This window comes from Eschrichtius robustus, chromosome X (assembly GCF_028021215.1).
Source record: "Eschrichtius robustus isolate mEscRob2 chromosome X, mEscRob2.pri, whole genome shotgun sequence".
NCBI lineage: Eukaryota > Metazoa > Chordata > Mammalia > Artiodactyla > Eschrichtiidae > Eschrichtius > Eschrichtius robustus.
Genome location: NC_090845.1, coordinates 48,448,113 through 48,732,362, shown reverse-complemented (window position 1 = coordinate 48,732,362; position 284,250 = coordinate 48,448,113). Strand labels below are relative to the sequence as shown.

Genomic DNA, 284,250 nt, shown 5'->3' with positions numbered 1-284,250 from the left:
AAGAGGATGATCAGCTCCAGGCTTCCTGGAGGTCACATTTGAGCTGGACCTTGACAAGTTGGTAGGATTTGGTTGGGTGCTAGGAGCAGAGCCTGGGCTCTGGGGACAATTCTAGTCCCATTTTTTTTATCACTTACTAGTTTGACACTGGGCAAGTAATTTGACCTCTCTGTGCCTGTTTCCTCAACTGTAAAATGGGGCTAACAGTATTTACCTACCTCATAGGATTTAATGATGTCAAACTCCTCACTGGAGGCCTTATCCCTGCTTGGAGCCCACTAGGTGCCAACCCCTCAGAATACAAGCCTTCTCATGCCTAACCCCTGAGGGCTTCTGATCCCAATTGTTAGGGACAAAAGGAGCCTCCAAATCTGGGAGATGCTGAATGCCCTGGTTATTGGGGAAGTTCCAGGGCATTGATGGGGTTTACGTGGTAAGTGGTGGACCTAAGGAACCCTATCGCTTCAATCATGTATGATAACTGGGTGCCTAGGCCCCAACCTGGGTTGTGAGGAAGTGGGGGAGAGGTAGCCTGGGCCGCATCCTGGCTGAATGAGTGTAATGTTCCTTCTGGGAACTAACCGCATTAGTTGCAGGCACTGTGCAGAGGCAGTGCAGTCTGCTGCCATGAGGTCGGTCTTTGCTTGTTCATGTATACTGTCAGACCATCACCTTGTCCGATCTGTATACTACATTTTTCTTTTTAAAAGTTAAATCAGTTCTAATTACCCAAGTAATGCATGAATCCATTTTCTTTTTAAGAAATTAGATTGTTGCAAATAAAGCTAGCTTCATTCGACTACCATTCCCCCTCCCCCTTTCAATTGCTATAATGTCTGTTGTACATCCATCTTGACTTTGTTTTAAGACTTTTACATATGAGTTCATTGAAAATACTGTGTTTAATGCAGATGGTGTATTGAATCATTCTGCAGTTTTCTTTCTTTGCTTAGCAATGTTTTTGAGATCTGTGCATGTTGCTAAATGTAGATGCAGTTCATCCTTAGTAATTGTTATGTAGATTGCCATGATGTGACTCTGCCACATTTTATTTACCCATTTCTCGTGTGATAGACAGTAAGACTCTTTTGTTTTGGCTTTTATAAGGATACTACGCAGAAGCATCGTGTGTGCGTGTGTGAAAATTTACCTAGGGTTGATTCCTACAAGTTGAATTACAGAATCGTAGGTTATTTATATTTTTGTTTTTAATAGATACTTCCAAATTGCCTTTCTGTACTGTTTACTCAGTATTTTTCTTGAGGTTGTCTTAGGTCTAATATCGTTATCTACTTCATTTCATCCTGAGTAGTGATAACCGTGAAACCATGGGTTTGATGTGCTAATAAGTATGTATTTTCTAATACATATCAAAAGGGATAGCTATCAAAACAAAATAAATTTGTCTGTTCAACCAAAGAAGTCACATACCACTAGTGGTATGTGTGCTGTAATTTGGGAAATGCTGGCATATGTGGAAGAGCACAATTGGGGAGTCACCCTGGTTCAAATCCTAGCTGTAGAAACTTGAACCTGTTAGTTCACCTCCTTGAGCCTCAGTTTCCTAATGTAGGAAAGGAGATAATATACACCTACCTTGCAGCGGTGTAAGGAAGATGAAATGATATATATCTGAAGCAATTTGGCTGGCATGTAGATTATAACAGGACTTTAAAGGTAGCGATTGCTATTCTTCCCACTTTACAGATGAGGAGACTGAGGCCCAGCAAGGTTAAATCACCCAGCTACCAGAGAACAGTGAGGGTTTGAACCCACACCCTCCAATTCAGTCTTGTGCTTTCTCCACTCTAAGGGTAGTTATCAACCTTAACCTGCGAAGCTTTTTCCTTTTTCTTTTTTTTTGGTTGCACCATGCAACTAGCAGGATCTCAGTTCCCCGAACAGAGACTGAACCCGGGCCATGGTAGTGAAAGCCAGGAATCCTAACCACTAGGCCACCAGGGAACTCCCTCTTTTTCCTTTTTAAAAATCAAAGCAATATATACACCAGTTAGAAAATAAAATAGTACAGAAGGGCTTATAATGAAAAGCAGCAGTTCCCTGCTGCACCCCCATGTCCCAAGGATGTGGAGCTCCTTGCTCTGGTCCCACCCCTGGAAATCTAATTCAGTAGGTGTGGATGATAATCTGGGTAACTAATCCCTACCTCACGAGGTAGAAAGCATTACATGAGATGCCTCAGGATAAGACCCTGGCACATAGGAACACAAGTGCTACAAAAGGTTTAAATCCTGAGGATCAGAGAGGTGAGATGACTTGTCTGAGATCCCGGTGGTTCACTGGCAGAGCCTAGACTTCCACTGGGATCTCCTCTGTGCTTGCCCAGTGCTTTCCCTTGTGCCATACCACCTCCTATCATCACAAGGCAACACGTGCTCAGTGCAGGCTGTGCCCAGAGAAGAGCAGACACCACCATGGTGTGTTTCCAAGAGCCAGCTGGATCTGAGTAGAATCCCTAGGGCTAGTTGGAGGACACTAGGTTGACTCCCTTATGTTCTGGACCCGGTAGCCTTAGTCTCGGGACACAAACATGAGTCAAAACTTTCTCCTGTCTTTGAGGAACTCACTGTCTAGTTGGGGAGGCAATTCATAAAGCAGTGTGATCAGTGCTCTGACAGGAGCATGGATAAAGGAGGGGCATCTAGCTTAGGTAGAGGTTCAGGGAAGATGTCCTCTAGTCTAGGAAGTGACACCTGAGCTGACTCTTGGGGGACTGGCAGGAATTAGCCAGTTGAGGAGGAAGTGGAAGGCGTTTCCAGTGAGAACAGTATGCACGAAGACCTGAAGGCAAGAAACATCCTAGCAATTCAGAAATACTGAAGCATAAGGTTTCCTGGGCTGGGGAAAAGCAGCAGGAAATGAAGCTAGAGAGGTAGTCAGGAACCAGATTTGAAGAGGGTCGTAAGAGCCTGGCTACAGAGCAGATTTGCCTCATAGGACAGTGTGGTTCCCAAACTGGCTGTGCACCAGAAACACTTGGGGCATCCTGGGCCCCAACCTCTAAAAATTCAATTTCCATAACTGCAGTGGGGGCCTTAGGATCTAGAGTGCTTATAAAGGTCTGCGCACAACTCCAGGGTGCAGCCAGGTTTGGGAATTGTGGGTTGGAGACAGCAGGAGAGCCGTGGAATAGTTTTAAGCAGAGGAGACTCCAGATAAGATGTGATTTTAACAAACCCCTTTCTGGCCAGCCAGTGTGGAAATAGGTTAGATGCTCAAGCTGTATGCTCCCATGCCTGTAGTTTCCTTGTTGTTCAATTCTCACACTGTTTTATATTTGCTTGTTTTGTCTCTCTGAATAAGCTGTAAGCACCACAAGGGTCAGCCTGGAGTTATCCTGCTACTGGTATATCCCCAGCAAAAAGCACAGTGCGTGACCCCAAACAGGCACCTAATAAATAGTTTTGAATGAATGTATGCATGAATGAATGCATTTGTGAGGGAGGGAGGGGAGACAGATTAGTTAGGGAACAGTTGAAAATACTAGGCCCACTCAAGGGCAAGGGCAGTAGGAATGGATTGGAGATGAGCCGTTAAAGGAAGATGATGAAGCAGACTTGGTGACTGATTATTGGATGTGGAGGGTGACTGAGAGGATAGAATGAATACTCGTTAATAGCCAAGATTCCTACCCTATCCCAGTCATTCTCCTTCCTTATCCATCTGACTCAGAATCTCCTTCCAGCCTCCTCAGCAACTGGAATTCCTCAAGTTAGGTAAACATTCTCTGTGTGCTGTGTGGTCCCCCCCTCTCCCCGGCCACTGATTCATTCATCAAGTTCAATAAATCTTGGCTAAGCACCTCCTGTGCTTTTCCAAGCCAGGACTCTGACTCCCTCTTTCCTACCTCAGATGTTTTTGTGGGCTTCCCCAGATAAGACTTATATCCCTTATACAGTAACCTAAAGGGAGATACCCAGATGTCAGACCTGTAAGGGAACTTACGGATTTTTATTTTTTTATTTTTTTTATTTTTGGGTGTGTTGGGTCTTCGTTTCTGTGCGAGGGCTTTCTCTAGTTGCGGCAAGCGGGGGCCACTCTTCATCGCGGTGCGCGGGCCTCTCACTGTCGCGGCCTCTCTTGTTGCGGAGCACAGGCTCCAGGCGTGCAGGCTCAGTAGTTGTGGCTCACGGGCCCAGTTGCTCCGTGGCACGTGGGATCTTCCCAGACCAGGGCTCGAACCCGTGTCCCCTGCATTGGCAGGCAGATTCTCAACCACTGCGCCACCAGGGAAGCCGAACTTACGGATTTTGTCTAACCCCTTCCTGAGGCTCTCAGAGGGGAGGGAACTTGCCCAAGGCCCCTCTACTAGGAAGTGTTGGAGCCAGAACTGGAACCTAAGTTCCCTTTCCACATTGCCCCTAGAGCCTTGATTTCTCCCATTGCAGATCAGGACAGGGAGAGGAGGCCATGGAGAAGGTGGGACTTAGGTTGGCCTTGAAGGTCGATATACTGGACAGCCCAAGAAGCAGCTTGCCAATTACACTGCCCCCTTCTGGAAGCCCTCAGCAGACCTGCCATGCCCACAGTCCCTTCTAAGGGGTTTCTTAAGCATGAGTTGCCATGTTCTGTACCATGTGACCTCACAGTCCTGGCCACAGATGGTTAAGTTGGGGTAGTATCTTACTCAAGGACAGCTAGTCTCTAAGCTGGCCAGTGGCCTACTAGGTGGACTGATGTAAGAACTCTGCCTCCTAGTGATGGGCTGTATCGGATGGCAAATATATGAAACAATCAGATGCTTTTTCAGGGAGGTTGAATGTGAGGCATTCAGAAGAAGTGAACAGTTAATTAGAATTTATCAAGGCAGGAGTGGTGGTGGATGAAGGGTGTCAGAAACTGAACAGTGAAAGCAAGGAGAAAGCTGCAGAAATAATGAGACATATCTTTAGAATGTGGGGCCACAGGTAGCAGAAGCCATGAAGCAGCAAGACAATGGGTCAAAAGGACACAAGCCATGAAGCAACAGGAGCCACGATGTAGCAGTAGCCATGAGGAACAGAAATCATGAGACCCTGAATCTGAGATTCACGGAGCAGCATAAGGCTTGAACAGACAAGATCCATGAGGCAGCAGAAGCGATGAGACTGCAAGAGCCACAAGGTAGCTGCAACCGCGTGGCAGCAAGGCAACAGGAATCAAAGAGGCAGCGGGATAGACAAGGCAAGCAGAAATTACAGCACACAGAAGCCCTGGATTAATTGGAACTGAAGCCCCAGAAGCCAGGAAGCTGCAGGAGCCAGGAGGCCCAGAAACTCTGAGGCCCTGAAGGCCATGGGCTAGGGAGGAGGGGAGCAGAGAAAAGGTAGTCAGTAGCAGTAGGAGGAGTATAAATTCTGCCAGAAAGAAGTTGAGTCACCATTTTGGGAAGCACTAGAGAAGGGAGCAACAGATGCCTGCAGCTGAGGGGGTGACAAGATAAGCCAGGCTCTAGAGCTGCTTTGGATCATGAACCATTTTCAAGTTTCTCTTCTGTGAGGCTGCCTGTGTAGCTGTTTTTGTCTTCCTTATTTCCCTGTGAATGCTTCAATAAATCTCCATCACTAAGCTGAGTGTGTCTGTTCCTTGTAATCTAAAAGAGGTTAACACTGTGGCGTGCACTTTAAGATGGGTGAAGAGCAGGGCAGAAGGTCTTCCAGGTGGGTTTGAACCGAGACACAGAGGTGGGAATTCATTCATTCTTCTCTCATACCCTCACAGTGGGTACAGGCACTTTTCATTCATTTACTCATTGGCTTCTTTTTCTCATTCATTCGTCTGGTCATCATTCATTTATTCACTTATTCATGTATAACTCATTCATTTACTTATTAACTTATTCATTCATGCATTAATATAAGCATTTGCTCATTTGTTCTTTCCAGTATTCACTCGGTCATAACTTTTCCATCCATTTGTTCAGCAAGCATACATTGAGTTCCTGCTGCATGTCAGGCCCTGTGCTTGGTTCTGGAGATGAGATATACTCCCTGAACTCCAGGAAGTCACAGTTTACCTGGAGACTCAGATAAGTAAGCAGATAAGTGCACCAACTGTGACAAATGATCTAACAGAAGTCTAGATGAGGCAGAGTAGAGAATATAAGGCCATCGGATTGTTCTTCCTGGGGTGGGGTGGGATGGAGGGAGTAATCAGGAAAGCCTTTATAGAGAAGGGGGTACTTGAACTGAATCTTGAAGGAAAAGCTGCTGTTTACCATGTAGAAATGGGGGAAAGAATATTCCAAGCAGAAGAGCTGCCTAAGCAAAATTACATAAAGAGTGTGAAAGCACATGGATTTTGGGGGGAGCAGTGGAAGAAATCGTGGAAGCCAGGGAGTCAAGCTTAGCTTTGATTCTATGGGCAATGGGAAGCCATAGAAGGGTTTGAAGCAGGGAAGTGACAGAGTCAGATTGGTATTTTAGGAAGATCACTCTGATAGCTGCTTTGAAGGATGGTGGGGGCATGAAACATTGACCTGAATAACATACTTGAAGAAAGAACATGTAAGTGCCATAACTAGAGGCATGAATGAAGACTCGGGAGTCACCGAGGAGGAAGGAAGTTCTGCCAGGGGACTAAGGAAGACTTTTTGGAGGAGGTGGAATTTGAGCTGAGCCTTGAAGAATAAGGAAGATTCCAACTAGTGGAGATAAGGAGTAATTTTTTTTTTTCCAAGCAAGGAGATGAGCATAAGTATGGCAAGCTTGGGCTAACGAATATTCCAGTTTGACTGCAGTAGAGCTGCATTTAAGGGAGAGGCAGGGAGGGAGACTGCAAGGTTTCTCAAAGATTTGTATATTCTGCTGCCATTAGGTCTGCAGGGACAAGGGAATTTGCGGGGAGGGAGTTAAGTGGTGGGGAGGGGTGTCCTTTTTCTGTTTTTAAAAATTAATTTTAAATACACGTTCATTTTAAAATAGAAGTAATGCATGCACGTTGTTCAGAAAACAAATCAATAAACTCAAATTAGTACAAAAGGAAGAGTCTACTGACCCACACATCCCCACCACCGTTCTACCGCCTTTAGTTATTAGCAACCACTTTTAGTTATTTCTTCTGATTGTTATCTCCATATCTAAATACTATGCCATGTGATTTGTCTTTTATCAATTTCAGACATTACCCATTGGTGTCCTGCTATGACAGATGAGGATTTAGATAATTTACACCAAGCTCAACTCTTGTCCTTCCTGCTTCTAATATAATTTAGTTTCTCTATTAGATACTTTTCTGAATTTAAGCAACATTGTGATTCCTTGTTCCATGAGACAATTTTTCTTGACCAGAATTTTGTTAGCTGAGAATATCTTTTTGCTTTCTTCCCCACAGTTCAACCTCTCAACCTCTGTCATCTGGTCTTTTATGTGTCAAAGTTGGTAACATTGAATTCTGTTCTGTAAACATGATTAAGGCTTTTTCTGTGTGTTTTGTCTACAGTTTAATAGTTTGATTCTAAAAGTTTAAAAGTTATTATATTAATATGACTAATTGTTCATTGCAGAGCCAATTATGTACTTTTTAAAAATAAATTTATATTTTTCATTTTTGGTTGCATTGGGTCTTCGTTGCTGCGCGCGGGCTTTCTCTAGTTGTGGCGAGCGGGGGCTACTCTTTGTTGTGGTGCGCGGGCTTCTCATTGCGGTGGCTTCTCTTGTTGAGGAGCACGAGCTTTAGGTGCACAGGCTTCAGTAGCTGCGGATTGCAGGTTCTAGAGGGCAGGCTCAGTAGTTGTGGTGCGTGGGCTTAGTTGCTCCACGGCATGTGGGATCTTCCCGGACCAGGGCTCGAACCTGTGTCCCCTGCATTGGCAGGTGGATTCTTAACCACTGCACCACCAGGGAAGTCCCAATTATGTACTTTTATAATTTTTTCCTTGTAGCAGTTTTTCATTTTTCCTGAAGTTTCTCTTTCACTATTTTACTTTTTCATATATTCCATTTTTTTCTTTCCCAAAATCTCTATCACATTAAGTACATCAAGTCCACCCCCCCACCAATAAAGAAAAAGACCTTCTTCTTGGAGCCCTCCATCTCCTTGCTCAAATCTGTACTAGTTGCTCTCTAGGCCTGATGCATGGCTGTCATTTTGAGACTTTCCTTCACAGCTTTCCTTGGTTATATCTACTATTTACTGGTTCCCAGGGTTTTTGTTTTGTTTATTTTTTCCATTGTTTTGATAGTATACATCCTCAAGTAACTTTCTCAAAAAGGTTGTGTAGGGGGTAGACTTCCTGGTCTTTGCATATCTGAAAATATCCATATTCCATTCTTATACTTGGCAGAAGTTTGATTTGTTTTGGGTTTTTTTGTTTGTTTGTTTTTTGGGGTTTTTTGGCCATGCAACATGCAGGATCATAGTTTCCTGACCAGGGATCGAACCCATGCCCCCTGCAGTGGAAGCGCAGAGTCTTAACCACTGGACCACCATGGATGTCCCCTAAAGTTTGAGGTTCAACATCATTTTCCCATAGAACTTTGAAGGCATTGCTCCACTTTCCTCTAACATCCAATTTTGAGGATAAGAAGCCTAATATTCGTCTGAGTCTGATTGCTTTTACATAAATCTACCCATCTCTATTTCTTCTCTCCTGGGATCTCAGTGACATGAACGTTATATTTTTTCTTATAGTGTCGCAGGTCCCTGAGTCTCTGTTCACTTTTTCCGCAGTCTATTTTCTCGATTGGGTAATTTCTTTTTTTTTTTTAATTTATTTTATTTACTTATTTTTGTCTGTGTTAGGTCTTCGTTGTGGTACACGGGCTTCTCATTGCGGTGGCTTCTCTTGTTGCGGAGCACGGGCTCTAGGCGCATAGGCTTCAGTAGTTGTGGCACGCAGGCTCAGTAGTTGTGGCTCGTGGGCTCTAGAGCACAGGCTCAGTAGTTGTGGCACACGGACTTAGTTGCTCCGTGGCATGTGGGATCTTCCCGGACTAGGACTCGAACCCGTGTCCCCTGCATTGGCAGGCGGATTCTTAACCCCTGGGCCACCAGGGAAGTCCCTGGGTAATTTCTATTGTTCTGTGTTCAAGTTAACTGATTCTTTCCTCTGTCCCCTACATTTTGCTGTTAGCCCATCCATTGAGGTTTTTGTTTGGGTTATTGTATTTTTCAGTTCTAAAATTTCCATTTGATTCTTCTTTATATCTTCTATTTTTTTGTTGACAGTTTCTGTTTTTCCACTTGTTTTAAGCATATTCCTAATTGTACACTGAGGCATTTTTATGATGGCTCCTTAAAAACCCTTGTCAGATGATTTTTAACATCTCTGTCATCTTGGTGTTGGAGTCTATTGAGTGTCTTTTCTCATTCAAGTTGAGATTTTCTTGGTTCTTGGTAACATAAGTGATTTTCTATTGAAACCTGGGCACTTTGGGTATGGTGTTAAATACGAGGATTTTTAAAAAAAATAAATTTATTTATTTATTTATTTATTTTTGGCTGCATTGGGTCTTCGTTGCTGCACTCGGACTTTCTCTAGTTGTGGCGATCGGGGGCTACGCTTCGTTGTGGTGCATGGGCTTCTCATTGCGGTGGCTTCTCTCGTTGCGGAGCATGGGCTCTAGGCACACGGGCTTCAGTAGTTGTGGTGTGCGGGCTCAGTAGTTGTGGCTTGCGGGCTCTAGAGCACAGGCTTAGTAGTTTGTGGCGCATGGGCTTAGTTGCTCCATGGCATGTGGAATCTTCCTGGACCAGGGATCGAACCCATGTCCCCTGCATTGGCAGGCAGATTCTTAACCATTGTGCCACCAGGGAAGTCCAATACGAGGATTATTTAATTGTTTTAGCTTGTCTCCTTAGACACTGTTCCAGCAGTGAAAGAGGGGACGCTGCCTTGTTACTACCAGATGGGCATGGAAGTCCAGGATCCTCACTCAATCTCTGTTCACACCCCAGAAGGAGGGTTTCCTCATGATTCTTGGGTGAGAGTGGTAGTTCTGGCTCCCCACACAGCCTCCTCTGACACCACCCCAGTGAGAAGGGGGAAGAGTTACTCTTTATAGCCAGCAAAGGTAGAAGTCTAGGCTCCCCACTTGGCCTTTGCTGGTGGGGCCACAGTTTTTTCTGTGGTGTTTGGCTGGAGTAGAGTGGTTATTATCTAATTGCCATCTTCTCCAGCACCAAGTCTGGGATACGTGAGGCAAAAAGCAAACCAAGGGAGCTCACTACCATGTTGCTCCTCTGCTACTGAGGTCCCCAGGAGGTTTGCCTTCTTCTCTCCACCTCTCAGTCTTCTTATGTTTATATGTAATATCCCAGGATTTTAGCTGTACTTGGGGAGAAGAATAGGGAAAAGTACTTTTACTCCATCCACCCCCCCCACCTTTAAATAGTTATTTTTTTTAAACTGTATTCTTGGTGTTCTAAAATTTCCTAATTATGTGTTTAAGTTTGGGGATTTGTCATTCATTGTGATGGTCATTGGTTAGGTCCCTTCATTTTGGAGTTCTTTAAGTCTGGGAATTCTCATATTATTTCTTTGATACATTCCTCTTTCCTGTTTTTGTTTTTGTTATTGTTGTTGTTCTCTCCTGGAACTCCTTAAAGTTGGATGTTAGACCTTCTGAATTGATCTTTTGTATTTTTATCTGTTCTCTCAACTGCTGCCACACTTCCCCCCTCCCTCCCTCTCCCTTCCATTCCTAGTTCTCTCTCTCTCCCTTTTGTTTACTTTCTAGAAGAAGATTTAGCTTTATTTTCCAACTCTTCTATTAACATTCCTTTTCACTTTGCCAATCACACTTTAAAATTTCCAAATATCCATTCATGTTATCTTTTCCTTTCTTATAGCATCCTGTTCTTGTTTAATGGATGCACTATTATCTTGAATCTTTCTGAGAATAATAGAGGTATTTTTATATTTCATTGTGTTCTTTGAAATATTTATTTCCTTTGGGATTTGTTTTCCCCCATTTGTGTATTTTGATCTCTTTCAATTTGTAGTCTTTTGTCAAATACCCGGTGATCTATAGTTGTTTACTCATATTTAAGAATGTAGCAATAAAATTTGATTGGAAGCTCTGTATATGGGGTACAGAGCTAGGTGACTGGTGGCTTACCTTTAGGATGATTGGAGAATAGCTGACTACTCTGCTGCGCCAAAATGCAAAGATCTTTTCTCCAAGGTTGTTCAGTTTCCTTAGATAAGAAACCTCTGGTTTTGCCTAATGGGTAGACACCTGGCTGCTGTGAATTGTACACAGGGTGGTGGGTTAACAGTTTGATATACAGCCTTCCAATTAATCTCCCTGTTTTCAGCCCCACATCTCACTCCCACTCTATACCATACCTGGCATTGTTAAGACCCAAGACACTGCAGGCTTCTGCAGAGAAAGATCAGCTCCTTCCTCGGTGGCATCACCTCCATGCATACTCCAGGCTGTGGCTTCCTCCACCATGCTTCATCAGTCACCATTTCTCCATTTACTTCCTATCTTCCAGACATTTGTTGGAATCTCTCTTTTGCTGATGGACCTGCTCCTGATGGACATTCTCTTCATCACTGTGTTTTTATACTTTTTTAAAATTCCTTTACTATCATTTTAGCAAGGTTTCAGGTGGGAGTGGAGATAAACATGTGGTAAGTCTACTATCTTGTCCTGGAAATCTACTAGTCTACTTATAACTGTTTATTTTTTACTTTTCTGATAATAATCTTCATATCTCTAAATAATATACAATTTTTTCTATTTATCAACTTATCACTTTCAGACATTATCTGTTGACTTCCTGCTATTAATACCACCCAACTGCCCTCCTCCAATGCCCCAATATAAACATATCACTAGTTATATATCCTCTATTTCTTACCTTTGTACCTTTAAGTAATAGACTTATATTCCCTCTTTCAATCTCTCAACTTCTGTCATTTATACTTTTACTTTTATACTAACAAGATTAATAATATTTACATTCTGTTCTATAACCAAAATTAAGTCATCCATACTTTGCTGACAGGTCATTCTAAAAGCTTAAAGTCAATAAAGTGTTTATGTTATTATGATTATGTAAATGTTGCTCCTAATGCTCCAATCAGTGTACTAGGATTACATTTCTTTTCTTATACAATTTTTTTTTTCCTGGAGTTTCTAATTGCCTTTCTCTTTTCCTTGCATTGTCTGACTTTATCTCCTTCTTAAGTTGTTCCAAATTCTTAAGGAAAGTATAAAATCGCTTGAATCCCCTTTTTTCCCAGATACCTCCCTCCTGGAGCCCTCCGTCTTCCTGCTCCAATTTGGACTGATTGCTCTATAGGCCTGCAGCACAACTGTCATCCTGGGACGTCCCTTCATTACTCTTCTGGGTTGGACCCAATCTTTCCTGGACCCCATATCTTCCTCTTTCTTAGTTTACTCCTTTGTAGTGGACTTTGTAGTCGTTCTCCAACATCCATTCCTCTCCTCCCCCATTGTACAACAACTATGCAATTTGGGTGGGACTGACCCCATTGCCAGCTCTAGGTATAGAACTTTATGGATAATCTCTCTCTCCCCTTTGCCGCAGTGATGATTGGTTCAGAGATGATCCAATCACACTGAAGCTTTTGTTCAGTTTTTGAGGGAAGAGGTAGCCTGTCTTCCCTTGGACATGAACAAAGAAGCATGTAGCCTGGTCGCTGCTGTTAACCATCTTGTGAACATGTGGAAGGCCTACCTGAGGATGGAGCTGACAAATGGAGAAGGCACAGCCAAGAGAATTACAGGGAAATGGAACCATATTCCTGATCATACCAGGCCTGAAGTCTTCCCTGCCTATGGACTTGTTGGTTAAGCGAGCCAATAAATTGCTTGTGTTATTTAAGCCAGTTTGAGTTGGGTTTTATATCGCCTGCACCAGAAAGCATTATAACTTATACTTGTTGGTCTCACCCTTCAGAGAAGGAATGAGTGCATTTTTTGGTTATATGAGGCACTACATTGTGAAAGCATTTTTTTAGAGTAAGTCTGGGAAGAAGGGTATATGTGGATGTTGGACAACCAAAGGAGTGAACTCTGTTGGCTGCCTAGTATCTAAATCTCCATCCTGTTTGGGGGGATTCCCCATCGTGTGAGTCTCGGTGGAAGGCAGGCCCCCACTTCCTCTATGGAAACTGAAGGTGGTCAGATTTCCTTTCCCTGCCCACCAGGCAGCAAGGGCTGGATACTCTGTTCATGGCTTTGAATCCAGAGTAAGCAACACAAAGGAGACAGAAATATACAAGATTAACAGGCGGATGATAGATTAGGAGAATATATTTGCAATGAGCAAAACTGACAAAAGATTAATAACTAGAAAAAGAAGATAGTAAACTCAATAGGAAAATAGGCAAAGGATATGAAGAGTAATTAACAGAAGGAGAAACTTGAATTTACACAAGAGGAAACTTGAATATATTAAAAGATTTTCAACTCTGTTTATAATTAAAGAAATGAAAATTAAAATAACATTGAGAAATCAATAAAAGGATGGCAACATGTAGAAAGTCAGATATTATCAAGTGCTGATGAGGATGTGAGGAAAAGGAAAAGTGTGGGTGGGAGTGTAAACTGGTACAGGTATTCCAGAGACTAAGTTGGCAGTACCTCCTGAAATTCAGTAGGTGTATACCCTACGACCCAGCAATTGCACTCCTGGGTATATATTCCAGAGAATTCTTACATAGGTCATTAAGGAAATATAGTTGAGGTGGTTTGTTGCAGCATTGTTTGTGATAGTGAAGAATTGGAAGCAACCCAGGTGACCATCACGTGGGACTGGATAAGCAAACTGATATATTCATAAGGTGGGATATGTAAAACAATAAAAGGAAAATAGCTAAATTTACATATAGTCACATAGGTAGGTCTCCAAAACCCAGTGTTGAATGGAAAAGGTGAAAAAGAGAATGAGATTTATGGCATAATGCCATCTGTGTAAATGTAAAACAACACTGTATAATATGATGGCTGTGCATATATCTAAGGAGATCTGTGGAAGATGGATTGGAAGTGTATATACATGACATACACTGGAGTTGTTCACTGAGGTGGGCAGGAGAGTGGGAGTTGGGGTGAGGTGGGGACTGACGGGAAAATAATACTACAATGAAATCAAGCAAAAGAGGGGCCTTGAATGGACTGATGAAAATAATGTGCCATGGACTGAAGAGCATGATTAACACAGTGCTGAAGGTGACCACAAATAAATGAGAACAGACAGAAAGATGGTTAGAGTTCATCTTCAGTGGCATGTGATGCTAGGGGTCATGTCCAGGGGTCACAGCAGTGGGGCTAGCAGTGCCAGTAGCAGCATTCAAACCCAGCGTGGCCTGTCCCCCCAGCGTGGCCTTAGTTGTGGCTTCTCCTGCCCGATTCTCCAGACTTCTGTGAACTACAGTAATGACCTTGCAATAAATCCCTTTTCTGCTCTAGTTAACTAGAGTCAGCTTCTTTTACTTGCATCCAACGATCCTGACTGATGATACGTCACATATTTTGTTGGAGAACATCCTCCAGTAACTTCCTAATAAGGTAAATTTTGGGGTCTTTGCATGTCTGAAAATGTAGCATTATTTTACCTTTATATTTGAATGATAGTTTGTCTTTAGAATTCTACGTTAAAAATATTTTTCCTCTGAATGTTGCACATATTGCTTTTAGCATGTAGTGTTGCTGATTAGAAGTCGGGTTCTAATTTTTTGTTGGCGACCTGTTTTCCCTACCTCTGGAAGCTTACATTTTTTTCCCTTCATACTTAAGTGTTTTGAAATATCATAATGATGAGCCCAAAAGTGTGTTTTTTCCCCATCTGTTTTACTGGGCACCTGGTGGTTGGGCCTTTTCAATCTGAAGACTCAGGTCCGCCTCCTGTAAGAAATCACTGTTTTATTTCTTTGCAAATTTTCTCTCCTCTATTTCCTCTGTTCCCTTTCTAGACCTCTTGTTAGTTGGATTTTGACCTCCTGGGTGATTGTCTTCGTCTTTTCATTTTCTCTCATATTTTCCATATCTTTGCTTTTTTGTTCTGCATTCTGGGACATTTTCTTGACTTTATCTTCTACTGAAGATTTTTATTTTTGGCAGGCAGTCATTTAAAATTTCTAAGCACTCTTTCTTATTCTCCAAAGATGCCTTTTTCATAGCATCGTTTTATTTTGTTTTTTAAGGGATGCAATGTCTTCTCTGTATGTGTGCTTAATAGAACTTTACAGGAGTCTTGGGGATAACAGATGATAATTACCAGGCCAGAAAGGAAAACTGTAAATGGATACCTCTCCACAAGATATTACCTCTCCACAAGAATGTCACCCACGCTCCTCTGAAAGGGACCGCTTATTGGCTGTCCCTCTCTTTAGCCCCCTAGCCTGATACCATGTGTGGGAAAGATTATTATCCACCAACTGGATGGTTTTGGCCATATGCTCCCTACCTGGAGGCCAGATCTCCAGCTCTCACCTTGACATCAGAAAGAGGAGGTCACCGTTCTGTCCCCCACTCCCAGGCCAGCTGTACTTGCTGTGCCAGCACGACACTGCCCATATCCATTTTCTTTCTGGGATATTCTCACCACACCTACTTCCCACAGTGGTGACCTGGTCCCTGTGTCCTACACAAGGCAATCACAGTAGTCAGCAGCACATTTCACAGGGTGGATTGTCTTTAATGTTAAATAGCAATAAATGTTGTGGAAACAATAATCCAGACTAGTTCCTTTTTACAGTCCGTCCTCCAGTAGGAGCCAACAGCAATCCAAGCCTGCACATTTTTTGATGGTCCAAACTGCGTATCTTCTGTGAGCAAAAGCCTGGGCAAAAATATGCACACACATCTCTCAGGAACAAAAAATAATTTTCAGGGACGGTTCAGTCCAAGCCCATGAATAGGACAGAAAAAAAAAAAAAAAAACCGAACTCAGTAGAAGCATAATACTGCTGTAGTACACCCAAATTATGTCACTGCTCAGAACGTTTAACATTTGTACCACAGTTGGTAACATTTGCTGAGTGCTTACTCTGAACCAGGCACTTGGATTACCTTCATTTCCTAAAGAAGGAAAGTGAGGCTCGCAGGTGTCAATTGCCCAGGGTCACAAAGCCAATGAACGGCAGACAGGAAATTGCACCAGGACTGTCTAACCACAGTCAACCCATGTAACTGCTACACAGTGCTGTACTGGTTTCCAGCAGCCACATTCAGGTTAATAGTGATGGCACAATTTTCTGTAAGATCAGTGGGTGGATACCCGAGATTCCTTAGTCCAATAAAGACCCAATTCTGGTTAGTTTGCTTCTAAGGTGAATGGATGTCCTTTTCTCTGGAAACAGAAAACTGCCACCAGTTTTTATTTTTAAAATGTTTTTCTTTCATAGAAACCATAGCACTTTATTTCTAAGTTTTTACTTTTCATCAAAGTAAGACTTGCACATAGTTGAAAAATAAAAAAAGTTCTAAAGAGCTCATAATAAACCCCAGCAATATCCTGTCCCACTCCTTCCCACTGCAAGTCCGGCTCCCTAGAGGCAAGAACTTTATTTTACCAGTCTTTGGCTTTTTCTTCTGTCACTTACTACTCCAAAACCCCCTTCTCCCTTGCCATCTCCCACTCAGAGGCTGAAGAGCCAGATACTTTCTTAGCCACCCTTGCAGCTAGAGATGGCTATGTGTTCCAGTTATGGCCCTGAGGTGTTTGCTGGGGCCTTCTGAAAGGCTTTTGTTTTCCTGAGACACACATATCTGACAACGTCCCCTTCCTTCTTCTTTCTGCCTTGAGTATAGCTGTGCTGCCTGGAGCTGTGACAGAAATCTTGTGATCGTGAGGGGATGAACATGAGGATGTAGACTCCACACATTAAGGAAGAAAAAGTTAGAAAGAGCCTGGATCCTTGATGGCATCATTGAGCAGCTGAACACATGCCACACTTTTGTAAATAACAAGTTAACTTCCCGAAAAATAAATAACTAAACAAATGAATAAATAATGCTATATGTGTTGAAGCCACTGTCGGTTGGGTTTTTTGTTACTTGTAGCTGAAAGGATTTTTCACTGAAGGACCACCATGTTTCTATATTATGTGCTTATGCTACTATTTCTTAACTTAGCAATTTGAGACATTATCTCTTGACAGCTCGTTATGGTAGAAGAAGATTTTATCCCCCTCCACACACACATTCCTATTTTCCCTCCCTTCACTCTTCCAATATGTTTATATCCCAATTCCTAGCAAATCAGTAGTTGCAACCGAGCCAAGAAATGTACTATAATTACCTGGATTTTGGGGGGGGGGGGTTGGCCTTTTTGAGGTGTGTTCCTGAATTTAATAATTGCTTGGGTTGTTGGTTTTTTTTTCTTTTCCACTTGAAACGTGCCCAGCCTTAGCTTTTACCGTTTGCTTCATCAGTTCGTTCATAAACCTATCAGCATATTTCCCCACAAATGTTCAAACCTCTCAGCCCATTGATTTAAGACGAAATCAATAAAAGGTTGATTGGTTGGGAGCCTGTGGAAGGAGTAGGGGTTTGGCAAGTCTGCTATTAAATTTCCCCTTAAGGTGACTGGGTGGGGACCATCTGCTGGAGGATCTCTATGTCCAGAAAGTGGAGGCTTTGCTCTGGGACTGTTTGATTTCTTTGGGGGAACTCTCTGTATTCTGCTTGAGTATAGATGTTTGGCTCTTGTGGTTTCTACCCACGAGCACAGGGAAGGTTAGGGGGAGGGTGGGGGAGTCAACTGTTCCAACACGTACTTTCAATTCTCCCCCTGCTGGGGGCTCTACACTTCACTCCCACTGTCAGGATACCTTTTCTGCACCAGAGCCGCCTCGCCAGAATTTTGCAGGCTAGACCAGTGCTCTTCTCATGGATCCCCTCCCATGTGTGGACTGTGCCTCACCTTTCCCTGCTGGGCTTTCTCAGTACCACCCCTCCAGCCCCTTTCTGCTTGCCAGAAGCTTGTTAAAATCTCTCCCTGATTGATGGAAACTTCTCCAGTTTTCTTTGGAGATGTGGGTTTATGCACGTGATTCCTTTACTCTTATTTTATGACGTCGCAGGAGTTAGAGGAGACAGACGTGTTCCACCTTCTTGAATGGAAGTTAGAATCTGAATTTTTAACTGCCCCAGATTGTCTGAATATGCCCCAAGTGGGTAGACCAACATTTGTGAACCACAATGAAAAAAGCCCGGGTTTGGAAATCTGGTGGATTTGAGTTTGAATTCTGACTCGCTGACCTCCTTCCTCAAGTCACATCTGTGAGCCTCAATTTTCTCCTCTACAGAATGGGAATAATAATGTTTATCTGATAGAATTCTGGGAAGATCTTCTTAGCTACGGTGTGTAAAGCATCCAACACAGGGCTTGGCAGACAGTAGGTGCTCAAAAATGGGAGTGACTACTTTTTAATGGGAGCAAGTGGGAAATGTAATTGGAAGGATTTGAATCAGGTTCCAGGAGGGCCTCAGGCACCAGAACTTAATCTTGTGACACCGAGGAGCCCTGGCAGGCTTGTGAGCAGGTGAGTGATGTGATCCCAAAGAATTTGTCAGATTGTTCCCTCCGTCTGATGTGGGGAGGGAGGAAGAAGCCATTGGCCCAGCAGCTCTTGGGTTAAAATCTTTGTCTGCATCTGAGTTATTTGTAACCCGTTGTCATAGCAACAAGTTTGGCAAGCGAGCTGGTGCTGCAAGCTCCTGACAGTAGGGAGGGGAGGGCAGTGGGAGAAGGCGGAAGATTTGGAAGGAGGGGGTCGTCTGTGACCAGCGCCTCGCTTTCCTCTGATTTGTCTGAAGCTTTCAGCTGGAGAAGAGGGTGAGCGTCCTCCAGGGAGAATCACTGGATGTTGGAGACTCTCTTGCCCAATCTCCTGATATTCCAGATGTGAAAATAGGCCCAGAGAGGTCCAGCAGCTGGCTCAAGGCCACACAGTAAGTCAGGGACGGAGACAGGACTAGGCTTTTTAAAAAAGGACTCAGGGTCATAGAACTGAAGCATAACAAACCTGGAGAGGACCTCTGAAAACATTTCATCCACCTCTCCACCAACACACATATGCTTTTATCGTCGTTGTTGTTCATATGGAAAACCTGGGACCCAAAGTGGGTTAGAACTGACCCAGGGTGACGACTTGAGATCAGAACCCAGAGGCTTTGGTCTAGGTATTTCCTGAGGAAGTAGCAGTCTGGGGCTCACCGTTCAGAGAAGTCCCTCGCTCCTGACTGTCAAGATACGGCCTCCCAGGGTAAGAGTGATTTGACTGCCTTGGCCTTTGACGCTCTCAAATCCAACACACATGTGTTCAGGTCACATATCCCCTCCCCACACACCTCCTTCTTCTGTAAGTAGGTGCTTCCCACTGCCAATGGCAATGCTGTCGCACAAGTGGCAGCCCAGACCCACCTCACCGTGGATCAAACACACCTGCCCCACATCTCCCCCTCCAAATCACCCACAGGCCTCGGCACCTCCTGGACATTCTTTTATGTGATTCACTCCTCACAATGATCATTCTCTGTCTCTCAATTTAGCAGGTGGGAACCTAAAGGACCAGAGGAAGATAAAGCGACTGGCTCAAGGACACACGGTGAGTCTTAGCCTGAATCCCTCCTCCTCCAGAAAGGTGTTTCTGCCCCTGCTATCCCACGCTGAATTCTCAGCCCTCAGAGTTCCTCCCAACATGATCTCAATCACTCCCTGGCACATGTGCTATATGTTTCCTCTGTATTCTCTGCTTTACGTGCAGCCCAAACTCCCCTTCTCTCCTCAAAGCCAGTCCCTCACCAAGTCCTTCTGATTCTCCTTTCTGTCTCCCAAATACTCCACCTTCTTTCCTCATCCTCTGCCACTGCCCTGGCTCCAGCCTCAGCACCTCTCACATGACTGACCCCAAGTCTACTCCCCGGCTCCCTGCTTCCAGACTGGCCACCTTTAACCTACTATTCTGGGCACCAGCAGTGAGACCACATTGGTTTAGAAGTCAACACGTCACTTCCTTCTGTGACGCCCCATCCCCCCACAAGGATAAAATTCTAGCTCCTTGTTGGGCAATTAAGGCCACCCACAGTCCTGGCCCCTGCCAAGCCTCTCGAGCCTCATCTCTTGCCACCCTGGCCTCACACACTGTTCTCTGGCCACTGAACTGACTACACGTGGGTCCTTCAATGCACCAGGCTCTCCCTTCGGTGTCTGTGCAATGTCTCCTGCATGGAAGGCCCTTCACAATGACTCCCCAAACCTAATGAACTCACCTCAAGTGTCACTTCATCCAAGCAGCCTTCCTTGATTCCCAAGCAGGATTGGATCCTGTTCTCTGGGCTCCCACAGCCCCCAGAGCTCCACTCTGCCCTGCCCTTTGTGGAATTGATGTCTGGGGTTCTCTCTCCTGCATGTGGGAAGCTCCGAGAGGGCAGCTGACTCCGTCTCCAGCAAAGCCCAGCACCTGTCTGGTCCTAGAGGAAAGGTCAGCGAATATTCATCGCATGCATTCAGGTGCGTGAATGGTTGAATGACGAACGAAATTTGGGTTCAGCTCCGTGGTTGTGCACTCCTGCCCAAAAGTTTTGGGCTTGCATGAAGTCCCTCTTTTCTGGCAGGTTCCTCTCAGCTCCGGGGCGTGGTTGCTCCGGGAGGAGGCGTGGCTTGGTTCACCAGCTGACGCAGGGTGAGGCAAACCAGCCAAGTGAGCAGGGAGGTGAGGTGTGGTGGGAGAGACGGGGTGCGGCGCGGATAGAAGGTGAGGGCGCCCACCGAGGTAGGTGCTATTATTTCCCCTCCCCCTTATAGGTAAATAAAGTGAGGCACAGGGAGACTTAGATGACTTGCCAAAGCCACACAGCTAAGTACAGCAATGGTGAGACTCCAACTCTGATCAACTCCAAGTCACTTCCACATTGTCCCCAACATCCCCTTTAGACAACCGATTTGCGGTAGTTAATGGTGGAGTCATGCCTCGAACCGGCGTCTTAGAGAAACAATGGTCAAGGCAGGAGAGAGAGAAGAAATCATATCCTGAACACCTATTTGTGACCTTGTGCTGTAGTGACACCAAGACATATCGAGGCGGAGCGGGGGTGGTTGGAGCGTGAACGTTTATTGAGCTTCTATTACTTGCTGGGTCTCTCTATACATAACCTCTTAACAGTCACAGCAGCCCCTTTATGTGGAAACTTAATATCCCGGTTCATCTCTGAAGAACTTGAGGCTCCTAGACAGGAAGTGACTTACAGAAGTTTAGACACCTAATCAGCAGCAAGGGCAGGACTTGCATAGGAGTGTCAGGCTTCACAATGAAAGGGGATGAGGAAAGGTCAGAAGCGAAGTGGATCATGGCTTCAGCAAGGGGCTGGGACAAGAGTGGTTGGGTTGAGAGAGGCCTGGCCGATAGGAGGGACCGGTGGGGGCTTTGCTTTGAAAGAAAGGGTGGAGTGTGGCCTTGGAGGGTCCGGAGCTAGAATGCCGGACCCAGACTGGGCACTCTCCATTAAAAAATATATTTTTTATATGTTTCTATTTTTTTTTTAAAAAAAATATATATATGTATACATTCTCTCTCTTTCTCTCTCACCCTCTGCTCAGAAGTCCCCAAACAACAAAATAAATGCCCCTCCCTCCAACAGTAATACATGTTCATTGATGAAAATTTGGGGAAAAAAAACACATCCTACTGCCCAAAGAAAACCAGTGTTAGCACCTTAGTGCATTTAGGCTGTATTCTAGGCCTAAAAAACTTATTTGAGATCAGGCTGTATAGTCAATTATATATTGCCATTTTTACATAAACATTTCCCCATTAAAAGTCTTTATAAACATCATTCAAATGGCCGCACAATATTCCATTGAGTGGGTATACTTATGGAACTCCTTTCTGCATGGGTTTTGGCATTCCTTTTATTACTTTTCTTTCCTCCTTTAGAACTGTTTGGCCAGGTTTTAGGTTTGATTTTCTCTGTGTCTTATTTTGAGAGATAGCATAAGAGAGATCATTGTCTTGTTTTGTTTTGTTAACATCTTTATTGGAGTATAATTGCTTTACCATGGTGTGTTAGTTTCTGCTTTATAACAAAGTGAGTCAGCTATACATATACATATATCCCCATATCTCCTCCCTCTTGCGTCTCCCTCCCACCCTCCCTAGCCCACCCCTCTAGGTGGTCACAAAGCACCGAGCTGAGAGAGATCGTTGTTTGAGTGCAGTTAGGAAAAGCAAGGTAGGCTTGTTGGAAACAGTATTTGAGGGGAATTTAGGATTATGTTAAACACGCGCAGGATAAAACCCTCAAATGACACATGAAGGTACACGGTGAAAAATAAGTCTCTTTCTCACCCCACCCTCAGTTCCCCAGTTCTCTACTGGGTCTCTCCACTGTTAGCACGTCCCTGTGTGTCCTTTGTGTGCAAAGCTGTGTTTCTATTTTTTAACAGCTTTATTGAGATATCATTTACACACTAGACAATTCATCCATTTAGAGTGTATAATTCAATGACTTTTAGTATATCCAGAGTTGTGTAACCATCACCACAATCAATTTTAGAATATTTTCCTTACTCCGCCCAAAAAACCTGTACCCATTTGCTGTCACCCCCAAAGCCCCCATCTCCCCTTCCCTAGGAAACCAGTCTGTCTCTGTAGATTTTCCTATTCTGAACGTTTCCTATAGATGGGATCATACAGTATGTGACCTTCTGCAACTAACGTCTTTCACTTAGCATAATGTTTTCAAGGTTCATCCGTGCTGTAGTATGTATCAATAATTCATTCCTTTTTTTATATACAGACTTTATTTTTTTGAACAGTTTTAGGTTTACACAAAAACTGGATGGAAAATGCAGAGAGTTTCCATATACCCCCCTCACCCAACCCAGTCTCCCCTATTATTAACATCTTGCATTAGTGTGGTACATTTGTTACGATTGATGAACCAGTAATGATACATTGTTATTTTTTCTTTTTTTCCAGCTTTACTGAGATATAATTGACTGATACATTATTATTAACTAAGGTCCATAGTTTACATTAAGGCTCACCCTTTGTGTTGTACATTCTATGGGTTTTGACAAATATATAATGACATGTATCCACCACTACAGTATCATACAGAGTAGTTTCCCTAAAAATCCCCTGTTCCACCCATTCACCCCTTCCTTCCTCTCCCTGAAGCCCTGGAAACCTCTTTACTGTCTCCATCCTTTTGCCTTTTCCAGAGTGCCATATAGTTGGAACCGTACAATGTGTAATCTTTTCACATTGGCTTTTTTCCCTTAGTAATATGTGTTTAAGGTTCCTCTGTGTCTATTCATGGCTTGATAGCCTACTTCTTTTGGTCGCAGAATAATATTTCATTGTCAGGATGTACCACAATTTATTTATTCACTCACATACTAAAGGACATTTTGCTTGCTTCCATGTTTTGGCAAATATGAATGAAGTTGCTATAAACATTCGTGTGCAGGTTTTTGTGTGGACATGTTTTCAACTCATTTGGGTAAATACCAAGAAGCATGATTGCTGGCTTGTACGGCAAGAGTATGTTTAGTTTTGTAAGAAACTGCCCAACTGTCTTCCAAAGCGGCTGTACTATATTGCATTCCCACCTGCAACGAATGAGAGTTCCTGTCGCTCCACCTCCTCACCAGCATTTGGTGGTGTTAGTATTTTGGATTCTGGCCATTCTCATAGGTCTGTGGTGGTATCTTATTGTTGTTTTAATTGGCATTTCCCTAATGACATAGATGTTGAACATCTTCTCATGTGCTTATTTGCCATCTGTATATCTTCTTTGGTGAGGTGTCGGTTGAGATCTTGTGCCCATTTTTTTTTTTTTAAATGAGAACCTCATTCTTTTTTTCTTTTTTTTTAAGTTAATTAATTAATTAATTTTTTAAATTTTTTGGCTGTGTTGGGTCTTCGTTTCTATGCGAGGGCTTTCTCTAGTTGCGGGAGCAGGGGCCACTCTTCATCGCGGTGCGCGGGCCTCTCACCATCGCGGCCTCTCTTGTTGCGGAGCACAAGCTCCAGACGCGCAGGCTCAGTAGTTGTGGCTCACGGGCCTAGTTGCTCCGCGGCATGTGGGATCTTCCCAGACCAGGGCTCGAGCCCGTGTACCCTGCATTGGCAGGCAGATTCTCAACCACTGCGCCACCAGGGAAGCCCCTTGTGCCCATTTTTAAATTGGATTTTTTTTGGGGGGGGGGTGGTTTAAGAGTTCTTTGTATATTCTGATTACCAGCCTTTCATCAGATATGTGTTTTGCAAATATTTTCACCTATTCTCTGGCTTTTCTCTTCATTCTTTTTAAGTGTCTTCCACTGATAATGAAGCCCAGTTTATCGATTTTTTCTTCCATGGGTTGTGCTTTTGGTGTTGTTTTTAGTCATTGCCAAACTCAAGGTTACATAGATTTTCCCTCTATGTTCTCTTCTAGGAATGTATAGTTTTGCGTCTTACACATAGGCCTATGATCCATTTTGAGTTAATTTTTGTGAAGGGTGTAAGGTCTTTGTCTAGATTAATGTTTTTGCATGTGGATGTCCAGTTGTTTCAGCACCATTTGTTGAAAAGACTATCCTTTCTCCATTGAATTGCCTTTGCTCCTTGTCAAAGACTGGTTGACTATATTTGTGTGGATCTATTTCTGAGGTCTCTATTCTGTTCCATTTATCTATTTGTCTATTATTTCAGCAATACCACATTTGTCTCGATTACTGGAGCTTTATAGTAAGTCTCAAAGTCAGGTAGTGTCAGTCCTCAGACTTTCTTTTTCTCCTTCAATATTGTGTTGGTTATTCTGGGTCTTTTGCATTTACAGATAAACTTTAGAATTAGTTTGTCGATATCCCCAAAATAAGTTGGTGGGATTTTGCTTGGTATTGCATTGAATCTATAGATCCAGTCAGGAAGAACTGACATCTTGGCAATATTGTCCTCCTATCCATGTACATGGAATATGTCTCCATTTATCTTCTTTGATTTCTTTTATCAGAGTTTTATAGTTTTCCTTATATAGATCTTGTACATATTTTGTTAAATTTATACCTAAGTATTTAGTTTCTTGGTGCTAATATAAGTGGTATTGTGTTTTTTATTTAAAATTCCAATTGTTCATTGCTGGTATATAGGAAAGCAATTGACTTTTGTATATTAACCTTGTATCCTGCAACCTTGCTGTACTTGTTTATTAGTTCCAGCCATCTTTTTGTTGATTCTTTGTGATTTTCTACATAGACAATTATGTCATCTGTGAACAAAGACAGTTTTATTTCTTCCTTCCCAATCTGTATACCTCTTAATTCCTTTTCTTGCCTATTGCATTAGCAAGGACTTCCAGTGTGAGGTTGAAAAGGAGTAATGAGAGCAGACATCCTTGCCTTGTTCCTGATCTTAGTGGGAAAAAGTCTAGTTTCTCACCACTAAGTATGATACTAGCTCTAGGTTTTTTGTAAATGTTTTTTAACTATGTTTTTTAAATTAGGATTTTTTTCTCTTAAATTTTTATTTAGATAATTTCAGACTTACAGAAGAGTTCCAAGAATAGTACAAAGAACTGCTGTATACTCTTAATCCAGATTCCTCAAATGGGGACTTCCTTGGTGGCTCAGTGGTTAAGAATCTGCTTGCCAATGCACGGGACAGGGGTTCGAACCCTGGTCCGGGAAGATCCCAGATGCCACAGAGCACCTAAGCCCGTGCACAACTACTGAGCCTGCGCTCTAGAGCCCGCGAGCCACAACTACTGAGCCCACGTGCCACAGCTACTGAAGCCCTCGTGCCTAGAGCCCGTGCTCTGCAACAAGAGAAGCCACTGCAATGAGAAGCCCACGCACCTCAATGAAGAGCAGCCCCCGTCTGCCACAACTAGAAAAAGCCCGCGCACAGCAACAAGGACCCAACGCAGCCAAAAATAAATAAATAAATTTATTTTAAAAAACCCCAGATTCCTCAAATGTTAACATTTTACTACACTTGTCTTACTCTATTTCTCCCTCTGTCTCATATATATATATTTTTTCCTGTGAACTAATTCATAGTCAGTTGCAGACGTGATACCCCTTTACTCCTAAATACTTCAATATGTTTTTCCTAAAACAAGAAATTATCTTACATAAACACAGAGCAATCATCAAAATCAGGAAATTCACATTGATACAATACTATTATAATTATAATCTACAGAACTTATTTGGAGCTCACCAGTTTCCTCAACAGTGTCCTTTATAGCAAAAGAAAACTGGACCATGTGCATTCAGTTGTCATATCTCTTTAGTTCCCTTCGGTAGGGAAGAGTTCTTCAGTCTTTGTGTCTTCTGACACTGACATTTTTGAAGAGTGCAGGCTAGTTATTTTTAGACTACCCCTCAATTTGGTTTTTTCTGATGTTCCCTCACGATTAGATTTTACTTTGGTAGGAATATCACAGAAGGGATGCTGTGTCCTTTTCAGTGCATCGTATCAGGAGGCACATGATGACTATTTGTGTTTTTCCACTGTAAAGCTACTATTTTCCCCTTTGTCATTGGTGAATATTTTCTGGAGAGATACATTGAGTCTATATATATATATATATATATATATATATATATAAATATATATATATATATATATATATATATATCCTCATTTCCTCAAACTTTCGCCCACCAGTTTTAGCATTCACTGATGATTCTTGAGGTTGCCAAATGGTGACTGTCCAATGCCATCATTCTTTGGACTTGTATTAGTTGGCTCTCCAGTGTAAGGGAGAGCTTTCCCTTCTCCTACATTTATGTATTTATATCCTCATGGACCTATGGTGGTCTATCATATTCAGTGGGTTATAATGCATTAAGATCATTCTTTATTTCGATGTTCAAAATGTCCCATATTTAGCCAGCAGGAAGATGAATCCTTGTCCTTTTGGCAGGTCTCCATCCTTCCTTGAGCACTTCCTTGTTTTCTGGCACCACAAGGTGCTCCAGGCTCATCTTGCTCTTTCCCTGCCCCAGCCCCAGAATCAACCATTTTTCCCTAGGAGACCTGGTCCTTTTCAGTTGAGAATGGCATTTAGGGACAAAGATTTGGGCATTAGGTGTTATACCTATATTTTAAGAGTTTGGTTTTTTATTTAGGGGGAAAGAAAGCTGAAGCCACACCACTGACAACCAAATACTCCTTGTTGGAAGTGTTGGTAGATGGGCAATGACTGCCTGTAAAAGTTGTTGAGTATTAGTCAAAGAGCATGCACTTGTGCATTCTGTCTCTGTCTCTGTGTCTCTCTCTCTCACACACACACACACCCTTATGGAAATATTAGATCAGAAAAAATATTTTTTAAAAAGTTGTTGGGTATTGATGTCTTTTGAAAGCAAGTTTTACCTTGGGATGTGGTGCTACAGAGATTCATGGGAAGGAGCAGAACTGAAGGTGAGTGGCAATGAGGCTGGCCTGGAAGAGTTGAAAAAATAATAGCAGATAATAGCTTCCATTTAGTGAGAACTTACTGTGTGCCAGGCAGTGGGCTGGGAACTTTACAACATTACCTCTGATCCCCACAGTAATTCTGGAAGGTGCAGCAAGCTTGACTGACTGGCTAATAATAACTGAGCCACAATAAGAACCCAGAGAGGGAGGACGATGATAGGAGAAGCCTTTGAAGAGGAAAAACAGCATACTTTTGTGTTTTTGGAGAAGACACTCTGGTGTAACAGGCTAGGAATTTGAAGACTGGGGCGCTAGTCTCAGCTCCGCCACCCGTTGATTGTGAGATCTGAGGTGGCCATGTGGCCTCTTTGAACCTGGCTACCTCATAGGGTTGTTATGAGAATCAAATTAAATAATGGCTCCAAAAGCAGACGTGTAAACCATGAAGTGCTACAGAAATGGAAATGGTTATTATCGAGCTGGCCTAATGCACGTGGAGTCTCCTCTTCCACCAGAGATCGCAATTCTCTTGGAAATGCGATTGATCTAGGTTATAGGAGAACCATGAAGACCCGTGTCCCTCTTTATCCCCATGTACCAGGCGGCTTCTAGGACATTCCTTTCACAAGTTTTGAGTTAGCTAATGCTACCAAACCTACCATACCTTACACTTCTTAGTAACTGTGGCAGGTAGCCTCTGAGATGACCTCCCAATGATCCTTGACTCTTTGTATTCACACCCTGTGTAAAAATCTGCTCCCCTTAGGTCAGTGTGAGCTGACCTAAGGACTTACTTCTGAGCAATCAAATGTAGCAATGGAGATAGGATGTCACTTAGGGATTGCTTACATAGGAATGTGACTTCCATCTTGCTAGCAGGCCCTCTCCCTTGCTGGCTTTGATGAAGCAAGTTGCCATACTGGGGAGGCTCATCTGCCTAGGAAGTGAAGGCCAACGTCCAGCCAGGAACTGAGTCTCTCAGTACGACAGTCCTTGAGGAACTGAAAATCTGCCAACAAACAGGTGATCTTGGAGGTGGATCCTTTCTCCATCAAGCCTTCAGATGAGAGAGACCCCAGCCCTGGCCAACTTGATTGCAGTCTTGTGAGAGACCCTGAAACAGAGGATCCAGCAGAGGGCCTGGACCCAGCTAAGCCCACAGAAACTATGAGATGAATAAAGGCTGCTGTGATTCCTTGTTACTCAACAATAGATAGCTAATACAGTAACCATCTTTTATAGATGCTCCTTTAATCATATATTCTCTCCTGTATACAACTCTGTGCTTTCCCTCCCTTGAACCAAACTTGAACTGCCTCTCTTCCTCCAAAACCTTTCTACCGTACCCTCTGGGAATCTCATCATATGGCTAACAAGCTCCGCTGGAGGATATAAAATATTTGAACAGAGGGACATACTTAGTACCTGGATGGACAGACAATGTGAATTCTCCCCAAATTAATTTATAAATTTAACACAATCCAAACAATTTTAATTGACATTAAAGTTCTGAAGTGTATCTCTTTAGACAAATAAACGTTTAGAAATAACTAGGGAAATTCTGAAAAAAAATTGAGTACCAACCAGTCTTATGAATTATTGAAACACATTATCAGGGCACAGGAATTAAAATACAGTGGTATTGGTTCAAAACTGACAGCTAGATTAATGGAATACAATAAGAAGTTAAGAAAAAAATAGTCTATGGAGAATTTAGTATGTTGGAAGATGATATTTTAAATCATCCGTGAAAAGCTGGATTATGCAATAAATGGTGTTGGGATAATTGGCTTGTGATTTGGCAAAAACAGAGTTGGACCTCTATCTCATTCCTTATACTAAAATAAATTCCAGATGTATCAAAAATATAAATGTTCAAAAACTACCCATACTTTATTCATAATCACAAAAAAAACCTGGACCAAAGCCCATCTACAGGTGAATAGATAAACAAAACGTGGTACAGCCCGAGAATGGAGTATTACTCAGTAGTAAAAAGGAATGAACTGGGCTTCCCTGGTGGCGCAGTGGTTGAGAATCTGCCTGCCAATGCAGGGGACACGGGTTCGAGCCCTGGTCTGGGAAGATCCCACATGCCACGGAGCAACTAGGCCCGTGAGCCACAATTACTGAGCCTGCGCGTCTGGAGCCTGTGCTCCGCAACAAGAGAGGCCGCGACAGTGAGAGGCCCGCGCATCGCGATGAAGAGTGGCCCCCGCTTGCCGCAGCTGGAGGGAGCCCTCGCACAGAAACGAAGACCCAACACAGCCATAAATAAATAAATAAATAAATTAAAAAAAAAAAAAAAAAGGAATGAACTAAAAAGGTCCTCGACATGGAGAGATGATCCTGCATTATTTAGATGGGATCAGTGTAATCACAAGGGAAGAAGGAGAGTCAGAGTCAGAGAAGGACATGCGACAACAGATGCAGAGATGAGAGAGAGAAGGAGGGAGATTTGAAGATGTTATAATACGGGGTTTGAAGATGAAGGGGCCATGAGCCAAGGAATGCAGGTGGCCTTAAAAACTAGAAAAGTCAAGGAAATGATTTTCCCCTAGTCTCCAGAAGGATTGCAGTCTTTGATTTTAGCCTTGAAAGACTCATTTCAGACTTCTGACATTCAGAACTGTAAGATAATAAATTTGTGTTATTTCAAGCCACTCAGTTTGTAGTAATTTGTTACATCAGCAATAGGAAGTCTAATGCATATAGTTAAAAAAAATAAAAACTGTATAAATAAGTGTACACTGGTATGCATTGCTTGCACCCTGTCCCCATTCACCTTTTCCCCCTTGAACCCTACAGGTAACCATTTTTGTTAACTTCTTGTTCATTCATTCAATCAATGTTTCTTTATGCCAGTATGCGCAAATATGAATATTTATTCCTATTCCCTCCTCTCTGACACAAATGGTAATATACTATATGTACTTTTCTGCCTCTCACTTTTTTCCCAGATAACAATGTAAGGATAGATAAATTTAACCATAGAAAAATGTAAACTTTAGTGAATGACATTATAAGTAAAGTTGAAGGATAAACTTGGAAAAATATTTGCATGTAACCCACAGTAAAAAGGAAAAGCTGATTGTCCACTGAAAGGGAATTGCAGAATTATGTTGCACTCATATAATGGAATACTATGCAGTCATTCAAACACTTGTAAAGGCAGGGAAGAAATTAGAATTGGGTGGTGGTCAAAAAGAACTTTAGCTTCACCTTAAAGCTTTAAAAAATTTAAAAGGATAACCTACTCCTATATTATCAATACTTGTATAATTTAAAATTTTTTTAAATTAAAACGGGGGGAAGAACAAGAAAAGTTTAGATCTGTATGCCTTGGAACAAGGTCAGATATATAGAGTTAAGTGAAGAAGGCCCTTGCAAATAGTAACTATAGTATGATCCTAGTTTTGATATAACATTACTCTTAGCACAGAAAAATATATAGAGAAAGACTATATAACAAACTATTAATAACAGTCATCTTGGGGGTGTGAGATTATGAGGGACTTCTTACTTTTTACATTAAATGTTTATGTAATGTTCAAATTTTAAAAACATGTATGTATCACCTTTATAATCAGGAAAAATGAAGATATATATTTTTAAATGCTCTAACCACCTATATCCTTTACTAGGCACAGGTATTGATTGCAAACAGTATTAGTAATGACTTTGGTTAACTGTAGCAGAATATGAAACTACTGGAAGATGTGGCAGAGTCATTTACTGTTTGCTGAATATCCACAAGCTCCCCCATATTTCCAGTCCTTTTAGAGTTGGATGGGGCCATGTGACTAGTTCTGGCCAATGGGCTGTGCATTTAAGAACTGGTGCTCAGTTCTCCTGCTCCCTCTTCTTCTGCTATGGCAACCAGGGGGCCTCAGGTGCTAGATGAGACAGCCACAAGATGTCAGCCTGTATCCCTGAGTTACCTCTTGGAAAGGAGCTGTCTTGAAAAGCCACTAGACTTGCAATAGATTTTGCATGAGCAAGAAATAAACTCATATGTATTAAGTCATTGAGATTTGGGGTTTATTTATTATCAAAGCATAAGCCACCCTATCATGACTAACAGAAAAGGGCATCAGGTAATCCACAGGTTCCATGAGAGGCCTGGAGAACCAGGCAGGGTCAGGAACCAAGAGTGGCATGACATGACACAGCAAAGATTTTGCTGCAGGAATGGTTTGATAGGATGACGCTGTTGCCCCCGTTGCCAACTAACACTTTTCACTACAGCTGGACCTTGCTATCCCCTGATACTATTGCTATACTATCAGATTTTTAACTCTCCAGCAGCTGGTTGAAAATATCATTAATTGACCCAGCATACCTTTGTATGGCTCCTTCAACACTGAAAGTTCCAGGCAGGATCATGTAATTTGCCATGCTGAGGTCATGTACCCATTCACTAGCCACCAGGGGATGGGGAGAAGAAATATGTGCCGCCTTCCCTGGTTTCAGTAGTGCATGGTAGGGCCCTGCCTCCAGACCTATCTTGGGTTTCCTCCCAAATAGGAAGAGTGTTCGAATGCTGAGCAGCCAAAATACAAATGTTCACTCCAGTCTTCAGATCCTTCACTGACCAACTTTCACCTCCTGACTTAACTGAAACTTACCTCTCTCCCCTGAAAAGTGGAAATCTACCCAAACTGCCATTCTCTAGCCAATAATGCCCTCAATTACATGCCTTGTTGTTTTTCCAGCACATCCTCAACCCCAGATCAATACAACTTTCCACCTTCTCTCTGTCAATCCTAGGCTCATACAATTGCTCAGATGGGAGCCACTTAAAAGTCATGGTCCCCAACTTCTACTGGGCCCTGGAAATCTTGTTTCCCTGATCTGCTCTCCAAACCTCCACGGCAGCTTTGCTAAATCTTCATTTCCTCAGCCCTCCTACATGTTCCGCTCCCTTCCCCCCTCACTTCACCTCCTACTGCACTTAAAATAGAAACCCCCAAACAGCAATGTTCTCAACTTCTTGCCATAAACTACCTGCAAAATCATAAGCATCCCCAACTGACCTATCCTTGCTCTTTCTCCCCTGTCACAGTGGAAGAGGTGCCCTTTTTCATGCAGACTAATCCTTCCATTGGTGCTCTGTGCCCCATTCCCCACTCAGGAAAACCTTGATATATCAGTTTCCCCTCTCCCTCCTGTATCTTCAGTATCTCCCTCTCTATTGACTCAGCCTTTAAACATGTTCAAGTCTCTTGTATCATAAAAAAGCCATTGACCTATTTATAATAGCATCAAAAAGAATAAAAGACAGAGGAATAAATTTAACCAAGGAGATGCAAGACTTGCATGCTGAAAACTACAAAACATTACAGAAGGAAATTAAAGAAGACTTAAATAAATGGAAAGATAGCCCATGTTCATGGATTGAAAGATTTAACATTGTTAAGATGGCAATACTACCCAGAGCCATCTACAGATTGAATGCAATTCTTAACAAAATCCCATTGACATTTTTTTCAGAAAAGGAAAAGTTGAACCTAATATTCATATGGAATTGCAAGGGACCTCACATAGCCAAAACAGTCTTGAAAGAGGAAAGCAAAGTTGGAGGACTCACACTTCCCAGTTTCAAAACTTATTACAAAGATACAGTAATCAAAACAGTGTGGTGCTGGCATAAGGATAGAGATATAGATCTATTGAATAGAACTTGGAGTCCAAAATAAACCCAAACATCTATAGTCAATTGATTTTCAACATGAATGCCAACACCATTCAATGGGGGAAAAAACAGCCTCACCACAATGGTTCTGGGTAACTGGCTAGCCACGTGCAAAATAAACAAAGTTGAACCCTTTACCTTACACCATATACAAAAATTAACTCAAATCAGATCAAATACCTAAATGTAAGCACAAAGACAATAAAACTTTTAGATGAAAACATAAGTGTATATCTTTGTGACCTTGGATTTGGCCATGGATTCTTATATATAACTTCAAAAGCACAAGCAAAAAAAGAAAAAAAGATAAATTGGACTTTATAAAAAAAACACTTTTGTGCATCAAGGAACACCATCAAGAAAGTGAAAAGAGGCCTTCCCTGGTAGCACAGTGGTTAAGAATCTGCCTGCCAATGCAGGGGGCACAGGTTCGAGCCCTCGTCCAGGAGGATCCCACATGCTGCGGAGCAACTAAGCCCATGCGCCACAACTACTGAGCCTGCATTCTAGAGCCCACGAGCCACAGCTACTGAGCTCACGTGCCACAACTACTGATGCCCGTGCGCCTAGAGCCCGTGCCCTGCAACAAGAGAAGCCACCGCAATGAGAAGCCCACACACCCCAATGAAGAGTAGCCCCCTCTCGCCACAACTAGAGAAAGCCCGTGCACAGCAACAAAGACAGAATGCGGCCAAAAATAAACGATAATAAATAAAATAAATATTTTTTAAAATCTTTTTTAAAAAGTGAAAAGATAACCTACAGAACAGGAGAAAATATTTGCAAATCATACATCTGATAAGGGACTTGTATCTAGAATATATAAAGAATTTCTACAACTCAACAACAAAAAGATAAACAACACAATTGAAAAATGGGCAAAGGACTTGAGTAGAAATTTCTCCAAAGAAGATATACAAATGACCATGAAGCTCATGGGAAAAAATGCACAATATCAATCATCAGGGAAATGCAAATCAAAACCACAATGAGATACCACTTCACACCCACTAGGATGGCTCTAATAAAATAAAGGAAAATAAGTGCTGGCAAGGATTTAGAGAAATTGGAACTTTTGTACATTGCTGATGGTAATGTAAAATAGTGTAGCCACTGTGGAAATCAGTTTGGCACTTTTTCTAAAAGATAAACATAGAATTTCCACATGACCCAGCAATTCCACTCTTAGGTATATACCCAGAAAAGCTGAAAAAAGGTATTCAAACAAATATTTGTACATGAATGTTCATAACAGTACTATTCACAATAGCTGAAAGGTGGAAACAACCCAGATGTTCATCAACTGATGAATGGATAAACAAAATGGTGATATACCCATATGATGGAATATTATTTAGCCATAAAAAGGAATGAAGTACTGATACATGCTACAATGTGGATGAACCTTGAAAAATTATGCTAAATGAAAGAAGCCAAACACAATAGACCACATATTGTATGATTCCACTTACATGAAATGTCCAGAAAAGGTAAATTCTTATAGACAGTGGATTGTTTGTTTCCAGGGGCTGGGCACAAAGAGGGAATGGGGAGTGACTGGCTAATGGGTACAGGGTTTCCATTTGGGGGTGATGAAAATATTGTGTAATTAGATAAAAGTGATAGTTGCACAACACTACCTATGTATTTTCACTGAACTGTACACTTTAAAATGGTTACTTTTCTGTTTGGTGCATTTTACCTTTATTCATTTATTTTATTATTATTTTTAAAATAAATTTATTTATTTATTTGGCTATGTTGGGTCTTCGTTGCTGTGTGTGGGCTCTCTCTAGTTGTGGTGAGCGGGGGCTACTCTTCGTTGCGGTGCATGGGCCTCTCATTGCGGTGGCCTCTCCTGTTGCAGAGCACAGGCTCTAGGTGCACGGGCTTCAGTAGTTGTGACTCGTGGGCTCTAGAGTGCAGGCTCAGTAGTTGTGGCGCATGGGCTCAGTTGCTCCGCTGCATGTGGAATCTTCCTGGACCAGGGCTCGAACACGTGTCCCCTGCATTGGCAGGCAGATTCCCAACCACTGATCCACCAGGGAAGTCCTTTACCTCTATTTTAAAAATACTTGCCTCCATTTCTTAAAAAAATTAAACATAAATTTACCATGTGACCCAGAAACTCTACTCCTAGGTATCTACCTAAGAGAAACGAAAACATATATCTGCATTAAAAATTGTACTTGGATGTTCATAGCATTATTTATAATAACCAAAAGGTGTAAACAACTCAAATGTTTACCAACTGGTGCATGCATGAATAAAATGTGATATATCCATACCATTTGGCAATAAAAAGCAATAGAGTACTGATACATGCTACTCCAGGTATGAATCTTAAAAACATTTTGCTTAATGAAAGAAGCCAGACACACCCAAAACCCCACATATTATGAGTCAATTTATATGAAATTTCCAAAAGTTGCAAATCTATAGAAACAGAAAGTAGATTAGTGGTTGCCTGGGGCTGGGGGTGGAGATGGGGAGTCACTATAAATGAGCACAAGGGATCTTTCTGGGGAGATAGAAATGTTTGAAAAGTGGACTGTGGTGATAGTAGTACAATTCTGTAAATATGCTAAAATTAATTGAATTGTATAATTAAAGCAGGTGAATTTTATGCTATGTAATTATATCCCAATAAAGCTGTTTTTTTTTTAAGAACAACAACAACAACAACACAAGAACATTCTATCCAACAGAATTGGAGTACACATTCTTCTCAAGTGCACATAGAACATTTTCCAGGATAGGTCATATGTTTGTTAGGCCACAGAAAAGTCTTAATAAATTTAAGATGACTGAAATCATATCAAGCATCTTTTCCAATCACAATAGTATGAAACTAGAAATCAATTACAAGAAGAAAACTGGAAAATTCACAAATATATGGAGATTAAACAACATGCTACTGAACAACCGATGACTCAAAGAAGGAATTAAAAGAGAAATAAATATCTTGAGACAAATAAAATGGAAATACAGCATACTATAACTTAAGGGATGCAGCAGTTCTAAGAAGGAAGTTCATAATGATAAATATTTACATTAAGAAAGAAGATCTTAAATTAAAAAATCTAACTTTACACCTCAAGGAACTAGAAAAAGAAGAACAAACTAAGTCCGAAGTTAGTAGAAGGAAGGAAATAAAGATCAGAGTGGAAATAAATGAAATAGAAACAAAAAAGAAAATAGAAAAGATCAATGAAACTAAGAGCCATAGTTTTAAAGATAAACAAAATAGACAAAACTTTAGCTAGACTTTTACCAAGAAAAAGAGAGAGAAGACCCAAATAAATAAAATTAGAAATGAAAGAGGAGTTATTACTACTAATACCACAGACACGCATAGGATCATAATAGACTACCATGAACAATTACATTCCAACAAATTGGGCAACCTAGAAGAAATGGATAAATTCCTAGAAACATACAACTTACCAAGACTGAATCATGAAGAAATAGAAAAAATTACCAATAAGGGGATTGAATCAGTAATCAAAAACCTTCCAACAAAGAAAAGCCCCAGGCCAAATGGCTTCACTGGTGAATTCTACCAAACATTTAAAGAAGAATAAATGCCAATCCTTCTCAAACTCTTCCAAAAAATAGGAGGAAACACTTCCAATCTCATTTTTTGAGGCCAGCATTACCCTGATACTAAAACCAGATAAGGGCACTAGAAGAAAAGAAAATTATAGGTCAATATCCTGAATTCAACACCACATTAAAAGGATGATACAACATGATTGAGTGGGATTTATTCCAGGGATGCAAGGATGGTTAAACATCTAGAAACCAATCAATGTGATACACCACATTAACAAAATGAAGGATATAAATCATGTGATCATCCTAATAGATGCAGAAAAAGCATTTGACAAAATTCAACATCCATTCATAAATAAAAACTTTCAACAAACTGGGTGTAGCGAGAAGGTACTCAACATAATAAAGGTCATATATGGCAAGCTCACAGATAACATTATACTCAATGATGAAAAGTTGAAAGCTTTTCCTCTAGGATCAGGAACAAGACAAGGATACCCACTTTCACCACTTTTATTCAACATAGTACTAGAAGTTGTAGCCAGAGAAATTAGGCAGGAAAAAGAAATAAAAGGCATCCATATTGGAAAGGAAGAAGTAAAACTGCCTCTATTTGCAGATGACATGATATCATGTATAGAAAACCCTGAAGACTCCACAAAAAGAAACAAACAAACAAACAAACAAACTGTTAGAACTAATCAACAAATTCAGTAAAGTCTCAGGATAAAAAATCAATGTACAAAAGTCGGCTGCGATTAACCAAGATGGCGGAGTAGAAGGACGTGCTCTCACTCCCTCTTGCGAGAGCACCAGAATCACAACTGGCTGCTGGACAATCATTGACAGGAAGACCCTGGACTTCACCAAGGAGGATACCCTGCGTCCAAGGACAGAGGAGAAGCCACAGTGAGACGGTAGGAGGGGCGCAATCAGAGTAAAATCAAATCCCATAACTGCTGGGTGGGTGACTCACAGACTGGCGAACACTTATACCACAGAAGTCCACCCACTGGAGTGAAGGTTCTGAGCCCCACGTCAGGCTTCCCAACCTGGGGGTCCGGCAACGGGAGGAGGAATTCCTAGAGAATCAGACTTTGAAGCCTAGTGGGAATTGATTGCAGGACTTCTACAGGACTGGGGGAAACAGAGACCCCACTCTTGGAGGGCACACACAAAGTAGTGTGCGCATCAGGACCCAGGGGAAGGAGCAGTGACCCTGGGGGAGACTGAACCAGACCTACCTGCTGGTGTTGGGGGGTCTCCTGCAGAGGCGGGGGGTGGCTCTGTTTCACCGTGGGGACAAGGACACTGGCAGCGGAGGTTCTGGGAAGTGCCCCTTGGTGTGAGCCCTCCCAGAGTCTGCCATTAACCCCACCAAAGAGCCCAGGTAGGCTCCAGTGTTGGGTTGCCTCAGGCAAAACAACCAACAGGGAGGGAACCCAGCCCCACCCATCAAGAGTTAAGTGGATTAAAGTTTTACTGAGCTCTGACCGCCACAGCAACAGTCAGCTCTACCCACCACCAGAGCCTCCCATCAAGCCTCTTAGATAGCCTCAACCTCCAGAGGGCAGACAGCAGAAGCAAGAAAAACTACAATCCTGCAGCCTATGGACCAAAAACCACAGTTACAGAAAGATAGACAAGATGAAAAGGCAGAGGGCTATGTACCAGATGACGGAACAAGAAAAAACCCCAGAAAAACAACTAAATGAAGTGGAGATAGGCAACCTTCCAGAAAAAGAATTCAGAATAATGATAGTGAAGATGATCCAGGACCTCGGAATAAGAATGGAGGCAAAGATTGAGAAGATGCAAGAAATGATTAACAAAGACCTAGAAGAATTAAAGAACAAACAAACAGAGATGACCAATACAATAACTGAAATGAAAACTACACTAGAAGGAATCAATAGCAGAATAACTGAGGCAGAAGAACGGATAAGTGACCTGGAAGACAGAATGGTGGAATTCACTGCTGCGGAACAGACTAAAGAAAAAAGAATGAAAAGAAATGAAGACAGCCTAAGAGACCTCTGGGACAACATTAAACGCAACAACATTCGCATTATAGGGGTCCCAGAAGGAGAAGAGAGAGAGAAAGGACCAGAGAAAATATTTGAAGAGATTATAGTCGAAAACTTCCCTAACATGGGAAAGGAAATGGCCACCCAAGTCCAGGAAGCGCAGAGAGTCCCATACAGGATAAACCCAAGGAGAAACACACCGAGACACATAGTAATCAAAGTGGCAAAAAGTAAAGACAAAGAAAAATTATTGAAAGCAGCAAGGGAAAAATGACAAATAACATACAAGGGAACTCCCATAAGGTTAACAGCTGATTTCTCAGCAGAAACTCTGCAAGCCAGAAGGGAGTGGCATGATATACTTAAAGTGATGAAAGGGAAGAACCTACAACCAAGATTACTCTACCCGACAGGGATCTCATTTAGATTTGATGGCGAAATCAAAAGCTTTACAGACAAGCAAAAGCTACGAGAATTCAGCACCACCAAACCAGCTCTACAACAAATGCTAAAGGAACGTCTCTAAGTGGGAAACACAAGAGAAGAAAAGGACCTACAAAAACAAACCCAAAACAATTAAAAAAATGGTCATAGGAACATACATATCGATAATTACCTTAAACGTGAATGGATTAAATTCCCCAACCAAAAGACATAGACTGGCTGAATGGATACAAAAACAAGACCCATATATATGCTGTCTACAAGAGACCCACTTTAGACCTAGGGACACATACAGACTGAAAGTGAGGGGATGGAAAAAGATATTCCATGCAAATGGAAATCAAAAGAAAGCTGGAGTAGCTATACTCATATCAGATAAAATAGACTTTAAAATAAAGAATGTTACAAGAGACAAGGAAGGACACTACATAATGATCAAGGGATCAATCCAAGAAGAAGATATAACTATTATAAATATATATGCACCCAACATAGGAGCACCTCAATACATAAGGCAACTGCTAACAGCTATAAAAGAGGAAATCGACAGTAACACAATCATAGTGGGGGACTTTAACACCTCACTTACACCAATGGACAGATCATCCAAAATGAAAATAAATAAGGAAACAGAAGCTTTAAATGACACTTTAGACCAGTTAGATTTAATTGATATATATATAGGACATTCCATCCAAAAACAGCAGATTACACGTTCTTCTCAAGTGCGCATGGAACATTCTCCAGGATAGATCACATCTTGGGTCACAAATCAAGCCTCAGTAAATTTAAGAAAATTGAAATCATATCAAGCATCTTTTCTGACCACAACGCTATGAGATTAGAAATGAATTACAGGGGAAAAAACGTAAAAAAGACAAACACATGGAGGCTAAACAATACGTTACTAAATAACCAAGAGATCACTGAAGAAATCAAAGAGGAAATCAAAAAATACCTAGAGACAAATGACAATGAAAACACGACGACCCAAAACCTATGGGATGCAGCAAAAGCAGTTCTAAGAGGGAAGTTTATAGCTATACAAGCCTACCTCAAGAAGCAAGAAAAATCTCAAGTAAACAATCTAACCTTACACCTAAAGGAACTAGAGAAAGAAGAACAAACAAAACCCAAAGTTAGCAGAAGGAAAGAAATCATAAAGATCAGAGCAGAAATAAATGAAACAGAAACAAAGAAAACAATAGCAAAGATCAATAAAACTAAAAGTTGGTTCTTTGAGAAGATAAACAAAATTGATAAGCCATTAGCCAGACTCATCAAGAAAAAGAGGGAGAGGACTCAAATCAATAAAATAAGAAATGAAAAAGCAGAAGTTACAACAGACACCGCAGAAATACAAAGCATCTTAAGAGACTACTACAAGCAACTTTATGCCAATAAAATGGACAACCTGGAAGAAATGGACAAATTTTTAGAAAGGTATAACCTTCCAAGACTGAACCAGGAAGAAACAGAAAATATGAACAGACCAATCACAAGTAATGAAATTGAAACTGTGATTAAAAATCTTCCAACAAACAAAAGTCCAGGACCAGATGGCTTCACAGGTGAATTCTATCAAACATTTAGAGAAGAGCTAACACCTATCCTTCTCAAACTCTTCCAAAAAATTGCGGAGGAAGGAACACTCCCAAACTCATTCTATGAGGCCACCATCACCCTGATACCAAAACCAGACAAAGACACTACCAAAAAAGAAAATTACAGACCAATATCACTGATGAATATAGATGCAAAAATCCTCAACAAAATACTAGCAAACAGAATCCAACAACACATTAAAAGGATCATACACCACGATCAAGTGGGATTTATCCCAGGGATGCAAGGAGTCTTCAATATATGCAAATCAATCAATGTGATACACCATATTAACAAATTGAAGAATAAAAACCATATGATCATCTCAATAGATGCAGAAAAAGCTTTTGACAAAATTCAACACCCATTTCTGATAAAAACTCTCCAGAAAGTGGGCATAGAGGGAACCTACCTCAACATAATAAAGGCCATATATGACAAACCCACAGCAAACATCATTCTCAATGGTGAAAAACTGAAAGCATTTCCTCTAAGATCAGGAACGAGACAAGGATGTCCACTCTCACCACTATTATTCAACATAGTTCTGGAAGTCCTAGCCACGGCAATCAGAGAAGAAAAAGAAATAAAAGGAATACAAATTGGAAAAGAAGAAGTAAAACTGTCACTGTTTGCGGACGACATGATACTATACATAGAGAATCCTAAAACCGCCACCAGAAAACTGCTAGAGCTAATTAATGAATATGGTAAAGTTGCAGGATACAAAATTAATGCACAGAAATCTCTTGCATTCCTGTACACTAATGATGAAAAATCTGAAAGAGAAATTATGGAAACACTCCCATTTACCATTGCAACAAAAAGAATAAAATACCTAGGAATAAACCTACCTAGGGAGACAAAAGACCTGTATGCAGAAAACTATAAGACACTGATGAAAGAAATTAAAGATGATACCAACAGATGGAGAGATATACCATGTTCTTGGATTGGAAGAATCAACATTGTGAAAATGAGTATACTACCCAAAGCAATCTACAGGTTCAATGCAATCCCTATCAAATTACCAATGGCATTTTTTACGGAGCTAGAACAAATCATCTTAAAATTTGTATGGAGTCACAAAAGACCCCGAATAGCCAAAGCAGTCTTGAGGGAAAAAAATGGAGCTGGAGGAATCAGACTCCCTGACTTCAGACTATACTACAAAGCTACAGTAATCAAGACAATATGGTCCTGGCACAAAAACAGAAACATAGATCAATGGAACAAGATAGAAAGCCCAGAGATTAACCCACGCACCTATGGTCAACTAATCTATGACAAAGGAGGCAAAGATATACAGTGGAGAAAAGACAGTCTCTTCAATAAGTGGTGCTGGGAAAACTGGACAGCTACATGTTAAAGAATGAAATTAGAATACTCGCTAACACCATACACAAAAATAAACTCAAAATGGATTAGAGACCTAAATATAAGACTGGACACTATAAAACTCTTAGAGGAAAACATAGGAAGAACACTCTTTGACATAAATCACAGCAAGATCTTTTTTGATCCACCTCCTAGAGTAATGGAAATAAAAACAAAAATAAACAAATGGGACCTAATGAAACTTCAAAGCTTTTGCACAGCAAAGGAAACCATAAACAAGACGAAAAGACAACCCTCAGAATGGGAGAAAATATTTGCAAACGAATCAATGGACAAAGGATTAATCTCCAAAATGTATAAACAGCTCATTCAGCTCAATATTAAAGAAACAAACACCCCAATCCAAAAATGGGCAGAAGACCTAAATAGACATTTCTCCAAAGGAGACATACAGACGGCCACGAAACACATGAAAAGATGCTCAACATCACTAATTATTAGAGAAATGCAAATCAAAACTGCAATGAGGTATCACCTCACTCCTGTTAGAATGGGCATCATCAGAAAATCTACAAACAACAAATGCTGGAGAGGGTGTGGAGAAAAGGGAACCCTCTTGCACTGTTGGTGGGAATGTAAATTGATACAGCCACTATGGAGAACAATATGGAGGTTCCTTAAAAAGCTAAAAATAGAATTACCATATGACCCAGCAATCCCACTACTGGGCATATACCCAGAGAAAACCGTAATTCAAAAAGACACATGCACCCGAATGTTCATTGCAGCACTATTTACAATAGCCAGGTCATGGAAGCAACCTAAATGCCCATCGACAGACGAATGGATAAAGAAGAAGTGGTACATATATACAATGGAATATTACTCAGCCATAAAAAGGAACGAAATTGAGTCATTTGTTGAGAAGTGGATGGATCTAGAGACTGTCATACAGAGTGAAGTAAGTCAGAAAGAGAAAAACAAATATCGTATATTAATGCATGTATGTGGAACCTAGAAAAATGGTACAGATGAGCCGGTTTGCAGGGCAGAAGTTGAGACACAGATGTAGAGAATGGACATATGGACACCAAGGGGGGAAAACTGCGGTGGGTTGGGGATGGTGGTGTGCTGAATTGGGCGATTGGGATTGACATGTATACACTGATGTGTATAAAATTGATGCCTAATAAGAACCTGCAGTATAAAAAAACAAACAAGCAAAACAACTAATACTAAACTTTCATTGGGTTGTTTGTATGGAAATATGTTAATATAAATGTTTCAGACATTACATGAAATTTCTAAAAATCTTAAAAAAAAAAAAAAGTCGGCTGCATTTCTATACACCAACAATGAAGTATCAGAAAGAGAAATTAAGAAAACAATTCCATTTACAATTGCATCAAAAAGAATAAAATACCTAGGAATAAATTTAACCAAGGAAATGAAAGATCTGTACCTTGAAAACTATACGACATTGATGAAAGAAATAGAAGACACCTGAAAAATGGAAAGATCCTCCATGCTTATAGATTGGAAGAATTAATATTTTTAAAAAGGTCATACTACCCAAAGCAATGTACAGATTCAATGCAATCCTCATCAAAATTCCAATAAATCTTTTTTTCACAGAGACAAAACAATCCTAAAATTTGTTGGAACCACAAAAGACCCCAAATAGCCAAAGCAATCTTGAGAAAGAAGGACAAAGCTAGAAGCATGACACTTTCTAATTGCAAACTATATTACAAAGTTATAGTAATCAAAACAGCATGCTATTAGACCCTAAAAGTTCAGTCATTATGTTGTACACCTTTAACTTATACAGTGCTGTATGTCAATTATATCTCAATTAAACTGGAAGAAAAACAGTATGTTATTGGCATGAAAACAGACACATTGATCAATGGAAGAGAACAGAGAGCACAGAAATAAACCCATGCATATATTGGTCAATTAATTTGTGACAAAGGAGCCAAGAATACACAAGGGGGAAAGGGTAGTCTCTTCAGTATATGGTGCTGACAAAACAGGATAGACACATGCAAAAGAATGAAACTGGACCCCTATCTTACAACATACACAAGAATCAACTAAAAATGGATTAACAACTTGAATATTAGACCTGAAACCATAAAACTCCTAGAAGAAAACACAGGGGGTAAGCTCCTTGATGTTGGTCTTGGCAATGATTTTTTTGGATCCGATACCAAAAGCAAAGGCAACAAAAGCAAAAATAAGCAAGTGGAACTAAAAACTTCTGCACAGCAAAGGAAACCATCAACAGAGTGAAAAGGCAGCCTACAGAATGGGAGAAAATATTTGCAAATCATATATCTGATAAGGGTTAATATTTAAAATACATAAAGAACTCATGCAACTCAATAGCAAAAAACCCAAAGAAAATGGGCAGAGGAGCTGAATAGACATTTTCCCAAAGAAGACATACAAATGGTCAACAGGTACATGAAAGGTGCTCAGCATCACTAATCATCAGGAAAAGCACATCAAAACCACAGTGAGATATAACTTCACACCTGTTAGAATGGCTATCATCAAAAAGACAAGTGATAACAAATGTCAGCGAAGATATGGAGAAAAGGGAACCCTTTTGCACTGTTGGTGGGACTGTAAATTGGGCAGCCACTATGGAAAACAGTGTGTAGCTTCCTCAAAAAATTAACTACTCTGTGATCCAGCAATTCCACATCTGGGTATATATCTAAAGGAAATGAGAACAGGATCTCAAAGAGATATCTGCACTCCCATGTTCACTGCAGCATTATTCATAATAGCCAGGATATGGAGACAACCTAAGGGTCCATCAATGAATGAAAAAAATGTGATACACACACACACACACACACACACACACACAGGAATATTATTCAGCCATGAGAAAGAAGGAAATCCTGCCATTTGCGACAACATGGATGGACCTTGAGGGCATTATGTTAAGTGAAATAAGCCATACAGAGAAAGACAAATATTGCATGGTATCACTTACATGTGGAATCTTTAAAAAAAAAAGTTAAACTCATAGAAACAGACAGTAGAAAAGTGGTTACCAAAGGCTGGGGGGCGGGGGGTGAATGGGGAGAGGTTGGTAAAAGGGTAGAAACTTTCAGCTATATGATGAGGGTCTGAGGATCTAATGTATAACATGATGACTAGAGTTGATAACACTGTATTGTATAATTGAAATTGGCTAAGAGAATAGAACTTAAATGTTCTCACCACACACACACAAAAAGATAACAACAACCCTGCCTCAGTTCCCCTCATCATTCTCTAGCTTCTGCAGTGTATCTCTATCACTGTCATGGGCGAACAGCTTGAGAACAGTATTTGCACTCCTGTCCATACTTCCTGTTCACTGTTTTCATTTTTATCTTTTTTTCCTCTGATCACCTCTTAACCCATTGCTTTTGCCTTCCACTCCTTCCTTCTTAGCCCGTTGTAATTTGCCATCCACCCCCACCACTCCATGTTCTCTACAAGACTCCCAGTGATCTTGTTGCTAAATTAGTGGTTGGTTTTCAGACTTTGTTTTGTGTACTATTTGGCATGTTAACCATTCCTTCCATTTTGGAAGATGATTTGCCCTTGGTTTCTGTGACACCACACTCTCCTGGTTCTACTCTTTACTCTGTGTCAGTGAATTGCTCCATCATCCATCCAGCCACCTCAGTCATAAATCCAGACTTCCTCTCTGACTCACTCTGTTAACTACCACATGAAATCCATTCACTAATCATGCTGATTTTTACCTCCTAAATATTCTATTGTTCAGAATTCTATCAAGGGTTCATGGACCCTGGAAGGTTTCAAAGGATCCACGAACATGCTGAATTGCAGGCAAAATTTGGTATGATTGTGTGTATTAGCATTTTTCTAGGGAGAGTGTACAAGCCATAGCTTTCATTATATTCTTACACAGGCCTGCAACTCAACAAAAAAGTTAAACACCACTGCTTTAAATCCATCCATTTATTTTCATCCCCCCCACCCCGCCTACTCTGACCACATGCAGTCACTACAAAGACCTACTTCTCCATATAACAGTCTCTCTGCTCTCTTAGCGCCACAAATAAGAAGGGGCTATTGCGGAGGACATGGACTGAGGCTAGCAGGGCTGGGTGCATTCTGCCTCAGGGGCCTCCTGTGTGCCATAATGGCCTGCTCCTCTCTCCCCTTTCTGCCAACAGACCATTTATTCTTTCTCTTTTCCTTCCCCTCCCATCTCTTCTTCAACTTCCCCTTTTCTCTTTCCCTCATTCTCCTTTTCTTCCTCTTTCTCTTCCCCACCTTCTCCCTCATGCTTCATTAAAACATTAATTATAGGGTAATCGGACTTTGACCACAGAGCTTGAAGCCTCTTAGAATCAAGACTAGATGCAGGACTTCTCTGGTGGCGCAGTGGTTAAGAATCCGCCTGCCAATGCAGGAGACAAGGGTTCGAGCCCTGGTCCGGGAAGATCCCACATGCCACGGAGCAACTAAGCCCGTGCGCCACAACTACTGAGCCTGCGCTCTAGAGCCCGTGAGCCACAACTACTGAAGCCTGCGTGCCTAGAACCCGTGCTCTGCAACAAGAGAAGCCACCGCAATGAAAACCCCGCCACCCCAACTAGGGAAAGCCCACACGTAGCAACAAGACCCAACGCAGCCAAAAATAAATAAATAAATAAAAAGACTAGTTGCAGCATTCACCTTGCTCATTGGCTCTTACTTGCAGAGTCCCCAGCATACCCTCCACGGAAGAGGAAAGGGGAGTGTGGGGGGGGGGCAAGCTGAGCTTGGAGGTATGGGGTCAATAACTAGGGAGACCCCCAGCCCCAAGTATAACTGTAGTGGGTTAGGAGAAATATGTGGGTCAGGTCAAGGAATCATAGACCTTGACAGCTTTTTATTAAAACAAAGTTTGGAAGAAACTTTTAAAGATATCTAACCCAATCTTCCTCCCATCTTGTCCTTCTTGATTCCTTTCTTTTCTTCACCCCATACCTCCATCAACAATTTTTTTAGCTCTACCTTAAAATTTATTCCATTCCACTGTCTTGTGTACTGTAGCTTCTGGTACTGTAGCTATCTTGAAATTGGGTAGTGTCAATCCTCCAACTTTGTTCTTCTTCAGTATTGTTTTGGTTGCACTAGGTCTTTTGCTTTTCCATACGAACTTTAGAATCACTTTGTCTATATCTATGAAATAGTTTAGCAGGGTTTTGACCAAAATTATAGATCTTGATCTATAGATCAAGTTGGGAAGAACTGATATTTTAAAAATATTGAGACTTCCTATCCATGAACATGGAATATCTCTCCATTTATTTAGTTCTTCTTTGATTCCTTTCATTAGTGTTTTGTAGTTTTCCACATTCAGACACTATATATATTTTATTATATTTATACCTATTTCATTGTTTTGCAGCTATTGTAAGTAGTACCGTTTTCTTAAAATTTCAAATTCTAATTTTTACTACTGACATATAGGAAAGGAATTAATGTTTGTGTATTGACCTTGTATTCTGTACCCTTGCTATCTATATACACCCTCATTAGTTCCAGAAGGGTTTTTTTTGGGGGGGGGGGGTAGATTGTTTGGGATTTTCCACAATCCCCAAAATTTTCATAAATTGTATTTTTCATTTTCATTTAACTCAAAATATTTAAAAATTTCTCTTGAGACTTCTTCTTTGACCTATATGTTATTTAGAAATATATTGTTTAATTTCTAAACATTTGGGGATTTCCTGGAAATTTTCCTGTTACTGATTTCTAGTTTAATTCCATTGTGGTCTGAGAGCATACTTTGTATGATTTCTATTCTTTTAAATTTGTTAAGATGTGTTTTATGGCCCAGAATATGGACTATCTTGGTGAGCATTCATTGCAAGCTTGAGAAGAATGCACATTCTGCTGTTGTTGGAAAGAGTAGTCTATAAGTGCCAGTGAGATCAAGTTGATTGATAGTGCTGTTAAAAATAGGTAAAAACAGATCCAAAATCTTTCCACTTATCTTTCTCCATCATCACTATCCTAGCCCAAGCTATCGTGGTCTCTTGCTTAGACCTCCTAACTGGTCTCATCGTTAGCCTCCTAACTGGTCTACCTGTTTCCAGTTTTGCCCCCACTATAATCCATTCTCCACACATCAGACAGAATGATCATAGACATGTCAATCCCAGCTCAAAACCGTCTAATGGCTTGTCATGGTACTTGGAATAAACACCTTCCCATGGCTGACATGGTCCTACACAGGCTTGCTCCAGAATTTCTCTCCTGCCTCATTTAGTACCAGTCTCCCCTTTTGCTCTCTTTAGTCAGACTTCTTCCTGAAATCCCTTGAATACACCAAGCTCATTCCCACTCTAGGGCTTTTGCCCTTGTGTTTCACCCTGCCTGGGATGCCATGCCTCTGGATCTTCCTGAAATGATTGCCTTCTTGTCATTCTATCTCACTTCAACTGTCACCTCCTCGGAGAGACCTTCCCTGACTACTCTATTTAATCTTGTAGTCTGTAAGTGACAATGTGATCAAGTTGATTGATAGTGCTGTTCAGGTAAAAATATATCCCAAATCTGCCCAGAGACCTTTCCTGACTATTCTATTTAATCTTGTTCCCCAGCCCCACCCAGTCACACTACATTTGCACATTATTTTCATTTGTTTTCAAAGCATTTTACTTTCCGAAATGATCCTGTTCCTGTATTTGTTGGTTGTTTGTATCTGTCATCCTTTCTCTAAAATGTGACCACCAGGAGAGCTGGGACCCTCTTCATTGCCAAACTGTCAGCATCTAGAGCAGAGTCTGGCACCTAAATATTTATTGAATGGCTGCACTTCTGTTTGAACATTTCCAGTGACTTGGAGCTGACTACTTTGATCCATAAGGCAGCCGATGGCTCTTTGGATGGTTTTCTGTGTTAGAAATTTCATCTTTCTCTTGAGCTAAGCACTGCATTCTTGACCATATAAACAGATTAGAAGAGAAAAAAAAAACTTATGATCATTACGAAAGATGCTGAGAAGGTTTTGATAAAATTTAACACCTGTTAGTGACAAAAAAAGTTCTAAGCATATTAGGTATAAGAGGGAACTTCCTTAAACCGAAAAAAAGCATCCTCCAAAATCCTACAGCAAACATATATAATGGTTAAACACTGAAACTTTTCCCTTTAAGATAAGTAACAAGACAGGGATGCCCATTGTCACCCCTTTTGTTCAGCATTGAATTGGAGATCCTGCACAGTAAGGGAAGGAAATGAAATAACAGGAATAGGGATTTGGAAGGAAGAAACAAAACTGTCATTTAAATCTACTTTCTCATATCTTTCACCCACTGGTTCTCCTTCGGTTTCCTGGAGGCCCACAGACCAAAGTTGTCCTTTCTTCTTCATGACAGTCCAGGTCTTCTTCCATCTCTGGGCCTCAGTCACCTCACCTAGAAAATGAAGGGTTGGACAAGGTTATCCAAAAAGCTCCTTGTGGCTCCATCTTTCCATAATTCTCTGAGCCCATATCATCTCTCCTGCAGGCTAAACATCTCTGTTTTCCTCAATAGTTCCTAATAGTGATGATTTCCAGAGCTCTCCTTTCTTATCAGCACATTCCATTTTTTAAAAATATATGGTTCCCAGAACTGGGGCAGAGGTGAAGAAAGGGTAGGACATGAAAAGATTGGAGTAGAGGGAGTTAGACTGCAAACAGAGTGTAGAAATGAAATGGTAGAGAGAGGCAGCAGAAGGAACGGGTTGGCGGGGGGAAGGGGACATCATCTGTGGAAAAAGTTGCCTGGTGAGGGAGAGCTCCTTGACTTCTTTCCCTGGGATGAGAAGAGGGTCCCCTGTATGGTTTGGAAGAACAGTGATGGGAACTGAGTTTGTAGTTGGCCACAAGCATTTGGTGGCTCTGTCAGTCCTCCCTTCCAGCTCTTCTACCCTGGGCTCCAAGACCCTCTCTCCCCATAGCTGGGGCGGAGGGAGGGGGATTGACAAAAGCCAGCTCAGGGTGGGAAGGGAGACTGCACAGAGCCAGGTCCCTGTCCAGGAGGCAGGAGCAGCCGCCACAGTGGGAGGGAGCAGCAAGCCAACAGCTGAGTGAGACAAGGCCTGGGTTATTTTTTTTCCAGTTTGTTGGCATGTGGGTGGATTTTTCTCCTTTTTTCTTCTCTCCTGCTCTCTGCCGTTTCCACAGAGATGTGGGAGTTTGCAAATTTGTCTCAGTGGAGAGGAGAGGCAAGAGCCGATTTGGGGGGTCCTTGTCAGGGACCAGGGGAGCAGAGAAGGACACTGCAATTCTGGTAACAAGAAAACTAGGGCCCATTCCCTGATAGTATCACTAGGGCGAGGAAGGCTCTCACTCTCTTCTTTCCTTTTGAGGCTGCAGGGACGCCTTCTCACCTCTGTTCAACTCTTGGCTCTCAAATCCATCCCACCTGGTGATTGCAAAAGGCTTTCTCTGCTTCTTTCCTTGCTCTGCAACGCCAAATGCCCTTTCCTCAGGGCCCTGGACAAACTATGGGCACCCGTGAGACTCTTCTACCCAGAGGCTGCTCTCCTCTCCAGTATGGCCGGGAGTTGGGGGTGGGGAGCTGAGGAGCTTTCCTTTTTTCTAGTTATACATTTAAAGGATTAAAAACAAAAACCAGTACTTATAGCCCATGCTAAGTGCCAAATGAGTGTTTCAGGCTTTCAGAGGGGGAAGCTTTCTGAAAGAATTAAGGGGTAATTTACAGAAGTCTTCCTGGAGGATGTGGGACAGAGGCAAACTGATAAAGTAGGTGAGGGCATGCCAGGCAGAGGCCAAAAGCACGGAGCTGTGGGTCTGGACACCTAGATGCTGATCTTGGTTCTGCCATTTTGTAATGTGATGTTGAAAAAGGAAGTTACTTCCTTTCTCTTGGGCTGTCTTTCCTCATCTGGAAAATAAGCAGAATCTCTAAAGCTCTACAGATTTGTGGAGCCTGAATCCTGATTCCTGGCCTTGGTGGGGGGTGTTATGAGCCATCTAATGAGATCATGTGTATCCAGAGTGTGTTGAACACCATCAAGGGATTAGATGACCAACTGTACCATTTTGCCTGGGACTCAGAGGTTCCCTGGGAAGCAGAACTTCAGCGCTGAAACAATCCTGGGCAAACTGGGATAGTTGGTCACCCTAGCAAGGCCCACATCCCCTACTTGTTATTATCACTATCATTATTGTTATCATTACCATTATTATTACCACTAGAGGGCAACACTCTCTTATGCCTGGGAGTAGGTCTAACCACCCCCCCCCCTCCAAAAAAAAAAGGTACGGAAGGGTCCCCTCATTCCAGGACCAACCAATCCTTTCAGTCTTTCTCTTGTAGAGAACACTGAGGAACAGAAAGATCTGTGGACCTTGAATTCCAGGAGCTTCCTCTTGGCCTTGCCAGTCCCACATGGTCTGACTTTGCCAATTGTGCCCAAACCCCAACCGGCAGTCAGTTGCCTAGTCTGTCTCACTGTGGCAGAACTACCCTGCTTCTCTGGGGACTGGGGACATAGGAGATGCTGGCACATAGTGTTGGCTTGTCTGAACACAACAGGAACATTCACAAGGCTTTGCTGCTTGCATGCTTTTTTTAAAAAATATATCTTTATTGGAGTATAATTGCTTTACATTGTGTTAGTTTCTGCTGTACAACAAAGTGAATCAGCTATACGTGTACATATATCACCATATCCCCTCCCTCTTGAGCCTCCCTCCCACCCTCCCTATCCCACCCCTCTAGGTCTTCACAAAGCACTGAGCTGATCTCCCTGTGCTATGCTTGCATGCTTTGACTTCCTGGCAGTATATACATTCCACAAGGCCAGCTCCATTGATACAGGACCTGGCTTTCTCCTTCCTAAAGAATTGATTTGTGGGACTTCCCTGGTGGTCCAGTGGTTAAGACTCCGTGCTCCCAATGCAGGGGGCCCAGGTTTGATCTCTGGTCAAGGAACTAGATCCCGCATGCTGCAAATAAGACCCGGTGCAGCCAAATAATAAATATTTTAAAAATAAATAAATAAAGAATTGATTACTGTATTACCTTATAGCTGTCATCACATCAAATTGTAGTTGTAATTTATCTATCTATATACCCCATTAGATTGTTGATTCATGCGCTCAACAAACATGGATTGCTTACTGCTTACCTACCATGTCCCAGGCTTTTTGCCAGACTCGTGGTACAGTGGTGGGCAAAACAGATGGAATATCTGCCCTTGTAGAGCTAATAGTCTAGTGAGGGAGGTAGGAGGGAAGCAAGCAAAGAACCACACAAATCAATGTGTAATTACACACTTGCTAAGTTCAAGGAAGGAGGACTCACCAAAAGCATATATCAGAGGGATCTGCCTCATCTGGGAGTGAGAGAAGGTGCTGCTGATGAACTGACATTTGAACTGAGATCTGAAGAATGAATAAGCGGTAAGTAGGCAAAGGCAGCAGAAAAGAGCTTTCTATGCCAAAAGAACAGCAGGTGTGCAGGGCCTGAGAGGGGAAGAGCCCAGCTCCCAGGAGGAGCTGTTTGCTTCTTGAGGGCACAACCTGCCTCTTGTTCATCTTTTGCTATAGCTCCAGGCCTGGCATACAGAGATGCCAAATAAATGCCCGGGGAATTGAATTGGATGAAATTTGGTCATGGAAATCATCATAGGTTGGAGGTCAAAGACCTAATTCCTGGTTCCAGCCCTTCTGGGTAATTCGATTTTCCAACTGCTTACTGTGCACACATCATGTGCAAGGACCTGGGGCCAGGCTGGGCTGGGGGATTGAAAGGTAAACAAAGCGGTCTCTGCCCTTCAGCAGCGCAGGGTCGGGTGAAGTGGCTGACAGATAGACAGGCTCCTTCCACTCTCTGGCCCTCTTTCTCTTTGGTTCTAAAATGAAAGATTGGGGTTACAAAATCCCTAAGGCCCCTTCTAGCTCTAACTGTCTTGCCCTGCTCTTCCTTGAATACCAGCTGGTTAGATGGCAGTGGGAACAGTGGAGCGGATGCTTCCATTTCTCCTGCCTTATAGGTGTCACATAGAATAGGACTGGGGGAATGCAGACTTGAGTTCTGTTTATGGACCATTCTCCCTTTTACAAGGGTCTCAGGAGCAGTTACGGTTCACTGCTTTTGGGACGAATGTTTCAGAATTCCATGAACCTTTGTTTCTTTCTTTCCTCTCTCCTCTCCCCACCTGCCCCCCCTCCCCCCAGTCTTCTTGTCTACATCTAGAACTGTGTTCATATATCAGGGCTGCAAAGGGCCTTTAACATCATCTTATCTAACCCCTCCATCCAGTGTTTACATTCCCTAGGCAATAGACCCTCCAAGTGAGGCCGTCTGGCCACTATTTGAAGACCTCCATTGATGGTGAACTCACCCTCTTCACTAGGCTTCGCCTATGAGATGTTTCTTCCCTCTGGGTGTCTCCCTGTAATTTTCACCCATTGCTTCTGGCTATGCCCTTTGGAGCTAAGCAGAATAATTCCACTACATTGCCCCCACTGACAGCTTATTGGATATTCGAAGCCAGGAATCATGTCTTCATAAGCGTGCTCTCCTCTAGGCCTAATATCATCTGTTCCTTCAAATGTTCTTCACTGGTTCAAATCCCCTTAGCATCTGTAATATAGTTTAGTTTATGTAAGATTTATATCCCACCTACTTTAAAGAGGATATTAGGCAACTCATCAGTTACAACATGAAAGAAAGACAATTAGGGATAAAAATGTGGAAGAAAACAGACCAGAGACCATGTAAAGGAAGCACAAATAGATGTTGCCAGGTACCTAAAATGAACTGGATTATAATTGGACTCTGAATTTGGCTCGAAGTTTTATGGCAGCTAGGACAAAATTGGAAATGCATTGGGTTATGTGGTTTTATGTTCTGACAGACTCGAGCTTACAAATCATCTTCAGAGAGAAAATTTTTCCTTAAACGAAACCCAGACTGGCCTATTAGGATTGCTTTCTGTGAGACTGTTCAAAGGCTGACAGGTACTTTACATACATCTTGCCCCTTCCCCCACTAGGGGGAAAGGGGCTGGAAGGATAATTAATTAATTAGCAAAATGCTGTCTCAGTTTTAAGCACCGCTGTCTCTTTAGGGATCCCCACAGGGATGAGCCTTCCTTTTCCGTTCCTTTTTCCTTCTATGTGCCTCACAGATGGTCATTTTCTTACCGTTCTTCTCTTTACAGTCTTCAATCTTAAGACTCTTGGGAATACCAGACCTCAGGAAATAGCCCAAGTAAGGAGTTATAGCCTAGTGGTCACACAGCAATTATGTGCAAATCATTTCTCTCTGGTCCTCAGTGTTCTCATCTGAAAAATGAGTTCATCTCTAAGCACTCTAAGCTTCAGGTTGGATATTCTGGACTGTAAACTCTTTGAGGGAAAAGACTGATGATTTAAAAAAAAAAAATTTTTATTTTCCCATCTTGTGTCTGGCAGCTAACAGTATAGGAGACGATCTGCTTGTGGTAGAGCTGTGAGAATCCAATAGGAAAAACCAATTTGAACAGATGCCGCCTTCAAATCTGAGGAAAATATTTCATGGCTCTCATCATCATGATGAGTTCTTGTTGACTGGATACTGGCAGCAGTGAGATGTGGTTTTCAGGGTTCTTTCCTGCTTTAGCTCTGCACTCCTTGGCAAAGCTGGCCCTGGGGTAAGGGGAATTGCAACAATCACACCAGGGACCGAGGCTTCTGGGAAACGACTCTGGGAGGCAGCAGGCAGGAAAAGAAGGTAGTGCCACAGTCTCTGGTGAACGACAACAATGAACCAATAAAAACCCACTTTGTAGTGTGTAATGTTCGGTACACTTAATGTCCATGTCCAGGAGCCCCTCCCCTCCTAGCATGTTACTCTCCTGCTCAAAAACCTTCCATGACTTTTCATTGCCTATAACAGAAGGTCCAGATGCTCTAGTTTGGCTTTGGAGTCTTCTCCAAGGGGAATCAAGCCATGTCTTCCCATCTCCTTCTATCTCTTACAACTGCACGCACGCACGCGTGCACTTCTCCTTCTCTCTTCAAACTACGTGTGGTTCCCTAAACACACAGTTTTCCCAACTCTGTTCCTTTCCTGCCATGGCATGTGGCTCCCTTCAACAGGTGTTTCTCAGCTCTACCACTTCCACCTGTTGAAATCCTCAGCTCAGCTCAAATACCTTCACATCCATAAAGACCTCCCAGCACCCTAGTCCTGGTGCCTCCACTCTTGTTCTTTGCACATTCCATTTTGTTAGTCCTGTTTGTGACTTAGGATTGTAGTCTGACTAGACTGGGAGCTCCCTTAGGGCACAGGCTATGTTTGATTCACCCAGAGCTCTCCATCATCTTTTGCTGCTTTGTTTTTCTCCAGAGCATCTAGCACCATCTGGGTTCGTTTCCTAGGGCTGCCGTAACAAAGTACCACAAACCGGGTGGCTTGAAACAGCAGACATTTATTCTCTCACAGTTCTGGGGGCTAGAAATCCGAAATTGGGCCATGCTCTCTATGAAGGCTAGAGGGAAGAATCCTTCCTTGCCTCTTCCTAGCTTCTGGCGGTTGCCAGCAATCCTTTGTGTTCCCTAGCTTGGAGACTCCAAACTCTGCCTCCATTTCACATTGTATTCTCCCTCTCTCTCTCTCCCTGTGTGTGTGTGTGTGTGTGTGTGTCTATGTCCAAATTTCCCTCTTCTTTTAAGGACACCAGTCATTAGATTGGGACCCATGTCAATAGAATATGACTTCACCTTAACTTGAGTACATCTGCAAAGACCCTAATTTCCAAAAAAGATCACATTCACAGGGTGGACATCAAGTCTGAGGGGATACTATTCAACCCAGTACTCCATCCAACATGTTCTATCTATTCTATTTCTTTATTGTCTCTCTCCCCCAGTAGAATGTCAGCTCTATGAGGTTAGGAACTGTTGTCTATTTTGTTCATTGGTATATCCTCAGTGTCTAGAATACTGCTTGACACATAGTAAACACTCAATAAATATTTTGTGACTGAAACTTTGTACCCATCTGCCTCCTACCTCGCAGAGAATCTGAATGAGAGAAGCAGGGACAGGGATGGAAATGCAGGTTTGCCTAGAACATAATAAATGCTCTGTAAATGTTTGCTGGATGAATAGAAGTATTTGATGGATATATTAATTTAACACTTATGGAGCACCTATTTTGTACAGAGTATAACGAAAGATACAGAGAAGTGAGGAGGAAACATCTGAGCATCCTGGCTATGCCTCTGTGTGACCCTGGGCAAGTCATTCAGCCTCTGGGTTTCACTTTCCTCATCCATAAGGTGGAGGTAATAACATTATCTACCTCATAGGATTGTCATGCAAATTGAGTTCGTGCATGTAAAGTACTTAGCACAGTGCCTGACACATGGTAAGCACCATAGATGAGTTATTAGCAACTGTAGTTGCTGTTACATGCTAGACTCTGTGCAAAGTGTTTTTAAAAAGCAGCTTTATCGAGTTACAATTCACATACCGTAAAATTCTCCCTTTTAAAATGTACAATTCAGTGGTTTTTAACTAACAGGGTTGTGCAACCATCACCACCATCTAATTTTAGAAAATTTTCATTCTCCCTCCCCAAAACCCCATAGCAGTCACTCTTCTTTCCCCAACCCATGCCCTCGCCCCTGACAACCACTACGCTACTTTTTGTCTCTATGGATTTGCCTATTCTGGAATTTTATATAAATGGAATCATGCAATATGTGGACTTTTGTGTCTCCTTTAGCATAATTTAGCATAATGTTTTCAAGGTTCATCCATGTTTTAGCATGTATCAGTACTTCACTCCTTTCTTAAGAATTGAGGTATAGTTGATTTACAATATTATATAAGTTTCAGGTGTACAATACAGTGATTCACAATTTTTAAAGGTTATATTCCATTTATAGTTACTATAAAAATTGGCTATATTCCCTGTGCTGTACAATATACCCTGTAGCTTATTTATTTTATAGATAGTAGTTTGTACCTCTTAATCCTCTACTCCTCTCTTGCCCCTCCCCGCTCCCCTCTCCTCACTGGTAACCACTAATTTGTTCTCTATAACTGTAAGTCTGTTTCGGTTTTGTTGTATTCATTACTTTTTTTTATTTTTTAGATTCCACATATAAATGATATCATCAGTATTTGCCTTTTACTGTCTGACTTATTTCACTAAGCATGATACCCTCCAAGTCCATCCATATTGTTGCAAATGGCAAAATTTCACTCTTTTTTTATGGCTGAGTAGTATTCCATCTTGTACATATACCACATCTTCTTTATCCATTCATCTGTTGAAGGACACTTAGGTTGCTTCCATATCTTAGCTACTGTAAGTAATACTGCTACGAACATTGGGGTGCATATATCTTTTCGAAGTAATGCTTTCCTTTTCTTTGGATATATACCCAGGAGTTGAATTGCTGGATCATATGGCAGTTCTATTTTTAGTTTTTTGAGGAACCTCCATACTGTTTTCCACAGTGGCTGCACCAATTTACATTCCCACCAACATTGTACTAGGGTTCCCTTTTCTTCACATCCTCATCAACACTTGTTATTTGTGGTCTTTTTGATGATAGCCATTCTGACAGGTGTGAGGTGACATCTCATTGTGGTTTTGATTTGCATTTCTCTGATGATTAGGGATGTTGATCATCTGTTCATGTGCCTGTTGGACATCTGTACATCTTCTTTGGGAAAATGTCTATTGAGGTCTTCTGACCATTTAAAAAATTTTTTTGCTTTTTTGACATTGAGTTGGATGGGCTGTTTATATGTTTTGGAACTTCATTCCTTTTTATGGCTGAACAATATTCCACTGTGTAGATATACCACATTTTGTTTACCCATTCATCAACAGATGAACATTTAATTGTTTCCACTTTTTGGCTATTATGAATAATGCTGCTATGAACATTCATGTATAAGTTTTCGTGTAAACATTTTTCATTGCCCTTGGGTATATTCCTAGGATTGGATTCCTGGGTCATATGGTAACCCTATGTTTAACATTTTGAGAAACTTCCAAACTGTTTTCCAAAGCAACTGAACCATTTTACATTCCCACCAGCAATCGCTCCACATGCTCACCAGTACTTCTCCTTGTCTGTCCTTTTTGTTTTAGCTATCATAGTGGGTGTGAAGTGGTATCTGTATGTGTGTGTTTTAAGAAACTGATGTTTATTTTTCAACAACTTTATTTCCATTTTCTGTTTAAGAGCCTATGGAAGAACAGCTTCAAACTACCCAGTGGTTGTTCCTACCCATTCAGTGGCCTGAGCATTGGGAGTAGTCTTCAGTGGTGGGCTGAGTGCTCCAATCTTCAGCAGAGAATTGCTGGATAGTCACAGAGGGCACCAACACACTATCAGACCAGCCTGTGACCTCAGGTTGAGTAGCAGTAAACTCAGGAGCTGGAGCAGTCCATTCACTCTGAAATTCTTCCACGGTCACACCTTTCCAGCAGTGGCCTGTTTATCCTTTTCGATCTCTTTAGGGTCTCTGTAGAAGCAGAGATCAAGCATGACCTCCAGTGGGTGCTCATGGGAGATGGTGTCACATATGCATGGTACTTCCCAGGCCAGCATCCACATCAGACCCACTGAGTGGGCTCCTTTGTTGTTGCATGGGGTAGCAGTGTCCACGTGGCACAGAGGAGAATCTGTGTCACACAGAGCAATGGTGGGCAGGTTAACATAAGACACCTCTGTGAGAGGCTGGTGGTCAGCGGTGGGATCAGTGACCACTGGAAGTTGTGGCTCACGGAAGGCTGCCTGGATCTTGCTAACGAAGATTCCAGGAGCGAAGTGGCCAGCAGTAGGAGTGGCCCTGGTGGCAGCAGTGAACTTCAGCACAGCTTGCTGGCCAGTATTCCTGGAAGATACGACACTGACATCAGCTGGGTTTTCAGTGGCACGAGTCACCAGCAGAAGCTTCTCTTTAGATTTATGATGTAGATACCATCACTTTGCCTTTTGTAGACATACTGTTCCATTTGAAGTCAAGGTTGGTGCCACCTAAGTGGGTTCCTGCTGCAAGGAATTTAAGGACATCCTCCTCCTTCATCTCAGGATATCAAGGGCTCTGGACATTGTGAAAGTTTCCCTTTAAGTTACAATGGAAAGCTCATTGTGGTTTTGATCTGCATTCCCCTGATGGCTAATGATGTTGAGCATCTTTTCATGTGGTTAATGGTCATTTGTATATCTTTGGAGAAGTATCTATTCAAGTCCTTTGGCCATTAAAAAATGGGTTTTTTTTTGATGTTGAGCTGTAAGAGTTCTTTACATATTCAGATATATCATTTGCAAATATTTTCTTCCATTTTCTGTGTTGTCTTTTCTGTGACAAATGTTTTTGCATGCTGTTTCCCAAGACCACTCCTGTGAGGTAGGTGTTATTGATAGGGAAATGGAAGTTCAGAGAGAAGATGAAATTTAAATCCAGTTCTGTCTGACTGTAAAACTCAAGCTTTCTCTTCTACCCCAACCTGCTCACAAAGATGAATGAAGACATGTTTCTGGCTTTAAGGAGCTTGGTCTGGCAGAGGACATGACACAAGAACAAAAATGAATGCGCTATAAAGCAGAGTTCCACTTGTCCCACAAGTGCCACAAAAGACGTGTGGAGGAATCGAGCGATTCTGGCTGGGGAGATCAGGGCTGGCTTCAGTAAGGTGGCATATAAGTCTTGAAAGATGGGTACAGTTTCATTGGATGGAGGTGATGGAGTAAATGGAGGTGAGCATTTCCAAAAGAGAGCAGAAAATGGGGGTTGAATGAATGAATGGGACTTTGATCCTAAGACTGGCTGTGATGGGGTGTCCCAGGGCTTGTTGGAGTGGGAGATCCTGGGACTGCCCATGCTGTGGGCTAGAGAGAGGTCACCTGAGGTAGGAGGTCCAGGGGTTGGATGGGATGGGGAATCTGACACTTGGGATTGGCATACCCAGGGGATGGGGAGTCTGTGTGATGCCCAGACCTGGGAGCTGCCTGGGATGGAGTTTTCTGGGAGGTCTTAGACGAGGATCTTGGGCCTGGTGGACCCAAGGGACACTGGAACGGACTGGGATGGAGGGCTTCTTTAGGCTGCATTAAGCGCAGACTCTGGGACCGGTGGAATGTGATGGGGCTGGCCCGGGTGCCTTGGGGCGGGTCCGGCTTCGGGTGCGGGCGGCGGTGGCAGGTGGGACGCTCGGGGGCGGGCCGGGCGCGCGGGGTGGGGGCAGGGGCGGGGGGCGGGCCGGCGGCCGGGGCGGTCCCGCGCGGCCGCGCTGCGCAGTGACTCCGCAGCGGGCGGAGCGCCGTGGGCCGCGTCCTCGAGAGCCGTGGCGGTGGCGGTGGCGGCGGCGGCGGCGGCGGCGGCGGCAGCGGCAGCCTCAGCTCCTGCTCCCCGTGCCGCCTGCCCCAGCGCTGTCTCCCGGGCCCCCCCGGGCCCCCGGGCCCTCGAGCCCGGTGCGCGCCCTCGCGTCCCGCCGGCCCCCTCCCCCGGCTGGGCCCGGGGGAGGGTGGCGCCGTGAGCGAGCGGGGACCGGGCTCTCCTGCCCCTTCCCCTGCCCCTGGGCCGCCAGGATGGAGGCGGGGTCGGGTCCCCCGGGCGGCCCGGGATCCGAGAGCCCCAACCGGGCGGTGGAGTACCTGCTGGAGCTGAACAACATCATAGAGAGCCAGCAGCAGCTGCTGGAGACCCAGCGGCGGCGCATCGAAGAGCTGGAGGGCCAGCTGGACCAGCTCACCCAGGAGAACCGCGACCTGAGAGAGGAGAGCCAGCTGCACCGCGGGGAGCTGCACCGGGACCCCCACGGTGCGCGGGATAGCCCGAGCCGCGAGAGCCAGTACCAGAACCTGCGCGAGACCCAGTTCCACCACCGCGAGCTGCGGGAGAGTCAGTTCCACCAGGCGGCCCGGGACGTGGGCTACCCGAACCGGGACGGCGCCTATCAGAACCGGGAGGCTGTGTATCGGGACAAGGAGCGGGACGCCTCCTACCCACTCCAGGACACTGCTGGTTACTCTGCCCGCGAGCGCGACGTGGCCCAGTGCCACCTGCACCACGAGAACCCAGCCCTGGGTCGCGAGCGTGGCGGGCGGGAGGCCGGGCCAGCGCACCCGGGCCGCGAGAAGGAATCCGGCTATTCGGCGGCGGTGGGCGTGGGGCCCCGTCCACCGCGAGAGCGGGGCCAGCTGAGCCGTGGCGCATCCAGGAGCTCCAGCCCCGGGGCCGGCGGCGGCCACAGTACCAGTACCAGCACCAGCCCGGCCACAACCCTCCAGAGAAAGTAAGGAACGCGTGTTTGTCTTCCCTGGCTCTTCCCCGCTAGTTCCCTCTCCAACTTGTATGGCTGGTAAAGTAAGAAGCCGGTGCCTGATTCCATGTCCTTCTCTCCAGTCCCAACCTGCCGGCAGAAGCCGGGTCCCCCTCGTGCAGCCGACACCCCTTCTCTAGCTACCCCAGAGTGGGTTGGCCCGATGAGTGCAGGCGTCTCTTCTTTCTCAAAACCGTGGCCAGTGAGGGCCTGGAGCAGTCATCATCCCCTCCACTTCTTCACCCCCTCGCTATATCCTTGCCAGAGGATGGCTTTTCATTTATTTATTTTATTTGGATGTGCCGGTTGGGATTTTTATTGTCTCCGACGGTGTCAGATCAGAGCCCCAAGGGAAAGAAAGCCCCCCCCCCCTCCGGTCTCCTCTGCGGGTCCTGAGCACAGGCCTGATCTGATCTCCTCTGGCGGCCTCAGCTCCATCCTTTCGCAGAGAGGCAGGTGGGGACCAGAATGGCTGCTGGAGGTTGATATCCCTCTGAGGGGAACTGCAGCACATCCTGGTCGGGGGAGCAAAGATGGAGGCCCGGCCCTTGGCTAGTTCCTCAAAGACCACCCCCTCTCCACCCTCAAGGAAAAACCACCCAATTAAAGAGCGTACCAGCAAGGGAAGTCTACAGATCGTCCCTCTTGTTGGATCAGTGCCAGTTTCTGTGCTGGGGTCTGTGTTTCTGCCTATTTGGGACACCTTGGCAACATCTATTGGGTTGGTGGGGCATGGGCTGGGTCCACTTCTTCCATGCAGATACCACGGTGAGCTGGTCGGGATAAATGTCAGGCCAAGAGAGTCAAGGGCGTGCAGGCTCACAGGGCTGCCCTAAAGGCTCCCTGATTTCTCTTCTGCTGGATTGGAAAGAATACTGACCTGGGAGTTAGGAAACCCAGGTTCCCCTTCCAGCTCTGCTGCAGATTGGCTTTGTGACCTTGACTGAGTCCCTTCCTCTCTCAGGCCATCAGTTCCCCCATATCTTTTTAAAAGGCAAGGTCTGCCTTGAATGCTCTTTAAAGGGCCCCTCCAGCTTAGATTTGATGGTTCTGTGACTAATCCAGCCACCACTACAGAGCAAGTCTGAAGTCCTCTAGCGAATGGACAGCTTTCCCCCTCCTCTCACTGCTCAGCTGGTCCTACCATGTGCCACAACCAGTGGAGTGTCTCTTGGAGGCTGGGCTGGGGGTGGGGAAGCCTTCTGCCTCAGGAAATCTGCCGGGAGACAGCTCTCTGCAACTCCCCCATGGTGAGGCAGCAGGCTGGGGTGCTGGGTTGAGATGGCTGGGCCCCAGGAGCAGCAGCTGCAGCTCAAGGGCTCGGCTGGGCTTCACTGCAGTGCACCCTCAGCTGAGGTTTGGTGTGGGCTGCCCCAGAGGGAGATGGGCTCTTCTGCCCAGGCAGGGCTGCTGGGAGCCCGTTCCAGGAGGACTGACTGTGTGCAGCTTGGGGCCCCACACTGGAGGGAGGGGCCAGGTCGACTGACCAAGCAAGGCCTTTTCAGGAGAGGGCCATGATGGGGTGGGGACAGAGGGAGACTGTATGGGCATTGTGGTCCTTTAGCCTAGCTGCGGAAGACTTTTCCAGAGTGGTCAAACCTGTGACAGAGGAAGCAGCCTCATTATGTGTGGCTCCAGGGAGCAGAACCAGGAGCAATGGGAAATTCTGGGATAAATCAGGAAGAACTTTCCAACCTGGCTGTCTGGTGATGCAGTGGACTGCCTCAAGGGGGTCGGGGAGGGCTGGAGAAAGCATAATTCCTGAACTGGTGGAAAGCCCAATGAAATGACCTGGGTCTTCCCCAATTCTAGGATTCCATTCCTCTCAGATTCTCCATCCTGCAGACGTGGGTCTGAATCTCTTGGCTGGCTGCAAGCCTGTTTGCTCTTGAGCTCTGTGCTTCTGCCATCTGGACAGGCCTGCCTCTCGGTCTTTCCCTCTTTTTGTGCACCCTCCAGGCTGTTTGTTGGATTCCCTTGCTTCACATTTCCTACTGGATTAATACGGGGATTTAGAGGGTACTTTGAATTTCTCCTAACCATATATTAAATATTTGCACACCCATTATTACCTCTTTTGGTCCTCACAACAGGGCCTGTGCAGTGAGCACTAGCAACTCCATTTTAGAGATGGGGAAACTGAGGCTCCAAAAAAAATGAAGGGAACGTGCTCAAGATTACACTGCCAGTTCCTAATAGAGCTGGGGCTAGAACCCAAGTCCACCTGTCTCCGAGGCCTGTTATTTTTCCACTGGAGCTTTCCAGCCTGAAGGAGTCTCTTGGCCTCAGGACCCGGCCAGGTCACCAACTGGGAGAGGCCAGGAGAGCCTGAGGTATCTGGAGGATTTGAGCAGGGGGAGATGGCTCTGGGATGAGTGATGAGAGGGGGAGTCGATGGGGGAGGGCACAAGGCCTTGTCTCCCTTCTTTCCGCTCTCCCTCCCTCTCTCTCGACCAGGCGTCAGGAGGGCCTATTGATGCACTAACCATTGTTGTCGCCACAGCTGCTGCAAGCTACTCCCCTGCCAGGCCTGTTCTGGGTTTGTAAGGAGTGGGTGAGAGACTGCCGCTGGAAGCCAGGGCAGGCAGGGTGGGTGTTGAGCAGCAGAGGCTGCAGCATTGGGGGAGGCTAGGTAGAGCTGGTACATGCTGGGCGCTCCTGGTCCCCAGGCTCCCTCTGGTGGAGGAAGGGGGGAGAGAGGGGCCTGGGCCCAGCTGCTGCTTGTTGAAGGGCCTCTCTGCCCAGGGACCCTGTCCGTCTGTCACCACAACCCACGTTTTACAGCTGAAGAAACCGAGGGCTCAGAGAAGTGAAGTAACACACCAGAGGTCACACTATCTGTGAGACAGACTCCCGAGCCTGTGAACTTGCCCTCTACCGCAGTTGATAGCAGCTGTCATGTCCACCCCCACCTATGTCATCCCCCCAGGATTCCCACATCCTCCCGCACTGTCTCTTCTGGACAGGTTCCCGGATGCCAGTCTGCCTTCTGCTGTGCTCTGGGTGTGGCCTTTCTAGTGCAGCATAGCGCACGATGAGGCCCGACCTCCTTCTGGCCACTGGGCCTCTGTACATGAGGTCTTTGCTTGCTTGTTTGTTTTTTTAGCAGCTGCTGGTCTCTGTAATGCTCAGGTCTTTTTCCCTGGAATTGTTACCCCCACTCCCCATGGTTAGAGAAGAGCTCTGTTTTCGTTGTTGATCTTGGCCTGGCCCCCCTTGCAGTTCTGGCGCCTGGAATGATTTACAGGCGTGCTGGGGGCCACTGCTGAGTCCTCCACGCTGAAGAGAGCTGCATTTCCTACGATTTTTGCCTGGGCCCAGCTCCGGCTCTGCCGTAGGCGGTGGTGGGCTGAAGCTGGTTTGGTGGTAACTCTTCATCCTCTGCAACACCCCCCACCCCGAGCAGGCTGGCTTGCACTGGGGAACAGCAACCAGCAGGACCGGCCTGGTGTTCTCAACAGCCAGGGCAATGCGTGGTCTAGGCTCCAGGCACAGTTGCCGGGTTGTCTTGTGTGTGCGCTGGAGTGTCAGTGCGCTCCCCACGGGGGCTGAGGGCACTGGGAGGGAGGGAGGGAGCCCAGGGAGGGGCCTTGGGGAAGTCTGTCTCCTTTGGGGTATTGGGCACTTTTCCTGGGCGGGGGGTGGGGGTCTTTCCTTCTTCCCAAGAGGGAATACCATTTCTCTCCCTCCCCCCACTGTGTTGGGAGCATTATACTCATGTGGGAGGCAATGATAATGTCGAATTGAATGAGAATTAGAGGAATCTTGCTTCTCAGTCAGATCTGGGGCGAGAATGGGGCTGTTGTCATCCACAAACATTTCTTGGCTGTGTGCACAGAGCAGGAGGGGCCCCCAGGCTGAGCAAACACCAGACTCTCTGCGCTTGAGGCTTGAGAGCCCTCCCACCCCCTTCTCTGGCCAAAGACACAGGGGACCAAGCCTGACCCACTGTAGTGCCGGTGCTTAGGACAAAACGAGTAGGAAGGGCAGTGAGGAGGGGAGGCCAGGCCACTGGTCAAAGACCTGGGCAGGGAGCTTTGGAGAGAGTGGGTGTCGGACGGAGGGGGAGGTGGGAGGAAGACTGGACCCAGGCTTGCCCTCTGCTACTCTTTCATCTGTCTCACCTCTGCCTCCTGTGGCCTCTGAATTTGCTGGGAGCACAGGGGAGGCCTGGGGCATGGAGAAGGGGCCGCACATGTGCTGAGTGAGCCTCAGCCTTCTATGTGCCAGGCACCACCCTATGTGACTTTATGTAACAATAGCTAACGTCTTTTTTTAACCTGCATTTACTGTGTGCCAAGCACTATTTGTTCTAAGTGCCTTCTGTGTATTAATTCATTCAATCGCCATATGAATCCTTTGATGTAGATACTGTTATTAAGTCCATTTCACAGATGAGGAAACCGAGGCCCAGAAAGGTTGGATAACTTCCCCAAGGTCACTCAGTGAATAAGTAGCAGAACTGAGAAGGAGTTAGAAGGAGCCCAGGTGGCCAGGCTCCAGAGTCCGTCCACAACGTTCTCACCCACCATTCCATGCTACTTCTTATCTCATTTGCACAGAGTCCATGCCAGGTGGATATTGGTATTATCCTCTTTTTTCAGACAGGGAAACGAGAGGTCAGAGAGGTGCGATGACCTGCCCAAGGTTACACAACTGCATGAGGCCCAGAACTATCTGGCTTCTGAGCCTTTGGTCCACCAATGCCTCCTGCAGGCAGGTGTGAAAACGGTAAAGATGCTCTGGGTGTGGCTCTGGGCTTCCCCCAGCAGAGCTCCTGGGACCACTGCTTGAGTCAAGCTCCCTCTCCTGATAGCCTCTTGGATTTTGACCACAGTCTCCTAATCGATGCCCTCCTGCTCTTGTTCCCTCGGGCCCCTGATGAGGTACAGCCAGACCAAGCTTTGTGTGGGGCTCCAGCAGTTTCCCGCTGTCTCTGCCTGCAGGAGAAGGTTCAGACTGCTTTGCCTGCCATGCACGGGCCCTTTAGGATCTCACCTTTCTCCTCTCATCTTTTTACAGTCCCCCTCACACAGACCGAGTTCCAGCCACACTGGCCCGTGTGCCCCATTGTCAGCCCACTCAGCCTCCTGAGAGCCTCTGGGTCTTTGCTCATGTTGTTCCCTCCTCCCGGGCTGTTCCATCCAGTGCCCAGGCTGCATTCCACTGTTGTTGCCTCTCCCGTGTTTGCGCACAGGTCTGTCCCTGACCCTTGAAATGAGGACTTTGCCCCTTTTTATACCTTTATTTGTTTACATCTTGTGTCATCTCTACTAGTTTGAGGGCTCCGTCAGATTAAGATTTCATACACATATATCATGTGCACGTTGTGTCAGTCCCTCTGCTAGGTGCTGTGGGCGTAACTGAAGGAGCTAGAAGCTTGGAAAAACATAGCACAGCACATAGTAGCTGCTCAGTAAATGTTGAGTAGACAAATGATTGTCAGATTAAGTCCCGGTGCACTAATGGCCAGGGGTGCCTAAGGTGTTCTTCCTTTCAGGACTCCTGTAGAGAGAGATGACTCAACTTCAGGGTTCTCTTGGCTTCTCTGTGGCTTTTTTCTCATGCTCCCTGGAGCTGTTTGGCCTCTGCCCTCTGTGTTCCTCCCACTCACCAGTCTCCCAGTTCATAGGATGTCAGGGTAGCAGAGTCAGATGAGACTTCAGAGACATTTAGGCCAATCTGCTCATCATTACCTGTCCCTCCCATGCCATGGCCATGTCATACCGTGTTCTTCTCCCTTAATGCGGGATCTTCTGTCCTGAAAGGAGCAAAGAGGCCTGCACAGGACCTGTGTGCCCTCTGCCTCATCCAGTGGGAAATTACTTATTTACCCATCAAATCTTTATTGGGCTCTGACCCTGGGCTAGGCACGGTGTCTTGGAGTCAGAATAAGACACAGCCCCTCTAGCTCATTCTCTGCTATGTTCCCTGGCAGAAGAATCAACACTTGTCATGGGGAAGAATGATGAGTAAATGACTTATTCCTCTGTTGTGGTAAGTCATTTAGGGCAAGATCATTTGCTAGTTACCCTCACTTCCTTGTGGTGTCAGGTCTCTCTCCAGGCATCCATGTTGAAAAGCACTCATGCAAGGATGCCTGTTTTTTGTTTTGGCTACACAGTGTGGCATGCGGGATGTTAGTTCCCCGACCAGGGATTGAACCCGTGCCCCCCTGCATTGAGAGTGTAGAGTCTTAACCACTGGACCGCTGGGGAAGTCCTGGGACGCCTGTTCTTAAGCACTTAGGAGCTGAAGCTCTCTGGGACCTTCGCATTTGGAGAAAAATGTGGTGCCGTGGGAAGGAGGAATTTCTGTGACTCTAGGCAAGTCACTTAACTTTCAGAACCTCCGTTTTCTCAAGTAGTCAATGGGGATAAAACTATTTTCTGATGGGTGCGATTCCTGTTTCCCCCCTCCCCCCAGCCCCACAAAAATGTATCAGAAAGTTTCCTGGCTGCCTAGCACACCCAGCAAGGTCCTGATCAGGATGAAAAAACCGAGGGATAAGGATGGAAAACAATATGTGAGGCTGCCCTGCCCTCTAGAGGTGGAATGTAGCAGACAAAACAACCCAGCCAAGATCGTCGCATCACATCCTTTTTAAAACAAACATGACAAGCCAGGGCTACACGACAGATCACGATGATTCCTCTAACATTTTAGAAGGAAATTTATCACAATTATCACCTGATATGTACCATTTCACTAATATCAAATGCATTTCTTTGTAGCTATGTGATACATACATACATACATACATATATATATATATATATATTTTTTTTTTTTTTTTAAGGATAATAAGATTGCATATCTGGCTGGGTCTTGTGATTTCCTACTGGATTCCAGATGCAGTATACTGCATTCACCTGAATAAAACCAATATTTTCCTCTATAGAACCACTTTAGAATTATTGTCATTATATCTGTGATAAAAAGTACCTAATTTCTTCCTTTCCCCAAATTTCCTTACAAAACTGGGAGGCATCCCTCACAACTGTACATCTGATATGCTAGACAATTCATAAGTGACCCATCTTGTCATGATTGTTGTGAGAATTCAGTGAGATGACAGAGAAGTGTTCAGCAGAGAGTGTGTGTTTACTCGGTGGTAGGCATTTTTATTATTAATAATAATAATTTTGCAAAATTCCGTGCCATGGAAGGGCAGGAGCGAGAGGTCATGTGGGAGCTCATCACACTTCTGAGAGAGAGAGGGCCGTCCAGTGAACATTGTGCACCTGGGATGTGTCACAGCTTGTGCTATTGCAGGCAAGGAGTTCCACGATTAATAGTATAACGCTTCTTTGCTTCAGGGAGCTCACAGTTGGGTGGAGAAGACAAATGTAACATGGTGTCTTGTGTGCTATGCCAGAGGGGAGCACGGGAGGCCACGAGTGCCCAAAGGAGGGACATCTACCCAGACTGAGGTGATGCCTGATCTGAGGCTTGGAGGATGAGTAGGGGCTAGCTAGGTGAAGAAGGACGGCATGTGGGTCGGTGGGAATTGGGAACCAAAGGGAGGTTAAGACGGAGGGGACAGCACGAGCAAATGTACAGAGGTAGGAGACCAGCAGGGTATGTGGAGGTGGGGAGGGGAACACTTTTACCAGGTCAGTACAAACTAGAGCACAAACAGGGAGGCAGGGGGGATCCAGAGAAGAGTCTGACGACTTGGCTGGTGCAGATCATGAGGACACTTGAGTAGCGGGATAAGGAGCTTTATTCTGTTGCGAACTGGGAACCAACATAGAGTTCTAAGCTGAGGGAAGAGGTGTGTATTGTAGAGTATGGGGTGACGTGTTGAGAGCAGTGTATTGGAGAGATCCTGCTACAGGGCAATTTGGAAGATAGACTGGAGGGCATTCAGTGATGAGGCTGTGGGACAGTCTAGATGAGAGGTGATAAGGCCTGAACTTGGGTGGTGGGAGTAGAGATAATCTACTGGGGGAGAAAGACAGTGACAACACACTGATAAGTGCTGTGACAGAAGGGAGTGCAGCCACTCATGACCAGTAGGGTTTTAATAATATCAGCATAAACGTGAAGAACCTTCCAGCTGGAGGGACCCTTAAAAATCAGGCTGTTCATTTTACAGATGAGAAGACTGGAGCCTAGAGAAAGGACTTGTAGGAGGCCACTCAACGTGTGAGCAGAAGAGCTCTGATTAGAAAAGTCACTCTAGTGTTAATGCCAGTGTTTAAAGCATCATTCCTTAAATGTGCTATTTTATGCCTTGAAATCCTGTGAAGGTTGTAGGGATCATTGTCTTTGTCCTACAGATGAGAAAACCAGGCCTCCAGGCGGCTGGGTGATTTGCTGGGGAGGAAGCGATAAAGAGTAGGCATCACCTAAGTAAAGGATCTCTCGCTTCAGTGGCAGACAGACCCTCTGCTCTGGTTCAGCCCCTCAGAAATCAGATCGGTTAGATTCATAGCTGGGGTCTGTGGTTTCCTTTTCTCCACCCAGGCCCAGCCTTCTTTCTGCTGCTTTCTGCCTTGCAGGTTCTCATTTAACGTAACTGAGGCAGCTCAGAGGCAGTTTCTGGCTTGACAGCAAGGCCTGTCGTCCCCCTTTTTCTGTTTTCATGGAAGAGGGCGGGCCTGTGTCATCACTGTGTCCCCATTGCCTTAGGCAGGGTGTCTCTAGCCTGGGTGGCTTTGTTTTGAGGCCCCCGGTATGATACGTAAAGAATGAGCTTTGGAGACAGACAGACCTAAGTTTGAATCTCGGCTCTGCCCCAACCAACTGGATGACCTCAGCTAGGTCATTTTACCTTCTCTGAGCTTTAGTTTCCTCATCTGTAAAATGGGATGACAATGCCCATCTCTCAGGATTGACCAAGATCATTTGAATGGCATTCCCTGATATTTGTAGGTGCTCAATAAATAGTCATTTCCGGGGGAAGAAAACCAATGACATAATTCATGATTGTGCCAAAACGTATGCTCTCATACCTCATTTCATAATCATGATATTACCTAGGATTCTTCAGTTTTTATAGGAGATAAGTCATCCAGATATCTGGGTAGCACATCATTACAATAGGACAACTTGAAGTTTAACAAAACAAAAACAAAACAAATCAAGAACAGTCATTTCCTTCTCCTTCGTGAAATCTCCCATGGACAATGGACAATGACTTGAAGAATTCAGTGCTCGGCAAAGGTTTGCTTCCCCTGAAAACTGGTATATTTCCTCCTTCCTAATATGAGGCTGTCGTGGCTCATTGTATCTTGCTTTCTGCCTCAGCTACCAGTTAATTTGAATTACAGCTCTAGCATCTTTGTTGATCTCTTTTTCTGAGCTCTTATTTTCTAGTTCAATTTTTATTCTTTCCTTATCTGTGTTATTAGAGTAATCCACCTCAAATCCTTTGTGACTCAGACAGGTATAAATAACTAATGGGTGTAAATAGTTGAATGAATGGAAGGCTGGTGAGGCTGGACTGGTGATGGTGGGGTTTGAAGAGGACCAGAGGGTGGTGCAGGCTGGGGCACCTGAGAAGGCATCTGTAACGGATGATTATGATACTGTGAGGAGTCGAGGGGTTAGTTAGGAAAGAGTCGGTCCTTCACTGGTCCTTCACTGGTCTTGCTTCTGCTCTAGAAAGAAGCATGGATTTTGGAGAACAAGACTTCGCATCACCTAGAGTCATCAACCTCCCCATTTTATATGGACCGTGTGGGAGACTGAGGTCCAAAGAAAGAGGAGGGACTTGTTTTGAAAAATTAAATCAAAGCAGTACATATACATAATTTTATTTATTTTTTTAAAAAATACTTATTTATATAGGCTGCGCCAGGTCTTAGTTGCACCACTCGGGATCTTAGTTGTGGCATGTGGACTTCTTAGTTGCGGCATGCGAACTCTTAGTTGTGGCATGCATGTGGGATCTAGTTCCCCAACCAGGGATCAAACCTGGGCCCCCTGCATTGGGAGCGCACAGAGTCTTACCCACCGGACCACCAGGGAAGTCCCCATATACATAATTTTAAAGGGGCAAATAGTACACAAGGACATGCATAGTAATAAGCCAATGTCTCCCTGACCCCCACTTCCCAGCCCCCAGAGGTGACCACTTTTACCATTGAGGCTTTCTGGTGGTGACTTCATATCTCCAAATAAACATCCTTTGTTGGTTTTTTCTTCATTTATCAACTTTAAACATCATCTATTGACTTCTTTCTACTATGACAAGTGAGAATTTAGCTTATTTACAACACTTGACTCTTTTTTTCCCCCTTCCAAACTTTAATAATTATATTACTATTTTGGTTCCTCTATTAGTTACCTTTGTAACTTTGCTAGATACTACTTAGACTGTAATTTCTTATTCCATCAATTTTCCACAGTATCTCTTGACCACTCAGTTTGTAAGATATAGTTATTAGTGCCCCATCCTTCCCTCCATCTCTCCTCCACCTTTCCACCTCCCACTTTCTGTGTTCTGTACTTTTGCATCCAGCAAGGTTGACTACATTTGCATTCTGTTATGTAACAATAACTAGGTCTTCAGTGCTTTTCTGGACAGATTGACTTTAAAAGTTGACCACCAATACACGGTGTTTATGTGATTATGACTATGTCATATTATTCATTGCAGGGCCAAATAGTGTACTATAATTACACATCACTTCCCACAGGTCCACTGTCCCAACCTCTGTACTCCCAGGAAAATTTTCCTAGCATCAAGATCAAATGAATTTTCGTCTCTTATGCTCTACGAATTGCTCAAAGTCATGCCGCTTTTTACTTTGTTACATATTTGGATCAGGACTTTCCACCTTATCGATCTATTTAGACTTTCCACCTTATCAATCTATTTATTTATTTATGTACTTACTTAAACTTACTGTTGTGTGGTGTTCCTTGAAACCACAGGATAATCATAGCACATCTTCTGGGGACATTTTATTTGAAGATTTTTTAGGAGGGGGATTTTTTTTAAAACTTCATACTGAAATATGTATACAGAAAAGTGCTCACATCACATGGTCAAGTTTCTACAAGCCAAACACACCTATAAAACCAACACTCCCCTCAAGGTCTGTTTTTCATTCACCCTACCTGGTACTCAGTGAGCCCTTTCAACTTGCTGCACCTTGTCTTTTCTTACATAATTTCTTTGGTAGTTTCCTGCCCTTCATTTTCTCTGTTTTCTCTTTCTGGAATGTCTGTTAGTTGGATGTTGAACTTCCTGGATTGATCCTCTAGGCTGCTCACCTTTTCTCTCATATTTTCTATTTTATAGTTTGTGAATGAGTTGATACAAAGTGAGATGTCTGTATATCCAGCTGACTTGTCCACTCGCTGGCTTTATTTTAGGTGAGCCGCCGGGGAACTGGCAGTTGTAATGGGTGCCCCCCAAATGCCAGAATGAAAAGCACTTTATTCTGGGAGCACCAACATGCCACTAGGTGCCCTGAGTAATCCCAGATAGTTTAATTCCTTTGAAATTTTGCCTAGGGATGAAAGCCAGGCAGCTTGTGTTTTGGATCTGGGAGTTGTCAGTGGGGGCACAGGGAAGGATTTCATGTACTTACCTTCAGTTTATCCCCCCGTTTTCAGCCCCTGATTGCTCCTACCCTCCCCTGTACCTACCATCTTCAAGTCTGGACTCTCTCTGGGCCTCTGCTGGCCTGACTGGCTCCCTCTCCAGCTGCAACCCCCTGAGTGGCGTTGCTGGCTCTCCTTCAACTGTGAACACTCTTCTCTTTGTTTTTTGCTCCCAGAAATTTGTTGAAATCTCTCACCCATTGATATCACCCTCTCCCATCCTCTTCACTGTTATGATTTCTTACCTTATTTTATTCCTTCACATTCTTTTCAGCAGGGTCCTGACAGAAGAGAGAGGTAAAGATTTATGCTCTTGAGGTCCAAACTAAGGCCAAAGCTACTTTTGAAAAATGGTTGTTTTGCTTTCTCAATCCAGATTGAGAATGGAAATTATTAGTCAACCCCCAAATACCCAACCCTGTATGGCCTCATTTTGGCATGTGTTGCCTCTGGCTCCAGCCCTGTCATGAGCATTCCTGTGGCAGCCTCCTGAGCACCCCTTTTCCTCAACCTCTGCCATCTAGACCATGCCATCAAGAGAGCCCTCAGCTGAGGGACTGGAGACCTGGGTTCTGACCCCCACCCTGCCACTGCCTTCCTCTGTCTGAACCCCTGGGCTAGTCCCTCCACCTCTCAGGGTGCCCTCACTGTGACTTGAGAGGGTCTGGGTCTGCTGTGAGCTGTGCTTTGGCAGGATTGGGTGGGTGCTTGGAGAACAGCCTGGCCTCCTTTGCTTAGGCAGTGGGAGCAGGTGGGCCAGAGCTGGGCCCCAAGCACACAGGAGGGGGCTTTGAGGCTGAGCTGAGGCTTCTGCAATAGCAGGCTGCTCTTGCTGCGCCCCCTTCCGCCCACTCTCTCTGCCATCATGGCTGAACCTCCATCCTTCTGCCGCCAGCAGAGGGAAGCAAGAAGGGAGGGCTGGAGAGCCAGTTCCATTTTCCTTCTCTCTCTCTCTCTTTTTGTAATAGTGCTGAGCTGCTTTGGGCTGCAGTACCTGTGCCTAACCCCACCTTCCCTTTTTGGTGCCCCGCCTCCCATCCTTGAACGATTGTCCCTTCCAGAAGCACCCCCTGAATGCTCATGGTGTGGAGGGGAGATCGGAGCCAGATGAGGGAGAGAGGCCAAGCTGTGGGAGATGAAGTGCTGCCTAGCTCTGGCATGACAGAAGGAAGCCACAGCTGTAGCAGTGGAAAGCATTGGCTTTGGAATCGTACAAACCTAGACTTGAGTCTCGGCTCCACTACTTATTAGCCGTGTGACTCTAGGTAAATCACGTTGCTACTCTGAGCCCCAGTTCTCACATCTATACAATGAGAAGAATAATAATGACCTTGCACAGCTGTTATGAAGATAACACAAGTCCTGGACCATTGTAGGTGCTTAATAATCACTTTATTCTTTTTGGATTATTAGAAGGCAGAAATGCTAAGGACCAAATAAATGCCGCTTTAGTGATTGAAAGGAGCAGGAGGTTAGGAAGGCAGCGTTTGACCTTGTCACTCCTTGGTTCGAGACCCCCAGGGGCTTCCTGGCAATTATACAATGAGGTTCACACTCTTGCCTGGTGTTCAATGCTGTTTTTGTTGTAGTCTCTGCCTGTCTTTCTTTTCTTTAAAATAAAAATGTGAAGTGATACTTGCCTCTTTATTTTCTGAAAAAGAAATTTGAAAAGTGATAGATATTTCCTTTGATGCAGCAATCTTTATCATCATCATCATCGTCATTGTCATCCCAGGACTTTTCAATGAGCAGTGGTAACAAAGGACTAGAGGAAGAGTAATCATCAACAGAAAGATAACTAGCAACTGAAACCACCATGGGCTTTCATTTTGTTTCCCCACCACCATCTTGGCCTGTGGATCATGTGGATCCATTCAATGTCATGTGAAAAATGCTGAAAATGGTTACATTATCCAACAAGGTTTCTGATTTGTCCTGTGGTCCATCTAGTTTTTCTTCTCTTTAATTAACCTTATAAGATTTTCTTGCATGTCACTATTACCTCATCCATATGACTTCTATACTTGCCTATTTGTCATTTCTAGGTCTGATTCTTGGCTCAGATGGCCCCTTAGAAAGGAGTCTTCCCTCCACCTGAATTATCTTTCAAAAAGTTTTAACTTTGGCCTTTCACATCATCATGATTTAGGTGGCAGTTGAACTTGGGAGGCATCTTTGCCTCTCCCCTAGTGCTTTACCACTTCCTGGCTGTCACAAGTTGGTTTTCACACCACTTGTGGTCTAGGAAAGCTCTCGCATGCTCCTTTGGGTCAGGCCACAGCCCCACTCACCTTTCAATTAAATTTAGTTTTTATTTATTTATTTATTTTTTATTGGGGTATAGTTGTTTTACAATGTTGTGTTAATTTCTACTGTACAACGAAGTGGAGTTCCCTGTGCTATATAGCAGGTTCTTATTAGTTATGTATTTTATACATATTAGTGTATATATGTCAATCCCAATCTCCCAATTCATCCCCCTGCCCCCCCGCCCTCCCCCCCCGCCCCCCGCTTTCCCCACTCATCTTTCTAGCCACTCTGTTCCCTTCCTGACCTGCATTCAAGTTGTACTGAAGTATCTAGGATACCCTCGGTAAAGTGGACTTCTTTATGGGTCCGTGCCTATATTCTGGCTGTTCTCTTGGCCAAGAATACCTTTTACCCCTGTCTACATGGCAGATGTCTACTCAACTGTTGAGGAACATCTTCAGTCTCTCACTGATCCAGGCACTTGGAAACAGTGAACAAAACAGACCTCTGTCCTGCTGAGCTGACGACATTCTAGTGTGTGAATGTAGGGGGTGGGGAAAGAAAAGAAACAAATAAACAAGAAGATACAAAAATATGTCAAATAGTAGTAAGTACTATGGAGAAAAATAAAGCTGGGCAGGAGAATGGGAGTGCAGAAGGCCGGTCAACCCTACCATAGCCAATATTTGCACGCCCATTAGTAAAAGCAGCCTTTTCTCATTTAAGCATTTTCTAATGTTATTACATACTCATTACAACCATAATCCTTCCAACAACTTTATCAGGTTAGTGCTATTATTTTCTTTATCGGTGAGCAAACTGTGCCTTAGAGATGTAAATCACATAGTTAGGAGGGGCAGAGCTGGGATTCAAACCTCGGCCTGTCTGACCCAAAGCCTGTGCTCATAACCTCTAAGCCTTTGTGCCCCCAGCAAGCCTCACAACAACTCTCTGAGACTGGAATTATTATACCTATTTTATAGTTGGGGAAGCTGAGGTTCAGAGAGGGGAATGGACTCATCCATGGTTGCACAGCAAATAAATGGATTTGAACCTAGATCTGTCTAACACTCAAGGTAGGCCCTTCTACCAACCTTGAGGCCTAGGGACCTATGGACCTGCCTGCCTCTATGTTTGTGCAGCCCATGCAAGGTACCAGTTGAGGCCACTGGCCCTTCCCCCTTCTCTTCCCACCTGTAGTTCATATGGAGCCTTGAGATGTGTATGGATACCCCAGCCCACATCCAAACCCTGTCTATTTTCCCTTCCCATTGACCACCCACTGGGCCTAGCAGATGGACCTGGATAATAAGACCACACAATTCCTGCAAGTAAGCTCAAGAAATATGGACAGGGAATTCTGGGTTCCAGGTACCTGAGTGCAGTCTAGAAGGGAGAGGGCCAGAGATCCTGATGGGCATATTCTCTTGGCCCCACAGACCCTTTACCTCACAGAGAGAGGTCTCTGAAGTGTGATGTCCAGTGTAGGACCTTCTGTTTCCCAGTACAGCCTATGATATTGCAATTTGTAAAAAGCTGGGCTCTGTGATCCTCCTCCTTTGGCTTCCTGAACTAGGTCCTGCTTTGCAGTGGGGGTGGGGGCTGCGGTGGGACTGGTGTTCCATGGGCCTGGGCCTTCCGGGTCTCTGGCCAGTGAAGAACGGAGCCTTCCCAGCAAGTGCCGCTAGAAGTGTACACAGACCCTTGGGTCCCCTTCACAATATTTTGTTCATAAGTATCTCAGGATACTTCATTTCTTAGGAAATTTTAAAAAAGTATACACTTAATGCATTCTTCCATTCGAAAATTTAGAAAAACTTAGAAAAGTAGAGGAGAAAAACATTACCCATAATTACAACACACAGAGGCAGCTACTCTGAACATTTGATGTATTTCCCTTGTTCTCTGCGTTCTTTTCATCTGATTGAAATAATACAGCACATACAATTTTTCCTTTGTTCGTTTGAACATTTCCCCATGTAATTGCATATTCTTCAGAAGCATCATTTTTAATGGCAACTGATATACCATAATGTACTTAACCATCCTCTCAACATGCTGGGCCTAGTTTTTTCACTGGTTTTTATTTATTTGTTTTTTTGTTTGTTTGTTTGTTTATGGCTGCGCTGGGTCTTTGCTGCTGTGTGCGGGCTTTCTCTAGTTGCAGCGAGCGGGGCCACTCTTCGTTGCGGTGCACAGGCTTTTCATTGCAGCGGCTTCTCCTGTTGCTGAGCATGGGCTCTAGGCGCACGGGCTTCAGTAGTTGTGGCTCGCGGGCTGTAGAGCACAGGCTCAGTAGTTGTGGCGCATGGGCTTAGTTGCTCCACAGCATGTGGGATCTTCCCGGGCCAGGGCTCAAACCTGTGTCCCCTGCATTGGCAGGCGGATTCTTAACCACTGTGCCACCAGGGAAGTCCTTCACAGGTTTAAATCATGCCGCGGTAGGCATCTTTGCACATACAGCTTTTAGGGAACTTAGAGCTTTTAGGGAACTGGCCTTGTATAAGAACAATTGTATTCAGCTTATTTCCCTTTCTAGATGGTCCCTCTGGCTGGGTCTGATTCATACGTATAGTCATTCATTTATTCATTCAGTCCATCGTCACATATTTACTCTGTACCCCTGTGGACCAGACCCTGGGAACTGGGGGCACAGGCGTGACTAAGACATGGCCCCAGACTGCCAGGAGGCCCCAGTCTACAGGGAGAATCAGGCATGGAAACGGACACTTTCAAAACAGTTTGATCAGAGCTGTGATGGAGGCAAGAAAAGGATCCTGTGGGAGAACAGAGGAGGGGCTCCTCATCCAACTTAGGGACATTAAGATAAGCTTCCTAGAGGAGGTCTTGCCTAAATGAGTCACGGAGGATGAATAAGAGTTGGCTGGAATACGAAGGGGAACTTCCTGTTAAACACAACTAATTGAGTAAACTTATTTATCTCTGCTGCTTCCCCAAATCCCACTGAAATATGAGTAAAGGAATAAAAAAGGTAGAAACACAAGGTCTGGGATGCTGACCAGAAGTAAACTATTCCACCCAGCAAGCCCCAGAAATGCTCGGGAATCAGAGGTACCGTGAAGCACAGAAGGCAGGATGAGGCATGGAACTGAAAACAAGGAGAATATTGAAAGTCTGTGAACAGACCCTCTTGGCCCCTCCCTGACCCCATTCAGTCGGGACACCCCTCCCCAGCTCCATCTCTACAGATGGAGGGTGATTCTTTGGAAAAATTTAAGTTAGGAGCCTCCAGGCTTGGGGACACCAGGCACAGTGGAGGATGGGGGTGAAACAAGGCTGCAAGCAAAGGGATCTGTACCCTAAAGCGGTGGAACCTCAGCCTCCTTCCACTTGCCTACTTCCAGGACACCAAAGTCAGGAGCACATGAGACAGAAAAAGTTTCTTCTCTGGGGAAACTGAAAGGCCCCTGACAGAGGCCTCCAAAAGATGACATGTGGGAGTCCTCCAACAAAAGAACAGGCTCTCAGCCCATAAACTCTGTAGTGAAGCCCCTCACCGGGCCAGCTCCATCTACACACAGAGCTTCCCGTCATGGGAACTGATCGCCAGGGCTCACCAGCCAAGGACCCTTAAGGTAGGTATATTTCATTTTATGTAAGTTAAACCTCAATGTAACTGGCATTAAAAAAAAAAAAACAAGCCTTAGGTAGCCAGAGATGATCAGATAGTACAAGGCTATTTGAGGAAGCCCATCAACCTGCAAGAATGACCCAAAAAGCAAACAAACAAACAAACCAAAAAACTTGGAAGGAACAGAGGTAATGAAGAGAGGGGAAGAAACCTGGGAAATTTAAGATAGTGAGAGCCAACATAAAGATTTCAGGAGAAGGATTAGAAAATAAAAGTTGAGGAAATATCCTAGGAAGCAGAATAACAAGGCAAAGAGATGGACAACAGAAGAGAAAAGATGAGAACACGGGAGGATCAGTTGAGGAACTGCAACATCCAACAATAGGAGTTCCAGAAATAGAGAATGGAGGAAACAGCAGAAAGGAAAGGATCAAAGACATGATACAAGAACAAGTCCCAGAACTAAAGGAATGAAAATCCCACCGAGTAACCAGCAACATAAATGACTGATTAAAAAAAAAACCCACCAAGGTATGCCACGGCGCAATTTCAGGATACCAGGGATAACGAGAGGATCCTAAAAGCTTCCAGAAGAAAAACATATCATGTACAAAGGATCAAGAAGAAGAATGGCATTGGACTGCTCAACAGCAGCACTGGAAGCTGGGAGGCAATGGAGCAAAGTGTTCTCAAAATTCTGACAGACCATAATTTCCAACCTAGAAGCCTGTACTCAGTTGAATTATCAATCAAGGGTGAGGGCGCAATAGAGACATCTTCAGACAAAGGAGAGCTAAAGATTTTATGTCCTAGGCCTCCTTTCTGAGGAAGCACTGGAGAATGTGCTCCAGCAAAATGCAGGCATAAACTCAGAAAAAAGGCCAAGGAATCCAGGAAACAGGAAATTAACACAGAAGAGAGGTGAAGGGAATCCCAGAGTGATGGAGAAGGGAGCAGATCTACGGGCAACCTTGTGCAGGCCTGGAGAGCAACCAGTCTGCATTGCAGCGAGAATGATGTCTCAAAGGAAAAAAAAAATCTGATGGATTACCTGATGTGTCAGAACACATTGAGAAGAGAAGTGCACTACTCACAAAGTTTGGGGAGAATTGATCATATACATGAAGAAAACTAAGCAAGCAAAAAAAGAAAATAAATAAATAATCATCAACACCAGGGAAAGGAAAAAGTTGTATGGGAAGGAAAATGTAATTATAGCAAATGATGTGATTTACTCATTATTAGTATCGATGCAGTCATAATAATGTAAGCCACCAATATTGATTTAACCAAAACTTTGTGCTATAACTACAGTGGTAGAACGGGAAGGAAGGACAGTGCACCCGCATAAGAACTGGGGGCTAGAGGCGGTTATGTGTGTTAGGGAGCCCTACCCTCTCCCTGCATGGTAGGAATTCAGTACATGATATACAAAACTGAAAAAAATAAATCAAGAAGTAGAAGTATGCATGTGTTCCTTAGAAATGAGGAGGTAAATACCCGAAAAAGTAGTTAAAAGACTTGAAAACAGTTTGTCTCTGAGAGTGGGAGTTGGGGGTGAGGAGGGGTAGAGTGGGGAATTTGTGTGTTTTGTTTTGTTTTAATCCTTGCAGTACTATGTGACTTGAAAATCTATATGCATGTATTACTTTGGTTAAAAAAAAAGTTTAAAGGGCACACACACACAAAAACGCCAAAAATGGATTAGCAATATAAGCGTATACTTTAGAAATATGAAAGTAAACTCAGAAAAAGGTAACTAAGAGAGTTGAAAAGGAAACTTTTATTTTGAAGATCCTTTCAGAATTTGACTTTTTAAACTAGTTTACATATCACTTTAATAAAATTTAAAATAATTTTTAAAAACATAAAGAGGAGCAAGAGTGTTCCAGGGAACAAATACCAGATGTTCTAAGAAAGTAGATGGGAGGGCGGAGTAAGATTTAGAGCTTTGGAGAGTTTGGGCTTGACTGGCACGGAAGTCTGTGGGAAAATCGTCTGTGGGAAAATTATCGGTGAGAAAATTATTGAATGTTTGAAGCAGCAGAACCACATCAACTGATTTGTGCTTGAGAGATGTTCCTTTAGCAGCCAGTGAGACAAGGTGGTTGCCCATTGAAGAGACTTGCAGTTAGACAAGTTGATGTTTGGGAGATCAGTTGCCTGGCTGCCCCAGGGCTGGTTCTCAGCATTTAGAGAGACTTTTATGATCCCTGGGCCAGGGTACCCCACCTCTTTCTCCTCAGGACACTTCTAGGAGGAGCCCTGTACACAGTAGCTCTTCCAGTCTCCTTTAAAAGATGTACTTCTGTTCGTGTCCAAGCTCCCTTCTGTTGGACACCTGATTTTGTAGGCGTGTTGCTCAAATGCTGGCTTGAGAAACAGTCTCTCTTTCTCAGGTAACTTTGCATATCTCGTTTCTGATGCGTTTTTTGTTTATTAGTTTAGGTCTCAGAGGACAACCTTATTTATCTAATTCCAGGTTCTTGGGAGAGGGGCACCTTATTGTGTTCTGAGGTACTGTTTATAGCTAGCTTGGAGGGTCAAAATGAGAGGCAGGGAATCCAGTCAGGAGGTGAGAGCAGCAACCCCAGTATGGCAACTCAAAGGCTTATATTCTTTTGAGTTATTCTGCCCTGTTGTCCCCATAGGTCCCCCAAACGTTCAAGAACTGTCGATATTTTGCCATTTATTCTCCCATCTGCCAGATTGCCCCTTGTACCTGGAAGCAGCAACGTCAAAATCCTTGGTCTCATTACATGCCTGAGTTTTTGGTTCAGCAAATATGGTCACTATACTCATAGGCTTCAATCAGTTACTGTTTATTGAGCATTACTCTTGAGGATGGGAATTGGCATAGACAAGCCTTTTGAGAACCCTGGGGTCTGAAGTGGCCTTCCATTGGGAGAAAGCCATAGGAGTAGCAGGAGAAATCCATCTCCTTTCCTGACATGGATTGATAAAGGGAGGTACCCTGGTACCCTGGTACCCAGGGTACCCTGGTACCCTGGTATCTGGTACCCTGGGTCTTTGTTTCTACCCATAGGTAGCTGAACCCAATTGATAAACAAGAGAGAAACTTTGGGATTCTGAAGAAACTAAGTATCTTAGGGCCTGAAGATTGGGACTCAACTAACACAGCCCCCTTGTTTTATAGGTGACGAACCAAGGTCCAGAGAGTAGTGATTTCTCCAATTCTATGCTGCCAGTTAGGGAATGAGCCATAATAGAGCCCAGCATTCTTTCTACATCTGTGCTACCTCACAAAAGAATGGCGGTCCAGCTTCATGGAGTAAGGGGTGGATTGACCATTGGGCTGGGCATTAGTCCTGAAGAGGTGTAGGATAGCACAGTGTTAATGATGATGGTTCTCTAGATGTAACTAATAATTTGTATACTAAACGCATAAGAGCCTGTAAACCCCTGAGGTGGCATGCACCCCCGCATTGAGGGTCATAAGATGCCGTATACCCTCGAACTAGTAAGAATCAGTCCACAGTGAGGAGAGCTGGCTAATTCACTCTGCCTCATGGCGTGGAGCTCTTTTGCTCCCCGTAGCTGCCATCTTGAGGACTGTAACGTCATACAGAAGTGCTTTTGGAGCAGAGGTACATATCTGGTAATCTCTCCTAAGAAAGAGCCTGTCAGGAAGTGCCTGTCCTGACTTTGGGGGACGAGGATAAGGGAACTCACCTTAACGATGCGTAAGTGCCCAGCACTGAGCTGCTGGTGCAGTGGAGCGTGGTGGTAAGAGCACGAGCTGTGGGGTCCAGGCCAGGCTCCCCTACTTGTGTGCCATGGGGCAAATCATTTCAACTTCTCTGAGTCTCAGTTTCATCATCTTAAAATTGGATGAGTAATTCCCACTTTGCAGGATCAAAGGAGGTCATGTACCAAAAGAGCCTGCCACCCTGCCTGGTACATAGTAGGTGCCCGGTGATTGTTCATGTGCCAGTGGAGATGATTATATATGTGGCTTATGCTCTGAAGTATAATAGATTGAGGCAAGGGGCCAGTCTGTGAGCAACTTGAGGGTTTATATTCCTGAGTCGGGGCCTGGTATATAGTAGATTGAATACGTGTGTGCTGGGGGTTTTGGGGTGGGGTGGCAAGGAGACCAGCCTGCCTGGAGCAGAGGGTTCGTGTTAGGGAGAAAGGCTGAGGGGCTTAGCCTCCATCCTGTTGACAGCTGGGGAGTCATTGAATTAGGCCCATCTGATCTGGTACCTGCGAATAATTGAGCCAGGCCTCAGAAGAAATCTTGCTGCTGCAGAGTGAGATGGAAAGTTTTAATAAATGTGAAAAGGTGCTCTGTGGCCCTGGTCCTCTGTCCCTTTAGGGGGCTGCAGAGGCTAACGATTGGACCCACTGTTGTCCACTGTGCCAGGCTGAACCTCACAGCCACCCCACCCTCCTGCCCCCCTCCCCTCCCCTGTCATGTCATTTTACAAGTGAGAAAGCTGAGGCTGGACATCGGGGAGTGCCTTCCCTAGGAGTATATGGCTAGTAAGTAGCAGAACTGGAAGCAATGGCCTCACCCACTGCCTGCGCTCCTGCACCCAGATGCTTGCCTGCCCCACCTGGCCGGTGGGCGCTCCATTCACTCTTCCAACAAATACTCACTCTCAGCTCCGCCTCCCCTCCCCGCGTGTCCCTCTCACTTTGCACTCAGCATAGATGACTCTCCCCCCCCCCCCTCAGGTCCCCTCACTAAGGTCGCTTCTTGGTTCTCTCACCTGGGGACAGAGCCTGTGATGTGTTCATCTCTGTCTCCTCCGAAGTCTGCAGTGGGAGTGGGGGTGGGGGAGGGAGGGCAGAAAAGGAGGAAGAAGAGGACAGAGGGGACAGGGAAGCCACTTCACACACTCTCCCCGCTTCTTCCAAGTGCCCTGGTTCTTCTTCCTCCCTTTCCCCACCCCCAAGGACAGTTCCACTGTTCCTCCCCTACACACACACACACACACACACACACACACACACACACACACACACACACACACACACACACACACACACACACACACACACATTCTTTTAGGGAGGAACAGCCGGAGGGGGTGTGGGTCCGGTTTCACTCATTCTCTCAGTCCCCTCAAAGCTGTCCCCAGTGCCACTCTCTTCTCTTGCCCTTCCTTTGCCTCTGAGGGGGCCTCACAATGAAGAAGGCAGACCAATGTAGTAGAAAGGAGCCCAGCAGCTGACTCACTCACCCTCTCAGCCTCATTCTTGTCATCCGGAAAATAAGCAGGTTGGACCAGGCAATTGGCAAAGCCTTTTCTATGTTGTTAATAATACCTGGCATTTGTCTGCTGGGCTGCAAAGGGCTTAATCATCCCAACAGCCCTGCAAGGATTGGCCTCGTGTTACAAGTCAGGAGACTGAGGCTCAGATTCCAAGCAGGGAGGTGATTTGCCCAGGTCACAGGGCTGGTAAGTGGCAGAGCCAGTATCTGAGGCTTGGTCTCTCGGTGTTTAAACCTCGGGCTCTGCCCCTGGCCACAGCTGCAGGCTGCCTCTCAGCCACTCCGAGGAAGGCTTCTCACCATGACCCACTAGGCTAGAACATGGTTGGCTCCTGGCACCTCCTTGACCTCACCTCCAACCACTCTTCCCCTCACTCATTCCACCCCGGCCACGCTGTCCTCCTCCCTGTCCCAACAACTGGCCAGGCCCTCCGCCACCTCATGGCCTCTGCACTGGCCATTCTCTCTGCACGGAATGCCCTACCCTTCATTTTCATGATGCGTGCTAGGTGTCGGGGCCGCTGCGTAGGGCAGAGGGAGGAGAGGAGTAGAGGGCATATGCTGACTGTCGGGTTTTTTCTCTGTTTCTTTCAGATCTGATGGTGAGAATTCCAGAACAGTCAGGTCAGTACCTCCTTTCTTTAGTAGTACTTGGGAGTTGGGGCAGGGACTGGGGTGGGGGCCTCTGGCTTGTCACTTCGGGATCCATGGGAGGGGCGGGGGCCAACTCCAGGGGGTTTTGTCCCATTGGTGTTAGGGGTGGGAAGGGGGCAAGCGTAGGGAGGGGGTTGAAAACTCTTCCTTAGTCTTTCTGACCCTAGCTGATTTGGGGGCTCGGCTGAACACTGGAGGGGCTCATGGGAGCTACCCAGATGGGAAAGCTGACCTGCAGAGAGGTCAGCTCTGGACCCGGGACCTTCTCCCCCTCTCCTCCCGGGAGAAGGGGACACGATAGAAACGGGGCTTCCCTGGTCTGGCGTTTGTGCTCCACCCTGACCTGCACTAGCCCTGAGTAGTGTGGTTTGGATGGACTTTTGATGTGACACATTCCAGTCATTAGAAATATACTTTATATTTAAGGTAATGTTACACTTAAATATACCTTATATTTAAGTGTACCAAGCGCACTTTTTTTTTTTTTTTTGCATGCTTGGTGAAAAAGGTTTACAAGCATCAATCAGTAAGTTTTCAGGATGTGATCAATCTGCCATTTGGGGGTAAAACTGGGGTAGGGGCAAGGACTATTAGTGCATTTCCCAGGCCTTAACCCATCAGAAGCTTCGTGAAAACACAAGTGTCAAGGATAGGGACTATGTGGGAATGATGGGGGGCTCAGGGTAGGGCCCAGTCAGAGAGCATCCAGGCCAGGGGTGATGCAGTGGGCCTCTGAAATGAGATGGGTCCAGGCAGCAGAGGCATGAGATGGGCTCACTCAGTTCCAGCCAGGGCTGCAACTAACATATATAGCACCTACGTGAAGAGTAGAATCCACTGCGTGGATCAGTTGGAGGAATGTTCCCTTTCCACAGGGCTCCTGCAGCCCCTCACCAGGGTTCCCGGCTCAGTGAGTAGAGCACAGGTTGAATTTCAGCCACGACTCATACCCTCTTGGCTGTGAACCCTTGTGCAAGGCACTGCTTGTCCAACCATATGCAGCAGTCCAGGTCCTGGCATCCAGGCAGTGGATATGGGAGGGGGGCAGAGGATCCCAGCATCCAGACGGAGGTGCGTAATGAGACACGCTGTGTCCTAGCATCCCAGGCAGGGGGGATGGGATGAGCACACTGGTGCCCTGGGCCAAGGTAGGGGCTGTGGGATGGGAGCACACTTCGGCCAGCAGGAAAGCAGGGGAAGTGTGATAGATACAGTCAGGCCTAGTGTCCAGGCAAGGGGTATATGACGAGATGCAATTAGTCCGGCATGCAGCCAAGGAGTATGGCCTGGGCACAGCCTGTCCTAGCATTTAGGAAGGCACTGGTCTAGCAAAGGACACTGATCGCAGTGCCCCACTGTGGGTTTGGAGAAAGACAGCTTGGGCTGACTCCGAGCACAGGCCCCCAGACATCCCCGTTGATATGCCTGCGACTTGTCAAGGAACGCGACTGAAGGCGTCTCTAGCTCTTCCCGGCAGGGGGGTTCCTAGGACCTATAGCTCAGGGTGTTTAATAGTTATCATAATCATAAATCACATGATGATGTACGTTGGGCCTTTACAACTTACAGAAGTTGTCAGGGACTTTCTTTTGTTTGATCCTCCCAGTGACACTGTAGGTGGAACCTGGGCTGCCCTTATCATCATTATTTTACAGTTGAGGAAACTGAGGCTCACGCTGGTTATGGGTTTTGCCCACAGCCATGAAACTTATTTATGGCTGAGCCAGGATTCAAACCCAGGTCTGCCTGGCACCAAGCCCAGAGCCCTGCCCACGCCATCCCTACAGGAGCTCTTGACAGCCTTGCAGATAATAATAATCATCCTCATCCTCATCCTAATATTAGTAATCATAGCAGTTATCATTTGCTCCTCACATACTAAGAACTCTGAATGTGATCTTATTTAATGCTCACAACAGCCCTATTAGGCATGGATTGGGATCCCTGATTTACACATGAGGAAAATGAGGTTCCCCAGAGGGTCAGTGCCTTGCCCAAGGAAATAAAAGCAATGGGGCAGGGTGGCATCACTCTGACTCATACCCTGGGCTGTCTGCTTCCAAAGCTGTTATTTGTTTTACTGAGATGTACTTCCCGACATCCACCCTGGACCTACAGTCAAGGAGGCTACAGGGACCTTGAAGACTCAGCAACTGTGGAAGCAAGGGTCAAACTTGGACTGTGGAAGGGGCCTAAAATAGCACTTGTGGGGCAAAATCTTGCAAATATGGTGGGAAGATCCTTTAACTTGGAACCAGAGCTGGGTGGGGTCATCTGAGGATGCTCTGAGGACCCGCATGTGAATTCTTGAGCTCACTTCAGTTAGGGGTCAGGGAGAGCTTCCTGGAGAAGATGGTGTCTGAGCTGGGTCATGGAGGACTGACACGCAGACTTTGTGTAAGGAGGGCATCCCCGAAAATGAAACCAGCAGGCATCGGAGGTGAGGGGGGCTAGGTGGGGGCAGTCAGTCGGGCTAAAACAGATCTGGTCAGGAAAGGAGCAAGTGTTAAAGTTCAGAACTGGTCTGGTTGGGACTGGGTCACAGACACCTTCTGTCATCTGTGGGAGCCGGGGGAGGCTGGAGGAGAGAGGCGGGGCTCTGCAGCACAGAAAGGGCAGCAACTGGATCTGGGCAAAGGGTTCCATTTATGGCCAGGTCGCTTTCTAGTTATGTGACTTTGAACAGATCTATTTCCCCCCTGGAGCCCCAGGGTTGTCATCTAATAAACATTGTGTGTGTGGAGGGGAAAGTTTAGGAGGGTAGAAGAAACACGAAGGAAAGGAGCTAGACTTCGGCTGTTGTGGAAGTGGAATGGGAAGGAATGAGCAGGGTCGGTGGATTGAACACCCCCCCCCCCACCGCCGTGGCAGGGCCCAGGCATGAGGGCTTCCAGGTATGGGGTGCCAGAGGAAGTGTGGAGTCTAATTAGAGCTGAACAGCTGGTGTTGCGAAAGGGCTGTGGGCAGGGGAAGGTGCCTGGACTTCCTGTAGATCCATGAGAAGTTGTCAGACCTACAGGCGCCTTAAATCCAGGTCCAGAAAGGGACTGGCGATGGCTCAAGGTCACAAACTAGCTCTCAGCAGAGCCTGCTTCCTAGCTGTGTGTTGTTTGCAAAGTCACTTGGCTTCTCTGATCCTTACTTTCCTCATCTGTAAAATGAGGTCAATAATTCTGACTTCTTTGGGTTGATGAGAGAACTTAAAGCAATGCTCAGCATAAAATGGTGGCTCAACATATTGTAGTGCCCTCCGCCATCCCCTAACCCAATACATTGTCGTTTATGGGGCAGTCAAGCTTGAGATATGTGGAGAGGTGCAGAACTTGAAAACAGAGGGGCAGGAGGGGCTGATACCTCCGCCACCAGAAGAGGAGGGAGCCCAGGCCTAGAGGTGCTGCCGCTGCAGTGAGGGTCTGGCTGGAACTCGGGGGCCCTGGGGACCAGGCTGGGGTTGACAGGCACGCAAGGATGAGAGCCAGAGGAGGTGGCCTGTTGCTAGGGAAGGAGGGAGGAGGTGGGGGAGCTGCTGACACCCGCAGAGCCAGGGACGTCCCCATGGCAACAGGAGCCGCTGCTGTCGGGAGGAGAAGTGGGAGGAGGAGCCAACGCTGGCTCTGTTCCCAGAGGAGGCCTCCCACTCTGGGCCTCAGTGCCCCCATCTGTCCAACGGGAGTTTGGATTAGGTAATCTCTAAGATTCTTTCTTGTTTTGACCTCCTGGCAATCTGGGGTAGCTGAGACCTCACAGACCTTCCGTGGCTCCCCCATCCACATGTCCAAGATACCGCCAGTCCCCAGAGCTGCCCCAGCTGCTTCCAAATCTTCCCTCCCGTGCTGCCTCCTGTTCAGCGCAGCCTGGTTGCCTGCCCTGCCCAGCTCTCTGTTCCCACCACTTCCTTTTGCTGGAACCTTGTCACTTACCGCCTGCTGAATGCTCTCTGGCTCTGGTGGGTCCAACTCCAGCCCTGTACACTCTGGGGTGCCTTCCCTGGCTGCCCTAGTCCACCCTGACGGCTTCCTCCCTCCTGGGCTTCTTTGGCCCCACAGGTCTGCGCTCCTCCTGCGCTTCTGAGAGCTGGGCTCCCCTTGACAGTACATTACAGTAAATTTATGGTGTCATATTGTGAATCCCCATTTTACATATGAGCCAGTGCTCTGAGAGCTTATGTGGCTTGTCTGAGCTCCCCCGGGTCCTATGTGGCGGAGCCAGGCTTGGAACTCAGCTCTGTATAATTGCTGCTACCCCAGGCCTGAGGCAGGGCACAATTTATCAGCGGCAGCAGCACTTACTGGGTGATAGCTAAAGCCCATGTATGCTGGCCACCATGCTGGGCACTTTACCTGTGTTTTCTCACTTCATCTTCACAATAATCCTATAGAGTATATATTCTAGTCACTTTACAGGTGAGGAAACTGAGGCTTTCAGAGTTAAAATAATTTACCCTCTCCCCCCCATAGAACTCAGATCGGAATCCAGACCATCAGAGTTGTGGTCACCATGCTATACCGAGGTTAACCCATTTGTATTCCAGAAGCACGAACAGAGCATTCCCTATGTACCAGGCCTGTGTTGGGTGATCCATGGGGGCGATGGAAGCGGGCTACAGACACAGATGAGCCAGCTCTGGCAAGCCCAAATGGGAGTGTGTTGACGAGGAGAAGCCAGTTGTAAGGACAAGAGGCTGGAAGGGGTAGAACTTGAATCTGACAGTGGGATGGAGGAGGAGGGAGGTGGGGGCGGGGGAGGGAGATGGGTAATTTTCCTTGAGGAGGTACCTTTTTCCAGGAAGCTCATGAGGGGCAAGAAGAGGTAAGGGGGTCCTCCTTCCCCTTCCTGTTAGTGTTCCCTTGCCCCCGCCTGGCCCAGCCCCAGGAAGTGGGTGACCCCTAAGCTGGCTGCATGCCTGGTTGGCACCAAAATAAACTTGCCTTCTCTCTCTTTCCCTCCCCTCCTCTGTGTCCCCTCTGTCCTGGCTTTAATTAGCAGCCCTGGGGATGAGTCACTTGGCAGCTGGGGAGGGAGGCTGCTCAGAGCCCAGTCGAGCCTCAGTTCCTGGCCCGAACCTCCCGGGCAGCGCCACTGTGTTCTCGGTGTGGCTCCGCATCTGTGCGGGTGTGAGGAGCGCAGGGGCAGCGCTGCGTGCTGGTGGGTGTCCATGCACGGCAGGGTGTCTGCATAGAAGCAGATCTGGTTGTTGCTGCATTTGTCTCGGTGTCCACTGAATGTCAGCGTATGTGAGTGTGCGACTGTAGCATGTATCTGTGGTCGCAACTGTCAGGAAATGAGGGAGCATTTGGGTGAACAAACACAAACGCTTTATAATTGCATTCACCCCTCCCTACCTAAGTGTTCTTTATGCGTTTTTGCTTGTGCAAGCCCTGCACTTATATCCGCAATTTTCCCTTGTCTTAGTCTGGGTACACTTTGTTGCAGGGAACTGAAACCCACTCAAATGCGCTCAAGAATAAAGGGTGGGTGGGGGGGGAGACTATTGTGAGGCTACATCTCACAGAATCTAAGAGCAGTAAATGATGTATAGCCAGGCCTCACGCCAACTGGAAGTGGGACCAAGAAGTCAAGGAGCAAGATTGCTCTCTCTCTCTTTCTCTCTCTCTCTCTCTCTCTCTGCATCTCTGCATCTCCCTGGCTCATGCCTTGTCTCTCTCCATCTTTCATGACTTGCCTGGTCCCTGTCATCTCTTTGTCACTGACTCCTCTCTCTGGACTGGCTTCCTCTGCTCTCAGGTGGCCTGATGTGGCCACCAACCTAGAAGCTATGTGACCTTCCAGCTTCAGGGCCCACCCCCATGGGACAGCACCGTTTCTGTCCATCCTGTGGTAAACGAGGGGGCAAGGGGCTGTAGGTGGGAGTGGATTCTCCTAGAAGTGGGTGAGGGTAGAGGTCAAATACTCGGGACTTGGTGTTTCTTCTACAGTGCCCACAGCTTTTCTGTGTTCACAAGCGAGGTCGCAGCCTGGGGAGTAGTCTGCTCAGAGGCCCACGACTGTAAGCTTGCTCGTCCATCAAGGTTTTGGTTCCTACTCTAATGCAAGTCGACCTTTGCTCACTATGCTTTCAAGTTCCATGCTCTTGCATCAAAATGCCCTGTTTTATCTAAAAATTTCCCCTTATTTTGTGCCCAAACAGCCTTTAAGTGCACAGTGAATATTACCATCGCCACCAGTGTGCGGTGATTTTCATAGCCTCAGAACAACTGGCATAATGCTACTCATGGTACAGCTGCTACCAAGTTCTTGGTTGTTTCAGGAATTTTCACATTTTATTAGTGCAGTGACTGAATTTATAGTTATCTGCAGTATAGAATTACAAGCACACATTATCAATATTATCAACTTGATGCTTGAGCTTACTCTTCCATTAATACAAACCCTGCAGTTTTTACATTAATTACAGAGGGAATTAATGACCCCTTAGACAGGTTTTCACCTATGAGTAAAGAGTTTGGAACCAGCTGTGCACGTAATGACTGTTCTCCAGATGCAGGGGCAATGCCCATGGCTCTGACCTCGGCCAGGGCCTTGCATCCTCTGGCTGAGACTGGAGACTGCCCACCTCCTTAGGGAGCTCCTACTTCTGGCCTGGCACATAGCAGGTGCTGTTGTTATTTTTTAATAAAAATGATAGTTTTCTTATTATTGTTAAGGCCATCTTCCACATATAGGTGGTAAGCCTGAGTGGGAGAGATCATCCCAGGCTCAGGGCAAAGCCTCCTTCAACTTAATAAATGCTTTGATTCAGAAAATGTGTACTACGTATCAGGTACTGTTAGGGAGCATTCCACACACCTTATCTTTAATCCTCCTGGCAGCTCTGCCGAGTAAGGGTGATTGGATCCACTTTACAGAGGGGGAAACTGAAACCTTGAGAGGTAGAGTGACTTGCCTGAGATCATCCATCCATCTGTCCATCCATCCATCCACTTAGTCATGGGACAATTTCTTGAGTACCTACATCGTGCCAGGCACTCTGCTAAACTAAATGCGGTTGATACAGTGATGAATAATAGAATCCTGCTCTGAGGAAACTCACCGTCTGGTAGGAAAACAGATAAGGAAACAGACAATTACAGGGGAAGTGTAGGGTGCTGTGGGAGAACCTCAGAAGTGTACCCAACCCAGCCTGAGGGTCAGGGAGGCTCCTCCAAGCTGACATCTAAACTGAGACTTGGTGGATGAGTAGAAGTTAGCCTGGTGAGGGGTGGGGGTGGGGTGAGGTGAAGTGGAGAGTGTTGCAGACAGAGCAAAAAAGTGTGCCAGGGCTGTGGAGCAGTGTTTGGTACTTGCATTCGTGAAGAACTGTAACTGTATCTGCAGTGGGATGGGGCTGTCATGAGAGATAATCTGGAAAGGGGGCAGAAGGTAAATTGGGAAGCTGGGACTGGGACCCCGGTCAGTTAGACCCAGAGCCAAGGAGCTGCAGGACCCAGGAGCAGAGTTTCCATGCTTCTCTGCCTGCCTGGTCCCAGGGCCAGCCTGGGTCAGCCTGGCTAGTGGCAGCGGCAGGCCAGGATTCCAGTGGCCACAGTGCCCTCTAGTGTCCAGCAGCCCATCTTGCAGCCTCCACCTCAGTGTGGATTGTCTGTCTCCCAATACCTGCTGACCTGTTTGACTAGGTGCCCTGTGCCGGATGCTGGGGACACTGGAATGAATAAGACATGGTCCCTGTCCCCACCGAGCTCCTGGACCAGAAGGGGCAACAGCATGTGAATAGACAGCGCTGGAGAAACGCAGGGTGGGAAGGACACAGGGGAGGGATCCCAGAGTCAGGTTCCCAGAGGGCACCACCTCTGAGCAGACTTGTGAGGAACAAGGCGGAGCTAACGAAGTGGGGAGGTGGCAGTGGGGGAAGGGTGGTGGGGAAGGGTCTTTTGAGCAGAGGCAAAGGTGAGGGCAGACAGCAGAGTGTGGCAGAGAATTGTAGGCACTTCTGTTTGGGTGGGGCACAGGTTGAAGATGGGGGGGAGGCTGAGACCACCTGGAAGTGGGGGGGAGGGGCAGCTCACAGAAGGTCCTGGGATGCCTGACACTAGCTCATAGTGGGCACTTAGGGAATGGAATCATATAAGGAGTTTCCCTGCCCTTTTGGGATCACAAACCCATCTGAGGATCTAATGAAAGCAATGTTCTCCCCCGAAGTGCACTCATACTCACTCATATTTTTCATACAACTTTAGGGGCTTCAGAGACACTCCCCGCCCCTGGCCTATCCATGAACCACAGGCTTCCAAATTCCTCTTAGTATAAATACTGAAACCTTATCAGGACCTCCAGGCTCTGCATGACTGGGCCCCCGCCTACATCTCCAGTCTCGCTCATCTCCCCTTTGCTTTTTCCACTCAGCCACGTTGGCCTCCTTGTAGTTCCTGGAAATACCACCTCAGGTCCTTTGCCCAAGTTGTTTCCTCTGCCTGGAACACTCTCCCCCACTACCTCCACTTTTTGCCCTGCTTAATTCCATTAGTGGTTGAATAATGTCTGTCTCCTCTCACTTGGATATGAGCTCCATGAGATCAGGACATTGACTGCCCTTAGTCACTGCCGTATCTGTCCCCCAGCTCGGTGCCTGGCTCACAGGATCTGTAGCATAAGTGAACGAAGGCCCTGCCAGTGCCCTGCGGCTGGGTCAGGCTCCTCACCCTTAGCTCCTTCTTCCCTTCAGCCCCTAGAGGGTTATCACGTGAGTCGCCCCAACAGGCTCAGATATGCCTGAATTCCAAGAGTGGCCCAGATGAAGAGGTATCTTCCTAGAAATCTTCCCCTGCCCGAAACAAACAGGTTTCCCAAGAGTCTCCCCTACCTCCCTGGGAGAAGGATCATACTCTCTCAGGCTCAAACTGAGACTTTTCAGCATGTGCATATTTGTCTCACTGGAACCTCACAAGAACCTGTGAGATAGGAGTTGCCACTCACCTTTTACAGATGAACAAACCGTGCCTCAGAGGGGTTACCCAGCTGAAAAGTTGTAGAGCTGGGACTTGTACCCGGCTCCGCCAGGCACCAAAATGTAAGCTCTTTGCCTCACCAGAGAGGGGAAGGGGCTTGCCCAAGGTCACACAGCATCAGCCTTAGGGCCAGGACTAGAATTTCTGTCTCTCAACTTCTGCCAGGCCAAGGTGAAGGTTTGGGCCACAGGTGCCACCCTTAGGACAATAAGTGCAAATGGGCACAAGGTGCGGCTGCCACGAGAGCCAAGAGAGTTGCTGAGGGAGAGAGAAAGAAAAACAGGGGCTGAGACCAGAGCCTTGAAGACCACGGGGCTTTAGGGGGTGGGCAGAGGGAGAAGAGGCCATGAAGGGCCCATAGATGCCAACTTTGCGGTGGTCCGGAGGGCCTATCTCTCTCAGCAGCTTTGGCTTTCTTGAGAGGAGCCAGCTGCCCCGGCAGGGAGGCAGGAAGGCAGGAAGGCAGGAAGGCTGGCCTATTGCCTGTCAGCTCCTATTCCTTCTAGATCACTGGCCCCCTGGCCCCTCCCAGGGCTGCCTTCTGCTCAGAACAGCCAGGGGCCTGGGCTCTGGGGCTGTGAAAGGACAGGAGCCCTCTGAGCTGGATCTGGGGTACTCTTCAGGAACCCCGCACCCTTCAAATCCTCCAAATTGTCTCCTTTCTCCAGCCCCCCACATAAGGAGGAGAGAGAGATTACTGTGGTAGGTCGGTGGGGATTCTAGTTTGACTGGCTGTATGAACTTTAGTAAGACTCCTCCCCTCTCCAGGCCTCAATCTCCCCCTCTGTAAAATCAGGTGGGGCAATTTCCTTGGAAGAACAGCCTCTAGATTGTGAATGGCGTGTCTTCTGATTTTTGCTTTTCTCTTCAGGGAGCATTTCTCTTAGCCAGTTCAGAAAACAACACAGAAGAAAGTGAGAGCTTATTGCAATGGTCAAGAATATCGGCTGGGCCCTCATCTTGATTTCCCCAAATGGGTGATTTGAATTTTACTTGAACTGGAGCATCCCAGCATAACCACCACACAGAGTCTCTTTAACTCTGTGGAAGATGAGAATGTTTGTGAAAAGCTTCTATGGAAAGGTTTCTGTATTCACAGGGCAGCAATATGGCCAAGGGGACAGAGTCCTGATTTGGGAATGGCCAAACCAGGTCCTGATCTTGGGGTTCTGCTACTTACTAGCTCTATTACCTGTGCCGAGTTACGTAATGTTTCTACATCTCAATTTTCTCTTCGGGAGAATAGGGCTAGTGACAGGTACTTGACAGGGTGCTTGGGGAGATTCCAACAGAGGTGCATATAGTGAGCCCAGCCTGAGGTTTGGCCCAGAGGAGTCACTTCAAGCTCTCAAAGCTGCTTCCTCGTACTAGGAGTTCCCAGCCCTCCTGGGGGAGCAGGGGAAGGAGCAAAGTTTCCAGTTGCAGTCTGGCCTATAGCCCAGCAGGCCTGGCCCCGCCTCCTTGGTTCCTCCTTCTAGGGAAGGGCTGGGGAGGAGGGGGTGGCGAGTCGGTGGAGGCACCGCCCTGGCCAGGGGGCCTGCCCTCGGGACAGGTCCAGACCCATGGAGCCCCCCGGGAGGAGTAGCAGGTAGGAACCTGGCCCCCACCCCCAACCCTGCAGCCCGACCCCCTCCCTTCCTGCCCAGGCCTGGACCTGGTCCCTGGGCTGCTGATTCAGCAGCCTCCTGGCTTCCTGGTTCCTGGCTCCCCTCTTGGACTCTTGGAGGCCTTTGGCTTGGGGGAGGGAGCCAGCTCAAGTGGGTGAGCCCAGGGGCATCTGGGTGCCCAGCTCTGTAAGGACCCTGGAGCCCTGAGCAGCGCAGTTGGTGGCCTGTGAGGGGTGTGATTGGTGGCTGCCCTGGCACCTAGCCTGGCACTGCGGGGCTGTCCACAACAGCTGAGACTCTCTGATACCAACATTCCAGCAGCCTAAGGATCTCTGAGTCTCAGGTTTAATGAGTCAAGGACTTGGGCCAGTGACTGGCGCTTAGATGGCACTTGAGAAACAGTCGTTCTGCTGATGACAATTATTCCAGAGTCTCTGATAAGAAGAGTATCAGATTCCAGGATTCTCTGTTAAGGTACTAAGATTTAGGCATCCTCTCTAATTCGCAGCAAGCGAGATAGTGGGCAGCTGGCCTGGCGTGCAGCCACATCTCCCAGCCTTTACTTCGGCTCTTGAATGGCCAGGCCCTGACTACAACCTGCCTTCAGGGGCTCGTGGGGGGCAGGGGCTGGCTGACCTGGCACTCACTCCCAGCATCTGCCCTGTGCTGGGTAGGGCAGGGACAGGGCCCTCGGCCTCACTACGCTGCTGTCTCTCCTCCCCCTTCCCCTTCTCTGGACTTTAATCGTGGGAAGCAGGAGGCAGAGGGGCCTTTGGACCCCACGCTAAGGGTGGGAGCACAGCGCTGGGGGGCGGAACTTGGGCCCTGCCCCAGGCTGGGGGCGCAGCACTGGCCTTGGAAGCGAAGAACCACCCTGTCCTCTGGCTCGCTGGGCCCCACTCGCACACTCAGCCCGAGTCCCATCCTGTCACCAAGACCACTGAGACCTTGTCAGCTCTCCTCCGCCCTCGCCTCTCCTGTCCTTTGCTCTGGCACTCTCTGCCTCTCCCCATCTTCTCTCTGTGTCTTTTGTCTCGCCCTTTCACTGTCTTCCTCCTTCTCTGTCTTTCTCCTTTTCTGTCTTGTCTCTTTCGGTTTCTCTCTGTCTCTTTCCCTCTCCTCCTCCAGTGTCTCCTGCACCAACCCCACCCCCACCCCGCCCTGGCCTGGGTTCTTCCCCCTCTTTGGACCCAGAGCCTCTTTTCTCCCCATCCCTCCCTCCTTTCTTGTGAGGGGTCTTCTCTAAGGGGGAACCCCCCCATACACCTTTTCCCTTTCTCTTTCATCCACCCTTCCCTCTCCCCTCTTCCCTACCCGTGTGGCGTCTGGTGTGAGGAGGGCTCCCTTCCCCCTTCCCTACTGTGGTGTCCCAGTGTCTCTGAGGCCGAGGTCCCCACGGAGTCACCTGGAACACAGGAGGCCCAGCCCAGCTCTTTCGTCTCTGCTGCCCCCTGTTGTCGTTGTGTTCTGTTTGTGGTTCGAGTGCCGTCCTCTCTTTCTTGACTTTGTGGTTTTTTCTTTTTTTCTTCCTTCCTTCCTTCCTTCCTTCCTTCCTTCCTTCCTTCCTTCCTTCCTTCCTTCCTACCTTCCCTCTCTCCCTCCCTCCCTCCCACCCCTCCTCTTCCATTCCCTATCCTCCACCACCCATTCCACCCAGTCTTCCCCTTTCCCCTATCCCACTCACTTTCACCTCCTTGTCCCCATTCCCCACCCTGCCTCTCCCCTCCCTCCCTGTCTCTCTCTCTGTCTCTCTTTCTCTCTCTGTCTCTTGCTGTCTCTCAGGTCCACAGCGTCTCATACTCTACACCAGTATTGCTGTCCTACTCAGGTCCTTGACTCCATGAAGCTTACCCCCTCAGGCAGGCTGGCAGAGAGCAGGTAAGAGCTAGACCCACCCCTCCCCCAATCCCTCACCCCTCCAGACAAATATCAATATCATTGCCAGCCCCTCCCCCATCTCCCTCTAGCCTCTGGAGTGACTGTGGAATGGGTGTCTGAGCGTGTGAGGAGAGTGACTGGGGGACCAGGCCAGGAGACCAAAGAGGACGTTCACAGCCTGTTTGTAGCTTGTCCTTCCTTAAAAATCCTTCTCTAGATACCTTCCCCCCAAAGTGGGAGTGGTTGGTCCTAGAATATGTAACATTTGAGCTGTTTTGTAGGATGAGTAAGAGTTTGTCAGTTGGATAGGATGGGGAAGGGTGTTTAGACAGAGAGAACAATCTGATTATACTTTTGGGGAAGGAGATTATTTCCAAGTTAATTTGAAAACACATTTTACATTTTCTGATTATAATGCAATGAAATAAAATATTAATAGCAATGGCAAAAAGGCTAGGTCCATTTGAAAGTTTAAAAATACTTGTGTTAAAGAGGAAATAAGAATGGAATTTATGGACTATTTAGAATAAATGTCAATTGAGAATATCATAGATCAAAACCTATGGGATATGACCATGGGGGTTCCCAGAAGAAAGTTTGTAGTCTTAAATGCTTTTATTAGAGAACAAGACAGTTTAAATGAACTAATTATTCTGATCAAGGGTCTAGAAAATTCTAGAAAAAGAACAACCAAAAGAAAGCAGAATCAAGTAATTACTGTATATAAAACCAGAAATTAATGAAATAGAAAACAAAAGGTTTGATAAGCTAAGAGGTGTTTTTTGAAAAGACCAACAAACTAGACAGACCCTCCTCTGGCAGTTATGATTGAGAAAATGGCAAGAAAACATAAATAAAATAAGGTATGATGAAGGGGATTTAACCACAGATTCAGAGGATATGAAAGTCATAAGAAAATGCTTTGTGTAATTTTATAACAATAAATGTGAAAATCTAGATGAGATGGGTGGTTTTCTAGGAAAATATAAATTACCAAAATCACTTAAGGAGTGGAAGAAAACCTGAATAGAATAGAACAGTATAGAAGAAGTTTAAAAGATGGTCAAAGTTTTCTCCTCAGAAATGGTACCAGGCCCAGCTGGTATTATGGAAGTTCAGGCATCATGGAAGTTCTATCCAATCTTGAAAGATCAGCTAATAGGAAAAGATGGACAGCTTCCTGGTTCATTCTAGAAGGCTGGTATCACTGGACAGGTTTAGACAAAAAAAGGAAAACTATAGCCTTACCTCACATATTAATAGAGCAACACGTTTTAAATTACAGATTCTCCAACTGAATCCATCAGCGTATTAAAAGAAGACTGTATCGTGACAAGTGAAAGTTTGTCCCAGGAGTGCAGGGATTGTTCAAAATTAGGAAAGCTGTTATTGTAATTGATTATACTAATAGTTGTACAATCTTTTTACTCTATCTCCATAAATGCTGAAAAAATAATCTGACAAAATCACACATCCATTCTTGATTTAAAAACCCTTACTGCCTTAGTTATCTCTTGCTGCATTGGGGTAATTTGTTAAACAGCAATAGATAACTAGTACAGTAAGTTAGGAATGAATGAAAACCTCCTTAACTTGGAAAGAATTTTTATCAGAAACCAAAAACAATCATCAAGTGTAACAGTGAAGTGCTAGATAAATTTCCATTCAATTTGGGAACAAAATAAGGATGACTACTATCACTGTCACTAACCAGTGTTTTTCTGGAAGTTTTAATCATTGGGATTAAAAAAAGAAATAAGTGGTATAAATATCAGAAATAAAGAGTCAGAATTAGCATTATTTGAAGATGATATGGTTGTCTACTTGGATAATCAAAGGGAATAAAAGGAAAAATTATTAGAACTAATAAGACAATTCAGTGAGATGGGTAGATACAAGATAAATATACACCCAAACCATCAGCTTCTCTGAATACCATCAATAACTAATTAGAAGACATAATAGAAAAAGATTCCCATTCACAATAGCAAAAACAAAGAGATAAAATTGCTACGAATTTATAAGAAATTTAAAATACTTCTCTGTAGAAAACTAAAATTTCATCAAAGGCTATAAGACTTGAATAAATCAAGAGTCATATCCTATTCTTGGATGGGAAGAATTCAGTATGGTTTAAAATGACATTTTCCCCCCAATTTGATCAAAAGGTTCAAGGTATTTCTCATTAAAATTTCAGTGGTGTTTTCTTTGGGAATTGTGCAATTGGATTTTAAAGTTCATTTGGAAGAGTAAATGCCCATGAATTACTAAGAAAATTTTGAAAAAGAAGAACAATGAGGGGGGACTTGCCCCATTAGATATGAAAACTTACCATAAATCTACAGAAATTACAAATATTATATCATCACAGAAATAGAGGAATACATAAATGGAACAAAATAGAGAATTTAGAAACAAACCCATATATTCATATGGGAATTTAATTTGTGACAAAGAATGCATTTCAAATCAGTGGGAAGTCAGTAAATAGGATGGGACTATTAGCTACCATTTGGAAAAAATTTAAGTTAAATCCCTACCTTGTACAAAAACAAATGCAAAAAATAAAGCTGTAAAAGTACCAGAGGAAAATCCAGAATATTTTTATAACAAGGTGGAGAAGCCTTTCTGATCAGGGTTTAAGAACTCAGGAGCCATAAAGTAAAGAGCAATAATTTCAACTACGTTAAAGTTAAGAACTTCTGTGTGGAGAAAGATACTATACACAAAGTTAAAACAGAAACAACAGGCTAGAAGAAAGTATTTGCTACATAGACATCAGGCAAAGGTTAATATCTCTGTCTGTATCGTCTCCCGGAAATCAATAAGAAAAAGGTGCACAACCCATTTAAAGTGGAGAAATAACGTGATTTGACAATTCAGAGAAATATACAGCTAATGAATGAGAAAGGATGTTCAACCTTACAAATAGCTAAAGAAATGTAACTAAAACAACGACGAAGTACTAATTTTAAAGTACCAAAATTTAAAAGATTGAAAGGGTTGTGAGGAAACAGAATCTCTCATATTCCTTGATAAGAGTACGAATTGGTTTCATTTTCTCATGGGACCAGTTTGTTAGCTGCCCCCAGAAACTTAAATGTGCATATACTTCCAAGCTGAGAACTATGTCTTAGAGTTAGGTTCCTCTAGAGTTTTACTACTAGGTAGACCCCAATTTGGCCAGCCAGAGGCCTTTTCTAAAATACCCCAACCCCAACTGCAAACATAAGCCATACTGTGCAACTCTTTATCACACGCCCTTTTGTAGGATAGCATTCTCAACCAACTCTTAATGAAAAGGTTGCATGATATATGCTTCTTAAATAAAGACAGGATTATATGAGTAGGAATAATCTTTATTTTTAGCCAGTTTATAAAAATGTTAAAGCCACGGAAATAGCTTTTATCTACATTTTAAACAAAATGTTCATTCCTTTGCCCAGCAACTCAACTTTTAGGAATCCTTCAAAACTACTTCCAGACATATGCAAAGATGTTCATTGCAGCATTGTTTATAATAGCAAACAATTAAAACAACCTACATGTCCATCAGTAGGAAACAGCTTTTCCTTCATGATCCATCCATACTCTGTAGCAGATCAAAAGTAAAAGATATATCTCTAGATACTCACCTGGAAAGACCTCTAAGACTTATTGTTATATGAAAAAAGCAAATTGCAGAACAGGGCTTATAGTATGATCCCATTTTTGTAAGGAAAAGAAAACCCCCATAACAACAATGAAAAAAATGTTATACCTACCCTGTCACAATTTTAAAATTACTGGCCTTTTTTCTTGGTCCCATTTCCTTGCCTTTACTAACTTGTTTCCTTCCTCCTCTATACCTTTTTCCTGTATCCACCTGTTGTTTTTCCTTTTAGTAACTTGCTCAAATACCACCTGATTCATTCAGCAAGCATTTGTTCTGCCTGCTCTCAGTTAGGCCTTATGTTGAACCTTGGTTCAGTATATGGGAATGAGCTGTATCTGGTCCTACAGTCAGGGAGCTCAAGTCCAGAAGGGAGAGAGAGACACATAGACAATGACTGCATGGTGTGGTTTGGGATAGAACATAAGTAGGCCCAGAGGGCTGCCAGAGGAGGGGTACCTAACCCCACCTGTCCCCTACGGGAGGGGACATGTGTACTAAGTCTTGAAAGAGTAATAGCTTTCCTTTATCCCCCAATCCTGCCGGAAATGGTTGCCTACTTTTTGGCTCTTCCAAGCAGGATGACCTAATGGGGGAAAATAGTTGGGTCAGTATCTTTATTCAAGTCCAAATTCGGCTACTTACAAGCTCGACTTTCGGCAAGCCTCTGAGCTTCTATTTCCTCATCTGTGCAATGAGGATAATGCCTATTTACCTCTCAGGGCTGATTTTAGGATTGGAGAAGGTACATGTAAAACTCCTGGATGACTATCAACTCTTGAAGGGCAGGGACTACCCATGTCTTGTTTTCCTCATAGCTAATGTGTAGCTTTGGATTGGATTGGATCTAAAAGCTGTACATGTCTAGGGATGGTTCTGGAGCAAAGGATGGGCCTGACCGTAGTGGGGCTTTGGGATGAGGAGGCTGAGAGTAGTACGTGGGATGGAGGGGATCGCACCATAAGAAGAGAGAGCCAGGGAGTTCACTGGCAGTCCAGTGGTTAGGACTCGGTGCTTTCACTGCTGGGGCCCGGGTTCAGTCCCTGGTCAGGGAACTAAGATCCCGCAAGCCTCGCAGCATGGCCAAAAGAAAAAAAAAGAGAGAGAGAGCGAGAAAGAGAACCAGGTCCCTGGTCTTGACATGAAGGTGACACAGGAGGGAAAATAAGAGTAGGCGGCCCTGGGAAATGGAGCCCAGGCAGGGCATTCTGGCCCTGTTCTGCTACTGATACCATCTCCTAATCTCACAGTCCAGGGCAGGGAAGCATGGTGGACCAATACTTGCATTGGTGCCAACATGTCTCAATTCAGTCCCACCTCTGTCACTCACTAACTGGGTGACCTTAAACAACTCACTTCGCATCTCTGAGCCTAGTTCCTTATCTGTTAAAAAGAACACCAACATCATGGGGTTTATTTATTGAGGAGTAGAAGAGATCATAAATAGTATTCACGTTGTTGAGTGCCTGGCACATAATGAGTACTCAAAAAAGGGTAGCTGTTATTAGTGTTCGTTTCAGTAGACACTTAGGGAGTTCTGCTATGGCAGGGCCTATGCTAGGTAATGGTTCTTGCCTTCCACAAATTCCCAGTCAGTTGTGGAGATTGAGGAGGGCTATGACAGAGGAGAGCACAGGGTGGGGGGCTGCTGTGGAAGCCCAGTGGAAGAGATCTGGCCCCACCTAGGGCTAGTGCAGGTCAACTCAGCCTAAGAGCTGAGTCTTAGAGGATGAGTCAGAGGCAGTCAGGGGCAGAAGGGTGAAGTGTGGCAGAATGTTCCAGGCAGAAGGAACAGCATATGCAAAAGAACCTGGATGTTGTTGGGAAGAGCCAAAGGTTTTTTAAGAACCTGGGTTTGGGAACCTGGGTCCCAAATGGCTTCAGGTGGCCCACGAACCTCCTGAAATTGAATGCAAAATGTTGTGTGTGTCTAGTTGTGTGCACTTTCTGTTGGGGAGATGGTTTGTGGCTTTCATTAAATGCCTAAAGGGTTTTGGGTTCCTCCAAAAAAGGTTAAGAGCCAATGTTGCTGGTGATGAAGTATCATGTGAATGGATTCTAAATAGGAGAGAAATTTGGTAAAATTTGTGTTTTAGACATATCACATTAGCAGTCGGTATGAGAAATGGATCGTATGCATGGAGGCCAGATGGAAGGCCTACACTGGGATATTGGCATAGAAGAAGTGGCTTGGAGCAGGGCTACTATGTTGCACTACTCCCGTGGGCACCATTCGCAAAGAACCATTTTAATTTCAAATTATGGGATCTAAATTCTTTGAGAGTTATTGATGAGATAGACCCAACAGCAGGTGAGAGAAAGGGAGGAGGCAAGGATGAGTCAGTGTTCGCAGAGGGCCAGAGGGACATGAGTCCAGGGTAATAGTGCAGGAGGAGAAGGGAACCTCTATTAATGCTCGCCCAGCCCCCAAAGTCCGTGGTCTCAGATATAATTACTAACTTCCATCCTACTCCTGGTTCTCGGAGATTCTGAGTGACACTGGAGACACCTATTTCTCTATGTATTTTGGGGAGGAATTACTTCTGGTTTGTGAGTCAGGTATTTTCCTGAAGAAAGTCGTGTTTGAGCCAGTCATCCAAGGTCTGTAAAGATTTTGAGTGGTAGAGATGGGAGAGGATGCTCTGAGAGTGAACACAGAGGCCTGGAGGTGAGAAATGGTAAGGCTGAACACTGATGCGGAGGTTAGACACACCTCAAACCGCTGTCTGGGGAGCCCAGGGTCCTTTCTCGTGGTAGGCAGCTGGAGAGCCATGAGCAGTTCTTGAGGAGGGAAAGTAACTTGATCAAATTAGCATTTTAGAAGGAAGGGAGACTAGGGAGGAGGCTTTTGCAGTAATCCAAGAGAGGTAAGCTGAGGTAGTGGCTGTGGGGATGGAGCAGAGGAGGTGGATTTGAGAGGTGATGGGGTAGAAGAGAGAACTGGAGTCAGAGACTGAATAGATAATGGGGGTGGAAGTGGGGGGTGGAGATGACTGAGGGTGGTCACAGTGAGTTGCCCGTGTTCAGGTCTGGCAATGGATTCATTCATTCAACACATATTTATCGAGTGCTAGACACTGTGCTGGGCATTAGGGCTATAGCACTGAGCAAAACAGATGCCTGTCCTGATGGATCTTACGGTGGGTGAGACAGATACTAAATAAATAAGCAACTAAATATATAGAATGTGTCTGGTGCCACACCTATCTGGGGGATGATGTTCCAGCAAGTGCAAAGGCCCTGAGGCAAGAGTGTGCTTGTTATGTTTGAGGGACGGCAGGGAGACCAGTACGATTGGAGAAAGAGTGAGCGAGGGGCAAGGAGAGTAGATGATGAGTTAGCGGAGGCCAGATCATGTGTAGTCTTTTAGAGCTATTTAGGGGGTAGAATCAGCAGGATTCGGTGGCTGACTTGCTAAGGGAGCAGGAAGAACCTAGGGTGACTTCCAGGTGTGTTTTGGGCTTGGGCCACTGGGTGGTGGTGCCTTTCACAAAGGTGGGAAATGCAGGAGGACAGGTTTGCAGCGGTAAGCTGCTGCGTTAGAGGTCCCTGTGAACTCTGAAGGCCCTAAGGGCCATCTTGGTGGAGCTTCCAGCAAGCATTAGGCTTGATGGGTCTGGGACCCAGGAGAGAGATCCATGCTAGAGAGAGAGATGTGGGGTCCTCAGCCATACCTGAAGTTATGGAATGGAATGAGATCACTGACAGAGAGTGTGGAATGAAAGAGAAGAGGACCAGAGCAGAACTGGGGAAGAGGTACTAACACATAAGGAATGGAGAGAGGAAGAGGAGCTGGGGGTGGTCCGAGAAGTAGGAGGAAAACCAGCAGGGAGTGGGCTCACGGAAGCAGAGGACGGAAAGAGCCGTCTGCGCACGGGGGGGCTTGTTAAGAGTGGCAAATGTTACAGCTGGGGGAAGTAAGATGAGGGTGGGAGAGAGTCTATTGGCTTTAACCAGTGGGAGGTCCTGGGCGACCTTACTAAGAAGAGTTTCTGTGGCTTGGTGGGCGCATGAGGCAGATTGCAGTGGGTTGAAGAGCCCGTGGGAGGTACTGAAGTGGAGATGGCCAGTGTAGACGAATTTCTCAAGAAGCTTAGCTGTGAAGAGGAGAGAGGGACACTGATTGCTAGAGGGAGATGTGGGGGCAGATCGAGGGTTTTTATTCCCAGATGGGAGAGACTTGAGCTTCTATAAATGTTGGTAGGAAGGAGGCAACAGAGAGGGAGAGGTTGAAATACTGGAGGGAGAGGGGATGATTGTTATGGAGGTGGTAGCAGGGGTGGGCTCCAGAGCCTGGGTGGAGGGACTGGCCTAAAATAGTATAGGGACCCTCTTTTTCTCACAGGGAGGGAAAGCAGAGATAGTGGTGGTCGGGGGAATACAAGGGCGTTGAGGGGATTAGTGAAAGAAATGCTTCAGAAAAGTTCAAAGCAACACATGGAGATCCCTGACAAAGAGCATGGATGCTGGAGCTAGGAGGAAGCAAAGAATACTTCTGGTTGGAAGTCAGGGAGGACTTCCTGCAGGAAGCAGCATTTGAGCTGGGTTTTGAAGTTCAGACAAGATTTCAACAGGCAAAGCTCTGTGCAGAAGGAAGAAACAGAGTCAGCAAAGGCATAGAGGCGTGAAAAGGCTGGACGTGCTGATGTAATAACGAACAAGCTAGTTTGATGAAGCCTGGGCGGGATAACATTGATGCCACCGATGCTGACAGTAACAGTAATAGTTACAATGTATGAGGCACCAAACCTACCCTGTGGCAGGTGCCTTACATACTTGAATTCATTTAATCCCACCACATCCTGCAGAATAGGTATTTCCTCATTTTGCAGATAAGGAAAATAAGTCCTGGAGAGGTGAAGAAATGGACTCAAGGTCACCCAGCTAGTAGGCGATGGGGCTGATATTTAAACCCAGGTCTGTCTGACTCTAAAGCCTGGGCTTTTTCCACCTGACAGGAAAGGCCAGGTGAGGCCATATGGTGGGGGAGCCTTGAATGCCAAGTAGAGGAATCTGAACTTTATCCAGGAAGCTAAGGGGGGCCAAGGTGGGTGTCTGAGCAGAAGAGATTCACACTCAAAGGTGGGCTTTAGGAAGGCTAATGTGGTCCAAGAGAGTAGGGAGAAGAAATCAGGAGGTGACTGCAGTGTCAGGGTGAAGGGTAACAGGGGCCTGGCCTGGATAGGAGGGGAGTGAGCAGGGGGACTGGAAGATCATTTGTTCCTCATGACAGCCTTGAGAGGTGTGGAGTTTCCTTCTCCTTTTATAGATGAGGAATGGGAGACTCTGAAAGGAGGAGCTACTTGCCCAGGACTTGAGCACTGGTTCATGTGGTTTTGCTGACTCAGTGACTCTGTGGAACAATGTGTCAGAGGGAGCTCTGAGTATGAGGAGGGTGCGTGTGTGTGTGTGTGTGTGTGTGTGTGTGTCCCCGCGTGCGCACCCCTGCACGCGCTTGTCTGTCAGATGGACAGCAGTGCCTTCCCTTGCCTTCTCTTTCCTTCCCATGTCTTCCCAATCCTCCAGTATCCTGGATTCCATATTTCCTACATCTCCTGAGCCAAGGGGGTCTGGGAGTGGGGTGAGGCTGTTTCTTTGGATATCCCTAGAAGATCAGCCTTTTCACTCCCAAGACACCTGGTCCCGCCCCAGCCCTCCTGCCTGTCCATCCACCCCATGAAAGTGTAGTCCAGCTCCAGTGACTGCCACATGCAGACTGGCCCCTGGTACTGCTCCGCAGGACCCGAGGAACAGGTGCTTGTTCCTGCAATGTTTCCTCCCCGCCGCTGTGGCGCTTCTGTGTGGGTGCAAATGGCCACCTTGGTAATTAGGTTCAGTTCATGAGCAGTTAACAATAACCACCACCATGTTCCCATCACTCTTGTTTGCCAGGCACTTGACATGTATTTCAGTCCTTTCAACAATCCTGTGGGGTTGGCATCATAAGCCTCATTTTTACAGATGAGGAAACTGAAGCTCCAAGAGGGGCATTAACATGCCTGGGGCCGCAGCCTAGAAGCACTTGTAGAGCTGGCCTTGGAACCCAGGTCTGTTTGCTTCCAAAGCTGTGGACTTTCCACGCTCCATTTCTAAGCATCTCCTACATTCCCAACCCTGAAGCCTTCAGGAAATACAAATCTTTGTCCTTCAAGGGCACGGTGGATTTCTAGAGATAGTACCAAGTTCACCCAAAGGACCTGCTGGGAAGAGTCTGAGACTTGGAGCTCCAAGAACTTCCAGGCTTAAATCCTGACTACCGCTCACCCAGCTGTGTGACCTTGGGCAGATATCTAACCTCTCTGAGCTTCAATTCCCTCATCTTTAAAATGTTGCACAGTTGTTGCAGGGGTTAAATGAGATGACCCATGCAAAGTGCCAGCAGAGAGCTGGTTGCTACTATTTATGTTAAAATTAAGGTTGGGCACCTGTCAGGTCAGAAAGGGAGTTTACATACTCTGGGTGTAACCTTAAGCCTGAGCCCAGCCTGAGTGTGGGGGAGGGCCGTTTCAGGAGGGGGACCAGCAACAGGCTCCTTGGAGACTGAGATGGATGTGGCCCCATTGGTCACACTGGCCTCCCCATTCCAACCCCCATCCTAGCCCCACCTCCCTGGTTCCAGCCCTTCTTGTGTCTCCCCTGCTCTGCAAACTAATGCCTCTGCCTCTCTCTGTCACCCGCCGCCTGTGGCCTCTACCCTGCCCTTCCTGGCCCCAGGGAAGAGGAGGAGGAGGAGGAGACTGAGGAAGAGGAAGAGGAAGACGCTCATCAGTTCTGCTGTCCGGCCTCCGAGTGCAGTAGTCCCTCCTCTCGGTAACTGAGAGGACAAGGGTCATTTTCTATGCAGAAGCAAAAGCCTTAACCAGCCCCCTGCCCCCTGCCCCCTCGATCCCCCATGGGACCCCATCCCTGCTTCAGGAACCAGATGGGCAGGCATCGTGCCCCGTCCTCACCCACCCCCTTCTTGGAATTCCCACCCTCACTGCTGTCTCCCCTGGACTCCAGCCCCCAAATTATAAAGGCTGGAGCCCTAGGTCTGACTAAAATGTGGGAGCAGCGGAGCTTGGAGCTTGAAGCTTGAAACCTGGACCCTCCCATACCCGCACCCCACTTCCCAGGCACCCTGGAGCCTGCCACTCCTGGAGAGGTCTCCAAATGACATCCCAAGGACCTACCTCTGTCCTCTGTGAGCACAAACAGAGATGCAGGGTGCCTAGGGCTTAGAGGACCAGACGGGGTCGGGACCCAGCCTGCTCATTCCCTCGCTGTGGCCATTGCTGCCATCTCTTCTACTGCTTGGAGGCCTTGTCCCGTGCCCCCCTGCCACTCCCATAGTGCTCTGTAAATATGATCAGGAGGAAAAGGCCTTTCAGAGTGCGTGTCGCTGTGTACAAAAGAATTTCCATCAATAAAAGCTGATCTCTTCTCTCTGTCTGATGTATGTTCCACCCCGCCCCACTTCCCTCTCCCCATCCCCACCAGGGTCTTACCTTCTTTCCTATCCAGGGCTGGGAACAGGGGCTGGGAGAGAGAGTAGGGTTTGATTTTATTGTCAACACCCAGAAGGCACTCAATAAATGAATGAACGATGTGGCGCTCTCACCATGGGCAAGCCTAGCGCCTTCTTCAGCCTGAGGTGGTGCGAGCTGGCCAACTTGGACACGTTGCTTGGCCTCCCTGCTACCCAGTTTCCCCGTATGTAAAAGGAGGAGGGAGGTTGGACCAGAGGATCTCCAAGGGCTCCTCCAGCTCTGACATTCTGTGAATCTGAGATGGTACAATTTTAAGAAACTATGATTACATGACTTTAAGAGAGGATAATTCAGTGACACATTCCATCCAATTCTGTGGTTTCTATTTCTATGATGCTGTGATTTGGGGATTCTACAATACTGTGGTTTTAAGATTTCATGACTCTACCATTTAGAAAAAATTCTGATGGTGTGATTTTAACATTCTGTGATGTTAATAGTCCTTGATTCTATACTTTCAAGGTTCTGATTCTACAGCTTTAGGGATCTCTGAGTCTGAGGGAAAGCCACTGCCCCCAGATGCAATAACCCTAAATATTTCCTGCACCTGCCAAAAGCTAGTTCTAAGAATCCCCAGAGGCTGTTGGCAGGAAGGCAGAAGGCAGAAGGTGTCCTCTATGCGCTGTAGAACCCACACCTTCCATGATGAGTCTGTGTTAGGAGCAAAGCCAGGAGACTCCCAGGTGGGCTCATACCCCTGCTTTCCCTTTCTGAGCCTTTTTTTTTTTTTTTTTTTTGCATTAGACAAATCTGAGTTTACCTTATGGTAAGCTGCCACTTACTCTCTGTATAACCTTGAACAAGTATTATCTTCTCCTTGAGCTTCATTTTCTTCCCGAGTACAGTGAGAATAGATCTACCTCTCTGTGTTGTCATGAAGATTAGCAAGAAAAAGCACAAGGAGCTCAGCATAGGGTCTAGTGCACAGTTGCCAAGTGTGCACTGATTGGCGGCTCTTGTTTTGATTAAGGCCCAGGTGAGAGTCCCTCCTCTCCTTTGTTTCCACCCCCCCCCTTCAGCATCCCCATCACATGCCCTGGTAGTTTTCCAGAGGCTCGCCTCACTCTTCACTCATTGCTTGACTCACTTAGGCACTCAACTCAGCTACTCACTCACTCATTCAAATTCTCATTTATTTCTCCCCTCCCTCTCTCTTCCTCTCTTCTTTATTTACTCTTCCAGAAGGCATTGCTCAAACACCTACTGTGTACAAGGTTTCAAGCTAAATACCATGAGGGACCGAAAGTAAGACAGTGGCTGTGTTCTCCATAAGTTCTCCATCTCCCAGGGGAGATGAGAATTCCTTTGGGAAAGTAGGCAGGGTGTGAAGGGCAGAAGTGATTGAGCAGATATGGCTTCAGTAATGAGCAAAATATGTTCCTGGCCCAAAGAGTAGGGAGATGTCAAGATGGGCTGCGGGTGGTGGTGTCCAAGGATTGCTGGAGGAAGAGGGGCAAGAGTAGACGGCTGGGAAGGGTTTGAATAGATGGTTTGAGAGGTGAGGCATTAAGGAGTCAGAGACAGCATGGACCAAAACCTGGTGGAGAGCCCCAGGGGTTGTGTTGGGGAATGATACATAGATTGCTCTGTTCAAGCTGGGCGTGTGAGTCTAGGTGACCTGTGGCTGTGGAGGGGGAGACCATTCTACCCTTCATTTTATTGGAGATAGAAGGAAGTTAGGGGGCACAGGGGCTCAACTAAAGGTCAGATGGCCATTGTGGGAGCCATGGGGGTGTAGACTCCTGTGTAGGCAACTGAATTGGCTGAGGGCCTGTGCTATGGGAAAGGGGAAGGTTTCTATCTGTTGTGAGGGAAACGTGTGTGCCTGTGCACAGGTGTGCGTGAGGCTGGCAGGTGAGAGAAGAGTGAGAGGCTGTGCACTGTTGTGTATCTGAGGGAATGTGATTGTGTGAGGCTGGGCGTGAGGGATTCTGAGTGTGTGAGGTTGATTGTGTGAGGCGGCAACTTTCTGTGCCTAGCAATCTCTCTGCATGTGCCTCGGTGGAGATAATCACAAGAATGTGTGTCAGTGGCTTTTGAGCACGTGGGGCTGTGGCTTTTAGGGTGACAGTTGTCAGACAGGATGGTCACACAGACACACATGACTGCCACCTGTGGTCTTAGGGGACCAAGGTGGCTGCTGGGCCCTGGCCTGGGCATAAGGATGGTCCACAGAGGTGAATTATACCAGGCCACTGCCCATGGGAAACGGGAGTAGTGTAGGGAATGGACACTTCAAGAGAGAATCTCAAGTTAGCTGGTGATAAGGACGGCCTGTGACATGAGTGTGCACAAAATATAGAGGGGGGATAACTGACCCTGTCAGGTTCTGTGGGGGGTGGGAGTGAGTCAGAACCAACCTCCCAGGAGGCCTGGCTGGCTCAGGGAGCCCCAAGATTCAGAAAAGCTCAGCCAGACCGACAAAGGCTGCAGGTAGAGGGGAGAGGGAGGACATCCTGGGCAGAAGAAAGTAAGAGCCTGGGCACAGGCGTGGTGCTGTGGATCAGCTCGCCTTGCCTAGAAAGTACAAGGAGCCTGCTGCCACCAACATCTAGGAGCTTAAAGGTGCCGGGGGGTGGGGGTGGGGACTGGACGGATTCAGCTAAAAAGTTACGCTGGCCTGGAAGATAGGGGATTGGGGTTCTCGTCCTGTGTGACCCTGAGCAAGCAAGTCACTTAGACTTTTTCAGTCTTAATTTGAATATGTGGAATTAGATGGTTCGAAAAGTCCATCCCGGTTCTGTGGATCTTCTACTCTTGGCCAGCCAAACCAATGAGTCATTGCTCTCAAAGTCAGGCACTTCTTCCATCTAACCTCAGTCTTTCCTGCTTCCTCCTGGATCGCTTCCTCACTCACACACTCCACAAATATTTACTCAGCATCTGGCCCTCTGTGTGCCACTGTGGGAAGGCACAGGGAGCTGGAGAATGCAAGGACTCGGGCTCAGAGGGGCTGCTCAGTGCTGGGCTGGTGGGTACAGGCATGAGCGATGATTCGACTCCTGGCTCCACCACTGCTGAGCATTGAGACTTTGGGCAAATTACTTCATCTCTCTGTACCTCAGTTTCTTCATCTGTTGTCCCCTTCAAGGGAAACAACCCAGACCTTGCAGAGTTGCTGGGCCTAGCTAAAAGTAGGTCCTCAGTAAATGACAACTATTATATTTAGGGCTGCAAAGGAAGCAGAGCCAGGATTCAAACCCTGATCTGTGTGCTCCCAAGCCTATGTTTGCCCGCTGGGTACCCAATCAGCCCCTCCGATGGCTTCCTCTTCCCCTGCCAGTCCCTGTGCCAAGCCGGGCTGGCCTCAGGATTGGAGTCTCTATGGCGCTGGGATCGGGCAGCAGAAACAGCTTGTTGAAAAGCTGTCGGGGGAGAGGGAGGTGACTGGAGTCCCTCTGCCCCTCTGCCCCCACCCCCCGCTGGGTCTGGTCTCCTTGCCCAGCCTTCCTCCAGAGCCCAATGCCCCTGGCCTCATCTACGTGTGCTGACCTCCTTGTCTTGTTTTCTTGTCTCTCACTTCCGGTCCCCCCCCACCCCCGCTTTCAGCCCCAGTTGTCATGGGGATAGTCCTCAGCATCCCTAGCTTCCTCTTGCCCTCATCTTATGGTATCCATAGCAACAGCCCCCATTCATTTCCATGGCAACTGCATCCTGATCCCATCCCCTGCTGGCTGCCTGGCTCTGGTCAGTGCCAATAAAGGGAAGGAGAGAGAGAGACCTCCCATTAATAGCAGCAGCCGGAGTGGGTCAGTGCCCCCGCCATGGGCAGGCCACCCCAAATCCCTACTGCCCGTTCTGCCCCGCTTCTCCCCATTGTAATGCCTTGGCTCACAAGGTCCCTCACTCCTTCTCTCTACCAACTCCTCCTAGGCAAGGCCCTTTTCAATAGCTCCCCCAACCCCCCCCCCCCCACTGCCCCATGAAGCCTTAGAGGCAACAGGGGAACTAGCACAGGCTCTGGGCTTTGAATCCCTGTTCTGCCACTTGCTAGTCCTGAGACCTTTGGCATCACTTTCCCCCTCAGAGCCTTCTCCTCACCTGCAAAATCGGAATCCTAATTCTTCCTTCACATTTGCCATGCAGTTAAAATAATGTGCAGAAAATGCCTGACACAGGGAAGGTGCGCTGTAAGTGCGAGTTTATTTTTATTCCACTCAGCACCCCTGCCCCCCCCCCAGCAGGAGAAATCTCTCCTGAGCTCTCCTAGCACTTCCTCCGTTCCCCAGCCCTGAGAACTTTCAGCTTTATACTGTGGTTAGTTGTGTAACGTGATTTATTCCCCCCGCTGCAGAGGATGCTCCCCAGTTTCCCTCACAGAATAGCCCAGCAGACAGCACACATGGGTGCACGTGTGCGCACGTGTGTGTTTTCTTTGCTCCTGCTCCCGGCTGGGAGGAGTCCAGGAGAGGTAGGTCTCCCAGGCCCTTTCTGAAGTGCAGGAATCCAAAGAGGGAATTGCATTTTGAGCTCCACGCGGATGAGAAACTGAGGTGCATAGCGGTAAAGGGACACACCCAGGCTCACACAGTGGATAAGTGACTGTCAGGACCTGAACCTAGGTCTGCCCAGCTTCTTACTGCACAACATGTTCTGTGTGTGTGTGTGTGTGTGAGCGAGAGAGAGAGAGAGAGAATGAATATGAGTCTACGTAAGATGTAAGAAAGAGAAGAGAGATTTTTCCATGTGATCAACATTTGCCACGCAGTTAAAATAATGTGCAGAAAATGCCTGACGCAGGGAAGGTGCGCTGTAAGTGCGCTGAGTGTTTGGGAGTTCTGAGTTAAGGGATCCCACGTCCCCAGGTCCCATTTCTTTAGCAGTGTGTATGATGCCCTCAAGCTCTATCCTTTTTGGGGGGCTGTGTTGACAGCCTGACCTCCCTGCCACTATTACCTTTGCAACCAAAACAGAAGGGAGAGGAGAACTGCCAAAGGGTAGAGAGCCAGGGGCAGCATGGGGCTAGAAGTGGGGATAGCCAACAAGATGTCATGAGAAGACGGGCATCATGGAGCTAGAAGTGGGGATAGGCAACAAGATGTCATGAGAAGACAGCCTAGGCCCTGGGTTTGCATCCTGACTTTCTCACTTAATAGCTGTGTGACCTTGAGCAAGTCTACATCACCTCTTGCCTCAGTGTCCTTCCTCATCTATAAAATGGGGCTAATGGTGCCTGCCTCAGTAAATTGTACGGCTTCAATGAGCCAATTAATGCCCTTGCCCTAGGGATAGAGGTGACTCTAGGGCCCTATGGCAGCACAGAGGAGGGGCCTGTAAGCCATCCTGTGTGAAGGACTCAGGCAGGCATGGAAGGGAACACCCGAGCTAAATGTTGAAGGGTGAGCAGGAGGTAGCCAGGTTGGGGTAAAGGGGCAGAGGGTATATGAGGCAGAGGTCCGGTCAGGAGAACCATCCACAGCTATGGTAAGGAAGCTGGAGGTTATCCTATGGATGATGATTCCTGTAAAACCTAAGTAGATCACGCCCCTCCTCTGCTCATCTCAATCAGAGCAAAAGCCAAAGTCTTTACCGTGTGCTCAATGCCCTTCACAATTTGGCCCCAATTACCTTTCTGATCTTATCTTCTATCACTCTCCCCTCGTTTACTCTGCTCCAGCTTCACTGGCCTCCTGGCTTTTCCTCAAACATGCCAGGCACAGTTCTATCTCAGGGCCTTTGCACTGGCTCTACCCTCTGTCTGGACTGCTCTTGTGTCAGATAACCACACAGCTCACTCCCTCACTTCCATCAGGACTCTGATTATATGCCATTTATTCAAAAAGCCCTTCCCTGACCACCGCATCTAAAACAGCACCTTTAATCACCCTGCTGTATTTTCCTTCCTAGCACTTCTCTCTACCTGAAATGATAGTATATATTTATAGTCTTCTTCTCCCACTAGAATGTCACTTCCGTGAGGGAACAAATCTTACACGTCTTGCTCACGATTATATTTCCAGCACCTAGCACTGTGCCTGGCATGTAGAAAGGGCTCAGTTGTTGTTTGTTGAATGAGTTATGAGAAGCCATAGAAGGGTTTTAGTGGGGGAGCAAAACGGTCAGATTTCTACTTTGGAAAGCTCTCTCTGGCCACAGGATGGAGAACGGATTGGGAAGAGGAGACTGGAGGCTGAGGTCAAAGTTCCGGTGAGAGGATTTATTAGCGCAGCCACCAGAACTCATTCACTGACTTCCTCCCTCCAGAAGCTTTCATTGAGCACCTACTCTGTTCCAGGCCTTGTGCTCTGTGCTAGCGGAGAGATTACCAAGTTCTCTTCCTGTGCTGGGATTCTGGGAGTCAGGAACACAAATAGCTGTCACGCTTTGCCAAAGCTAACCTGCTCCATAAAAAGAAGGACAGACATGTGCTGTGTGTGGGAGCCCTGAACAGGATCAGCAATCATTTCTGGCTAGAGGCGGGCTTCGGGAGGGCTTCTTAGTGGTGGCATATGACCTGAATCTTGATGGCACTAGGGTGTGGGGGGATTCTCAGATTGCAGATGGCAGAAGATGATAGGGATGGCATTCCAGGTAGAAGGTACAGTATGAACAGTTTGGGAGGTGGAAAGGACAGGAGTATTGGGGAGAAACAGGATTTGGGCTGGCTGGAGAGAAGGGCGCATGGGGTGGGGGGCTGGCAGCCAACCCTGCAGTATGGCTTAATGTTTAAGACTGTGAGCTCTGGAGTCAGACTGCCTGGATTTGAATCCTGGCTCTACCATTAATAGCTGTGTGACCATAGATACGTTACAAACCTCTCTGGGCCTCAGTTTCTTTATGTGTAAAATGAAGATGAATAACAATACCTACCTCGTAGGGTTGTTTTGAAGAGTAAACAAGTTATTAAATGTGAAGTGGTAAGAACAGTGCCTTACTAAACATTAGCTACTGTATCTTGGAGAAGCCTCAAATGCCAAAATAAGGAACTTGGGCTATCTCTTGTGGGCAGCGGGAACCACGGATGGTTCGTGAACAAAGGAGACAGTTGCTCAAAACTGGGAGCCATGTGCTGGGAGGGGAGAGGTTTGAGAGGTTGGTGGGCAGGATCCTGCAGTCCTGAAGGGGAGAAGAGGAGCATCTTAGATGCCTGGGGGGCGCTGGGCTCGGTCTGACCCCTGAAGGGGGACATCACAGGCCCCAGAGGACCAGAAGGAGAGAGCGTTTGGGCAGGGCAGCCCCTCAGTCTGTTTCCGCCCTGCTCCTGACTGTGTAGCAGATTAACACTTGGGAGGGTAGAGGGTGAGCAGTGGGCGGGAGCCCCCACCAGGACAGAGCCAGCGCCAGCGCTGTAACCCACCGCACCCAGCCCCCAGACCAAAGTGCTCTTCTCTGCCAGGCTGGCAGGCCCGTTGTAGCTCAAGCTCCTGAAATGCTAGGGAGCCCCCCTCCACCCACCCCAGCTTGCCCCCGTTCTGGTTCTGCGCCCCGGGCCTCTGCAAGTAGGGGCTGGGGAATGGCCCCTTAACCCTTTCGCCAGCCAAGAGCCCCCTCACCCCCGTGCCTGCCCGAACCAGACCATTCTCTGGGCCTCAGCCACACCCATTCTCCCCACAACCCCCTCCACGCCAACCCCCGCCTGTCGCCCCCTCCCAACCCCCCTCCAGTGTTCCTGTCTCTGTGGCTCCTCACCGTGCCTGCCCGGCTCAGGGCGTCTGGGCTCTGTCGCCACCTGAGTTCCCTGGCAGCCTGGTTGCCATGGCACCGTGGGAGCAGGTCTGGCAGAACAACAGCTCCGGGTAACCAGGGCGGGCAAGACCCAGTGCCCAGCTCCTACCACTCTTCAGCCTTGAGACCCTTGTCCCCCTCCCCCAGCTGAACAGAGGAGGCCATGAGGAGAAAAAGGAAGTTGCCCCGCAGGGCAGCTCTTTACCTGTGAGGATGCTGGATGGGAGGTGCCTCCCACTGTCACTGAGCCCGTGTCCTGGCGGCCAGGGAACCCTGGGAACTGGCCAAGCCCGGAGTCCAGACCTCTGAGGGCAGAGGCAGGGCTGTAGGGGGCAGGGCTGGGCGAGCAGGGGAGAGCCTAGATGTGCAGGATGTGGGAGTGGGCCTCAGGCCTGGGGACAGGGCTGATCTGGGATGGTGCTGGGGATAGGGCTGGGAGGGATGCATGTCTCGTCTCGTCTAGTCTTGGGGACAGAGCTGTGAGGGGAAGAGATCTGGGGGGGTAGAGATACAAGGGAATTGGTCCCTCAGGGGAGGAAGGGTTTGGGGATGGAGCTGTTAGGGGCTGAGATGATTAGAAAAAGGAACTTGAGGGGACAGGAGTGGGAGGAAACTGGTCTGAGGATAAGGCTGTGAGGGGACATGGCCACGAGGGGACCAGGCTGTGAGAGTAGAGTAGGACTGGGGACAAGACTGTGAGAAGACCTGGCTGGAGGGAAAGGAGTCTAAAAGGATGGAGCTGTGAGGGGACAGGGCTGCAGGGGTGAGGACAGGACTGTGAGGGCAGTGAGGAGACAACTTGGGGGGTAGGACTCCCCTCTGGCCTTTAAGTATTGGGGTCCCTGTATCTGTGAGGAGGCTGGGGAGGATGGGGTTGTGGGAAGGGATCTGGTCCACCCACTCTCAGTCTGGCCCAGCAGGCCTCTCTCCTGTTCCCACATCCTGGCTCATCTTATCTCATCCCCACAGTGTGGAGGGTGATGCCCCAGGCAGTGACCTGAGCACAGCGGTTGATAGTCCCGGGAGCCAACCCCCCTACCGGCTGAGCCAGCTGCCCCCCACCAGCAGCCACATGGGGGGCCCCCCTGCTGGGGTGGGCCTTCCCTGGGCTCAGCGGGCTCGCCTCCAGCCAGCCAGTGTTGCCCTGAGGAAGCAGGAAGAAGAGGAGATAAAGCGCTCCAAGGCCCTGTCGGACAGCTATGAACTCTCCACGGACCTGCAGGACAAGAAGGTGCCGACGAGATGGCTCTGGCCGGGAGTGGGAGTGGGAGTGGGGGTGGGGGTGTGAGAGGACCAAGGGAGGGATTGGAATGTGGCACTCGAAGGTGGTGTCCAGGGAGGGATAGTGAGACTAGAACAGGAGAAGACTTTCTCCAGAACCCTTCACCCTACTAGGGCCTCACTGACCCATTCACCATCCATCCACTGCGTCTTGTATTCACTCAGCAAACATGGCGTGAGCTCCATGCTGGGCACCGGAGATGTAAAGATGAAAGACCTGGACCTAGTCCTCAAAAATCTCAGTGTAAGGGGAGAAGCACACACATCAGCTGACAAGTTCAGAACAGTGTGTTACAAAATATCACATGTATCACACAAGGTATTGTTTGGCTAAAAAGGGGACACAAAATACTATGTACAAAAGAAAAAAAACTGGAAGGACATATCCCAAAATGTAATTGTGGTTATGCCCAGGTGTTGGGACTTCAGGTGAACCAAACTTCCTCCCTTCCTTCCTTCCTTCCTTCCTCCCTCCCTCCCTCCCATCCCTCCCTTCCTCTCCCGCTGTCCTCCCCCCTTTCTTCCTCTCTCTTTCAATTTTCCTTCCTCCTTTCCTTTTTTCCTTCCTTTCTTCCCTCCCTCTCTTCCTCTCTCCTTCTCCTTCTTGCTTTCAATTTATGTCTTCCTTTCTTTCCTTTTTTGGCTTCTCTGTGTTTTTTTTTTCTTTTCTTATTTTAAAATACTGAACATCTACTTCTTGTAAATAAAAAAAGAAAACCACAATTCAGTCCCGTGTGACATGTGCTATCTGAGATTAAAGTGAGAACACGACACTGAGAGCCCAGCCTGGCGCATCCAGGCAGCTGTAAGCAGTTAGCTGTGACTCGGGCGGTGGTGTGGTTGAGGCCCAGGGAGATGAGGAGGCTGTAGTGAGTTTCTGACCTTGTTCCCCTCCACCCTCCCCTGCCAGGTGGAAATGCTGGAGAGGAAGTATGGGGGCTCCTTCCTGAGCCGCAGGGCTGCCAGGACCATCCAGACGGCCTTCCGCCAGTACCGCATGAACAAGAACTTTGAGCGGCTCCGCAGCTCAGCTTCAGAGAGCCGCATGTCCCGCCGCATCATCCTTTCCAACATGCGGATGCAGTTCTCCTTTGAGGAATATGAGAAGGCACAGAACCCCGCGTACTTCGAGGGCAAGCCTGCCTCGCTGGACGAGGGTGCCATGGCTGGTGCCCGGAGCCACCGGCTTGAACGGGGGCTCCCATATGGAGGCTCCTGTGGAGGGGGCATCGATGGTGGGGGAAGCTCCGTCACCACATCTGGAGAGTTTTCTAATGACATCACAGAGCTTGAGGACTCCTTCTCCAAACAGGTCAGCATCCCTGAAAAGGGCCTTTCCTCCCCATCCCTGTGCTCTGGCTACTCCTACGACTTTTTACCTATACTTCAAACTGAAAGAAGTTGCCCAACAAGCTTTTGATAACAACAAATAGCTACCATCTGAGTAGGGACTGTGAGAATAACGAGAAAGGATTGGCAAGAGAAAAATTATATCGTTTAAACAAGCAAGTTAAAAATCTGGGTGTCTAGAACACATAAGAAAATTAAAGTTCTCACTCTTTGGAACGTGAGCCACTATCAGATAAAGGCCTAACAGGTGATGAGCTCCTACTTTGTACCAGGTGCTGTCTATGCCTCATAATGACCTTCCAGACCGGTGTTGTTATCCTGGTTTTACAGGGGAGGAGACTGAGGCTCTGAGGCCCTGAGAGGTGAAGTGACTTCCAAACTGGATTGGAACTCAGCTCTGACTGGTTCCAAAGGTTTCCCTTATACCATACGACCACGGACCAGGCTCTGTGCTGGGCGCCATGTGGGAGACAGATGAACCGGCCAGGGTTCTTTTTCTCAAGGATCTCCCCAAGCCAGTAGGAAATAGCAGACACATGTGCACAGGACTGTCTCCTGAAAGAATGTGCTCAGAGCCATGAGAAGGGATCACATATAGTACCATGGGAACCCAGAGGAGGGAGAGGAAACTTTCTTCTGGGAGGACCAGGCAGGCTTCTTTGAGGAAACAGCACTGGACCTGGGCCTTAGCAGACAGTTAAGAGTTAGCAAGTTAGAGATAGTCGGGAGGGTGTTGCTTGCATAGGCATTGCATCAGCAAAAGCAGGAAAGGGTGGGAATGTAACCGGCAGTGATAGTGGTAGGAGATCACTCTAGGCTTGTGGTGTGTCAGCATAGCTGATCAGCTGCAAATCCCAGTTTTGCTATTTCCGAGCTATGTGACCTTGGGCAAACTGTTTAACCCCACTGAAACATGATCAATAAAATGGAGATAAGACCTTCTTTTTAGAGCTGTTTGGAAGGTTCAGTTCAGCTAGGTAGTATATCTGAAAGCACGTAGTACATGGTAGCTGCTAAGTACGTTAGTTTCCTTCCTAAAACCAAAGAGGTATTTGGCAGAAATTGTTGAATGAATGAATGAAAGAAAGTTTATAAGAGAAGAAATCATTCTGCTCTAACCTCTGTGATCTGGCCCTGCCATAAACCTGGGCATGCTCCCCTGGAGGTGTGTTGGGGGCGGGGGGGGGGGCAGGGGCGGGTAGAGGGAAGGAAAGAAGTATTAAAGGGAAGATCTAAATCAGTCATTTATTCATTCATACAGCACATTTAATTGAACATCTCTTCTGTGTCAAGCAATGTGTCGAGCTGAGCTAAAAAGAGAGAAACCTGGCCTGGACCCATCCCTCAAGGGGGTAATGGAGCATTGGGTTCACAGTCTGGCCTGGGCCCAACTCTCAGTGCTATTCAAGTCTGATGGGGAAGTGTATTCATTATCTATTGCTGCGTAACAAATGACCCCAAAATTTAGTAGCTTAAAACTGAATGTAAAGACTGAGCTTAAACAACAAATAGTTTTTGAGGGCCAGGAATCTCAGAGTGGCTTGACTGGTGGTTCTGGTTCAGGGTCTCTCATGAAGCTGTGATCAAGCTGTAGGGCAGGACTGTAGTCTCTGAAGACTTGACTGGGGCTGATGGGTCTGCTTCCAAGCTCACTTTCTTGGCTGTTGGCAGGAGGATTCAGGGCCTTACCACGTGGGCCCTGTCTCTATAGGACTGCTCACGGTGTGGCTTTCCCCAGAGTGAGGGGTCTAACAGAGGGAGCACAAGTGAGCGAGAGTGCTCAGGATGGAAGCTGCAGTCTTTCATAACCTAATCTCAGAAGTGACATCCCCTCACTTCTGCCGGATGCTGTCAGTCCCATAGACCAACCCTGGGACACTATGGTACACGAGGGTGTGAATACCAGGAGGCAGGGATCATTAGGGGCCAGTTTGGAGACTGAAAACCATAGTGAGGCAGAGTTACTAGCCATGGTCCAGATTCTCGAGGCTAAATATTATGTATTTCCTAAGAGAGAACCAGACAGAGGGCTCTGGGAGCCCAGAGGCAGCTGGGACTTTGGTTTACCCTAAGGGAAGGCAGAGGCAGGAATGTGGCTTGGATCAGGGAAGAGGTGGCATTTGGCTTGGGTCTACATGGACATGAAGGAGGTATTGGGATATCTGAGAAGGGAACTTGTGGGCATTAGTTCCAGCTCCTGTGAGCTCACAGTGGCTCCCTGGGAGTTATTTTATATGCTGCAGAGAATCTGTGGAGGTCAGGGAGGGGAAGCCCTCTTTTTGGCTGCCCCACCAGGAAGATTCCCCCCTTTTTCTTTCCCTCCCTCCCTCATTCCCACCCTTCCACCATCCCACCATCCCACCATCCTTCATCTTTCCTCCCTTTCCCTCCTCCCCTTTTCTCCCATACAGGTAAAGTCTCTGGCTGAATCCATTGACGAGGCCTTGAACTGCCACCCATCGGGGCCCATGTCTGAGGAGCCAGGGTCAGCCCAGCTGGAGAAGCGAGAGTCGAAGGAACAGCAAGAGGACAGCTCGGCCACATCCTTCAGTGACCTTCCCCTCTACTTGGATGACCCAGTTCCCCCACCATCCCCTGAGCGACTGCCCAGCACAGAGCCCCCACCCCAGGGCCGGCCTGAGTTCTGGGCACCCGCCCCTCTCCCACCAGTTCCTCCACCAGTGCCACCAGGGACCCGGGAAGATGGTAGCCGTGAGGAAGGCACTCGCAGGGGTCCTGGGTGCTTGGAATGTCGGGATTTCCGGCTGCGAGCTGCCCACCTTCCCCTGCTTACTATTGAGCCTCCTAGTGACAGCTCCGTGGACCTGAGTGACCGCTCAGATCGCGGCTCTGTCCACCGTCAGCTCGTGTATGAGGCTGATGGCTGCAGCCCCCATGGGACCCTGAAGCACAAGGGGCCACCAGGCAGGGCCCCGATCCCACACCGCCACTACCCAGCCCCGGAGGGCCCAGCCCCAGCCCCGCCAGGGCCCCTGCCACCAGCCCCCAACAGTGGCACTGGGCCCAGTGGTGTGGCTGGGGGTCGGAGGTTGGGGAAGTGCGAGGCAGCAGGCGAAAACTCTGATGGTGGAGATAACGAGAGCCTTGAGAGCTCCAGCAATTCCAACGAGACCATCAACTGCAGCTCTGGCTCCTCTTCGCGGGACAGCCTGAGGGAGCCTCCAGCCACCGGCCTGTGCAAGCAGACTTACCAGCGGGAGACCAGGCACAGCTGGGACTCGCCAGCCTTCAACAACGACGTGGTGCAGAGGCGGCACTACCGAATCGGCCTCAACCTCTTCAATAAGTACGTGCTCTCGTTCCCACTCCCTCGCCCCTTCCTACCGTGCTGCGGACACTTTGACCCCTGGAGGCAGTGATCCTGCTGCCACCATCCTCTCATTTTGTGGATGGTGTTTCTCTTCAGCTGTTCAGGGAAAAGAATTGGCAACAGTAGAAAGCTGCCCTCACCCCCATGAGAGGCAGTTCTGGTCCTAGTTCCGCTTCTGACTGGCTGTGTCATCTTGGGTGAGATGCTTCCCTCTCTGGGCCCTAGTTCTCTGTCTATAGGATGGATTCTGAACTTTGGGTCGCCCACCTTCCCTTTTTGGTAGGGAGGCGATGTGGTGTATGAAGAACCCTGTTCTCAGAAACGGGAGACTTGGGCCAGACTCACTGGGTAGCCCTGGGCAAGGTGTGTCCCTTCCTTGGGCTTCAGTGTTTCTATCTATTAACTAGCAGGGTGTGGATATTTGAGGTGTTGGGGGCAGGGTGCTGTGTTGGACTAGTCAGTGACCAGGACCGAGCTCTTTCTAGGTACCTGGTCTTGTGCCAGGTGCTTAGCAGTGGAATGGGAGTGTGACGTTTGATTAGAAAATAATTAGAAAACAAATGCCTTACATCTTCATAGCCTATGAGACATGGCCGTCTATATTTAGTTCTCAGGATAACTCAGGAAGGTTGGTAGTCGTGTCCCTATTTTATAGAGAAGGAACTGAGGCTTGGAGAAGTAAAGGGAATTGTCCCAAGTCATGCGTAGTAAGTGATGGATCTGAGACTCCCGTGGCACCAAAGTCTTCCAAATTCTAGCCTCGTAGGACCCTAAGGCTCTGGGGTTCTGAATATGGGATAGCTCAGACCCAGATATGGCCTAGTGGAAAATAGGGAGCAGCTTGTCTATAGAAACACTCACAGAGGCTGGGTGATACCTGTCTGAGTGGGGTGTGGGATGCGGACAAAGTAATCTTTTCACTTCTCTCCTACTCTGAGGGTCTGTGACTCAGGGAGAAGGACTTAGCCTGGAACTCAGGCTTTCTCCCAGGACTCCTCAGTGCCTGTGAGGAATATCAAAGGTCCTGGCACACAGCAGGCTCTCATTAGATCTTAATTTTCTTTCAATCGTAGTGTGGCTCCAGTGCAGGAGGAAGTTGGGTTGAGGATACCTTGGAATTTTGAAGCACTGTGAAATGGGAAACTGTCTTCTTCTCCTTGGTCCTCAGTTTTCTCACCTGTACCATGAAGGGAGTGGACCAAGTTATATATTCGACTTCCTTAGTTCTCTGAGGACACGGTTGGGCCCAAAATTAGTTCAAGAAATGGGACGGGGGCAGAGTTCCAGGAGGACAATCTCATCTACCTCCCCTCTTTCTGCAGGAAGCCAGAGAAGGGTATCCAGTATCTGATCGAGCGGGGCTTCCTGTCAGACACGCCGGTGGGAGTGGCTCACTTCATCCTGGAACGGAAAGGCCTGAGCCGGCAGATGATAGGGGAATTCCTAGGGAACCGGCAGAAGCAGTTCAACAGAGACGTGTTGGAGTGAGGACCCCAGGCTGGGGCAGACTGGGCCAGGGGTTCCTGGAAAAGGAGGGCAGGAGGGAGATACACTTTGCAAAACAGGATGAATAGACCTTCCTGCTCCCATACCTCTCTGCCGCAAAGAGATCTGATCTCTCTTGGAACTAGTCCTAGAGTCTTCTGGGTGGCCCCAGGCAAGGCATGCTTGTCCTTTGGCCTGCTTTGAGCCTCAGTTTTCCCATCCCTGATATGAGTGGGTTGACGGAACAGACCGTTAGTAACCATGTGCCTGGCCTGGACTTTTTGGGATGGATTCCATTTCAGACGTTCTATCCTCATAAGTACTTGCTTAGGACACAGGTCCAGATTTTGGAAGTCTATCAGTGGGGGTGTTGGTTCATTGGAGCAGGTCAAGGTGGGTCAGAGGTTTTCTGCAGGGAAATTGAGAGTGCCACACACCCTTCTCTGCTCCTCAGCTGTGTGGTGGATGAGATGGACTTCTCCTCCATGGATTTGGATGACGCACTCCGGAAGTTCCAATCCCATATCCGGGTTCAGGGTGAGGCCCAGAAGGTGGAACGACTCATCGAAGCCTTCAGGTGTGCCCACTTCCCACTCCTGAAGCTGCCCTTCCCTACTTTGGGGGGCAGTGTAGGATGTGTCTACAAGTCACCTCTCTGAGCCTTATACTTTCTTAACCAGAAAATGGAAGTTATAAATCCTATCTTGCAAGGCAGTTGTGAGGATCAGAGGTAATGTGCCTAAAGTATCCAGCTCAGCATCTGGGACATGGGCATCCAACAGGTGACAACAGCATCAGCAACAACAGCTCGTATTCATTGAGCTGATACTGTACTCACCAGATATTGGGTACTGAGCTGGACACTTTACATGATTATTTCAGTGAATACTCACAACAACCTGGTGAGGTAGGTGCTTCTCTTATTATTCCCATTTTGCAGATGAGAAATAGGAAGTTTAGAGAAGGTAAGTAACTAGCCCAGAGTCATGTGGTGAATAAGCAGTGGAACCAGGATTTGAACTCATGTGTCTGACTCCATGACCCATGCCCTTAACTATTATCTTCCTCTGTGAATGCTTCGGGGATCAGGCATCAGACCTGGGTATAAATCCTGGCTCCACTACTTTGAGGTATTTAGAGGAGAAACAGAAGAGTTACTGAGAGCTTGTTTCCCAACATGGGAGAAGGATTTGCTTTGTAGTCAGAAAGATCTGCATTTTCATCCTGGTTTCACCATTTATCAGCTCTGCTGCCTTGGGCAAGTTACCTTACCGCTTTGGACCTCAGTCACTTCATCTGTAAAATGGGGCTGCTACTAGCTACCTTGCAGGACTGTGATAGGATTACATGAGATGATGTACATAAATCCCCTGGCAAAGCTCCATGAAAGGTAGCGGTTGTGATTTTTACGTGTAGTCTTGAGGAAACCCTGAAGAAAGACAAGAGACCCAAAGGGTTTGGGAGTATGTCTTGGAGGAAGGAGTTGGTGGTGCCAGATGGGAGGATAGTGGGTAGGTGGAGATTACTGGTGCCTGACCCTGGCCCTGACCCCTCCTGTCCTGCAGCCAGCGGTACTGTGTGTGTAACCCAGCTCTCGTGCGCCAGTTCCGGAATCCAGACACCATTTTCATCCTTGCTTTTGCCATCATCCTTCTCAATACCGATATGTACAGTCCCAGCGTCAAGGCTGAACGCAAGATGAAACTAGATGACTTCATCAAGAACCTGAGAGGTGACCCCAGACCTCCCCATCAGCTTTCCCTGTCTTTTACCTGGGAAGGGAAAGTGGGCTGGGTGGCAGGGGTGGGGAAGGAAGAGGGAGATCACATCTGCTCCCTGGAAATTAATCTGAATTTCTGCCAAGGCTGGATGTGCCCACAGCATTTACTTGTTAATTCACTCAAATAGTCATTTGTCCATCCATTCATTCCCACACTGAATACTGACTGAACAGGAGGTCCTGAACAGGAGGTGCAAGCCCTGGCTCTTACGGAACTTACACTGATTCACTCACACGTCTGTTTACTCATCACTCCCTCTTTCCCTCCCTTGTTTATTTATGCCCATAAAGACTCGTTTATTTTAGGTACCCTTTCCTCCACTTATGCATTCATTTATTCACTCCACCAACCAGCCAGGCAGTTGACACTGGGTGCCTCATGTGTACCAGTCCCTGTGGTGGGCGCTCAGGACCGGGGAGGGGCATCTGCCACAGTCCCTGCCCTAAGAGGGCTCCCGGTTTGTGGGAGAGATACCCAGCACAAGACAGGAAGTGAACTGTGATGTCAGACAGGCCGAAAGTACAGTCAGAGCTCAGGGGAGAGAGAGCCTACCTCCAACATGCTTCCTGGAGGAAGCAGTATTTTCATTTTCAGGTGGCTCTTGAAGGCACAGATAATGTGATGGAACAGTGATAGAGGAGGCTTACCTAGCAGTAAGAATAACAAAGGCACAGAGGTAGGAAAACGTAAAGTTGTTTGGAGAACAATCAAGAGTGGGTGGACAATCCAGTTGGTAAGGTCAGTTGGAACCAGTATACAGCAGCCTTGAGTGCCAGATGAAAGGTGTCACCTTGACCTTTTTTCTCGGTTTATTGTATCGATGTCAACCCCTGCCTCTCACCAAAGAGCAGCCTACTAAAAATGGCACAGATGTTAGGATTATTTAAACAGAAATGAAAGAGGGAAGTATAATTGAGGGAAAACAAACAGACAAGACAAATTTGCTGACTGTCGCGGTTTGCACGACTGGGCTCTAAGCTCTCTGGCAGCTGAGGTAAAAAGGCGGTGCGATGAAGGCTGTTCCTTTAGCACCTGGTGTCCAAGGAGGAGGTGTGGCATTTCCAAAGGAGAAAACATTTTCTTTAGCAGAAGGTTTAGAGAGAAGAGTGAGTGTGTTTCGCTCAGCAGACAATCAGAAGGATGGTAGACTTGAGAGGAGGGAATTAGACAGATCAGAGGCCATCTGGAGCTGTCTCCCAGAATCCTGCCATTCGTCATTCGTTCGTTCCTTCATTCATTTCATCCATTCTCCCTTCCCCCCTCCCTGTCTCTCTCTCTATCTCTCTCTCTTTCTCTCTTTCTCTTTGTGTGTGTGTGTGTGTGTGTGTGTATATGTGTGTATATGTATGTGTGTATACATATATACATATACACACATATACATATTTTATATATGTATGTATATGTGTATATATTTCCCCCTCCAATTATTAAATAAATAAGCAAACAAACGAATGAAATAAATACCTGCTCATTCTGGAAATTTTAGAAATATAGCAAGTTATTAAAAATTTTAACCATCCAAAATTCTGCCCCCTAGAGGCAACCATGGTTGATATTTTGGTGTATTCTAGTCTTTTTTTCCTGTGCATATGTACCTTTTTATACAGTTAAGATCAGGCTGTACATGCAATTTATTATCTTGCTCTTTTCACTTAACTTGCTACAGGAATTTTCTCATGCTTTTTTGATAGACATCAAATTTTTAATAGCTGTAAGTTATTTTATGAAACAGGTATACTCAACTTTACTTAAGTATTCTTCTGCTGTTAGAACTTAGGTTGTTTCAAATTTTTCCCATAAGTTGTACTTATACATATATCTTTGCACATATTTCTGAGTAATGCCTTAGAGTAGGTTCCTAGAAGAGGAATCACTGAATACTTAGGCTTGCCAAATTGCCTTCCAAAATAGTTACGTTAGTATATCTGCCTGCTTCCCTGAACTCTTACTAACACTGGATATTATCATTTAACATTATTTTTGCTAGTTAGAAAGGCCAAAAAAAGTGTCTGATTGTTTTAGTCACACTGTACTCTGAGTTGTTTAGACAAAATCCCCACCCTGGGGAAGAAAGCAACTGACTATCTTGAAGGGCGCCTTTCTTGGCCCGATCCTGACCAAGGGACCGAGGGTGCCCACTCCCTTCAGTCTTGGCCATTGTTATGGCCCACGCTTGGGTGTGGGGTGTTGTGGAGAATCCCTGCCACCCACTCCCCACATGTATACTATATATTCCTGTGTATTCCCTTCACCCAGGGGTTGACAACGGTGAAGACATCCCCCGAGACCTCCTGGTGGGTATTTACCAGCGCATCCAGGGGCGCGAGCTGCGGACCAACGATGACCACGTGTCTCAGGTGCAGGCTGTGGAGCGCATGATTGTGGGCAAGAAACCGGTAAGCGCCTTGGGAGACTGCAGAAGGGACAGGGTTTGGGAGGTGAGCCCATGCCCCTCTCTGAGCCCCAGGCTCCCCTCAACTGCCGAACGGAGTGGGTGGTGATGCATTCCTCAGGGGTGGTGGGGCGGGTTGAGTGAGATGCTCTATGGGAATGCATCTGGCACATGGCAAGGCACATCATGGGTGTGTATAAACATTAGCATCCTTCACACCTCTGGTTTTGCCTGTCCATCCCAAGTGAGCAGCCAAGATAATAATTAGCTGATGACCAAAGCCAAGAACACACTCTAGTCTTTTAGTCAACAAACATTTACAGATGCCTTTCCACTGAGCCCAGCATTTCGATTGGCACTGGGGACACAGATATGAATAAGATGTGGTCTCTGTCCTTGGAAGCACTCACAGACTGGGTGGGGAGGTGTCAGACAAAGGCACAATACCTTCACCTTATAGTTAGGTTAATTTAGGGGAGTACACGGGAGGGAGAGGTCATTTTCAGCCCAGGGAGATCAGGAATGGCTTCTTGGAAAAGAGAACCCTGGAACTGGGGTTTGGAGGAGGGGTGGAATGTGGCCATAGGGAGCTGGGCAAGAAAGGCATTCCAGACACAGGGAGCTGCAGGGACAAAGATAAGCCGAGGCTTAGTTGCTTAGACTCCTTGTGTCAGAGTGACAGTGATATGTACCAGAGGTGAACTTCCTCTTGCAGTTAATGTTAAGATGCCTGAAGCTGGTGGGCTGGCCTTGTGGACACCTATTTCTTCATGCCTATCTAGGTCCTGTCTCTTCCTCACCGTCGACTGGTTTGCTGCTGCCAGCTCTATGAGGTGCCAGATCCAAACCGCCCACAGAGGCTAGGGTTGCATCAGCGAGAGGTCTTCCTCTTCAACGATCTCCTTGTGGTATGAGCACTGAGGGGAGAAGGAGGGAAGGTGGTGAGCTTGGACCCCGGGTCTGGTGTGAACCATATTAACATTGGTGGGTGGAGGCGTGGCAGGTAAGGAGCTCTGCCATGTGATCTGAGTGGCTCTGCCCCTCCTTTACTTCACCACTTGGAGGATCCATTTGGAGGTAGTGACAGCCACATGGGGGCAGAAAATGTGAGGACCAGGGCAGATGACAGGCGTACAATCTGGGAAGTGGTAGAAAAAGTCCCTGCCTACCTCAATAGCCCAGTGGGTTGGCTGGAGGAAGTGAACCTGTGACCCTGGGGTCAGTCTGAAACCTTCCGGTGGTCGGGCTGCTTGAAGTGATTCTTAAAACCGAGCTCATCACCAGTGTAGACGTGTGTCTTTTAGAACTAGGGCTCTTAGGACTCTGCAGGTGGGAAGGGAAGTTCAGGGTCTCCTGTCCAACCTCTTACCCCACGGAAGAGCCAGCTTCCTGCATGGCTTTCTGCTTGCATGAGTGCAGGCACAGAAGGCTGCCTTCCTCCAAGGCAGCCAGTTTCCCGTTCAGACAGCTCTGACTGCTAGAATCTGTCTCTCAGTGGGTTTCCTTCAATAATCTTCACTCAACCCTTGGGATCACAGAGAACAAGTGTTCTCCCCCTGCTCTGAGACAGCTCCTCCGGGGTTTGAGGACAGTGACCTGTCCTCCCTTGGTCTTCTCTCCTTTAGAGCGGGTCTCGCAACCTCGGCACTATTGACATTTGGGGCAGATGTGGGATACTTTGTTGTGAGAGCTGTCCTGTGCATTGTAGCATGTTTAACGGCATCCCTGGTCTCTACCTACTAGATAGCAGTAGTACTCCTCAACTAACAATGTCTCCAGACATTGATAAATGTCCTCTGGAGGGCAAAGTCACCTCTAGTTGAGAATTGCTGCTTTAGATGAAGCTCCTCCAGTGCCCTCTCTGAGCCTTTATTTCCTCCTCTGTGAAGTAGAGCTAATCCCTATCTCAGGGTTGTCATGGGGATGAAATAAGAGGTTAGATGCGGACTAGCCTAACCCAGAGGAGGGCCTGGCCCACGCAGGTATTGAGTAAATGTTTCACCATCCATCATGTGCTGACACCTGTGGGTGCCCAGCCCCATGCTAGGCACTGGGTTCCCAGAGATGAGGGAGACTCGGTCCTCGTTCTCGGGGAACTCACAGTCTGAAGGGCTAAAAAGATGCTTTGCATAACTGTGCACTGTAACCATCCTGAAATCAAATCATGTGCTTTTAAGCGCCATTTGCAGGTGGTCTGAGGTGTTTACAACCTATGTTAGCTCAGCCCAGAGTGCCCAAGTACTTGATAAAGACCTTGGGTTGTTGAGAAGGAGACTCGTTAACTCTATACATTGCTTTACTGAAGATTGCTAATGTGCCCCGGGTCTGGTCCAGGTGGACAAGATACATGAAAACCAGACTCCTCTTGGCGCTCCCAGTCCAGCAATCACACACTCAGAGCACTCTCCTAAAGCCTAGCGGTGAAAGGCACTGAACCAGCACTCTGGAAGCTGAGAAAATGGCGGGAAATCTATGTGAGGTGTTAGAACAGGCTTCCTGGAGGGAGCAGCATTCAGTTAGTTCCTGTAAAAATCGAAAGTGCCTGTTGTGCGTCATCATTACATCAGGAACTTGCATTTTTCTCCCGTCTTTCCTGTTCCGCTCCACAAGCTTCAGTTCTCCCCAGCTTGTGGGTATGTGTGTTTGTGTGTATATGTCTGTTAGTGGCGGTGGGGGAGAGGGGAGGGCAGCTGCAAGCAATAGGTGCCATGTGGAAATTCCCCACCCCAAACCCTGCCTCTTGTCTTTTTCCCCACCCCTGCCGAAGGTCACCAAAATTTTCCAGAAGAAGAAGATCTTGGTGACGTACAGCTTCCGTCAGTCCTTTCCCCTCGTGGAAATGCACATGCAGCTCTTCCAGAATTCATGTGAGTCCCTTCTTGGATCCCAGCATCCCAAGAGTCTTTGCCATGGCCCTCATGCTCATCCTTCCTCCACACCAACCTCCAGTTTTTGGACTCCTTTACAACTGGGCTAAGGTCTCCAAAGCACCTACTTGGTCCCTACTTGTAAGACAGGCCAGGGTGGAGTATGACTTGTGCCCTGGGGAGCTCATGGTCTGGCAGAGAACTGCAGCATGTATGTTTTTTGGTGGGCCAGAGAGATGGCGCTCATGGTATGCATTGAAGGACTAAGCCAGAGGAGCTTTGATGGGTGGCCTTCTGGGCAGCAGAAGCAATGTGAGTAGAGGTAGAGGCATGAGAAAAGGGGTTCTAGAGAGCAGCCAGAGTTCAGTCTGCCTTTACAACCAGGGCCGTGACTACCAGGAGTTTGGGGGCTTTGGAGCAAAGGGGAGCTGCTGCTGCTGCTCACGCAGAGAAGAGGCTGGGTCAGAGTTGGACATTAGAAAAACTTATTTCACATATGAGCCACCTTGCTTCAGTCCTGACAGAGGTGCCTGACCTCCTCCCTCCCCACAGATTACCAGTTTGGGATCAAGTTGCTGTCTGCAGTACCTGGCGGGGAGCGCAAAGTCCTCATCATCTTCAACGCCCCCAGCCTCCAGGACCGGCTGCGCTTCACATCCGACCTGCGAGAATCCATCGCTGAGGTGCAGGAGATGGAGAAGTACCGCGTGGAGTGTGAGTAGCCCAGCCACGTCTCCTTCCCCGTCTCCTGATACAGTGCCTTGCGAACACTAAGAATCCTGTCCTCTGAGAAGCTCAGAGTTGAGGGTTAGCTTGTCCAACCTTCCTACCCTCATTCCAGGAACCCTTCAGCCTCTGCTTGAATAGCTTCAGTGACAAGGGGCTCATTAACCTCTCAGCCTCAGATTATTATTCCAAGCCCTAATTATGAGCCAACTCTTCCTTCTATTGAAAGGCAGCAAGGAAAAGAATCAGGGTATTGGAGGTAGGACTCTAGTTTCAGATGCCAGGTATGCTACTTATTATCTGGGTAAACTGGGGCAAGGTGCCTGACTCTCTGAGCCCCAATTTCTTCATACATGAAACTGGGGTGGTGAAATCTCCTTCGCAGAGTTGTGGAGATTCAATGAGATAAGGTGGAATGTGTGCCCTACATGTTCGTAGGACATGAGTGTTGAACATCCTAGGTGTCCGACAAATGTCACCCCCCTTCCCAGCCTCTCCTTTCCTCTCCCCACATTCTAGTTCCCGAGCTGAGTCCTGGTGACCCATCCTCCCAGCCTCCAGGGGACATATCAAGTCATTTTGATCATATATGATGGAAAATAGTGATTACATCTCATTCCTCCCAATGCCCTCTAAGTTTTCTCTTCTCCAGGCTAAGCAGTCACAGTAAAGTAACATGGTGTTAAGGAGAAAGAGGCAGGCAGAGAAAGAGAGAGACAGAGACAGAGACAGAGACAGAGGCGGCGGACAGCTCCTCGGTGAGGCCTTCACAGTTCCAGGGTCTGCTGTGCTCCTCAGCAAGGCAGGGTCACTCATTCAGCTCACCAGATCCTTGAGACCCTGGGGACATTCAGAGAGAGGGTGAGCATGCCAGGATGAGGGGAGGGTGATAGACAGAAGTCTCCGTGACCTCCGCAAGGAGGCAGGAGTGTAAGGCTGAGAGTACAGGCTCTGGACTCAGGCAGACCTGCTTCCAGAATGTCGGCTCCCCCACTTCCAGCTGTATGACCCTGGGCAAGCTCTGTGACTTCTCGGATTCTCAGTTTCTTCCTCTGAAAACTGGCTACTAATACTTACCTCTGAACTGGTGTAAGGATTGAGAGAGATCGAGTACACATAGCACCCAGCATACTGCTGGCACATAATAGATGATTTGATTCCCTTTGGTTTCCTGCTCCTGTCCTTCCAGGAGCGCTCTGCTCTGGAGCAAGGTATCTGAGAATGGAGAGGGCTCTGGAATGAGTGCCCTTCGCCATAGGCTCGAAGGGCCTTCCTGCCCCTCCTGGGAACAAAGCAGCCAATGTAAAGCTCAGTTTTGAAAGGTAGGGGTGGTCTGGGAGACCAGGCAGGGAAGGGGAGAGGAGCCGGAGGAGCAGACACTGAGAGGGACAAGGGAAGACTGAGCCAGAGGAGATGGTGCGAGACGGGCTGGGCGCCGCAGTGCTTAGGAGATGTAGCTGAGGTTTGGCTGTCCAGGGGGCGAAGCAGGAGGCCTGAGGACAGAGAAGGTGAGGAGGGGGAAGGCCCACGGAGGGCTGGGGTCAGTCAGGTGGCCTCTCACTCCTGTCCCTGACCTTCGCTCCCTGTCTCCCCACCTGCCACCCAGCGGAGCTGGAGAAGCAGAAAGGTATGATGCGGCCTAACGCCTCACAGCCCGGAGGGGCCAAGGACTCGGTGAACGGCACGCTGGCCCGAAGCAGCCTGGAGGACACGTATGGGGCAGGCGATGGGCTCAAACGGGGAGCGCTCAGCAGTTCCCTGCGAGACCTCTCTGATGCAGGCAAGTCTCCCAGGGCCCCTGCCCAGGCTGGGGAGCCGTGGGACGGGGTGTCCTCTTCGCCTCCCATCACCGACTGCCAGCCTTCCTTGCACCCGCCACACGTGCACGCACCCTGCCTTCATCCAGAGCCCTGGGTGCCGCGCCGCAGGGGGCCTGGGAGCCGGGTCAGAACAGGCGGATCCCAGGGTTTGGGCCAGGGAGCGCGAATGGGGCCACAGTCTTAGCCCCTCTCTCTCGCCGCTCCACCTCTCCTCTCTTTCCTCTTCTGTCTGTCCAGCACCACCTCTCCTCCTCCTCCATCTTTTCCTCCTCTCGCTCCTCCTTCTCCACCTCTCCTCCTCCCCACCTCCCCCTCTTCAGCGGGGGAAAGGGAATAGGGGTGTCTGTCCCCGGGAGGGGCCCAGACCTGGTGCCCAGCTCTGGAGCCCAGCAGGGTGGGGAGGGGGGGTTGCTGCTCTGACGCTGGGCTCCTTGCTTGTGGGTGCAGGGAAGCGGGGGCGGCGTAACAGCGTGGGATCGCTGGACAGCACCATCGAAGTAAGTGCCAGCTCCTGCCCCACTTGTCCTCTGCATGAGCCCTGCCCCGCCGCCCGTGGAGCCCCAGAAGAGGAGGGGACCTGTTGCTTCCCCCTCTTCCCTGCCGGGAACCCTGCGGCTACCTCTCCCAGCCAACCACTCTCTCAATCTGTCCTCAACTCTGTCTGTCCTCACTCTGCCTGTCTCTCAGTCTATCTTCCACTCTCCCAAGCCCCCTCTCAACCCCAGGGCCGACTCCAAGTAGTGATGCCCTTGGAGTTGGGCCCAGAGAAGCTCTTACCTCCAAGTCCTGCTCTCTGACCCTGAGCAAGTCACTCTGTCTCTCTGGGCCTAACATGCTCCCTGTCTGCAAAATGGGGATGAGGAGGAGGTACTGCTAACTCTTCCTCTCCCAGCTGAGGCTCAGATGAGATAGTGGATGTGACAGCAGAGCTCTGCAAGCTGGGGGCGCTCCATGTACAAGTACAGGACTGTGACTTGGTTTTCATTATGCCGTGGGTGGGGGGGGGTCCTGTCTCCCCAGCTCCAGCCCTCAGGGACCGGGTGGAGTTTAGGGTTGGGGGTTTAGGACATCTAGACCGGCCTGACTTCCACCCCTCCCCCCTTCCAGGGGTCTGTTATTAGCAGTCCACGCCCTCACCAGAGGATGCCACCTCCGCCCCCACCCCCGCCGCCAGAGGAGTACAAGAGCCAGAGGCCCGTCTCCAACTCCTCATCCTTCCTGGGCTCCCTATTTGGAAGCAAGCGGGGCAAGGGGCCCTTCCAGATGCCACCACCGCCAACAGGCCAGGCCTCTGCCTCCTCTTCATCTGCTTCTTCCACCCACCACCACCACCACCACCACCACCACGGTCACAGCCACGGCGGCCTGGGGGTGCTGCCTGATGGGCAGTCCAAGCTCCAGGCCCTGCATGCCCAGTATTGCCAAGGACCGGGCCCGGCCCCGCCCCCCTACCTCCCACCCCAGCAGCCCCCTCTCCCCCCACCTCCTCAGCAGCCCCCGCCCCTGCCGCAGCTGGGCTCCATTCCACCGCCTCCTGCCTCAGCTCCTCCTGTGGGGCCGCATCGCCACTTCCATGCCCATGGCCCAGTCCCAGGCCCCCAGCACTATACCTTGGGCCGGCCAGGCAGAGCTCCCAGACGGGGGGCCGGAGGACACCCTCAGTTTGCTCCACATGGCCGCCACCCCCTGCACCAGCCCACCTCCCCCTTGCCCCTGTACAGTCCTGCCCCCCAGCACCCTCCAGCCCACAAACAGGGCCCCAAGCACTTCATCTTCAGCCACCACCCACAGATGATGCCAGCAGCGGGGGCCGCTGGGGGCCCTGGATCCCGGCCACCAGGGGGTTCCTACTCCCACCCCCACCACCCCCAGTCACCATTGTCACCGCACTCACCCATCCCACCCCACCCCTCCTACCCACCCCTGCCCCCACCCTCACCCCACACCCCACACTCGCCCCTGCCGCCCACCTCCCCCCACGGCCCACTGCACGCCTCTGGGCCCCCTGGCACGGCCAACCCACCCACTGCAAACCCCAAGGCCAAGCCAAGCCGGATCAGCACCGTGGTCTGATGAACGGAGAGTGTGAGCTGGGGACTAGGGAGGTCTGGGGAATCTGCAGGAGAGGGGCCTCACACCCTCTCTGCTTCCTCAGTTTTTCCAAAACATATATACACATAGACATGTCCTCCTCCCCACTGCCTCCCTGCCTTGGGACCCCTCCTCTAACCCCCAACAGTCTCCATGGGATTTCCTTCCAGATTCGAGACTCCTTGCCACTTGAAGCCTATACGCAAGGCTCTCAAGCTCTGGGGAGTGGTGAGGACCTTTCAGAGATCCTCGTCCTCTTTCCTCTCTTCACCCTCCCCCCTCCCTTTCCCTGGAGGTCTAGTTGGGTGGCCTCAGACCTCCGGGCCAGTGTGAGCTCCCTGTCAGCCATGGCTGGTAGGGAAGGGCAGGTGTCGGGAACAAAGAGGGTGAAGGCTTCCCCAGGGCACCTCTGGCCGCGTAGGACCAGGAGGGAGCTCTGTAGAGTTGTGGCCAAACCTCAGCTGGCTCGGCCCTCTCTCTGACCTCAGGGCCTGGCCACGCACCTCCATGTGTCTGTCTACCTGCTGGAGGACATGGAGTGTCAGTGCACGCGGTGGGTGGGCCCCCACTTATGCTGGTCCCCAGGTGGGGCAGTGCTTCCTCTTTGGAGCCAATCTCTGCCCTCTCTCCAGTGGGCCCCAGCCCAGACCTCTTCAGCTTCAGGACCTTGCCTCTCCTTGCAACGTTCTTATCCTGATCAAAGTCCAGACAGGTTTGGGGCGGGGGGGCTCAGGTCTGGGATGAGAAGGGCGCTGCCCTCCCTCACCCATATTGCATGCCCCCCATTCCCTCACACCTACCCCACCTACAGCTGAAGACAATGCACTTTATAGATATTGCCCACACACACCTTGCTGGGGCAGGGCACCCCGCATCAGCCCTGGGGAGAGGGGCTCCCAGAGAGCCACCGTGAGCCTGAGATGTCCTTCCTGAGGCAGAGATTGGAGCCATCAAAGTGGGGGCTGGGAGCCAGGATGCCTGAGTCCTTCTGTCCGTCAAACTCTCCGCTGCCTCTCCAGCCCTTTTACAGCCCTGTTTATTTATTATAAATATATTTTTTACAAGCCCCAGCTCCTCTTCTTGCCCCGCATATCCAGCTCCTTTCTCAGCTCCTGCCTCCCTCTCCCCTCTCCACCATGGGCTGCAGTACAGACAGACAGATAGACCCTGGCTGTATGAAGGGCCAGGGACCCCAGGGCTTGGGGGTGGGGAAGGGCAGCAGTGGGAGGGGCTGTATGGAGAGGAGCTGGGGTTTAGGCATTGTCTTTTTTCCTCCTTGTATATAAGAATGTATATTTGATGCCTCATAAAAGACCTTGTGCTCACCTCCCGCCTCTGCCTCCTACTTGTGCCCCCTCCCCCACAGTGGAGCCCCGGGAGAGAGGCCTTAGCCCAGGGAGGTGAGGCGCTGATGGTAGAAGCTCAGGCAACTGGGTGGGTGAGATGCTTTGGTTGGGTGGGAGGTGGGGGTGAGGGAGGTTTTCCTGTCTCGTTTCATTAACGATCTGCATGACAGAGCAGAGCGGCAAGGGTCTGGGCTTTGGAGTTGATCCAGTTCAAATCCTGGGGTTTTCCCTTCCTAGTGCCCTCGGGAAACTGAGTCTCTGTTTCCTCAGTTGAAAACTTGGGGTGATAAGCCATTGCCACGTGGGATTGTGATGAAGGCATGAGGTAACGAATGTCCAGCAGCCAGCGTGGAGTAGGTGCTCAGCAAGTTAGTTCCCTTCTCTTCCTTTCACAGGTTGGATACTTCCTCTACTCTTGTGGCATCTATTCTCACCCTTCCTGTGACTGGCCAGGCTTTGCCCTGGAGCCCTCTCTCCTTCCCCACAGCTGGCCACATTTGTGTCCTTAAGGGTGTGTGTGTGGGGGGGGGATGGTGACCTGGGCCAGGAAGTGGGGGCTAGATACATCCGTTTTAAGAGCTCTGTGTATGTACTTGGGATGTTAGATAACAAATAGCTGAGCTCCCTTTAGTTTACAGAGGAGGGGTCAGGCCCAGAGAATGGAAGGGTCTTTCCCAAGGTCACACAGCAAGTCAGGATGGGGCGTTCCTGACTTCTAGTCCAGGCCCTTTTCCAGTGCCCAAAACTGCCTCCCTATAAAATGGACATGTTTCCAGCACCACTAATCATGTCCTGGGTCTCGGCAGAGCCTAGGAGGAATGGGGGACACTGGTTCTTGGTTAGGGTCAGCAGGGTCCCCAGAAGCAGCAGTCAGTAAATATTTGGAGGGCCTTCTTAGAGTGTGGAATGGCCTCTAAGAGGGAGCAGTTTGGATGGCCCCACTCTTAAGCAGCTGGGATCAATGTCTTTGTTTTCTTCCTCTTACGCACATTTAAGCAAAAGCAGCAGTTGGGGCCATCTAAGCATTTGGTCCAGAATCAAGTCCAGTCAGCAGTTTTTTTGTTTCTTCCCTGGTGGACCAAGCTGGACTGCCTTTGGTTGTTCCCACTTCTCCCACCTTCAGCTTGATGCTCGTTTTGTCTTCCCAAAGCTCAGCTTTTAGTACTCAGTCAGACTTGACTGTTGCCTTTGGCAAGTCACCTTGTCCCTCAGAGCCTGGTCTTTCACCTGTAACATAGGGATAATAGTCTTGCAGGGCAGTTGTTAATAGATGCATGTGAAATGCCTACCTCCTGCCAGACACACAGTCAGCTGTTCTCGGCCACCTACAGAAACAGGTACAAACTCCTTTGCCTTGACGTTGGAAGTCCTCCACCACGTGGCCCCGGCCGATCTCTGTAATCCTCTCATTTCTCGCCTACACTTTGGCCATCCACTCACCACTCCCTGAAAAGATCTGTGTGTAATTTCCAAACTCAGTATTTTACCTGTGCCTTCCCCGCTGCCAGATGTACTCCCCTAACATCCCTGATGAAGGTTTTCTCACTCTTATGAGCTGGCCTTAAAGGACCCGTCCCTCACAAAGTGCCCTTGATCACATGCTCTGAGATCCCTCACATCATTATCTATCTTCCCCACTGGGCCATAGCTGGCACAGGCATGACACTGGTCTGAATCACCTCTGTCCAGAGTATTGCCCAGCACAGTGCTTGGCACAGCACAGATGACACTAAAATGTTTGTTGATTTGAATGAATGAATAGTTCTTTCTAAGCTAAATCTTAAAGTATCTTGGCATTGGTTGATTTATTGATTGATGCAAACTGCAAGCTTTCAGGCCCCTCTGGAACCTCCTCATGCTTCTCTCAGCTCTCTCCTACCTTCTCCTCCTCCTCCCTTCCTCACTGCAGTCCCAGCACTGGGCCATCCCTGCTCCACCCTCCCCCTCTCCCTGGAGGCTCACCATCCAGACTGTGGAGGGGTGTTCGGCTCCTCACCTCCCCATTTCCCTGAGGACCTGAAGACAAGGAGTTCGCTGGCTGTCCTCAAACGTTCTACTGCCAATCTCTTTGGCAATGTGGATGAGGAGGGATGACACACAACAAACGACAAAGGTCCTAGAATCTCACGGAGTTCTTATCTTTATCTAGACCAGTGCTGTCCTATTATAAGTCTTCCTGTGATGATGGAAATGTCCTATACCTGTGCTGTCCAATATGGTAACCCCTAGCCATATGTGGCTATTGAGCACTTGAAATGTGGCTGGTTGCAACTGAGGAACTGAATTTTAAAATTTAAATTTAAATAGCCACATGTGGGTACTGGCTACCATATTGGACAATGCAGGACAAGACTTTCAGAAGTAGACAGCCTGGGGGGATGATGTCAATACAATATAGTAATAAGTGCAGGCCCAGAAGGAAGCACAGCATGTGTGGGAGCACAAAGAAAGGGAAAACCCAACTTGGGGCAGGGGTCAGGTAAGCGTTTCTGGAACCGCTCCTTTAGCTGAGTCTTGAACGGTGAGTAGGAATTAGCCCAGTAAAGGAGGGCATTTGTCAGAGGGAGCAGCATGTGCAAAAGCCTGGAGGTGTGCGAGTATGTAATGTTAGCGGAATTATGAGAAAGGAATGCGAGAGGGCAGCCCAGGTGGTGGGCATGGCACATCCCAAAGCAGAGGTGAGCAGTCCCCATAGGCTCATTCCTCTGTTGCCAACAGGTTTTCTCACCCAGGCCTCAGGCCTCCGGGGTCTCCGTAGAAGCTAAAGAAAGACCAGGTGACACATTGGGCTACGTAGTGTCTCTGTTGTAAAGCTATTATTTTTCCCTCTGTAATTAATGAGTATCTTGAGGGGAGATGCATTGACATTATGTAACTGTCTTGTTACTCCTCAAACTTTCACTCACCAGTTTTAGCATTTGCTGATGATTCTTGAGGTTGCCAAATGGTGACTGTCCAATGCCATCATTCTTTTGACATGGATTAGTTGGCTCTCCAGTGTAAAGGAGAGCTTTCCCTTCTCCTATGTTTATGTATTTATATTCTCATGGACCATGCTTGTCTATCATTTTCAGTGAGTTATAACACATTAATGTCATTCTTTATTTCGATGTTCAAGATGTCCCAGATTTGGCCAGCAAGAGGCCCCCCAAGCTGGCTCCTGTGTCCTTTTGGCAGGTCTCCATCTTTCCTTGAGCACTTCCTTGTTTTCTGGCACCACAAGATGCTCCAGGCTCATCTTGTACTTTCCCTGCCCCAGCCCTGGAGTCAACCATTTTTTCCAAGGAGACCTGGAAATGCCTGGTTGACGATGGCATCTAGGAACCAAGATTTGGGCACCAAGTGTTATAGCTACGTTTTCGGGGTTTGCTTTTTTATTTGGAAAAAGTTTGAGCATCTATTGATGATTTTCTAACTCCATCATTCTTTGAAGGAAGAGCTTTCCCTTTTCCCTCATTTTATTTATTTCTATCAGTGTGGAGTCATGGATTTTTATTTTACTCAATGAGTTATAATCCACTACTATCATAATTCATTTGGAATTATCATTATTTTGAATATATCATTTTATTGTTATGCATATGTATTAAGCACATAATATGCATCTATATTTCTCTTTCTCCCTCTCTCTCTCTCTCTCTCTATATATATATATATATATATATATATCTCCATAAATTCACATAGAGCCCTTGATATCTTGAGGAGGCTCTTTTAATAATCTAGGCTAGAGATAGTAAATGGCTCTCATGGGGAGCAGAAGATTAGAAAAAGGCATGGGGAGGAGGGGGTAAATTTCAGAGCTATTTAGGAGTTAGAACTCACAGCTCATACCTACTTCAGAACTGGAAGGGACCCTATTTTACAAATCAAGAAAGTGAGGCACAAAGTCACTATATAGTTCATCCAGAAAACATGGATGGAGTGAGTGTGGTCGAGAGCACAGCTGAGGGTTCCAATCACTGCTCCGTACCAGTTCCATGCCAGACCCTCTCTTCCAGGTGGGTGGGTGAGGCCAACTGAACCCCCAGTCCAGGGTGAGCTCCCTGCTGCTTCCCAGTTTTTAACCCTGCAGTGCCCAGACTCAGGCAAGATCCAAGGATTGAGAAAGGATTCCATTTCCTGAGCACCTGTGGTTTGGAGCGGGGAGGGGGCACCATCTGAGATTTTTACAGGCAGAATTGTACAGCAGTCAGACAGACCTGGGTTTGAACTCTGCCACTTACTAGCCATGTGACTTGGTTAAGTTTATACTTCTCTGAACTTCAGTCTCCTCATCTGTAAAACAGGGATAACAATACCTATTTCATAGCACCTGGCCTTTGATGAATGGTAGTTATCATGATCTCTAATCTTCATAACTACCCTGTGAGGAAGGGTTTACATAGTCTCATTGGATAAATGAGAAAATCAAGGTTCATGCAGGTGAGGTACTTGGTAGATCTCAGTGGGTGAATGTCAGCTGCAAGAAAGCAGGGACCATGTCTGTCTTGGTCACCATTATATTCCCAGGGCCCAGAAGAGTGCCTGGTGCATAGTAGGAATTTGATAAATGTTTATGAATGAATGAATTGGATCTGACTGGCTTCAAAGACTCTATGCAATTTCCATTTGCCCTTCCAGGATGGTGGGGGTGGTGTCCCAGCTAAGGACCTCAGAGAAGGCTTTGGGAAGGCTAGGCTGAGCTGAGACCCCAAACCTGGTCTCCTGACTCCTAATTCATGCTCTTTGCCCTTCACTGAGCTGCCTCAAGATGGAAAGGTCAAACTTCCTTCAACCTAGGATTTGGCATACTCTTTTACCTTCTTTGTTCTCCTCACCCTTCTCCTGCCTAGTTCTATCACTGGTAGGAGCAAATGACAGGAAGAGCATTTGACCCCGAGTCAGCAACTTCCCGTGTAACAGTGGGCAAGTTGTTTAATCTGTCTGGAACTTGGTTCCTCATCTACAGAATGGGTAAATTGACCTACATCCTTCCCAAGACTGTTGCAAAGATTAAGGGAAATAATTGGTATGAAAGAGCTATGTGGGCTGTTAAATGCTTACACATGTGAGAGGCTAGTGATTTTTTTTTTTTTTCTTTTTTCTTTTTTGTTTTTTTTAACTGTTATTAGCATCACCTCACCTAGCTTTCTGTTTCCTGTCCAGACAGTTGTTCAGTTGGGTCATTCACCTGTGTTTCAGGTGGAGAAGGGTTGAGGTTTCCCCTGACACCTAGAAAACTAGAAAGGAGTTGTCACTTACTATATGTATTACTTGGGACAAGTTTCCTCACAAGACAAGTAGGGATAAAGATTCCAAACATTCAAGGCAATCTAAGGGTTCAGGTGATAAAAAAAAATCTGAAATCACTAGGCACAATGCCTGACACAAAGGAGATTCTTAATGAGTTTTGACACATTGTTGTTGACTCTCAGAAGTAAAAATAACAGTTAACAGATACTGAGGGCCTTCTATATGCCAGGTACTGTACAACAATCCTGCAAGGTAGGGATTATCATCTCCGTACAACATCATTCAGTTTCATAAGTTGGGACTTACCCAAGGGTACATAACTAGAAAACGGCAGAGCTGGTGGGACTAGAAATCAGGCCTCTCTGACTCCAGGGTGTGAGCTCCTACCAGTGTTCCCCACTCCCTCAGAGCGGATGCCCTTAGCTCAGTCCTGAAGTAGGCAGAATGATATACCTAACTGGGACATGGTATGTGATTAGAAACAGTTAACTGAATGAAGGAATGACACTCTCCATCACCTTCAAACATATTCAAGCTTACAGCAGATGCTTAATATATCCAGGAAATGTTTGCAAAGAGTATATATTATTTTTAGTCAATATATACTAAGGCTGCTCAAAAATATTCATCTTTCTTTTGTTTACTCAACATTAATGTACTGCTTACCATGCCAAGTGCTAAGGATGTATAAGGTCACAAGGTCCCTGCCCTTAAAGAATTCACAATCTGATGGGGGAACATAAAATAAGCACTTAATCAGCACATACGTAACTAATATGTGCACAGTAGGTGTTCGAACTACATGTGGTAGGCCCACAACTGATGAATAACTTAGAGCTCCTCAAATGCAGTAGATGTCTGACATATGGGCAAAGTACTGGTTTGATACTCAAAGTAGATGCAATAAACCTATTCAGAAACTGCTCACAAACATGCACACAATAGGAGCAGATGTACACATAGTAGGTACTCAAATGCAAGACAGAGGCTATACACAATACATACAATCCATGTACACAAATATTTGATAAGTACACTGTAGGCTCACAAATGGGCAAACAGTAGGTGCTTCAAACGGTGGGCACTGGTAGGATACACTCAGGCTTCTTTTGTAGGTGTACATGCCACAAATGTGGACACGATAAAAGTGCAAACATAACAGTTGAAAGTGTTCATTAAAATGCTGACAGTGACTCTTTGGGGTTAAGAATGGAAGCCCCATCTCTGAGAGGCCTCTACACGCAAACTTGGGCAAAATAAATATTTTCTTCCTCTCCTCGGGACCCAGGATTCAAAAAATCCGCAATCCCCGGGGAGGGAGCAGCATCCCGACTTCCTTCGTTCAAAGCCCCAGAGGTATCAGCGCCTAGAGCTGGGAGCTGTGTACGCCTCTCTTAATCTGCGGGCCTGCATAAGGGTCCCTTGCAATCAGGCACCCGAAGCCGCCTTCTGTAGCCCACACCGGAAAGACCCGGGAGAAAGAGAGCGTGTTGGGGCGGGGCTCGCGCCAGGGCTGAGGTCATCGAGGGGGTGCCAGTTCGGACCCACCACCCACCAACGCCAACTCCTCTTCCGGTCTGTCTCCATAATGCGCATGCGCAGCACTGGCCTTTAAACGTGCACCGCCGGTCCATCCGGAAAGAGGATCCGGCAGTTAATTACAACTTTGTTCCTCCGCCGCTGAGGCGGACTATTTGCTCTCAGTCTGGGAAGCACTTTTGAGTTCCTGCTTCCTGATAGGAAGCCCACGCCTGCCGATTCAGCTCAGTCTCCACGGGATGAAGGCTCCCTAGGGCTTGGCCTCACGCACGTTATACGAGGCTCGGAGGGACACCCTGCGGAGGGATCTGGTTTGTTGTGGTGAAGGGAGGGGGGGGGGGAGACGCTGACAAACCAAGATGGCGGCGGCGGCGATGAAGGCCGCGGTGGTTGGGAGGTAACTGTGGTGTTGAAGGCTGCGGTAGTTGGGAGGCAGCGGCAGAGTTTGGAAGGAACGGAGCAGGACGAAGAGGTGGTAGCAGTAACGTCAGCCTGAGCCTCTCAGAGCGCGGCAGCTACACGCCCCCTGGGCCCTCGGCGGGCGGCGGCCGCCCTGCTTAGGGCCTAGTCCCCGAGCAGTGCCTCGGCTTCATACAGCGGCGTCCGCCATGAGTCCTTAAGGGCCGTCCGAGCCCTCCAGTCCTAGGGCCCACCATGGAGCCGGGGTCTGACGACTTCCTACCGCCGCCGGAGTGCCCGGTGTTCGAGCCTAGCTGGGCGGAGTTCCGAGACCCTCTCGGCTACATTGCGAAAATCAGGCCCATCGCCGAGAAGTCGGGCATTTGCAAGATCCGCCCACCCGCGGTAAGGCCCTGGGCTGGTGGTCGCCGGCGACCAGGCCGGGGATGATGGACTAGGGTAGCGGGCGGAGAAGTCTGGAGCGGAGGGCAGCTCGAGGTGTGGGGAGATGGAGTGGCTGGGACCGTTGTGGATGCGACGCGGGTCGGAGAAAGGGTGCTGGGGCCAGGGGTCCTTTCGTGGTGTGAGGGCCCTAAGTCGGAGACCCACCCCCACCCCCCAACTCCCACCCCGCAACTCCCACCCCGCCCTTCAGAACTACTCCTAGTAAGGTTCAAGACGGGGATGCCTAGTGGCCTCGGGGAGAGTTCACGGAGAGGCACCCCGCACATCTCTTGGTTACCCCAAACCACCTAGGTCAAGGCTGCCCTAAATAAGGCTTTTTTTCCCATTTACTGGCATCACTTCTCTTCAGGCAGGCAGTGTGGTGTAATGGAAAGATCACAGCTCTGAAGGGAGATAGACCTTAGTTCAAAACTCCACTCTGCAGCTTACCAGCTGTGTGACCTTGGACAAGTAACGTAATCTCTCTGAGCCTGTGAAATGGGTCCCTTGAATGGTTATTTCGAGAATTGGATTAAACTAGGTAGCGTCTGTGTGTAGTAGGCACTAGATAAGTGGTAATTATTGTGACTGCAAAGGTGTTTGATGTGGTCATTGGTTTGCTCCTATGTGGGTTGACTCATATTTACTCACACCCTGCCAGGCCAGTCCATTTATGATAATATTCTGGGCTGGTAAACCAGTCAGGAAATCAGTCTCACAGGCTCTATCTGGCTCCCCTGAGATGGGTTCAGGGAATTGTTCCCTTCTTTTCCTAGTCGAAGGCAATATCTGGGCCTTTCCTGCACATCACCGCCCAGGCTTGACTTCTGTGGAGAGTCTTGGACCAGTCAGTTTGGGGTGGGGTATATGAGTCCTTCCCAGAAGATTTCTACTCTGACCTGTCCCAGGATGTCAGAGGTCCCAGAGGATAGGATATTCTTGGACTCCCAGAAACAGAATGGACGGATGGAAGTCTGCCTCCTTTGGAACCCTTGATTCCCAGATGTCAGCAACAAAGGGCATATCTTTGCTCCTAGGCCTGGCTTCAGGCCAGGAGAAGTCCCCCAAGGGCTAGGATAGGCTGCCACCTTGCTAGCATGGAGGGGAAATGATGATATGCGTTGTTCAGTCACCACTTGGGATGCCAAGGGCAGGAATTGAGTTTGTCTGGAACAGGGTATTTTTGAGTAGGTGTCTCCTGGCTGAAACCAAATGGGAAACCCTGCTGCCACCTGAGGAGGGCACCATAGGCCTCCTTATTCAACTTGGTGCTTTCTGGTGTTCAGCCATAACATCTAGGCTGGTTTCAGATGGATCCTCTGGGAGGTGTTGGGTAAGCTAATTTCTTCCTTGTTGGAGCTTGGCCACAGATCTCTGAGGTATCCTTGTCCATGGTGAGGAAGTGGCAGTGGGTAGTGAGAGGTCGGGAAGGCCAGCAGAAAGGAGAGGCTGGAGTCCTGGGCAGCATCAAGGAGGCACTCCCTGAAGTGGCCCGGCAGGCCTGTGGGAAAGAGGCATATCTGACAAAAGGGGTAGTTGAGGCTTGAATTTTCTATCCCATTTTTCTACCTTGGACTTCTTGGGGCAGCCTGGCCTCGTGCAGGTATTGTTACCCTTCTTTGGGGGACCAGGGGTGGGATAGGTGACATGACCCTGGGGTGTGTGTGTGTGTGTGTGTGTGTGTGTGTGTGTGTGTGTGTGTGTCTGTCTGTCTGTCCTGCAGGGGGCCGTCCTTTGTTATGCTTCTCTTCTCTACCCCAACACTGTACTTCCCTCTAATCCAGGAGACCTGGCTCTCTCTGGTTTTTGTTGTGTTTTCCCTTCCGGTAGGGCTGCTCCTAGGCCTCCTTTAGGCAGCCTGGACTTCTGGCTGGAATTTAAAGCACTCACCCAAGTGGTGCTTGGACCCAGAGTGGGAACCTTTGTATGGGTGGGTGCTTGGAAATTGAAGGTTTGCCTGAAGGGCCATTTGGATTCTGAATTGCTAGGCAGGTGACTGCTACTCTTGGGGAAGATGGGTGCGAGGAGAGTGTTGGTATACTGGAGTAGACGCAGGCGAGCTTGGAAGGGCCTTGCTTCCTGCATCAGGTAGCCCACCTTTTTATCACCATCATGACGTAGTGAGTATTTGGCACATGGGAGTATGGGACTGAAGGCAGGATGAGGGAGCTTGTAGGTCCCAGGGAGAGCCAGGCAGGGAGATTGGCTGAACCTTTCCCAGCTATCTGTTGCATGCACAGCTCCTGCTCTAGGATTTCAGTTCTGCCATTTCCTGTCAGGTTGCTTGATGTTGCACTTATTCTTATCTAGAACTTGATTCAGCAGGAAAGAAAGGTGCCTGGAGTTTGGGGTTTGAGCACCTTTCTGCCTGGGTTACCTGCGCTGAGGGGAGTGCCCTACTGATGGGAAGCAAGAGGGCATGGGGAGCTTGTCTGGGCTTGAGCCATATCATTTTAGTTTGAGGGTTTTTTGTCGTTGTTGGGTTTGTTTGTTTGTTTTTGCCCCTGCTTTACTGAGTCCCATGTGTTTGCTACCTGCTTTGGCGGGGGGAATATGTGTGCATGCAAGTATGAGTCCTCTGGCTCCTTTCTGTGTTTTTCTTTTTTTAAAAAAATTATTTTATTTTTGGCTGCATTGGGTCTTCGTTGCTACTCACGGGCTTTCTCTAGTTGTGGCAGCAGGGGCTACTCTTCATTCCAGTGCACGGGCTTCTCATTGCAGTGGCTTCTCTTGTTGCGGAGCATGGGCTCTAGGGCACGCAGGCGTCAGTAGTTGTGGCACGCGGGCTCAGTAGTTGTGGCTCGTGGGCTGTAGAGCACAGGCTCAGTAGTTGCGGTGCACAGGCTTAGTTGCGCCGCGGCATGTGGGATTTTCCCGGACCAGGGCTTGAACCATTCCCCTGCATTGACAGGTGGATTCTTAACCACTGTGCCATCAGGGAAGTCCCTGGCCCCTTTTCTCAAAGTGTGTGTACAGAAGAGGCCAACAGCTTTTTCTTCTCTTTTACTGTCCTCCTCCCCTGCTTCCATATGTATGCACGTGTGCGTGAACAGTCGTAGCCTGGTGTAGTGCAAAGAGCCTTGGACTGGAGGTCAGAAGACAGGGGTTCTAGTCTTGGCTCTACCACTAACTCAGCATGTGATTCTGGAGAAATCATATTTCTTCTCTGGGCCTGACTTTCTCCATCATTAAATGAGGGCACTGGTCTAGGTTACTCGAGGTTCTTCTCACCACTCAAGCAGGAGCCAGGGTTCTGAGGAGGAAAGGACTGCATGGGGGGTGGGGGGGGGGCAGGCGGGCATTGGGGAGGAGGCTCTTCACAGCTGCCCTTTGGGCAGGGCACAACAAGCTCCGACTTGGCAGGACAGAGTCTCCCCCACTTTCATTATCTTTCCCTGACTTCCCTCCTTCTCCCCAAATCCTCCCAATCTTTGCTACCACAGTCAGTGGTGCATCCCAGCACTTAGGACACCCCTCCCCACTTCCTCCCCTGCCTCTTCCTGTACTGGGCAGGTGTTTGAGAGAGGACCCACAGGAAGCCTTTCTGACCAGGTGAGTATTGCAAATTCTTGCTCCTTGTTCCTTGCTCTTCCCTGCAGTGTCTTATCTCAGGCCTTTTAAACTGAGAGAACAGACACTAAAGGCCCAAACCTTTAAATCCTGCCCAAATTGGAGATGAGCTACTCTGCATATGTATTGGGTAGTGAGGTCAGCCTTAGATTTCAAATCTTAATGATGATTCCTTTGAATAACATTTTCATTTGAAAACCAGTTTAATTTTCGTATCAGTCTTATGAGGAAGCCAGGGCAGAAGTTCATATTCCCACCTTACAGTTGAGAAAACAGGTTCAGAAAGGTAAAATCCCTTAGCTAGTAAGTAGTGGAGCTAAACCATGAACCCAGGTTTTCTGACTCCAGATCCTGTGTGCTTTCCAGTACTTCCAGACTGTGTGTCCTATGCCTAGGGGATGAGGAGTTGATATGGGCATAGGGAGAGTTTGCAGTCAGCTGTTTTGGGCCCCATCTCTCTATTTCTTAAAATCCTAACACTGTACTGTTGCAGGGACTCTGAAGACATTTCCCAGGGTATGTGCATGGGGTGTTGGGTGTGGACTTGAGGGGCTTCTAAAGCCCTGTAGTGAGTTGTGTGTGTATGGGTTGGGTGTTTGCCAGGTTAAAAGGTCTGACGTGGCTAGAGGTCTGGGAAGGCTTGAATGGGGTGCTGAGCTGCTTTTGGTGCACCTCTGGTCTTGCACTATGCTGGAATAACCCAACTCCCTTTTCTCCTCTGTACCCACTCAGGACTGGCAGCCACCCTTTGCTGTAGAAGTGGACAACTTCAGGTTTACTCCCCGAATCCAGAGGCTGAATGAACTAGAGGTAAGATGACTAGCAACTGGTGGTGGGGTTGGGAGAATGGATACCTGAGCTCTGATCCCACTTCCCTCCTACCTTCTCTGTCTAAGGTACTTTACCTAACTAGGCCTTTGTTCTCTCGTCTGTGAAATTGCCTGGAGGGCATGGAGGAAGCTTTTGAGCTCTGAATAATATAACCAAGAGCAGGAGCATTTAGCATCCCAAATCTGATAGCCCCAAGGCTGGGGATGGCCCTTTTCCACAAAGGTTTGCTACTTCTGAAGCTCCCCTGTCAACTAACCCACCCTGCTTGGGTCAACAAAAGAGAAACATGGGGCTGGTTGAGACCCTTTCTTGCTTGGCCAGCTGAATGTGTCCTCATCTATCCAATTCATCTACAGCCCTGTGCTTCCTACCTTTCTTCCATGGTGCTTGGTAAGGTGGGAGGTGAGGTGGATGGGCAGGAACAATGCAAGAACTGGTCAGTGAGGAAGCTGGAATGGTTACAGACTTGGACAGAGGGTCAGGCAGGTAGGCTTTTCCCTCTCCTTTATATTCCATACAGGAAATCTAGGCCCTTTGCATGGGTAAGGTGAGGTTCTCCACTAAGGACTTGAGAATGCCCCAGGGCAATGAGAGTAGATGCCCTCAAGCCAGTTCCAGGTAAAGTTCTGGAGTTTCCCATGGAAGGTGTAGGGTAGAGGTATGCTACCACTCCTCTCCCTCATTATTATGTATCCTCAAGCCTTACTAGATGTCTGGGGGTGTGGGGGTGACTATTAGGCCCAACCGAATACCCATAACCTAAAAGCGTACTTGTCTTCTAGACCACAGTTCCTCAACCTTGGCACTGTTGACATTTTGGGCCAGGTAATTTTTTGTCGTGGAGGGCTGTCCTGTGCATTGTAGGATGTCTGTCAGCATTCCTGGCCTCTACCCACATAGTACCCTCTCCCGGTTATGGCAACCAAAAATGTCTCTAGGCATTACTTAAATGTCCCCCGGAGGGCAAAATTGCCCCTCATTGAGAATCACTGTTCTAGAGTCGGTCTAGGTGCTGTTCTGGTCAGGGCAAAAATCATCTCTTGTATGGGGTACAAGGTCCTTAGAGAAATGGATCTGACCAGGTCTGCTGGGGTATAGCTAGGACAAGGTGTAGCCTACCATGGGACAGGGACAGGTTTTCTAGAGAGAGAGTGCTGGCTAATAAGGGGGAGGGGCAGGGATGGGCCAAGGTTGGAAAGCTAAGGCGTTGAGGTGGAGGGAGTAGGGTTCCTGGCCCCTTAGGGATTCTCATAGCTAAAGGAGCCATAGGATGTTCCTTCCCACAAATAGACCTTACTTTTCCTCATCTGTGAAAGAACTGTCCCTGTTTCCCCCTAATGGGATCAGAGCAAGGTAATGAATGATAATGACTTACCCAGTTCTCCCTAGAACTAGGCCTTCTGATTAGGGTGAGGTGGTTATAGACTTGGGGCCTTGGGGAGCCCTTCTTGGGTCACTGAGATTTCAGAAAAGCATGGTACATGCCTTGTTCCTAGAATCTTTGGCCCACATTGGTTCCTGGGTGGGCCAGGTGCCAGTGCTGCTTTGGTACACCATCTCAGTTCTTTAGGCCATTCTATCTTTAGCATGCACTCTCACCCTTCAGCCACCATGGAACAAATTTCATGGTGCATGTGAAGAGGTGAATGTTTTCTTTTGGAGCCTTCATTCTCTGAAACATGCCTAGAGCTTAGATTTAATTCCAGAGTTCCAGAGGGCATTCACTGTTCCTCTCATAAGTCTGCCCTTCTGGGGTGAGTGGACTGGGCAGTTTTTTATTTCCCTCATAATCAGAAAACGGGTCCAGAGAATAGAACTGATTTACTCAAGACTATACAGCAAATTATTAGCAGAGGAAAAGCAAAAACTTACGTTATTTGACACTCAAATCTCGTGGTACCTGCTGTGTGACTTGAGGAAGCAGGGACTCTCTGTAAAAGAGATGACAATACTTCTACAGCCCTGTCAGGGAGATTGAGAAAGAGTATATGTAAAGCTTTGGCTGTTATGACTCGACCTGCTCTGTTTTGGGACCTTGGGCTTCTCCTGTTGCCTGGAAGGTGGCAAAGATAAGAGAGGTGGGCGAGGTGCTACCTAGAGTTGGGGATCCAGTTCACTGGGAGAGGCCCTGGGTAGTGGGCTGCTCTGCATCCCTTCTCCTCCCCTAAGATTAGGCCAGAAGATAGGGGTCAGGTAGAGGGGGAGGCCAGCCTCTCTGAGCCATTTTTTCTCCAGGCCCAGACGAGAGTGAAACTGAACTACTTGGATCAGATTGCCAAATTCTGGGAAATCCAGGGCTCCTCCTTAAAGATTCCCAATGTAGAACGGCGGATCTTGGACCTCTACAGCCTCAGCAAAGTAAGAACAGGTTTTTCTCAAACCCCTCCCCACCCCACACCTTAATATCCTTGGTACTCTGGGGGCCACCTTGGTTTGGATATTGGATCTCTAGGCTACAGTGGAAGGGGCACAGCCTGGTAGCACACAAGCTGTCATCAGAACTTCTCAGCATCTCTTGGCTGCAATTTGAGTCTGAGTGGTGGAGGTAGGAGGGGGTAGCCTCCAGTGAAGTGAGGGGCTGGAGTTGTCCTCGTTGTCCTTTCTGTACATACACACAGCACATCCACGTCCCTTCCTGCTTGTCCTTACAGATCGTGGTGGAGGAAGGTGGCTATGAAGCCATCTGCAAGGACCGTCGATGGGCTCGGGTGGCCCAGCGCCTCAACTACCCACCAGGCAAAAACATTGGCTCCCTGCTACGCTCCCACTATGAACGCATCGTTTACCCCTATGAGATGTACCAGTCTGGAGCCAACCTGGTGGTAAGGATGCCGAGCCGGGGTGGAGTAGGCTTTCCCTTGCCAGATGCAGATTTCCACACTTGCTCTTAATGGAACTGGTTCAGTGGAGTGGACTGGAGACCTGGAGAGGTCTGGGAAGAGATGGAGTTTGGTTTAGTTGGGGAGATGGTTGCGGGGAGGTGGTTGGAAGGAGGGATGGCATAAGCAGAGGCATGAGAAGAATTCCCAAAGTGTGTGCTGGTGTCAGTGGCCAGTTGAGCAGGGCCTATTGGGTGGGTGGCGGGGGGCGTGGTACATGAAACCACGGCTTTGGTTGCCATTGGGTGAGGGTAAAGGGAAGTCCTTGCTGTTGGGAGCTGGGGCCCCATGCCCTGACCCTTACCCCTCACCTGTCCCCAGCAGTGCAACACACGTCCATTTGATAATGAGGAGAAGGACAAGGAATACAAACCCCACAGTATCCCCCTTCGACAGTCTGTGCAGCCCTCCAAGTTCAACAGCTATGGCCGGCGAGCCAAGAGACTGCAGCCTGATGTGAGTACTTCCCTTCTTCTAACTTGGAGCTTTGGTGGTGAAGAGAGTCCTCTCCCTTCCCTCTGACCAAGGTTCTCTTCCCTGTTCCACTCTCCCTTCTCTTGGTTCTCTTGAGTTCTGAGCAGTAGTGTGCCTCTTTCTGGCTTCACTCTTGCTCTTCCTCTACTCTCAGCTGAGCTTCTGAGCTGGGTTTTGATCTGTTTGTATAATATCTTTCCTATGTCTGGTGTTCTTGCCTGCCTTGTTCCTTTCCTGACTCACTCTGCTCATAGGGGAAGAACTCTTCTTTTTCTCCTTACAACTATATCTTAGCCTCAGGAAGAAGCTTATGTGCCGGCATTCTTCTGGGCATTGGGGATACAGCAGAGAACAAGATAGACACTGTCCCTGGGCTCACTGAAGCATGTAATTTACCAGATCATATTAGTCACTGCCATTTATTGGTAGATGCAAATACTTAGATTTCTTTATATATGTTTTCCTCAAACCCCCTTGTAACTGTGAGGTAGGAGTTAATATTCTCATTTTACAGTTGGAAAACTGAGATCCCATCTTAATTCCATTCCAAGAGAGGAATGAGGAGGGAGTTCACTTACCCTCAGTCTCCAAAAAGCAATCTGAATTCTTGCCTGGGCCCACCTATGCCTCCACCCTGGCATGAACTCACGTGATAGAGTCCAAGCTGTCGTTCTTTTAGGATGGGGCAGTCTGCCCAAGATAGCAGTCTTGATTCATTTCCTTCTTTCCTCCCAGCCGGAACCCACAGAGGAAGACATTGAAAAGAATCCTGAGCTGAAGAAGCTTCAGATCTATGGGGCAGGCCCCAAGATGATGGGCCTGGGCCTCATGGCCAAGGATAAGACTCTGCGGAAAAAAGGTGAGGCCTGACAGGCTGGGGCAGTGTGAAGAATGGCCTCACCAGGGGAGAGGAGCCTGGGCCGCGACTGTTCAGACTTGTACCTTAGAGCCGTTCTTCTCTCTCCCAGATAAGGAAGGGCCCGAGTGCCCCCCGACCATAGTGGTGAAGGAGGAGTCAGGTGGGGACGTGAAGGTGGAGTCACCCTCACCCAAGACCTTCCTGGAGAGCAAGGAGGAGCTGAGTCACAGCCCAGAGCCCTGCACCAAGATGACCATGAGGCTGCGGAGGAACCACAGCAATGCCCAGTTTGTAAGGACCTAGCCCTGACTTCCTAATGCTCTGCTTCTCATCCCTTCAACGAGCATTTCCCCAGCATGGCACTGGACCAGGTGGCATTAAGCAGAAAAGTGGGCCTGGTGGGCCCTGCCCTCAGGTAGCTCACTTAATTGGGGAAACAAGGCCAACTCACATGGAACAAAGAACAAGAAAGGGTGATCAAGTGCTGTCAACATGAAGTGCTGGAAGGGTGCAGAGGAGGAGACTCCCTCTCCATTGCTTCAGGATAAAGGCTAAGCTCCTCATTATCATGCATGATCCAGTCCCTGCAGACCTCTAGCCTCATTCCCCAGCACTGCCCACCTTACTCCTTCTGCTATAGCCACACTGAACTACTTGTAGGTATGTTTGTTTTTTTTCCCGAGATGTGCCATGCTTTCTTTCCCCATCCTTTGTACATGCTGTTTCTTCTGCCTGGAAGAGCTTTCCCCTGTGCTCTGCCCCATTGCCAAATTCCAGTTTGCCTTCAGGTCTCAGTCAGTTTCAAGTGTCTCCGTTTCAGTGAAGTTCTTCTCAAGGCTGTCCCTCCTTATCTCCAGCTGATTCGAGTGCTTCCTCCTTTAGGTTTCCATAGTACCCTTTTACGGGCTGCTATTGGCAGTTTTCTACACTGCCCTTTAATTTTTATGAACTTGTGCCTCTGGAGTACTGTATGCCTTTAGAAGGCAGATGCCATGTCTTATTTATCGCTGTACTGAAGAGTTCAGCATAATGTTGAACACATAAGTGTTCAGTAAGTATTTATTGAATGAATGAAAACGGGGGATTCAGGACTGAATGGTAAAGACTCTGCTGTCACAGCTCTACAGTTAGTTTATTTGGGGAGGTGGTACGTGCATGCAGTTAAATTCCAGGCCTAGCATGACTAACCTGTACAGGGCCGTGAATGATCCAGCCAGCAGGCAAGGTGGGTTTCTAATGGAGATCTTTGTGGACTAGGGTGCTGTCTGGAGGAGTCTGATGTTTGAAAGGCTGGACAGGGCTTAGGTTAATGAACTGTTGCCTCCCTCCCCTGGCAGATTGAGTCATATGTATGCCGAATGTGTTCCCGAGGGGATGAGGATGACAAGCTCCTGCTGTGTGATGGCTGTGATGACAACTACCACATCTTCTGCTTGCTGCCTCCTTTGCCTGAGATTCCCAAGGGTGTCTGGCGGTGCCCAAAGTGTGTCATGGCGGTAAGGACTTCCCAGCCCCAGTCTATGTCTGCCTCATAGGCTATCCTTGCCTTCCTTCATCCGGTCTTATTGAAAGCAGCCTCCTAGTTCAGCCACAGTCTTGTGTTTTGGGTCCCTGGGGTGGGGCTAGGTCGGGCAGAACTTTGGGAGAAAGAAAAGGAGGACACTCAACCTGTGTTCTCTGGGAGCTCTCAGACCACCTGGGGAGGTGAGAGTCATGATTAGACAGATCATATGTGATGACATATAATCAAATGTTAAATTGTGTGTTAGAAATTCAGATGTAGAAGTTCAGAGGACAGGAAAGTGACTAAGGGTAGTAACCAGGGAAGGTGTCAGCAATGAGATTTGGAGGACAGGAATATGAAAAAAAAATGTTCTTTTGATTTCCAAGTTTTTTATTCTTTGTTTCTTTTAGAAAGCTTGGAAAATAGACAAATTACCTATCATCTCACCACCTAGAGACAACCATTGTTAATAGTCTGGTATATTTTCTTCTCATCTTTTCGTTGTTGCGTATATATAACTATCTTTAACAAGTTTGGGATCTTACTGTATATTTTCATTTGTTACTTTATAATCATTTTTCTGTATTATTAAATTTATTCATGGGTATGATTTTTTTTTTCCCTTGTAGGGGGTCCATCATGTGGGTATAATATTTATTTAGGTATTTTCCTTCTGTCGTGATAATTAGATTGGTTTGCGGTATTGTAGATTTTAACTACAAGAGGTGGGCAGGCTTTCTAGACTGGGGGATGGAGGAGTGCAGGAGTAAGGATACATGGGGATAATGTACCTAGTGCAAGAGAGGCAGTGAGGAGAGCAGCTGAAGCAGCAGTGAGGGCTAAGAGGCCTGGGAAGTCTTCCAGTTCCATTTCATGAGCCTCCTACCTTGATCCAAATTCTGGGTGCTTGTCTACATCTCTCCCTGGGTTTCTGGAGAGTAGACACTGACAGTTTCTTGCCCTGTCAACTGTGGTCATAGAGACCAGGTGTGCACATGCACACACACTAGACACACACAAATGAGGAAAGAGACCAGGGCAGTGCATAATGGCCTTGGTAGTGGTGGGGATTCCTTTAGGGAGGAGTTTGGATACCAAAAGTATCATAGACAAAGACTGTCAGGTCTACTTGGCTCTCTTCTCTAAGTGGTTGTGGGCCAGTGGACCAGATTGACATTTAGTTTTCAGACATGAGCAGAAGGTGTGTCTGACTGGGGTACATACATCTCTCATCTAAAACCACGAACATAGATACAAAGTGAGTTAGACACACGTCCTGTCTTCTGAGACAGTGTAAAGAACAGGAATAGTGTGGGGTTTGACACTAGGAGTTGGTGCCTTCGTTTCCCATCCTCCAAGCTACTAGAATATTCAGTGTCATTTTCCCAGGTCTGTAGTTCCAGTCTGGGCATAAAACTTCTCTAAGCATCCTGTATAAACTCACATTTTATCTTGAGAGAAAAAATAGTGGCAGAAGAGCATGGGGTAGCATATTTAAGGCAGAGCCCATGGTTTAGATAGTAAAGTCCTAAAGGAAGAGAAGAGCAAGAGCATGGTAGAAGTGCATGTGGGGAATGAAGAGACTAACTGTGCTCAAGTGCTAGGAGGAAAAGGTAGAGCTGTGATGTGAGACCTGCCTCAGGGGCCTTCAGTACAGACCTAGGGCTGTTCTCCCTCCTGACTCCTACCCCATATTCCAGCTCCGCTTTTGAGGATTCTCCACCTCTTTGCCTCTGCCTTGGTGACATCATGTTCTCCTTTGGGTTTCAGGAGTGTAAGCGCCCCCCCGAAGCCTTTGGCTTTGAGCAGGCTACCCGGGAATACACTCTGCAGAGCTTTGGCGAGATGGCTGACTCCTTTAAAGCCGATTACTTCAACATGCCCGTACACGTAGGTGATGGAGGGCTGGGGTAGTGTCAGGGCTAGGGTCATAGGTGCCTGATGGTCTGTAGCTCTCCTGGGTCAGTGGGGCCAGGATATGATGGGCCACGGTCATCTGCTACCCCTGTTCCTTAGATGGTGCCCACAGAACTCGTGGAGAAGGAATTCTGGCGGCTGGTGAATAGCATCGAGGAAGATGTGACTGTTGAGTATGGGGCTGACATCCATTCCAAAGAATTTGGTAGCGGTTTCCCCGTCAGTGACAGTAAGCGGCACCTAACCCCTGAGGAGGAGGTGAGTAGGTGATTCATGGTTATGTCAGCTGTGTGACTTAAGCGAGTCGTTTAGTATCTGAAAGACTCAGTATCTCTATAGGATGGGGACTATTATGCCTACCTTATATGGTTGCTGTGAGATGTAGATGGGATGATATGTGTAAAGAACACAGCCTAGTATCTGGCACGGCATCTCCAGTCATGAGATTGGCTGTTTTTTTGTCTGTAGAATGGGGATAGTATCCATTTTACAAATTTTATAAGAATTAGGTGAGAAGGTATATGAAGTACCTGGCAGGGTGCCTGGCTCATTCATAAGAAGTGTTCAGGGACTGGGATTGTAAGTGCAGGAAATAATGAGGACCTAGGCCTGTATCAAGGGAAGGGTGCATTTTGGTCCAGAGCAGGGGCTTTTAACTTGCAGATATTTTGGTGGGTGGGCACATCTATAAACCTCCCTAAAATTGAAGTAAAGTGAAGTGAATTGAAATTTTGTGTGTATGCATTTGACAGAGGCAGGGGGAAGAACACCTATATTATTTCTTAGATGTTTCAGAAAGGTCTGTGACCTCAAAATTAAGGTTCCGTGGGCTAAGGATCTCCACTCCTTAGCAAAACTCTCATCCCTTTTCCACAAATACCTGACCTGACAGGAGTATGCTACTAGTGGTTGGAACCTGAATGTGATGCCGGTGTTGGAGCAGTCCGTACTGTGCCACATCAATGCAGATATCTCCGGCATGAAGGTGCCCTGGCTCTATGTGGGCATGGTCTTCTCAGCCTTTTGCTGGCATATTGAGGATCACTGGAGTTACTCCATTAACTACCTCCACTGGTGAGTGGGGTCCTGGAGAGCCAGGGAAGCAGTCAGGGTGGGCTCCTTCGGTACCATAGGTTGTGTCCACTCTACATGTCTCCTTTCTGCTTGGCCAGGGGTGAGCCGAAGACCTGGTATGGGGTGCCCTCACTTGCAGCAGAACATTTGGAAGAGGTGATGAAGAAGCTGACACCTGAGCTCTTTGATAGCCAGCCTGACCTTCTGCACCAACTTGTCACCCTCATGAATCCCAACACCCTCATGTCCCATGGTGTGCCGGTGAGTGTCCAGGAAATAGGGGCAAGGTGTAGGAATGAGTTAGTGGTGTCCTTTGTGGTGGTGGTGGTGGTGGTGGTGGTGATTGTCTGGAATCTACCCCTGCCCCTTTCTCATTCCTATTCTATCTTAATCAGGCTATAGGTTTGACAGATAATAGTGGTTAGAGATACAGTGTGATGGTGAGCCCTCTGGGCCTGATGTTTGAGGGCAACACCTTAAGGATGGCTTCCACCAGTGGAAAAGGGAAATAGAGGAAGGACTGGGCAAGACAAGTCTCCTTACTCTTAAGGGCACACATCATTTCCATTCACCTCCGGTTAGTCACAGCTTAGTCACATGGCCACATCTAGCTGTGAGGAAAACTGGAAAATCTGATTTTTATTAAGGATGGTCATGTACCAGCTACAAATTGGAGGTCATGTTATTAAGAAAGAGGGTGAGAATGAATATAGGGGGACAACTAGCAGTCTCTGCTATACTTTCCATATTGTGACCCTTCTTGGAGCAGTGGGTAGGTCTGTTTACTTATTTAACAGGTCAGAGTTCTATGGTGGTAATTAGTTTGCAATATATAAGTGTACCAAATCCACATGTTGTACACCAACATGTTATATGTCAACTATATCTCAGTAAAGCTGGGACGGGGTGGGGGGAAGTAACCTAAAAAAAAAGAAGTGCCAATATCTTTCAGCATTTAAAAAAAAAAAAGCTGAACCCAGAGTCCTGACTTGTCCTATTCTCCTTCTCTGTGGACTTCTCTCCCACCCTGGGTATACATCCTGGCTTACCTATAAGGGGCTTTATATTCCTGGGAATTTCTAACGTTGATTAGTATCAGCCAGTTTTCTGGTGTGGATCTTAAAATAACCTGATCAACAGTCCTGTAGAAACAGGAATGGGTACATCTTCCACCTCTGCTTTGAGTCTTATTCATTCTGTGCTGCTACTCCTCCCCACTCCCTTCAACCCCGTCCCCCCAAAACCATCCTTGGCTACCCTGCTGCTTAGTCTAGTGCGTGGGACATGGTAGGCAGTCAGTACATATTGAATTAATATCTCCTTGAAATCCCTGGTCATCTGTACAGTAGGTCAGTGGTTCTCACCTGAATTTCTTCTTGCCTTCAGCTTGTTTTGCTATACTATATAACCTATGAGTAATACTTTTTATTATGCATTTTAGTGATACTTAACCAAGGTTTGAGATATCTAGGGAATTAGAGGAAACGCATTCCTTTTCCCTCTCTGCATCACCCCGTTTAAGAATTACTGGGCTCAAGATATAGAAATGACCAAGGGCCCTTGAAGTTATGCTCTTCACAAGTAGACATTGGGTCTGACCTTTCCTCAGACTCCTTTCTTCCTGACCCACAGCATCAGTTCTTTCCCACAGTGTCAAGGAGAATTGTAAGAGTAGAAGAGGATTCTCCTTAAGGATTCAGACAGCTAAGATTCATATATACATACATACATACATACATACATACATATATATATATATATATATATATATATATATATATACACACATATGTATATATTCATTCAATTCTAATCTCTTTTTAAAAAAACTTTTATCACAGACTTTTTTGCTACCACCTCCACAGCATTTCTCCTGCTCATGGCTCCCCAGCTTCTCTGGCCAGCTGCTGCTTCACCACCCTACCCTCTGTCTGCCAGGCCCTTCCTATAGGTAGTTCCCAGCATCTCCAGGCTCTTTGGACTTGGCAGTATCCCCTCAATCCAGGACATCTGATTTTCATATTCACATGTTGGCAGGCTGCAGTTTAGCCAGCTGGAGGTCCCTCAGAGCTATCTTTGGCCGCGCCCCCGCCCACCTCACCCATCTTCCCCTTTGGTGAGAGAAGGCCATGTCTTTTTATAGATAGAGATATATAGTTATAAGTATTTTCATTATAAAAGAAACATCCCCCCTTTCCAAAAAATGGCAGTAGAGAGGTCATCTCTATTTCCTCCACATTTTGTTACGTTTCCATCTGTTTTTTATGTAAGTTTTGACATGACAGTAATCAGTGTATGGATTTTATAATCTCTTTTGTTAAGTTTGGTCATCTAGAATGGCATTGTCCAGTTTGGTAGCCACTAGCCACATGTGGCTGTTGAGCACTTGAAAGAAGACTAGTCCCAACTGAAAAGTACTGAAAGTATAAAACATATGTTGGATTTCAAGACATTGTATGAAAAACAGAATGTGAAATATCTCACTAATACTTTTGTATACCAATTTTACACATTAAAATGATAATATTGTGGATATATTAAATAAAATACATTGAAGCTAATTTCACCTGTTTCTTTTTAGTTTTTTAATGTGGTGGCTACTAGAGAATTTAAAAAGTACATATGTGGCTGGCATTATATTACTATTGGACAGTGCTGGTCTAGAATGATTTTTTACTTCCTCACCATGAACTATTTATAACCATCTTTTTTGAAAAACGGCTTTATTGCAGTATAATTTACATACCATAAAAATCACGCATTTTAAATGCACCATTCAGTGAATTTACAGAGTTGTGCTACCATCACCACAATCCAGTTTTAGAGCATTTCCATCACCCCAAAAGGATCCCTTGTGCACTTTTGCAGTCACTCTCCATTCCAGCCCCCTAGTCCCAGGCAACCACTGATCTGCTAACTAAAAATTTGCTTTTTCTAGATAGTTCATATAAATGGAATAATATGTGGTCTTTTGTGTCTGGCTTTTCACTTAGCATAATATTTTTGAGGTTCATCTGTGTTATAGCTTGCTTCAGAACTTCATTCCTTTTTGTGGTGGAATAATATTATGTTGTATGGATATACTACATTTTGTTTGTCCATTCACCAGTTGATGGACTTTTGGGTCATTTTTTAATAGCTGCAGAATGTGAGGAGAGCTTTCTAAAAAAAACTGCATAGGAAACAGTAAAGTGACATTGCCAAAATGAGGGTGCATTAGGTTCTATTTCTGGCTCTGCTACTTGAGGCTTCTGTGGGACTCAGTGTTCACATCTATAAAATTAAGGCTGGGACTAGATCATTCAGCAAATACTGCTAGAACTCCCTCTGTGTGCAAGGCCTCTGGTCAGCACCCTTAAAGCAAATAAACTAATCCCTGCCTTTAGTCATGTGCAGTTGAGTAGAGGACAAAGGTGAGTAAACAACTGGAATAAAATATTAGAGGTGCTACAAAAGAACAACAGACTGGGTCATTAGGAAGTGGGGGCGGAGGGGGGAGGTCAGGAAAGCATTTGTAGAAGTGGTGACACTTGAAGGAAGAGTAAGAGTTTGCCTGTTGGGGCCGTGGCTTTATCATGTAGATACGGGGATTCAAGTGAGGGGTTCTCAACAGGGACATTACATAATCAGGTTTGCATTTTGGTTGGGGAAGACAATTCTAGTGGTTGGTAATGGGGGCCAGTGCAGTAGTACAAGCAGTAAATACTGATGTTGCCTCTAAGTAGGGATAGATCTGAGAAGAAAATGTACTGGAGGTGGGAACTGATACATGACCTGAATAAATGTGGAGATTCAGTATTGTTAGGATGCTAATTCTCTCCTCATTAGTCTAGAACCCTAGCAGATGAATTGTTGGGTTGAAAGCTATAAACATTTTAGGTTCTTGGTTATGAATCAGCAATTTTGCTTTCCAGAGAGAAGTTATTGGTCCCCATACCAGCACTGTACTTATTTCACTGTGTCTTCATCAGCATGGAATGTTCATTTTAAAAAACTTTGCAGGACTTCTTGGTAAAGACAGCTAATTAAACATACACATGGCTACTTCCATTCCTTACTGAAACTTCACAAAATGGCACAAAGTGGTTTTTTTTTTTAAGGTAAAAAAAAAATCACAGAGATGGGGAAAACAAGAAAAGAGACAATGATAAACAAAATTCTTGAAACTAGGAAACAAATAAGAAAACAATCTTAAGCCAGTTCTGGAACATCTGAGAACCAATCTGATTTATACTTCAGTACCCCCCAAAGGTTCAGTAGTTGGTTGCAGCAGACATTCTGGGAGTAAAGACGAATGGGGTAAAAATAAAGATTGGTTCATATTTATATAAGAAGCTATGGGAGGGACTTCCCTGGTGGCACAGTGGTTAAGAATCCACCTGCCAGTGCAGGAGACATGGGTTCGAGCCCTGGTCCGGGAAGATCCCACATGCTGCAGAGCAACTAAGCCCGTGTGCCACAACTACTGAGCCCGTGTGCCACAACTACTGAAGCCCACGCGCCTAAAGCCTGTGCTCCGCAACAAGAGAAGCCACCGCAATAAGAAGCCCAAGCACCGCAACAAAGAGCAGCCCCCGCTTGCTGCGACTGGAGAAAGCCCACGTGCAGCAACGAAGACCCAAAGCAGCCAAAAATAAATAAATAAATAAATTAAAAAAAAAAAAAAGCAGCAGCTATGGGATCCCCACCCACACTGGGCATCTGGAAATGTGACCCTCCCTCACTCTAGCAAAACACTGTGAGATTTACTTTCAAAGAGGTTGAAATAGATCTCTGGATTGAGGTCTTCTAGGTACAGTTGAGAGCAGAAGTATAGTGAAACTAGTAGGATTCATTGTATACTTACTGAATGCTGAGGTTCCCAGCCATCTTCCTCCACTTGGCTCTTAGAACAATAGCAGCCAGACCTTTTTCCTTCAGGCAAAAAAATAGGAGAGTTTTCTCTGGGGAATCTGACTGGCCCAAAAGGAAAGACCTAGAGTTTCCCAAACTAAGTGGCTTCACTCTACAGTGGCTCACAGTTGACAAACTTCACCTCTGTACTCAGAACTTCCATTCAGCCTTTTCATTTCTTACTCTTGAGTATAACTAGATAGCCACAGATTAACAGACAACTGAGAAAACTCTAGAATAAACAAAGTAGAGCCAAATGGTAAAAAAGCAGCTTGGACAAACAGAGCCTAGGCAGGAAGAAGCAAAGTTCAAAAAGAAAAGGAAAAGAAACCTTATTAATACCTTCAGAGATGAGCATATATTGCAAACATAAAATAAGAACAGGATGCTATTTTAAAAGAACATGCTGAGAACGAAAATTAAAATTAAGATAGCAAAAGTAGAAGACGAAAAAGAAAATAAAAAGCTTAGAAGATAAACAGTTAAGGAAATCTCCCAGAAAATAGAATAGAAAGATAAAGATGGAAAAAGGTAGAGAAAGTTAGAGAATTTGTTCTGGGGGTTCAATAGTCAAATAATTCTCTCTGAAAGGAGAATAAATGAAAACTGAAAGGATCAAATTGTTAAGAAATTGTTCAAAAAAATTTCCCTGAACTGAACGACAGTTTCCAGAATCAGAAGGCCTACCCAGTACATGAATGCAAATAGATCCACGCCAAGGTATATCTGGTGAATTTTCATATCAAACAGTGGGACCAGAAAACTACAAGCTTTCTGAGAGAGAAAACAGGTTTCATTCAAAACATTAGGAATCAGAACAGCTTTAGACTTTTCAAAAGCAACACTGGAATCTAGAAGACTAGAGCCGTGCCTTCAAAATTATTTTTTCTTTCTTTTTTTTTTTTTCAAAATGATTTTCAACTTAGAATTTTATGTGCAGTCAGATTATCAAGGTTGAGAGTAGAATAGAGGCATTTTTTTTTAAAAGTTCTTCCCACCGTTTCTCAGGAAGCTGTTGGACGATGTGCTTAAGCACAGCAAAGGAACAAACCAAGAAAGAGGAAGACATGGGATCTAGGAAACAGGAGATCTGTCATGGGAGAGTGACAGTCCAGGGAGGGCAGCTGGTCCCAATTGAAACAGATCATAAGGCTCCATGAGAGACTGCTACAGAAAGGTGAAAAGTGATAGGAGAGAGGAGAGTTGGACACTTGTCCAAAAGGTTGGGATTAAATTACTAATACATGCACAGAAAACTAAGCAAATTGAGACATAGGAGGCTATTTTTAATATAGTCTAGAGGCATGTTATTTAGGATTGTTAAGGTGAATGCCAAAATAATCAGAAGAGGTGAAAATGAATGGCTCTGGGGAATGGAGAATGGCAGGGTCTGCTGATTTTGTAACAAATCTTGTAGAACCACTTGGCTCTTGAAACTGCTTACATGACTGGTAACAAAAATTAATGAAAAAACATGTCCAGCTTAATGAAAAGTGATGTTTTGAAGTTTTAAAAAATTATTAGGGAAGTTAAAATATTTTGGTATGTACATTTCCTGCTTTTGACTCAGATTTTCCTGTCATCACAAATCAAAACCTTGAGAGCAGAGACCAATGGTCCTTTCTTTCGGAGTTGGAGGGTCTGGGAATCTGTTGTCAGACTGTGTTCCCTGAGACTTTCCTTCCTCTCCTTAAGGACCCTGCACTTAGATCTCTGTCTCAATGACCTTGGCTTTTCTTCCTCAGGTTGTCCGCACAAACCAGTGTGCAGGAGAATTTGTCATTACCTTCCCTCGTGCTTACCACAGTGGCTTTAACCAAGGCTACAACTTTGCTGAGGCTGTCAACTTTTGCACTGCTGACTGGGTGAGTCTGGAGTGTGATGGGATGGCAGGGAGAAGCAGGAGGGTTGTGGGGAGGCTGAGGCACCATCGCCTCCAGACTTGGCCATACTCAACCTTGAACCTGTCCACAGCTGCCGGCTGGGCGCCAGTGCATTGAGCACTACCGCCGGCTCCGAAGATATTGTGTCTTCTCCCATGAGGAACTCATCTGCAAGATGGCTGCCTGTCCAGAGAAGCTGGACCTGAACCTGGCAGCAGCTGTGCATAAGGAGATGTTCATCATGGTGCAGGAGGAGCGGCGTCTACGAAAGGCCCTGCTAGAGAAGGTGGGTGGTGGGGAGAGTGCCCTGGATTGAGTACCCTATTGTGGCAGAGGTGGGGGGGAGGAAGAAGTAGAAGATGTAGCCTCTCCTCTTGGGGAGTAGTGAAAAGAACTAGACACGTCTGGATTGGAAACTACAATTCCATTCTCTACCATTTACTAATAACTGTTAGTAAGTTAATTTACTTCACTGAGCATCAGTATCCCCATCTGAAAAAAAATGGGGGTGATAATAGTGCTTATCTTTTGGGATAGTTGAGTGGATTTAAGATGTTTGTTAAGTAAGTGACCCATAGCAGGTGCTGTTATTGCTAATGATGTTATTGCATCATTATTTAAATAACCCAGGACCAACTGACATATGAAACCCCCACTTGCTGGTAAGCTGGATAACCTTTTCAAGTTACTTAACCTCTCATAGTCTCACTTTCCCACTCTGTAAAATGGAAATAAATACCTAACTTGCAGGGTGGTTGTAAAGCTTGAGTAAGGTGATTTATGTCAAAGCATCTGTTGCTCCACTTGCAGTGTAGCAGTTGCTATTGTAATATTAGTACATGAAGAAAATGATAGAAATATGGAACATTTCTTAAGAAATGCCATTTTATTACACTCATATAGTTCAGTAGCTCAAACTAGGTTAATATTACTGAGTAGAAGGCGGTCTTCCTTTAATAGATTTCTCATAGCATGCCAGTTTTGTTTGTAGATGAGTGGGACCGCTGTTCATGTCGTTCAGCTGCCTTCTTAAAGCTCCAAACTTGCCCAGTTAGGGAGTTGACTTAGTGAGAGTCCTCCATAGGATTACAAAGGAATGCTGGTCCTGAGGAATCCCTTGCTGGATCCCTTTTCTTAAAATAAGAAAATTTAGGGTAATACTTTCTTATTTTAAAGCTCATTTATAACTTTCCTATGAGCATGGGTTGTAAGGAGAATTGCAGCTATGGTAAGTGTTGGAAGTCTGGGGCCTGTCAGTTTGTGGTATTAGTTGGTGAGCCCCTGGGCTTTTCTAGGCATCATTTGCTCTCTCTGTTCAGTGCTGTTGTTGAATGATCACTCTGGGGCTGTGCTACACTACAGAAGGAGTCAAAGCAAGGTGGGAAAAGATGTTTCCATCCTAACACTCAGAATTCTCTACGCTTGGCCCTTACCTAAGGAGAAGGGTTCTGGACCCCGTAAATTCTGTAAAAGATTGTGTGTGTGTGTTTGAGTCCTTTCCTGGGGAGAGGGCTCATAGCTTGCATCCAGTTCTCAAAGGAGTCCATGATCCAAGAATACCTAGGGGCTTCATCCTTTGAGCAGCATTCTCTGGCTTCAGAATCAAAATAAGCTGCAGTCAGATTCTCACTTTGGGCAAGTTACTCTCTCTGAGACTTAGTTTCCTCCTTAGCAAAATGAGACAGGCCTGTGAAATAGGTATCCTTATCTGAAGATTAGAGCCAATATCAGTAAATATTTGTTGAGCACCTATTCTTATTTCCCCTCCTATAGTCATCATGTTGTACATTGGATCCCCCAAACTTATTTATCTTCTCACTGGAAGTTTGTATCCTTTGAGCAGCGTCTCCATATTTTCCCTACCTCCCTAGCCCTTGGCCACCACCATGCTACTGTTTCTTTCTTTCTTTTTTTCTTTCTGGCTGCATTGCAAGCCGGCTTGCAGGATCTGTTCCCTGACCAGGGATTGAACCCAGGCCTCGGCAGTGAAAGCCCGGAATCCTAACCACTAGGCCACCAGGGAACTCCCACTACTCTGTTTCTATGAGTTTGGCTTTTTTAGATTCCATATATAAGTGATATCCTATAATACTTGTCTTTTTTTGTCTGATTTGTTTGACTTAGTATAATGTCCTCAAGGTCCATCCATGTTGTCACAATGGCAGGATTTATGTCTTATGGCTGAATAATATTCCATTTATATGTGTATGTGTGTATACACACACAGACACCCCCCACATCTTTATCCATTCATCCACTAATGGACTCTTAGGTTATTTCCGTATTTTGGCTATTGTGAATAATGCTGCAGTCAACATGGGAGTGCAGATATCTCCTTGAGATCCTAGTTTCATTTCCTTTGGATAAATACCCAGAAGAGGGATTGCTGGATCATATGGTAGTTCTAGTTTTAATTTTTTGAGGAGCCTTCATACTGTTTTCCAAAGCGGCTGCACCAATTCGCATTCTCACCACAGTGCACAAAGGTTCCTTTGTCTCCACATTCTCTCCAACACTTGTTATCTCTTGTCTTTTTGATAATAAGCCATTCTGACAGGTGTGAGGTGATAGTTACGGTTTTGATTTGCATTCCCTGATGATTAATGATGTTGTACATCTTTTCATGTACCTATTGGCCATTTGTATGTCTTCTTTGGAAAAACATCTATTCAGGTCCTTTGCCCAATTTTTATTCGGGTTGTTTGGTTTTTTGCTGTTGAGTTGTATGATTCCTTTATATATTTTGGATATTAACCGTTTAGCAGATAGATGGTTTGCGGATATTTTCTCCCATTCCATGGGTTGCCTTTTCATTTTGTTGATAGTTTCTTTTGCTGTGCAGATGCTTTTTAGTTTGATGTAGTCCCACTTATTTATTTTTGCTTTTGTTGCTTGTGCTTTTTAGGTATCATGTACAAGAAATCATTGCTAAGACCAATGTCCAGGAGCATTTTCCCTATATTTCCTTCTAGGAGTTTTATGGTTTCAGGTCTTCTGTTTAAGTCTTTAATCCATTTCAAGTTAATTTTTGTGAGTGATATAAGATAAAGGTCCAGTTTCATTCTTCCCCATATGATTATCCAGTTTTCCCAGGACCAGTTATCAAAGAGACTATCCTTTCTCCATTGAGTATTCTTGGCTTCCTTGTCAAATATTAGTTAACTGTATATACGAGAGTTTATTTTTGGGCTTAATTCTGTTCCATTGGTCTGTTTTTATGCCATTACCATACTGTTTTGATTACTATAGCTTTGTAATATAGTTTGAAATCAGGAAACTTCATACCTCCAGCTTTGTTTTTCTTTCTCAAGATTACTTTGGCTCTTCAGGGCCTTTTGTAGTTCCACTATTCTAAGTGCTAAGATACTTTTCTAAGTCCTTAGTCACTTTACCTTTCTTAATCCTCATAACAACCCAATGAGGATAGTACTGTTGCCCCCATTTTACAAAGTAGGGAAACTGAAACACAGAGAGGTTTAAATAATTTACTCAATATCATTGCAGCTAGGCTTGTAATGTGCAGTGGACTCATCTTATGAGCAGGATTTGTAATGTGCAGAGCGCATTTGTGGCAGAGCAGGATTTGTAATGTACAATGGACTTATGCAGAAGTTAGGTTGGTATAGAAGACAAAAACGTTAGAATCAAAATTTCCCTCTAAAATCCCTAAAATTGCCCATAATGTATAGCATTATATTGTCTTTCAGTTACTCCAAGATAGCTGGCTTTTCCTCCATTTTTGGAAGGGATTGCTTTTTCTTCATCTAATCAACAGATAAAGTCATTGGCTTAGGTTTGGAGGCCATGTTTTTTTTGGGGGGGAAAAATTGTATCTTTAAACACTGAACACAAGCACGTAGAGTTTATTTCTCTAAGTTATAGATGTGTGTGCAGTGTGCTGATAAAGCAGCCAGCACAGTGCCTGGAACACAGTGGGCACTGAGTGCCTGGAAGCTAGCATTATTCCCCAGTACATGGCACTTCTCTTGGCCACTTCCACGTATTGCCATCTCTCTGGTGCCTTGGTCCACCACTTTCCTCACCTTCTCTCACCCCGAAGGTCCTTTCTGCTGACCTGAATCTTACCTGATTTTTCTCCCTCTCAGCCCACACTGATCTTAGCCTGCTTCATGTGATTCCCCCAGCTTTGAGAGTTTGGACTTCACAAAGGCAGTGTGCTCTGTGGAGTTTTGTCTCCCCCACAGCTCTTAGCACAGATTTGAGTCTAATGTGGGGCTCAGTGAGTCTACTGTGGGGCTCAGTGGTGGCTGAGTTAGGGGTTTCTGCAGCCCTCTTCTTGTTCTATATAATGAACACCCCCAGGGCATCACGGAAGCTGAGCGAGAGGCTTTTGAGCTGCTCCCAGATGATGAGCGCCAGTGCATCAAGTGCAAGACCACGTGCTTTCTATCAGCCCTAGCCTGCTATGACTGCCCAGACGGCCTTGTCTGCCTTTCCCACATCAATGACCTCTGCAAGTGCTCCAGTAGCCGGCAGTACCTGCGGTGAGCAGGGGGCCTACCTGGAGGAAGTGGGCTGAGGAGGGGGATGCAGAACTGGGCCAGATGTGCTCTTCCGTGACCTCTTCCTCCAGATATCGGTACACCTTGGATGAGCTCCCTGCCATGCTCCATAAGCTGAAGGTCCGGGCTGAGTCCTTTGACACCTGGGCCAACAAAGTGCGAGTGGCCCTGGAGGTGGAGGATGGGCGGAAGCGCAGTGAGTGATGGGGGGACGGAGGGACTCCACAGGCAAGTTCTATTCCCTTTTCTTCTGTACTCCCCCACCCCCTTCCTCTGCCTTTACTCAATACTGCCTACTCCTTGCTGCTCTCATTCTCTCTCCAGGCCTTGAAGAGCTGAGGGCACTAGAGTCTGAGGCCCGTGAGCGGAGATTTCCTAACAGTGAGCTGCTGCAGCGACTAAAGAACTGCCTGAGCGAGGCAGAGGCTTGCGTGTCCCGGGCTCTGGGGCTGGTCAGCGGCCAGGAAGCTGGGTATGGCAGCTTGAGGCGTTGGGCACAGGTGGCCTGCTGAGGAGCCAGCACCTAGGAGAAGGACTGTGGCGGGGGGAGGGGTGGACTCTGAGTACCATTAGGCAGATGACATCAGCAGGAAGCTGACAAGCACTGCAGTTGGAGGCGTTGGGGAGGGCAAGGAGGCCAGGCAACTAGAGTGGAGGGGAGCGCCTCAGTGCTAAGAAAACTAGGAATGTTTCTTTTTATCAGTACCTGAAGGTACTGATTTCAGACAGGCCGAGGGATTTTGTGGGCAGGGAGGTGTTGTGGGAGGTTTAGGGACAAGAAAAGGACACAGAAGCATAAACTGATCATAGAGTTCACAGTAGAAGATGGATTAAAATTGTCCAGCTTCTGTTACCATCAATTTCTGAGCTTCCCCCACCAAATATGTACTATATTCCTCTCTTCTAATTCTTTCCCCCCATCATATGAACTTGCATGTATCTTAAAACCCTCCCTCTAACCTGGGCATTTGTGGGGAACTGTGAAGTATGAGAGGTCAAGGTGGGCAGGGATGAGGAAAGGTGTTGGGCCTTAGCACAGAGATGGAGGGAGGGGACTGGGTTTGGACTTGAAACCCTACATGTGAAACTCCATAGCCCCTACAGGGTGGCTGGTCTGCAGATGACCCTGGCTGAGCTCCGGGCCTTTCTGGACCAGATGAACAACCTGCCTTGTGCCATGCACCAGATTGGGGATGTCAAGGTGAGGAAGGGTGGACTTGAAGTGCTGCTGAGGGATCGGGGGGGATTGGGGGACCTGAGCAGCAGGCCATTCTTGGCTTCTTTCAGAAGTTGCAAGTATTTGGGCAAGACAGGATGCACGTGTGAGAATAACGGGAGGTAGGAGGCAACAGGTTTTTAGCAAATTGCCTCTTAGAAATGGGATTTGAGGGACAGGTGACAAGGGTACAGGCACAGGATGCATAGTCAAGGGAAGGTTTCCTGGTGGAGGTGGAAGAGGAGAAAGGAAGTAACAAGGATGTTTGTGGGCCTGGAAAGCTGAGTCAAGTTCAGGAAGGTAGAGAAGTGGGATGGAGAGGGCAGTGGACACCAGTATGAGTGTAGAGCTTGTGAGAAGGCCAAGCATAGCAGAGCATTTTTAGGACAGAGGGTCTCCTGATGCTATACATCAAAATCCTCTGGGGACTTAAATAAAGCACAGGCTCCTGACCAACCCCTATTAAGAATCTCAAGGAGAGGACCCAGAGATCTGCATTTTAACAGATGCCACAGGGTATTCTATCGGGCAGTGAGTGTTGGGAACCACTGCTTAGGGCCTGGCAAAGGAAGAGAGCCCAGCCCGTGCTAGGCTCTCCTCGCAAATACTGGGGGGTAAGAAGGTAGGTAGGGCAGGGGTATGTGGCGGTGGGACTTCTGTGTGAGCCCTGCTGAGTTGTTTGTTCTTTATCTGTGTCCTGGTAGGGTATTCTGGAACAGGTGGAAGCCTACCAGGTTGAAGCCCGTGAGGCCCTGGCCTCATTGCCCTCCAGTCCGGGGCTCCTGCAGTCCCTGCTGGAGAGAGGGCGGCAGCTGGGGGTGGAGGTACCTGAGGCCCAGCAGCTCCAGCGGCAGGTGGAACAGGCGCGATGGCTGGATGAGATGAAACGCACACTGGCCCCCTCAGCCCGAAGGGGCACCCTGGCTGTCATGCGGGGACTGTTGGTCGCGGGTGCCAGTGTAGCCCCTAGCCCTGCTGTGGACAAGGCCCGAGCTGAACTGCAGGAGCTACTGACCATTGCTGAACGCTGGGAGGAGAAGGCCCATCTCTGCCTGGAGGCCAGGTGGGTCTAGCTTCTTCCCCTCCCTGCTCTACCGCAACCTTCAAAGTTTAGCAGAGAAGCTGAAGATGATTCCCATGGGTGGCCTCCGGCACCAGACTCCTGTGTTGGTGTATTGACTATCCTTGCCTTTTTTGTTTCCTATCTTTTTTTTTTTTTTTTAAACTCCATATTACACGTAGAGGCAGAGATAGTCTTACGGAGAAGCAGAGATGGACAGATACAGAGCTATATAGAGGACTAGCTCCACAGGCTGACGTGTGCACACACTCACAAGCACAAGTACCAAAAGGCAGATGGACAGGTGTCAGTAGAAAGACACCATGCATGGGACAATCTGACAAACTGCAGCACCAGGTTAATACTGCAGGTTGTGTGTGTAGGCACTGCCAACAGGCTGACAGACTGGTGGACAAGCAGAGGCATGGAGGTATGGCAGAAGTTGGGTGCGTGCAATCTGGAGCAAGCAGGGACTGACAGCCACGCGTAGGCGAAATACAAGCAAATAGGCCCAAGCGGCAGCCCCAGGGGCTCATACCGCTGTTATCTGGAAGTCAGGCTGGGCTTCTGGTCAGGCAGACCACCCCACACTGAGGCCTCTCTTTTCCCTACCTTTAGGCAGAAGCATCCACCAGCCACGCTTGAGGCCATAATTCATGAGGCAGAAAACATCCCTGTTCACCTGCCCAACATCCAGGCTCTCAAGGAGGCTCTTGCTAAGGCCCGGGCCTGGATTGCTGATGTGGACGAGATCCAAGTGAGGACCCTGTTGCCCTCCTCCCCCCGCTTCACCCGACACCTTCAGTCCAGCTGGGAGAGATGGCATACATTGCATTGTGCTGGGTTGAGTTGGGTTGGCTAGAGAGAGGAAGGGGTCACAGCACATCGTGAGGAGGCAAAACGTGCTTGGTGAGCAGTGTGAAGAAGGGTTGCAAGGCTGGCCTGAGGGAAGATAGGATGCTGGTTAGGATGAGAATGGTGGGGGGCAGGGAGGATAGAAGAGGCAAACCACAACAAAATAACTAGTCTGCTGGTCCTGGGGACTGACTGGATATCCAGAGGCTGAGCCAATGGATGTACGAGTTGTAAGAGAGAGCCAGGTGGGTGTGCCTGCCTTAGGATGATCCCTGTTTTTTCTGCCTCAAGACTGTGATTCCAGTCTGTCTTCCCAGCTCAGGGCCAGGCACAGAGTAGCATCTTAGATGTTGGCAAGTTGAACTGAGCTTTCTCTTGCCCCTGTCCCAGAATGGTGATCACTACCCCTGCCTGGATGACTTGGAGGGCCTGGTGGCTGTTGGCCGGGACCTACCTGTGGGGTTGGAGGAGCTGAGACAGCTAGAGCTGCAGGTACTGACGGCGCACTCCTGGAGAGAGAAGGCTTCCAAGACCTTTCTCAAGAAGAATTCTTGCTACACTCTGCTGGAGGTGAGTGAGGCCTAGGATCCTGACCCACAGCCTCTCCTGCCTCTGGCCCAGCTGTTGTGAGACAGCTCATATGAGTGGGGCTTCGGGGGTGCTGGGCAGGGGAGGGAGGGGGTGGGAGTGAGGGGAAGCCTGGACATTCCTCCTCTGTCTGCTTGCCTCAGGTGCTCTGCCCGTGTGCGGACGCCGGCTCAGACAGCACCAAGCGCAGCCGGTGGATGGAGAAGGAGCTGGGGTTGTACAAATCTGACACAGAGTTGCTGGGGCTGTCTGCGCAGGACCTCAGGGACCCAGGCTCTGTGGTAAGGAGCTTGGGCCCAGATGGGGAGAAGAGCCTGGTGACGATAGTGTCTGAGCCAGGTGGCCATGAGCAGACCACTTGCTCCCTGGGCCTCAGTTCTCCTGGTTTGGGAGTGGGGTATTCATGGTGCCAGAGAAGGAGGGTTGGGGTGCTGACCTCTCCTCCCCTGTCCTGGGCACGGCAGATCGTGGCCTTCAAGGAGGGGGAACAGAAGGAGAAGGAGGGAATTCTGCAGCTGCGTCGCACCAACTCCGCCAAGCCCAGTCCACTGGCATCATCGACCACAGCTTCCTCTGCATCCTCCATCTGTGTGTGTGGGCAGGTGCCATCCGGGGTGGGAGCTCTACAGTGTGACCTGTGTCAGGACTGGTTCCATGGGCGATGTGTGTCGGTACCCCGCCTCCTCAGTTCCCCAAGGCCCAGTCCCACCTCATCCCCACTGCTGGCCTGGTGGGAGTGGGACACCAAATTCTTGTGTCCGCTGTGCATGCGCTCACGGCGCCCACGCCTGGAGACCATCCTGGCACTGCTGGTAGCGCTGCAGAGACTGCCTGTGCGGCTGCCTGAGGGTGAGGCCCTGCAGTGCCTCACAGAGAGGGCCATCAGCTGGCAAGGCCGTGCCAGGCAGGCTCTGGCCTCTGAGGATGTGACTGCTCTGTTGGGACGGCTGGCCGAGCTTCGCCAGCGGCTGCAGGCTGAACCCAGGCCCGAGGAGCCCCCTACCTACCCTTCAGCCCCTGCCTCTGACCCTCTCAGAGAAGGCAGTGGCAAGGATATGCCTAAGGTGAGCTGCACAGCCCAGCTCTTTCGCCCTCAAATTCCTGTCTCCTAGCCCTTGCCCTTACTTAGGCTCCAGCCCTGTCCCTGCTCTCTGACTTTTGGTCTCCTTTGGCCTGGCCTCCCTGCCCCGTTCTGCCTCCTCTCCAGATCCCTGCAATGCTCCATGCCGGCAGCCTGTGTCTGTCCTCCTCCCGGAGGTGGAGGGTCCCAAGTCTGAGGTTGTGGGGGAGCAATCGGGCCTGGTTCTTCAGTTACCGCTACCTGTCCTTGCTCTCTTCGGCAGGTGCAGGGGTTGCTGGAGAATGGAGACAGCATGACCAGTCCTGAGAAGGTAGCCCCGGGGGAGGGCTCAGGTAAGAGAGGTAGGTTTAGGTGTGGGTAGGCTGTTTATTGGATCTCACCAGAGTGCCCGACGTGGTCCTCGTCTCTGTCGTGGTGGGGGTACGACCGGGAGCAGCCTCTAACCCAGCTTGTCCCCGCAACCCCTCAGACCTGGAGCTGCTGTCCTCGCTGTTGCCACAGTTGACTGGCCCTGTGTTGGAGCTGCCTGAGGCAACCCGGGCCCCCCTGGAGGAGCTCATGTTGGAGGGGGATCTGCTTGAGGTGACCCTGGATGAGAACCACAGCATCTGGCAGCTGCTGCAGGCTGGGCAGCCTCCAAACCTGGAGCGGATCCGCACACTTCTGGAGGTGAGGAGAGGAGGGATCATGGGCAGGGGTGGGAGGTCAGGCCAAGCAGGCAGGGAGCCCAGGCCTGACCACTGTCCCGCACCTCTTTTTGCCCGTTGGTGATCACAGCTGGAGAAGGCAGAGCGCCATGGGAGCCGAGCACGGGGCCGGGCGCTGGAGAGGCGGCGGCGGCGGAAGGTGGATCGGGGTGGGGAGGGCGATGACCCAGCCCGAGAGGAGCTAGAGCCAAAGAGGGTACGGAGCTCAGGGCCAGAGGCCGAGGAGGCCCAGGAGGAGGAGGAGCTGGAGGAGGAGACTGGGGGTGAGGGCCCACCCCTGCCCACCACTGACAGCCCCGGCACCCAGGAGAACCAGAATGGCTTGGAGCCGGCGCTAGGGGCCAGTTCAGGCTCCTCGGCCCCTTTCTCCACTTTGACTCCCCGGCTGCACGTGCCCTGTCCGCAGCAGCCGCCTCAGCAACAATTGTGACAGTGGCTGAGCCTAGCACAGACCCCAACAGAGACCCCTTGGCCTCAAGGATCCTCTTTCTGACCATCAGGCCTGCTTCTTGGGAGGTGGGCAAGTAGGGGGGATGGCCACCCCCCCACCCCAGCCCATCCCCGAGTCCCTTGACTTTTATATTCTGACTCCAAGGTATTGTTCAGACCTCAGCTCCTGGGGGCCGGCCCCTGGAGTCCCCCTCCCTGGTAGCCTCTAACCAGCATTCCCAGACACCTGAGGCAGATAGACAGATGGGCAGGTGGGCAGGGGGGTGGCTGGGGCTGGGCCGGCACCATTCCAGAGACACGGCCAGTGCATATGCAAACTGGGGGAATCTCCTCTCCCTTCTCTCCCCAGTTGTGGCCCTCGCCAGGCCATGCTACACTAACCTCACCTCCCCCTCTCACTCTTTCTCCTCCTTCCCCCCTTCTCCTGCCTCCCTCCTCCCTCCTGCCTTTGCCTCCTTCTCCTCCCTTCCCCTGACTGTTCCACCCAGGAGGAGGAAACTTCACATAGCTGTGCTCACAGTTTTTTATTTTAAGTGAGTTTGGTTGGGGAGCAGAGCAGGGCTCCCTGTGATCTGAAGAAAGCTTTTGGTGCTTGTCCTCACTACCACCTTGATCTTCCCTCCATGTCCTGCCCTGTCTCCTTTCCTCCTCCTGGGTTCATGTTGTAATAAAAGAAGATTGTTGGTGTGTAATTAATTTGTTCAAAAGAAAAAAAAAGCAAAACAAGAAACTTGGTTCCAACTGAAGCCTATTTTAATTTTATTTTATTATTTTCCTCTTGTTAGAAATAAAACCCTTAGCAACATTTTTTGGAAACATGTTTCTGAAGTGCATTTCTCTTTGGTGGGGGAGAACAGTGTCTCCATTACCTGTCAGTGGAGGAGCTGCAGTGCTGGTGGGAGCATGAGGGCTGAAGCCAGGGAGCTCTGGGTTCTGAAACTGAGTTCTACCAGGTTCTCCTTAACCATGGGCAAGACATCCCAAGTCTCCTCCCACTCTACCCCTGAGCCAGTTTTCCCCATCTCCCAACAGATAGGCCCTGGCACCTCTCACTAAACTCCTGCCGCAGCCTCCTCCAACTTTATGCCTTCCAGTCTATCCTCTTCAAGCCTCCAGAGGGGTTTTTTGTTTTCTTTCTCGGCTTGATTGAGGTATAATTTATACACCGTAAAATTTACCTGTTTTAAATGTACAATTCAGTGATTCAGAGGGATGTTTCTATCCTGCTTAAAACCACCCATGATGCTTCACTGCCCTTAAAATACATACACACACACACACACACACACACAACACGCACACACAGCTGACCCTTAACGGGTTTGAACTATGCAGGTCCACTTAAACGCAGATTCCTTCCAATAAATATATACTACTGTACTATCCTCGATGGGTCAAATCCGAGGATGACATGGAGGACGGGCTTTAAAGTTATTTGCAGATCTTCGACGGCACAGGGGGTCGGTGCCCCTAACACCACTACCACCACTCCCCCACCCCACATGTAATCTCATTCTGGAATGCTTTCCTGTCGGACCCGTATGCTGGGTCTTCCAGGGACCCTTCCCTGGTTTTTCTCTACCGTAAAGGGTTCTTCCTGCCTCTGAATGAGGGCTAAAGCTAGGTGTACGGTAATTTACAGCCCCCGAGTTCACTTTTTAAAAGCAGCTTTATTGTAATACAATTTACATACTACACAGCTCACTCCCTAAAAGTATACAATTCAGTGGCTTTGAGTATATTCTGGTTGTGTAATCACTGCAAAACATTTTAGAACATTTTCGTCATTCCAAAAGGAAACTCCACACTCCTTAAGCATCACCCCTCTCCCCTGGTCCCCCACTCCTAGGCTACCACCTAATCTATATGGATTTGCCTGTTTTGGACATTTTATGTAAATGGAGTCATACAATATGTGATCCTTTGTGACTGTGCTCTTTCACTTAGCATAATGGTTTCAAGGCGAGTTCACTTTTAAATACAGATTTTTTTTCCCCCCTCCTGGGACCCAAAGTCTTTAAAATGAGGGTGACTAGGGTCTCTAAAATCAGAGACCATTACCAGAATTTATGTGTTTTTCTGGGGGTTTGCGTGCATCTGTTTTACTGGCAAGAAGACATTGCATCAGATTCACAAAGGGATCCTCGTCCCTCCAAAGGCTAAGAACCACTCTGTAGTCAATGTTGTGTGTTCAGAGTCTGCTCGTGATAGGATACAGAAGAGGAAGCAAAAGCACTGATGCCCTGCTAAGCCTGCCCACCAGCTTCCCGTCATGCCGGGCTCTGCAAGGGCTTTCCTTTCTCTCAAGGTGCTGCACAGAGGGCTTAAAGGCTAATAGCCAGGCCCTGATGCCTAGCCCAGGAGCCCCAGTACACTGCCACTCTGCCCTTTCTCATCTGAATGCTCAGTGGGTTCAGTTTGCTCCTCTTCTTCCCCTTCTCAAGGTTTCCAGTTAATGGGAGCCTAGTGGTGAGTGAGAAAGCTCACCCACTTCTAGCAGCTTTGATTGCTGGGGCCTTTGATGGGCTTTGATTTGATTTCTGGCTCAGCCCTGCCTCCTTCGGTCGTCCGGCCAGGAGCCACTGGGCTGTGCAAGTAAGGGGAGGCAGGGGCCAGTGGATACCCCTGTCCACGGGGAAAGGCTGGTCTTTTGTTTGCCCACCTGTATGGAATTGAGCATGAAAAGAAGGTTGGAGACCACCTCAGAGGAGACTGGGATATGAGAGCTAGGACAGGGACAGGAAGGGGTTCAGTCTCAGCGCTGCATTACCACTGCCACCCCGAGGCAGTCCCCAGAAGACGTGGCCTGACAGGAGAGGAAGAGGGTGCCTACGACCTACAGCAGCTCCCAGGCTCGAGAACTAGGCCCAGGCTAAGGTCCTCCAGAGTTAAGGGGCTCACTGGTCTCCAGACAGCCTTTCCCATCTTCGCACCGTCCTGCCCCATCTCTCACAGTGATGTGCATCCCAGGAGCTCTGCAGGAGTGGTGCTGGCCGCCATCCTGTAAGACCCAGATCAAATGTGACATCTTCCAGAGAGCCTGCTCTGGGTGCAGATCTGTCCCCCTTCCCCAGACACTCACCTAGAAAGGGAGGAGTGACTGCCTTGGGAGGGCCCGGATGAGTGGGAGATGGGGAGAAAGAGGATTGGGGGAGCACAGTATCTTCACCTCAAGTCATTTCCTACTGTAGAGACACTGCCTTGCTGCTGCATTCTCCCAGAGGCTGCCATATCCCTCAGAATGGCTCCTGAGTCTGCAGGTGACACGGGGATGGGAAGACACATCACTTCCTCTAAGGATCTGCCCCAACCCCTTCCCCCTCCCTAGTGCCCCCACTGTGCCTTAGGTGGTGCCTGAAACACTCTCCCACCCCCAAGTTCCCGTACTGGGAGTTCCTAGAGGGAAGGCAAGGCCCCGGCCTGAGTCCTCTGCCCCCACTTCCAGTCAGGGGCCTGCAGTCTGGGCTCAGAAGGAGGGAGACAGAAACAGCAGTTGGAGTCTCACTCTGTTCCCTTTGCAGTGCATAAAGCTCATTGGTAAGGGCGCTAGCTACCCCGCAGGAGTGGGGCCTGGGGTCTGAGGTCCATGGTCACTGGGGCCCTGAAGGGGTAGATACTGACCATGCTTCCCAGAAGCCCTGAAATTGTAATGATGGGAGAAAAGGCATTGGGAGACAGATGGATTCCCTGCCCCTGGGGCACGCACATTCCAGGAAAAGGAAGGGAAAAGCCTCTTGTGAACTCCTTTCTGGGTGCCAAGCTCCACGTGAGATGTTTCACAAAGTCCTTGTCATGTAACACAGGAAACAGACTCCACGAAGAACACGTCTAGCTCAGGCAATATCAGCCTGGCAGAGCTGGGATTCCCGTTAAATCTCTGTCAACCTACAGCCTGTGCTGCATGAGCGAAGGGGTCCAAAGTAATCAGTCGTCTGCCCCCAGGAAATAATTCATAGCAGGGGTTCAGTGTTGCTCTCTGCTATTGGCAGATGGGACCTCAGCAGTGCTATAGCCAGATTGGCCTTGGTAGGTAGAAGTCCATATGCTGAACTTGTACATAACCTCCATGCCTGCCTGTATTAGTTATGTATTACTGCATAACAAATTACTTCAAAACAATGGCTTAAAACAACGACATTTATCTCACAGTTCCTGTAGGTCAGGAATCTGGGTACATCTTAGCTGGGTTTCTGTTTCAGGCTCTCTCACAGGCTGCAATCAAGATGTCAGCTGGGGCTGCAGTCATCCCAAGGCTCGACTGGGGAAGGATCTGCTTCCAAGCTCAGCATGTGGCTGTTGACAGGGCTTAGTTCTTTGTGGGTTGTTGGACTGAGGGCCTCAGTTTCTTGCCAACTGTTGGCTGGAGGCCATCCTCAGTTTCCTTGCCATGTGGACTTTTCCACAGGCCAACTCACAACATGGCTACTTGTCTCAACAGAGTTGATCAAGTGAGATGAAACGGGGGTGTGGGGGGGGACATGGGGAGAAAATTGTGCACATGCAAGATGGAAGTCACAGTCTTTATAACCTAGTCTCAGAAGTGACATCCCACCACTTTTGCAATATTCCACTCACTAGAAGTAAGTAAGTCACCAGGTCCAGACCATACACGGGAGGGGATTACACAAGGATGTGAATACCAGGAGGTGGGGATCGTTGGGGGCCATATTGGAGACTACTATAGTTTGTCCTCTGGCCCCCAATGATTCACGTCCCTTCCACATGCAAAATACATTCACCCCTTTCCAAGGTCTGAAAAAGTCTCATTCCATTACAGCATTGCCTCAAAGTCCAGAATCTCATCTAAATCAGGTCCAGGTGTGAATGAGACGCCTTCAGTGTATTCCTTAAGTATGGCTCCTTAAGTTCTATTTGTTTTCCACCAGTAGATCTGTGAAACTTAAGAGACAAGTTATCTGTCCCCAACACACCCAACATTCGATGGTGCAACAGACACAGGATACCGCTATGGACATTCCATTTCTTTTTTTTTTCTTAATTTTATTTATTTTTGGCTGTGTTGGGTCTTTTTTCTATGCGCAGGCTTTCTCTAGTTGTGGAGAGCGGGGGCTACTCTTCGTTGCGGTGTGTGGGCTTCTCATTGTGGTGGCTTCTCTCGTTGCAGAGCACGGGCTCTAGGCGTGCGGGCTTCAGTAGCTGTGGCGCATGGGCTCAGTAGTTGCAGTGCACACGCTCAGTAGTTGTGGCTCACGGGCTCTAGAGCACAGGCTCAGTAGTTGTGGTGCACGGGCTTGGCTGCTCTGTGGCACGTGGGATCTTCGCAGACCAGGGATCGAACCCGTGTCCCCTGCATTGGCAGGCCGATTCTTAACCACTGCGCCACCAGGGAAGTCCCATTCCATTTAAAAAACGGGGGAAATGGGAGACACAAAGGAGTCACTGGTCTATAGCAATTGTGAAATCCCGCTGGGCACATGGAAGTTCCTGGATTAGGTTTCAAGGCCTGGGAATAATTCTCCATGGCTCTTGGCTCTGCTTTCTGGGCTCTTGGTCCCACCCTCTGTGCCTTTCTTCCTTTTTCATGAAAGTTATCACATATTTGCGGCTGAGTAGTTTCCCCAGTCTGCTTCCTGCCAGTAAAATGTTGGGGGTCCAATGGTTTCTTTTCATTTTGTACTGTCTCTGTAATCAGTTGCCACTGACAAATGGTTCCAATAGCGGGGCTTGGTGTGCCTCTGCTGTCGGTAGGTTGGGCACTCAGCAGTTGTTATAGCCAGACTGGCCTTGGTGAAAGTCTGTATTATAGAGCCCGTGCCTAAACTCCACGCATGCTGCCATGGCCATTTTGTTCAGGAGTCCATTGGGTAAGGAACTGAGGTTGGCTGACATCCACAGGACAGGACATCTTGTCCAACTCATTGAGATCTTTCTCCATAGTGGATGCTCTCTGGTGCTCATTTATGTGGGATGTGACTATCTTCACACTCTGTGCCCATTCCAAAAGGGACATCCATATGCCTCCTCCCCAGACCTCCTCCTTGAACAATATTTCAATCCTATTCTTTCCAAGTCCTTGACCACCTAGCCAAATCATTACTAACTACTCACGGATCAGTGGTATCTACACCTCTAACCATCTATGCAACCAGGCAGTGAGAATTTCCCTTCCCATTGTCCCCAGGATCAACCCTAAGTGGGGCTATCACACTGCAGCTAGACATGTCCAGCTGGTGCCAGCATATTATGCAAAACCATCTGTGAACCAAGCTTGAATATTGTGCCTCTGAGTCACCTGGTCACAGGGAACGCCCCATGAGACTCAGGTGTGAGAAATGGGCGGCAGTGCAGCCAGTGGGAGTATGAGCCACCTGCTCAGGCAGCTTACTCTATTTGGTGGCAGAGTGCTGCTGCACATAGACAACCTCATGGCTTGATGGGACCGTTAACACATGTTGCCATGGCAGCTCAGCTTGCACAGGTCACATGGTGTCCTCTGTCCAGGCATTCATTCACAAAATAGATCCGTTTTTCCATTTTTATCTTTCTCTGTGTCTGGGATTCCTATTATCACAATGTGGCCACTTCTAATATTACCCCCCATGTCTTTAGTTTTTTAAAAAATATTTTATATCTCTTTATTCTTACCTGTTGATTTCCAGAAGAGATCCTCAGTCTGATCTTTCCACTCACTACTTTGTTCTTCATATGTAGCTCTCCTACCCTTTATGCCATCTATACCATGTGTATTCCTATAATGTGTCCAGGAACCAGCAAACCACAGGATGGGATTTGCGATCCCCTGGGCCCAATATGAGAAGGACTCAGGCTGACTCTTCACGTATGACTTTATCCCTCTCTGACTGGTGGACCATGGTGATGTCTAGGTCACAGGGGATTAACTCAGAACCAGTATCCAGTCTATTTCAAAAGGTCTGGGTATTTCCCTGTCCCCAAGGCACAATTACATTGGCTGCAGGTTCCTGTGGGAAAAGCAAGGAGGGAGAGTTCACCATATACCCTTGTGAAAGGTGTAGTAAGTAGACCCTCCCCTTCATTCGAGGGGCTCCAGTCCGTGAACTGGGGGAGAGGCTGGGACTCTACATTTTGGGGACTAGATCAAGCCTCCAATTGCTAGACTAGATTTTTTTGGTTACATAAATCAAGTAGGACCTTATTAGGCTGTCCATCTATTTGGCCCTAGGGTAACCACATTTAATTAGCCACCACTATAGATTCCCACAGGTCAAATCACCGTTCTGATTACTGCTATGGCTCTGCTACGCATTATAGGAATCAGACGCAACTTGTCCCTGAAGGTGATCCTATCATCCCCATTGAAATCAGAGGGCCCATCTCTCACCATGACCCCAAATTACAGGGGGAAAAAAACCCCACTGCAATGTTTTTTAAGGAGGCAATGGTTATGTATTAGTTAAGGTAAAGTTAGCTTCTGGGACAGAAAAAGAAATCTGTGAAATTTAAGACAATAAAATTTACTTCTTACTCCTGCAATCTTCCAAAACAGTTGTTAATAGCTGGGCTGCCCTCTTCTAAGTGGTGATTCAGGGTCCTAGGCACCTTCTGTGTAGATGGTCTGCCATCTTCAAAACGTGGTCGCCATTGTACTATTGTCATCTCCATCCCAGCCAACTAGAAGAGGAAAAGACCACGTGGGAGGTTTTAATGAGCTAGGCCTAGTTGTAGCGTACATCACTTCTGCTCACACTCCATTAGCTAGAACTCAGACAGTGGTCATATTCAACCACAAGGGATGCTGGAAAAGGTAATCTGAATTTGTCCCAAACAGGAAGAGGAAGCAGGCTTAGTGACCACCTAGCTAGTCTCTGCCACACCTCATAATGCATTTCTCAAAGCCTTTGTGAAAGGAGTGTCCACGTAGTTAGAGGGTTAGTTAAATGGGTTACACATGATGAATTGATTCCAACACTCTTACCGCTCTAAACGTTTGGAAGGCAGCTATGCTCACCACTATACCACCAGTGACACTAGCATTTGGATTCCTCCCTCTACACTGTACATCTGGCATCTTAACTTCAATTAACATAGGCTACTGTTGAGCCCAGGTTTCAATCAATCAAGAGGACAAATCTTAGAAATACTCCTAGCTGCTTCAGCTAACACAGTACATCCAGGAATGCTGATAAGTGAACCCATACTGAAAAGTTTGGCCCTACCAAAACCAGATTAAGACATCACAAGAAAATTACAGACCAGTATCCCATATGAATACAGATGCAAAAATCCTCAACAAAATACTAGCAAACAGAATCCAACAGCATATTAAAAGGATTATACACCATGATCCAGTGGGATTTATTCCAGGAATGCAAGAGTGGTTCAACATCAGAAAATCGATCAAGGTTATACATCACATTAATAGAACAAAGGAAAAAAAACCTATGTCATCATCTCAATTGATGCAGAAAAGGCATTTCAGATGCAGAAAAGGCTTAGAGCTAATAAATTCAGCAAAGCTGCAAGGAACAAGATCAACACATAAAAATCAGCTGTGTTTTAAAATGAAATTGAGAGCAATTCCATTTACAATAGCATCTAAAAGAAATACCTAGGAATAAATTTAACCAAGGAGGCAAAAGACTTGTGTATTGAAAACTATAAACTATGGCTGAAAGAAATTAAAGGAGACCTAAATAAATGGAAAGACATCCTGTGTTCATGGATTGGAAGATTTTTTATTAAGATGTCAATACTACCCAAAGCAACCTACAGATTCAACAAAATCTCTATCAAAATTCCAACAGCCTTTTTGCAGAAATGTGGAAATGCCAATCCTCAAATTCATATGGAATTTCAAGGGGCCCTCAATAGTCAAAACAATCTTGAAAAAAAAAAGTCAAATGGCCAAGTGGTTTTTGATGAGAGTGCCAAGTCCATTCAATGGGGTAAGGACAGTCTCTTCCGCAGATGGTGCTGGTGCAACGGGATTTTTACATGCAAAAGAATGAAGTTGGACGCCTACTTCATACCATATACTATTAATTCAAAATGGATCGACAACCTAAATACAAGAGCTAAAACCATAAAACTCTTAGAAGAAAACAGGGGTAAATCTTCATGACCTTGGATTTGGCAACAGGTTCTTAAATGTGATACCAAAAGCACAAGCAGCAAGAGGACAAATAGATAAATTGGACTTCATAAAAATAAAAACTTTTGTGCATCAAAGGACAATATCAAGAGGATAATATCAGGAAAATGAAAAGGCAATCTATAGAATGGAAGAAAATATTTTCCAATCGTATCTGACGAGGGTTTAATATCCATAATATATAGAGAATTCCTACAACTCAACAACAAAAAGACTAACAACCCAATTTAAAAATGGGCAAAGGACTTGAATAGACATTTCTCCAAAGGAGATATATAAATAACCAACAAGCACGTGAAAAGTTGCCCAACATCATTAGTTATTATGGACATACAAATCAAAACACAATGAGATAACATTTCACACCCACTAGGATGGCCATAATCATCATCGTCATCAGAAAATAACATCAGAGAGGATGTGGAGAAATTGGAACCTTTGTACATTGCTGGTGGGAATGTAAAATGATGCAGCCATTGTGTAAAAGCAGCCTGGCAGTTCCTCAAAAAGCTAAAGAGAATTACCATATGACCCAGCAATTCCACTCCTAGGTATATACACAAGAGAATCGAAAACAGGGACTCAAAAAGATATTTGTACACCAATATTCATTCACTGTAATTCACAGTAGCCAAAAGGTGGAAATGACCCAAGTGTTCATCAACAGATGAACAGATAAACAAAATGTAGTATATACAAATACTGAAATATTGTTCAGCCATAAAAAGGAATGAAGTTCAGACTTGCTACCACATGGATGAACCCTGAAAATATTATTCTAGGGGAAATAATCCAAACAAAAAAGGACAAATATTTTAAGGTTCCACTTATATGAAATATCTAGAATAGGCAAATTTATACAGACAGAAAGTAGGTTAAAGGTTACCAGGAGGTAGGGGCGGGAGTTACTGCTCAATGGGTGCCTGCTTGGGGTGATAAAAAAAAGTTTTGGAATCGGATAATGGTGATGGTCGCACAACATTGTGAATATAATTAATGCCACCTAATTGTACACTTGAAAAGGGTTAAAATGGCAAATTTTATGTTATATATATTTTACCACAATAAAAAACGTTTGGCCCAATCTAAAATTACATTTATTTCTCTCTGACCTATCATGCATAGAATCAATTCCCACATATATCACTGAGGTTTCTGCCAACATAAATTAGGCTTTCTCCTCACAGGTCTGACTCTATTTTCCCTGGGACATGCAGGAATCTGAATCCAGTAATGGGTATGGAGGCACCAAGGGGTGATGTGAATGGATCCTGAGAAAGATTAGCAAAATCCTTAGGGGGTCCCCAAGTCATGCAGGTCCAGCCCCATTAGACTGGGGAGGAAGGGCTGCCTCTGCCACCAAGGGAGACTCAGTGGGGGCTGGTGTTTAGGGAGCTCAGGTCGATCCAAATCAACCTTGATGTTCCAATTCCAATTCCCAAGGTCCCATTCTTCCAGCAACCAGCAGACTTCTATTTCACATAAGAGACCTGGAGAGCTTGTGAATTCAACCGGCACTGTAATTCAGCAACCTGCAGGATTTGGCTTTATGTCTGATTTCAGGCTACATCAGTCCGGTGACTAGAAGAAATACAGAGATTTCTTGTTTTTGTAATACAGACTTTATTGTTTAGAGCAGCTTTAGGTTCAGCAGAGTATAAGAGGCCCTGTTGTTCCACATCCTTACCAGTCCTTGGTACTGTCGATTTTTAATTTTTGCCAATCTGAGGAGCATAGTATCTCATGTAGTTTAAATTGGCATTTCCCTGATAACTAATGAAATTGAGCACCTTTTCATATACCTACTGGCCATTTGGATATTCTCTTGTGACGTGCTCCTTCAACTCTTTCGAATATTTTTCTTTCTTTTTCTTTTTTTTAATTAAAATTTTTTTCTGGTAGCTTGTGGGATCTTAGTTCCCTGACCAGGGATTGAATCCAGGCCCTCTGCAGTGAAAGCGCAGAGTCTTAACCACTGGACCACCAGGGAATTCCCCATCAAATATTTTTCTATTGATTATCGATCTTTTGTTGAGTTGTAGGATTTCATTTTATAATCTGGATATGAAATCTTTGACCGTTTTACGTGACGCAAATATATCTTTTCCCATTCTGTAGTTTACCTTTGCACCGTTTATAGTGTTTCTAGGTGAAAATACGTTATTATTTTTAATGTAGTCCATTTTATCAATCCCTTCCTTTTATCATTAGTAATTTTGGTGTCTTGTTTAAAAAATCTTTTACTATCCCAAAGCCAAAAATATATTCTCCTATGTTATCTTCTTTGCTTTTCACATTTAGGTTTATAATCTGTCTGTGAATTATTTGATTTTTGAGATATATGATGTGAGGTAAACATCTGATTTAGGTGTGTTTGTTTGCTTGTCTTCCTATTTGGACACCCAATTGTCCCAACATCATTTATTGAAAAAACTGCCCTGGTACCACTGCTCTCCAGTGCCACATTTTTGTTAAATCAAGTATGCAACTATGCATGGGTCTTTTTCTGAGCTGTTTGTTCCACTGGGCTAGTTTTCTATCCTTGTGCCAATACTAAGGTCCTAATTATTATAACTTTATTTTAAAAATCTGATCATCTGATAGAGCAAAACCTCTCATATTGTTCTTCTTCAGGAATCATGGCTATTTTTGGCCTTTTTCATTTCTATATAAATTTTGGAGTCAAGTTCCACAAAACAATGAGTACCCGTTAGGCTTTTTTTTTTTTTTTTTTTTAATTTATTTATTTTCCTTATTTCTTTGGCTGCGTTGGTCTTAGTTGCGGCACACGGGACTTTCGTTTTGGCGTGCGGGCTTCTCTCTAGTTGTGGCATGTAGGTTTTCTCTCTCCAGTTGTGGCACGAGGGCTCCAGAACGCATGGGCTCTGCAGTTTGCTGCACGTGGGCTCTCTCGTTGAGGCGCACGAGCTCAATAGTTGTGGCGCACGGGCTTAGTGGCCCCGCGGCATGTGGGATCTTAGTTCCCTGACCAGGGATCGAACCTGCGTCCCCTGCACTGGAAGGCGGATTCTTTACCACTGGACCATCAAGGAAGTTAGGCTTTAATTGGATTTATATTGAATCTGTAGATCAATTTGAAGAGAACTGACATCTTTGTAATATTGAGTCCACCAGCCTGTGAATATGGTGTATCACTCCATTTATTTACATCTTCTTTAATCTCTTTAAAAAGTTATATCGTTTTCTCCATAATGGACTTACACGTCCTCTGTTAGATATATTTCTAAGATTTCTAAGTAACTGATCTTTAACTGCCATTTAAATGTTAATTAAAACATTTTATTTTCTAACTGCATCTGTTTATATGCAGAAATACAATTGATGTTTGTAATTTGATTTTATATCCAGTAAGGTTTAATCCTGGCATATTTACCTCCATTCTCCAAATATTTTCTCCTCTCGTTTATTCATTCTTACTCTTTTTCTGAGACTACTATCAAGTTGCTGGCCTTCTATTTTCCATTTCTCTTTGTTTTCTTAACTTAATATTTTCTATATTTTTATTCTTCTGTTTTCTGGGAGAATTCTTCAATCTGATCTTCCAATTCTCTTATTCATTCTTCATCTGTATTCAGCCTACTATTCTCCCCCTCTATTGTGTTCTCTATTTCAACTCTATATATTCTTCATAGCTTAATATTGCCACTTTTCTGTGCCTTAGGGAAGGGGTAAAGGAAGATCCCACAGAGAAGGTGGTAATGGGCTGTCTGGAGTGATGAGCCCGATTATAAGGAGAGAGAGGAGAATCAACCTGAGGGTTCCGCAGTAGATAAGGACTGGAGACCAGGCAGCAGGGCCCAGCTTGTCCTGCCAGGAATGGCCGAAGCACTGGAAGTAGGGTGGGAGGGAGATGAAGTGGGAAACTGCAGGGCTTTATACTTTATAGGGCCATGGTCACTGAGAGCCTTGACTTGTGAGCTCTGCAGACCATGGTGACCTCCAGAAAGATGGCAGCTTCAAGGCAGTGTTGGAGGACACCCAGCCCTTTGAGGTGAAGAGACTCCCTTCCACTTCATGCTACGGTTCCAGCCCCCTTCCCTTGGGCACCTGCCAGAAGGTCCCTCCTTGTTTCCTGAGGAGGAAGGTAAGTGGAGACAAAGAAGGAGACTTGGACCCAGAAAAAGCACCCTAGAAAACCTGTGATTAGATCTGGATTTTGTGGGATGCTGGGGTGGGCAGCAGAGGGAGGGAAGTGGTTCAAATAAGGACAGGAGTAGAGGAAGGCAGCCACGATAAAGGCAGGAGTCTGTGTGTGAGACAAAGATGGCGGGGAGGTGCCAAGAGTCTACTTTTGAACAGAAGGGCGTAATCTGGAAGGGTTTAGGTGCTAAGGCTGATGAGGGAGGGGCCTGGCCGTGGAGGTGCCCCAGGGCCATGGCCATCATTTCTCAAAAACCACTGCAGGTCGTAGGTATCTCTCTCCCTGTCCTGGCTGCCCCACTGCCTCCTTCCTGTGGTTTCCTGGCACTCAGGCCCCAGGTTCTTCTGAAGTTCTTCCATCTTTCCCATACACCCTTGCCTCTTTGAGGAGAGGGTGCCCCATATTTTATCCTCATGCTATGCTCCAGATAGGTCGCCCAAGGCCTTGACAAGAGTGAAACCTCCTGGATGCCTTGTTCTGCTGGTAGCTTCTACAGTGCCTCCTTCCCCTGAGAGGACCCCACACAGCAACCTTTCCGGGGATTTTGGACAGTGGGGTGTCTCTGGAGTTTTCTGATAAAAGGTTAGCTTTGGGGAGGAAAAGACAGCTTGTGGACACATACAGGGCTGAGTGGAGGTGTGTGGAGGGCACAGGAGTTGCATTCTAAGGGTCAGTAGGGAGGCATGAATATGACTCTACCATGGCCTTGATCCAAAGGGAGGCTTGGAAAAGAAGGGGGTGCTGAGGACCAGAGTTAGGGAAGTTTGTTCAAACAGGTCACGAAATCAGAGACAGAGAGGCATCTGTGAGTCCCCCACAGTATAGTGTGTAGAATCCCTGGCTGACATCCAGGCTTCCCGCAGGATTGGGACCACCAGTGTAGCCCCCACGGAAGGTAAAACTTTGGAGAGGCCTTCAGAGGCAAACAGGTCTACAAAGGATATGAAAAGGAAAGCAAGCCATAAGGCTAACAGGCACATGAACAAATGCTCAAACTAAGTAGTCATCAGATAAATAGAAATTAAAAGAAAATTAGAGAGACTTCCCTGGTGGTCCAGTGGTTAAGACTCCGTGCTCCACTGCAGGGGGCATGGGAGAAAAACTGGTAAAATCTGAATAAAGTTCAAGGTGAAATGTGAATAGATGAATTAATAGTATTATACAATGTTAATTTCCTGTTTTTGATAATTGTACTGTGATTGTGTAAAATGGTAACATTTGGGGAAGCTGGGTGAAGAGTATGTGAGAATTCTTTGTATTAGTTTTATAACTTTTTCTAAGTCTGAAATTATTACAAAACAAAAAAGTTTAAAAAAATTAAAAGTATATATTGCTGTGTAAACAAGTAGGAAACAGAATGAAGTATACAACATAACACCCTTAGAGGGACTTCCCTGGTAGTCCAGTGGTAAAGAATCCGCCTTCCAATGCAGGGGATGCAGGTTCAATCCCTGGTCAGGGACTAAGATCCCACATGCTGCGGGGCAACTAAGCCCGTGTGCCACAACTACTGAGCTCGTGGGCCTCAATGAGAGAGCCTGCGTGGGGCAAACTACAGAGCCCACGTGCTCTGGAGCCCACACGCCACAACTAGAGAGGAGCCTGAGCACCGCAACAAAGAGCCTGTGCGCCGCAACGAAAGATCCCACATGCCTCAATGAAGATCCCATGTGCCACAACTAAGACCCGATGCAGCCAAAACAATAAAATAAATAAATAAACACCCTTAGATACATTACAAATACATGCAGACACAACAATATACTTTAAAGGAACATCTTTAGGCAGGAAACACAAGAGAAGGAAAAGATCTACAATAATAAACCCAAAACAATTAAGAAAATGGTAATAGGAACATACATATCGATAATTACCTTAAATGTAAATGGATTAAATGCTCCAACCAAAAGACATAGACTGGCTGAATGGATACAAAAACAAGACACGTATATATGCTGTCTACAAGAGACCCACTTCAGACCTAGGCACACATACAGACTGAAAGTGAGGGGATGGAAAAAGATATTCCATGCAAATGGAAATCAAAAGAAAGCTGGAGTAGCAATTCTCATATCAGACAAAATATACTTTAAAATAAAGACTATTACAAGAGACAAAGACGGACACTATATAATGATCAATCCAAGAAGAAGATATAATTGTAAATAACTGTATAATTGTAAATATTGTATAATTGTACATAATTGTATAATTGTAAATATTGTATAATTGTAAATATTTATGCACTCAACATAGGAGCACCTCAATACATAAGGCAAATACCAACAACCATAAAAGGGGAAATCAACAGTAACACAATCATAGTAGGGGACTTTAACACCCCACTTACACCAATGGACAGATCATCCAAAATGAAAATAAATAAGGAAACACAAGCTTTAAATGACACATTAAACAAGATGGACTTGATTGATATTTATAGGACATTCCACCCAAAAACAACAGAATACACTTTCTTCTCAAGTGCTCATGGAACAATCTCCAGGATAGATCATATCTTGGGTCACAAATCAAGCCTTGGTAAATTTAAGAAAATTGAAATCATATTAAGTATCTTTTCCGATCACAATGCTATGAGACTAGATATCAATTACAGGAAAAAAATCTGTAAGAAACACAAACACATGGAGGCTAAACAACACACTACTTAATAACAAAGAGGTCACTGAAGAAATCAAAGAGGAAATCAAAAAATACCTAGAAACAAATGACAATGGAGACACGACGACCCAAAACCTATGGGATGCAGCAAAAGCAGTTCTAAGAGGGAAGTTTATAGCTATACAAGCCTACCTTAAGAAACAAGAAACATCTCAAATAAACAAACTAACCCTACACCTAAAGCAATTAGAGAAAGAAGAACAAAAATCCCCAAAGTTAGCAGAAGGAAAGAAATCATAAAGATCAGATCAGAAATAAATGAAAAAGAAATGAAGGAAATGATAGCAAAGATCAATAAAATTAAAAGCTGGTTCTTTGAGAAGATAAACACAATTGATAAACCATTAGCCAGACTCATCAAGAACAGAAGGGAGAAGACTCAAATCAATAGAATTAGAAATGAAAAAGGAGAATAAACAACTGACACTGCAGAAATACAAACGATCATGAGAGATTACTACAAGCAACTCTATGCCAATAAAATGGACAACCTGGAAGAAATGGACAAATTCTTAGAAATGCACAACCTGCCGAGACTGAACCAGGAAGAAATAGAAAATATGAACAGACCAATCACAAGCACTGAAATTGAAATTGTGATTTAAAATCTTCCAACAAACAAAAGCCCAGGACCAGATGCCTTCACAGGCGAATTCTATCAAACATTTAGAGAAGAGCTAACACCTATCCTTCTCAAACTCTTCCAAAATATAGCAGAGGGAGGAACACTCCCAAACTCATTCTACGAGGCCACCATCACTCTGATATCAAAACCACACAAAGATGTCACAAAGAAAGAAAACTACAGGCCAATATCACTGATGAACATAGACGCAAAAATGCTCAACAAAATACTAGCAAACAGAATCCAACAGCACATTAAAAGGATCATACACTATGATCAAGTGGGGTTTATCCCAGGAATGCAAGGATTCTTCAATATATGCAAATCAATCAACGTGATACACCATACTAATAAATTGAAGGAGAAAAACCATACGATCATCTCAATAGATGCAGAGAAAGCTTTCGACAAAATTCAACACCCATTTATAATAAAAACCCTCCAGAAAGTAGGCATAGAGGGAACTTTCCTCAACATAATAAAGCCCATGTATGACAAAACCACAGCCAACATCGTCCTCAATGGTGAAAACCTGAAACCATGTCAACTAAGATCAGGAACAAGACAAGGTTGCCCACTCTCACCACTATTATTCAACATAGTTTTGGAAGTTTTAGCCACAGCAACCAGAGAAGAAAAAGAAATAAAAGGAATCCAAATTGGAAAGGAAGAAGTAAAGCTGTCACTGTTTGCAGATGACATGATACTATACATAGAGAATCCTAAAGATGCTACCAGAAAACTCCTAGAGCTAATCAATGAATTTGGTAAAGTAGCAGGATACAAAATTAATGCACAGAAATCTCTTGCATTCCTATACACTAATGATGAAAAAGCTGAAACTGAAATTAAGAAAACACTCCCGTTTACCACTGCAACAAAAAGAAAAAAATATCTAGGAATAAACCTACCTAAGGAGACAAAAGACCTGTATGCAGAAAATTATAAGACACTGATGAAAGAAATTAAAGATGATACAAATAGATGGAGAGATATACCATGTTCTTGGATTGGAAGAATCAACATTGTGAAAATGACTCTACTACCCAAAGCAATCGACAGATTCAATGCAATCCCTATCAAACTACCGCTGGCATTTTTCACAGAACTAGAACAAAAAATTTCACAATTTGTATGGAAACACAAAAGACCCCGAATAGCCAAAGCAATCTTGAGAAAGAAAAACGGAGCTGGAGGAATCAGGTTCCCTGACTTCAGACTCTACTACAAAGCTACAGTAATCAAGACAGTATGGTACTGGCACAAGAACAGAAATATAGATCAATGAAACAGGATAGAAAGCCCAGAGATAAACCCACGCACATATGGTCACTTTATCTTTGATAAAGGAGGCAAGAATATACAGTGGAGAAAAGACAGCCTCTTCAATAAGTGGTGCTGGAAAAACTGGACAGCTACTTGTAAAAGAATGAAATTAGAACACTCCCTAACAGCATACACCAAAATAAACTCAAAATGGATTAAAAACCTAAATGTAAGGCCAGACACTATTAAACTCTTAGAGGAAAACATAGGCAGAACACTCTATGACATAAATCACAGCAAGATCCTTTTTGACCCACCTCCTAGAGAAATGGAAATAAAAACACAAATAAACAAATGGGACCTAATGAAACTTCAAAGCTTTTGCAGAGCAAAGGAAACCATAAACAAGACGAAAAGACAACCCTCAGAATGGGAGAAAATATTTGCAAATGAAGCAACTGACAATGGATTAATCTCCAAAACACACGAGCAACTCATGCAGCTCAATATCAAAAAAAACAACCTAATCCAAAAATGGGCAGAAGACCTAAATAGACATTTCACCAAAGAAGATATACAGATGGCCAACAAACACAGGAAAGAATGCTCAACAACATTAATCATTAGAGAAACGCAAATCAAAACTACAATGAGATATCATCTCACACCGGTCAGAATGGCCATCATCAAAAAATCTAGAAACAATAAATGCTGGAGAGGGTGTGGAGAAAAGGGAACCCTCTTGCACTGTTGGTGGGAATGTAAATTGATACAGCCACTATGGAGAACAGTATGGAGGTTCCTTAAAAAGCTAAAAATAGAACTACCATACGACCCAGCAATCCCACTACTGGGCATATACCCAGAGAAAACCATAATTCAAAAAGAGTCATGTACCAAAATGTTCCTTGCAGCTCTATTTACAATAGCCAGGACATGGAAGCAACCTAAAAGTGTCCATCAACAGATGAATGGATAAAGAAGATGTGGCACATATATACAATGGAATACTACTCAGTCATAAAAAGGAACGAAACTGAGTTGTTTGTAGTGAGGTGGATGGACCTAGAGACTGTCATACAGAGTGAAGTAAGTCAGAAAGAGAAAAACAAATACCGTATGCTAACACATATATATGGAATCTAAAAAAAAAAAAAAAAAGGTCAGAAGAACCTAGGGGCAGAAGACGGGAATAAAGATGCAGACGTACTAGAGAATGGACTTGAGGATACAGGGAGGGGGAAGTGTAAGGTGGGACAAAGTGAGAGAGTGACATGGACATGTATACACTACCAAACGTAAAATAGATAGCTAGTGGGAAGCAGCCGCATAGCACAGGGAGATCAGCTCAGTGATTTGTGCCCGCCTCGAGGGGTGGGGTAGGGAGGGTGGGAGGGAGGGAGATGCAAGAGGGAAGAGATATGGGGACATATGTACATGTATAACTGATTCACTTTGTTATAAAGCAGAAACTGACACACCATTGTAAAGCAATTATACTTTAATAAAGATGTTAAAAAAAATAAAAATAAAAAAATAAACCCAAAGTTAGCAGAGGGAAGAAAAAAATACAAGTTAGAGTAGAGATAAATGATATAGAGAACAGAACAATAGAGAAAATCAATGAAACCAAAAGTTGGTTATTTGAAAGGTTAATAAAATTGATAAACCTTTAGCTAGATTGACTAAGGAAAAAAGAGAGAAGACAATAAAATCAGAAATGAAAAAAAATTAAAATATAAATAAATAAATGCTTTAAGAAAAATAAATAAATAAAGCTAAAAAAAAAAACCCACTAAAATATATTTTGCCAGGACACATACAAACAAAAGGCTATATAACATTAAAAAATTAGCTTGATTCCCTGAGAATGGCAAATAGGAAAAGAAAAGGAAATCAATAAATCAATCATCAGGAAAGGAAACTTAACTTGGACTTAGAAGTTTTTCTGCAGGGGGTGTGATTGGCTTTGGACCTTGCAGGATGGGTAGAGAGACTTGGGAGAGCTAAGGGGTGATCTGAAGCCATGATAGTGGCAAAATGTGGGAGACAGAGCTAGATGGGGCTCGGAGGTGGTACCAAGAGTCTGCCTTGGTCTGAGTGAAAGGACATAGTCCAGAGGGGTTGGGATTTGCAGCTGGCTATAGAGGGACTCAAGCTCTGGAGATGCCTTGAGGGTCAGCCTCCTCTCTGGCCATTTCATCCCCTCAACTACTGCCAGGGCGTGCTGCAGGCACTGAGCCCTTTCCTGCCCTTTACCTGGTATTCAGGCCTCATTCTCTTCTAAAGATCTCCCTTCTAGCACATCCCTGTCCCCTGGATGACGGCATCCGCTGTATTGCCCTGTGATCAGCTCCAGACAGGAGTGTAGGGGAAAGTCCAGGCCTTTTCCCTAGACTGGGGCTTAGCGTCAGGCTAGGCCAGGGGCTGGTACATTCATTACTCCCCGCTTCCCCTAATTGTAGACGTCAGCAGCCCCAGCTGGGCCTGTCCTGCTGTGTGGTCACCTGTTCAGCCTGTAGCTTGACCTGGGACAGCCCTGACATCGACCCCTCTACACAGCCAACCACTGCAGATGAAAAGCTGAGGCCCAAGGGGAGCAGAAAGGGGCCCAGAGGAGCAGGTACATTGAGGGGTACTCAGAGGGGAGGAGCCACGCACCCAGGGCTGCTGAACTACCTGGGTGCAAATCCTGACTCCATCAATTACTGGCCGTGTGAGTTTTGGCAAATGACTTATTCTCTTATAGTCTTAGCTCCACATCTTTATAATGAAGGAGAATAGTAGAATAATAATACCTACCACAGAGGGTTACTGTGAGAATTAAATAAGATTATGTATTTAGTGTCTGGCATAAATTAAGTCCTCAATAAATGTTAGCTGCCACTATTATTATTAGATGTTCTCAGTCCTGGTCCTTGGGCTCCCAGAGCTGGAGCAAGACTACCTACAGCTCAGAAGAAACATCACCCTGGCTGTGGCTCTGGCTCCATTTCAGAGGAGGTATGGGGGTGCGGAGAAAGGGATGGGAAGGGGGTTTGGTGAAAACATGTACTACTTTGTTTTTTTTGTGTTTTTTTGGCCACACTGCGTGGCATGTGGGATCTTAGTTCCCAGACCAGGGATGGAACCAGTGCCCCCTGCAGTGGAAGCTAGGAGTCTTTACCACTGGACTGCCAGGGAAGTCTCTGTATTTATTTTATATAGTTATGACAAAAAATAAAATATACAGTATTAGAGGAGATAGTCTTTCCTTGTATAATATCGAAATAAACTTTTCACATTTTTAATGACATACTCGAGCATATTTTTTGAATATGCACTTTACATAAGGTTTTATGCCAGAAATGGCTACACACAATTCCTGATCAGGACTTTTTGCTCATGATTTCTTCAAACTCTTGATTGTGGTTATTAATGAGAAATGCTTTTTTTCTCAAGTAGGTGGTGGTAAATGGAAAAGGAGAATTTACGGGTTTTTCCCGCCATTAGCCAGAATTTCTATTTCACTCTTGAAATCATTTACATCCAGTTGAACTTTTTTAAAAAATTAATTAATTAATTAGTTAATATTTTTGGCTGTGTTGGGTCTTCGTTTCTGTGCGAGGGCTTTCTCTAGTTGCGGCAAGCGAGGGCCACTCTTCATCGCGATGCGCGGGCCTCTCACTGTCGCGGCCTCTCTTGTTGCGGGGGCACAGGCTCCAGACGCGCAGGCTCAGTAGTTGTGGCTCACGGACCTAGTCGTTCCGTGGCATGTGGGATCTTCCCAGACCAGGGCTCGAACCTGTGTCCCCTGCATTGGCAGGCAGATTCTCAACCACTGCGCCGCCAGGGAAGCCCCAGTTGAACATTTTAATAGTTTTTAAATGATGATTCTTTCCCTGAAGTTATTCACAAATGTTACTCTACTCCATTAAAATTTTTGTCTTTATGATTCAAAGTATAACAGCAACACTACCAGGGAATAATTTTTAACCTCACTTTTCCAAAGTTGAATTTTTGCTTTGAACCCCCAAAACTCTGTCAGTTCACATTAATCTCTTTTCACATGGTCCTTCCAAATTTCTATAAACTATATTCAGGGACCCCAAAAATCAGCTAATCTCTCCACAAATCTGTCAGGGAAGAATCGTTCATGGAAAAAAACTTTCAATTTTTTAAAAAAATGTATGTATGTATGTATGTATGTACGTATGTATGGCTGCGTTGGGTCTTCGTCGCTGCATGCAGGCTTTCTCTCACTGCAGCGAGCGGGGGCTACTCTTCGTTGTGGTGTGCAGGCTTCTCATTGCAGTGGCTTCTCCTGTTGCAGAGCACAGGCTCTAGGCGCGCGGGCTCAGTAGTTGTGGCTCATGGTCTCTACAGCGCAGGCTCAGTAGTTGTGGCGCACGGACTTAGTTGCTCTGCGGTATGTGGGATCTTCTCGGACCAGGGCTCGAACCCATGTCCCCTGCATTGGCAGACAGATTCTTAACCACTGTGCCACCAGAGAAGTCCCAAAACTTTCAATTTTTATTTTTGCTCACAAACTTTTGAAAATTCTTCCTTTGGATCAGCTCATACACTTACGAAACAGCAGAGAAGGATGTTCTGAGCCCTTGTCTTATACAAAGCTGAAAACAGGTGGGAGGTTAGTATCTTGTATTTAATTAGATTCATCATACTGATAGTACAATTTCCCACGGAAACCAGATCAAAAGGCATACTCTTACAGATGAAGACTCCTCTGTATAAAACAATAAATAAAACAATGTATTACTTGAATCTCAGGTTTTTCAGAACAAACTCTAGATGCAAAGCCTTTACATCTTCCTATCACTGTGACCTCACTTACTACACAGACTTGTTTCAAAATATTCATAAAAATGAAATGCATGATCCTGGATTGATTCCTTTTGCTATAAATTATAGGATATTATTAGGATAACTGGTGAAATCTGAATGGGATCTGAGGATTAGGTGGTAGTGATGGATCAACATGAATTTCATGACATTGATGGGTGAATTGTGGTTATGTAGGAAAATGTCCTTGTTTGCAGAAAAGCACACTAAAATATTCAGAAGCGATGGCGCACTAGGTCTGCAACTTGCTCTCAGATGGTTCAGGAAAAAAATTCTCTGTACTGTTCTTGCAACTTCTCTTTGTGATTGCTCCAAAATAAAAAGTAATTCATGAAATATTTGCTGGAGTACTTTAACCTAGAATCATCTGTTTGGCATTGTTGCTTCTCTCAATCATTTTGCATGCAAATCCGACATTTAGGCTGAGGAATGAGGCTTGTGGGGCACCCAAATCCAAATTTGAGATGGTCCTCATGACATAAACAACATTTATGGACTTGGAGTTGGTCCTGGAAATATGATGACGTTGCAGCTTTACCCCAAAAGTTGTCCATTATGGTACTGTAGTTAAGTTTAAAAATTATTTGTTCATTTATTTATTTTGGCCACACTGCGCGGCTTGCAGGATCTTAGTTCCTCGACCGGGGATTGAACCCAGGCCCTCAGCAGTGAAAGTGCCGAGTCCTAACCACTGGACCACCAGGGAATTCCCTTGTGATGGTTAATTTTATGTATCAACCTTCCTGGGCCATAGGGTGCCCAGATATTTGGTCAAACATTATTCTGGGTGTGTCTGTGAGGGTGTTTTTGAATGAGGTTAACATTTAAGTCAGTAGACTGACTAAAGCAGATTGCTCTCTCTGATGTGAGTGGGCCTCATCTAATCCGTAGAAGGCCTGAATAGAACAAAAAGGCTGACCCTCCCAACAGGCAAAAAAGAATTCCTCCTGCCTGACTGCCTTTGAACTGGGACAGCAGCTTTTTTCCTGCCTTCAGACTCAAATGAAACAATGGCTCCTCATGGGTGGGTTGGACTTTGGGCCGTAACTACACCATCGATTCTCTTGGGTCTCCCACTTGCCGACTCACCCTGCAGATCTTGGGGCTCGTTAGCCTCCATAATTGTATGAGCCAATTCCTTATAATAAATCTCTTTATCTATCTATCTGCCTATCTATCTATCTACATTCTATTGCTTCTGTTTCTCTGGAGAGCCCTAATACTGATTTTGATACTGAAAGTGGTTCTAGAGGAACAGAATTTTAAGGATGAGTTTCTGAATTGGTTCTGGGGTTTCTGGAATTGGCTTTCTAATCTGATTAGATTTTAGAGACACTAATGACTATCCCAGTAGTAAAGAGAGCACGGATATTCCATGGCATGAACTGCTCATAGAGATACACAAAATATTACCAGTGGATACTCCTAATCAACCACTCGTAAGAAGCAAGGATCTGGGTGACTGTGTATTTATTTTTGAACATGTTTCTTAAATTAATGACTATAATGAGCTTGGCTGGTTGCTCCTAATGTTGCTCTACAAAGTGGGGAAAGTAAAGACCAGCTCAAGGATTTGAATTCCCAGCACAAGAGCCACATAAATGACCTGAAAGCTTCTAGGTGTGCCCTGGAGACCCTTATCTCCTGTAGTAGCAGGGCTGAGATTGCTGAAAATCAAACCCAGAATCTCATCCTGCAACTGGCTGAATTTCAACACAAGTTGAATTCCTGGCCTTTACAGGGTGTCCCCTGTTAAAGTGAGAGAGCATGGATGGGGAACGAATAGGATCCTAAAAGTCAGAATGGTGAGCCCAGGTCTCCTTGAGGAACACTGCCAAAAGTTCATACTGTTAATCTTTCTCTCAGCCTTCCCCAAAGGGACCTACAGCCTTTTACCAGGGTAACCGTGCATTGAGTAAAAGGAAAGAATCAGATCTTTGGGGGACTACTGGACACTGCCTCTGAACCGACACTGTTTCCAGGAGACCACACTGGTCCACCAGTCAGAGTAGGAGCTTATGGAGGTCAGGGGATCAATGGAGTTTTAGCTCAGCTCTGTCTCACAGTGGGCCTCGTGGATTCCCAAACCCATCTTATGGTTCTTTCCCCAGTCACAGAATGCATACTTGGAGTAGATCTACTCAGCAGCTGGCAGAATCCCTACATTGTTTCCCTGACCTGTGGAGTGAGGGCTATCATGGTGAGAAATTGCAAATGGAAGCCACTAGAACTGCCTCTACCTAGGAAAATAGTAAACTAAATGCAGTACTGCATTCCTGAGGGATTGCAGAGATTAGTGTCACCTTCAAGGACTTGAAAGATGCAGGCGTGGTGATTCCCATCATATCCCCATTCAACTCTCCTATTCAGTCTGTGTGGAAGACAGATGGACCTTGGAGAATGACAGTGGATTATTGCAAGTTTAACCAGGTGGTGACTCCGACTGCAACTGCTGTACCAGATGTGGTTTCACTGAGCAAATTAACACATCCCTTGGTACCTGGTATGCAGTTATTCACCTAGCAAATGCTTCTTCTCCATCCCTGTCCATAAGGCCCACCAGAGGCAGTTTGCTTTCAGCCAGCAAAGCCAGAAATACACCTTCACTGTCCTACAGTTGTATAACAACTCTCCAGCCCTATGTCATAATTTAGTTCGCATGTAGCTTTATCACCTTTCCTTTCCACGTGATATCACACTGGTCCATCACACTGATGACATTATGCTGACTGGATCTAGTGAGCAAGGAGTAGCAACTACTCTAGACCTATTGGTAAGGCATTTACACATCAGGAGGTAGGATATAAGTCTGACAAAATTTAGCAGCCTTCTACGTCAGTGAAATTTCTAGGGGTCCAGTGGTGTGGGGCATGTTGAGATAGCCCTTCTAAGGTGAAGAGTAAATTGTTGTAGCCGGCCGTCCTACAACTAAAACTGAGGCACAATGCCTAGTGGGCCGCTTTGGATTTGGGATGCAACATATTCACTTGGGTGTGTTACTCTGGCCCATTTACCAAGTGACCCAAAAATCTTCTAGTTTTGAGTGGGGCCCAGAACAAGAGAAGGCTCTGCAACAGAGCTAGGCTTCTGTGCAAGCTGCTCTGTCATTTGGGCCATGTCATCCAGCAGGTCCAATTATGCTTGAAGTGTCAGTGACAGATAGGGATGCTGTTTGGAGCGTTTGGCAGGCTCCTATAAGTGAATCGCAGCCCAGGCCTTTAGGATTTTGGGGCAAGATCCTACCATCATCCACAGATAACTACCCTCTTTTCGAGAAACAGCTCTTGGCCTGCTACTGGGCCTTAGTAGAGAATGAACACTTGACCATGGGCCACCAAGTTACCATGTGACCTGAGCTTCCCATCATGAACTAGGCATATGACCCACCAGTCATAAAGTTGGGCGTGCACAGCAACACTCTATCATCAAATGGAATTAGTACATACAATACATGATCGGGCCCGGGCAGGTCCTGAAGGCACAAATAAGTTACATGAAGAAGTGGCCCAAATGTCCACGGCCCCCACTCCTCCTACACTGCCTTCTCTCCCCAAGACTGCACCTATGGCCTCATGGGGAGTTCCCTACAATCAGTTGACAGAGGAAGAAAAGTCTCAGGCCTGGTCTATAGATGGTTCTGCACAACATGCAGACACCACCCTAAAGAGGACAGTTACAGCACTACAGCCCCTCTCTGGGACATCCCTGAAGGACAGTGGTGAAGGAGATTCCTCCCAGTGGGCAGAACTTTGGGCAGTGCTGCTGGTTGTTCACTTTGCTTGGAAGAAGAAATGGCCACACATGTGGTTACATATCGATTCATGGGCTGTGGCCAATGGTTTGGCTGCACGGTCAGGCACTTAGAAGGAACATGATGATTGGAAAATTGGTGACAAGGAAATTTTGGTAAGAGGTATGTGGATAGACCTCTCTGAATGGGCAAAAACCATGAAGATATTTGTATCCCATGTGAATGCTCACTAAAGCGTGACCTTAACAGAGGAGGATTTTAATAATCAAGTGGATAGGATGACCCATTCTGTGGACACTAGTCAACCTCTTTCCCCAGCTACCCCTGTCTCATCGCCCAATGGGCTCATGAACAAAGTGGCCAAGGTGGCAGCAATGGGGGTTGTGCACGGGCTCTGCAACATGAACTTGCACTCATTAAAGCTGACCTGGCTACGGCCACCACCAAATAACCCATCTGCCAGCAGCAGAGACCAACACTGAGCCCCCTCTACAGCACCATTCCCTGGGGTGATCAGCCTGGTGGCAGGCTGGTTACCTTGGACCACTCCCATCACGGAAGGGGAAGCATTTTATCCTTACCGGACTAGACACTTACTCTGGATGAGGGTTTGTCTTCCTTACACTTAATGCTTCTCCTAAAACCACTACCCATGGACTTACAGAATGCTTTCTTTATGTACCATGATGGTGTTCCACACAGCACTGATTCTGATAAAGGAACTCACCAAAAGTGCAGCAATGGGCCCATGCTTATGGAATTCACTGGTGTTACCATGTTCCTTACCATCCCAAAGCCGCTGGCTTGATGAATAGTTGAATGGCCTTTAGAAGAGTCAGTTACAGGTCAGTTAGGTGGCAATGCCTTGCAGGGCTAGGGCAATATGTGGTGTTGTTTCTCCCATAGTCAGGATCCATGGGTCCAGGAATCAGGGGTAGAAACAGGAGTGGCACCACTCAAATTATCCCTGGTGACTCACTAGCAAAATGTTTGCTTCCTGTTCCCATGACCTTATGCTCTGTTGGCCTAGAGGGCTTAGTCCCAAAGGGAGGAATGCTTCCACAAGGACACACAACAATGATTCCATTGAACTGGGAGTTAAGACCAGCTGCCCCACCACTTTGGGCTCCTCATGCCTCTGAATCAATAGGCAAAGAAGGGAGTTACTCTGCTGGTTGGGGTGACCCATCTCGACTACCAAGGGAAAACTGGGCTGCTACTCCATAACAGAGGTAAGAAAGAGCATGTCTGCAACACAGGAGATGCCCTAGGTATCTCTTCGTATTACGTATCCTGTGATTAAAGTAAATGAAAAACTACAACAACCCAATCCAGGCAGGATTAGTAATGGTCCAGATCCTTCAGGAATGAAGGACTGCGTCACTCCATTGGGTAAAGAACCACGACCAGCTGAGGTGCTTGCTAAAGGCAAAGGAAATACGGACTGGGTAGTGGAAGAAGGTGGTTATAAATACCAGCCATGACAATATGGTCATTTACAGAAATGAGGACCATAACTTTCATGACTAGTGTCTCTTTATTTTGAGATATCTATCTATCTATCTATCTATCTATCTATCTATCTATCTATCTATCTATCTATCTATCTTTGTTTTCTTCCCTTTCTTATCCCCTTATCATGTAAAAGAAGATGTATTCACTTTATATCATAATATTTAAGTACTGTTAACTTTACATCATAGTATTTAAGTTATGGGATGTCAAAGAGAAGAGTAAACATCACACAAGGACTTTACCTCTTCTTCTGGGGAAGGGGTTAGTGCATTTTTGGTTGTATGCAGGATAGTTGTATCATGTTAGGTGGAAGGATAACCTTTTTATTATCTTCATTTGGAGATTAAGTGTGATTTAAGGAGATGCCTATGAGTGTCAAGTTGACAGGGGGTGAACTTGTGATGGTTAATTCTATGTATCAACTTGACTGGGCCACACACTGCCAGCTATTTGGCCAAACATTATCCTGGCTGTTCCTGTGAGGGTGCTCTGGGATGAGATTAACATTTGAATTGGCAGACTGAGTAAAGCAGATTGCCCTCCCCAATGTCTGTGGGCCTCATCCAATCTGTTGAAGGTCTGAATAGAACAAAAAGCCAGACTTTCCCCAGATTAAGGGAGAATTCTTTCTGCCTGACTGCCTTTGAACTGGGACATCAAGATTTTTCTTGCCTTTGGATTCGAAATGAAACATTGGCTTTTCCTGGGCCTTTGGATGGGAACTACACCATCAATTCTCCTAGGGCTCCTGCTTGCCCACTCACCCTACAGATCTTGGGGCTTGTCAGCCTCCATAATTGTGTGACCCAATTCCTTATAATAAATACCTCTCTCTCTCTCTCTCTCTCTCTCTGTCTCTCTCTCTCTCCCCACACCACCCCCCCACATTCTATTGGTTTTGTTTCTCTGGAGAACCCTAATACAGATTTGGAAACAAATATTTTTATAAATTAAATCTATTTATATGTTAGGTTCTCAAAAATGATATTTAATATTAGGATGCATTAAGAGTACTTAAAATGAACTTCACTGACATTTAAAAAATCTACATGTGGTAAATGAAATATTAATTTTTGGTTAATTTCATAATGAAAATTCTAAAAATTTTAAATATTCAAAATAAATATTACTTATACTCACATATTTTGAATAACAGCGTTTTTGAAGTGATAAGGGCCTATAACAGCCTATTCTGACTTAATTAAATAATCCCATTATTATGTTTTCATATTTTTTTCTAAAAGTAAATGATAACCCAGAATGAAATTCCATCAAAAATCAGCATTTGGTTCATTGTTAACATCAAAACCAGTAATACAAAGAGATGGGGAAAAAGAGAAATTGGGGAGAGAGAGTGACAGAGAGAAGGTAGAGAGAGAGAAATAAAGAATAAGAGAAGGGACAGAGGAAGGAAGGGAGGGAGAGAGGGGAAAGAGAGAATGGGAGATAACAACAGAGAAAATAAACAAAAGTAATGATGTTCCTTACAGCAGCACCTACTAATAGATGCTGATGATTCTGATAAGATATAACTTCCATAACTTCTGTATTACTAGAAAAAAATGTAAAAAAATTAAAACCCCAGATTGAATCTAATAAAAATTTAAATATTACACTTATGCACACAAAACAAATTATCTTGATGAGCGGGAACAAAGTAAAAATCATATTAAGTGGAATGATTCCCAGAGAAGGTCAGAGGAGTGTTGCATAGTGCAGCCTGCACAGAGCCGCTCTCTGATGGCGGAAGCTATGCATGGAGTCTTTCCTGGCAGCATAATAATCATGGGATCTAGAAGTTCACAGAGAAAACCATGCGAGTACTGTACTGTTCAAATATAGTTTCAAAATATTTTAAAACCGGTTTAAAAAAACAGTTGTAAATGTTAGAGATATTTTTAAAACATTTGTCATTATTTTTAAAGTTACAGCTATCAATAACTCCCACCCGTGGAACTGATTTGCAGCACTGTAGGTTTCCTGGACACATGTGCTGGGAAAATCCACTTTAAAGAGTGAAGGCTTGTATTTTTGCCCTTGGAAGCTTCTCACTTGAAGAGACATACGTTTAGTTTTTTGCCTTTTCTTTTTGGGCTTAACGCTGTGATGAACACCCTCACATATGTCCCCTTATATATGTGTATATTTCCCTAAGATTTATTATACCCAGGGGCAGAACTGTTGGGTCATACAGTATATGCATATTTCATTTGGCAAGGTACTGCCAGACAGCCTTCAGAATGGCTGCCCAAGTCCACACTCCCACCAGCCACGCAGGTGGGTTTACAGGTCCTTACAGCCTCACCAGCACTTGGCATTACCCTGCTTTCTAATTTTGTCAGTCTCATAAATGTAAAGTCATATCTCACGGTTGTTTTAACTTCTCAGATTTCCAATGATCTTGAATACCTCATCATACATGCTGTTGGTTTTTCAAATTTCTTCTTCTGCAAACTGTCTGTTCTATGCTTTGCCCACCTGGTGGTGGTGGTCTCTTTTTTGTTGATCCACAGGAAGCCTTTGGATATTCTAGATATTAAATCCCTTGTTGATTTAGACATTGCAAATATCTTCTCCCAATTTGTAGGTTATCTCTTACCTTTGTCCATAGTCTTTCATCAAGCACAAATCCTTAGTTTTGATGTAATCGAATCAATCAACTCTTTACCATATGCATTATAGTCTTGCAGTTTTATCTAATAAGTCATTCCAAGCCCCTAGGTCACAAAGATATCCTCCCACAATTTCTCTTATTAACATTAGAGTTTTATCTTTCACATTTAGGTCCTCTATCTAGAGTCCATTTTTTTACATGGTGTGAGGTAGGGGTCTGGTTTTATTTTTCTCCAAGTCAAGAGTCAGTTTTTTCAACACCATCAACTAAGCAACTGTCCTTTCTCCATTGATCTGTTACACACTAGGTTCCTTTATATCCACAGGTCTGTATCTACGCTGTTCTATTGGTCTACTTTCCTATTTTTGTGCCAATGCCACACTGTTTATATTACTAAATTCAAAGAAATAAGAAAGAAATGATAATGATAAGGCAGAAATAAATGACATAGAGAACAACAGACAATAGTGGAAATTGACCAAACCAAAACTGGTCTTTGAAAAGACTCATAAGGGAGACAGACCTCTGACAAGAGTGATCAAGAAAAAAAGGGGGAAGGGGGAGAAAATTTCAAAAGCAAAATGCAGAATGAAGTTCTTTTAAAAGATGAATTATGAATGATATGCCAATGAATTTGAAAATCTGGATGAAAAGGATACATTCTTAGAAAAATATAACATGCTAAAATAGGCACAAAAGAAAGGTCTTGAATAGTCCAGTGAGTATTAAGGAAACTGAAATGGTAGTCAAGGAACTCTCCTCCTTCAAAACCCTAGTTGATTTTATAGGTGAGCTGTAGCAAACTTTCAAGTTTCCAATCTTATGCATAATAACAAAAGAGTGAAACTTATCCAGTTAATTTTTTGAGCTTAGTGCAACCTAGATTGCAAAACCAGATAAGAAGAACCCAAGAAAAGAAAATCCTAGGACTGTTTCATTTATGAAATGAAAATCCCCAATAAAATGTTAGCCAACAGACATTAACAGTATATTCAAAAGTATAGATTATAACCAGGTAGAGTTTACCCCAGGAATATAAGGATGTTATGGTTCAATATCAAAAGTCACTATATAAATGGTCTGAAGGATAAAAGTCATAAGATTAGTTCAATTGATGCAGAAAAATCATTTGATATATTCTTTTTACGTTGAAATTGGTGCATTATCTTGATTTTTGAGAACTGTGTAGGTGGGTTCCATTAGTAGTGAATTCCATTTCAGGAGAGTAAAAGGTACATTGGGTCTGATGAGTTGAGACTTACTGCTCTCAGGTGACACTGAGGCATATTGAGGAGCAACAGGACAGTCTAGTTTCCCTACGGATGTACAGCCTGGGAAGGGACAGTTCAAGTTATTTGTTGTCGATGGTGGGTGAAGACAGAGTTTTGGGGAATTGGAGTGTCCTGAAACAGAGAAACAAAGAGATGCTCAGATCAATCTCAGAGGAGTCTGAGCTGGATTCATGGAGAAGATGATGGTGGGGTTCAGAACTCTGAGATGAAAGGGGTGACATATTCATTAATGTGGTGTGGGTCCTGAACGTGGTGGCAGACCTGTTGGCTCTTAGGAATAAATTGCCTTTCTTACCAGGAGGACAGGGCTATTGCATAGACTCTGAGTTGGTATTAAGATGCCATGTTTGAGTGGATAACAACAAGGTCCTACTGTATAGCACAGGGAACTATATTCAATATCCTGTGATAAACCATAATGGAAAAGAATATTAAAAGAATATATATATATATATATATATATATATATATATATATATATATATATATACATATACACACACACACACACACACACACATACACATACACACACACATAACTGAATTACTTTGCTGTACAGCAGAAATTAAAACACTGTAAATCAACTATAATTTTTTTAAAAAGATGCCATGTTTGAGGAGGACGTTGATGACAGGCTCTTTGGGACAGGAAGGTGGTAGCATATGCTGTGTAATTTTGATTTTAATGGGAATGTCCTAATCAGCTGCTCCCCCTTGTTAAGGTCAGCCATCCACAAGTTGACTGGGACATCTGTAAGAGCCCAACCCAGAAAGTTGGCTACTGTGGATCAGATCAGGTTGTTACAGAGAGCATTATACTCCGACTGGCCTACAGCACATTACTATGCTTCATTTGTAAGTAATATTTTTACCTGATATGTTAGTAGACACACAGGGGTTAGGCAGGAAGGTATATTGTATATAACACAGTAAGAGGGAGCCATTTCCTAAGATTAGGGATAATCGGCTTTATCTCAATTTCAATCCCAGCAAACAACAGACCTAACGAGGCAAACTGAGCATGGGGAGACTAGGTAGAGCAGGTGGCCTTAGTATTGAGGGGGAAATGCCCATTTGCCAGTCAATGGAGACGGGGATGCTAGGATTGGGGGACAAAACAAGACAGTGTGGCTAGGAGTGATGTGAGTAGACTCAGTGTAACCCCCATGATTCTTTTCCAGGCTGAGGATGGCTGAGGTTTACTCAAGCACTCATTTTCCCAACTGCCAGCTTTTTGTTTCTTGCTTTTAAAACTATAGAGGAAATTTATTTTGCTTCTTCTGCTCTTCTGGGGACATGACTTTAGTCTCCTGTTTTCTCTGCTGGTTTTTGAGTTTTATTGTGAAATGGGCTGGTGTGCCAAGGGCTGTATTGGAATCCTCCAGGAACGCTGGGTAGGAGTCTACAGATAAAACTTTGGAGAGATGACCACTCAGAGGGGCCTTCAAAATCCTCCGCCTCGGGAAATTTTCTGTAGCAACCCTTTATTATAATAATCTTCATGTGATTTGACTTTGCACCTATTGGTTTTGGACAGATTTATAAGGCCCAGCTGCTTTATTCAATATTCAATTCATTCAATATTCATATTCAATATTCAGGTGCAGAAGGTAGAGGAAACTGTACTCCACATTATCTTTGACCACTAGAATGGATGTCTTTTTATTTATTTATCCATGCATTCCATTTTCTCTTCATTCTCCACTCCCATTTCCAACCCTCTGCCTCCATAGGTAGATATTCTAATGTGTTCACTGTGATTCTCTTTGATTCTACGTGTTCTGTCAGGTGTAAATATTATTGGGTTTGAAAACTGTGCTTCTTTGAAAATTTTAACTGCATTCAACATATAGAAAAGTTTCTAAAACTTATTTGTACAGTTTAAGGAAGAATAATAAAACATCCATATACCCACCAACCAGGTTCAGAACTAGAACTTTACAGTATTTTAGAAGCCACCTGTGTATCCCTTCACATACCTCCTTCCCCTGCCCCAGAGGAAACCATTATCCTGACTTTTGTGTTACTCATTCCTTTGCTTTTCATTATAGTTTACCTAAATAATATGTATTATTTTGTTTTGAAAACCGGAGTGGCAAACACACACCTAGCTGGTTACTGAAGTTACTGTTAGGTGAAGATGCCCAGGAGGAGATAAGCTGAACAGTCTCTCGGTCATAGTCTGGCTCCAGCTTCCCTAAGAATTTATGAGAGCCGAGTCTAGGGAGGTCATCGGGGTGAGGTCACGTGTGAGTCCAGGGAAACACACATGGCTCACCACAGTCAGGGCACCAGAGGGCTGTTGTGCAGACCAGAAAAATTAGTTGTCTGGTAACAATATGGTTTGACGGGGAGTGGGCCCCTCTGACTTCTCTCCTTCTCATCTCCCCATGACCTGCTCCCCCCGCAAGAGTAGAAGACAGCAGATAACTTCTGTTGGGTGGAATGTATGTCCATGCCCGATCCAGGCTGTGCAGTACTTGGAGGGATGGGGTGCAGGAGCTTCGGCAGCATGTGGTCAAATTAGCAAAGTCCAGATACTCTGAGCCAGGCTCACCTGGGCATTCTGTCCTCAGGTTGACAGAGGACAGACGGGGCTGTTTCCTCCTTAGTGAAGAGCAGATGCTAAAGGATGAATGCCATAGAGAGTAGGTGACCTAAGACAAAGGAATACATGCTTTCTGTTTATTTTTTTCCTTCTCCCTTGCTTGTTTTGTTTACTCCCTATTATCCACACTCCCGTTCCACCCCAAATCCTACCTCATAGGCATCTCTTTGAATGTGTTTAACTTATATCCTTTTGTCCAAGTTCTTTTAAGATGTATATTTGGTGTATATGTGCATGTATTTGTAACTTATGTGAATGGTGTTTTGTTTTATGGCTTATTATTTTTCCCCCAGTGCTATGTGTTGAAGATCACCAGTGATGCTCTGTGTACATCTAACTCACTGATCTAACTGCTGGAAGGCCAACTATGGAGTGCACCCCTCACTATTTCCCTGTGCATCCCCTGGTGATGGACACCCAGAATGCCCCCAGCTCCCCACTGTTGCAAACCACACCATAACAAACATTCTCCTACATGACCTGTTATGGATCTGTGTGAGAATTTCTTTAGAGGGCACATGGGGATATTGAATTGGACTATGTACTGCCACATTCATCTCTGGGATGGCTGCCCAAGTCCCTTCTACCACTAGAAGTGCATGAGGGTCCCTATGCCTCATATTCCCATTATAGGACTTGGCACGATTGAGTTTTCTAAAATTTTGCCCATCCATGAGATCTAAAGTGAAATCTCATTGTAACTTTATTTTGTACTTTTCTGATAACTAATGCATTTGAGCATCTTTTTTTTTAAATAAATTTATTTATTTTATTTATTTATGTTTGGCTGTGTTGGGTCTTCGTTGCTGCACGCAGGCTTTCTCTAGTTGCGGCGAGCGGGGGCTCTCTTCGTTGCGGCACATGGGCTTCTCACTGCAGTGGCTTCTCTTGTTGCGGAGCACCGGCTCTAGGCGCACGGGCTTCAGTAGTTGCGGCTCGAGGGCTCTAGAACACAGGTTCAATAGTTGTGGTGCACGGGCTTAGTTGCTCCACGGCATGTGGGATCTTGCCGGACCAGGGCTCAAATCCGTGTCCCCTGCGTTGGCAGGTGGATTCTTAACCACTGCGCCACCAGGGAAGCCCGAGCATCTTTTCTTATGCCCGTTAGTTTTTTCAGTTTTCTACTTCAGGAAATCGCTTGTTCATATCCTTTGTAGGCCTGTTTGTGGAGGCCCCTCTACTGTTTTTCCAGTGTGGGCTCTACTGACAGCACTGATCCTGTGGGAAGGCTGGACCCTAACCAAGGCTTCTGTACTCTGTATCACATTCTGTAGTGCCTTTGTATTTCCATATGAATTTTTTAAATTTATTTTTTAATTAAAAAAATTTTTTTTGGCCACCCCACGTGGCATGTGGGATCTTAGTTCCCCAACCAGGGATTGAACCCGTGCCCTCTCCACTGGAAGCGCAGAGTCTTAACCACTGGACCGCCAGGGAAGTCCCTCCATATGAATTTTAAGATTACCTTGTCAAGTTCTGCAAAAAAGCCTGCTGAGACTTTTAAAGGGATTATGAGGAATGTACAGTTTGGTTTGGGGAGAATGGACATCCTAACAACACTGAGTTTTCTAACCCATGAACGAGGTGTATCTTTCCATTTATTTTGTTCTTTCAGAAATACAGGTGTACAGGTCTTTCTGTCAGAGATATTCCTAATTCATATTTTTAGATGTTATTATAGCTGGAATTTTAAAAATTTCTATGTCCAATTGTTCATTGCTATATACAGTTGGTATATACAATTGTTTTGTGTATATTGATCTTGTATCTTGCAACTTGGGGAATTACTTATTAGTTCTAGTAGTTTGTTGTTGTTTGGTAGATTCAGCTGGATTTTCTACACAGTCATGTCATCTTCTATAAAAATATAGTTTTTTATAACTATAAAAAATATAGTTTTACTTCCTCCTTTCCCATCTGGATGGCTTGCCTTTTCTTTTCTTTTCTTGATGTCTTGCCTCTCCTTTTCTTGTCTGACTGCACTGGCAAGAACCTCCGGTACAATGCTGAACAGAAGTGGTGAAAGCAGACATCCCTGTGTTGTCTCTGATGTTGGGGGCGGGGGTGAAACTTTCAGTCTTTCACCACTAAATATAGTGCTAGCTGTGGGTTTTTTGTAAATGCCCTATATCAGGTCGAGAGGTTCCCTTACATTCCTAGTTTACCAAGAGGTTTTCTTTTTAAATCAGGAATGGATATTGGATTTTGTCAAATGTTTGTCTGCATTTATTGCAATAATCATGGGGTTTGGAGGGGGCTTGTTAACATGGTGAACTGCATTGACTTATTTTCTAATGTTACTCCAACGCTGCATTCCTGAGATAAACTCCACTTGGTTGTGATATCTTTTTAAATATATTGTTGGGTTTGATTTGATAAAATCTTGTTTAAAATTTTTGCATCTCTTGAACTTTCACTTTTGACACTTTCCTCAAATAGGCCTCCCCACCAAGCACTTATTTTCAGTATGACTCACTCCTCCTGTTCATATCCTCTAGATTGTGTCTGAGACAGTTACTGAGGCTGGGAATTTTCCCAAACTCAGAGAAGGCCCAGGAGAATTTAGAACAAAGACTGAAAGCATTTCTGATGTGGTCAGTCCTACCTCTGAGAGTGTGAATCAACTCCTGGGAGCAGGCTTGCCCCTCAACAGAGTCATGTCCCCAGCCTGAAGAGCCATCACACCCTTTAAAGCCTCTCAGTACCTGACAGGTTAGTTCCAAAGAGAAAAGCATTATTAAATGCTTAGGAAATCCCTTACCCTAGATTAACCCTCACTGTCACTGCTCCCCCATTTGGTATTGTTCTACTCCAATGAGGAAATAGCCAATGTGGGTCACCTCTCAAGAGGGGCCTACCCTTAAACCCTGCTTCCCATTTTCCCACTGAAGAATCCTAACCCATTCTGACTACCTAATGAACTTGATATCCCACAGCCTAAAGTACCCAAATAACTCCTCTAAATTCCCGACTTTGTGTTTTTCGTGAATGGCTTTTATTTCTAAGACATTAGGGGAACACACAGGGCAAGATATACTCTGTGCTTTCCTCATTGCACCATAGAAGCTCTTCTTCTCCCTTCAATTCCCTCAGCACAAAAGTAATAATGGTAATAATAGCAAATGCGTATATAGTGCTTACTATCTGCCAGACACTATTCTAAACATGTTTTAGATATATTTACTCATTTAATACCCTCAATAACTCTGTGAAGTAAGTACTATTATTATCCCCGTTTTTACAGAAGATGAAACTAAAGAATATAGAGGTGAAATGACTTGCCCAGGGCCCAGGTATGAAATGGCAGATCTAGGATTTGAACCCAGGCAGTCTGGCTCTAGAGTACACTGCACTACCATGCTATCAAGTGACGACTGTGGCACTGACCCACGCTTGTACACTAATGGAGCCCCCCTCAATATCATACAAACTCTCTCTAGGGCTTCAGAATAGGTTATGTCTTTGGTATCTGTGATGCCTTTGGCCAAATCTGGTAGCCAGTGAGTGTTTCTCACTGCCACTGACACCCAAATACACATATTTGGAAACAAAAACTATGCAAGGAAAAGAACACTTTTTTGAAAGACACTATTATTTAATGTCCTCAGAGTGACAAGAAAAAATATTGTATTCATGAAGCAAGATCAGGAAGCTATACAAAGGAATATTCAGAGAACAACAATGATAAAAAGCCCTTAGAATCAAGCAACAATCAAAGAAGGATCTTCAAAGCAGCCAGAGAAAAAGAACACCTGAAAAAAAAAGACAATTAGACTGACAGCAGACTTTTCAACAGTAACAGTGGAAACCAGAAGACAGTGCCATAATATTTTATAAGTGTTAAGAGAAAAAAAAAGGTAATTCAGAACTGAGTACCTAGCACACCCATCTTTCAAGAGGAATAAAGTGAAATAAAGGCATTTACAGATAAATACAGATTCAGACAGTTTCCCGTTAAGAAATCTGCCCTAAAGGATCTTCTAAAGTATATATTTCAAGAAAGAAAATTATCCCCAAAAAGGAGGTCTGAGGTTTAAGAAGGAAAGTGAACAAATAAAATAGTAAACAAGTATTTAAACACTGCACAAAATAATAATATTGTTAATGTCCATCTAGTGTATATGTTAATATCTTCCTTAGAAAAGAAAATTATAAAATCCTTGTATTGTTTGGGTGGGGGATTATGATAATGTTTAACTTTAGACTTTAGGTTGAATATGTATGGTAAATTTTCTAGACTAGCCGCTAAAAAAATCTCTGGAGGGACTAATCAAGAAAAAAAGGAAAAAGGCACAAATAAATAATATGAACAATATAAAAGATATAGCAGAAATTATAAAATAAGAGGATACGATTAATTTGAAAACTTAGATGAACTGGACCAACTAATTTATTTACTGGATGAGCCCACTAATAACCTTGACCAGACAAACATGGTAGATGACCAAAGGTGCAAAAAATCCTAAACAATTTATTAGCAAACCAAATGAGTAAAAAAAGATTTAACATAAGATGAAAATGTTGGGTTTACTCCAGAAATGCGAGAGCCAATTAACATTAGAAAGCTCCCATAAGGAGGTAGCCCTATGACACTGAGGGGCTAGCTCAGTCCTCTTTGTTAGCCTTAGAGAGAGGGGGAAGCTAAAGGTAGGTCCCCTGGGGATGGGGGGGGGGTCTCTTGAGAGGGCAGGCGGGGGAGGGGTCTGGGGCCTGTGAAGGCTCCCACCTCGCATACATACCCTGCTACAAGAACACACATGATAACTCTGAGGTAGGTACAGTAACTTCATTTTACACATGTTCTAAGGCTAAAAAAGGTTAGGAAACTTGACCAAGGTCCCAATGCTAGTACGTAGTTGAGCTATAATCCAAAATCAGGTTGGTCTGGATCTTCAGCTCATGTTCTTAACCACTAGGCAGGCCACTGTCCCTTTAATATTGATAGTAGTAGGTGTTCAATAAATGGTAGCCAGGTGCCAGGTAACTCACATATGTTCTAACACCCACAACAACTGTCCAAGGTGGGTATTCAACTCATTTTACTGATGAGGAAACTGACACTTAGAGAGGGCAGGTGACATGGCTAAGGTCACACAACCAAGACATGAGGGCTCCATACCTTGAAACTGGGCTTACCAGACTCCACAACCAACTTGTCCTAGATTATTACAGGTATGAATGAATCCCAGAGGACGTGAACCCTAATGTCTGAGGACAAGACAGACAGGCCCTGCCCATTCCCTGAAAGATGAATAGTCTTTATGCCACAGCTGGTATCAGGAGTCAGAAAAACTCCTCTCCACAATGAGATCTCCACACAAGGAGCTGAGGGAGACTCCATAACCTCCAGGACAGTGGGAATGACCCCAACCCCAGGGGAGGTACAAAGGAAGCAGGTAACATAAACACCATCATCTAGATAAGGAAGCCAGGAACACTGGAAGCTGGTATGAACAAGTTTGTGGACAGTTGTGTCCAACCAACTTTTCATTACCTTTCTGAAGAGTTAACAGATTAGCATGTCAAGGGAGGTCACAAACTCCTCATGTCAGAATTTTGGTATGTGCCAGAGTCTCCTAGAATGATCTCGTAGAAAGAAAGGTGACCAGTGAATGCAGTTAGGTTGGTGTACACCATGCTGCTTCCCATCTTTCGGCCTTTGCCCATGCTGTACCCGTTGCCTGGACTGCCCTCCTCTCCCTTGTTAGTCACCTAGAAGATTCCTACTCATCTTTTTAGAGTCAGTTCATATACCATCTCTTCCAAGAAAACTTCCTCGGTCCCCTGAGCTGGGTCGTGTGTTCCATAGGGGCTCTCACAGTCTCTCGTACCCATCACTATTACTGCATTGACCACACTGCCCTGAAATGATGGTTCTGTGTCTGAGAACACACTTTGTTCATCTCTGTGTCCTCAGTGCGGAACCGGAGGCCTGATACATAGTAGGTGTTCAGTCAACTTTGCTCAAGTGAACTTATAACTAGCTGGCTGGTTAAACCCAGTGTGATAATGATTAATGAACTGATGTTGGCCCGGTGGGGGGGGGGGCGTCTCTAGGGGCGTGCCACAGGGACCTGTGTGTATTGATGGCATTCTGATGAAATTAGTGGGCTACAAAAAAACCAGGGGAGTAGGCCACACATTAAACAGAATTAGTATCCAAACAGTCATGGACAAACAGAAACACTGGAGCCATGCTGGCTCCCAAAGGGGTTAGGGAGAAAGTCAGGACTAAAACCTCACAATCTGTTGTAGCCTTTACAATGGAAAAAAGTTTTTCTGAGCTGAAACTTACTTCCCTGAAGTGTCCACCATTATGATAGCACTTACTATGTACCAGGCTTTATACCAGCGCCTGTACAATTCCCCCCCAACCCAAGTACCACAGAAAAAGTCTAATGGGGGTGATCCGCTTGGCCTGGGGACCAAGAAACAGTTTCTCACAGGCAGGAGAAAGGAGGATCCTAGCTGGGACCAAAAGGCCTAATGAGAGCTGGGGCTTTGGTTTTCACTAAGTAACAGGCAGGCATGACAACACAGCAGTTTGAGGGCTGTTTGAAAAAGAGGCAGGTCCACCTTTAGGAGCCCAGGATACAGAGCGAGTCATACATGGGGCTTTGTTACCACCCTACCAACTCTGAACTTGCTCCTCAAAAGAACCCAGGAGCTATCCTCACTGCTTCTTTACAGCCCTCACCCTTCTGAACAATGACACCCAAGCTCCTCTGCATGGCATGAAAGGCGTTCATGCCTAGCCTAGTTCTCAGTGCATTTCTCCCTCTATCCTCCACATTAATTCATTCATTAATTCATTCAGTTTATTCCACAAATATTTATTGAGTGTCTACTAAATATTACTATGCACTGTTCTTGGCACTAGAGATACAACAGTGAACAAAACAAGAGTCCTTGCTTTGTGGAGCTTACAGTCTATTGTGGAGAGACAAACACTAATCACAATAAATAAATATAGTATATCAGGTGGTGATCAGTGCTCTGTAGGAAAACACAACACATAAAGTAGGATAAGGGGATAGAAAGTGCTGGTGAATGGGGCTATTTTAGATATGTTTGTCAGGGAATGCTTCTCTAGGAAGGTGACATTTGAGCCTACCGGAAGTGGGTGGGCAAGTCATCAGATTATCTGGGAAGAAGAGTGTTCTAGACAGTGAGACTAGCAAGTACAAAGGCTCTGAAGAGGGGGGATACACGACATGTTTAAGGAACAGCAAGGAGGCCAGTGTGGCTGGAGAACAGTGAGTGATGGGGAAAGTGATAGGAGGCAAGGTCAGAGAGATGATGGGGACAAGACTGTGTAAAGACTTTTGGGCCACGGTGAGGGCTTTGGCTTTTATTCTGAGGGAGCTGGGAGCCATGGGAGAATTTTGAGCAAAGGAGTGACATGATCTGATATGGATTTTAAAAAGAATTTCAGAGACTTCCCTGTGGTTAAGACTCCACACTTCCAATGCAGGAGGCACATGTTCGATCCCTGGTTGGGGAACTAAGATCCCACATGCCATGTGGCGCAGCCAAAAAATTAAAAAATTTAAAAAAAAAGAATTTCAGAGAAGAACTAGTAATGGTATTAGAACACCAGGCAAAAGAAAAAAAAAACCCAGACCACTACTAGGAAAACAAAAAGGTATACAACAGAGGATATGTAATCAGACTGTACTATGTTGTTTGGATGTGAACAATATTTACAATGCCATACTTAGACAAACAGTGATTACTGGCTGAACAAAAATTGTATAACATGTTTAAAGAAATAATAAATGCAACCACAAAGATGAGCAAGCAACAAGAGACTATTAGGGATGACTAGGAAGATTAGAAAGTGAAATATATGAAGTTTGTACAAATGAAAAATACAATTCTTGAAATAAAAAAACTCGGTGGACAGATTAAACAGTAGATCAGACAGAGCTGAAGAGAGAATCAATAAGCTGAAAGATATATCTGAAGAAATTGCCTAGAATGAAGTGCAGGAAGACAAGAAGATAGAAAATATCAGTGAAATGTTACGAGATGTGGAAGACAGAATGAGGAGGTCCAAAATATGACCAACTGAATTCTGAGAAAGAAAATACAGAAAGAATGGAAGAAAGGCAATATTTGAAGAGATAATGGCTGAGAATTTTCCAGAAATTATGAAAAACATGAATCCGGAGGCATGAAGCACATTTCCAAAGTAGAATAATAAAAAAGAAATACATACCTAAACATTGATAGAATGAAACTGCAGAACCCCCTGAATATACCCCTCCCCTCCAAAAAAAAGGGAGAGAGAAAAGTAGCCAGAATATCAGAAAACAAAAACACCTACAAAAAACAGCAATTAGACTGATAGTGGACTTCTAATATTACCTATAACAATCTACCTTTCAAGAATGAGAATAAATACATTTACATATAACAAAGACTAGGAGAACTTAACACCAACAGATATGTACTAAAAGAGTATCTAAACATCGTAATCATAATGAAGGAAAATGATCCCAGAATGATGTTCTGAGATGCAAGAATGTATGTATGTAAATCCAAACACATACCATCTATGTAAAATAATACTAATGATGATATATTAGTGAGGTCAGGGGAAAAAGGAACAAACTAACACACTCAAAAAAATAACATGTGGTCAAGATAGGAATGACTAGAGTTGAAGGTTTCTAAGGTTCCTGCATTCTTCAAGAGGGAGGTTAAAATACTGTTTAACTTTAAACCTTGTAAGTTAAACATGCATGGTAAAATTTCAAGGATAGCCACAGAAAGAAAGGAAAAAGAATAGGTAAATTCCAAACAGTAGGGAGGAAAAAAAAAAATGATTAAGAAAGCAAACAAACAAATTTCAAAACTAAAAAGCAGGCAAAAAAAGAGAAAAATGAAGCATCGAAAAGGTGGTGGTAGGAAATAGAAATAAGAAAGTATGATGGTAGAAACAAGTCCAAATATATCACAATAAGTGTAAACAGACTAAACTTGACCATTAAAAGCCAGAGATCATTATATTAGATGTTTTAAAAGGTGCAGCTATATGCCATTTCCAAGAGATATAATTAAAGCATAAAGGCATGAAAACGTTGAAAAGTAAAAGGATGGAAAATTATATACCACACAAATCCTAAGAAGAAGAAAAGTTTGTGTTGCTATATTAATGTAAGATAAAAGAGACTTCAAGGAAAAAAATGCATTATCAGGAATAGAGAGGGTCATTACATGTTTACCAGGAATATGTAACAATTCTCATTTTGAATATTCCTAATAAAATACCCTCAAAATAAGTAAAAGGAAAAAAAAAGAACTACAAGGAGAAATAGACAAATCCACCATCATAATTGCATATTAACATACCTTATAATTATTGGTATATTACGACCAAAAAAATCAGTTTAGATATAGAAAATGTGAACAATACGATTAACAAATTTGATAACAGACTTATGTGGAACTCTGTATTCAACAGTTAGAGAACATACATTCTTATAAATCACATAGGAAACATTCAAAAATATTGATCACCTATTAAGCTATAAAACAAGTCTCAATAAATTTCAGAGTTGTTATCACACAGATCACATCCTCTGACCATAATGCAATTAAAGCTAGAGTTCAATAACGTAAAGATAAACTTTAAAATCTCCACACATTTAGAAACACACTTCCATATAACTCATAGGTCAAAGAAGTAACCATGATGGAAATGCTGAAATACTTGGAACTGAACAGTAACAAAATATGACATGTCTGAACTTGTAGAAAAGCAGTAGTTAGAGGGAAAGTTACGTCCTTAAATGTGCAAAGTAGAAAACAAGAAAGACTGAAAATTAATAAGGTTGGTGTCCAATTTAAGAAATTAGAAAAATAACAACAAAATAAATCCAAAAAATGTGGAAGGAAGGAGATCAAAAAAAATAAGAGCAGAAATTAAAGAAATAGAAAACAAAGACAAAATAGAGAGGAGCAACAAAGCCAAAAGTTGGTTCTTTGAAAAGACTAGTAAAATAGACAAACCTCTGGTGAGATTGATCAAGAAAAAAAGTGAGAAGGCACAAATAACCAATATCAGCAATGAAAAAGGAGACATAACTACAGACTGTATACAGCAGAGAATAAGAAAATAAGGAAACTTTATGCCAATAAACTTGAGAAAGCAGACAAAATGGACCAATTCCTAGAAAACTATAACTTACCAAAACTTACTCAAGAAGAAAAAGAAATGCTGACTAGTCCTCTAACTACTAAAGGAATTGAAGCAGTAGTTAAAACTCTTCCTACCAAAAAACAAACAAAAGAACAAAAAACAACAGGAGGGAGAATTTTCCAGTTGATATGTGGATGACAGGTAGGTGAAGAAATATTAATCCCCTTAGGCCTGGAAGTGTCCACGTAGGCCTTAAGGCAGTGGAGACCCTAGGCAGGCCACTTCTCTCTATGGGCAGCCTCCTGTGGAGATCCTTAGAGGGTGGCCCTTAGTGAAATGGGGTCTGACAAATCCCTCTGCAGTCCCTGCAGGTGGTGAGCACGAATGAGTAACATCCAGCACTCAGTTACTGCTCTGTGGTAAATGTGCTAAGCAGGGCCGAAGAGGAGCTCTAAGACTTGGACAGCCTCTTCAGTAGCCAGCTTCTGTAGTCTTCTGCTCACTGAGGACAAGGGGCCTGCGGAGCTGCTGGAGGAGTCTGTGTTCCAGTTGCCAAGAAACACCACACGACCCAAGTTGTGACTGGATGGGGTGGGGTTGGGTGCAGGGAGGCCAAGCAGGGGCTTTTGGAGAGTGTAGCTCCAGGCAGAAGCCCTGAAACTCTGTCTTCACGAATATCAGATACTTCTATCCATTTGCAGCTGATGAGCCCTTTTAATGGTGTCCAAGCTAGCTGCAGGGTGATGGTTCTAACAATGATGCATGTTCTGCAAATAAGAGCTTTATCATTATTTTGAAACAGTTAATATGAAAGAGTTCAATTGGATTTGAAATCTAATCATATTATCACAAGACATTTTTAACAATATATTTGTCAGTGAAACAAAAAGAAAAGCTGTTAGATATAATTTCACTTTTTAAACATTTTTGAACAATTTAAAAGTTGGTTTTAAATACTTTACCACCTAATTGTACAAAGAAAGATTTGTATTGATGGTGACCGTTAAGAACTTGAAGAATACATCATTAAAAAGTCTTGATCAGGATTTGTCTGTAGCCATTTTAAGCATAAAACCTGATATAAAATAAACATGTTATGGAAGCAGATTTCAAGTTTCTCATTCAAAATTTTGAAAATATTTTATTTAGAAGTTTAATATTCACTTAATATTAAAAAGAAAAGACCAAGGTGGTTTTACAGGAGAATTCTACCAAACAGATCATTCCAAAGTCATATAGTAGCATCTTCTAGAATATTGTAAATGAGGAAACACTGACTCATTCTATGATACCAGCAGAACTTGATGCCAAAGGCAAATAAGGATAGCATGAGAAAGGAAAATTAAAGACCAATTTATGGACACAGATACAGAAATCCTAAACAAAATATTAGCAAACTGAATCTAGTATTGTAGAAAAAGGAAAAGATCATGACCAAGTTATGTTTATACCAGAAATGCAAAGGTAGTCTAACATAAGGAAAACCTATAAGTGTCATTTACCACATCATCAGATTATTGGAGGGAAAAAACCATAATCATCCTATGAAACAGAAAATGTATCTGATAAAAAATTCAACACCCTTTCATGATTTAAAAACAATAACAAAAACTTCTTAGCATGGAGGAACAGGATGGAACTTGCTTAATCTGATAAAACCTGTAGAAATCTACAGCAAATATCGTTCTTACTAGAGAAAAGTTAGTGGTGTTTCCTCTAAAATATACAACAAGACAAGGATGCCCACTGCATCTTTTCTATTCATCACTGTACTGGAGGTCCTGGCCATCTCAGTAAGACAAGAAAAATAAATTAAAAGCATAAAGATTGGAAAGGAAAAAACAAAACCGTCATTATTAATAGCTGATATGGTTGTCAACACAGAAAACACAAAAGAATATATAGCCAACTTAAAAGGAAGCAGGGTTCCTTGAGAAATGGTCGATTCTGGGGTTGGGACTGGGGCAGGAAGATAAAAGATGAGTAGGGAGTATCTTGTAGCGCTGACAAGTAAGGAAGTACTTAAAAACAAAAGGATGGGGCCATGTCAACGGGACACAGAAGCCAACCTAAAAGAGCCCCCGGTGGCCAAAGCTGGAACAATTTGAGCCACAAGACAAATAACAGTATTGGATTTATATCTCAAATTATTAAACAAATATGGCATGAGTTCATACTGATATAAACAAGTAACTGAATAAATAAGTAAGTAAATAAAGGAGAAGAAACAAATCTTTTTTACAGAAGAATTCCAAATAATATATGTAATTACATCCCCTTCCAGAGGTGAAGCTTAATTCCTTCCCTTCTTGAGGGTGGGCTAGATTCTTTCAAAGAACAGAGAATGAAAAGGGAAAAAAAATACCAACTTTACAGTGGAGAAACCTGGCAAACACTACCTTAACTAAGTGGTGAAGGTCAACATCACCAGGGATGTCATAGGGATATCACATACCCCTGATATGATGTGATGAAAAGGGCACTTCAACTCTGTGGTATTCTTTCCAAGAACAACCCCAGTCTAATTATGAGGAAAACTTCAGACAAATCCAAATTGAGGGACATTCTATAGTACATCTCAAAACTGTTAAGCTTATAAAAAACAAGGAGACTAAGAAAATGTCATAGACCAGAAGACACTAAAGAGACATGACAACTTAAATGCAATGTGGTATTTGGAATTGGCTCCTAGAACAGAAAAAGGACATTAGTGGGAAAACTGATACATCTATATAAAGTCTGAAGTTTAGTTAATAGTAATATACCAATGTTGTTTTCTTAGTTTTGACAAAAATATCACAGTGAAGAGTATACAGGATCTCTCCATACTGTCTCTATTTACTTTTCTATAACTAAAATTATTCTAAACTTAAAAGTTTGCTTAAAGGTAATGAAAGTTTAGCAAGGTGAATGGCTATAATAACAATATAAAAAATCAACTTCATTTCTATATACCTGCAAAAGAGATAAGACACATTAAATAACAAGATCTCATTCATAATAGCAGTAAAAGCCATAAATACCAAGGAAAAAAATCTAACACAAGATATGCAAGACCTTATACAGAAAATTATAAAGTTCTACCAAAAGACATTCAATAATTTATTTAAAATGAAAGGATACATCATGTTTATAGCTAGGAAGACTCAACATCACAAACATATCAATTCTCTTCAAACTGATCTACAGATTTATTCCAATTCCAATATTTTTGTAGAACACGACAAGCTTATTCTGAAATGTGTCTGAAATAACAAAGGGCCAAGAATATATGATACTCCTGAAGAAAAATAGGATGGGAAGATTTTGCTCTATCAAATATCAAGATTCTTTATGAAGCTAAAGTAATTAAAGGTAGTGTGGTACTGATTCAGGGGCAAAAAGTTGGCCAATAGCAGAGATCCCAGAAACAGACCTACACAGATGTGAAACTTTGATGTATGATAGAAGTGGCACTTCAGATCATTAGGCTATCTGTGGGGAAAATAAACACAATTGGCTTCCTATCTCATAACTTACACTACACAAAAATCAATTCCAGTTAGATTAAGGACTTAAAAGTTAAAGGTAAACCTTTAAACTTCTATTAGAAGAAAATAAAGAATATCTTCATGACCATAGGTTAGGGAAGACAACACACAAAAAGTGCTGGCTACAGAGAAAAAACTGAATTGTTCAACTCATTTAAAATTAGGAATTTCTGCTCATGCAAAGACACCATAAAGAAAGAAAAAGGCCACAAACGAGAAGATATTCACATATAACTGACAAATGATGAGTATCCAAATAATTAAATAACTTCTGTAAATCAATAAAAATGATAAAAATATCAATTTTTAATATGGGCAAAAGATATTAACAGTCATTGCACAGAAGAAGAAACATGTTGTGGCCAATAAACATGAAAAGATGCTCAATTATTTAGTAATTTGAACAATGCTAATTAAGTCCACAAAGACTCACTATAATGACAAAAATTTAAAAGTGGCACAATATCAAGTATTAAAAAGGTGTATGTGAATCAATGGGACCTCTTACAAATTGCTGAAAGGTGTGTAAATTGGTACCAAGAGTTTAAAATACATTTTGGCATAATCCCATCAAGCTGAATGTTTACATGTCTTATTAACCAGCAATTCCATACATAGGTATATACCTTAGAAAAATGAGTGTCCATGTGTACAAGGAGACATGTACAAGAATGTTCATAATAGCACTTTTTATAAGAGCAAAAAGCTAGAAGTGACCCAAATGTCCCTCAACAGGTAGATGGATGAATAATTTAAGGTCACCCAATGAAATATCATATGGCATTGAGAATGAACAAGCTACAGCTACATGCAAAACAGGTGAATCTTGGAAACACGATAACGAATGAAAAAAGTAAGTCACAGAAGACCACATACAGTATGATACTATTTTTTACAGAGCTCACAACCAAGCCAAAACCACAATGTATTGGTTAAGCATCTCCACAAATATGAAAAAAAAATCAAAAAGAGCAAGGGAATGTTAAACACAAGACTTAGGAGAGTGGTAATTTCTGGCAGGAGGGGTGGGAAATGGGACTGAAAATGACACAGGGATAGATGCTATCATTAATGCTGTTCTTGGGCGGGGCTGGAGTTCCTGGGTTTTCATTATTATTATCTCTATAACTTATGTATATAATGTATATATTATTTTATTATATGTGTAAGATATTTTATATGAACAAACAGTGAATGGGAGAAGAGTAGGAAGAAGTGAAGAATGACAACTCTCTTGAAGAGTTTTGTTGTTAGAGGAATAGAGAAATAAAGTCATATTTGCAAGGGGATGTGGGATGAAGAGAGTTTTACATTTTTTAAAGATGGGAGCAACAGGAGATCAATGGAATGGCAGAGTGAGGACTTTGGTGAGCCAGCTATCCCTCTAAAACAATGAAAATAAGGGCAAACCAACTAAAATCAATCAATTCAAAACTCTGGCAATTAACAAAGGCGTAGAATGAAGTGAAAATCATTGATCCAAGAGAAACGACTGAATCTTGGCAAGACAGCAGGCTCTGTGCCTTTTTTGTGTGTGACATTTTAACTTGTGGCTATTCCCATCCTCCCTCCCTCTCCAGCTTAGTGGTTCAGTAGCCAAAAGCTGAATAAATTCCAGAAAACAGAGAGATGCCTTGGTCAGGAATTTAAAAGGAAATCCTGGAGAATGAGACAACTATAGAGAACTCTGAAAAGTTCTGACATATTCCTGGGAATCTAAAGGGCTGTGCACAAGAAAGAGCTGGAAAAGGAGAGGGCCCAAGTCATTACTTTTGGCTGACTGTGAGGCCTTGTGCAGGCAGAAAGTGAGAACTCAGGCTGCCCTGTAATCTGGCTGAAGTTTGAAGGCATGCCTTCTCACACAGATCCCCTTGGCAGAGGGTAGAAGACATATAGACAAGGTATTTAAAGACATCTGACCAATCAATGGCTGACCACCAAATTATACTTACCAGGTGTTACCCCTAGGAATCCAGGCTTAAAAATAAAAACAAGATCTTTTTAAAAAAAAAGTTAGCAGAGCACTCAGAGGCCACATAATGCAGGGAATATAGAATCCACAGAATTAGTCAAGAAAAGTTGCCAAACAAATAAATGACAACAAGAAAAATAACAATAACAACAACCACACAACATACACACACACACACACACACACACACACACAAACCAGAATAACAAACCTTGAGGGTGGAAGAGTCTGATACTAGAGTTGTTAGAGTAGAATATCTAAAATGTCCAATTTTTAACAAGAAATTATGAGACATACAAAGAAACAGTAAAGTATGTTACATATACAGGGGAAAAAGCAACCAAAAGAACATGTCCCTGAAGGGGCCAATGTTTGGGACTTAATAGACAAAGACTTTATACTAGCTATTATAAATATTTTTGAAGAACTAAAGGAAACAATATCTAAAGAATTGAAGGAAAGTGTGAGAACAATGTCTCACCAAATAGAGAATATCAATAAAGAGATAGAAATCATTTAAAAAATCAAATAGAAAATCTGGAGTTGAAAGGTATAATAACTGAAATAAAAATTTCACTTAGAAGGGCTCACCAACATATTTGAGCTGGCAGAAGAGAGAAAAGGTAAATTTGATGATAGGTCAAATAGAGATTATCCATTTCTTGAAAGCAGAAAGAAGAAAGAATGAAAAAAAAAAGAAACAGCCTCACACACCTGTGGGACACCATCAAATGTACCAACATATACATAATGGGAATCTTGGAAGGACAAGAGGATGAGAAAGGGGCCAAAACATCACAAATTTGATGAAAGATATTAATCTGTACATTCAAGAAGCTCAAGTAGAATAAACTGATGAAAGTCAAAGACAAGAAAATCTTGAATGTAGCAAGAGAAAGATGACTTATTGAATATAAGGGATCCTCAATAAGATTAACAGCTGATTTATCATCAGAAACCATGGGGGCCAGAAGACAGTGTAATGATATCTTCAAAATGTTGAAAGAAAGAGATGGAGACTTCTTTATCCAGCTAAACTGCCCTTCAAACATGAAAGAAAAGTTAACATAAACAAAAACTGAAAGAATTTGTTGCTAGTAGACCTACCCTACAAGAAATACTAATTTCAGGCTGAAATTAAAGGACACTAAATGGTAACTTGAAGGTAACTACACAGGTATTATGAAAGAAAGTACTTTTGCTTGTAACACTTTTATTCTCCTATCTGCTTTAAAAGATAACTACATAAAGCAATAATAATAAAACTGCGTTGGCAGGCTTATAATGTATAAAGAGGTAATTCGTATGATAATAATACTATGAAGGAAGGGAGAGGGAACAGAGATATATTAGAGCAAAGTTTTTATATACTATTGAAATTAAGTTAGAATTAACCCAAAGTAGATTTTCTCAAGTTAAGATGTTAGTTGTAATCCCCAGGGCAACCACTAAGAACGTAGCTCAAAAATATATAGTTAACAAGGAAATTAAAAAATTATACTAGAAAATATCTACTTGATATATAAGAAGAGAGGAATCGAAGAACAAAGAAACAGAAAAGACATAAGACATACACAAAGCAAGTATCAATCCTTCACAAACTCTTCCAAAAAATATAGGAGGAAACACTTCCCAATTCATTTTATACAACCTGTATTATCCTGATACCAAAATCAAAGACATCACAAGAAAACTACAGACCAATATCCCTTATGAATATAGATGTAAAAATCCTCAACAAAATACTAGCAAACCAAGTCCAGCAGCATATAAAAAGTATTATATAACATGACCAATTAGGATTTATTTCAGGAATGCAAAGTTAGTTTACTACCTGAAAATTCATCAATGTAATATACCATATTAATAGAACAAACATAAACTCCACATGATCACCTCAGTAGATGCAGAAAAAGCATTTGACAAAATCCAACACCCATTCATAGCAAAAACACTCAGAGAACTAGGAGTAGAAGGGAACCTCCTCAATTTGATAAAGGGTATCTATGTAAAACCCACAGCTAACAACATGCTTAATGGAGAAAGACTCAATATTTTCCCCCTAAGATCAGGAACAAGACAAGGATGTCTGCGCTCGTTACTTCTAGTCAATACTGTAGGTCTAGCCAGGCTAATTGGTCAAGAAAAATAAATACAAGGCATCCAAATTGGAAAATAAAAGTAAAACTATCTCTATTTGTAGATGACATGATTTTATACATAGAAAATCCTAAGGAATCCACTAAAAACTATTTGAACTAATAAACAAGTTCAGAAATGTGACAGGACAGAAACCAATAAACAGAAATCAACTGTATTTCTACACACTAGCACTTAACAATCAGCAAGTGAAAGTAAGAAAACAACTCCATTTATAATAGTAGCAAAAAGAATAAAACACCTAGGAATAAATTTAACAAAATAAGTGCAAGACTTGTACGCTGAAAACTACAAAACACTTCTGAAAGAAAGAAGATCTAAATGGAAAGATTTCCCATGATCATGGATCGGATGACTTAATATTGTTAAATGGCAATACTTCCCCAATTGATATATAGATTCAACACAATCCCTATAAAAATTTCAGCTGATTTTCTGCAGAAATTGACAAGATGATCCTAAAACTCATATGGAAATGCAAAGGATTTAGAACAGTCAAAACAATCTTGAAAAAGAATTACAAAGTTGGAGGAATCCCATTTCCTGATTTCAAAATTTACTACACAGTTAACTTAATCAAGACAGTGTGGTCTGGCATAGTGACAAACATATCGATTAGTGGAATAGAATTGAGAGTCCAAAAATTAACTGTTACATTTATGATTTATGGTCAACTGATTTTTCACAAGGTTGTCAAGACAATTCAATGAGGGAAAGAATACTCTTTTCAACAAAAGGTGCTGGGACAACTAGATATCCACAAGTAGAAGAATGAAATTTGGATTCCCTACCTCACAGCATGCACAAAAATTAACTCAAAATGGATCACTGGCCTAAATTTAAGAGCTAAAACCGTGCAATTCCTGGAAGAAAAAGGAATAAATCTTTGTGACCTTGGTTTATGGAATGGTTTCTTGGATATGACACAAAAAGCTCAAATGATAAAAGAAAAAAACAGATAAATTGAACTTCATCAAAATTAAAAACTTTTGTGCATCAAAGGACACCACCAGGAAAGTGAAAAAACAGGGACTTCCCTGGTGGTCCAGTGGTTAAAACTTCGTCTTCCAATGCAGGGGGTGTGGGTTAGATCCCTGGTGGGGGAGCTAAGATCCCACATGCCTCGTGGCCAAAAAACCAACCAAATAAATAAATAAATAAAACAGAAGCAATATTGTAACAAATCCAATAAAGACTTTAAAAATGGTTCACATCAAAAAAAAAAAAAAAAACCAACTTAAAAAAAAAAAGTGAAAAAATAACCCAGAATGGAAGGAAAGATGTGCAATTCATATATCTGCTAAGAGACTTGTATCTAAAACATATAAAGCATTCTTACAATCTAACAATAAAAAGAAAAATAATCTAATTTTAAAAGGGCTAAGGACAGAAATAGACATTTCTCCAAAAAAGATATACAAATAGCCAATAAACACATGAAAAGATGTTCAACATCATTAATTATTAGGGAAATGCAAATAAAAACCACAATGAGACACCACTTCATACCCATCAGAATGGCTATAATAAAAAAGACAGACAATAAGAAGTGTTGGTGAGGATATGGAGAAATTGAAACCCTCAAACATTGCTGGTGTGAATGTAAAATGGTGAAGCCACTTTTGCAAACAGTTTGGTAGTTCCTCAAAAAGTTAAACACAGAGTTGCCATATGACCAAGCAATCCCACTCCTAGGTATCTACCCAAGAGAAAAGAAAACATACATTCACACAAAAACTTGTACACAAATGTCCTGAGCAACATTATTTAAAATAGCCAAACGTGAAAACGACTGAAATATCTATCAACTGACTAATGAATAAACAAAATGTAGTATATTCACACAATGGAATATTATTTGGCAATAAAAGCAAATGCCACATGCAACAACATGGATGGACCTCAAAACCAGTATGCTAAGTGGAAGAAGCCACTCATAAAGGCCAATATATTGTATGATCCAATTTATATGAGATGTCTAGACTAGACAAATCAATAGAGACAGAAAGTGCGTTAGTGGCTGCCTACGGTTGGGGGGAGGGGAGTCATGGGGAGTAACTGCTAATGAGTATGAAGCTTCTTTTAGGGGGGAATAAAAATGTTCTAAAATTGATTGCGGTGATGGCTGCACAACACTGTGAATATACTAAAGACCACTGAATAGTACCCTTTTAAAGGGTGAATTTTATGGTGTGTGAAATATAGCTCAATAAAGCTATAACAAAAAGATGGAAGCAATAACAGGATGTCTGTGTGCTAATGGGAATGACCTTGTAGAGAGGGGGAAATTGAGGTAGGAGAGAGAGGGGGATATTGCTGAAGCAATGTACTCAAGTAGGTAAGAGGATGGGATCTAGTGCCAAAGTGGAAGGACAGGATTTTGATGACAGCAGGGACAGTTTTTCCATAATAACAGAAAACAAGGCAGAGTATATGAGTGCACATGCTGCTTGGTGGTTGGATGTGGTAGTGGGAATCAGTGGAGGTTTTCTTTTGATGGTTTAAAATTTTCAGTCAAGTATGCAGCCTGAGCCTAGGATGGGAGAGGAGGTGTTGGAGATTTGAGGAGAGAGAAGGTATGAAATAGTTATCTAGAAGGGTAGGACAGTGAATAAGGAAGTACAGTGGAGCTGGCAGAGTTGGATTTAAGCAGGGCTGGGGTTTTGCCTGATAAGTATGCTAAAGTGACAGAGGGCAAGGGAAGTGAGGATGTATGCAAGGGAATGATTATTATGATGGACCACGGAATCTAAGCTGATTAAAGGAAGGACATGGGAACATGGAGGAAGTAAAGGGTAGTGAAAACGTTCAGTTCCAGTGGCATTGAAGGATTGTTGGAATTGGGGTGCTAGAGGGAGTGAGCTAGAAGGATAAGTACTGGTTGGAGAGCAGGATGCCTGAAACTGAGATTATGGAGGAGATGCCGTCACAGGTACTGATAAGAAGGGTAAGACTATTGGGGTGCGTGGCTGAGGTGGGGCTGAAAGGCAAGAGCACTGTAGAAGAGCAGACAGAACTGAGAGACAAGACCACTGGAAGGGTCATCTACAAGGATATTAAAATCACCAAGAAGTAGGACTGGAGTAGTGTTATAGAGTGACAGTGAGCTAGTAGCTAAATCCTTCTAGGAATGAGGCGTGACCGGGGCAGGCATGTGTGCATGTCTGTACCTGACTATAACACACAGGTAGGTGATGGTATAGTCTGATGATTTGAGATTTAAAACAAAGTGGTTGATATTTATATAATCTTAATGTATCTCTCTACAAATTACTTATTAATTACAAAGGAAAAAGAGTAACTACAATGGAGAAACCTGGAGACACTAACTTAAACAAATAGTCAATGTGAACAAAACCAGTATTGGGATAAACTGACATCATGTGCCTCCTGATATAAAGCACTGAAGACACATCTCTTCTGTGGTATTCTTGCCAAAATTACATAACTTAACTGTAATCACAAGGAAACATCAGACAAACCCAAGTTCTATCAAATAGCTGGCCAGGACTCTTCAGAAGTATCAAAGTCATAAAAGACAAAGAAAGACTAAAGAACTGTCCCAGATGAAAAGTGCCTAAGGAGATATGACAACTAAACACAATGTGGGATCCTGAATTAGATCCTAGAATAGAAAAATTATATTAGTGGAAAAACTGATGAAATTCAAATAGGTTCTGTACTTTTCATTAAGAGTATTGTACCAATGTTAATTTCCTAATTTTGATAATTGAACTGTAGTTGTATAATTTCTTAACATTTGGGGAATGTAAGTGAAGGATATATGGGAATTCTTTGTACTATTTTTATAACTTTTTAAAAGTCTGAAACTATTAAAAATAAATTTTAATTCTAAAAAACCAGAGTGTTTAAGAAGGAGGCAGAGAAAATGTCTGGGAAGGACATATAGAGTGAGGACACCTACCCCCATGTCCTGGCCTCCTGGCAGCAGGGGTATGAGGAGGCTGCTGGGGGAGCAGAGCGCTCAGGGGAAAGCCAGATTTCCATTCAAGCAGTGGTTCTCAGTGGGGGATTGAATAGACAGTCAAGGGGTGTTTCAGAGACATTTTTGACTGTCACAATAATTGGAGACTATAGTGACATTTAGTGGGCATTGACCAGGGATGCTCAGCATTCTGCAGTGCACAAGACAGCTCCACACAGCAAAGAATCGTACTGCATCCCATATGACTTCAGAATGTTCCACCAGACAATCATGTAGGTGAAAAACGTGTTCATTCATTCATTCAACAAACATTTATTGAGAGAACCTACTGTGTCCAAGCACTGTTTTAGGTAATAGGGATACATCAAGGCACAAAAAAGACAACCATCTCTGCCCTTCTGGAGTTTACAATCTAGTGGGAGAGCCAAACAATAAACAACAAACATAATAAAGATGTAAGATATATTATGTAAGAGGGTGAGGAGCACTATGGAAAAAACAGATCAGGGTATGTGCTAGGGGAGAGTTGCAATTTTAAACAGGATGGTCAGGGTAGGCCTCATTGAGAAAGTGACATCTGAGTAGAGGCCTGAAGGAGGTGAGGGCATGAGCTTTGTGGATATTGGTGGGGGGAAAGCATTCTAGGTACAAGGGATGGCCTAGTACAAGCCCCTGAAGTGGATGTGTGCCTAATATGTTCAAGTAGCCTAGAGGAGGTCAGGATGGGTGAAAGAGAGGGAGCAAATGGGGAGAGTGGTAGGAGATAAGGTCAGAGAGGTTATGGGAGCCAGATCATGGGTTTTAATATATAATGACTTTTACAGTAATTCAACAACCATATAAATTGAGGGAAGATTGCACTTTGTTTTGTTTAGAACCTCATGAAGAATTGTTCATCATCTAGGAAAATAGCATCACCCTATCCATGGCTTCTGAGTCACAGTGTAGCTGTCACACTCCCAGGTACAAGCATCGTATGTGCAAGACCATTTCATTATGTCTTCTAGTGGAATTATATCCCAGCCTTTACATACTGAAATACATATTGTTTTATTATAAATTATTTTTCCTTTACTTCTCCCTTATATTGAATTAGGACATTATATTGGTTTTGGGGGGAATTATGTGTGTAGACAGATTCTATTATCTATGCACTTCAATTCAGAACAGTGAAAGAGATGTTTCAAAACATACATCATAAAAATGGAGTGTTGTGTTCAAAAGGTATGAGAACCACTAAGGCATGGCAAGAAAACAACGGGACTATTCAGAAACCAGGCAGAGAATGAAGGGGATTTTGCTGATGACTGAAGGTGAGTTCCAGAGGCCTGGTCAATTCCAGGGCTGTATGGGAATGTAACTAGGAGACCCCTGGTCTCTGATCTTCTTGTGGAGACTAACATAATACAGGATAAGGGCCAGATCCACTTTTTCATCTAAGCTGCTCCCCACCCTGGGTGGGGGGGTCTCACCTGTTTAACACAGTAGGGTGGGGAACAAAGAGGGTTGTCTCCTCAATGAGGCCAGAAGCAGCCTAAGGCCAGGCTCCATTTTTTTACCCCCAGACCAGACAAGAACCCCAGACTAAGCTCATAGGCACTCTCAGGCCAAGCTCATTGCTATAAACAATGCACCTCTAACCTGTTTAGGGATGGGAAAGAGGCAGAAAGAGGAAAAGCAATAACAGAGAAAGACAGAAGCATTCAGAAAGAAGAACCAAGTGGGGTGGGGGAAGGGTCAGAGACAGACAGGGAGAAAATAAAGCCAAAGGCCAAGAGAGACTATATTCTTTTCAATCATAACTGTCATTATTTATTGAAACTTTTCAAGGGGCCAGGCGCTGGGCAAAGTGATGCACTGTATTGTCTCAGGCGGAGATTATTAGACTCCCATTTGACAGATGGGGAAACTGAGGCCCAGCCGGGTGAGGCTCAAGGTCTTACGGCTAGCTTTAACTGGCTGGGTCAGGATTCAGCCTTATAGGTCTGGGCGGTCTACTATGTCTCAGAGAGGGAGCCAGACAGAAAGATAGAGACAAACAGACAGAAAGATGGAGATAAAGACAGAGGAAGGGGGAGTGGGGTGGGCAGAGAGTGAGAGACAGACGGAGACTTACAGACACGCAAGCAGGCGATCACGTGAGCTGCAGACCTGCACAGTACACCGTTTCCCAAGAGACAGGAATGGGGGGAGCGCGGAGGGTGGGCATGGGCGGTGGGCTCCGCAGGGTACTCACCTGGTTGCCGTCTGGGGGCCGCAGGAGCACTCGCCCTCCCCTTGCTACCCGCACGATACTCCGCAACCCGCTGACCTAGGGTTGAGAGGCCGCCCAGGTAAAAGCTCGCCCAGGTCCCACCCCTCACGCGCTCCGGCCCGGCGTCGTTCCCCCCGCGTCCTCCACCCGCCCCCGTCTTTATAGCGTCTCACCGGGAACCTCGGGCCGTCGGTGCAGCCGCTGCCTCGCGCGAATAGACTCCAGGGACCGGCAGCTGGATCTCGCGAATAGACTGGACGCGTCCCTCCCGCTTGCTGGAGCGCTAGCGGGGTCGCAGGCCTCCACCGCTACCGACGGCTCCAGACTCCCATTGGAGGAGTGCCCTCCTGTCTTCCCTGGGATTGGCTGGAGATGGACACACTTTATTTTTACCCCCCAAGCCAGGATCCAGGCCGAAGAAAACCCGCCCCTTTGGGGGTCTTTGATTGGTTTATAAGCCAAGCCCACCCTTTAATAGGATTGGCCAGGAGGAGGATCTTCATCGCTTTTTGCCAGTCCATTCGACAGGTCTTCGGGAGGGTAGTTGGGAGCACGCAGGCGCGAACCCCAAAGTGAGGCCTGGCGCGAGTCACAGGACAGTCGGAGGTGCGCGGCTTCTTGACGTCTTATTCTCCGTAAGCCACCTTGCGTGAGCCACCGCTCCGCTAAGAGACACGACTCTGCCCCCAGTTTCCCATAGCTTACCCCCACCTGCAGGGATTTCTGAGCCAGGTTTCTCTCGCTCATAGTGAACGTAGTTCCTAGTTTTATCCCTGGAGGATGAGGTGGTTATAGGGGTCTGGCCAGTCACCCACCAGCCCCTGCTACTTACTGATTAAGACACTGGTCGAGTGACAGCCTCGCTTGGAGCCTCAGTTTAACCATCTGTCAAATGGGAAGATAATTTTTAAAAAAATCTTTCCTGAAAATGCCATTCATTCAATGGAGGATTCAATGAGAGAACATAAATTAATTGCCTGGAGCATAAACAATTAAGGTCTCCCCTCCCAATTCTTGCCTTTGCCGTTGTTTCAGACTTAGGGAACTATGGCCCAGAGAGGCAAACTGTTTGGCTTGAGGTCACACAGCAATAAGACCCAGCATAAAACCCAGGCTTCTGTCCTCCAAACGAAAGGGGTTTAAGAAGAAAGGAGATACAGGAAGGCCCTTCCTATTACCAGGGTTTCTTAATTTGGGTTCACAGATCTCCCTCCAATCCAGTCCAGGGACAGGGTTTAGAGGGGTCCATGAATTTGGATGGGAAAAAAATTACATCTTTGTTTTCACTCTCCTCTAATTGAAATTTAGCATCTTTTCAGTAAAGAATGTAACTCACCATAGTATAATAGTGATAGTACCTGTGAGTGTCACTAATAGAAATCACAGAGATTTTCATATCATATTATAGATGTTGTACATTTCTTGAAATATCATGTAATCTCATCTCTATCTCAAAATCATGGTTGTCATTAGACTCTCCATTAGATCTCACAAGGAGCATATATATTACTATAACATATTTGCTTTTCCATATTTTAGTAACTATTTTTCAATATAGTCAATATTTTGTGGTTCTAGGTATTTTATTTTATGCATTCAAAAGATATTGTTTTCTGAGAAAAGACGCATAGGCTTCACCAGATCACCAAACAGGTCCATGGCACACAGAAAATGCTAAGAACACTTGTCTTCAACTCTGGGCTCCAGGGGGACAAAGACTTGGTCTATTCATGTTTCCTTGTTGTAGTCCTATCACCGAGTTTCTATCAGGCACACAGCAGGTGCTCAGTAATGTTTACTGAATGAAAAATAGGATGCTTCCTAATGAAAAACAGGATCCTCCACACCCCCAACTGAGGGAGCCACTGATGGCCTTTTTGATCACCAAAGAAAGAGGGATCTAGTTTCCTGGATCTAGTTTTGTCCCTGCCAATCTGCTTTTATTCACAGAAGTGGGTGGCACTTTTAAGGTCTGGCCCCAGGAAGTCCTTGGAACCTTACCCTCAGGAGCAGGGCCCTCTGCTCCAGGGGAGTTGGGTGAGTTGTGAAGGATACAAAGACAAGTAGCTTCGGCATGGGAAAGGCCCTGGGGCACATTGGGCCTATGACTCCTCATTCTCCTCCTGGTTTCTGTTTGGGGTCCCAGCAAATGGGCCTGTCTTCACTGGTCTTCAGCAAAGACTGTATTTTGGAGTTGGATGTGACCTTAAAGACCTAGAAGAGTCTTCCCTTTTGGAGGACCAGACTAGGCAGGACCTGAAGCCACACCACACACTGAGGAGTGAGGGCGCAGGGAAAAGATGTCACCCTAGGCAAAGAACATCTTCTCCTCCCATGCCTCAGTCCAGGACATGAGCATCCTGGCCAGCTATATTAGAATCACATAATTGGGTCCTAACAGTGTCCCTGAAGTCAGAGGCCCTCTCTAACAGGGTGGGTGAAGAGAGGCCTCAAATGCCAGGATGAGAGGCTAGGGATTTGATTAGAGAAACAGAGAGGAATTAGGTAAGAGCATGATGAAGGCCAGGCTTCAGAGGTCTGCTTCAAGGCTAGACTCCATCTTGGGATCTTAGGCTGGTTGCTTCTCCTGGGCTGATCCCCCAGCATGATTAGCCTATTTGCAGATGGGAAAACTGAGACCCTCTATAGAGGGTGAGGAAGTCACGTTGTGAGCCAGAGTATATTGAGACAAGGATACCCAGGCCGTCTCTCTCTTGAACTGACTGGGATCCTCTTGCCAGGCTGACCTCTTCCTGGCCCACTCCAGGTCCTTTGCCCCTCCTGCTTCCCCTGCCCCTCCACTTCATCACATGCTCATTGGGACTGGCTCCAGATACTGCACATAGGTGTCTCTTCTCTCTGCACAAGATGCCTTGACTCAGCATCCTGCACTCTCAGCTCTGGCCCTGGGGCAAGATGTTCTCCTTTCTGAGCCAGAGTCTCCTCTATCCACTTCTGACAGTGTGGTCCCAGGTCAGAACCAGAGGCATCCAAGCTTCCATGCTCTCCCCAAAACATTCATCAGAATCTGGAGTACGTCCAAGATCTGGTATTCCAACCATTTCACAGAGGAGGTCCCACAGCAACCTGGCAGTCATACCTGACTTCTCTCAATCCCTCTCTTCCTATACCTAAAGCCTGTTGATTCCAGCATCTTAAAATCACAGAATACACACATTTCTCGTACAGGAGAATTCCAATTAATTTATGTAGATACTTCCCCCTCGAGGAGTTGGGAGGATAACTCCCCACTCCCTAAGCACGGGCTACACTTAGTGGCTTCCTTCCAAAGAGTACAGTATGGAAGGTGGGGGAATGGAGTAATTTTACAGTGGAGAAACCTGACATATACTACCTAAGCCAGGTGATCAAGTTAACATCAACAGTGATAAGGCATATCGATAGCGTGTACCCTTGATAGGATATGAAGAGAATGGTACTTTATTTCTGTGGTCTTCCTTTCCCAAACCCATAACCCCAGTCTAATCATGAGGAAAACATCAGACAAATCCCAGTTGAGGGACATTCTGCAAAATACCTGACTAGTAGTCCTCAAATATTGATGACTCCAGGTCATCAAAAACAAGAAAAGTGTGAGAAACTGTCACAGCCAAGAGAAGTCTATGGCAACATGATGATTAAATGTAATGTTGTGTCCTGGATGGCATCCTGGAACAGAAAAAGGAAATTTGGTAAAAAACTAAGGAAATCTGAACAAAATATGGAATTTAGTTAATAATAATGTATTGATATTTGTTCATCAGTTGTGACAGATGTATCATACTAATGTAAGACGTTAACAATAGGGGAAACTGGCTGTAGGGTATACGGACACTCTCTGTATTATCTTTGCGATAATTCTGTAAATCTAAAACTTCTAAAAGAAAAAATTTATTTAAAAAACCTTCCATATTGCCCCCATCACGCCACTCTCACCTTAGGTATAGCGTCAGCTTCCTCACTGCTCTCCCTCCCTCCAATCCATGCTCCGGGCAGCCAGCAGAGGGCATTCTGTAAAACGCAAATCTGACCGAGTCTGAAGACTTCCAGCAAAGTTAAGGGCGTTGGATGGAAAGTTTGGGAGGTATATTACAGAAGACATACCCAGATGTCTGTGTAAATTATCGTTATGATCCAGAAAGAATCTGAGAGGTTTTTCTGGTGTCCGTGGAAATAAAGTTACTGTAGCCAAAATTTAAAGCCACTGGGCCTTTCAGACGCCCAACTCCCGACCACCCCCCCACCCCCGGTCACACAGCTACATAGTAATTTTCCTTTGCTTTTCTTTTATCTCTATGCAAACTCCCCAGCCTGGGCTGTCTTTTCTTGCCTTCTCTCCCAGGTCCAGCTCCAAGGATCCTGCACCCTCTTCCTAAGACGAGAGAGCACTCCGGCATTATTGGATTGTGAAGTCCCGACCGATATCATTTTTATTTTACTACATGCGGACAAGAAAAATGGATTCCTCTGGCTCCCCCACACTCAGCTCATACTAGGCCCGAGGAAAGGTTTGACGCACGATAAATAAAAAGATGAATCACTGAATAAATGGATGTTCTAGGGCTCAGGGCGTTCCTCTGCGCCTGCGCGGAGGGGAAGGCGTGGGATGCTGTTTGCTACCTGCCTGGGTCTGCTGCGGCCGCCCGGAGAGGGAGGGGCTTCCTCGGCCTCGCCCTGCCATTGGCCAGGATGGTCCGCATTGGCCTGACGCAACATTTCTGCGGTCCCGCGGAGCTCGCCCCCAGCCAGCCACCCCCACCCCCAGCAACTACCATCTTGCAGGCCACTGCGTAGACGAGGCGGCTGCTTGCGGGCCTGTGGGAAGGGAGACTGGCTGCTGGGGACCGCGCACCGGGTGGGACAAAAGACTCGAAGCAGCACTTTGAATTTGCTCAGAATTTTATTAGGATTACCAGGGTTCACAGGGAACGAGGCGGGACTTCTGGGGGAGGGGGACCAGAATACAGCAATGGCGAAGCGGCCTTGCATAGACACCGAGGCGGGCTAGCGGGCACAGCGGGGAAGGGCGAGGGATGGAGGGAAAGAGAGAGACGGGAGAACAGGGTGGCGGCAGAGACCCCCAAGGCCACAGCGGCCCTCCCCGCTTTGGGATCAAGGGTGTCCACTCCACACAGCACGAGGAGGGGGATAGAGGGGCCCTGACCAAGGCATCACAATAAATACGTTTAGCAGCACACAGAAGCCTGCGGGAGAGGAGGGCCAAAAGGAAGGGGGAATCCCCCTTTCCCTCCCCCCAAAATAAGAACTCTGCAATTACTAAACCATAAAAATAAACTTTTAAACCCGTGTACGAAGTCAGTCATCCCCCAGAAGTGTAATATGGGGCCGCTCGGCCCTAGCTGATAGGGAGGGCAAATGGGGCAGGGGGAGAGGGATATAGAGAGGCAGCCCCCGCAAGGGTAAGACATTTATCCCGTTTTGCCCCTCTTCCCTGGGTTGGCCCAAGGGTTTGGGACCTGAAGCACCTCCTCCATGTCAGAGTCTTCCCCTCCTTCTGAGTCTTCGATTCCTTCCTCCTCACTTCCTTCCTCATCATCACTGTCCTCACCTTCTTGCTCACTGCCTGTACAGGGGAGAGAGAAGTAAGGAGGGGAAAATGGAGGAGGATGGTTAGGTGGACAGGTAGATGTCACTCTTAATAGGGAACAGAGCCCACAGTCAGGGCTTCTGAGGGGCGGGACCATTCACCAAAAGCCTCTGCTTGGAACAAGCAGCCAAGTCTGTGTGAACTCAAGTCCAGAAAGTAAGGGCGAGTGGGAGGGAAGCAGGAAGGCAGAGTGGGATGCCTCTGTCCTATCAAAATTGATACATCTCTGAAAGTAGCTTTTTCACCCCCTGTATACAATGTGTGTCTCTTCCTGAGCTCTGACCTCAGCTGAATAAAACTTCTGTTCATCCAGAGGCAGCTCCCTCTCTCTTTCTCCCCAGTCTGATCCCAATAGGCCTCAGTCTGTCTTCTTCAGCCCAATTCCCCACCCCGGCTCCCACCCTAGGGTTGTACAAATAATTCTGCCTCCCCTTCTCTGAAAGAAGAGATGCCACCGAGTAGGAGGGGATGGGGCCGGCAATTCCCTCTGTTTCCCTACCTAGAGATATGTCTAGATTGTGTCTACTCGCTTATTCAATTCCTCCTTCCTCAGTGCCCTCAATGGAAGTTTGCCAGGGATCCCATGGTCAAAACCCCCAGGAGTGGTTGGTCTTCCTGCACCTTCCACCTACCCCAGGGGGCTGCCTCTCCTCCATCTGCCTGCCTACAGCCAGGCTCAAACATATCCCTTGTGTGCCTTCTGCCATCCCCTTCCTAGCCAAGGTTTGACTCTACTGCCTTAACCCCTGTTCATTCCCTCCCCATTCCTACTGTGGTCTGGCTCTACCCCCACCAATCCACTGAACCTACTCTTTCCAAGGTCACAGATGATCTATTCAGCCCCCAATCCGATGGACACATCCCAGTCCTCATTTTACTTGACCTTTCAGGAGCACTGAACACCAGTGACAATCCCCTCCTTCTTAGAATGTTCCACGACCTAGTGCTCCTCCTAAGTCTACCCTCTCAGAGCCTCAGTTTCCCCATCTATAAAAGGAGGATTAGTAGTACCTACCTCGTAAGAATTGCTGTGAGGATTAAATTAGTCAAAGCAAGAAAACCATTTAGAATAGTGCCTGGCACATAGTAAATACTTCATTAATGTTAATTGGACCCAATTAACGTTAACCGGCCCCAGAATCCAGAGGTAGGATTCTGCTCTGGCTTATCTCCTTTCTTTACAATTTCTGACTTCCCAGGCATATCACCAACCACCTGCCTCTAAGCCACCCATACCTTATGTCCAACAAGCCCTTCCAACTCCATGTTCCTCCCTGCATCCCATCAATCCCACCACCATGCCCTTCCCCGTCCCAGGAAATGGTGCCTCCTTTGGAGAGTCATCCAGGCCAGAACCAAACCTAGCAGTCACCTTAAATACCGCCTTCTCCCTCAACCCCCCATATGCAACCCTTCTTCAGCATTTCCCAAAATGTATTCTTTGGTGGACAGTGAACAATGGCCTTTGTGATCAAGATGTTTGGGAAATGCTGACTTCCACAATGTTTAAATAGGTTTCTTAGAGCAGGACTTATCAGAGCCTTTAAGGTGCCAATGTACATGTGACTCTACATAAGGATATTATTGTATGCAGTATTTCCCCAACATATTTGACCACTGAACCTTTTTGTGAGCAGCTTTTGGAACCAGTGAAGGGTCCTCAGATGACAATTTGGGAAACCCTGCCCAACATACCATGCATTTTCACCCTTCCAGGTTCTTTTTCATGTGATCCCTTCCACCAAGAATGCCCCATAATGCCCCTTAATGTGAAGGCAGCCTCCAATTCAAATGTCACTTCTTTTCTCTAGCTCTCTCCTTCTTGATTCTGGAGATAGAATTAGCTCCTCCCTCCTCTGGACTCACTGAGCACACTGTTCACTTCACCCCCAGCTCCCCAAACAAGCCTGGGAGTTCCCAGAAGGCCAGGGCTGGGTACAGAGTGTGCTGAATTGCAATATGTTTGCCATTTTTTTCCCTCTTTCTGTGTGAGAACCTGTCTTACTTAGTATACCACCCACTGCCTCCTATCTCTTCTCTCTGCTTCATTTGTCTTGTGCTCTGTTACAACCTATCTACCCATCACCAAGAATTGAAATTTGTTTTGGTTTTGTTACATTTGTGAGCTAAATGTTCCCTGACCTTGCTCTGTTTAAAAACTTACTCAGAATGCTTTTTTTTTTTCTCTACAAGAGCAGATTGTGCTCATGCTTTGATACTCTGACCATGGGCAGATTTTCTCTGAGAGAAGAGAAAGGAGGTAAGACAAGAGGTGAGGGTCTAGCTCACCTTCCTCACTGCCCTCCTCCTCTTCTTCCTCCACTGATGATTCTTCTACGGAGATGTTCTCTACCTCGTCCTCATAGTCATCCTGGTTGGTGCTGTTATGGTGATCCTTGTCAGAGTCTTCAAGGTCATTCTCATAGTCTTCAATGTCTCTGTCATCATCATCGCTGCCTTCATTGTCACCTTCATTGCCATCATCATCACTACCTTCATTGTCACCTTCGTTGCCATCATTATCTTCAATGTCACTGCCGTCATTGTCTCCATTGTCACTGTCGCTGCTGTCCTGGTTGCTGCCGTTGCTGCTGTGGTTGCCACCTTTGGGGTTCTCATCATCACCATTGGGGTTCTCGTCACCATCAGTGTTCTCATCGTTATCATCAGTGTTCTCTTCGTTGTCATCAGGGTTCTCTTCATTGTCATCAGTGTTGTTGTCTTCAGGGTTCTCACTGTTGTCATCGGGGTTCTCATTGTTGTCATCAGGATTCTCATTGTTGTCATTGGTACTCTCATTGTTGTCAGTGGTCTCGTTGTCATCAGCACTCTCATTGTTATCAGTGGTTTCGTTGTCATCGGGGCTCTCGTTGTTAGTGGTCTCACTGTCAATGCTCTCATTGTGGTCAGGGCACTCGCTGTCACAGAGGCTCTCGCTGATGTCAGTTATCTCGTTGTCAGTGGTCTCGAAGCAGTCAGTGGTCTCCATGAAGTCAGAGATCTTGATGTCATGAATGGTCTCATTGTCGGTGATACCATCACTGTCTGAGGTCTCTCCAATAATGTCTTCCATGATGTGATAGTCATCAGAGTCTTCCACGATCACCACCTCATATTCATCCCTGTTTTTACTGTGGGGAAGCCTGGGGTTGAGTATAGGGTTGGTGGGAGGTGGTGTACCCAGAGCAGACACTGAAAGGTGGTAAGTAACTGGGGAGGCAGTAGGCTACAGGGGTTCCCAGGGACGAGGCTAGGTGGGGAGAGTCCCATTTCTGCCCCTGACTACATAACCTCAGGCCGATCACACCCCATTTCTGGGCATCACTCCCCACTTGTAAAACATAGTGGACTGGATTATCTCAAAGGTCCCTTTTGGCTCTACAAATACTGTGTGACACTAGCCTAGTCTTTGCCCCACCCCTAACAAACCACCTCTCAGCCACCAACCCCCACCATCACCTTTCTTCCTTTTCTTGCTTCTTTCTTCTTGCCCTGTAGCCCCCTTCTCCCATCATGTAGTAGCGCACAGGGTTAACCCACAGGTCATTCTTGATAATCTGTTGAAAGAGACGGGGGAAGGGAGAACAGAGTTATGAGTACAAGCCACACAGCCTACTCCCAATACTCCACGCACCCAGGGGCAAGCTAGCAAGGCCTTCCCTGGCAATGCCAGGAGGGGCCCCACCTCAGCAATCCTGTCGGCCTCTGGGAGGCTATGGTTTGAGAACCAGCTGAAGAAGCTGTGGCTGGCATCCTGGTTCCTGTGCCTGTGGGCCTGAGGTTCCTGGCCCCGGTGCCAGCGAATTGGGGTGGAGTGAGACACCAGCCGGCCTGGGGGGAAAGGAGGCTATGGAGAGGGCGCTGGACAAGGATAGATGGGGTGGGGGGCATGAATTTGCTCTGGGACTGCCTCTTACCCGAGCGATTGCGCTGGAACTCCTTGACGATCACCATATTTGTGAAGTAGGGGTTTGTCTGGAAGTACAGCTTCATTTTGTAGCCCATGGAGATATGTCTGAGATCCTGTACCTGCTCAGGGTGGGGGTAATGGTGGAATTCCCACCACACCGTGACCCCTCCCACCCAACCCCCCCTCACCTCCAAGGACCAGATTCCTTGCCCGGTCCTGGTAGAAAAGATATCTCTTTGGCCTGACCTGCAGATTGGTCAAGTAGCGGAAAATGTCTTCATCGCGTTGGTTGATCAAGATTGAAATTTTGGGGTGGTTGAGGAACTGATGGAGGGAGCAGTTTAGGTCAAGGAGTGACTGTTCAATGAGAAGGAGGGAAGGAAGGCCAGTCAGGGCTAGGCAGGGCAGAACAAAAGAGAGGCTGGAGCAGGAGAATTCCTTTTGTGGTCAATGGGACATGACCCATACTTTTATTCCCATGATACTGTCTGTGTGGTAAGAGCCTATGTTTATAAAATGTCAAACCTCTGTATTAAGTGGCCTTGCCATGGTTCATAATTGCTGTGTGTTTGGGTGCTGGGAGTCTATGTCCAAGTGATGTTGTGTCTCTGGGTGCTGAGGGCTTGTGTTCACAAGACATTGTGTGTCTGGGGGCTGAAGGCCCATGTGCAAATGATGCTATATCTGGTTGCTGAGGGCCTGTCATCACACGATGTTATATATATTTGGGTGTTATGGGTCTGTGTCCACATGATGTTGTGTATCTGGGTCTGAGGGTTTGTGTCCAGGTGATGCTATGGTCTGTGTACTGAGGACCTGTGGCCACATAATACTGTACCTGGGTGCTGAGGGCCTGTGATCATGTGATACTTTGCATGAGAGTGCCAAGGGTCTGTGTCCATATAATTCTATTAGGATGTTAAATCCATGTGTTCCTAACATGTTGCATGGTCCCCTAGAGATAAACTTATCACCAATAGTGAATTCTTGTTATTTTGCCCTTTCCTTCATTTAACTCCTTTCTCTCCATTCCTGGGTACTCCTTCTCCTGATCCTTCAGGGCTCCAGCCCCTTTCTAGTCCCCTCCTCTCCAGCCAGGATTGGGGTCTCCCTAGTATCTAAGCAGAGACCTAGGCTTGCACAGCCATGTGTGACTTGGGCACCCTTTCTGGGCCATTTCTCTGCTGTGTGCCCTTCTCCTCCCTCTTCACTGTCTCTGAGTCAGTTTATCTTCTGTGTGACCCTCCCCTCCTCCTTTCACCATCTCTGGTCCAATTTTTCTGCTGTGTGCCCCTCTACTATCCTCCCCCTTTCACCGTCTGTGATCCATTTTCTTTTATGCTATGCTCCTCCTCTCCCCCTTTCCCATCTGTGGTCCAATTTTTATGCTGTGTGCCCCCCTCCCCCCTTCACCATCTCTAGTCCAGCTTCTCTGATGTTTTGCCACACTCCTTCCATCCCTCCTCCACCAGACCTCGTCATTCTTCCAATAGGGGCCCGCCCCCACACCCTTTCACCCAGCCTGTCCCTCCCCCCACCGCCCCCCATTTCTGGTCATGGGCTCCTGGCCCATGAATATAGATGACAAGGATACTGCTTTGACCCAGAAGCCTGGGATATGCTGGATGATGAGATCTCTGCGCTCCAGGAAGGGTCTTCGCATCTGGATGAACTTGCGCTTGAGACGGAGGAAGGCCTTGCCCGCCTTGATATTCACCGCCTCCAGGTCCAGCTGAATGTTTTCCAGCGCCTGCAGGATGCACTCTATCTTCTCGGCATTCTTCTCTCGGCTTTCCCTCTTCACCTTCCTGGGCTTCCTCTTCCTCCTCCTCCTCCTCTTCCTCACACTTTCCTTTTCATCCTCGTCGTCGTCTTCCACGATGATGACGGTCTCTTCTCTCCCCCTTGGACCGGCTAACCTCTGGTACCCCCGCCCCCCTGCGCTACAGGTTTCTAGGGCCTTCTCTCCTGCAAAGCTGCTGGGCTCCGTCACCTGGAAGTCAATCTCCAGGCTTCCCCCAGAAACCTCCGAGGGAGAAAGCGTTTCCAGGCTCTCCGTGGGAGGGGGCGCCCCCCCGTACCCTGACTCGATCGCGGGCTCCCAGCCGGGACCCCCAGCCCCCAGGGTGAAGTACGCGCGGATCCCCCCCTCCTCCAGAATGACATAGGGCGGCGGCGGGGGCAGAGCGGGGCCCAGTCCCACCCCCCTCATGTCAGCCAGCACCTGTGCCGCCTCGGTTTCCTCCCGGAGCCTCGGGCGCTGCTGAGGTGGAGGCAGGGGCAGGCGCAAGAGAGGTGGCGGAGGCGGCGGCGGCGGCGGCGGCAGCTCGCTCTGAGGGGACTCGGAGCTACTGAGGCGGCGGGCCTTGGCCGGAGGCCCCTCATCCGGGCCGTCCATGGTGACCGCGTTCGCACAGCTCAGGGGCTCGCGCTCGCCCCTTCGCTCTCAGTCAGGCCGCCGCTGCCTGTCACACCTGAGGCAGAACCGCGCCTCACGCGACCAGCTCTGCTCTCAGCCTCGCTCTGGCGCTCCCTCCCACAGCGCCTGCCCTACTCCCTCCGCGCCAAGCGCCAGACCCCGCCCCCTCGCTGACGCCAGGGGCCATCCCGCCTCTCCATTGGCTGCCAGCCGCCGCGGCTGCGCTCGCGGCCCCCCGCCCCCTGCCCGCTCGCACGCAATCTGCTTGCCAACACCGCACCTCATCACTTTCCCATTGGCTCCCCTCGGGCCCGCCAATCACCGGGCCACCTCCCTCAGCGACCTTAGAGACGGTGCAGGACGATTGGCCTCGGGGAGAGCTGAAGGGAAGAAGACCCTCTACCTCACCCTGCCGACGTCTTATCCAATGGGAGAAGTACCAGTGGTTCTGAAGACCCAAACGCAAAACAAAAAACAAGCGCAAGCAGTGAGCGGGATGTGCTCAGATAGACTCAAGAGCCTCGCTGTCGTTCTCCCCCTCCTCTCCCCTCCCCGTCAGCAACTACGCACTTCTTAAATCTGCCCCTGCCCCAGCCCTGGCTTTCGCCCCTGCGGCGGCGAACTCGGAGGCGGCTCCTCGGGGCTTGGGTGGCACTCAAGGAACCTGGGGTTTAGAAATCGAGGGTCTTTGGTTTGGGGCCAGGTTTTGACGTGGCGTTTCCCTTTTCTGCAAAATAGCTCTAGCAATAATAATTGCACCAAAAAAAGTAACTTCTTCTGCGTCATGAAAATGATTGTGATTCAGTTCATCTGCTAGATCTTTCTAGGACTTTCTATCTCTTCATCGACTCCATACTTCTCCTTCCCATCCTTTCCTTTCCATTTCCTCAGTGTACGCTGTTTTAAATTCTATTTTAGATTTTGGGGAGCCAGCTGGATGGTCTCTCGTGAGGCACAGTGGTGGGGTTCTGGCTTAGGTGTGGGATTCGCGTCAAGGATCTGCTCCTCACTTAAACCCTGACCAAATCACTGCCTCTCTCTGAGCTTGTTTCCTCTCCTCTAAATAAGGAGTCCCTAAAAAGACCTGTAGGAAACTGCCCATTGCAGGCTTGTTGTGGTAGCAGAGGATTGGAGGCAACCTAGAGACCCATCACCCAGGGGAATGAATAAGAAAAATGTGATACATGTATAAGATGGACCACTGGAATGAATTAGGTCTACATACGGCAACATGGCTGGATCTCTCAAAAACAGAATGTTGAGTGAAGAAAGAAACAGAACAAGATTTATAGTACAATACTGTTTATGTAAATTAAAACACATAACAATACCATACATTTTTCACAGATACACATATATGTAAATAAACACATGAACGGTGGATTGGAAGGACGTACGTTAAATACACGAGAGTGGGTGCCTATGTGGAAGGGGGCATGGGATCAGGGATGGGTGATGAAAGGGACAAAACAAAACAAAATAAAAAATATAAGGGCCTCATATGGACCAATGATGATATAGTGTGCCAAGAACTGAGGAGTATGGTCAACTCAATTCTGTGCATCTGAGAGAGTAAAGTAATTGAGTGCCCAGGGAACAGGCTGGCTGGGGAGACTCCCAGGCTTTTTTTTTTTTTCCCCCTGTGACATCCCTCCCTCTGAATTTAATCAAAGCTTACCAAAATCCGAGCTGTACACAGTGGACCCTTCCGAAGGGCTCCTATCCCAGACTGAGCAGTCCCTCCAGAAGCCATTATTTTGTGTGTGTGGGGGGGGGCGGGCATTACCTAACCCCAATAGTTCCCCCCAAGTTTGATCCCCAATTCCCAGTCCCCATTCTCCATGGTGGTCCACTTTCAGGAACACCTTATCTGGCTTTTTGAGAGGAGACTGATACAGGAGTTGGGAGTGGTACCTGGGGGCTCCAGGCTTTGGAAAGAGTTGGGGTACTCAAGTATCCTGTCCCCCATGTTCAGAGCCTGAGCCAAGGGAGGAAAATCTTATGAGATGGGAGTCTACCCTCTTGCTACATACATACGTACCGTTTTCAAGTTCCATCTCTCCGACCACTCTACTTCTTGCTGCAGGCACATACTCTATTTTGTCCCCTCTCAATTAGGTGCATATGTGTACATGTGTGCACATGTGCACTGTATATGTCTCCACATACAGGCATTTGCTCACATGTGTGCCCCAGGCAGGAGTGCCCCCCAACAAAGTCACGCAGACACACTGTCTCACTTGACCATACCTCCCCACGTGTAGTCACACAGACAGGACACACACACACACACACACAAAGAGAAAACATCCAATATAGCATTGTTCATTTCAGTTTTCCATTTACAAAATCCAATGGTGAATCCACGCAGTTAGAAAAAGGAAATGGAGGAAAATCCTCCTGAATGTACCCTATCTACCCCCACCCCTGTGGTGCCCCCACCCCACCCCCTGAAAGGCACCCCCATCACTATCACTGAGAGAACAGGTACCCCCCATGCCCAGCCTCTCAGCCACTCTGGCCTGCCTTTCCAGGGCCACTCCATAGCCAGGCTCATTCATGTCTCTCCTGCCTAGAGTACCTTCTCCACCCCTCTTGGGTCAAGGCTTGCCCAGTTCTGGAGCTGTCTTGGAGTAGGGAGGGAGTGTAGGACAGGGCTTCTGTAGGGAAGGGAAAGGGGGTGGATAAATACAGATCTCCCTCTCTCCCAGGAGATGAGAGGGGGACAGAGAACTTGGGCAAGACCAGGCAAAGAATGCCAGTTTGGCTCACCAGTCCATAAGACTTGATGGGAGCCCAGAGTGGACTCTGCCCTGGGAAGGAGGCTTGGGATCTCCCACCTGGGGAATCTGGCTGCAGTCTGCTCCACTTGGGGTGGAAGTAATGGTGGAGGGAGGAAGAGAGGAAGGGCTGTTCAGCGCAAGGAAGTTGGGGGCTGAGGGCCCAGAAGGCCAAGGGTTACCACAGAGGGGCTTGAGGCTCCTGAGGCTTGAGGGGGACAAAAAGAGGTCAGAGAGGAATGGACTCAAGTCCACAGTGCCTTGGAGTTCATACCACTATGACTTACCAAGGCCCTCAAAGAATTTTCATCTTCAGGAGAGTATCATGAACTCAGGAGACAATTCTGGGGTTGAATTCCACTCTGACCCCAGCCTTTGGGATCCAGCCATTCTGGAGAGTTTGACTTTCTCCCTACACTTCCATGGGGTGGGGGGCTGCTCCTGCCTGTATGGCACCCACATCAACCCCGGTGGGGTTGGAGTGGATTTCCATCCTCAAGAAGAAGAGTTGGGGGACGGGGATCCAGGAAGCAGCTTGAGAGAATGCAGCCAAGCTGGGGTCTCTTCAGCTCAAGGCATGTACTCACATCCTGCTCTTCACCTAACCTGGGCCCATCCCAGAAGCCCTTCTCCCTCCCCTCCTGGCTTCTCAAACAGATGCTCAAGAAACACTTGGGAGGTCTGGACATGGTGGGGACAGAGAAAAGACCGGGCTTGGGACCAGGGTTAGCCTAAAACAACATTGCACACAACGTAGCAATTAAACATTCCTTGCTCCCTGGGAACCCAGCACGCCCTTCGGTCCCTCTTGTCAGCAGATCAATTTCTCCCTAAACATCCAGGCCTTGCTAAAGGACTTGGAAGGGGAGGGTACGTGGGAGCAGAGGGGACAATAAGGGCTCTGGAAGTCTATTTTACAGGACAAATTTCCCCCTTCTGGACAATGTCAGAGGAGAGACATTAAAGCAAGAAAGCCTGTCTCCTCAGCTGTGAGTAGAAAAACCTGCATTTTCAGGTTTTTTTTTTCTGAATTGTCACTTCTGTGTGTGTGTGTGAGAGAGAGGTGGGGGGGGGGGAGAGAGAGAGATTGTAGAAGTGGAGAAGGAGGTGGCGGAGACGGGCCCCACAGAACTAGAAATGCCTCTTTCCTAGTCCCCCACCCAGTCCCCAACCCTGGGGAGGTGCTGGCAAAGGTGCCTAGATTCCAGGTGGTTCGAGGGGCTGGGGCTGGAGCTCAGAAAGAAAGGCTCCTGTATGGAGCCCCACCTCTCCCCTTCTGTCGGCCCCATCATGGTGGCCCTGACTTTCTCCCTGCCTGTCTGCCTACCAGCCTGCTTCACATGACACAGTAGGGTTCTCTAGGAGCCGGGGCACCTCCTGTACCCCAGCAGGGGGCGTGAGTCCTCAGGCACTTCTTGAGGTCCTTGTTGAGCAGGAAGCAGACGATCGGGTTGACGGCAGCCTGGGCGAAGCTCATCCAAACAGCGGTGGCCAGGTAATGGTGGGGCACGGCACAGGCTTTCACAAACACTCGCCAGTAGCAGGCCACAATGTAGGGTGACCAGAGGAGCAGGAAGAGCAGTGTGATCGCATAGAACATACGGCCCAGCTGCTTTTCACCCTTGACCTCGTCCATGCCCAGCAGCCGCCGGCTGGCTGCATGCCCATTCTGCCGAATACCCAGCAGGGTTGGTGGCATGGGCCCACGGCCAAAGCCAGCGATCCAGTTGGCAGCAGCCTGGCCGGTGGCCCCAGGGCCATGGAATGTCCAGTTCTGGCTGATGGCTGGCACCATCTGCACGGGCTTCATCTTGCGGTGTCGATACTCGAAGAGGAGCAGCTTGCCATAGACAGCATGTGTGGCTGCCATGAGCACAGCCAACATAAGCATGAAGCCCAGCGTGTCATTGGCCTTGAAGTAGCGATGCTCAAAGATGCACTGGTCCTCCTCACGGATGAACTTGTAGGTGCCCACGTCGAAGACAGGTGGGAAGGCCATGGCCACAGACAGGGTCCAGGCCATGCAGATGACAGCTGCGCATGTCCAGAGTGTCATGCGCTTGGCGTAGAAGCGGTGGTGGGCGATGGCCATGTAGCGTGTGACGCTGATGCAGAACAGCATGAAGGCCGCATGGAAGCAAAAGAGCACGGCCATAAAGGCCACAATCTTGCAGCTGAGCGCACTGAAGGTCCATGAGGAGCCGTGGCGCACAGAAGCCAGCACAAAGGGGAAGCAGACGGCAGAGCGTATGCCATCAGCCAGGCACAGGTCCAGCAGAAAGTAGTAAGGAGCCTTGTGCAGGGCACGCTCCTTGAGCACCAGCAGGGACAAGATGGCATTGCCCGCCAGGCTCACGCACATGATCAGTCCCAGCAGCACCAGCTTCACGTAAGCCGATGCTGATGGCGGAGACAGTGCGCCGCTCACCTCCTCGGGCTCTCCAGTGGTGTTGGCCATACTGAGGGGCAGGGGCTGCTCCCAACCCTATGGGGTCAGCCAGTCCGGTACTCGATGGGCCCCGGGGGACTCCATCAGTTGTCCTGCTGGGCTGCACCTGCAAATGAGGACACAGACACAGAGAGACAGAGATATGAGGGCAGGAAAGAGACAGAGAGAAAACACACACACAGGGGCACAGAGACAGAGTGAGAAAGGACAGAACAAAGAGATAGAAAATGGACACAAATTGAGACAGAAATGGAGGGGATGAGAAAGAGAAGAGATAGGGAGAGAGACAGAACCAGAGAGACAGGAAGTGGGGGAAAGAAGGAGGACGTAGGGAGGGAGGGAGAGAAACACAAGAAAAACAGACAGTGAGAAACAGGTGGAAAGGAAAGGTGAGGAAGAAACAGAAAGGGCAGTGTTAGTATGTCTAGGTGGCCTCCCCACTTATTTCCCGGCTGGTGTCAGGCCCTGCCCCTGGCCCACTGCTGCTCCTCCTCCCTCCTTGCTGGGTGAGGAGGTGCTTCGTCTCTCTGGATGTCCTCGGTTACCTGTTTCCCCCATTGGTGGGTCTGTGGGATGGGGATGTTGGTGCGGCTCTTCTCTCCCTTTGCAAAGCCCAAAGTTTGTGTTCTTCAAACTTTTTAAACTGCCACCCATAGTAAGAAATACATTTTACATCACAGCCTGGTACACATACAAGCATGTGTACATAGAGCTGAACCAAAAGTTTCACAAAACAGTACGGATCCTATGTATAATGTACCTAGTTTCTATTCTGTTTCACAGTTTTTTTGGTTAATGCTGGTAGCCACTCATTAAATAGGTTTCTTTATTCATAACCAAGCATGTGCTTAGCATGCTCGTGGAACAATGGGAAGACCAGTGTGGTTGGAACAGAGTGGCAAGAGAGACAGTGGAAGGTGAATTCACAGAGGGGTCTGGGGCCAGATCGTGCAGGGCTGTGGGCCATGACAAGGACTTGGGTTTTTACTTTAAGTGAGGTGGAGAGTATATGTGAATATAAAGACGTAGGTATGCTTGTGTGTATTCATTTGTTGAAAAACTATTTATTGAGCACCTACTGCATGCCAGGCACTGGTGATACAGCTGTGAAATAAACCGACAAAGATCCCTGCCCTTGTGAAGCTGATATTCTAGACAATAAAGAAGATACATAGGTGAAGTATACTAGGTCAAATGATGATAGGTTCCTAAAAATAAAAATAAAGGAGGGAAGGGGGATAGGAAGTGCTAAGGGTGGGAGAAGTGCAGTTTTAGATGAGGTGGACAGGGAAGGCTTCATGGAGGAGGTGTCATCTGAGCAAAGACATGAAGGAGGTGAGAGAGTGAGCCATGTGGACATCTGGGGGAAGAGAAGTCCAGGCAGAGAGAACAGCCAGAGCAAAGGCCCTGAGGTGAGACTGCATGTGGTGCATTTGAGGAAGAGCAAGGAAGAGGGTAGAACAGAGTGAGTGAGGGGAGGTGGTAAGAGGTGAGGTCAGAAAGGTGGTTAGGCCAGATCACATAGGCCATGGTGAGGACTGTGACTTTTACTCTGAGTGAGATGGGAGCTGTGGGACGGTTTTGAACAGAGGCGAGATGTGATATGACTCAGGATTGAATGGGATCCTGCTTGCTGCGGTGAGGAGCACAGATCATGTGAGGCAAAGGTGGAAGTAGGGAGACTCCTTAGGAGGCTCTTGCAGTAATCCAGGTGAGGAATAACAGCACCCCCGTGCCTCTTGCCCTGCTTTGCTTCTCTTCCTAGAATTTCTCTCTTCTAATGTACTATATAATTTACTTTTTAAATAGTTGTTTTAATTAATTAATATTGATATACAGTTCATGTACGGTATTATATAAGTTACAGATGGACAACACAGTGATTCACAATTTTAAAGGTTATACTCCATTTATAGTTATTATAAAATATTTACTTTAAAATTTTGGTTTATTGCCTGCCTCTCCCTATTAGAAGGAAAGCTCCACAAGGGTAGGGATTATCAACTCACACACTCTCCTCTAGAAGAGCAGTGCACAGCCCATGGTAGGCCCTCAGTCAAAAGCTGTCAAATCAATTGGTTGAGGGACTAGAGGGGCTGGTGGCTCAGGGAGGGCTGCCTGGAGGCGTCCAGGTAGGATTTGCTGAGAGAGCTGTCTGGGCAGTGAGTGAATGGGACAGCACAGGCAAAACTTGGGGGGAAGCAGGAGAGCTCCTAGTGTGTGCGGGCTGGGTGTGGGGTGTGACAAGGTAGCAGGGCAGTTCCCTGAGGAGAGGCAGCAAGGCAGAAGCTGGAGAAGCTCAGAACTCCTGCTGGGACTGGGATGGGCTTGAAGTTGGGGGAGGTGGGGCTTGAGTGGATGTCTTTCTACCTTCTCCCTCCCAGGAAAACGGCTCCCCTCTGCACTGTTTCCCAGCTCAATCCAACCTGGCCTGCCACAGCCATCTGGGGCCAGACTTTGATGGCACCCCAAAGTCTCAGAGCTGGTGCCAGTGGGCCAAGGGAAGGTACTAGGGCAGGGGCTTGAGAGAAGCAGAGTTGGTGGGCCCCTTCAGCCCCTCAAGGACTCATAGCTCCCACACAACTGTGGACCAGCCGATAGCTGGGTGAGTGTAAATATGCACACACACACACACACACACACATACACACACACACACTCCTTAGCCTTGAGGAGAGGCAGGGAGGAAGTGATAGAGACAGAGAGTGAATGTAAGACAGAGTCAGAGAGACACACGAGTGACAAAGAAGGAGAGAGGAGCAGAGAGAGAGAGAGAAAGAGAGACAGACAGATGGAGACATAGGAGGGAGGGAGGGAAGGGGTGGCAGAAATACACAGAGAAAGGAGAGAGCCTTATACAGAGAAGAGGAGATAGAAATAGAGACAGAAAGAGGAAGAAAAGATAAAGTGAGAAAAAAGACACACACATACACACACACACACACACACACAGAGAAAGTGCAAGAGATAGACAAGGGAGAGAAATAGAGACAGAAAGAGAGAAAAAATAGAGACAGAAAAACTAAAGACAGAGGGACAGAGGGAAGGAGGGAGGGAGACAGAGACAGAGAGATAGAAGGAGAGGGATAATGCCAGGAAATAAAGAGAGAAAGATATAGAGAAATAGACAGGGACGGGGAGTGAGAGACAGATAAAGAGGGGACAGAGACAGAGGCAGAGACAGAGACAGAGAGAGGCAGAAATAAAGATGGAGACAGAGAGAGGGAGACACAGAGAGACACACTAAGACCGAGAAGGTGGATAATGTGTAGCCCAGAGTCTCAGTGAAAACAAAAACAAACACTAAAACAAAACAAAAAACCATAAAACAATAGAAGCAAACAAACAAAACTCTGGTGTTGCCTGGAAAGCTGGGGTGATTATATAAAAAGTGAGGAGAGTGTTCTTCTAAGCATAGACTGGCAGCCACAGCCCAGGACCATCCGAGACTAAGGATGTGTGTGCATACACATAACACGTACACACCTGCTCGTGCTCAGATGCCCTTAGAGATACACAGACACCTACACACACACTCACAAACACATAGGCTACTCCTATAGAGACCCATGGACAGCAACCAGCTCACACACAGGGGCACTGGTGTGCACACACGGCACTCACACACACACACACACACACACACACACACACACACACGGTATATCGTGTATGCCGCCTCATTCACACAGGCACAGTGTACCCTGCTTAAACACCAGTGCTTTGTCCTCAACAAAGGCATTACTGCCCCCTAGGGGACATTTTGGAAATTTATAGGAGCATTTTTGGTTGCCACAGTGCTGGGTGTGTCCTTCCAACATTTGGGGTTCTGGGCGAGGATGCTGGCCATCCAGTGACCTGCAGGGCAGTCTTACACAGCCAACATATGTCCCTCATCCCATAGGATTTTGGACTTGGAATGAACTGAACCTAGAATCTAACTCTATTTCACAGTTAAACACAGTTGTTCCTTTGATTTAATATACCCTGAATTATCCAGGAATGTGGCTGTCATGTAAGTCTAGAGACTGTACTTTGTTTTGTGGAGCACTTTCCTTGAGTTGTTCAGTATTTCGGAAACTCTCACCCCTAGGCCTTTGCCTGTCATTTGCCTGCACTTCGTACAAGGGGCAGCTTCTGATTTTTCCCTTCTCCTAAATCCACATTTACTCGTTATAAGATGTTACAAGCTTCTAGTTCACTGAATCTCCTGGGGAGTGTCATGCCCAAGCATTTCCATATTGAAATGCAAATTATTTTCTTATAAGTCACTTTTATTTCTTATTTATTTATATTAGAGTTAATATAATGTGGCTATTGTATAAAATACTATATGAATTTTCTTTTGAAATTATATATGCAGAGAGATTGTATTATTTAAGAACTTCATGTCCAGATAGTAAAGGGGTGTTACAAAATATGTTACATAAAAGAGGGTGTTGGGTATGAGAGGGCTGAGAATTGCTCATATGCACAGACACACACACACGTGCAGTGGCCCACAAACCCACAATTATAACTCCCCTAACATACACACAAACTTTCAAATCGTCACAGATACACACACACAAACCTACTCATTGTCACTCACACGTAGACTCATACATACCCTTTGTCCCAGTGTACCTGATTATTCAAATCCTCTCACGTATTTAAACTCTTGCAACACAGCTGCAAGAAAACAGTGGCATACCTATATCATCACATATACAAATATGGTTACACACGTTAACACTCAGTCACTTACATACGCCAGCATGCTCACATGCACTTGAACCCTGCCACACATATGTATACACAGACTGCCCCTCAGATACCCACAGAAAAAACAGACAAGTAAAAAACTGCTCACATATACACACATGTACATACGCTAACACACTCTAACATACAGAGACCAACTGATCCAAAACCTCTCACATAGATTATGCACACTCACCAACACAGATGTGTACACCCTAGCACAGGTATACACAGATGCCCATTCATGTACACGCTCACTCATGCAGAGAAGTAGGCCAGCTCCAACACAGACACAGACACACACACACACCCCTTAGCAATACGCAAGCACAAGCAAACACAAAGAAAAAAGCCAGATATAGTGTATACAGATACACTCTCACACACAGACGTCTATACACACACAAACTTGCTCACAAGCCAGATACTTACTTGACATATACAGCCTGCAACAGGTATACACCCAGAGACAAACCCGTGCAAGTGCACAGAGCAGCCAACTCCAGAACACACAGGTGGAAACATTAGCAGAGCTGTCTGGGGCTGGAGCAAGAGAGGGCTCGAGGGGACCATGTGAGAAGGGAGGTTGTAAATGTCTGGAATGCTTCCTGTCGAAACATCCCAGATAGTCAGATTATTACTTTGGTTGCCACTGGTTGTTCATCATCAGTGAGGTTTTTTGGCTTTGCCCATACATGTACAATGTTTGTTTTTCTTTTAATTTGATCTCATTCTTATTTTTCCACAATTTTTTCTACGAAAATAGAAGGGCTGTATGATTGTAGCTGTTATTACTATTATATAGAATTAGGTGTTCCTAAAGAGAATATAACAATTTTGTTAATTTCCTTGATTGTTGCTTCTTTATTAAAAGAATGTTTTCTTCTAGAACATTTCAAACAAAAATGTAGAAAGAATCCTGTAATGAACCTCAGGGCATCCATCACCCAGACTCACTAACGATCAACTCATAGGGTCTTGTTTCACCTATGACCTCACCCACTTCCCCCACTTCCAGAGTATTCTGAAGCATATCTATTATGCCATTTCATCCATAAGAATTTCAGTAAGTATTTCTAAAAGATAAGAACTCTCGGGCTTCCCTGGTGGCGCAGTGGTTAAGAATCCACCTGCCAATGCAGGGGACACGGGTTCGATCCCTGGTCCGGGAAGATCCCACATGCCACAGAGCAGCTAAGCCCGTGCGCCACAACTACTGAGCCCGCGCACCACAACTACTAAAGCCCGCGTGCCTAGAGCCCGTGCTCCGCAACAAGAGAAGCCACGACAATAAGCTCACGCACTGCAACAAAGGGTAGCCCCCGCGCACCACAACTAGAGAAAGCCCACGCGCAGCAACGAAGACCCAACGCAGCCAAAAATAAATAAATCAAATAAATAATTTTTTTTAATTAAAAAAAAGATAAGAACTCTTTTTAAAACATTACATTTTTATTATTTCTTTGCTTATTTATTGATTTACTTGCTACTGGCTTTTAATATTTAAAATTTGGCAAATCTGATTCTTGGTGGGATTTCATAATTAATTTCATAATTAATTATTATCTTTTGTTTTTAGGTAAAAATATTTGTCAGTAAATGAGTGCAGCCTGACTATAGTTGAATTGAATTGATTCATTAAAGGGAACTCTAGGCCTTTCTGGGTTTGTCTCAGAGTGCTGCTTAAAAATGCAGAAGACCTAAAACTTGATTTTTGGAAAAAATCAGTTTTCAGAAGTCACAAAGGGTCACACAAAGGGTCAGTCTGCTGACCCCTTCAATACTTTATATTCACGTAGATTTAATTTTTAAGATATTTCTTTCCCCATCAAATTGGACTTTTTGATTAAAGCTGGAAAATCAAGAGACTCATAAGACAAATACAGTAGTCTCCCCTCCAAAATAATCCAGGATGTTCCTAATTTAAGCAATTTAATGAGGATTGTCTCAAATTTGAGTTCAGCTGCCCAGTTAGCCCTCTTTTCCTCAGCCTAAATGTCCAATCTGTGTGGAAAAGTTATCAACAGAAACCTTCACAGTAGGCTATGTTGGTCAACTGACCACAAAACACTCTATCACACAGAGAAAGATTTGGAGTTTTTGAAGCATCTGGAAGAGCAAATTAAGAAACTGGGCTCTTTTTTGAGATGAGTTAGAACATTCTTAGATGGAGTTCAACCAGCTAGTAACAGGGTTATACAATTAACAAGTAAAGCTAAGATGCCCACCCAGTAGAATCTCATATGTTAGCAGTCTGCCGGGAAATTATCCACACTATATTTGAGACCAACAAGGTAGAAGAAATAGGACAGGGGCCACTTTCAATTATTTCTGTTAGGAGATAACGCTGGTGACAGGTCAAAGGACATCGAGATAACACTAACCCAGAAGATTGCTGAATCAAAGGGGTTTTCATTTAATATTGATGTATCTCAGGATGTTGATTAACTGTGCTTGGTTTATAGTACTAGTCAGAAAGCCTGAAGAGAAATGCCAGAAGCACCAAAATAAACTAAGGTTGAAATATTCGAAGTGATACATAAATATTTTGAAATATTGTGGAAACTCTGCATAAATCTGTGGACTGGCGCTGCTGTTGTGATGGCAGGAAGTTTACAGCTGGAATTTGTTCTGAAAATGCTGAGAGTCATCCACTGAGGAGCCTTAACCTATAAAAGTTTGCCTGAAGGTCTAACTTCCAGAGTAAATGATGCCAGGTGAATTTAATTAGATCCAAGGCACTACCCACCCACTTGTCAGCTTTCTGTGAAGCACTGGAATCAGTACACCCTTCTCTATTGTTTTAAGCCTAAGTGTGTAAAGATTTTATAATGGATTTATGAGCTAAAAGAAAAATTTCAGCATTCCTCTGTGAATGATTCTCACTTCGCAGATTTGATGCTTACTGGCTTCAACACACGGCTCTTTGAGCACATGAATTACATCAAAAATTTTTGACACTCAAAGATACATGAAAGTATACCGACAAGGTTTATGGATTTGAAGCCAAACTTCAGCTTAGAAGAAATCAGGTCAAGTATGGTTCCTTGGGTGATGTTTAGTTAGCACTATAAGTTAAACACTAAAGAAGACTTACTAGGATGAATAGAACAAGGCCTACTTAGGGGAAAACTTCATCATTATTTTTAAATACTCAAAATGAAAATTTTCTGTTGGATTCAAAATTCATGAGCATTTGTTACAAGAAATTTCAACATCACATTTGACTGAAAGAAAAGAAAGAGGTGTTAGATTTAAAGAAGGATCTCACCTTTGAAGTACAAAATTCAAAGACTAAGAATTATAGATTATTGATGAGAAAAGAGTTTTAATCAATTGAAAAATACCCTTTGACCATTTGCTGCCACTTAGGCAAAGGGTTTCCTGTTGATGGTGACTACCAAGAGACAGAAGAGATTATGTAGCTATTCTGAGCATAAAACCTGGGTCTCTGCCTGGGCAGAGCAAGAACAAGTGAGTTATAAAAGGGAGGTGAAAAAGGGAGGCACGAACAAGCAGTTGTTCCATTTGTTAAGAAAGGTTGGTATGATGTGAAAGCACCAGCCATATTCAACACAAGAAACTGCACCTGATGCTTCAGAGAAACCAAAATGATACCTGATGACCCCAAAGCTCATGCTTTTGAGGTGAGTTTTGCTGACCTACACAACCATGCTGCTACATTTCATACATTCAAGCTAATTATGAGGACATTAGGGCAAACTATGCCTAAACAACCTCCATGGAATGGGTATTACCTTCAACAACATGCCTTCCAAGATCAAGAAGAGGCAGGCCACAATGGAAGTTTATATCCGTGTCAAAAGTACCAATGGTTATTTGCTTCATTTGTTTTGTTTGGGTTTTTACCAAGAAACACAACAACTTGGCATAAGGGATCTACGCTCAGCACCAAGTGATTTACCAAATCATGATGAAAATGACCATAAAATAAATCAAGACAGTCATGACCAAAGATGCAGAACAAGTGGGCTCGAATGTTGACCACTACAGATTTGCACCAGTGAATTAAAAAGTTATGTTTACAGAAGTGAGCTCAAGTGTACTATGAAAAAATTTGGAAAAGATTTCATTTGAAAGTTGCATACAAATTCAATATTAAATAATTCTCCTAAAACTTGGCATTTTAATTTTTCTTACCACAATTTTTATAATATAAAGAAAATGTAAGGAATTTCTTTTCACCAAACCCCAGTACCCCTAAATCCTCTTAAGTTTTTACTACAGTGTGCCATACAAATATTTCACCTTCTCTGTGTGCCTGACACATTCACAGCTAGTCGTATTGCGTGGACACTTGCACACATGAACAGATACACAGCACACAGGCATAGGAGTACATGGAGATTCAAATTTACATACACATCCAGACTTACCCCAGCTGATAGGTGCAGTCAGATGCTCACACACACACCTCTTCTACACAGAAAGAGGCATGTGTGTAGGTGCCCACTTACCAGCAAATCATGCAAAGATTTATATAACACACACACACATATATAACCACCCTTCTATAGAAATACAGGCCTAGGCACCGATACATTTGCCATTCACATGGGCACGTGCACACACATACACCTACAGACCAAATCGTACGGACCTATATGCTTTCAGACACAGTCATGTATGCACAGATATAAGAACTTGACATTCAGTCGCAGGGCAAGTGCTGCTCACATCCTACAGATCCAGGCCCTTCCCCACCCCAGGCTCTTACACTAAGAGATTAAAACCTACCATCTTATACGAACCCTGCCCTGGCACACATACATATACACACAGTACAGACTTGCTCGCCCATACAGACACATGGCTCAGGCTCACTGCTACACACAGAGGCAGGCAGGCAGGTGAAGCAATGCAGACTCACACATACACACCCACATAGCCACTGCTGCTTATAAACGCAGACAGACACACTCATTCACACCTACACATACATTCACATGACACAGATACACACATCCTAGTACATGGCCATATAGGCATAAATCCTCTACACACACACGCATCCACCTACATCATCACATATAAACCTGAATACCAACCTTCTTACATTTACAGACACTCACAACATGCACACATTTACATCCTGACCACTATAAACCCGTTTACATATTCAGATAAAAACGCACTGTGCACTACCACAGATACAGGTATATGCACTCATACACTCAGATGTGTGTATGCTGGGAAGCATACACACAGGGCCAAACCTCTTCCATCAACCTCCTAGACCCACACTTCCATCCTCATACACCCATGGTTTTATATACACACTGGGACACATATAAGTACAAACCCACTTTTATGTATAAACACACCCTCACATACACCCACGATCTGCTCATTCTCTCACACATACATGTGGATACTGATAATGTGGCAAATATACACATAGAAACTACCCCGTTCACACTTGCAGATAGACACATACTGTCACCTACCCATAGGCGCATGTGACAATTATAGTACTGGGTAACACCTTATATGGCACAGAGGACTCATTATGTGCCAGGCACAGTCCAAAGCACTTTTTGAATATTAACTCATCCAATTCTCACTCTATGAGATAGGTAGTATTATTACCCCTACTTTATAAATGAGAAACTAGGGCTTAGTTGAGGTTAGGTGACTTGTCCAAAGCCACACAGCTAATAAAGGCAGAATTAGGATGTAAACCCAGAGCCTGGCTCAAGACCTTACAGATCCAACTTACTCACATGTAGAAACACACTCACCTCATACACATATACAGATACACACTACTTTAGCACAAGCACATGCACACACAAGCCATGTACTGACAGGCTCAGGTACAGTTACACACATACACATACACAAACATGGACATGCTCACATTTACAGACACTCCAGCAGAGGTACATCTTGCCCCAGGAAAGATATACACATTCATACAACGCCCACAATCATGCACCCCACCAAAACACACCCACACTACTAAACACACAAAACACCCACATATACCACCTACACACCATCTAAATATATCCACACTCACATACAGATGCACCCACTTTCTCAGATACTCTCCCCACCCAGATGTACCCAAATGCTCTCTCACACACTACCCACATATATTCACACGCACACACGTCACCCAGATATACCCTATCTCCCTCCCATACACCATCCTGAGAGAACTGCACACATCCTACTTAGATATACCCACTCCCACACGCCCCAGCCCAGGTGGCTACACATTCTCTTTCTCTCACACACTATTCAGATGCACCCACTCTCACACACACACCCAATACTGATACACACTCTCTCACACACATCCCATCTAGACACACCCATCCTCATACACACATACCTCAAATACACCTACACTCACAGGCACTCCACCCAGATACAGCCACACTTTAAGCAAACTTCCAACTCAGTACACCCACACGCTCACATACAACATTCAGATACACCCAAACTGACACACACTCCCAACCCAGAGCCCTCATACCCAACCCAGGCAAACCTACAGTCTCTTTCACATGTGGTATCAAGATACACCTACAATGACACACACACCATTCAAACACACTACACTTACACCCCACCCAGATACTCACACTCACCCAATTCAAATACATCCACATGCACAGATACCCACCTACACATAATCCAGAGACACCCACTCACAAACAAATCCTATCCATACATGCCCACACTTCTCATGTTCTTTCTTTGTCTCTCTGTCTCTGCCTCTCTCACACATACACACACAAACAGAGCCCACTCACACAGCCCCAGCCAGATACATCCACACTCTCATACATACACACAACATCCAGATTCATCCCATGTGGACCACTGAGATACATTCACACCCATATGCATCATCTAGATACACTCCACTACCATCTAGATACACTTGCAAATTCACACACACACATCCCATCTAGATAATCCAACTTTCATACATGCCATCCAGGTGCACTTCCCCAGACACTCCACTGCCCAAATACATCCAATGTTCTCATCCTCTCCACACCACCCAGATGCCCCCACATTCCAAACTCACACCTCCCACCCAGTAATGTCCCCCAAACTCTCTTTCACACACCTCATCCAGTTATACACACACTCACACACATACCCAAGTACACATATACCCAGTTATGCAACCGAAGCTCTAACAACACACCATCCAGATATACCTTAATACATACTCCACCACCCAAATACACCTGTGCTCTCACCCAGCCACCATCCAGATGCACTCACATTCAAACAAACTCCACCCAAAATACACCCACACACTGTCTCACAAACAGCCCAGATGTACCACACTCTCTCACACATCATCCAGATACACCCAGCCACATACCAAAACACTCACATTCACTCCCTGACCCAATCAAACCCAAACACTTCTACCCCATCCAGATACACCTACACACTTCTCCCACTGGATACATTCATGCTCTCACACTCCCACCACACTCAGAAACACCTATGCACTCTCTTATACATACACACAATCCAGCTCCCCCCCTCTATTAATCACCATCATCCAGAATACCCACACTCCACGCACACCATGCAGGTATACCCATGCTCTCTCACACACCACACACACCTCACTCACATATAGCCCCCACAGCATCCACAGATACTCCCAATTATATACACACTCACATACACCCCACCCTCACCCAGATGTGCCCAAATTCTCTCTCTTACACACACACACACACACACAGACACACACACCATCTAGATAAACTCCATCACACACTTATATTGCCTAGATACACTTGTGCTCTCACCCACCTACACACCATCCAGATATACCCACACTTGAATGCCCCCACCCCAATAGACCATACGCCTTCATACGCTCACTCTACCCAGAAACACCCACACTCCCTCTTACACACGTAACATAGATAGGTCCACACTGTAAAACATACATCATCTAGATAACCCCCCACTCTCTCTTGCGCCATCCAGATACACCCATACCTACATACCCCTCAAATATATATATTCTCACACATATTCCCACACAGCCACACCCAAAGTGTTACTTATACCATCCTCCACCGAAATAGGCCAATGGTCTCATAGTGCCTCACAAATGCACCATTCACACACACCCACATCCACACTCATCCCTCTCAAATACACCCAAATGTCTCACACTCAAACCTTACCCAGAAACACCCAGGCTCTCTCTTACATACACGCAACCCAGATCCCTTCTCTCTCTCTCTCTCTCTCTCCCTCTCTCTCTCTCTCTCTCTCTCTCTCTCATCAAATATAGCACCCACTCCACACACACACCCCACTTCACCTGGATATACCTTCACTTTTCACTTATACATACACATTTAGATCCAGATTTCTCCCTGGATAGCACAACTTGGGTGCTGTGTGTGAAAACCATTTACCAACCCTTGATACCATACAATGCCATGTTGTCCTGGGCCTTTGATGGTGGGGGGAGGATGGGAAAGGAGGTCTTTGTGTTTCAAGAAATCCTTTTCTAAAGAGGTCACAGGCCCCCTTCCCTAGTAGGATATCAGTCATTTTTGGTTCTTACTTCTTGAGTGTGAATGATGACAGGAATTCTCCTGAGATCCTCACAGAAGCCCAGCACATGGTCAAGGCCAGAGAAATCCCAGAAGGGGGTCATGGATTGCTCAAGTGTTTTGGCTTCCATCATCTAGGATGTCTACACAATTAGAGCCAGACATGGTCTAGCAGGGTACCTGACTTTCAGATAGGCACATAAATACACGCTGGGGTAAACATAGCATCACGCAGACTCATAAGTACCCTCCCTTATCACCCTCTCAATGATAAGGCCTATCTGCACAAGCCCAAGGCCAAATCTTTCTCCCTCTCTCACATACATACCATGAGACAGGCACATGCACAAATACCTACACTCATCCCTACAATAGGCACACCCACAGCAGTGCACACTCACACTGCACTTGGTCCCACATATGCACATCCATTTATTCTCAAACACAGACATATATGCATAGCATATACTCACATGACATAATGCCCACGAAGGACATACTTTCACTCACAAACACAGGTGTACACACAGGCATATTTACATATGTCCACAGACAGGCAGACTCTGTATCACACCCAGTGAGACAATGAACAAACATGACACACAGAGGTGAGCTCCCAAATGTATACACATACAGCCCCAGACACGACCACATAAGCATATTCACACATACTCACACCAGGATGTACTCACACACACAAACACCCAGATGTGCACATGCTTGTCAATTAGATGGTGTACTCATACATGGACATTCTAACACACATAGACTTATACACACAACTGGGCATGCACACCTATAAGCGTATTCACATGAACTTAGGCTTGTACATCATTCATGCCTGCAGGCACAGAATCAGACATGGAGACACAAATGTACTTACAAAACACACTCACACAATTACACACACCATTTATGTTGACACATGTTCATACACCCATATGAGAAAATATGCAAACAAAAGAAGACTCATGCACACATGGAAGAATAGTCACATATTCTCACACACTTGTACATCTGCACAAGAAGAATTGCTAACACTCATCACAGACAAACACATGCAAAGACAACCTCAAACACAGACACGCACACACTCAAATGCATTTATAGGCCAAGAGTGGTGTGTACGTACATCCACTTACACTGTTCTACAACATATGCTCCAGAACAAACAATGGTAGATAAACACAAATACACATATGCAAATAATTAGAACTATACAAATTGGTGCAGTTCAGACACCACCTATGCATTCAGACAGACACACACCCTGGCATAATTTACACACACATACACTTAGATGTGTGTGAATACACAGGCAAATATACAGACATGTTCACTCAAGTGCACACACAGCTAGATGTTCACACATACCAGCATATACACACACATTCACTCAGTCACTCACAGGCATTTCCACACACACATTCACACTCACTCAGAAATTCAAACAAAATACATAATGAGACAGGTGCATCCAAGTATTATGAGTTGTAGTTACTCATGCTCACCACACTCAGAGATGCACTCACACACAACAGTGTACCCACAAACACAACTAGACATATACATGAATGCAGCCATTTACCTATGCACACAGCCTTTTGTGCATATATTTAAAGGTGTACACCCCCCCAGCCATACCCATATATATAATCAAATGTGCACACATAGGCAAACCCACAAGGCATACTTTCATGCACAAAACATGTGCATTCACACACTCTCCCCTACCCACACAATTAGTTCTCCTTATACTAGTGTGACCATCTACACTAACATTTCCCTAATCAGATGTAGACCCATGGGTCTGTCTACAGACAATATGTATTCAAACATGCACACAAAGACGTAGACATAATTCAAAATGCTGGAGAATCCACAAAGACATTCACACACAGGCCTACTCATACATATACATGACAGGCACACCCACGCAGAAGCATGTGTACCCACACTTACCCTCCCATACATGCATGGACACACACACATACACATGCCCTTACACTTACAAACACACCATTTAGATGCACTTGTATTCATATGCACACAGGGGCATACACAATTATACACAATCAGATATATCTGGGCAATCACCTAATAGGACATGTACACCCAGGCATTCTGAAACCCTCACACTCATACACATACAATCAGACATGTACACTCAAAGACAAATGTATACCACATACATATATTTAGCGAGACATTCAACAGGCCTATTGGCTCAGAGAAACACACCCTCACTCAGGCTCAGGATCCAACATGCCCATTTGCTCACCCAGACAGACATGCAAAGTCATACCTACTCCCTTGTACACACACCATCCTACCCAGACACCCACACACTTTCACACCGTCATGTGACCTGCTAACACACACAGACTCATACACATTCATAGTGCCCATGAACAGACAGACACACACAGCCATATGTTTTCAGTTGCATATATACACCCATGCTCAGGCCTAGATGCCTCTGGACCACAGCTGGGGTTCTCTCCCTTCTGCACCAAATGCTTCTTCAGAGAAGTCTACTCTATAAGCCTACTCTATATATTCCACCCCTCCCTGCTCCCACAGAGGAGGTCTGCTGGGCCTCAGTGTTTCCCCTCTTCCTAATGCTCCCCTGGCCTTGAGGACTCTCCTCCAGCCACTGACCCCTCACTCAGTGTTCCACCACATCTCCACACCCAGAAACCAGCCAGCAGACCCAACTGTCCCTCCAGCCCAGGCTCTATGTTAGCAACTCCCTGGGACCCGTCCCCCACAGCTCTGGCTGCTGCATGGGCCACACCCGAAGCCCTGTGATCTCAGAAGCTTCAGCCCTGTCCCCACGCCCTGCCAACCACTGACCACAGGCCAAACTCTTGCCAAGTCTCCCCTCAACAGGGAGATGCATACATCACCAGAGTCAGCAATGCTGCAGGCTGCAAGCCAGGCCTCTGCTAGCTCACGGGGGCTAGAGCCTCTGTGTGTGTGTGTGCACAGACAGGGGCAAGTGCAGGAAAGGAGCCTGGAAGAGGGTGGGGGCAGGAGGCTCTGCTCACAGCCACCACTTATTCCTCCTTACAAATGAGGAGTAACAACACAGAGTTGCTCCTGCCTCCTCCTCCCCTCCCCTCCCCCATTTACCTGCCTGCTGCCCTCCCCAGATCTCAGCCAAGACCCTGGAGAAGAGGGGCCAGTCCTTCCCCCAAATAACTAATGACAATATTAATCATGAACGATCAGCAACAATATTGACCATGAGCTTTGCTGACATTGCTTCAGGGCCACTTCTATACACATCCTTTACTTACATGCACCAACTCATTTAGTCACTACACACAGCCATGAAGGAAGGGTTACCAGTCTCTTTGACAGATGAGAAAACCAAGGTTCAATAAGTAGCACACTTTCACTAAAGTTGCAGAGCCAGTAGTTGAGGGAGGTGTCCCTGGAGAATCCATGTTCTCCATGTACCAGGCTTTCCTGCTGCTTCAGACAGAGGGACCACAAGGCCATAATATCTGGGGAATCCCATACACAACATGGGAGTCCGAAACAGAGATTGAGAGCCTTGGATGAAGGCTGGGGCCCACACTGTGGGGACAACCATGTTGCGTCTGGCCCCTGCAGGGTGTTGTGTGGCATGGTCCTTGCCTCCACCAAGGCATCAGGCAGTCTAGGGCCTGGAAGTGCTCCCCACCCCCACCTCACCTTCCGTTTAGCCCTACAGTGGCTTCCTCCCCCTAGCTGGAAATCACAGCGGTATCTTCCCTGGTGAGTGAGCAAAAGTCTGTGCTACTTGTGGGGAGAGACAGGGGCAGGAAGGAAGGAAAGAAGGAAAGAAGGAAGGAAGGAAACAAGGAAACAAGGAGTGGGGGGTGGTCTGGGCTGGGAGCAGCTTCTCTGTCACGTCTACTCACCTGCCAGCTCACACACTCAGGCAGACACACACACACCCTGCATGCTGGCCAAGGAAGCTGGCGGAGAGTGGAGGAGGAGGGAGAGGGAGAGGAGGCAGCTGCAGGAGGCTGAGCCTGCCCAGGGTGCAGGCATCGTGAGGGGAGCACAGCCGGGCTCCAGGCATGCCTTCCACAGATAGCACACAAGGAAATATTAACACAGCCTCGTGCTCAAATGCGACCATAATGATAAAAACAGACCTTGTATGGGGAAACAGGTGGCGGTTCCCTTCCTCACGGGACATTTGGGATTGAGGAAGATGGGGATGGCTAGAGGACTCTCCAGGCTTGAGTGCCCAAGTAGCCCTTGTGATGGAGCAGAAAGAGAGAGAGACTAACAGAATCAGAGAGAGACAGAGAGCATGGCAGTGATGGAGACTCTGGAATATGTGTGGGGAGACAGAAGTCCCAGCCCCCCATCCTCGGTGGAGCGATGCTGACTACTTACCTAGGCTCTCTCAGCAGGGCTGTCTTGGAATCGAGGGAGGGGGCTCAAGCTGTCTCACTCAGGATAAATCACAGCCCAGGCCACATTGTGGGACCCTTCGTGATCTGGCAGCCAGTGACACTCCTGCTTCTGTTGCCGTGGATACAGCCGGGCTGGTCTAAATCGCAGACATCAGGGGAAGCAGGCACTGGAGGAGTGCACTGGGCAGGGCTGGGGGTGTTGGGGAACACCAGGTGGGCAGCACACAGCCTTGGGGTGCCCAGCTAGCTGGCAGGTGGGGGTCCAGGCAGGTGCTTCCCCAACTACACACTCCCACCCCCATCTTCACGCCACCGCCAAGCTGAGAGGGGGGCCAGCACTGACCCCTGCTACCCGTCTGCCCACCTGGCTGCCGGTCCCCCCTTCCCCCTCCCTGTCTGCCCGCTGGCCGCCGCCTTTTGTCCTCAGAAGACACGGTCCCCGCGGGGCCTCTGCCAAGCCTCCAGCAGATGCTCAGGGTCTGGGGCTCCTCCCTGGGAGCACTGGGGCCATGGCCTGGGAGAGCCCCAGGTTGTGGGAGCTCTCATCCAGGCTCAGCCCGCTCCCCAGGCCTGTCGGGGATGGGGAAGAGGTGCAGGTCCACAGCCAGAGGCAGCAGCAGAGGTGGAGTTGGGGAGGGGATGGACGCCAGAAAGAGGGGGTGGGGTGGAGAGAGAGGCTGGCCCGATAGCTGTGTCCCGGGTTTTAGATCCGGGTTGAGGAGGGTGGCTCAGAGCATCCGAGGGGGGGGTCCTGATGCAAAACGGGGGCACCGTGGGCCTGCCGGAGGGACCCTCCAGGCCTGGGAAGCACCCCAGCTTACACAAATTTAGGTCCCAAGATGCTGGGGACACCCAGCCTGGATAAGGCGTCGGCGGGGAGCCCAGGGCACTAAGCTGGACCCCATCCGGGCTGTCTGTCCCCCCTCTCCTCGATTTGCACGGTCCCTGCCTCAGGGGCGGGCGGAGGAGGGAGGGAGGCAGGGAGGGAGAAGGAGGGAAGGAGGGAGGCTGAGCAGGCAGGGAGACTCCCAGCCGCCAGCCTGGTCCTCCCTGGGGCGGGGTGGGGCGGGGCGGGGACGGGGGTGGGGGGGGGCTGGTGAGGCCGGGGAGCAGCCGGCTGGCTGGCTGGCCGACTGGGTGGGGATGCTGGCGTGGCGGCTGTGCTGCCAGGACAATAGCTGCCTGGGGAATTCAGACTCCGGCCTTTCTGAGATGCTGGAGAGAGGCATGCGTGGAGGTGGGGAGAGGTGCGAGGGCTACAAGTGCAGAGGAGGCAGGGGTGGGGGGATCTGCGGTTGGGGTCAGAGCAGAAAGGTCCTGTGGAAGTTTCTCAAAAGCTTTCGCTTGGGAGGGATCCTTAAAGCTCTGAGAGGTAGGATAGACAACCTTATTTAGAATGGGTTCTATGGGCATTTTCCCAGCAAGGCCTGTGGGTGAGCGGGGGTGGGGGCGGGGGCGTGGCAGGGAGCACTGCCCATCTCTGAACAGCTCTTCTCAGGACGTCATCTCCCGTGCCACCCCTACTTTCTCTGGGCCAGTAGACAGATACGCACCCATACTTATGGCCACGTTCCAGGACAGCAGAATGGGCCAGGGGAGGAGGAAGCCTTGTAGGCAGAGGTTCGAAGGCAAGGAAGAAATACTTCTGTCCTGAATAGATTAAATTGGGACCAAATGATGCCATAGTAGTTCCCCTAATTTATAGCATTTAAGAATTCCAGTTCTCTTGATATAAGCAATTTTCTTCTATTTTCTTTCTTCCCTCATTCATTAGTTCACTCATTTATTAAGCATGGCTGTATGCTAGGTCCAGTGGTGGGCACTGGCAATGTAGGTGAATCAGACTTGCTCTCTGCCCTTAGGAAACCCTTGCTCCATTACCAAGCTGTGGTCCTGCAATCCACCTGCATCTGAACCCCCACAGAGTTTGTGAAATGTGGATCCCCAGACCTACCTCCCAGAAATAATAATAATAATAATAATAATAATTTAGGAGGTTTGAGATGAAGCTCAGGTGGTTATTGTTATGTTTGGGCATCATGCTTTGGAGAGGGAGGAAAACCCATGAGTCAAATATAAATTCACAATGGAAATTAGAAAATATTTTGAACTGAGTGATAATGAAAATATTATATCTGAAATTCTGTTGGATGCTGCTAAGGCTATGCTTAGAGAGAAATTATAGCCTTAAACATATATTATTCTTTAAAAAGGCTGAAAATCCATCTCAAGAAGTTAGACAAAGCAAATTAAAGAAAGTAGACGGAGAGAAATAACAGAGATAAGAGCAGAAATCAATGAAATAGAAAACAGAACCACAACAGAGGATTGACAAAGCTAAAAGTTGGTTCTTTGAAAAAAAAATTGAAAAATGATAAATCCCTGAGACTGATCCAGAAAAAAAAAAAAAAAAAAGGCACATAACTAGTATCACGAACAAAAGGGGGCACTACAATATGGGTTGGATATACATTAAAAAATATAATAAGGCAGTATTATGAAGAACTTTATACCAATAAATTTGAAAATTTTGATAAGATGGGGACATTCCTAGAAAAATACAGTTTACTAAAGCTTGCAGAAGAAAAAATTTTTATCTGAATAATCCTATAACTATTAAATCATTGAATTTATAATTTAAAAAGCTTTCCACAAAGAGACCTCCAGACCCAGAAACTGCCAATGGTGAATTTTACAAAATAAGGAAAGAAAGCCCACCACTTTCCTAATTTTACGCAGAATTTTCCGGGGAATTGAAGAAAAATTATATGATCATTTCAATAGATGAAAAAAAAAAGCATCATGACAAAAAACTTAGCAAACTTAAGTTTGCTAAGAATATAAGGGAAGTTCCTTAATTTAATGTACATTATCTACAAAAAATCTATAGCAAATATCATACCTAATGCGGAAATGTTGAATGCTTTCCCTCTAACATTGGGAATGAGGCAAAGATGCCCACTATAACCACTTCTATTCAAATTGTACTGGAGGTCCTGGCCAGTGCACTAAAGCAAGAAAATAAATAAAAGACATAAAGATTAGAAAGGAAGATATAAACGTACAAGGTCATTTAGTAGTCAAGAAAATATGAAATAAAACCACACTCACTAGAATGACTAAAAAGAAAAAGATAATACCGAATGTGAAAATGTGGAGTGACTGAAATTCTCATACAATCCTGACGAGATATAACTGATATAATCACTTTGGAACCTGGTTAGCAATATTTACTGAGGGTGACCATATACACACCCCATAACCCAGTGATCCTACTCCTAGGTATATGCCCAACACAAATGCTAATATATGTTTACAAAAAGACATATACAGTAATGTTCATTTCATAAAAGCTATTTGTAAGAGCTTTTTGTAATAAATAGCTACAACTATTTGTAATAGTTCAAACTGGAAACAACCCAAATGTCATTAACAGAAGAATCATAAATTGTAGTATATTCATAGGATTCGATACTACACATCGATGAGAAGAAATGCCTCACAACCGCATACAACAATATAGATGGATTCTGCAAACATTATGCTGAGGAGAATAAACCAGACACAAAAGAGCACATACTGTTTTGGTTCCATTTAGATAAAGGTCTAAAACAGGTGAAACTAATCTATGGTGATAGAAGTCAGAATCTTGATTGCCTTTGGGCCCTGAGTAGGAGGCCCAAGGAGACTTTCTCAGGTGCTGGGAATGTTCTGTTTCTTGATTTCCGTGCTGTTTACATGGGTGGTTACTTAGTAACAATTCATTGAGAGGTGTACATTTATGCCTATTGTACTTTTATTTATATGTGTTATGCTTCAATTTTTAAAAGTTTTTAAAAATGAAAAAGTAAAACAAGCAGTCAGAATGTTTCATCATAATGGGAGGCAAAAGTGAGATTTGGGAGCTGTGGGAGCTGGAAGATGTCAAGGCCAGTGTGGGGAGAGGTGGTGATACCCAGGATAAGTGTGGAAGAAGTGGAAGTGAGTTGGAAGAAGTTTAAGAGGCAACATAGTATGGTGGCTAAGAGCACTGACTTTGGCTCCAGGCTGCTGGGGTTTGAATCTGTGTCTCTTACCTTCCTTGCACCTCAAGTTCCTTATCTGTTAAATGAGGTAGTAATAGTGCTTACAACATAGGGTTGTGAAGATAAATGAGGTAATATTTGTAAAGTGTTCATAATAAAGTCAAGACATAAAATTAATACCATGCACATCTTGATTAAATAAAAAATGGTGCCTAGGTAAGTGAAACAGCCTGTACAAAGGCTTGAAGGTCCCAGAAGGCAAGATGCATTTGGAGCATGGCAGAAGCAATTTGTTGTGGCCTGGGTGAAGGATACTCCTTCGACATGGGCCAGACCCTGAATGCCAGGCTAAGGCTCTCAGACTTTCTCTTGAACACAGAGATATTGACCCGGGCTCCTGCTATCTTGATTTGCCCTTAGTTGGCCTCCAACTCATGTCCTTCTAAGGCCCTCGGGAGAAAGGATTGTTCTGTTGAGGTCGTTGGAGATGGCAGGGAACCGCGATGAGGAAAGAAGGGCTTGCAAAAGAGGGTGGGAGACGCCAGCTGGACTCAAGCCCCCCACCCTACCCTCCACCCTGAAGTAACCTTCCTCCCTTAGCAGGGGGAAGGAAGAGCTCTCCAAAAAAGGCATGTCTCTATGAGATAAGCACATAGCATCCAACAGGCAGAGCTGTAGGGGGAGAAGACAGGGGAAGCTGTGTAATACACCTCTAGTCACAGTCCCCCATTTTTAATCAACTCCAACATTCCAGGAATGGGAGAACCCTGGTTCCCTTCTGCCTGTACCATTCTGTTTACATCCCCTGAGCAGGTGAGGAGATAAGCACAGTTTAGAGGGTTTTAAAAGTTCCTTATTTCCTCCCGTTTCTTTCTCTGAAATAACAGTACTCTGCCACCAGGTGGGCAAAAGCACCTTAGTGGGTTCCTGTGGTCTGCTTAACAAGTCCAGGCTGCATTGGATTGGGAGAAAGAGTGCCATGTTTTACCATTCAATTATGATTTGAAAAATTTAACATTTTAAAGTGTGAAATGTAATATACAGATAGAAATGTGCATGAGATGTATACATACAGACTAACAAATAGTTATAAAGTGAACACCCATGTAACTAACCACTGCTCAGCTCAAGAAATAGAATATTAACAGTATCCAGAAGCCCCTAGCATTAATGAGTCTTTTGTTTTAAAAAACAAAAAACACATACTTATGATAAGGAATGTTCTACTTGGTGTCTAAACAGTTGGGAGTGGTTTGGTACATTTCTCACCCATGTTTTTTTTTGTTTTTTTTTTAAAAATAAATTTATTTATTTATTTTTGGATGTGTTGGGTCTTCGTTTCTGTGCGAGGGCTTTCTCCAGCTGTGGCGAGTGGGGGCCACTCTTCATCGCGGTGCGCGGGCCTCTCCCATTGCGGAGCACAGGCTCCAGACGCGCAGGCTCAGTAGTTGTGGCTCACGGGCTTTGTTGCTCCGCGGCATGTGGGATCTTCCCAGACCAGGGCTCGAACCAGTGTCCCCTGCATTGGCAGGCAGATTCTTAACCACTGCGCCACCAGGGAAGCCCTCACCCATGTTTAACTGTCCTAGTTACTGAATCTAAACAAGGTTTTTAACCCAGGCTTGAATAAAAATGCTTCTTTCCAACTTATTCTGGAATTTTTCTTAGTTGGGGCCCCCTTTCATTCTCTCGACAAACTTTAACTTTTTTATTATGAACATTTCAAACATACAAACAGAGAGTAGTATCATAAATACAGACACACACAACCACGATTGGATAATGAATAAGATTCTGCCATATTTGTTTAATCTATTCCATTTTTTCTTTCATTGAAGTACTTAAAAGCAAATCTCAGACACTGAATCATACCCATATATACTTCAGTATGCATTTCTAAAAAAGGACATAATTTAATAAAACCACTATTCCATTATTACACTTAATTCCTTGGTAATGTCTAATAATAAATAAGCAAGTCCATAATTACCCAATTGTTTTCATAATCAAATGACTTTTTATAGTGGGTTTGTTCTAATCAGAACACACTGCATTGTTTGACATGTCTCTTGATGGTCCCTTAATCTAGAGCAGGTCCTCTCTTCACACTTTTTGTGTCATGCCCTTGACTTATTGCAGTTGTGCTGTAGAAGGACTCATCTTCTGAATTTGTCTGTTTGCTCCCTTGTGGTGTCATTTAACATGTTCTCTACTCCCCACTTTTCCTGGAGATAGAAGTTAGCTCTGAGAACTCTATTGCATCCGGGTTATTATTATTATTACTAAGAACACTTCATAGGCGGTGCTGTGAGATTCCTATTTCATCATACCAGGAGTCATATAATATCTGGTGGTCCTGCTTTTAATGATGTTAAGATTCATCAGTGGGTTAAGGTGGTAATAGCCTGATACCCCCATGGAAAATTTCCCCATCAACCTTTCATTTAATGATTTCGTCTATTGATGATAGTTGCCTGGATCAGTTATTTTATTAGGACTTGCAGAGTGGTCATTTTTCTAAAATTCTATCACTTTTCTACATTTATTAACTGGCATTTTATATAAGTAAAAACTTTCCTTCATCAACTCAGGCTATTGGGTTACCCAAAATACAGTTAATACAGGAAAAACAAGATATAGATGTAATTCTGTCATTATAAATGCCAATTTTAGAGCAAGGAATTGATGCCCTATGGTTCTAGTGGTCCAAATGAGGTTTTTGTTTAAACTTCTTTTTTGCTTCTTCTTATTTTTAGTGTCATTATGAACTCATGGGTTTGTTGTTGTTGTTTTATTTTGGCTGCTCCAGATCTTAGTTGCGGCATGCGGGATCTTTGTTGCAGGATCTTTAGTTGTGGCATGTGGACTTCTTAGTTGCGGCATGCGAACTCTTAGTTGTGGCATGCATGTGCGATCTAGTTCCCCGACCAGGGATCGAACCCGGGCCCCCTGCATTGGGAGCGCGTAGTCTTACCCACTGGACCACCAGGGAAGTCCCAAACACATGGTTTTTGTTTTTTAAAAGTGTATTTAGTGTTTCGATCCATTGCAATTATTATTCTATTTGATGTTCAAATTGTCTCTCATTTGGCCAGTGGGAACCCCTTCAAGTTTGCTCCTGTACCTTTTTGACATGAGACTAGTAAAACTTTGATAGTTTTCATGATTTCTAGCATGAAAAGATGTTCCAGGCTCGTAGTAGACATTTACTGCTCCAGATCTAAAATCAGCCATTTCTCCAAGGCATCCTGGTTCTTTTTAGTTGGGATGTATTTGGACAAGATAAGGGTGCTAGGTGTGTGCATAGATAGTGGGTGTCACTGCTTCTTGGTATTTTCAATGAACAGAGCAAGAAAATTTTTTCTTTGAGAGAAACAAAAAAGTCACTGGATCATATTGATATTTCCAGTTCGAAATGAATATTCCAAGTTGTTTATGCAATTTTAAAATTTTATATTTCAAAAGTGGCACTTTTATATGGAAAATCTTGGTTCCTAACAGCATTTATATAATGGCTTCTTTGCAGTAAAGTAACAAAACCAATATTTCTACCAGCAATTAGACTCCTGAAAGAAGTCTAAGATTTCTTAGCAGCTCTATTTGTCCTTGGAATATATTCCATTAAGGGCATGCGTTCAAAACACAGTGCTCTAAAGTTGCTGGAAATAATATTTTATCTTTGGAAGCTATGTCATGAATGTGATATAGTTAGGTTTTTTCAGTCCCATTTGTTTGCAATTTTTAGGGATTGTTTTTAAAATTTTTAATCGAATTTTTGAATATGTAAAACATTTTTATGTTTTCAGTATATAGGCTAAACTATATAACTTCCACCCTGTCCTTACACCCTGTTACGCTCTCTCCGTCATAGGTCACTTTTTAAAAATGAGGGTTTTTTTTTTTAACATCTTTATTGGAGTATAATTGCTTTACAATGGTGTGTTAGTTTCTGCTTTATAACAAAGTGAATCAGTTATACATATACATATGTTCCCATATCTCTTCCCTCTTGCATCTCCCTCCCCCCCGCCCTCCCTATCCCACACCTCTAGGTGGTCACAAAGCACAGAGCTGATCTCCCTGTGCTATGCGGTTGCTTCCCACTAGCTATCTATTTTACATTTGGTAGTGTATATATGTCCATGCCACTCTCTCACTTTGTCACATCTTACCCTTCCCCCTCCCCATATCCTCAAGTCCATTCTCTAGTAGGTCTGCGTCTTTATTCCCGTCTTGCCCCTAGGTTCTTCATGACCTTTTTTTTGTTTTGTTTTTGAGATTCCATATATATGTGTTAGCATACGGTATTTGTTTTTCTCTTTCTGACTTACTTCACTCTCTATGACAGACTCTAGGTCCACCCATCTGACTACAAATAAGTCAATTTTGTTTCTTTTTATGGCTGAGTAATATTCCATTGTATATATATGCCACATCTTCTTTATCTATTCATCTGTCGATGGACACTTAGGTTGCTTCCATATCCTGGCTATTGTAAATACAGCTGCAATGAACATTGTGGTACATGACTCTTTTTGAATTATGGTTTCCTCAGGGTATATGCCCAGTAGTGGGATTGCTGGGTCGTATGGTAGTTCTATTTGTAGTTTTTTATAAAAATGAGTTTTTGGTTTATCCTTCCAGTGTTGCTCTTTGAAACTATAAGTATCTACCTATATGCTTATATGTGTATATCTATATATACTCATATATCATACTTATACTTTGCATTCCCCTCTTTCTTATGCAAAGGTAGAGACTGGATATACTGTTTTACACCTTATGCAAGTTTCTATTGAGTGCTTATTATGTTCCCAGCACTGTGCTGAGGTACTTAGGCAAGAGTGATCCCACTTATCACCATGTTCTAGTGTATTTTTTCAGTATTGCAGTTAATTAGAGCTGCTGCTCTTATCTCTGTCTCTCAGGAGACAGTGCTCCTGGCTACCACCTCAGTGCGACTTATTTATCTCCCACTATCTTGCAGCAAGCACTGACAGTGACAAACACTTGTCCCTCAGCATGTCAAAAGAATAAACATATTTTTAATTACACAAGTGATGCAACATGCACACTGTGAGATGCTGAAACTACACAGAAGTGTATGGAATAACAAGCCATGGTTTGCCCTCACTCTCGCCCCATCCCACTGCACTTGGCTGAAACAATTATTCCTATGGTGGTTGCCAAATGGTGATTCTCTAATCCTATTATTCCTTCTACATTTATTAGTTCACATTCTACTATAAGGAAGAGTTCTCTCTCTTTTCCTTCCTTCCTTCCTTCCTTCATTTATTCATTCATTTAGTTTTGTCATATGGATTTGTGGATTCTTATTTTATCCAATGAGTTATAAACTGCTACGTTCATTATTTATTTTGTTGCCCAAATTGTCCCAGAATTTGACAAGGGGAGTCCTTTCAAGCTTGCTTTTTTGTCCTTTTGATATGTCCATAGTCCTTTGAGCATTCCTTTACTTTCTGGAACATCAAGGTGTTCCAGGCTCATCTTGTACTTTTCCTGCCCCAGCTCTGGAATCAGCCATTTCTCCAAGAATCCAGCCTTGGTTCCTTTTGGTAGAGATACCGAAATAGAGGCACGAAGTGTGCTCACTGCTGCAATTAGGAGTCATTGAATTATAGTCCATCTCAGTGGACAGAGCTGGTGTGTATGTATATATTCCTAAGCACATACACACACATTATCTATCTATCTATCTACCTATCTATCCATCTATCTATCATCTATCAACCATCTATCTATATCTATCTATCTATGAAATCTCTGTATCGCCTTAAAATCATGAATTCCTACTGGTACTCCAACTCTAATCTCAAACCACAAGATTCATTCTAGCCTTCCCCCCTTTCCATATTTCTAACTCCCTTATCTGACAGTGAGAAATCTGGTTCTCATTATCCACAATATACTTACTTATTTGTTCAATCCTAGGATACGCATATAGTTGTTTCAGAACTGCCAACCCACTACTGTGAAAAATAAAGCTACTAACTAGGGTTTAATATTTGTTTACAGTTTTTATTTTGATTTTCCCCTTCAGTGTAGTTGTTATTCATTTGAAATAGACTCATTTGTTTCCATTTGTATTTCATTTTGTTTCTCCCCCATCCTTTTTGATTGATTGACTATGTAGAACATTAATATGATTTTAAAAAATTGAAGTATAGTCAATTTACAATGTTGTGTTAGTTTCAGGTGTACAGCAAAGTGATTCAGTTATACATATATACATACACCTATTCTTTTTCAGATTCTTTTTTATTATAGGTTATTACAAGATCCTGAATATAGTTCCCTGTGCTATACAGTAGGTCCTTGTTGTTTATCTATTTTATATACAGTAGTGTGTATCTGTTAATCCCAAACTCCCAATCAACCCCTCCCCCATTCCCCATTTGGTAAACATAAATTTGTTTTCTCTGTCTGTGACTCTATTTCTGTTTTGTAAATAAGTTCATTTGTAGCATTTTATAGATTCCACATATAAGTGATACCACATGATATTTGTTTTTCTCTTTCTGACTTACTTCACTTAGTATGATAATCTTTAGGTCCATCCATGTTGCTGCAAATGGCATTATTTCATTCTTTTTTATGGCTGAGTAATATTCTGCTGTACATATATCACATCTTCTTTATCCATTCATCTGTCGATGGACATTTAGGTTGCTTCCATGTCTTAGCTATTGTGAATAGTGCTGCTATGAACACTGGGGTGCATTTTCAAATTAGAGTTTTCATCTCTTCCGGATATATGCCCAGGTGTGGGATTGTTGGATCATATGGTAGCTCTATTTTTAGTTTTTTAAGGAACCTCCATACTGTTCTCCATAGTGGCTGCACCAGTTTACAGTCCCATCAACAGTGTAGAAGGGTAACATGATTTTAAAAGTCAAAGCCATACAAAGTATTATACCCAGAGAAGTGTCACTCCCCTATGCCCTGTACCCCGTTCCCATCCTCCCATCCTTTTCACCCTATTCCTGCTCATCCCCTATAGGTAATAAATCCCACTAGTTTCTGATTTACACTTAGTGTATTTCTTTTTGCACAAATGAACAATACATTTTTTTCATTTCTACTTCTTTCTTACATAAAAGATAGCATACTATTGATACTCATTGCACTTTGGTTTTCTTTTGCACTATTTGCTTTACAAAATATATCCTGAAAATGTATGTACTTATAAAAACATTTTAACGGTAAAATATAATATACATACAGAAAAGTTCAGAAAACATATATCCACTTTTTAAGAATAATTATAATTCAAACACCTGTATAAACACCACACAGGTTAAGAAACAGAACATTGCTAACACCCTAGAAGTCTTCTGGGTGACTTTTGCCAATCATAGCTCCCCCTCTCTCACCCTGAATTTTATGCTATTTACTTCCTTGCTTTTCTTTATGGTTAATCACCTTAGTTTAGTTTTGCTTTTATTCAAGTATAACACATATACCAAAGTGCACAAAAATTATGGACAACTTGATGAGTTTTCACAAACCAAACATACCAGATTCAAGAAACAGATCATGACCAGTACCCCAGAAGGCCCACCTGTGCCCCCTCCTAATCACTTTCTACCTCAGGGTAGCCACTATTTTGATTTCTAAGGGTGTGGTTTGGTTTTGCACTTTATATAAATGGAAAACTAATAGAGTATATGCTTCTTTTATTTAATTATGCTTGTGCAATTTCTCCACTCTGTTGACTGAAGAGATAGTTCATTTTTATGGCCGAATGGCATCCTATTGTATGAATATGTCACAATTTCAAAAATCTGTTTCACTGGCACTGTTGGAAACTTGAGTTGTATACACATAGCTTGTAAAAGAGGGAAAAAAATAACCTGAAGATCATAGCCCTGCAGGTGAGACAGACAGATGAGGCAGAGAGTTGTAGCATAAGTTCTCCATGAGAGTTATACATGTGGGGTTATGGATAGATGGACTTTGAGATGTTGAGGAAAGTTTTGAAGGACGAGAAGATATAATGTCCTTAAGAGGATATAGGGAGAGAGAGGGGGGAGGGAGGGAAAGAGAGAGAGAGAGAGAGAGAGAGAGAGAGATTCAAGGCAGGGGAGATCTAGGAACTGGTACCATTTTGGGAAGGCTGGGTCAGAGGGCACTGCATTTAGAGGTGGAGGGGAGAAATGAGGTTGTAGGGTAGATTGGTGAGGCAAAGAACATGTCACAAAAATCCTAGGGTGCTGGATTAAGAACATGAGACTTTATCCCTTAGGGGATTGGGATGCTACTGAAAATTTTTTTCTCCTCCTCCTTAATTTCCTCCTTTATTTTTTAAACAGGGGCATTATATGGCCTATTTTGCAGTTTAGAAGGATTCAACCAGCAGTGGGCAGGGAAGATGGATTGGAGGGTTAAGAGCAGGAGGCAGGGAGACCTGTGAGGAAGCCATAGCAACATTCATATTGGTGGTTATGCCTGAAAGTCCTGGAGTCAGGCTTCCAAATTTTCTCCAGCCCAGTTCTCTCTTTTGATTTCCAGTCTCTCATATCCAGCTTTCTACTCAATATCCCCACTTGAATGTCTAATAGGCATTCTCAAACTCAACACAACCAAAACTGAACTCCTGACCTTACCCCTAAAACCAGCTCCTCCTGCAGTCTTTCTCTTATCATGTTCCATCCTTCTGGTTGCTCAGGCCTCATTCTTAGAGTTTTTCTTCACTCCTCCCTCTCTTTCACACCCCACATCCTGAAGTCTACTAATCTATTTGTTTGCACTTCCTAGATTTCATATAAATAGAATCATACAATATGTTTTCATTTTTTGTCCGGCTTCTTTCACTCAGCATAATTAGTTTGAGATTCGTCCTTGCGGTTGTGTGTGTCAATAGATCATTCCTTTTACTGCTGAGTAGTATTCCATTGTATTTATATACCATAATTTCTTGATCCATTCACCCGTTGATGGGTATTTGGTTTGTTTCCAGTTTTTTGTCTATTATAAATAAAGCTGCTATGAACATTTATGCACACATTTTTGTATGGACATATGTTTTCATTTCTCTTGGGTAACTACATAGGAGTGGGAAGTCTAGATCGTATAGTAGGTGTATGTTTAACTTTGTAAGAAACTGCTAAACTGTTTTCCAAAGTAGCTGTACCATTTCATTCCCACCAGCAGTGTGTGAGAGTTCCAGTTCCTTCACATCCTTGACAAAACTTGATATGGTCAGTCTTTTAATAAGTGTGCAGTAGTACCTAATCATGGTTTTAATTTGCATTTCCCTAATGACCAATGATATTGAACATGTTTTCATGTGCTTATTTGTCATCTGTATATTTTCTTTAGTGAAGTGTCTGCTCAGATCTTTTGCCCATTTAAAAAAATTGGGTTGTTTGATTTCTTATTATTGAGTTTACAGAGTTCTTTACATATTCTGGATACAAGTCCTTTATTAGATACATATTTTGCAAAAATTTTCCTTCCAGTTTGTGGCTTGCCTTTTTATTTTCACAGTAGTCTCTTTTTGAAGAAAATATTTCTGGTTTTGATAAAGTCCATGTTATCAATGCTTTTTTTTTTTACATTACATAATTTTAATTTTATCTTTCCAATAAATTTGTAAGGTGGTTGGTTATGGTCTTAAGTAAGTCACTTCTGTGAACTTCAGAATCCTCACCTTTAAAATGGAGATAATATTTCACAGGGTTGTTGTGAGGCTAGAACAAAGTAACATGTAAAGTACTTTGTACAAAGTACTCAATAAATGGTAGCCAGTTTTTACTATTATTATTATTGTTATTACAAATAGAGGAAACAATTGCTTAGGGAAAGTAACCAGCCCAAGGACATTCGGTGAATAGACTTTATTGAGTACCTGCATAGGGCTGTGAATATAAAAATGCATAAGATCCCATCTCTGCCTTCTATCTAGGAACTCACACTCACTCTTAGTAAGAAAGCAAACAAAATCTAGAACCAAATGCTCTTTTCACTCCATTCTGATGCAAATCTGGAAAGGAAGAGGTAAAATGAGAACCATGTCAGCTATTTCTTAGATGAAAAACCTTCTTCATATGCACTAAATTTCTTTCACTGTGCTTAAGGGTACTCTAACTCAGTGTACCCTCCCCAACCTGCATCCCCTCCATAATCAGGAAATCCTTATATACAAACTACTATACTATATATAAGATAGACAACTAATAAGGATACTGTATAGCACAGGGAACTCTACTCAATACTCTGTAATGACCTATAGGGGGAAAGACTCTAAAAAAAAAAGTGGATATATGTATATGTATAACTGATTCACTTTTCTGTACACCTGAAACTAGCACAACATTGTAAATCAACTATATTCCAATTAAAAAAAAAGACCAAAAAAAAAAAAAAAAAGAAATAAGACCATTTCAACTCCCCTCATTTTAGAGATAGAAATGAAAAAAAAGTTCCCTTTCCCTAATTTTTTCCTAAGTACTCTTTAAAAAACTATTTGCAAATGGTTCTGAAGAACCTAGGGGCAGGACAGGAATAAAGACGTAGACGTAGAGAATGGACTTGAGGTCACGGGGAGGGGGAAGGGTAAGCTGGGACGAAGTGAGAGAGTGGAACGGATAAATATACACTACCAAAGGTAAAATAGATAGCTAGTGGGAAGCAGCTGCACAGCACAGGGAGATCAGCTCGGTGCCCTGTGACCACCTAGAGGGGTGGGATAGGGAGGATGGGAGGGAGACGCAAGAGGGAGGAGATATGGGGATATATATATATATATATATATATATATATATATATATATATGCATAGCTGATTCACTCTGTTATAAAGCAGAAACTAACACACCATTGTAAAGCAATTATACTCCAATAAAGATGTTAAAAAAAAAACTATTTGCACAGTCTTTAAAATATAGCACAATGGTATTTTGTTTTAAAGCAATTGTTTAAAGATATTCTTAATGTTTTGTAAAGCTATGTTTTTGCTAATTATATGTAGAAAACTAAAAATTACTGATAAGCCATGAAATTAACATAATTTTAGATGTAACTTTAAAGAGACAAATGATCACTCCTTTTTAAAATATCAAAAAGAGGATGGAAAAACCCAGAAGAAGAAATTACAATGTATCTTTTTTTAAAAAAATAAATTTATTTATTTATTTTTGGCTGTGTTGGATCTTAGTTTCTGTGCAAGGGCTTTCTCTAGTTGCGGCAAGCGGGGGCCACTCTTTATCGCGGTGCGCGAGCCTTTCACTGTCGCGGCTTCTCTTGTTGCGGGGCACAGGCTTCAGACGCGCAGGCTCAGTAGTTGTGGCTCACAGGCCTAGTTGCTCCGCGGCATGTGGGATCTTCCCAGACCAGGGCTCAAACCCGTGTCCCCTGCATTGGCAGGCAGATTCTCAACCACTGTGCCACCAGGGAAGCCCACAATGTATCTTAGTTGTTACATTTTACTTCTGATTTCATACCTGTCATTAAATATGTAGCAAGACAAAATAAAGTCATAAAACAATGAAAAAAAAAACATAATCAGGGAATCCTTAACAGTGGTATTTTCCTCCTTTGAGTGGAGAATTCATACCATTGCTTTGGTGTATTGCTGTACAGTTAACTAAAAACACCTTCACCTATGCTAACTAAACTAATCTAACTAGCTAACTTAATCTTCCCCAAATCCTGTGAGGTATGAATTACTAAAATCATTTTAGAGAGGAGGAAATTGAGACACAACTATAAGCGTCATAATCTAGATTAAAACAAGATCAAAAAGCCTCATCCTAGTTTAATTACTCGTTTAAAGCTTGCTCACTAAGCTACACTGAACCTATATTAAAATATTTTTGCACTCTCACCTCGATTGTCTCCTATTTTCTCTGAGTCTGTGATACTCCAATTCTCCTAGGGGTCTAGTACTGAACCTTGTATTTGAAGGATTCTCTCAGGCAATATGTTTATTCAGTAACCCATGCAACATAATATAATGTCACCTTTTCAAGTATGGCTATGACTTTAACATAGACTAGATCCATAAAGGGAGATGGAGAATGATACCTTGCATTTGTTTGGCAGTCTTTCAAAGTGCTTTCATATATATTATTCATAGAGGGAGAATGGAATTTGAATTTAAGAGTAGAAAGGATGTTAGAGATTCTCAAATCTAGTGTTTCCTAACCTTCTTCAGGTCACTTGCCCATTTGCGAATCTGACAAAAACTACAGACCTCATACCCAGAAAGATATACGTGCAAATTTGCATAGTTTCAGGGGATTCTTGGAACACCCCCAGGTTAAGAACTGTCTAATTTGCAACTCACATTTTACAAACGAGGAAGCTGCTATTTATTATGACAGCATCCCTATGAGGTGGCAAAGTAAGGATTATTATCCACATTTTCCAGATCTGGAAACTAAGGTCTAGAGAAGTTTCAAGACTTGGCCAAAGTCTTAAAGCTAGGTTGTAGCAGTAGCAGAACCCAGGACTC

The 284,250-nt window shown here is 45.5% G+C and overlaps 4 protein-coding genes and 1 pseudogene across 17 annotated transcripts; 2 read left to right on the top strand and 3 right to left on the bottom strand.

Moving 5' to 3' along the window:
- Positions 1 to 58,273: 58,273 nt before the first annotated feature.
- On the bottom strand, positions 58,274 to 59,122 carry LOC137756310 (small ribosomal subunit protein uS2 pseudogene; annotated as a pseudogene).
- A 1,383-nt stretch (positions 59,123 to 60,505) lies between these two features.
- IQSEC2 (IQ motif and Sec7 domain ArfGEF 2) lies at positions 60,506 to 136,274 on the top strand. 5 transcript variants are annotated; one of them, XM_068533193.1, is made up of 16 exons: positions 60,506 to 61,308; positions 84,576 to 84,605; positions 96,988 to 97,083; positions 116,899 to 117,160; positions 118,121 to 118,522; positions 120,972 to 121,867; positions 123,214 to 123,375; positions 123,831 to 123,953; positions 124,942 to 125,108; positions 127,417 to 127,556; positions 128,335 to 128,460; positions 130,320 to 130,419; positions 130,972 to 131,133; positions 132,752 to 132,925; positions 133,413 to 133,462; positions 134,073 to 136,274. In XM_068533193.1, the coding sequence occupies exons 1-16, from the start codon at positions 60,602 to 60,604 to the stop codon at positions 135,036 to 135,038; spliced, it is 4,563 nt and encodes a 1,520-aa protein (XP_068389294.1). In that variant the 5' UTR covers positions 60,506 to 60,601; the 3' UTR covers positions 135,039 to 136,274. The 5 variants fall into 5 exon arrangements, with proteins under 5 accessions (XP_068389294.1, XP_068389295.1, XP_068389291.1 ...); XM_068533194.1 differs by lacking the exon at positions 96,988 to 97,083; XM_068533190.1 differs by lacking the exons at positions 96,988 to 97,083; positions 133,413 to 133,462 and having other exon boundaries at positions 134,073 to 134,188.
- Positions 136,275 to 143,523: 7,249 nt separating this feature from the next.
- On the top strand, positions 143,524 to 174,601 carry KDM5C (lysine demethylase 5C). Of its 9 annotated transcripts, none has more exons than XM_068534167.1 (26): positions 143,524 to 143,980; positions 148,322 to 148,399; positions 150,656 to 150,778; positions 151,072 to 151,242; positions 151,624 to 151,755; positions 152,509 to 152,632; positions 152,742 to 152,923; positions 153,970 to 154,128; positions 155,907 to 156,026; positions 156,153 to 156,311; positions 156,946 to 157,127; positions 157,226 to 157,388; positions 163,766 to 163,885; positions 163,995 to 164,189; positions 168,227 to 168,408; positions 168,498 to 168,622; positions 168,751 to 168,898; positions 169,522 to 169,627; positions 170,347 to 170,705; positions 171,321 to 171,459; positions 171,948 to 172,127; positions 172,289 to 172,426; positions 172,610 to 173,209; positions 173,489 to 173,558; positions 173,696 to 173,895; positions 174,004 to 174,601. In XM_068534167.1, the coding sequence occupies exons 1-26, from the start codon at positions 143,831 to 143,833 to the stop codon at positions 174,361 to 174,363; spliced, it is 4,665 nt and encodes a 1,554-aa protein (XP_068390268.1). In that variant the 5' UTR covers positions 143,524 to 143,830; the 3' UTR covers positions 174,364 to 174,601. The 9 variants fall into 9 exon arrangements, with proteins under 9 accessions (XP_068390268.1, XP_068390264.1, XP_068390263.1 ...); XM_068534163.1 differs by having other exon boundaries at positions 173,489 to 173,567; XM_068534162.1 differs by having other exon boundaries at positions 173,486 to 173,567.
- A 63,122-nt stretch (positions 174,602 to 237,723) lies between these two features.
- Positions 237,724 to 244,902, bottom strand: TSPYL2 (TSPY like 2). 2 transcript variants are annotated; one of them, XM_068533992.1, is made up of 7 exons: positions 243,955 to 244,902; positions 242,607 to 242,684; positions 242,368 to 242,479; positions 242,136 to 242,281; positions 241,910 to 242,007; positions 240,740 to 241,581; positions 237,724 to 238,426 (listed from the first exon to the last, which is right to left on the bottom strand). In XM_068533992.1, exons 1-7 carry the CDS (start codon positions 244,756 to 244,758, stop codon positions 238,272 to 238,274), a joined length of 2,235 nt encoding a protein of 744 aa, XP_068390093.1. In that variant the 5' UTR covers positions 244,759 to 244,902; the 3' UTR covers positions 237,724 to 238,271. The 2 variants fall into 2 exon arrangements, with proteins under 2 accessions (XP_068390093.1, XP_068390094.1); XM_068533993.1 differs by having other exon boundaries at positions 242,607 to 242,717; positions 244,585 to 244,902.
- Positions 244,903 to 247,245: 2,343 nt separating this feature from the next.
- Positions 247,246 to 268,498, bottom strand: GPR173 (G protein-coupled receptor 173). The gene is made up of 2 exons (XM_068534095.1): positions 267,729 to 268,498; positions 247,246 to 250,114 (listed from the first exon to the last, which is right to left on the bottom strand). Exon 2 carries the CDS (start codon positions 250,015 to 250,017, stop codon positions 248,896 to 248,898), a length of 1,122 nt encoding a protein of 373 aa, XP_068390196.1. The 5' UTR covers positions 250,018 to 250,114; positions 267,729 to 268,498; the 3' UTR covers positions 247,246 to 248,895.
- Between the last annotated feature and the right edge of the window lie 15,752 nt (positions 268,499 to 284,250).

Bases quoted from the DNA above. Each gene is read 5' to 3' on its own strand.
- IQSEC2 (XM_068533193.1), top strand. From the start codon at position 60,602: ATGGAGGCGGGGTCGGGTCCCCCGGGCGGCCCGGGATCCGAGAGCCCC. The intron at 121,868-123,213 runs GTACGTGCTCTC...CTCTTTCTGCAG, and splicing joins GGCCTCAACCTCTTCAATAA to GAAGCCAGAGAAGGGTATCC. The intron at 131,134-132,751 runs GTGAGTAGCCCA...CCTGCCACCCAG, and splicing joins GGAGAAGTACCGCGTGGAGT to CGGAGCTGGAGAAGCAGAAA.
- KDM5C (XM_068534159.1), top strand. From the start codon at position 143,831: ATGGAGCCGGGGTCTGACGACTTCCTACCGCCGCCGGAGTGCCCGGTG. The intron at 163,886-163,994 runs GTGAGTCTGGAG...ACCTGTCCACAG, and splicing joins ACTTTTGCACTGCTGACTGG to CTGCCGGCTGGGCGCCAGTG. The intron at 173,210-173,485 runs GTGAGCTGCACA...TGCTCTCTTCGG, and splicing joins GTGGCAAGGATATGCCTAAG to CAGGTGCAGGGGTTGCTGGA.
- TSPYL2 (XM_068533992.1), bottom strand. From the start codon at position 244,758: ATGGACGGCCCGGATGAGGGGCCTCCGGCCAAGGCCCGCCGCCTCAGT. The intron at 241,582-241,909 runs GTGATGGTGGGG...GCTTCCCCACAG, and splicing joins AAGCAAGAAAAGGAAGAAAG to TAAAAACAGGGATGAATATG. The intron at 238,427-240,739 runs GTGAGCTAGACC...TCCCCTGTACAG, and splicing joins GGAGGAGGGCAGTGAGGAAG to GCAGTGAGCAAGAAGGTGAG.
- GPR173 (XM_068534095.1), bottom strand. From the start codon at position 250,017: ATGGCCAACACCACTGGAGAGCCCGAGGAGGTGAGCGGCGCACTGTCT.